Raw genomic sequence first — 287,386 nt, forward strand, 5'->3', positions numbered from 1 at the left:
GACTGGCTGGAGCCCACGGGCAACAGCTGAAGGGTCCTGGCCTAAATCCAGCCACAGGGACAGCGGGAGGAAAACTCGTTGAGTCTGGGCTCCATGAGTCATCCAAGGTCGGACATCCATGTCTTCACATCAAACAAGGACAGACTGGAGAAAAACTGATTGTCAGATCAGCATCACTCTCCCTTGCCGCGGTTCCTTCATGTATAAACTGGGGACTACAAGACATGGTCCCGTGTGAGACCTTGTTCTGTGGAGTGGAAGTTCACAAATGGCGGTAAATGTGTTTCTAGAGACACTGTAATTCTTTTAGTTGAGTAACAGGAAGAAAAGAGAAAGAAACAAGAGTAGGGTTTTAAAAAAAAAAATAATAATAGTTTATTTTTAACTGCAATGCTATTTAAGGCAGAAAGGGGATTTCCTCAGCTCCCGTGGCCATCCTCAGCTGCAGCTCTGACCCCCCTCCCTGCCTTGCTCTGCTTGGTCTAATAAATGTTTTTTCCTTGGTCTAGCTTCCTTCCTTGCACTCTTACATCACCTCTGAACTCATCTCAGATTCTAGCATTTCCCATTGCTAAGCACCTCTGAGAACAGTGCGGCAGCACCTTGGCATAATATGTCAGCTGCGAGCAGCAGTGCTAAGTGACAGAAAACCAGTCTAGAAATCTATGATTCCTTCTTTAGAGGAGACCCACTTTCTTGCCACTTGGCACCCATTCGGTAAGAAAATCAGTATTTACAGTCCCTGATTCTACAGGAAAATCCAGGCCAAAAAAGCGAAGATTAGTTAAGTAGGAACCTGCTCTTCTGTGCCCTCTGCTGCTCCCAAATGGCATTGAAATTAGCGGGGTCATTCCTTCTTTCCCTCTTGTTTCAGAATGATTTATGGCTAAATGCTATTCATTATAAAGCAGAGTCAGACTACTTCTGTGCAAGATAACACTCATTATGCAGACTTTCTGACTAGATTTTTTTTTTCACTGTATCATTGATTATTTTTACATTGTAATGTGCAAAAACCTATTCATGTCTTCATTAGCCTGACTTGTTTCCTGTGTTTATGAAAAAGATCTCTCCTTGATAACAGTTGTTATTGCTGGAATGAATGTCAGACTGTGATCTACTGTAATACATCTTTCTGAATTGCCTTCTCTAATTTTATTAGTTGAAAAAAACACCACCTAATTTAAAGAGATAAAACCTTCTGGAGGTGGAACATTGCCACTAATTAGGATAACAAGAACATAGGTATGAGCTGCCGGGGATGCTGGAGTCTTAGCTTCTTTTTCTAACACAAGAACAGGCATCTTCTTCTGGAACAGTCTTCTTTCTCTTTCTGAAATTCTGCTGCTTTTGGGGAAACTATTGACATTAATCTCCTTATCCATGATTCCCTTGGGAAAAATGCTGACCAGGACCCAGCAGCTCCAGATTCAGGTCCTGGGTTTGCTATAAATACCCTGAGCGACCTTGAGCAAAACACTGTTGTTCTGTGCCTTGTTTTTTCCATCTGTAAAACGGCAGTAATGATGAATCCTGTGTTTTATGGCCAGCTCTTACATTATGCATACCTGCAGGGGAACTGCTCACTGATTCTCCTCGTGGCGTGGTTCTTCATCTCTAAAAGAGGAATAATAAATACCTCCCTTGTCTACTTATTTTGATTACAATCTCTTCATGTATGCATATACCTGAAGTACTGTGGGACTCTGCCGCACTGTGCCAACACCACATTTCCCTCCTGTCCACACACGGGACTGTTCCACCCTCAAATGTGGGTTTGCAGAGTGGCTTCGCGCTAAGTCCCCTCAGCACTCAGCTGCGGTGGCTTGACCTCTCAAGGAAACTATAGTTAGTTACTATATTAGTAACTAAACTGATCAGCTTGCATTAAAGCACACGAGAAGCACTCACAGAGTGTACTGTGCGAGCTAAATTGCAGGGTAGCATCACTGCTGCAGTCAACAGCAAACAGCTAGGGGATAGAAATGTCTTGAATTCACACGGCTGTTTCTGTGGATGAACATCGAACCGCTGCTGTACATCCAGCTCCAAAACTTCTGCTCAGCTAAACCAAACATCCATGCCAGGTAGGCGTGCCATCTTGATCTAAAATCGTTGTGTATATCTTACATGAAACCAGTGACAAATTTTTACATTTGATACATCAATTTAAATACCGAATATCTTCACATGACTAATGGAGAGGCAATTAGGATAAGCAGAGATATAAACGCCTACATTGAGCAATATTTTATCTTTGCTGCAGAGGTGACCCGACACCATGGTGACACAGAAGATTTAATATAGTGCCCAGCTGAGGAAAGGAATTTTGCACAATATTAGCTGGCAAACCTGTTCCATTGTTTAAGTACCATAGGCATTATTAGTCTGTCACAAGACTGGGGTACGAGCTCATAGACTGTAACTCTTCCATCTACCTTTGAACAAGGTTGCCTGTCTAATTATGTATATGAAGCATGCCTGCCTGTAAACACCAAATTTTCGCAGCTAAATTTAGATTAAAAAATTCCTCCCACCCCTCCAAGCAGACACAGCAGTGTTCACTGCCTACCCAGCTTGAAGTAAAACTTGACTCCACTTGGACTGATTGCATTTCAGTGGTGGGAAGGGGCACAGACACCTTTGCACGATCTGTTCTATAATTTTTAAGCGTACAGAAGAGCAGCTAAGCCAAGGCAAAGTTTGAGTGTACAGCAAAAGAGGACAGAGCCCACTTAGAGATGTGAATTTCTTTCTCTTCATAATTTAAGCATCCATTATTTAGGGTGTCTGCATCACCAATTTATCATTCATTTTCTAATTCATCTGCTGCTAAAATTCTGGTTAAGTTAGTTCGATCAATATGAAAAGAGTTTGTTCAACTGCAGTTTTCCAGAAAGAGTACATAAGGCAAACAGGTTGAACCCACAGAAAATAACAGTTCTCCTCTGTTTATATCTCCAACAGGTGTAGTTAGATTATAGCTCATCAAAATGAAGACATTATGGCTAACTATGTCTGATTTTCTTTTAACAAAGTTGGAATACTAACAGCTGGTTAAGAAACCAAGGGATTGAATTTTAAGAATAGCGTAGGCGAGTCTCTCTCGCATCTCCCTGCCTTGCAGCACCACCTACAGAGACGCTCTCCGAAAAACACCCACTGCCAAAACTCGGGAGATTCCCAGTGCATTGGCCAAACAAATCCTGGTTCAGTGGTTGACACACTCTGGAAACCGCGAGTCTGACAGCCCTGAAGCCTGAAAATCTTCTGCTACAGGATATAGGCAGGAATATGGTCTATTTTTCCAAGAGCCTTTCAATTCCCACACAGGAAATGCACGTCTAGCGATGATAGAGTTAACCCAGCCAATTGCTGATTTCTTCTTCAGAAACTTTCCTGCAGACGAACTTTTCTGGCAGCCCAGTGTCCCAGCTGCAAAAGGATGGTGGGATTTTCCAGGGCAAAATGCACTTAATGGTCCATTAATCCTACGTTTGGCGCAAGTCGATTGTTCAGGCTTCAAAAGACTGCAATATTTCACCTCCTCCATGTATCTACTCAATTACACAAGATAAAATGTCATGGGGATTGACCTTCATCTGATCACCGAAGCATAAGATCTGTTTGCGCTTGATTTGGCCTGATTAGCTGAACAGTGGTGATACAGGGACTGGACTGCAAGAAAGGAGTTTGTAAGCACAGTTTCAAAGCTGGCTTTTGAAATAAGGCTCTGAACATCTTCCCATTAAAAAACAAAACAAAATAGCTTAGCTATTCACCTCGAAATAGAATGTTCTTCTGAAATATGGAGGTTTTTTGTCTTCCTCCAGAAGCTCGATCCAAATGTCACAGTAGTAACTGGAAAGTTCCCACCATTTCGGATCGGGCCGTGTCTGTGGGAGGCGGTGGGTGCAGGAATGTGCGAGCGCAGGCGGCACTGCGATCACATTGCTCATTAAGAACAGAAAAGAACAGGCGTTTAAAAGCAGATAAGAGGGGAAAGGAAGACACAGGCTCCAAACCTATGGCCATGAGCTTTAGTACCAAGAAGCAACAGCCAAAAATATTAGCAGTATATGTTTAGAAATATATATTTAGGGATATGTTCTGTCTTCAGAGGGGAAAATATAATCCTTTTTAGGAACTGATTGACTGTTACCTTATAACGCATTTGTTTGCCCTTCCCATGCCTGTAGGAAAGATATATCAGGACCTCATTCCTCTGATGGTTAAACATTTTCTTCTAATTTCCTGCCTACATTTATTCATTACCAGACAGAACAGATCTCCTATCTTTTCTCTGTTTAGAAAACTAATTATCTTACAAAGTCATCAGGTTAGTCTAGCGCTATCCACCTTCAAGAAATGCATGTTGTATTTTAGCCCATTTCTATCTGCCATCACGTCTGGTACTATTCTTTTCTTCTAAACTTATCCAAAAGTCTTGTATGTTATTTGGATCAGACTTCAATTGTTTTTCCTGCTTTTAAATACCGAAACAATTTTTCCTGCTCTCAGATTGCGCTGTATTGCTCCTGCAGTGATGCTGTTACACAGCCAAATATAATACGATAGGCCAGTGCTGTTAGATGTCTGGGCCAGAAATCAGAACATTTCAGTTGAAAGGGACCTACTATGATCATACAATCCAAAATGTTTTTGCATTACGATCTTTATGTTTTGTTCCACTTGTATGAGATAATTTCTGTCTCCATGCATTCATTTCCTCTATGTACATTTCCACTATATATTATGCATGTGTCCTGCCTTTCCCCCTTTCATCACCTCTACCTCTTCTTCCTTTATCTCCTGGTATGTGTGCCTGAAGAATATGTTGCTATTTGTTTTAGTTTCCCTGGCAAGGTCTAACTCAGCTTTGCTTCTGGCACTTTTCCCTTTATGCCTACACTTCCCAACTTCTAAGACGTAGTTTTCTTTGATTAATCCTTTTCCCCATTCCTTCTACTCCCTTTGCTTATTCCTAATACCTGCTTTGAAGTGGTTATTCACCACGCTAGGTCTGGACCCCTTCCTCACAGAGTTTTATCCCTCTGTGTACAAGGCCCAAATACTTTTTAAACTCTCTGCTTAAATTCCAATCCTGCCCACCATTCAAACCTTCTTAAGCTGTCAAAAATCAGGAAGTAAAAAACATTAATTGCTGGTGTGTACCAACTTGCAGCACATTAAGCTTCCCGTTGGGTTCACGTTTGCCATCCCACCCTGTCAGATACTCCAACGGCTTTTCTCTGTTCACATGTCCAGATTGTGGGGAGACCGTGGATGGTGGAGAAATTCCTCTCGACCTACAGCCACAGCAGCAGTGCCAAGAGAAAGCTGGAACACCATGAGCTGAAACTCCTCTCAGAGAATAAAAAAATGGTTATGGTAGATTAAAAATTAGCATGAAGAAATGAAGTATATACATATATTTTTAAAGCCTCTGTCAGGCAGCCAAAATGAAAACAGGTTTCACCAGACCACAAAAAAATGAAACGTGTGTGTTGGTCCTTGTAGGACTGGAGCTGATTTCTTTGCTAAATTCCAAGTTTCGTGGCTCTCCCGCTGAGGGAGAAGGGCTGCTCGAGAAAACGATAGCAAAGGAATACTTTTTCCTATTTCTCACTGTACAAGTTTGCTGAGGTGGTTAGATAAAACAGATTTCCAGAAAAAAAATGTGGTTGTGATTATAGTCGCTGTTCCTACCATATGTGTAAATACCAGTTGTTTTGGGGGGTAGTTTTTGAGAATCTAAGGCAGGGAGTCTCCTGACGACCAGCGTGCAGCAGGTGCCCGGCCATGCTGGGCCACGGCCGCTGCTGTTTTCACAAGGGACATTTTGGACGTCCCTTGGGGTGTGGGTACGAGGCGCAGACCTGGCGGGGTGGACCCCAAACCCCACCACGTGCAGGGGGAGCCAGGCCAGCCCAACAGAGCAGCAGGGCAATAAATCATTGCAGTCCGACTTATTCTAAAGCTTCTTTCAGAAAGTCAAACCCAATGGTGTCGTTTTAAACAGTTTGTTCATTTTCAGGGAATATCCTGATTTTTGACTGGTTGAAGCCAGCAAAAAGACCTGTGGGAGGTTTGTTTGTTTGTTTTTGAAAATAGAAAATTCATTGAATTTAGGGGGACAGTGCAGGATTCAAAAGAAAACAAAAGGAAAAGAGAATCCACCATACCAATGCCATACTACAGTATTTTGCTTTGAACGAAAGTTATGCTTTTGAGGATGCTTCACAACAGTGAGAAGGAGTGGGTTAGCTGAAAACGGTGTGAAAATGTCAGGGCTTCGCTGTACAAAGCCGTTTTGTCAATTTTCCTCAGCAAAGAATGGCCGGGCTCTGGCCAGGGGGCTGGGGCAGGTGTGGGACAGGGGCGCTGCCGTGTTCCCAGGGCCCACACCTGCCCCTCCTTATGGGGAACCACCACAACGGCCTCCACAGCGCTGTGTTATGGTCGGGAGAGGGTTGGGGTCTGTCAGTCCTAAGGGGGTTTCGCAGCCGCTTGAGTGAAACATGGGGTTTTGCTGCCCCCCGGCCCCATGAGGGGCCGGAACGTTGGTGCAGCGGCCGGCGGGCCCGGGCGGAGCGGGGCGGGGGAAGGCGCCGAGCGATGCACAACGCGGAAGTGAGCGGGGCCGCGGCCGGCGCTGCGCTGGGATCCGGGAGGGATGGACGGGGCCGGCGGGCGGGGGGACCCGGCGCTGGCGGCCTCCGCCCGGGCCCTCTGAGCGCCCACCGGAGCGGCCGCCGCCTCTGCCCGCGGGCGCCGGGCTGAGCTTGGGCCGAGGGCCCGGCAGCGAGGCGCGGAGCGGCCCCGGGGCGGGGGGCCCCGGGGCGATAGGCCATGGCCACCCGGCGTCTAACGGACGCGTTCTTGTTGTTGCGGAACAACGCGGTGCAGAGCCGGCAGCTGCTGGCCGAGCAAGTGAGTAGTTACGGCTCCTCCAGCCCTCTGAGTTCACGTAGCATGGCTGCTGCGGTGAGTCTCCTCCCTTCATCCTACCGTACCCGCCGGGCAGCCGCGCCGTGCCCGCCTCCCGGGCCTCCCGCCTTCCCCGAGTCCCCCCCGACCCTCCCGCCTTCCCCGAGTCCCCCCCGGGCCCTCCCGCCTTCTCCGAGTGCCCCCCCGGGCCCTCCCGCCTTCCCCGAGACCCCCCCCGGGCCCTCCCGCCTTCCCCGAGTCCCCCCCGGTGTCCCCAGCTCCCCTTCTCCGGCCCCTCTCCTCAGCCCCCCCGGCCTCTGTTCTTATCCCTCTCGCCTTCCCCCCCGCATTGATCCTTTTTCCTCCTACCTCATGTAAAGTGAGTAGAAGAGATCTGTCACTGTGCTGATCATGTCTCTGTTCACTTCATGAGTAATAAATACAGTTATTCTAATAACCTCATGTTAGCATTGATATGAGGGGGTTTTGTCCATTGTACTTTTTGATGCCTCCTTTCCCCAAAGAGAAGTACCTGAGTTATTTCATAGGGCAGAACTCTTCTATTCACTTAAGTGTGGGCACTGTTAAATACTCTGGTGTAGATTATTCTCATTGCTTGAATTTTTCCATAGTTTGATGTCCATTGCCCTTTTTATTTTCTTTCTCCTAAATACAAATAATACCAAAAGTCATCTGTGAGAGAGGGAAGCCAGTAGATTCTAGTGTAAGTCACCATTGCAGAAACTTCAAAAAGTCATTTGTTCAGAGACAGTTTATGCAGCTTTCTCTAAGTTTGGAGCTAGTCAGGCTGTGCTGGGCAGCTCAGCTCTACTGAGGTTTTTCCTGTTCAAACTTATCATTTATTTATAACAGGCGCCAGTGAATATCTGCTGGCAGTCTGATCATTCTAAATTGCTTTGCGTTAATGCATTTTTGCTAGGGAAAGCAGTGCTTAGTGCTGCAAATTTTATTTCATCTGATGAGTTGCTGTTGAATTGTCTTTGTCTCTTGTTAACTTTATTACACCTGTGTCTGACAAGCTATGTGTTAAATTGCATTTGTAGAACAGGAAATGTCAATAGTAATGTGTATGGTACAGGTTTAATTTTGTGCTGCCTTTAGTTCTTGTTAACATTTTTTTTTTCCCAATATCAATATAACTTTATTTTAGATCCTTGGGTTTTTTTTAAATATCACATAGGAAAGATAGTGGCAGCTTAAACTCACAGTGTACTGAGCAGTGAAACTACACTTTTACTCAACAGCGAGTGCAATAACACTTAGCACTTGCAAAAATGTTTATTTACAGTGTTACCATTAATTGAAGCTATTGGTTAGGGTGCTCATTCAAGTGCAATCAAAGCCAACAGTGACTGTGCACTTGTAGTAACTACAGAACTCTCGAGTGCCTACCAGGACCAAAGTTGAGCCATTGACTCACTTCATCCACTGAACTGTTAGCAAGCAGTGTGAAGACAGTAGTATGAGCTATTTTCATTTCGTATGTCGAAGGTGCCCGTCCCTGGCAGAGCTGCAGTGAATTCCCTTTCCTGTGGGTGCTGTCCCCAGAGCAGCGCTGCTGTGTGCCAGCAGGGCAGCGCTGCAAACTCTAGCGCATCCTACTTTGGTTTAACCTTACTTGACTCTCCAGGCTTCTCCTGAAGAAATCCTCTACTATGAGAGCTCTCCGTCAAAAATTGTGTTCCGCCCTGGAAGATGCGTTCTCATGTGGACATTCGGCCACTCCTTAAACACAGATAATCAAAGCAGCATTCTTAACAGCGTAGTCCTATTTCAGAAGCTTGGTATAGGATAAGAGATCGTTAGTTGAAGTGTGCTGCTTTGTTAAACCACAAGTATTTAATCCTTGGTTTAGCTCTGACATGCCTGATTTATTGATCTTCCAGTGATACATCCTGTTGCTCACACATACCCTTTACAGTACAAAGACTGGCAAATAGAGAAGGTGCAGATATGTTGCCTTTTGTATTTTTTCAGATGCATGTAGGATTGATGTTAGCTGAAACTGGAGCGTAACTAAACTGTGTACATAAGTGAGAGTATGCTACATCTGCTTTTGCTTTTTGTCTTTATTGTCTGTCTTATCCTGTGATAACTGGAGTGCTTGTCAATCAATGTCTTTTAAAAGCTTGGATGTGCATCTCCCAATTGTAATCCAACCTTTGAACTCACCAGTGGGTGCTGAATACTGCAGTCACATTGCCCTTGCTGTCACACTTCAATATATTCTATTGCAGTTTTTCTACCTGAGATTTTAGTAACTAGAAACTTCACTGTGCAGTTACTTTGGAAAACGAGCCAGGCTCTTAACTTGATCTCTTATGTTCTTTCTGTTTACCAAGCAACTGAAATATTCTTTTAAAGTTTGTGCATCAAGCAATATGCTGACTTCAAAAGTACAATATCATGCTGTATTTATTGAAGAGCCGTGTTTTAAAAGCCAGTTTGTTTTGTTCTTGGTAAACCATCACGCTTAAAAATAAATTAGTATTTTCTCAACTGACCATACCCTATATCTGCCCTATGTCTCTTTTGTTTTTTCTCCATTTTATCTTTTGCTGTCTCTAACTGGATGGGGCCGATGGGATCCACAAATCACTTCAGGAGCTGGATGAGGTATTGTTTTTCGCATGTTCTGCCATGGTGCATCAGGTGTTCATCATTGAGCTAAAATGTTCCTTTCTTTTTTCAGCTAGTTTATTACATTTCATTATATAGAATGAGGTGTCTCTGTGTACAGTAGGACAAGGCTGCATAGAGAAGCCAAGGATTTAGTGATGTAAAGTTACATTGTTAATAGACACATATATAAACTAGTCTGACTTATTGCATACATATGGGATATAGAGACTCTGTACAATGAAGCTATTCACTATTTTGTATGCTCTGCATAAGTTGTACAACCAAATAGCTGAAGCAGCAAGCATGTGTCATGGCGATATAAGGAGGAGTGGATTGGTCACTGCCTTGGCTGCTTTTGTTTAGCACCTTTTAATTTCCATTAAATTAATTTAACAATTTTAGTTGCATGTCAGTTTGCAAGTGTTCCTCAGCTGCCTAGTAGCTGAGTGTCTGGCTAAATACAATGTTGTTTGAGAACAATCATGGGTTACTATTTGTATTTCTTCAAGATAAAATAAACACTTCTATTTGGGAGATTTTTCCAAATGAGATTTTCAGATTTACCTGGCCAAATATAAACCCTGCTTTGTTATTGATTTGGGATCCCTTGGCTGTGAATCATTGTCCAATATGACATGTACCAATAGGATAATTCCTTGTTCTCCTTGGAACTCTGCTAAGAATTGATTCTGAGAGCATATTTCATCTCTCAGATCCTTTAGGAGGTAGGAGAATGTCGCTCATGAGCGTATAGGGGCAAAGCAGGAGATGTGAAGCTTGATCACACCTTCATTGTGTGCAAACACTTCTTTTTTTGAGGTTAATTTTTATGGCAAGGCATGCATGTGCTCTTCCCTTGTATTCAATGTTTTGGATCCAATTTGAGTAAAATGAATTTGCTGTCTTTTTTTGTCTTCTGTAGCTTGCAGATGATCGTATGGCACTGGTGTCGGGAATAAGTTTAGATCCCGAAGCAGCAATTGGAGTAACAAAACGCTTACCTCCCAAATGGGTTGATGGAGCAGACGAAGTAAGTTGTGTGGCAAATCCAACACGGAGTTGGATTTCTCATGCAGGAATTTATTAGTGTTGTCAGGTACATTGTCAGGGCTCTACATTTTTATCATAGAAGTAGTATTAGAAGAAGAAAAGAATAAATGTTTTCTAAATTGACAACCTTGTTTAGAGGAGAGTATCAGGCAAGCTGTGACTCATCTTGAAGGCTATATTGCAATTCAAATAAAGGGAGATTATCTAGGGCCAGAAATTCCAGAAGACTGGGTTTGCATTGTCAATGGGAGCCCAGTATTAACGGTATGCTGGGACCATTAGGACAGACATGCTATTGCCGAGCGCTTAGACTTGAGGCTGCAGAAAGGTCTTGAAGCTCTTAACAAAGTTGTTTTCAGTTTGAAACAGAGAAGGAAGGGTACAAAAAAATAGCACTTCTCTTTGAATCCTTTGAGGGTTCTGGTTGAATAGACCCTAAAATGGTGAAAACACAAAGTGTTGGTATGTTCTAGCAGGAGAATTTTTTGTGCCTATGCAGTATTGATGCCTTTCACGTTATGGAAGTATTTGGACAATACAAGGGAATAATTCAGGAGGAATCCCATTAAAAACCTTTTCCAGTATTTGGAGCATGAAGCTATTCCTGACTTTCAGAAAAGCCTTCTAAAATGTACTCTCAGAGCACATGGCGGCCCATCAGTTTGTGCTTATAGAACCTGTTGTGCAGAAAGGTGATTGGTCTCCTTTTTACTATTATAATAATCATCCTTACAGATTTACTTTTAATGACTTGTTTGAGCGTATGTCATTTAACTTTTACAGTTAAGTTCAGGCTATCCAATGTTTGACAGAGTTGAAGGTGTGACCTGAATTTTCATTTATATTTTTGGAAGTTGGCTAAACCTTCTTACTATGATATTAATTATATAATGATAATATTATACCAATTTAATGAAGTGTATTTGAAAACAGCAGATTTGCCTAAGACTAACAAGAGTAGATTTAAAAAATAGCAAATTCAAAGTATATGAGAGTACTCAGTTACTACTTAGCTCTTTGTATTGTTTTCACATGATCTTTAGTGTGCTCTGTGTTATACAGTTTTCTTTCAATTATTTTCATCTAGCATTTTTCAGAACCTTTTCCTCTGAAACATTAGTCACTTCCCTTTCTTTGTTGGGCTTTCTGTTTTAGATTCAGTATGATATTGCCAGGGTTAAACAGAAGATGAAAGAATTGGCCAGTCTTCATGATAAACATCTAAACAGACCAACGCTGGATGACAGCAGTGAAGAAGAACGGGCAATAGAAATAACAACCCAAGAGATCACACAGGTACAGACTGCTTTCAGTTCTCAGCCTGCAATTTGACGTATGTATAACGCATGGTGGTAAGGCAGGGCTTTCCTTTGAGCACAGCTTTTCTCTTGCCTTCAGTCTTGAAATGAGCCAGGAGTCCTGGGCTCTGTGCTCGGTACTGCGCTCACTGTCTGCCTGCTTTAGCAGGTGAGTTGGACAAGATGATCTCCAGAGGTCACTTCCAACCCCAACCAGTCTGTGATTCTGTCTCGGTGAACATCTCAAGAAGTTACTTAACCTCCCTGTTCTTTTACTTAACTTTTGCTTTCCTACTTGGAATAGGATTGGGAGAGTTAATAAAAATAATTTACAAGTGTCACAGAGAAATACAGATATATTTTCTAAGGCTTCCAGTCCAAGCAGTTATAATGAAACAAGTGTCTTTGGCCAGCAGTAGTTGTGTTACTCTGCTATGCTGTTAGCTTTTTGTTCGTTCATCTGTATTTCCAGACCTTTTTCAACGCTGCTTTGGGCAATAAGGAATTCATTTATAAAATCTAGAAATCAAAATATTAGTTCCATTTGGAGCTTCTGCAATGTGATATTTCAAGTGTGTGTTGCTGTATTTTTTTTTACTAATGAAATTGTTTTCTCAGTTATTTCACAGATGTCAGAGAGCAGTCCAGGTCTTGCAGAGCAGGTCACGTAGTTGTACAGAACAAGAAGCTCGTGTTCTCAGGAATGTAGTGTCTTCCTTAGCACAGTCCCTTCAGGATCTATCCACCAACTTTAGGCACGCACAGTCTGACTATCTCAAACGTAAGCATAAGAGATACAGTAATACACGGGCTCCTGTGGAAAGCACTAATTAAGTGCGCTTATTTTCTTGGTTGGGAAAACTGAAGCACAGAAAGGTCAAGTGATGCACACAGGAACACCAGGAGTGTAGCAGAGTGGAGGTTAGAATTTGGGAGTTTCTGGTTCACAACCCATGTTCGAACTGGTTTACTCTGCCTCTCTATTTCATGTTGCTAAAGAGAAGTGTCATGGTTAAATGTATCAATTAAACCAGTGCATTATATCTGTCCACATTTTGAATGCATAATTGCTTCTCAAGCTGTGGTCTTCAAAGCTGCTTCTGTTACACTGGTCGAAGCAGCTGTTGGTCCTCAGACATGATACCTGCTGTTGATTGATACTCTGTGATAGATTAAAAGGTAATCTGTGATAAAATTCTGCATCTGTAAATAGATCAGAAATGGAATATCTTCTGTTTAAAAATCTAAAATTGTTTGCAGTGCTGTTTTCAGCTAAGTAAGATTAAAATAGTCTTGTAAAAAACCCCACAAAAACTTGGTCTTCAAATTTAATACTAATATTTCTTTTTCTTGTGGTATAAATGACACAAGTGGAACTTGATATATCATAGTTCAGACAAGGGATGTTCCTAAGGGAATTTGTTAGAAAATAGCCTAGAGTCATTGCACTTTAGTGCTTTTAACTTAGCTGTTTTTTAACTTTGTGGAACGTAATCACTTAAAATCGCTGATTTAATCAGAGTTGAACTTGTTATGTTTTGCTAAATAGCATTTGTGGCAATTAAAACTTAGATACGGCTATTCGTCATTTATTAGCCAGATTTTTTTCTTGTGCTTTTCTCTTTGGTGCTTCAGACTTTACTTTGACTCTGATTTTAGTCTGCATAAATACACTCAAACATAGTTTGTCTTTTACAGGCATGAAAAACAGAGAAGAACGATCCAAACACTTCTTTGACACCTCAGTCCCACTGATGGATGATGGGGAGGATGATACGCTTTACGACAGAGTAAGTTAAGATGTTATTACACAAATTCAATACAAAGAAACTTTTTAATGTACCTTTAATTTCAGTATGAAAATATCAGAATGGTATGCCATGAGCACCAAGCTACGTGGAAGTTCTGTTTCTGCAGATTTGTGATACATTTTCCTAACTGGTATTGCCATTGTGATGTTAAGATAATTGTGCCACGACTGACCAGGACTAGGTCTGTAAATACAGTTCTGTTCTTTGTCACACCAGCTTTCTGGGTAGATGCAAGAGTAATTGTTAGAAAATTCTAAAAGGACCATTGTGTTATGAAATCTTGTAATACTTATAATTATTTCTAGTGTTTTCACACTGTTCAACATCTAAATACTTTATTTCAACAGGGTTTTACAGATGACCAGCTGGCATTGGTGGAGCAAAACACATTAATGGTGGAAGAGCGGGAACGGGAAATCCGTCAGATTGTACAGTCAATCTCCGACCTCAATGAAATATTTAGAGACTTAGGAGCGATGATAGTAGAACAGGTAACGTTGGCATCACAGTGTTAGTAAGAAATAGCAGATTCCACGTAGTGTTAAGGCTTCAAGACGCCTGGAAGTGAGGTGATTATTAAGGGATGTGGTGTGAGATGGTGACAGAGCTGCCACTTAGTCATTGAGCAAGGAGGTCTTTTAACGAAGTCCCAACGAGGTCTCCTGTAGAAGTTCATCATTTACATATCTCATTCATTGTTTGTTGTGAACATCATTAATTACTCTGTTCCTCATAATAGTAATTGTTTTGTGAAGTTCATTTAGATTCAATTTGGTGCTCATTCTCTCCATTTTATTTAGGGAACAGTTCTAGATAGAATTGACTACAATGTCGAACAGTCGTGTATGAAAACTGAAGAGGGTCTAAAACAGCTACATAAGGTAAGCCCATGGAATGCTTAGATATGCAAAGCAGCCTAATAATCTTTTATAATTTAATAGCTGTGAGGTCATTCAGTCATCTTTCAGTTCACACTGTCCCTTTTAGAAATGATTGCTGTACAGTGTAAAATGTCCAACTGTACTGTAGTAGGTACTTTCCATGTATCTTCTGTTAATATCCTGCTTGATGCCTAATGGTAATTTCTTAAATAACTTTCTGGGTATCCAAGTAATGGGCTTTGACCTTTATATTGCTGATCTGGTGGGACCTCTGTGATTTCTTCTCTGTTTCGAGAGCCCAGCGCTTATGAAATAGGAGTGGCTATTGGCTACTTCATATATATTTCAGTCAGTGGAAATACGCTAGTTTGAAAACATTATCTCAATAGTGCAAACAGGAAGAACAATTTTTAATGTTTTCTCTGACCATCTGACACTTGTTAGAAGTTCGGCCCAACCTTATGCTTTTCATGTGAAGCTTTTCCTATAGGCATCTGAAAAGCTTGAATTGGCAGCAGAACAGAGTTTTGTGGTTGTTTTGTTTTGATTTTAAGCTGAGTCCTGACTTGTCAGCTCAGTTCAGTCTTTCTGTTGCTGGAAATAAAGTAGAGTGAGAGACTTATGCAAAAGCCTTTAGGTAAAACATTCTGGTTTGGAAGCATGGACATCTTATTACTACACACTCAACTTTGTATTATAGTAGACTTCTAATACAGCAATAAAGTGCTGTTTGAGGAAAAGCAAAATAAGTTGGTTACAGGTTTATTCTTGTTATACATAAAAGTAAATTGGGGATCACTAAAGTAAGGCCTTGAGTGTTGATGAACAAGGCTTAAAGTAATTACAAGCAATTTGCACAAACTGAACTGGAAATAAATGAATTGGTTGGAATGGACACTATTTCTAGTCTGGTGGTAGTTAAATTGTCAGCAAACCCCTGTTTGGCTTGCTGACTAAATTATGAATTTTTGATGCAATATATACCTGTTTTCAGTGCAGCATAGGAGTTTTTTCACCTGTCATGGATGGTATACGCACAGGTCTGCATAGTTATATCAAAGACACATACCCTGCTGTTTCTAATACTGTTGGTAACTTTATTCTGATTTAATATCTATAATTTCAGTTTTCTGTTTTACTTGGCATAATTATTAGTACCCACTGAGACAGCGCTTCCACAGGAATTGCGTTAATTCACTGCAGCAGCCTGGTGGTATGAATCACTGGTTACCCATTCCTGCTTCACATGAAAACTGGCAGCAGTTGTGATACTTTGTCAGGCTTTGATACCTAAAGCCTAATTAAGTAAATAATCACAGTGGTTGCATGTTACATAGTTTCAGGTCAAAAACGCCTCTTTAGCAGATCTGATAATGAATAATTACTTTCCCAGGACCATAAAGGAGAAAAATTAATATCTTTTGCCCTTTAAATTTTGAAGGTTTATTAATTTAAAAAGAATTAAATGCAAGTTTTGTTTTGTTTAGCTTCTATTAGCAGACTTTCCTTTGGCTTTTGGAGAGTTTTTTCTCCACATCGCCTCCTTTTAATTCCTTTGGGAGAAAGAGGGAAGGAATGAGAAAATGTGGTTAGAAGAGAGAAGGAATAAAGCAGAAAACTGAGAACAAAACAAGAAAGCGACTTTTTTGTTCTACTTGAAATAAAATGAAAAGGCACAACTGAATCAGGTACAACAAAAGTGCCTATTAAAAATGAATTAGTGAATTTTAGTGTCCTTCAAATATAATACAGGAATATTATATCAGCTCCTTGAGACAGATGAACATCACTTAAGTGTACACTGCCCTTTACTGAAGCCTGCGGTGCAGACCAGAGTTATTTTGTGGGAGTTCCTTGCAATATACGTTGTATGAAGTGTCAGCTTAGCTAAGAACAGTTGTGAGATACATGTACTTCACTTGCACCAAACAACAGTCTGCACTTTAACTTCACAGAAATCTAAGTATTAACTCTTTCTTTTATGTTCCTATAGGCAGAGCAATATCAAAAGAAGAATCGGAAGATGCTTGTTATTTTAATTTTGTTTGTTGTAGTAATTGTCCTTATTGTTGTTCTTATCGGTGTAAAGTCACACTAGGTTTCACTTCATTTTCTGATTTTTGGAGTTGATGTGAACTTTTTCCCCCGTGTGAATGGATGGACCTGCACTCCAGAAAACTGCATTGAATGTATCAGCCCTTGTGGTGCCAAGTCTGTGCAATGTTTCTGTAGAATTCTTCAAAGTACAAGTTTGGTGATCTGTGAGGTGTTTGTAAAGATTACATGGGAAATGTCAGGAAATTTGCCCCCGCACAGATAATTTGGCGCTCTGTGCAGAGGTATTTGGAAGCGCAATACTTAAAAATAATCACAAAATTGAAGTTTACCACTGAGCACAGTACTTAGTGTTACTGTGAACAAAAATGTGTTGTCTTCTGTATTCTTATGTTACAGTTGTTACAGGCTTCAAATTTAAATCATGTTACTGAGTCATGGGACTAGATAACAGAAATTCATCATGATGCAAAATACGAGGCACAAAAATGTTTGACTTCATCTCCTTTCTTCCAGACTCAGAAATTCCAAAGAACAGGATAGAGAGCTAAAAACGAAAGCTTTTTGCAGCCAGAACGTAATCCAACCCCTGTGATCTTAATTTAGATACTGCACCATTACTAAGAATCAGAGTAGTACTTGATCTTGTAAATAACAAGATTTAATCACTGGCCTATTGTAACACATTTAGTTAATTAAAGAATGTTCTGAGCGTGAGTAATCATGTTTCTCCTCACCAGAATGATCGCATTTTTTTTCATGCACCGTTTTTTTAGTTAAAGTCCAAACATTACAGTAAAGCAGTAGTGAAGTTAAACTTAAACCAGAGATTCTCCTTTTGGCTTTCTGCTCTGGCTGACCTACTATAGTAGGTCTCGGGTGTTTCATACTTCAGTTGTTGTATAAGCTGTTTACTTTTGTATAAGAAGTGACTTCACTAGAGTATATATTACATCCATTTTCCTTGACAGAAGATTTCATTTTTCCCCCCAAATGAAAGCAGAGGACATGTTTATGCTGTTTAGGATGTGTTTGTGCTCTTTTACTGACTATGAGACATGTCATGCAAATGACATGTTACCAGGCCCGCAGTAGAGAATCTGGGGCTGTTTTCACTGTTTTCCTCAGTGGAAAACTTTGCTGTAGGCTATAGAAGAGACATCTAACACAACACAGTTTAACTCAGGCCTGAAGTGGTGTGCAATTGTAGAGGCCTTGCTTTAATATTTTAATATGGCTTTTCTGTATGGATTTTTTTTTTCCCCCCCAAAGACTGTAATTTATTTCCTTCATTTTCTGACGGATACAGCGCTCCCCAGGAACTTGCAGAGATGCTCTGCTCAAAGCCCCTAAAGTGCAGCTTCATAATATTATGATATTAATGTTGCATATGTTGCCTGCCCTGAGTTTCTCTTTACGATGTACTAAGGATGAGTTAAGATGTGGCTTTAGACTGACTTGGCGCAGGAACAGACCTGAAAGCTCAGACTGCGAAGGTGTGAAAGCCTTGGCTCTTTGTGGCTTGTTGTGAAAAGCTTTGTACCACTCCTGTGGCCTCCAGACAGAGGGGATGGTGAACTTCCAAACCTGACGGTTCAAACCCTTGATTAAACTCATAATGGAAATTGGAATAAAGAATGATGTTTGTAGGTGGGTGTGCAGCTCCCCTGTTCTGGTAATAGATCTTTTCAATGATCGTGAGTATAACTACTGTCTCCCTAGTGTGCTGTCTGCATCGGTCGGTGTGAAGCAGCATATTGCTATAATTTAATATACTGTATTTGCGACTTTCTCTCTAACATGAGATGGTGTTATTTATTTCTGTCTTGGTGCTTTTGACATTTTATCATGGCTAATGAATTCAAAGAAGTAATAAAACACTTCCAACCTAATTGGTCAATTGCTCTTTTTTAAGTATAAACTGAACCATTATGTGTCTCTATATAGTCTTTGTAATTAAATTAAAGCAGCAGTGACATGAAATATCTTGAGAGGGGAAAAAAAGTGTAACTTTCTGTAGCACAATGTAAGTTAAGTTGCTCTATCAAGAGTAACTCCCCCCCCAGCTGTCACTGAAATGCCTGTGGTGTCTTCGCTGCACTGAGGTAAATGGCGCTGTATTTTCTCTTCAAATTCTGTACAAGGAAATGCATTTTTAATATGCATGGGGCAAGAGGTTCAATTCAGATGTCAACTGTCCTGTGTAACTTGAGCTATGATTTATTGAATCTGATCATATCCAGGAGAAGAGAAAAAAAACAAACCCCACAGCCTTCCAGGCTTCTAAATCATTTTGGATGTCTCTCCACATGGAGTATTACAGAACAGGTACCATCTGTGCCATGGGGCAGTGCAAGCCCAAAAAAGACACTGCAACTGAGGAGTAACTTGGCTTGAACAGTGGCTGATAGAGCAGCAGGAGCTGCATGCACCTCATCCCTGTGTTTGTCCAGCTGCGATCATCTCTGTACTGCGGGACAAGCTGACACTGTGCACCGGGGCTGCTCCACGGGGGCTGGATTCTTCTTCTCAGCTTGAATCAAACCTCCGATTCCTTACAAAGTGCTGTGGGAAGCTGCAGAGCAGCGGCGCTGGAGCAGCTCCCAAGAACCTGTGGCTCCGCACCTTGCACAACGTCCTGTAAAGCTCTTGGTTTGTACAGAATTTCTCCATTAAAATGTACGTGAGTGTGCAAAAATGAGCTGCTGGCTCCCTGTTAACAGAAGTTGATAGTGATATGTGAAAAAAAAAGACTGTATTAAAAGCACTGTAATAGCAAATTGATTTCTACTGCAAGTCTCCCATAGAAACTGAAAAGTAAAATGGAAGAGTTAGTATTTTGCTTGGTGATGTTTGGAATGTGCTGAAAGTTTGAATTAATATAATTCATGCGGTGTTCACTGAGCCTGTGTCGATTCAATTGATTTAGGGTTTGCTTCTATGAAATTGCAACACAAAGGAGTCTTATCTCCTTTGATTAAACCCTTGGAAACCTTGGTTTGGGTACAGCCTTGTGAATTGTATCTTGGACAGGTGACAGTGAAACCGATTTTGTTGGGGAAAAAAAAATATGTATATTTACTATATCTCAAAACAAACAAAAATCCCCCAAAACAAACAAAAAAACCACCCACCACCAAATCCAGGAGCCTTCCTTGATGAAATTAATTGAAACAAGGAATCCATTATTATTTGATGAGGATAAATATATTATTTAAAACAAACATACAAATCTACTGTTAAAGCTGGTATTGGGAAAACATTTTTTCCTTTTAGTGAATTCCCAGGCTCGAGGAAATAAGTTTAGAGCCTGGAACACAAGAGGTTCCACTGAAATATGAGAAGAAACTTGTTCCCGGTGAGGGTGTCAGAGCCTGGCCCAGGCTGCCCAGGGGGTTGTGGAGTCTCCTTCTGTGCAGACATTCCAACCCGCCTGGACACCTTCCTGTGTAACCTCATCTGGGTGTTCCTGCTCCATGGGGGGATTGCACTGGATGAGCTTTCCAGGGCCCTTCAACCCCTGACACTCCGGGATTCTGTGATGCGATCCGCACACCGGGCCTGGCTGCAGCACCGACGGCGCCGGGCCCGTGTCGGCGCTGTGAGCGGCCGCAGCCCCGGGGAGGGTTTCGGAAGGGGACAGGAGCGACCCCGACCCCCGGCCGGCCCTGCGCCCTCCGCCTCATCCGGGTCCCGCGCCCCGCCCGGGCCGCTGCCCGCCTGCCGTGCCCGGCGCTGCCGCCGGGGGCCGCCCGCCCCGCCGTGCTGCCCGCCCCGCGGAGCCGGCGCCGGGGCGGAGCCGTGCGGCCGGGCCGGGCTGAGCCGAGCCGGGCCGGGGGCAGGAAGATGGCGAACGTGCAGCTGGAGTTCCAGGCCAGCGCCGGCGAGGCGGACCCGCAGAGCCGCCCGCTGCTCGTCCTGGGCCAGCTCCACAACCTGCACCGCCTGCCCTGGGCGCAGCTGCGGGGCAAGCTGCAGCCGCGGGTCACCGAGGAGGTGAGGCCGGGAGCGCCGTGCCCCCGTTCCCCCGACACACACACACACACACAGAGCCGCTGAGCGGCGGCCCCGGCCCGGGCAGCCCCGGCCCCGACCCCCGGGTCCCCGCCTGGCCCTAGGCGGCCTCGTGGTGCGGGGCAGGCGGGGGCTGGCCCGGCCTGAGCTGCCTGCGCCGTGCCGGGCCTGCGGCGGCCAGGGACACCCGGCCTGGGGACACCCGGCCAGGGGACACCCGGCCCCCAGCCCCGGGCCGGAGGGCTTTACCCCGGGAAACCCCCTCGGAGTGGCCCTTAGCGGAGCGATCAAGGGGAAACGAGCGGGTCCCGGGGCCGGGGGCGGCCGCGGGTCCGGGCCGAGCCTGTTGCTGCGGCGGGGAGACCCGTCCCGAGCGCCCTGCGCGCTTTGCCCCTCCGAGGGGACGCGGCGTGTCCGCGGTGAGTTCCCGAGGCCCGGGTGGCCGTGAGCGGGGCCCGGGGCGAGCAGCGCCCCCCCTGCGCTCGCTGCCGCGGGGGGACGTGCCGACCTATTTTTATTTAGGCGGTGTTGATGGCGGGTGGTGAGATGATGAATGTTTTGCATTGCGGCGTTTTAGGTCGCTGGATGTTTGGCAGGTTTTTCGCTGGACTCCTGAGTCTCTTATGACAGTATTTAGCCTTCTTTGTTTGTTTGTTTGTAATTAAATTGCTGTGTGAAACAGGACTAGTTAATCAATCCATCTATTTATCACTTGCAAAGCTGCCTCAACTTAAAAAGGCTCTTAAGCAGCCTTTGCACTGTATGATGTGTTTTTAAATTCTCATTCATATAGTTTAAAAGAGATGCTTGTAATGGAAAGTACATTTGTATTTTCTGGCTAATAACGGGTTTGTTGTATTTCCTGTTTCTTTTCACTCTAGAGGTTATTGCATTTAAAATCACTTGCATAATGTCTTTATTTCCCACACCTAAAATCCTGCAACTAAAAAGTGCCTAAATATACTGGGAGCGAGGTGGAAAGAAAAGTCTTATACAGTTCTTTGTCTTTAAATTCTTCTTTTCTCCCCAGATATGGCAGTCGGCGCTGAGCACGCTGAACCCGAACCCCACCGACAGCTGCCCGCTCTACCTGAATTACGCCACGGTGGCCGCGCTGCCTTCCAGGGTCAGCCGGCACAACAGCCCGTCTGCGGCTCAGTTCGTCACCCGCCTGGTCAGGAACTGCCTTCCAGGAGGTGTCAACAGATGTATTGTCGTAAGTGGCTGTTCGAAAACGCTTCTGGTGAAATGTCTAGTCGAGTATTTTCTCGACTCTTCAGGATTTTAGCTGTATCCAAGGAGACTGGGGGTGGGCAAGTTTAACCGATATAATTTTACTGACATTTATAAGTAGTTTTGCACTGACGTGTAAACAAGACTTGACTATAAAAGCTTATGCATGCTCAGGCAGTTGGAGGGAACTAAGGTTGGATACGTATGAAATGTCTTCCAATTAGGAATTGCCGTGCAAAGGGAACAGGTAGTGGCTTTTTTCAAACTAGGATTTATGATACTAGCACACGCTTTACAAGGTTGATGTAGCCTGCACGCAGGGTGCTATTCTCCATTCCTCGTCCCAGTCAAGGTGCCTTGGTTTGAAGTCTCAATGCAAACTCGTGCTTCAGTGGGAGTCCTTTGCAGGACAAGCTCTTGGACTGTGTGGATCATCTTCTGTGTGAGCCTGATTAATTTGTTGCTTGTTTCTGTAGCTCCTGCAGGTTAATTCAGATTTGTAGGTTGTTTAGAGACGGCTCACATAGCCAGTGTCACTAACAAAATCTAATTATACTCTTTTCTGGGAAAACTTATTTGCAAGAGTAATAACTCATTTTTTTTCCCTTATAGTTAATTTTGAAAGTGTTTAGCTAAAACTGCTTTCAATTGGTAATTTCTGTAATGAACTTCAGAAAAATATTCTATATGTTAAAAAGCTTTGGGTTAATGTTAGCTGCATTCGCATATCATTTCTCTATTTGCTTTGCACACGTGTTGATAGTTCCCATGCTTTTTTGTCTTGATCTGTAGGCTAACCTGTGTTAATTGCACTAGTATAATTAAAGTAGTCCAGCTCTCTTATAAGGATGTACTAATTCCCACACAGTCCAGTCCAGCAGTGTAATTCATTTCCATGTGGGAAATGAGCTGAGCTGGGTCAGTGTGGTACCGTTGGTACTGCCACCCATTCATGCCAAACATGATGAGCATGACTTGATTCAGACATCAATTATTTCCCACCCAGCCGCTTTTCTTCCCCAATAATACCACAGGTGACATATCCTCTGAAGTGTAGTTTTCCACGTCCCTAATGTTGTCCGTCTTGTCTTCTGGCGGGTGTTCCAGATGGTCTGTGAGCGATCTGAGGTCTTTGCTTCTGCGTGTGCGCTGGCCAGAGCCTTCCCCTTGTTCACACACCGCTCCAGCGCCTCGAGACGCACCGAGAAGAAAACCGTCACGGTGGAGTTTTACCTGGTTGGGCAAAACAATGGACCAATAGAAGTGGCAACACTTAAAGTAAGATTTTGGTTTTTTCCATCTTCATTTGTATACATTATTCCCTGAAATGTCTTTTTTTTTTCCCCTTCAATTTGTTGCATGCACAAATACGTCTGTCTTGGGCTAAACATGGAATAGGTGTTCTCTCTATAGTGATGTATTATTGTAGATCAAAATTCCTTGAAATTGATCAGTTCACAGCACCTATGAGCAGAAATATTGAACATGTTACTGCAGCAAAGGCTGAAGGTGTTGTTCAGAATTTGGATTTCAAGGGTGGAAAGCACCAACGAAGTAGCATAAAGAAAACGTCTCCTTTCTTGTGTTTTTCATAGGTGCACATAATGTATTTTTAGCTTCTAATATTACATTGCCTTCAGTGTGTGGGCTTCACTCTTTCTTTTATGTGAGCAAAATCTGTATGTGGCTCTGCAGGTGAATATCACAGTGAAGGCACTAAAAGTTGCTTATTCTGGGATCACATATGGTCTCTGCTATTTCTGTGTGATGTGCCTTTTTGACTGAGTTTTTCTAGCAGAACCGTAGCCAGAAACAAGAGCCGAAGGAACGATACAGCTTAGAGATGAGCTTTACATAATATAAATATGTCCAAGTTGTCTTTCAGTAGCAGATAATCAAAGAGTATTTCCCTTTCACCTGACTATTACAGAGAGGAAACTCCACATCAGGTAACTTAGTATGTTAGGTCATTCCTCTTCAAGATCCTAACTTAGAGCTATTCCAAGGTGTGCACTTAAGCTATTAGGTGACTTCCCACCCTGCTCCAGGTTCTGTGCTTCAGTGCAGATGGACGCTCGCTTGGCCGATCAGCCACTGAGGTCATTCAAATCCCCTAAAAATTGCATCAGTGGATTTGTTGCTGCACCTGCAGTTCACAGAATTGCGACTTCAGGGTATTTCTTTTTCTTTCAGTATCTTTTCCTCCTTACTTTGCCCTTACTCTATGAACTGAATTGGCCGCAGCAAATGATGCCAGACCAGTTTTCAGGAAAGTGACAGATGTACTGCTGATGACTCAATTTTTCCATGCCCCAAATCAGCAAAAACGTAACTGGTGTCAAAAATGTTTCCTTCGGATAGGTAGATTCCAAACCACTTGGGTTATTTATAACTACAAAACAAAGCTGAAATTGTTTCTACTTACTGTTCTTCTCCTTGATGTCAATGCCAAAACTATTACTGACTTCCTCCAAGGTCAGTTTTCACCCCTTAAATCCAACCAGCACCAGACAGCTAATGTAGAGCACGGAGGAGGCATGTGGTAGGATTCTTTTAGCTAGACCTCTCCCTTGGCATGTTGCTGTATTTTGCACCTACTGCATTGTCCAGGATATTTTATGGTGAGGACTAGCAGAGATGGTCACAGTTTTACAAGGCACTTGTTAAAGGCTGCCGTTAATGTGGGTTCTCTTGGGTACCCTGGAAGCTAAGCCAGGCACAGCTTATTTCTGTAAGTTATATTGTTTGACCTTTGGGTTAGAGCACCTCCATTTACCTGCATGGCCCTAATGGTGAATCACTCCAAACCTAACTCAGCTCCTGAAAGGTCCTTATCCCTTTACGAGAAGTAAAGCAATCAAAACTAATTGTAGGGAGTCAGGCACGATTCCAAAACAAGCCAAGGTTTATGAGTCTGCTGGGATATGGAATGTATAGAGTCCTTAGGCCAGTCTGGCCAAGCCAAACTTCAGATGCCTCAGCACATCAGATTCCGTTGTAGCCCATCTCAACTCGCCCTTCTGCTGTGTGTGGTCTTCACTGCCCTGTGGCTACTGGGGAGCTTGAACAAAGTTTCCTGCCACCCGGTGTTTGTTTCAAGTTGTTAATGCCCAGGAGTTAAAAGTTAGTGTCCAGTGTTCCTGGTGTCCTTTTTGCCAGGAGGATCCTTCTTTAAGGAAACAGCCTTGACCTGCTCACTCTGGACTATTTTGATTCTGTCCACAAGTTCTTACTCAGTCCAGGGTGAGGATCAGTCCATTTTGCCACAGGAATGAGGGAACAGATGCAGACATGTTTTGCACAAATATGAAATATTCCACGTTCCCCATGGGCCGGCCATGTAGAATGTCTGGTGGTAATCATCTTTATTTCGCTCACTGCCTTCCGCATATAAACTCTGTGGTTTGCCATATTGTAGATTGTGTAATCTCTGCAGTTTTCCAGCCCAAGCAGCCTGCAGGCTCAGTGTGACTTCCTGAATTTGCTTTCTCTTATCTTTCTTGACCTCACGTTGCCTTCTTGGTCTCCCTTTGATAGTGCAGAAGGCTGGTAATTTTGCAGTATCAGTTCACTGTGGGAAAGAATACTATTGCTTAGAAATGAGAAAAAATGGCACATAGAAAAAACTAATGGTTAGCTTGATTGACAGTTAATACTCTACAACGGCCTGCAATTAGTTGCGCTAAAACATTAATGTTCTCCAGAGGAACCACACGTGTGGTGTAGGCTGCACAGGACTAAATGCAAAGCTGTGCAGAAAACCAGCCAAACCAAGGCCAGTTCTCAGGCATCCTTGCTTCTTTTCATAGTGTCTGGCAAGTGCTACAGAAGGAGTCAGGCTGGCTGCTCGAATTGTGGACACCCCATGTAATGAGATGAACACAGATAACTTCCTGGAGGTGGGTAATACACCTGATGAGTAAGAGTTACTAATTGTAAGTCTAGACTACAGTAATCAAGAGCTGGTCTTGCTATCTCTTAGCAAAACCTGGATGTCAGCAGTGGGCAGCACATCAAAGAACCTGTCCAAGGATGCTGAAGCTATTTCTTTGGCCTTTAATATTTCGCAGAACTTTGATAAGTTGGAAGGAGGTGGAGTGTAAAGCTTGAGGTGAGGCACGGGGAGTCAGAATACCTGAGTTCTTGATTCGGTCATGACATTGGCTTCTTTACCAGTGCCAGTGTTGTCTTAAAGCACAATGGTGATAAGAGTTTATGAAATTATGGGACAGATGTTGACATGTTTCCAAATGAGTTTTATCATAAAGATCTGTAAAGCTCTTGAGAATGAAAATATTCCTGTCATATGGTATCATGGTCCAGCAGAGTGAACAGCTGGCTTTACCTCTGAAGGCTTCTTTTGTTGGGGGAGCTTAAAGCTCAAATCTGTATTTCGTGCCATAGTAAATCAAGGATGTCTCAGTGGAATTAGACCATTGGAAAACCAGCACCGCTCCCCAGATTGTGAATGTTTGTGTGTATACGCATGCAAAAATCACACAAAGCCCTTGTGTGGGTACCCATATGTGTGGAAAGACACAAACGTGTCCTCCTGATGACTGACTGACGGTGTCCTTTTTCTTTTAATGATTAAGGAAATAAAAAAAGTTGGCAAGGATCTCGGGATTACTCCTACCATTATTCGAGATGAGGAGCTGAAAGAGAGAGGCTTTGGAGGTATATCTTGTTGAAATCTCGGCTTTTTTCCTAGCAGTTAATTGGAATGTTTTATTTGCACATTTTTGGAACAGTTTCATTGCCCATAGTATTCCAAGATGTTTTACAGAAAATAGCCGCAGATTGCTCCCACAGTCTTTCTTCCTCACAAGTGGTTTAATCGTCTGTTTTGCAGGTATCTATGGGGTTGGCAAGGCAGCTCTGCACCCTCCAGCCCTGGCAGTTCTCAGTCACACTCCAGACGGTGCCACACAGACCATCGCATGGGTGGGCAAAGGGATCGTGTACGACACTGGAGGACTCAGCATTAAGGGAAAGGTACGGTACCACCTGTCCTGCTGCTGCCTTTGCTTACACTGTTATTTTCTGATGGAAATAATTCAGTTCATGTCCATAGGAAAACAAAGTATATTTATTTTGATCTACTGTTATCCTTGTGGACACAAACTACCAGGAGAGAAGACCAAACAGGATTCAAGGAGCATTTTATGGAGCAGTTAAATAGCTACCTGATATTATTGCCCTTTAAGTATTACCCACTTCTAGGAGAAAGCTAGAAACAAAGATGTTGAATTTCTGATTTTGGACATAGATCCAAAACCGATTTGAGTCGTCCTCAGTGCGACTCTTGTAAAAAAACCCCGTTTTGAAATTTACTATCAATTTAGCAGCAGAGTTTTAGTATTTTGCAGTTCTAAGGCAAGATCCACCAATAAGCAGATGCACGTGGTCCGTGTTTCTGTTATGGCTGAGGACGGTCAAGACCAGAGTTACAGGAGCATCAGAAACACTAGTTTTAGCAGGCATTACTGTGAAATTTTAAAGAAAAAAACCTATCTCTGTGGTTCTGTTTAAACAGACTACTATGCCTGGAATGAAACGAGACTGTGGTGGAGCAGCTGCTATTTTGGGTGCCTTCAAAGCCACTGTAAAGCAAGTAAGTAAAATGTGTTAATTGATATCATGTATCCCAGCATTGCCAAGAGCAGACTGGCTTCTGGATACATTCCTAGATATGGGGCCAGTCTGATCCTGAAGTTCTGACCTGCCACTGCTGTTACTGATCTTGGCCACTCTGCTCTTTCTGCTATTTCAGGAAAATATTTCAAACCTTTACCAGGATCTTGAAAATTGTGAGAAATTCCTTGATTGCTAATTTTTTTTTTAAGAGTCTTTCTTGAATTTCGAGGTTTGTTCTGCAGACCGAGTGGTTTCTAGTTCCTTGAATCAGATTTATACCTGAGTTATCGTGTGCTGACTTTGTTGAAGCTGTGGGGTTTGGGGCGGCTGTCGTCCCCTTAGCAAAGAAGGGACTGAGTGACTCTGGGATGCAAAGTCTGTCCGTATTGCGAATCCTGTGCCAGTTCTAATATTAACCTACTGGGGAAGTGGCAGCTCTGGTCTCATCAGCAGCTGCTTATTAGTTTGCTTCTGTGGTCAGAAAGTAGTAAGGGAGCTGAGAGGAGGCCACGTATTGAAATATGAAGAATTTAAAAAAATGCATATTACAGTTTAACAATATGAGCTGGGGAAAAGAAGTGGCCGCTGCCAATAAAACTGCCCTCTCCACAAATCCAGTGACTGAGTCTTGCTGACAGAGCAGCTATTGCCTCCAAGGAGTATCCAAAGTTCAAAGGACATTTGCTGCTGCAGATTAATGCATAGATCTGACGGACGCTTTGTCCAGGGGATGATCAGCGCCAAATTCCCGTTTCTCAACAGTTTAGCTCCGTGCCTTGGCCCTAGCAGCATGTTTGATGTGGAACGATTGTAAACTTTCCAGTTATCTGCAGAGACTTAAAATTGAAAGCAGATTTGTGAGCTGCATGTGAGGCAAAATGGCCAGTGTTCCATAACTTCCAAAAGTTCGATCGCACGTTTGCAAGGGGCAAGAGCTGGAACTTAGACAGAGCTTTGGGAGAGTCTGGGAAAGCCATGGATGCTGGACATTCCTTCAGTGGTTCAGTCCTTGTTTCAGAAGTAGTTTTGTGTGTAATTATCTGCACAGAGAGAAGTTACGTTCACAGTCACATTCGGTGTGATTGTAAATGATCTGTCATTTCATGTGCAATCACTGTAACAACAAATAAACTGGCAGTAATGTGTTTGGACAAACCGAGCCTGGCGAGGCTGTTGTACCTTACGAGTAATCCCTGCCTTTATGTGTAAAAACAAAAGAATGATCTTGCCGCTTGACTTAACAAACTCGTGTAAGAAGACTCGTTAATGAAATCCCTACAGAAAACATATTCAGATAGGCAGTGGAAAGAAGTTGTTGTTACTGTTTCAAGACTTTTTTTTTTTTAAATGCTCTAAGAGTAATGTAGAGCTGGAAGGGGTTTAAATTAGCTGTGCTTTGTCTCAGAGACCAAAGTTGGAAACGTGTTGGGTAGAAGTTCTATGGGAAGAGGGGCAGAGGTTGTTATCCATCTTCACAATCTGCCTACATGCTGTTCAGCGGTTTTACAATGTGATTTTAAAGGACTTTGGATAGCAAAATGAAGCAAGTGTTTTTTTCCTGGAGATGCGTTTTGTCCATTGTGAGCTTTCCAACACAATGGGGAAGAGAAAAAAATTCACTTGAATTATTGAGATCCTTCTTGATCGTACATGTTGGCCTAGCGAATCCTGCCTTTGAAGAGCTACAGGTGGATTGAGACTGAGGAAAAGGCAACTGATACTGGAAGTGGGTTTTCACTTTTTGACAGTAAATTAACCGCATCTCCCACTTGAAGGAGGAAAACTTGGTTCAACCCAGTGAGAGACTGAGTAGAGCGGGGTTTTCACTGCACGGACCATTTTGGAAGAGCAGAGGGTCACAGATGAAAGGTTATCTCATCGACAGTGCTGTTTGCGTGCTGGCTGGACTGGAAACTGCACAGTTACTATATGGCTTCTAGGTGCTGCCCAGGATTTTGAAATGTTTTGATTGATGCATTTGCCCTTTAGACTTCAGAACATGAGCCCATTCAGCAAGTCCAGATTTCTTCAGCTATGGACTTTCATCAAGAGGTTAACAGTAAAAGTGACCCTGGTTTTCCTAGGAGTTTGAAGTTTTTAATGCTAGCTATCCTAGTTGAGGAGGAACTGTGTTTTTACTTGGTAAATGCTGCCGTCTCTAGGATGCTTTCTCTTTCTAGGATCCCTCCACACAATCCAGCCGTTGTACAGATAGCAAAATGATCATAGATGTTAAAACGGCATCTGTAATCTTATAAACGCTTGATTTTAAACCAAAGCAAACCAGAAATGGATGTGCCGTAAGAGAGGAGGCTAAGGGGGGGAAAAAAAAGAGCAAAAATGCTGTTTGCCTCCCGGCAGGAATGATACATTAATAACACCACCAAAAAAGAACCCAACAGACACGCACCTGCCCACTCATTGTAAAACAAAACAAAAACCCTATGAAATCCATCTTAGCCATGGGTATTTTTGTTTTCACATGGGAAGAGAGAGGACACGTGGTAGTGTGTGTCTCAGCTGTGGTGCAGGCTGGGTGCTGAGGGGCAGCGCGCTCTGCTGGCAGCTGGGACACCCACCGGGACACGGGGTGCCGTCAGTTCCAGGACCGCCACAAGCAAAGTTGCTTTCCAACAAAGTTCTTAGGGATAGAATCTGTTCATCTGGGCTTGGTTTTTTAGGAAAAGTACACAGTTCACAAATGGCTGCATATTAGCTTTTAATATTTCCATCATTTTCCACTATTACTGTAGGCTCTTCTCCAATATTGCAGAAATGATAGGGAGGAGCCCAGTTTCCCAAGTAGCCCCAGTTGAGTCTTTGTTGTTATTGGAGGCTAAATAAAAGCGGTGGAAAATACAGGGTTTGGAAAATAATCCCAAGCATCCTGACTGGCCGTGTAACGTCCTCTCACAAGCCTTTGTAATTGTCACGTTGAAACCTTCTGTTACCTTGGATCTTTGTAGCTGCGGAAGGTGAAGAAGTTACACAGTCCAACATGATGTTTGTGATCTCTGTTGTGGGTCAGAGTTGTACTGAAATTAGAGGAGTTAAGTGTCTTTGGAGATGTACCTTGCTGATTTTCATAGGGGGTAACTAGATTAGTGACTTAAGGTTTGTTTTTGGTGAGCCTGGCAGTTTCCTGGTGGGTTCGTGCTTGTGAAGATCCTGCTGTGAGGCACCTGACATGCTCTTCCCAGGGAGTCGGCTTTGTCTGAACATCAGCTGCTCCGGTCGCATCTGCACGCTGAGTACAAAAGGTGTTTTGATTCGGAGACCTTCCCACTCAGATTGTCCTGATTGCTGCTACATCCCCTCCCCATTTCATTCACTCCAGTCACAGCTCTAAAACCAGTGTTAGAGGTTACCTCATTCTTACCTGTTTTCTATATCTCTTGGCCTCACTTTCAGGATACAAGACATTCATCACAGTTTTTCCATGCAATTAGTGGCATTGCTGTCCAGCGGTTGTAATCCCTTTTTGCTTTCAGTCCCAATAAATTAGTTTGGTGTCAATCAAACCCCGTTTATCTCCTGTTGTCATTACAGGGTTTCAAAGACAATCTTCATGCTGTTTTTTGTTTGGCTGAGAATGCAGTCGGACCCCGTGCAACAAGACCTGACGACATTCATGTTCTTTACTCTGGAAAGTAAGATTGTGTCTCTCCTTTTCACAGAAAAATGGGGAGGAAATATTACCTTTGGTTCTATTTATCTGAGTACCATGCAGATAGTGAGTGAACCTCTCCCTCATCAGGATTTCAGCCAGCCACAGTAGTCAATTTAAGTGTTCTTAGTTTCCTGTTGAGTGTATAAATGCACAACAAAATGCATATCATATATCATGTGCTCAAGTTTCCATAAAGCGCTCAGGTTTATGCATTTGTTGCGGTACAGCCAGTTTTCTGTGTCCGTCTGTAGTCAATGTTGTCTCAGTTGCAGAAGCAGCCTAGCTGAGAATCTCCTGTTGTTTTAAGCAGAATATGATATTTCTTTGTATGGCAGTAGTTTGTAAAATCCCAGCTCGACTTACTAAGCATCATTCAAGCCCAGCAAGTAGACGTGACCATGAGGGCAGTACTGTTATAACCCTCTCCCATGTTTGCTGTCTGGATGCTTGCAGCTGGGGAATAAGCAGCCAAACACGCTTGCAGAGTCAAGTAAGAGCATGTTAGGTGTGAGTCTGCTTTCTCATCCAGTGTTCCAGTCCAGATAGATGAGTCTCAACTGCAGCCTGGAGCGCTGTTGTGTTCAGTGCCCTCTCTTCTTCCTAGAACTGTGGAAATCAATAACACGGATGCGGAAGGAAGGCTGATACTGGCTGATGGAGTAGCTTACGCATGCAAAGATCTGGGAGCTGATATCATTCTCGATATGGCCACTCTTACCGGAGCTCAGGTACCAATACGGAGCTGCTGGCGGGCAGGGGGTGTGTGTCCCTTTGCTGTCTGTGCATCGTTTGTGCCTTTCCCTCTGTCCTGCCTGTCTTTGGTGGAAGGGAGATACTGTGAACTACTGACTGATGGTGGCTTCCAGAACGTGTGCAAGAGAGAGCTGCCAACAGCAGCCCCAAGTAAACTGTAATTCTGTGCACATGGCATGTGCTGTGAATGTGTTATGCTTATAACTACATTACTCAAGCAGGTTTTTTTTGTTCTTTATGCAACTTTTATGCTTTTGCATTCTCTAAGTAAAAATGAAATTCTTCTAATGGCATTAGCAGCTGATGTAACTGAGACAGTGTTCCGTGTTTGCAATTCAGCAGCTTTATAATGAGCAGAACTGATTTGATGATAGTGATTCGAAATCTTCTTGTCCATAAAATGGCTCACATTGTAAGTCAAACACAGAATGACACCAGGGTACACATTAAATGCTGTTCTTTTTTGAAATCTATTCCTGATTTGTAGGAGGTTCTGTTGATGATTCTTGTGATTTAATATTCTAGCAAATGAACTGGTTTTCGTATCAGGACGAGAAATGGTAGCAAATTTTAGAAGCGTGAATGTTGCATGTGTTGGTGTAAACATTAGTCTTTTGAAGGTCTCCCATCATTGTCCTACTGGAAAAGCGATGTGGTGGTGGCTTCTGGGTTTTGTCTGTTTGGAAGGAAGCAGCCTTCCCGATGAATGAGGGGGTTGCATTCAGACACACATTGCTGGGATGTCTTCTATGTGTCTGTGTGTTAGATGTTTTATTTATAATTCATTCCTGATGTAATTTTATTTCTAAGGATAAATAATTGTAAAGTGATACAGTTTGCTTGTTAGGTAACTGTAAAGAAATATTTTTGTAAGACAATGGCTTGAATAGGCCAGACAAATGCAGACTGTTTTCCTGCAGAATGGGTTTTCAGCAATTTTTGAAGATTGAGCAGTAGCTACGATGTCTTTGTCTGTATTTGTAACACAACCTTCTTGTAGTTTTTAGCCATGTTTTTCTTGGTGGTTTCATTAGACAGAAAGCAGCTGTTAGGGCTGGGAGGGTACAGTACAGAATTACTCTGCCCAGCACAGATAAGGTGAATCCTGCCCGATTTTGTCTCACTAGGGAATCGCCACAGGAAAGTACCATGCTGCTGTCCTTACCAATAACGAAGAGTGGGAAAAGGCTTGTGTTAAAGCTGGCAGGAACTGTGGAGACTTGGTCCATCCTCTTGTGTATTGCCCGGAGCTCCACTTCAGTGAATTCACCTCTGCTGTAGCTGATATGAAGAACTCTGTGGCAGTAAGATTTTTTTTTTTTTCCTTTTAAATTGCATTTATTACATAAAAATGTGTGTTTTCTAGATAACGTGCTTGTCTGTCCATACCTGGCTGAAAGCTCTTTGTGTGGGCTGTAATCTTTTAGAAATAAGCCGTATAATTACGGCCTTCAGAGTATTTTACCTGGGGATTTATGTCACTGGTCTGCTGTTTAGTGTCAGTTTTAAACAGGGTAACCTGCTGCAATAGGATCTTTGAGCTGCTTGTCTTTTAAGCATGGGCCTAAGATAAATGCTGAATTCCTGGATGGGCACTGTTTGAGAAGTTAAGGCGGGTATTCCTCCAATCATATAGAACCAGCAGAGACAGTAACTGGGATTGCAGAGACCAGAGAATTGAGGACAGAGGCCTCAGGGATTGTTGCAGCCCCTTGTGCTGTGTTTGAGAGTTACAATGTGCAGTAAGTTCCAAAAACATCACAGAGAGGAGCAGAAGAGGAATTGAGCAGGGCCAGACCGCTAACAGGGCGTAAGCCAAAGGATTTACAGTAGAGCTGGTGAGCACAGATTTGTAGGGCCATTCGTTAATCTCTGAATTGCATTTGCGCAGCTGTCTTTCCTGTAGGCAAGAGCAAAACATTAATATCTTCTTTTCTTGCAAGACCAACTGTATTTTTTTATTCCTACAGGACCGAGACAATACTCCAAGCTCCTGTGCTGGGCTCTTCATTGCTTCTCACATCGGCTTTGACTGGCCAGGAGTCTGGGTCCACATAGACATTGCTGCACCTGTTCATGCAGTGAGTATGTCCACATGACTGCTGACATTTTCCTGGGTGAGCAGACAGGGTAAAGAAAACTGCCGGTGCCCGCAGATACTCTGAATTCTGTGCCATCAAATCAATGTGAGAGAATTAGGTGGAGAAGAGTTCTTTAGAAAAGCACTTGGCTCTTCATCTGTGAGAATTTATTTGTTTCGGTAGCTTCATCTGTTCATATTTTTCATTTGGGTTTTAAAATATTCTAACAGTCAGTTTAATCAGCAACATCTTCATTGTTGTAAACTTTGACAACTTGCCTACTTTCTGTTCATGGCAATAATCCTAGCTTTCCATTTTCACCCATATTGTTTTCAGATGATTGACCGGAGTTGATTATCCTGCCTGCTGACCTGCAGCAGAGAAAACACTTGTTCGCTTGTGCAGTTTTCTCCTCCTCCCTTTGGTGGAACTTGTGTATATGCTTTTTTTCCTAAAAACAGGCCGATTTACTTCCCCTGCCTCTTTATATTTTTGAAACCCAGCTTAACTCAGTTCATACTCCAAATCCATGCTCATGCTGGATGGAACATTCCCTGCCCTGAACAATGCTACTATAAATCCAGCTTCGAGTCAGTGTGAGCTCTGTTGTCATGTGAATCAACCAACGTGTTGGTTTAATCGAACCGGGACACATTCCAATAGCAGGGAGGGTACAGAAGCACAAGATGAGCTTGTTAGGTAACTGTAAAGAAATATTCACTGTGGCCAGGTGCCATCAGTGCCCTTGCTAAGTAAGTAAATTAAAACTACTTACTTGCTAAGTAAGTAAATTAAAACTAGATTGAAATGACACAGTCTGAAGTGTATATTGTTCTTGTTTTTTTCCCTAGGGTGAACGAGCTACTGGCTATGGCGTGGCTTTGTTGCTGTCCCTGTTTGGAGGAGCCTCTGAAGACCCGTTGCTAAACATGGTGTCCCCTCTGGGGTGCAATGGAGACTCTCCCGCTGAGGACATGGAGAGGGATTCGAAGAGGCGGCGCCTGGTTTAATGCGCCCCCAGCCCGAAGTGACGGGGTGCGTGGGTTACCTCACTTTGCACTGATTCATTCTCAAGCAATGAAAATGTCACACGTCAGAAATTGCCATTTTATTTTTTTTTACTATCATCATAAGATTTATTACTTGTTTCTGATAAAAACGGCTTGATTTCTTGTTTTGTTTTGTTTTTTAAATTATTGGTGCACACAGTTGCTGAACAATACCAGTGGTGCAGAGTCTAGGTTCAACTAACTGTATCAGGAAGAGGGCACATCCTCCTCTGAGCTCCTCACAAAACCTAACTAAGTGCATTAATGCATGAGAAGCTCTCTCTAGACTAAAGAAGCAACTGCAGCTATTGCTTACAAAGCCTTCTGAATTACTTATTATATGTGAGGTTTTATCAGACATTTCTGCAGGCCCCACTACATCTCAGAACACAGGACAAGGGAAAGAAAACCTCTCTAGACTTGGCTTAACTCAGTGACAATTTAGTATAGCAGCAAAGGAGATGTAATGAGAAAAGGCCTATAGTTTTAATAAGGTGCTGTTTCCACATGTTTAATGTTTTTCTGACCAGTAAAATCAGCAGGAGTGGTCCAGAACATATCTGTATGTAAATCTTTCACATACAAATTACAGAATGTATTCATGTTAAATGAGGAAAAAAATAGAGGGACTGTGATTGAGTAAAATCGGTTTACAAAGCATAGTGGCTTCTTGCCACTTAATAAATTTATTATTATTAAAGCAGCTTACGTATCCCATGTGGCGTTTCGTTGTGTTATTTACATTGCTGAGAACACTGAGTGCTCCAAAAGTTTGTGCGCAACATCATTACTCCGTTCAAATTCCTTTTCCCAGCACTCATACATCTGAAAACACGACTAATAGCGTAACAGCTTATACCGAATGGTTTGGGGCTGTTCTGAAGAACTAACGCTGACTGATTCACTTCGTTTGATTCAACAGGAGTCAGGGATGCATAGTGTTAGTTTCTGTATAAGCCGGTCACAGAGTTCACGAGCAGTAGTTTGGATTTGACGCCCACGGGAAATGACTCGTCCCAGCTGAGGGAACGTCAGTGGCAGGTCTGGGAACACAGGGACCGGGTTCTGATCAGTGCTGGTCCCTGCCCGGTGCCTCAAGCATCAGCTGTTGGAAAAGTCTCTTGGCTCAACCAAAGCGCTGATGGTGAAAAATCCCACCCAGCGCACGCTTTTGGCTGCTTTGCAGATAAAAGTCAAGCTGAGTTGTGACAAGCTGCGCCTTTCTCTGTGCCGGAGATGATCCCTGGAGAGAACTGGTGCTGGGTTTTAGATGGAGTTCCAACGATGAGGTACACATCTGGTTTAGTTGTGAGTCCTTTTGATTAAAGACCTCATGGAAAGCTTAATACAGAAGTGAGCAGAAGAAACATTTTTTATTTTGGTTTTGTGGCTGTATTTGATTCTTAGGCAGAATGTAACTTAAAAAAAACTTCATTATTTGCTATATTTGCTTCTCCCTTGCTCTTTCGGTTCTCTGGTCCACTTGATCATATTTTCAGGAGATTTGGTCTCTGCATCTGCCACCTGCTTCTGCTGATTGCTGTGCAGCCTGAAGTGAGCGTGTCACAGAAACTGATGGTCTTACAGCCTCTGCGGCCGTCCCGACCGAGTGCACCACAGTTACTAACGCAGTTCACTGTCCCTTCTGTGTGACAAAGCAGAAGTTTTTCCCAGGAAACGGTTCCAGACACCAGTGGTTGATCTCAGTGAATTTAGGTGACTGCACTTGACGTGTCCTCTAGTGCCCCTTAAACAACTTTAAATAGAAACACTCCTATACTGGGCAGCGTGCACCTGCGTAGTTTTGTACAACTGCTGGGACCTGGATCTTTTGTGCTGTGGGGGTACCCTGGTTATTCAAATATAACAAAGCAGCACAGGGCTCAGTGAGTTGCTGAAGATCATCTTGGTATCTAAGCAGGGAACTGAAACTTGAGCGTGTCCCAGGCTCCAGTCCCAGGTGTCCTCCAGCTCCTCAGCTGCCTTCTGAGCAACCACAGGAGACGGAACAGGGACACAGGACCCCACACCAGGCTCCAGAAGCAGCATACAGCCAGGGAAGTGCCTATCTGCATTGTTTTGTAGGAATTAGAGCTTAAATTACTATAGCTGTGGGACCAGCACTTTTAAGAGGAGGGGGTGACAATTAGCACAAAGCAATGCACTCCCCCAGGAGATTTCCTTCCCCTCGTTTCTTTCCTGTAGCAGTGCTGCCCTTACCTGAGGGTGGTCCAGGGAAGCTGACAGGCAGCAGTGAGGTAGGAAGCTCCTCCGCATCCGCTCCAGGGGCTGATGCTCCATCAGAGCAGCGGTGCTCTTCATCTTGGTGACAGCGGTGTCCTCTGTGCAGTGCTTTGCTGTGAGCTGTGTGGCAGACTTGGGAGGGGAGGACAGGGCTATCTGCTGGTTTGCTTGTTAAAGTGAAGTCAGTGTTTCTTGGGTTGTCCAAGGCCACCATGCTTGGCCAGGGAAGAAAACTGCCTGTGATGTTTTCAACTTGTAAACCTACCTAATTTGCCTGGAGCAAATTAAACCGATGGCATATTTTATCACATTTTGGCACTGCCAAATGCTGTCTGAATTGGGGACAGGCCATAGACACATCACCAGAGTTTATCTAGAGAGAAAACCTATTCTGGAGGATGCTGTGTTCTGATTGCCAATGAGAGCAAACTGTTTCCCACTGACCACAGGGAGCTGGCGTTGGGTGTTTCCAAATACCTCTTCCTGTGTCTGGGACACCATTTATCATAGACAATAATATGTTTGATATGGTTCGATGTGCTGTGATGTTGGAAGGCAGAAAGAAACTAAACTGGGATTCACTGTGTCGTCATTTCTCATCTTACCTTTCCTTTCTTCTGCCATTTTCCTCCCTGCTGCTCTGCATGTGGGACTGGACAGTTCGCAGTTAACAGGTGATGGTGTTAAAGTCTCTTAGCGATTGAGGGTATGTCTGCAAAGGAAGAAAATTTTAGTTAATTTGCCACAGCTGTTTCAGAATTTCTTGTGAAAAAGGGTCGCACAACAGGAGTCACTTACCTTCTTGGAGTCTCTCCAGCTTTTCATAATGAAAATGTTATATAAATCATGAATGTTATATATAAATCATATAAGCACAGATCCAGCTAGAGAAGGTGAGGGTTGTGTCAGTTCAGACATGTCTTGGTTCCCTTTGGGTGTGTTGGACTCTACCTGCAGCTTCTGGTCTGGATTCTGCGCTAGCTGAGCGGTGCTGGGCGCCTGGGGCTGGATGCACCGCGGACACCTGCCGCTTTCCTTGCATACCGTATGAGCGCAGGAGGCACGGAAATCCCGTCCTGTTTGCAATTCGGACAAAAATTTGGATAAATCAGCTTTTTGAAAAATAGTCTTTGGGACATAAAGTCAAGAGCTTGTTCCAAGACTGTTCTAGGTGAGTCAGGGCACCTTTTCATCTTCTGGTACCTGTGCATAAAACTACTGTTAACCATGTTTGCTACAGCAGTGGCCAGGGAGCTGCTGAAAAAGCACCCACGCAAGAAAAGGGCCCTTTTAACTTACACGACGCTGAATCCGAAGCTGCACAAAGCCACATTAGACAATCAAATTGATTTTTCTCCATTTGCCCATGTATGGGATGGAATTGCTACATCACATCCCTTGGTCCTCATTCTTGTTCATGTCCTGGAAATTCTGTTGCCTTGATGTGTGATGACCTTAGGCTCCAAATGAGCAAGAAACAGTTTTCAAAACCTGCAGTGTGGGGATTTTACTTCTCCTTTCATGTTTTCTTTCAAACACTTCTCTTGCACAAAACCCACAGAGAAAGTTCCAGGCAGTGTCCACCCATATGAAACCAGACTTTTTTTTCCATAGTCTTTTTATAGATTTGATAATATTTAACTCAGCATGTATTAAAAATGTATGCAGTACATAAAATTCATTATAAATGTCACCAAACAGGCCAATGGCTTTTTAATATCACTGCCACAAGACTGCATTTTAACCTATTTCCTCTCTGGATCTATTCCAGTGGCAATTCCAGGAGGGGAATATATTTAGTCTATATTTACTTAGTCTGTTTAACTTTCAGTTAGTGTCTTTGGCTCATCCTGTGGCCGTGCTATTTTGGGATGATTTATACAATATTTACGTTAAATTCTGCTAATATTTCCTTGCCTCTTGAAGTCGGATTACACTATTTACATCTCAGAGGCCCAAGCTGGAGGAATAAGCAGCTGTTCCAGGCACCAGAGAGAATTTAGCGTAGGGGAGGCTGCCAGAAATGAGACCATGTGTCTGAAATGCTCATGGAAGAATTATTTAGAATTGGATCAGTCCTCCACGAAGGAAGAGGGAAGGTTTACCATAGCAGTAAGAAATGTGGTTGGTGTATATGGGTCAGACAACAGCATTCAGATGTTGTTGTTGTTTTCTGCAAAGAATTTCTGGTTCACTTTCCATAAATAGCAAATGTCCTGAGTTAAACCCCAGTAGGACCGTCCTATGGGCTGCTCTGTGAGTAGGATTGGCCTTGCAGTTTTCATACTGTGCTGTTAAAGCTCAGTGTCACTGCTGTGCTTATCCCTGAAATAAGGGTGGATGTGATTGTATCCCCATCAGAGCAGTGCCTGGGACTGGACTGGGCCACGCTGGGGCTGATCGTCTGACAAACCAAAATAGATGCATTTGACCAAGTATTGAAGCCCCGAGCCATGTGGTTTCTGTTAAACCTCCTGGAAATGAGCAGAGCGTAGCATTTGCTGGAGTACTTTAAAGAATTTCATTTTGGAGAATAAAAATGGGACTACTTGAAAGCAACAGATTTGACGACTTTGTTAAGGCTGAATCAAAAAGCAAGCGGGCAAAGAACAGCTGTACATCAGAGGAAATTCCCATCGTGTCCCTAGTGGTAGAGACAAGCAGCCAGCTAAAGGGAATAAAGTGGACAACAGGCTTCTGTGTGTTGTAACCTAAGTAGGGACACTGGTCCCTAGGTGTGTGATTTAGCCTTTTACAAAGCCGAGAGACACCTTCAAATCAAAGTTTGGACACTGAGGCCGTGTTAGTTAAAGCAAAAAAGTTGGCTTTGGATTTATAATGAAAATTAAGACAAAGTAGATTCAGCGGCACTTAATTTAACTGCAAACGTGCATCAGAGTTAGGGAAAAAAAACCCTCTTTGTGTGTATGAAAATTTACCTTCAGCATGGATGTGTGAAGCAGCACAGCCAGCGGCTGGATGGGATCGAAGGCACGTAGCCGGCCGCCCGCTCAGTCCCAACAACTTTTGGCAGAACGAATGGTTCATCTGCATTGATGGCACGATACAATATAATGGTCCAGAGAAAAGATCCAAACTGGAAATATTTGACAACTACTGTTATCTAGAGGGGGTGCGGAATCAAATGAGCTAGAATTTTGGACTATAATTATTCTCAGAGGACTCTGCAGATCTTTAAAGTATAGGGGATGGTTCCAACCGACATTCTTAATGGTTTGAAACTCTGGAGAACAAGTATTGCTCTGAAAGCCAGTGAAACTTTAGGGTGGATAAATATTTTCTCTTTTTACTCAATTTAGTTCTCATTTCCAAGTCAATGAATTGTCTACAGTTCATGAACAAAATATTTGAAGTCTTATATCCTTGCTAATCCACTCTAACATTAGTTGTAAAGGACATTCATTGTACTTCAAAATGTCTTGTTTGCAAAGTTACTTCAGTATTAAGAAAAACTTTGGCAGTAGTAAGAAATATGTATCTGTATATAAATAATAGCTGTCATCCAGAAGGATTTTGTTGGCCTTGGAACAGATAAAATGACCCAGAAAAGAAAAGCACAGAACCAAAGCGAGAACTGAAGCAGAAATCCTGTGATTCAGAATGATCCTGAAATAGCAAAGTCTTTCTGACTTGGACACCATAGCACTGTACAGAGTAAAGCACAAGGCAAACTGATAAATCTTCCCTGACTCCTCCAGGTCATTGTCATGAAATATCCTGAACTCCATGGGAGAAGTGGGGTGAGAGGAGTTAAAATGAATCATTTTTATTTTCTAAGAAAAAACATGTGAGACTGCTAAACAGCATCTTGAACCCAGATGATGAAATAAATCAGACCTGGAGGTGGCATAATGGAACCTCTTAACTGCAGGTGTGAGGTGGTAACAACATGTTAACCAAGTCTTTCATAAAAGCCTTTGCTGGCTCTGTCAGTGATAACCACATCTCAGACACAAGGGCTGATTTATAGCTACTGAAAGGATACGGGTTAAATCACCTAAACTGCACCTGCTCTGTAACCCCGCTGAATTACAAGGGTGTGTTTACACTTATATTTCAAACAGAGCACTAAACATTTGCCAGATTACTTTGTCAAAAGTTTAATTTTCTTTAAAAGGCCACAGAAACAATGTACCGTGTGACAATGAGCATCAGTCCCTGCACACGCGCTGCTGCTGCAACCCTGGGCAGCAGATACTCTCACACTCGGTACCGGCAAGCAAACCGTATCACTTGACAATTATTTTGCACCGATCGTATGTGTATCGTAACAAGTAGGTTTGCTTTTAGGTTTTTCTTGCCTGTTCAGAAACAGTTCACCGGCAACTGACTATTCATTTAATGGCCTGCCTGCTTCTCTGCTCCTCTGAATGGATGGGGAAGGGATGTGATCTGCTCTCCAGCCCAGGAAGGTGATGGATTCATCCCTGGCCCCTGGCATTTTGCCTTTGATGCCATCTTCACCTTCCATCCTTTCTGCTGCTTCATTTCTGCTTGCTTCTTCGGTGTTGTGGCTCAAATGTGTTGTTTTGAGCATTTCTGAGTCTATCAGGAAAAAAAAAAATAGACGATAACTATTTTAGATAGAGATAAGGGAAGGCTCGTGCAAAGTGGCAAATAACCCACCTGTGGTTTCTCATGTACCCTGGGTCCTCCTCCTATTCATACTCAGCCTCAAAGAGGTGGTAACAAGGGTTCAGATCACTAAAACAGACTAAGAAACAGTGGAGTTCAGAGTTGTATGGATGATTTAGAAAGACAACTTTCCTCAAAACCCCAAGGAACTGTGCCTGTAAATCATGTGTGTGCTGTTGCAAGTCTTAGTGCATATGGGTAACTTTTTAGTACTAGTTAACTACAGCATAATGGAACATGCAGTTAATGTTTTTATTCTCTTTATTAGTATTTTTAGTATAATTTTAATGTAGTTTAAGGCAATTATTGAGCTCTAAACAGAAACATCTGGGACAAAAAATAATTTTCCATGTACATTGGAGTATGTTGGGCAGCGGTAGCGTTTGGGAGGGACGGAGTGGAAAATTGTACACATCTTGCTAAAATGCACACCCTGCCCTTAAATGAGTGCAAGTCCTGATGCGGCTCTTGGGGAGCTAGGGGTTTCGCTCCCGCAGGCCGTGGCTGTGTGCAGAGACACCTCTGCACCAGGGTGTGTTGTTTCCACTTCTACACATCATCTTTCCTACTAGTAATGGCTCATTGGCTTTTAACTTCCCCGAGGTGTAGCTCAGCTGAGGTTCCACCATTTCTTTCAGCCATCACTTTTCTGCAGAGCTCAGGGAGAGAACAGGAGCAGAGACACAAGATGCTGCTGCTCCTGGAGATGCTACTGTTTGTCTAGTGGGATCACAGGGTTTGCTTCAAACTCTCACATTTCTACTCTCTTATTTTGATTAGTTTCATCCTACTGGTTGAAACCAAAATTAAGGCAAGAACTGCTCTAAATGAGGTGTGCACTTTATCTGAATTCAATGCGTTACAAACACCGTCCTCATGACAACTCTGGCCACAGAGTGTGCAACTTCAGTGTTATAGAAATGACCAGGAAACTCAGATTTGATTTTAAAATTACTTTAATATAAAATGGTTGGTTTGGTTTTTAGCTGGTCAGTTACTTTTATTCTATTGTATTTTACATATTTTTTTACTTCCTGTTAAACCAGCCCTAACAAAACTAGATTGTAAATCTGGAAGTATTTTTCCCAAAGACATAAGGTTAAGACTAAAGCCGAGGAGACAATGGCTGTAGATCTGGTGTTTAAAATTCCAGCCGTTTCTTTGTTATGGGCATTCACACACATGACTTTCTTCCCCCTCCGACTGTCACACTCTCGTAAGATTGGGCATTCCACCAACATGTTTGGGGTTTTTTTCTGAATAGTACTTCACAAGCAAGCAATTTCATAACACTTCGCCACTTTTCATATCTGTTTGAAATACAGCCGGCCATACCAAAACAGCATTCCCTTTGTCTTCAGCAGACTTAACAGTGGACAAGCTCACAAACCTAAACCAAAGCCCATTGTATGAATATCGAAAGGGGTGGGGGTGGGTCTTAAATGCATAATTTGTTGGATATCCCTTCAACATGTAAGATATAAAGGCTGTGAGAGTAACAGAGGCTTTCTTATCTTTGGCCATCAGGAATATAGCATAGGTCTTTTAAAGCTGCCCCCCTCCTATGAACACATGTAAGCTGGCAAGCCAGGAAATAATAAAGGGACAATTATTCATCTGAGTATTTATACTTCTTCTGATATTATTGTTTTCATTTTTGCGCAGCACAGCTTACTTTGGACCTGGCTAGTATTTGGAAATTCTCCATCCCGAGATCTAATATCCAAAACAGGAAGCGGATTTGACAGGCACATGCAATACTATAGACAAACACAAAACACCACCATAAAGGTTTGGCTCTGGACCAGCTTTGTATGTGATGTTGAAACGTTTGGTATTCTGCTTAAGGTTTCTGCAAGGAAACATCTGTGAGATTCTGCTGCAGATAACATGAAATGTTTGATCAATCTTTGGTCACATTGAGAAGGCTTCACTCAGTCCTAAGTGTAAAATCAACATGCACCTCACTATTCCAATATGGAAAGCCCACGTGCTGTCTCCAGTGGTGTTCCACCAAGAAGTGGTGCTGTAGTGCCCAGGCAGGTAAACGTGGGCCCTGTTACATTCCCGCTGGGACACAGATCAGGGTCGTTACGAAGATCTAGATTTAACACGCTTCCCCTTGCTCTTCAAGGAAAATTTTACTGCTTTGTCTTCTCTTCATCTGCAGAGAGGTTTCTCCAGTGGAGGACTCCAATGAGCTCTGTTTATCATAAGGCTTTCATGCTGGTGTGTCGCAGAACATATTGTTTTAGTGCCAGGGCTTTTTGGAGAGCCTGTGACAAAGCACAGGGGTCAATCCCAGTTTATGCTGATGCGGTGTGTTTATCAAAAGATCCTGCCTTTCCACCTGTAACAGCTCCCTGGCTCTTAACTGCTGTGCACCATGTTTGGTGCAGTGTTGTAGTGGCTGAGGGCAGACAGGTCTAAATCACAACTGATCTCCACATGTTCTCCTGCCCATGTTCTCACACAAGCTTTACCCTCATATTCGAGTACTTGCCACTGGAGGGAGGCAGAAAGCAGAAGTCGAAAATCATCTGGAAAGACAGAAGAGCCAGAAAAGCATGCTGCTGATTAGCTTTAGCTGTAGGATTGCACTAGGCAGCTTCAGGTCTCTCTGCAAAATCAGGCAAAGCCATTCAACCAGGTTGGAATGGATGGGCTGGGGAGAGGCTCTTCATGGGTAAGCTCTTAGCAGAGGGGTTATATTCATCACATGCAACATCCCAAGCCACTTTCTATACTTGTGATGTAGGAACACTGACATTTCTCTAAAGGAAAAAGATGTGTCTGGTAAGATGTGCAGAGCTAACGTGTCTGTCCATAAACATGGACCTACCTTCACAGTGCTCTAATGCTGGTGGCAGTGATGGGAGATGCTGTGTGAGTTGACTTCAGCCCTGGGAAAAGTCAACAGGAGCCTTTGTAATGGAAGATGGATGTTTACAGCTGCATGCTCTACATGCGGTTCAGTGCTTAGCAACTGGTGATTTGAGGATATAACAGAAGGAGCTCATTGGGATCTGTTCCAAGATGCTTTCTGGTCTCTTCTTGTCATTAGTTAGCACTAGCTGAACTCTGCCAATTGCTAACTGAGCTCTGGGATATCCCTTCTCCCTGCTTTTTCTTCCTTGTTTTAAATATTTCATTGCAGTGGCTGCCACCTCCTGCCGCTCTCTGGGCTCTGTGGTGGGGGAATCTCGGTGGCTGTGCTGCTCGTGGGCAGGGACGGGACTCGAGGCCCCAGCTGTTCTGTGTGTTTACCACTCTTTGGGGTTGTTTTTAGGAACAGGAGCCCAGTGAGAACTGGATTACCAGTAGATGATTCCCAGCCCAGAACACGTGTAATACAGAGATGTGGGAAGTGTCTTCTCATAGTACTGCAGTTAACAATAACTAAAGTATCTGGGCCAGTGGTGATTTCGAGGAATAATATTTCTGGAGTTATGTAATAAGGATTTTAGGGGGAGAGGGCTTAAAGCAAAGCGAACTAAGAACTAAGCACAAAGATAGCTGATCATTTGTTTCATAAATCTCTCTTCCATTCACTGTCACAAAGATCTAAACAGGATTTTTTTTTTTTAAAGAATCTTTTACACCCTGTTTATCCCATGCGAATAATGGATTATTTAGCCTACTGACTGAACCAGAAGTCATTTAAATAATTTCTAGCCAACTGGAAAGTATGTTCCAGCTCTCTTTAAAATAGAAAACCAAACAAAATAGAAGAATGAAAGTTAGTGCAACTGTGTTTAGAAAAAAAAAAGGAAAAAAAATTAAAATAAATCAGTGCAGATCCTGCTAATACTGCAAGGACTTCCTTCTCTTGGTAAACACCACAGCCTGATATGCAGCAGAGCTTGGTACTGCTTGGACCTCCGGCGACATTGCTCCAGCAATCCTTCAGTTATTAAGATAAGGCTCCTACCTCGAGGCAGAGTGAAACATCATTGCACTCCTGGAGCCCTCTGCACCTCCTGCAGGATCAATAGGAGCACGGCACAGCACGAATTTGTACAGCAGCTCGTTCAGGCTGGCCCGAAGGTGTACATTAAACTGAAATTGAAGAATTCTCTTTTTTTCTCCTCCCAACAAAATTCGATAGAGATGTGACAATTTACTCCATCTACAAGTCTGCTCTCAAGGACACTATTAGCTTAATTTTTCGGCTTGCTTGATACTGAGCCACACAGAACCAAAAGAGAACAGAGTATTTCATATGCCACTATGCTGCTGTTGAATTAAAAATATGGGAATTGAAAACATGGCAGCATAGAAATAAATCCAGTATTTAACTAGCCTTCCCATAAGCAGAGAGCCAAGGATTTCCAAAATAAGATTGTGTGGTTTGTCCCCTTTTGTAATAAGAAGAAAACAAATCTGTTTGGCATGATGCTATCACTGTATCATCTTGACACCTTTTTTATAATTATCCATGCCTATGGCTGCAAATGCCTCTCTTAGTAGGTGACTTATCTTGCCTTAAACATTGTCACCTAGCAACGGAGGCCAAAAATGCAGAGGAGACCAACAGTCCCATAAAGTGGTTGCTGCTCCTGAATACATGTAACCTGTTTTCTTCTAATATATGTGGTAGGGCTCCACTTGTCTGTCCAAAATCCACATACTCAAAATGGTGACCAGAGAGAGCTGAAAAGTTGGTAGAAATGAAGTTATGTTCTTGACAGCAGAAACTTCTGCTTCAGGAGCATCGTGGTCCTTACGATATTCTATGTTGTCCTCAGGATGGCTGGAAGGTCTCCACTGTGAGCATGAATGCATCACCCATCTCTGTCCCATAGGTTGTGCTTAAGCCTGTGATATCTTACAAGTCTGGTGTCATTCCAACGCTGAAGCAAATGCACAGCTGAGCTGTTTGCAAAAGCACACGTGCAGCTGCATGGACAAGCTGGATAGCTGTCTCTGCAATTCCAGTGCTCATGTTTGCACAACTGATATTTAGTAAAAATAGTCTTAGACTACTTTGGTAACAGGTTCCAGCTTTAGTTTAGCAAGACTGAATGCTTAACTGTGTTGTTATAAGAGGAAGTCAGAGAACCACACTAGCATGAACTTGTGTTGTTTCCTTACTGTTCTCATTCATTATCACTTCTTGGAGAGATCCGTGTTTATCCTTCGTGTGTCTCTCAATTGTGTGTTGCCTTAGCAACAGCCAGACTGTGAATACATAGAGAATCTGCAATTAAACCACATTTGCACCTTGTTTTATCCACGGAAGTTGTGGAGGTACACAAGCAACAGCTTTCCTTGTTTGGTAATTGATAGAGATCCAGATCCTTACAAACAATCTGAGCAATTCTAAAGAGATCATACTTCAGAGGGATGTCTGTTCAGTAGCTGTATCTTATATATGTGTAAATTGGGGAGTTCAGGTTGCAAAGGCTTTGGAGGCAAGAGTTGCTCTGTCTCGGTATTGCACTGAACACTGTGCGGTCTGAGCATTATCAGAAAATAGGGGGTGAAGTCTAATTGCTGTGCTTTTCTGTAGTAACAAGTGACTGTTTTCCCTGACAGTTAATTAAGTTAGCAAAGGAAGACAAAAGTTTAACTTGGCTAGAGAGCACGATCCCCTTTGAACTCCACGTCCTGCCTTGAAGTGTCTTCAACAAATCAAATGGCAAGTGTTTCCAACATCACAGCGTTCTCCTGTGCATACTCCAGGACCGGTCATTCACCGCTCTGGGTTCTCTTACAACGCCAGATTCTTGTGCTACGATAAACTGGCAGGCCTGGCACAAGCTCCCAGGCTTAAACAAGGAGAGCTGGGCTTTGCGGGTGGCCTGCCCTCAGAGGGTGAAAACATACACGCCAAACTGTGCGTGTATTTCAGGAATGCCTTTGCCAAGTTTGTCCCTCACATCATTCCCAACACGGTGCTGGGTGTTACAGGTTGAGGGAGAGTACAGTGCAGTATGGGAATAAAAATACAGTCTTATTTTTCTCACCTAACTAGGGAGTGAGAAAAATATGGATGCTTGGCAGTCAGTGTGGTTTTAAGCCAAAGCTGATGAGAACTGATTGTCGGATTGTAGGGAAGGATTCCTCTGGGGGGATATTTAGCCCAGCAAAGAAGCTCAGGAGAAGCAGGATGTTCCCACGAGCAGGAAGGAATGGGGAACTACGCAAGGCATAACGCCTCTGGTCACGAGCCGTCCAAATGTTGCAGGGCCAAATCAGCAGAACAGAAGTCAAGCAGGGGTAATGCGCAATGCTCCAAACCTGCAAGACAACAGAAACACGCAATGGAAGAAATGCTGCCATTTAAATTTCAACAGACCTCAATATTAGATATATCACAAAAGCTATGTGCTATGTTACTGCTTTGGTTCCCTTGTGCAAAGTAAAATTAAAGATTAAACAGCTCCAAAGTAAAAATGTTGTACGTCTGCACCAAACAAATGGGCATCCAAAAGCCTTATTTGTCGTGTCTGCAAGGAATGAGGTAGGACAGATAGTCCTTTAGGGAACCAGGACCCAGTATCCTTTTAAACACGTTTCTTGACCCTTCTGGTCCTGGTCACCGTTGCACTTACAGAGTTTGTGTACGCAGCCCCTGTGCCTTTCATTTTCTGTTCCAAATGCCATTATTGTGCTATTTCAGCAGGAAGCAGACGTGGCACTAGAAGGTACATGTGCCAAAAAAAACCCAACACTCATAAATTAGGTCATATATTCATGTTGTCCAATTGTTTCATGTACAAAGTTGTACTATTATATGTAGCTTCTAAAAATCTCATTTTAAATCTTAAGGTTTTTGTATTTTTTTTTCTTCTCATCTGTAGTAACATTGGCTACATTTAAATATATGGTTCAATTTCAGCATTGCTTCATCTTCATTAAACTTTCTGTAATTACTGTAGGAGTAAGTTTTGCCCACTCTTCCCATCACCTCACCACATTACTCCAGCCATGAATAAATTGTCTTACTTGCTGTCAGGGCAAATGGCAAAACTATTCTGAAAATCAACCCAGAAGCTACATTATCCTCCGTGATGGTCACGTCACTTCTGTGGTTGGTGCAGCAAACTGAGATGTTTCCACAAGCTCTGGGCTGGCAGCAATTGCTTACACTGCTTAAAAATGGAAGCAAACTCACCGGGAGCTGTTTCTGTTTTCTTCCCCATTCTTTAGCTCTCTCAAATGGAAAGCACAATGTTAATTGATCGCTTTTAATGTACACATTTCTAATCAGCAAACCAAATGCTGGGATTTGTTTTCTGTCCAATAATCTTCATTTTGTCTGAAATGGGAACTATTGATCCCTTATGTTTTGCTTTAATCAAGACTTTTTATTGCTGAGCAAGTATTCTGAAATGTGGTTCTTGGGTCATTCTTTCTAAATTAGAGTTTATTTCCAGATACAAATAACTAGGCAGAACAGGAATGTTCTCCAAATTGCAAATAAAGTTCTGATGTTTCTCTTTTTCATTAATGCTCAGAAGTCTAATTCTTGAGTTTAAGATGAATGCGGGCAATCTATATACAACACAACTTTAAATGCTTAACAGGCGTGAAGAGACTTTGAAGAAAATTCTAAGCAGCAACCCAAGCATCATAGAGGCCACATTCAGCTGCCTGGATTATCCACCAGAGAGTTTATTCCCAAGAAAGGCATTGATGTGTAGGCACAAGTGTTTGGAGTGAGACAGAAAACAGCTGTCTGTGGACATGATTATGTCCCAAAATTAACTCAAATGTTTTTGACAAATAACTGCAGTATTAAATATTCCAAATTTCCACCTATTCATCCCATAACGCTGTGTCTACTTTGGCAGAGCAGAAGCTGTTTGTATGAGCTGTAGTTCCAAGTGCAAACTCCGAGCTCGCGCAGATGGGTGTTGTATGAAGACACCAATCCAGCTCCAACAACACCCGACTGGAGACGGGGAATAGTAGAGGTACATTGACATGGTACTTGGCCTGAGTTTTGTCTTTAGTAATACTCAGAGCAGGATTAACTAGCAAAGCAGAACACGATTAAGTTGATACTGCAACACTGGTACTGTTGCCTCAGCAAATCCTCTTTCTGTCATATTAATTATTCACTGAAGCCATTTACTACTTAAACTGTGAAAGCTGAAATATATCTGTTAATTTTCCTGTTAATCTTTGGCTAAGAATTTTGTAGTAGATAATCCAACAGAGACTGTATAGTGGGTCTGTAACTTGTTACCAAATTTATCTGTGAACTTAGCAACTCTGAAAACACGGACGTCCTTACAATAATCTGCCAAAAAAGCAATCACAAGCTCTTTTGAGGCTGATTTTTGTGTGTCCTTTTACAATATTGTTAGCTTTAAAGGAAATTAATCGTAGGGTGAACCAGAGCTCCCATCCCAGAGACGAGCCAGAACGCTGTAGCGTTTGTACTAGTCAGCAAATGGACGCGTGTGCTCGGTTGAAATAATGCAGGTGGCCGGACTGAGCCCTGAGTCGCATTGATTCCCAGGGCTCTCTCCAGCCCTGGGCAGCTGCATCCTGCTCCTGCACTGCAATGGGGATTAGTTGTCTTAATTATACACGCTGTCCAAAGGGAGTCTGTCTCTGTGGAGCACCAGTCCTGACGAGGAACAAGTCTCTCTGAAGTCCTTAGCGTGAGCGAGTCAATCAAAGAACGACACCGTGCAGGCTCCATGCACTCCTCTCTTCATGTGTTTCATCTCCAAGTTATTTCCACTCTTAGCAGAATTTAATTCAGTCCCATAAACCTCTCTGTGACATGTGAAGGCATTCCACACCTAAAATCTTGTTGGAAACACCACAGATACCTACTCTGATGCTGGCTGTAGAAATAATTATTTCATAATGGAAGTAAATGTCATCAGCAAAAATTAATAAAGCTCATCAAAACTTCCTTTGCTGTCCAACGACAAATACCACTTACGACATCATTGCATGGAAAAGCACATTTTAAAATGGAATAGAAAACAATGTCTCTTGTATCACATAAACTAAGAGATTATCAAAGCGTTAAGAAGATGTCATAAAATACAAATGTTTGCCCTTTCCTATAGAGCAGTTTCTAGAAACCAGTAGAAACTAATGCACTGTTGTGCCTTGCTTTTCTCTGCACTGCCTGACTCGTCTTCACCCTCACTCTGCTGATGTAGCCATGGATGACCTTGGGTACAAAACTCGGCTGTTCTGTCCCGGGATAGGGTTTTGGACTTGGTCTTTAGCCAAGGTGTCGTAATGTGCACTTTTAAATATCATCATAGATTTCATTCTATCCAAAAGTCAAAGCAAGCTAACACGTGAGGGATATTTACACTATGGAAGGTAAAGATATTTTTAAAACAACTCAGCATTAGTATGAAACAGTCTCAGATACGTGAGTGGGATGTGAGTGCTATTTGGTAAGACCAGCTCAGCACCTCCAGCTGCACTGAGAGCATTGCTGTGCTCAGAAAACCCCTGGATGCTAGAGAGCAGCTCTTGATTTTACAGCAGATAGATCTTAATTCATCACCCCTTATTTGCCAAGTCTCAAACCTACGGCTGCACAAAAGCCCAGCCTGCTTTTGCATGGACAGCGTGCGACAGGGACCTCCGGCACCTCACCCCAGTAGCCTCCAGCCAGATGTGCTGTGATCTAACAGCACCAAGGGATTTGTTCAGTCAGAGGAAACAGATTAAATGTTCTCGAGTGGTTTAGAGGAAAATGCTGCAGCGATTTATTGGTTGATTTTTATTTCATTTGTTTTTGGTTTTTTTACAGCTATGGAGAAGTGGGAAATGGGGAAATATAAGGAAGGCACAAGGCCTGTGAACTTGGAGGTTGTGTAAGTTCTCAGCAAGGTGTTACCTGTGCACCCTGGCTACGTTCTAGTTGTCATTGAGATGCTGCAATAAATTTTTTTAAAATTGCTTAAGAAATAGACGAAAATCCACTCTTAAAAAAGCCTTGGGATTTTTTTCTTTTTTTTTTTTTTTCCCCCTGAGAAAGGCTAAATCTGGAGAAAATGGCATCTTTAAAAAATAATCTTATTTTCATGTTTTCTAACTAGCTGTACAAGAGGTGGCTGAATTCATAATGTAGATACAGGTTTGTCAAAAATCTCCCTGGTGTAGAATACTAAAATTCTGGCTTGCAGCTCTGAAAGCAAGAATCCTTTGGCAGCACTTGCTTTCACATCCAGAAAATGATAGATCTTTGTCTTTTTCCTCTTGTAGTCTGTGTACCCATTGCTGATAGCGTAAAGCACTACAGCCTTTGGTGTCTTTTTTGTCAGATGAAACAGTTTCTTAACATGAAAAGACTTCACTGTCTTCATTGTTCTGTTCTCTTGTATTTTTTTCAGTAGCAATAACAGCAAAGGGAATCACGAATGCTTTGCACTTCCAGGAGACCTTTAGAAATGTGAGGCTTTAAGTTTTTTCCCCAACGCAGTTGTTCTTTCGTTCACCTGGGGCCCTTCCATTTGGTTCAGTGAATAACACAGGTCTTCAGCTCAGCACAGAAGGACCCTCCTGGGTGAAGGGTCTGTCTGTCCCGACAAAGGGCAGCTGTCTGTCCCAACAAGCACAAGTCTTTTGCTTGGATGTTCCAACCAGATGCGATTTGGCTCTATCCAGGCAAAGAATTAACCAGTTCTTACTGTATGGGAACCATTGGGAAGTTGAAAAATACAGCAGTTAGTGGGATAACGGCAAAATACATCTAGTGAGGAGGATGAGATAGAACACTGGATTTTTCCAAGATTGTTTATTGTGTGTGTGTGTGGGGGTGCTGTTGTTTTTATTTTGGTTTGGGTTTTGTTGCACCAGAGGAGGAAAGGTTGTAAATTACTGATCACTCCCTTTCCTTTAGTGACTGCAACATGAGCCCCAAAGCATTAACCAGCACAGGAGATGCAGACACCTGGATTGATTAGAAAGCAGATGTGAGAATGGAAGTTGTGAAGTGACAGCCCTAAACAGTGAAAAAGAAATAAAGTGGGTTTGTTCTTTTGTTTTTAGCTTTTAATGAGGCTGGTATTAATACACTGGGGCCTCATTAGCAACCAACAAATGGCTTTAGAGCCGGCCATCTCAACAGCGGTCACTCTGCCGTTGTTCTCGGTGGGGGCTGGCAGGGCTGTGTTGCTGCAGAACCAGCCACCTGCAAGCCCGTGGCACTGGGGACATCTAGAGGACTCGAGCTCTTGCATCGGCCACAGCTCCGCGCTGCTGGAACCACGGCCCTTCCCATCATGTGCCGTTTTCTGCTGCCAGATAAACTCATTGCACGGTGATGCAGCAGAGGAAAACATTAAAAAAAGCCCAACAAAACATTCCGTGTGCACATGAAACTGCCCCCTGAGAAAACACTGTGCTTTCCTCATCCTGCAGCTCTCACTGTAGTTTCAGATTTCATTAACTAATAGTGTGAGCTGTACTACTGCAAGCAAAGAATAGAAGGGCAAAATCTGTTCCTTCGTTGCTGTGACTGATGGACTTATCAAAGGCCTGTGCCTGGGGAAACTCCCTGACACGGTTCCCAGAGCTGGGTCAGTGACGGTGTGTGATGCAGAGCAGACACTGCTGTGCTCTGGGGAGTATTTACACTCTTCCCAATCACCGATGGTCTCTTGCCCTGGAAGAAGTGCACAAATAATCAGAATTATGACTACAGCTGCAGCTGCAGTGAATTGCTGCCTCTGTTTTCTGCAGTCCTAACAAAAGGCAAGAGGCAGGTGTTTGGGCAACGTGTGTATATGAAGAGAAGGTGTAAGTGGGAGCTTTAACTCTGCAGGGCTGCTGCTTCCCATTTCTTCGACGCATGCCACTGCAGCACCGTCCTGAGAGCCCCGGGTTCGCTCAGCCCCCTTGGTCCTGGCAGCTCCAACTCTTTACCTTGGATCTTGAGTGTCTTGGCACTGAGCTGCTGAGCGGCAGAACTGCCAGGCTGCTCTGGCGCTTGCTGGCGGTGGAGATACCTCCCTGGCCTGTGCAGCCAGCAATACTTTCCTGTTCAGTGTTTAGGGTTGTTTGGGTTTTTTTTACCAAGAAAGTACATCCCTTGTTTCTGTGCCATTTTCTCCTTTAAAGCTGCATGAGAACATCAAAGTTTTGCAGGCAAAGTCAGCCTGGCTCAATGCTTCCATGGGAAATATTAAGCTGTGGTGCTCAGAGAAATGATGAAATCTTTACTGGTAGAATTTAACAACCTGCTTACACTGGTGCAAACCAGGAGAGATTTATAAAGCTGAAAAATAAGCTAATTCTGTTTTAAGTTACTTCAAAACCTGAACAGCACAAACTGTCTTTAAAATTAAAGGGCAGATTTGACTTTTTAAAATGTCAAATACTATACTTCATAAGGCCAAAATTAAATGCTCTTGACCCTGGTATTTAACAAATATTTGTGAGGAATAGCAGGGAGAAGGATTTCTGGAATTGTTTCCACTCCAAAAGGAAGCTGATGGTAGTCTCCACCTCTCTCAATCTGCCCTGCTGTCCATGCCATCCTAAAACTCCTCTTTGTGTCACTTCCTCCCATGCTCATGGTACCGCGTGCTGCTTCTCTGCTCTTCCTCTCACAAAGTGCTGCGGACACATCAGTGCCCCGATCAGCTGGGCACCGTGTTTGCAGAGCGTTTCGCAGAAAACCCCTTGGGCTGCACCGTCAGATTTGGGACTTGCCACACGTAGGGCATTAGTCACTTAAAAAAAAAGGAGACCTGTAATTGCTTCATCGCTGAGCCTGGTGGAGAAATGGGTAGCGCTGGTACCCACTTCAGTTAAGTCTTGTGTTAATTCTGTGAATAAGAGCTCTGACACATGAATACAGTATTTGCAGGATGGAGCTGGCTAAACTCCAGGACATCCAGTTGTTCTTTGCTTGTAACACTGAACATACAGTTGTATTCTCAAAGTTGTACATCTGAGTAAGACTTCACTAGTTCAAGTAAAATGCTTTGCTCAGTTCTTACTCGTTTTTTCCAAAAGGTTGTGTGATCTTTTCAGACACTGATTCAGAAATGAGTGTTCATGTCCTCCTGGTTTAATTAGTCACACGGTCGGAACAACATGCTTAAAGAGAAGCCCACAGCTTCTTCAAGCTGGCTTGAGCCTTATCCTTCAGGAATGCAACTCCTGGTGTTTCAGGGTACGAGGAGAGCCACAGGATTGGAAAGAAGATCGCTGGGAATTGCAAGTTTCACAGGGAACATGGGACATCACCAACTGTATAGGAGCTTTTAAATTTCTTTGACCCTGCCCACCGGACAGTCCCATTTATGAATTACTTATCACCCCTGGATGCAAGCCAGTGTTATTGCAGGATTGCTCACCCGGTTATTTTTTTCTGCCCACAAGCGCTATCTCAGTGTATAAAACCAACCGCGTTTGTTTTTTCCTACCTTGGTTGATAAGAGCCAACAGATGTCAGTGCAGCCTGAATAACAGGAGGCTGTGGTGCTGCTCAGGGCTCTGCCCCTGCAGAAACATCCCTGGGGGGAGTTTCAGCATCAGACGGCTGCAGCATGCCTGGGACAGGGGGACAACGGCACCCAGAGCAGTATCAGTGTGTTACGGGAGGCTGGAGAAGCTCTCACAGCTAAAAATACCCGCCCAAGTATTTTTAAAAACACATTTGAGGGTCCTTATAAACACACAGACTTCTGTTGACAGAACAAGACTGCTCATTTGTGCTGTGTATTATCCTTGAAATCCTGCTCTGTTTGTGCAGGTAGTCCCATGACAACCCCGGCTTGCTAAAGGTGCCACAATGATCTCAACAACAAACATGTCACTTTATCTGCTGGAGAGGGACGGGGGGGAAGCAGGAAGTATCTGCAGGCTGGAGGAAAAGCAGTTAAGAAATGGAAAAAAGCTGCTTTATCAAAATATTGCTTTGCTTTTTTTTGCAAGCAAAATCCCAGTGGCTTTCCAGCCCAACTTGGGGCACCTTTTACACAGCAGGTTAATGCTCAGTAAAATTAGTGGAACTGGGTAGGTCATCTGAGTAAGTGATTTCTTAATGGAAGGAATTTGACAATGTGCTTTATTTCCCACCTGAAGCCATAAATATTTTTTCAGGTGACAGCTGTAGGACCCAGAAAGCCACTGTAGGGAACCTCATATATGATCTGCAGTGGGTAAAAAGAAAAAAGGGGAAAATATTTTCATATTCCTGAAGGAAAACTGGGGCATGATGCTGAAAACCAAGTGTCCATAGAGATAGTCAAGGGGAAAGTTAGCAAGTGTTATTGTATGCAACAGAGTGAAAAGTTCGTACTTTGGAGTTTGGATGGTGACACTGGCTGGTTCTGTGCCCAGTGAAGTCAAGCTGTCAGGGAGCAGTTGGTCTCCCTAGACACTAATGCAGCTCATTCTGACTTTTTGGTGTATCATGGTGTTTATTTTAGAGGTGAGCTGGCTTTTAAGTTAAGAGGTGTCACAAGGCAACTGGCAGTGGTTTTGTGGTTACAGGTATCAGGAATTCTTGGCTCTCACACTATCTGAAAGAAGACAAAAGGTTAACAGTTTAGATTGATATTTAAATGAGGATTTAGGAATCAGACTAGATTTAAGGAAGAGATTTTTTAACAATGAGGGTGGTGAGAGCCTGTCCCAGGTTGGCCGGACAGGTGGTGGATGCCCCATCCCTGGAGACATTCCAGGCCAGGCTGGACGGGCTCTGAGCAACCTGAGCTGGTGAAGATGTCCCTGCTCATGGCAGGGTGATTGGACTAGATGAGCTTTGAAGGTCCCTTCCAACCCAAACTGTTCTGTGATTCTATTAATCCATAATTGAATTTAGTTGCTTAGTCACCCTTTTAAATCTAGACTTCAGTGTAGGAACCAGAGAAATGACAGAAAAATAAGTATTGACCTGAAGCAAAGAACCGAACATAAAGACCAGACAGAACCTGCTTCCACTAAAATTAATGGAAAACACTCACAGCCTGTAGTGGGTGGTCAGTCACACAGATGCTGAGCAAACTTCACAAATGTAGACTCCTCTCCTTATGCCCTAAAAGCCTTGTTGTGCGATTCAGTGGTATCATGTATTTTTCAGGGGTGCTCAGCACCTTTTGTTGCTCCAGCCACATTGCGAACAGCAGTTCCAGGGCCTGTTTGAAAAGCCGACTCCTTTACTTGAGGTGCCTTTACCAGAGGTGCCAGGCTGCAGCCACCGACACTGGAAAAGCTGAGTGCAGGTCGCTGCCCGGAGGGAGGACGGTCTGTGGGAGGGCAGCGCCACAAGGTCATGAGCAGGTCTGACACACGAGTGTTTGCAACAAGTGAACATTGCATGTATAGATCACTTACAGTAATAGCGGTGGGAGTTTGAGTTCAATCAATGACTTTCCATCCCAAGGTACAAATAAATGCAAATTTTACTCCTTTGCATTTCCTTGCTGACATATTTCCTGGTGTTGATCCAAGGTTTGTTTGCTGGGGTTTTTTTCCTTGTGTGTCCATGGCTCTTCCTTTAAACGCCGCAGACTCACAGTTATTGCCTCTCTCGGTATTTTTTGCATTCCCAGATGCTCCAAGTACTATGCGGATGAACAATATTCCTATATGGCAGAAGAGGGTTTGATGTGCGAGGTAATTTTCTCAATCTTTGAAACCTGTGTCAGTTTCAGAAAGTTGTCAGCCTGTGTCATGCACTCTTTACCCAGATTAAATATATGACCTTATATTTGCTGTCATTTTTTGCCACCAACTAAAACCGGTGTAAGCTGGGAAGCCGATGAACAGTGTCTCTGACATCGTTAACAGCTGGAATTTGAGTAACTACTGTAACTATAGGCAGGGCTGTAGGCAGGAGTATATCAGGATATGAAATCTCTGATTTCCTAAAATGAGTAATTCATAAGTTTTATGAGTTATTCTAGGAGTTTAGAATAATAGGATAAGGGAAAGCCTGCCTTCCACTCTTAAATCCTACTTCATTCTTGGATTTCTAGTTCAGGCCACACCTGGGAGAGGGTGGACATTGCAGCACAGGTAGGCTTGGTGTGCAATGCAGAACTTGTCACCTGCACTAGAAGGGTTTTCCAGGTAACAAAACCAAGATGGACTGATCTTAAACTTGTCTTGCTATGAGCTGCACAAGCAGCAAAACTCTGTTTGTCTACCTGCATAGCCAGAGGAAGGAATTCATAGACAGAACGCTGCTTGCTAGTTTCACATTTTACCTTTTTTTTTCTCTCTTTTTTTTTTTGGTAGTTCACAGCCTTTTTTATTTCTTTTGCAGGTGGTACTTCGATAGATCCCCACAACATAGCATGCTTTACAGAACTGTCCTGTCTGTGAGTGTGACCTTCCTTAGGTTCCAGTGCCTCTCCAAAAAGCACAGGAAGAAAAAGAAAACCGCTATTCATAATCCTCTAGGCTGACCTTTACATTTTCTTGGTACATTACATTCTCAGGGGTGTATTCATCAGAAGGACGAGTTCTCAGTCCAAGAGGAAAAGGCATTGCAGCAGGGGAGACACAGAGTGAGTCGTCGGCATCTCGAGCCTAATGTGAGATGGATTATTTCCTGCAACATGCAGCAACTGTTGCTGAAGCTTGGGCTCATAGTGATGTGTAAAATGAACTTGTCTGCTATATAATGGTTTAATTTGTACACTTACTAATTGCTGTAACAGCCAGGCAGCAGGGTATTGATTAGGTGCCTTAAGTGGTGCATAGGCAGCACGATAAATGGGAAGAAGGAGATGTTTTCTCCCTTTGCTCAGGTGGTGCCTTTCTCCTGAAAGAGACTCACTGACTTTCCATAGTGTAACTTCCAGGAGTGATGAGGTAGAAATCGGGCCACCGGTTACCAGAAAGTGAGTGAGACAGAAATAAACTTGTTGAAATAACTAATGTCCTTCCTATGAGGGACACACACACGCGCACAGTCGCCTTACAGAGTAGGTGCAAGTCTTTCCAGGCATGTTCCCACTGTGAAGTGTTTGTTCATGTCTCTGCCTGAGCCCAAGCTCACAGACCATTCAAACATGTTTCCTGAACTTTGTTCTGGCATTGCCATTTGCCGTCACTGATTGTTCCTGGAACCGCTCTGGGAACAGGATGCCAGGGAACCAGTTTGCAGAGAAGCCTGAGCTCCCTCCTGCAGGACAGGGCTCAGGGCGAGCCATGGCAAATGGGTTGATGTAAGGCTGGGTTCCAAGACTAGGAGTAACAAAAAGTACAAAAAAGAGAGCTGGTCAGCTCACCTGGTTAACGGTGAGCGCCATGGGCAGCTCTATCATTCCTGCTGAGACAGCAAGAGAAACACCTGAAGGTTTCATATCGGATTTGTCCTGCTCAGCCTTTTAGATGGTGCTATTGAAGAGGGAAGAGAAGGTCCCTGCAGCCTGCTTAACAAATCTATCCTTCTACTGACACAGTCACAGAAGAGTTTGAAAGACAAATTTTATCAAGAAGACATCTAACTTGTGAGAAAACACTGAAAGGAGAAACCGAGATTCTATGAGATTTCAGTGGGAACGACACAGGCTGTTTGCAGATAGGCTATGGCACAGAGAGCTGGTTGGAAAGAGCTCGCTTCAGAGTGCAGGATGTGTGGCCAGGCCCCAGAGAGTATTAGTCATGTTGTAAGTGAATGTTCAGAGCTGGCCGGAGATGAGTATAAAATACAGTATGACAAAGTTGGCAGTGCTGTGCAGGGAGCGTGCTGCCAGTGGGGGGGATGTTACCACAACTGACATCGCTCCCAGCCAGGTAAATTGATAGCAATGGAGGTGAATTTGAGTTTGTTGTTCGAAAGCAGTTGTGGTACGTCCAGAAGAGAGGTGGTGAGTTAGGGAGCAAGCTCCATCATTAACTTCTCCACTGGATGATGGCGTAAACATAAAATAACAAGAAGCCACTGACAAATATGAGTGTGTGTGGCAGGAAGTGAAGATAAACTGGGGCAGGAAAATGGCGCATGTCTTGGTGTCACATCCTTATTTGCAGTGGGCTGAGATGCTGTGGTGGAGAATCTCAGCAGCAGTGCTCGAACTGGGCGTGAGCTCTCTCATGGTTCTCCTGCCCGCTGCAGCATCCCCACATCCTGGAGACTGAGATGTTGCCTCATCTCCCAACCTGGATCCATGGCTGGGGCAAGAGCCTCACCGAGGCCAGGTGAAATATCCAACCAGCGATAGCTACGGTGGTTTGGGGTGCTGGAAACGGGAAGAGCTGCCAGAGGCTCTCCTGGCTCCCCAGCCCGTTCCCTGTCCACAGGGACATGCTGGCCGGTGGCTTCCCCCCGGGGCAGAAGCGAGGGGGGGACCCCGCAGAGCCCCCGTCGGCCCCGGGACACCTTCACCGGGGACAGGCGGCGCTGGGCGGGGGGTGCGGCGGCCATTCCCCCCTCTCCCCAGCACAGGCGAGAGGCTGCGGCGGGGGCCGCTTTCCAGAGAATACGGTAAACATGTCCGCATCACGTGTGGCCGCCGGCCGCGGCGCGGGGACCGGCCGAGGGAGGGGCGGGACGGGACTCCGCGCTGCGAGCCCCGCCGGACTGGGGACGCTTTAAGAGGCCGCCGGGCGCCGCCGCCTCGCTCCGCCCGGCCCGGCGGAGAGCATGTCCGCGGCGCGGTAGGGCGGGCAGCTCCGGCACCATGGGGCTGTGCTACAGCCTGCGCTCCCGCCTGGCCGCCGCGCACCCCTCCGCGCCCTACGGCGGCCGCGGGGAGGTGGACATCCCGTCCTCCGCGGCGGCGGGGGAGCACGGGGACCCGCAGGTGCGGCACCGGCTGCGGCAGGACCTGGTGGCCAAGGAGCGGGCGGACAAGAAGCGGAGCAAGAGCATCGACAAGACGCTGAAGGCGGAGAAGCGGGAGTACAAGCAGACGCACCGGCTGCTGCTGCTCGGTGAGTGCGGGCGGGAGCGGGGCGGCTCGGCTCGGCAGGTGCGGGGCGGCCCGGAAGCCGCTGTCAGCGCCGGTGCGCGGCGGCCCCGCGTTCGTGCGGTGGGCGGCGGCCGCGGGTGGGCCGGGCTGGGGCCGCGCTCGCGGGTGCCCGTGGGGCTCCTGGCGGGGCGCTCCTTTGGGGTCCCGCCGCTGCGGGGGGGCCGTGCCCGGCGGTGGGTGCAGCTGTCGCTGCGGTAGGAGCTCGTGGCAGCCCGAGGGAAGTGACATCCCTCCGCACCTCTCCTAAAGGTACCTGCTCGCCCACCCGAAAGGTGCCGGGTCCGCGCCCCCACAACCAGTCGTTGATATAAAGCCACTCAGACTGCAGGAGGAGGCGAGTTCATTGAGCTGATGGAATTTTTCTCTGCGCGGAAAGCCTAAGCTTTTATACGTGTGTTAATTTTTTGCTGTCGCCTTCTCTGCCTCCTAAAATACACACCGGGGGAGTTTCAGGCTCTAAGGCTGAGGCTTGTTTGGTTCATCACACTAGCACCTGCCTGCGGCACCGCCGCTCATCGCGATCCCTAGGCTGTGGGGGCTCCCAGCTCCGGCACTGGGCTCCCTTCCTCGGGGAAACCCTATGGAAACGCACCTTCTCTTTACCTACTTTTGTCCTGTGGTATCTGAGCTTGTCTGTTATGTGACCCCAACACAAATGGTCATAGAAGTCATGTATTGGCCTTCAGGTAAGTCAAAGGGGTTTGGAAATGTTTCCACTCCCCCTCCTGCCAGCACACTGCAGGTGGAGCACAGGTTATCCTGCACGAGTGGGTTGCTAAACTCTGAACATCTTGGAATAGTAGAAGATATTTTCAAATGTCTTCAAATAAATTAAGAGCCTTCTACCTGCTCGAGGCATGCATGGCACCACGTGTCATAAATGGCAAGATTTGGCCCTGGTCTTTTCAGTATCTGTTTGTAGCCTGTAATAGAAGAGATGAATTTTGAGGATGTTTAGAAAACATCGTTTTCTGACTCCTAGTGCTCGAAGTTTTTATTCTGGAAGTACAGCGTCTTCTGATGTGGTTGTAGTTGTACTGGTGTATGTGTTCATGAAGATGTACTTTCTTCTTAGAAGAAGGGGGTTGAGCACCTCTTGTGTAAAGACTAAAGCTTGTGTGCTCTGAGTGTATTGGTAAGAAATCACACCTCCAACCAACGTGGCTTTCCTTCTAAGTACCGGCTATGCTGTAGGTATTTTATGGGTTTTTTGTTTGGTCAGTTGCATTTGTGTTTGGTTTGGGTTTTGTTTGTTTGGTTTAGGGGGGTGAGTGTGTTTGTTTTTTAAAATGTATTTTGAGTTCGTTCTGTAGTGAACAAATGCTTGAAGAAGGAGCTTTGAGAGGTGATTTTTTTTTTCTTTGTAGATTAAATAATTTGAAAAAAAAAACCAGTCGGGCTAATTTTGATGTTAATCTGCAAGTCTTCAAGTCATGAAGGCTGTCTGGTAGCCTTCTGTATTTGCAGTAGGCAATATTTCAGTTGCCTGTTTTATAATACTGCTTCTAACATGTGCCACAGAGCTGTTTTTTTCAGAAACAGCAGTAAACATCGAGTGGGTTAAACAACACGTCTTAGCAGTTCGGAATTATCTACAGTGAAGCCAACAGAGAGAGCATTCATTGTCAAAGTACTGATTTATAAATCTGATGCATATGAGTCAGTGTTGTGCTGGCAGTGGTTTATGACATTGCAGCCTGTACTTGAATAGCAGGAAGTCACTTTTTGGCCCTCTTGTAAATCTTGGGATGCCTGAGTGACCCATTTCCCTGCTCCTTGTGCAGGGACTGTCACTTTTCCAGGCAGCTTCCTTCCCTTGCTGCTTCTCCCTTGCATCCCACTCTCACTTTTGCGTTGTCAGTTTTCTATTTCTAAACTGAAATCAGAAATTTGGGGTATATTTAGTTATGCTTTATGTACATCTGCAGGTATTGCTGCCATAGCTGAGTGTCTCTGTGCTGGGATTTCACCTAGATGCTTATGGATTGCCTAAACAAATAGTCCAGGACAGTAAAATTGAATGAGGTGGGCAGGAGCATCTAGCTGGGATTTAAAGCTGCAACTGAGTCTTCATCCAAGGAATGAGGGTGTGGAAAAAAGAGACTGAAGAAGTGCAGAGCCAGGGATGTCTCCTCACCTGGGGCCGTAGGCTCAATGGCAAAAGCTGCAGTAAGTACTCTTAGTTTATTCCTTGTGCTCCCAGCTTTTTAGGCGGCTGTGTTCATTCAGGAGCACATTGCTGATGCGCACAGCAGAGGACAGAACAAGGGGCTGCTGTTTCTTTGAGAGTAAGATAATTTAAATGAAGACTGCTCTGGTGCTTCAAGTCTAGTCTGTCCCCAAGACCAGATTATTCTTAACGTATGTCTGCATTAGCTCATATACTTTTGAGGGCTGCAAAGTTACACTAGAAATCTAGAGTGCCCTTCATGTGCTGGGCTGTACAGAATACAGGGAGTGGATGAAGTCACATGTGTCTGTGCCTGCGTGTGGTTTGATGTTGTGGTGTGTATATAACATACTTTACAGCTGTGAACTCTGGTTTCTTACTAAAGTGTCGCTCAGATTAGTGCTCTTTAGCACAACTGATGCCTATGTTCCCATGTTGCAATTCCTCTTTTTGGAAGGGAAGTTCCTCACTTTATCAGAGCACTCAGGGCTGTGCAGTGCATGGTTGTAGTTGCTCAGTGAATATCTGTATGTCCAGTTACTTGATTTTAGGTCTTTTTCATAATTGTTTTCAATCCTTTCTAATCACCACAGATAAGCTAGGTAAATTATTGATCACTGAATCTTCTCCTAATTTCAGTAGAACAAAGATCTTACATCTGCTCTATTTTTTTTTTAAGCAATAATTTGCAGGAGTGTTTTTTGCTTTGTTTTCATGAAAGGACAATGCACAATCAGGTGTAGTCTCGTTGGATTTTGTTTAGTGTACCGTACAAGTCACAACTTCAAGATTACAATCATTGTTATGTTGGCAAGGTAGTGTGAATTCAGGGCTACTGCTGGGTGTTGGAGAGTGATTTGCAGTGCGTGGGGTAGGTTTTTGTTTGAGAACAATCCTGGCTCTAAAATGGAAGGTGTGTGCTTATGGGGGAAAAGATTTTAAACTTTGCTGTAAAACAATTCCATTCTGCATGTGCTTTCTCATTGGTGACGGTAATATGGGTCGCCTTCTATCTCTTTAAAAAGACTTTAAAGTGTGATTTAGCTTAAATTGTGGTTTTTATCTTACAACAAATATATGAAAACAATGAACTGTAGTCTTGTCTGAGGGGTTTTAGTGCTTTTGATCAGGTAGTGTTTTCCAACAAAACCCCACTCTGTCCAAAACTGTTGTTGAGCTCTCCTGGTGTATGTTGTGCTTCACCGTGGCCTTCCTCCCCTTCTGTGACCGGCTTTGCTGTCAGACAGTGACCTTGGGCTGGTCTCCTCTCTGTGCTTTGCTGATCTTTGTCTGCTTGGTTTTTGCACTCTTTCAGGTTGAACTCTTACCTGTGTAAAAAGTACTTGTAGCTTATTCTCATATTGAAAAGGAAATGTGCATATCAATATATTAATATAGATATATACACTCGTCATCTTAGGTATTTGTATTAAGCTACAATATATTAAATATTGTCCATTCTGAATATTACCTGCATTATTGCTTAAGTAAAAATGTTTCTAACATAAATGTTTATATTGATACAAATATGAATATAGGGCATGCAAATTTGAATGGGGGAATATATTAATACAGGAAGAAAAGCATACTTGAAAAAGCTAGAGATATCAGTGTGAAAACTAACCACAGTCACTCTCTGTATGCTGCATGGTAAGCCCCTCCATACCATATAATTAAAACTGTCTTGTATGTTTTACATTGTATTTTTTTCCACAAGGCTTGTACTTCATTCAGGGCACAAGATGGATGTTGTGCAGTGAATGAGCAGCTATTCAATATTCTTATCCTCCTCATACAATATGTCACCCTGTGCCCTGTTTACAACACACCATCTATACCCTGTACTGAATAAGGAACTGTTGAACTCCTCATGGGCTTTTTTGTAGTACTGATCACCGCGGGGACTGAATGCTTCATAAATGTCAGTGCACGGCACTGCTGTGAAATGAGGTGGTATCGTTCTCCTTTTGTGGCTGCTGGAGCGGGAAATACCAATGTAGAAAGACTAAGGCTAGAATTGTCTGAAGCTCTCACTGATTTTTAGATGCCCGGTCTTTGCCTAAGGCTATTTTTTATTGGCAGTACTCAGCTTTTTTTTTTTTTTAAAATAACACTTAATGTGTTCAGAGCATAGATCTCATGATTGTGAACACTCGGCACTTCTGCAAAGTGAGCTTTAGATGAGCGCAACCCAGTGCTCTGTTGGCCATGGCAGCTCTGCAACAGCATCAAGCTGGTCTGGTTCTCCAGGGCAGTATTTAATCCCACAAGATGTCCTTTCTCCTGGTGTAATTCCCTGTCTCGTTTGCTTACAGCTTCTCTTGGGGATCGGGCAGGTGGGGAGGGGAAGACGCCCAGTTACAAAGACAGGCGTGTGGTCAAGCACTTGATGAAATTGCATCACATCCGAGTTCCTTGACAATAGTTTAGTTCACTTACAACTGATTTGTTTTTTGTGCCCCATGTGTTGTGAGCTAGAAGAGGGGGCACACACCCTGCAAAAAAACTGTATGGTCCTTATTGTAAGATTGTGTAAAAGACACAGAGAACAGAATAGACTAAAAATGTAGAGAGAACCTGCATCCTGGAACTTCCTAGTACTTGAGAACAAGATTTTTGACACTAAATATCTTATACCAAGTTGATATTTAATTTCCCTTTTAAGAAAAGCAGCAATAGCAAAACTAAAAAATCCTGGGTTCAATCCTGGGGGATGCTCATGATGTATCTTGTAAGGGGGCTGCTCTGCCTCCCCGCACACTGCAATAGCGGCTTGCAGGACAGCAGAACGTGGTTGTTCTCCAAATGGGCTGTCATTAGTGGTGAAGGAATTACAATATTTTCCAATAGTGTTCCCCGTAATTACCAGATACTACAAGAACACTTGGACAATGGGAATCTCTGTGGTCTCCATCTGCCTAGTACATTCCAGTGCAGCTGGGACAATCCTGTGGACACCAGGAGGTGGAATGCTAATTATAAGTCTTCCCTTATGATGATGAGCCTCTGTAAGCTGAGTCCTACTCTGTTCCCACTGCTCTATACAAAATGTGCTCTGTGGCTTAAAGTGCTGCCTGTTCAGTTGGTAAATAGAAATCTTCTGGGTCTGGAGCATGTTCACCTGAACAAAAATACCTGGAAAGCTTTGCAAACTTTAATAAGGCTTTACCCAGCATGCAGGCAATGCTGGCTCCAGAACCTGCCCTGGGATTTGGCAAACGGCTGCTGAACCTCAGACCAATGCAGCATCTTCAGAACTGGCACTTCTGTGCTTTAGGTCACTTAGTAGTTTCCCTCCTGCTCTCATTTTAAAATTCCACAGAAAGGAGACAGGAAATCTACTTGTCATTCTCTGCCTTTTTCTTGTTTCTTGGTTTTTTTTGTTTGTTTTTGGGGGGAGTTTGGGGCTTTTTCTTTCCACATATAAAAGGATGGCTGTGGCACCTACTGCCATCTCAAGTAGTGAGTGAACTCACCACATTCCTTGCCCGAAAGAAGTTAAGGCTCACCTAGAACACAGTGTGAAGTTTGTTATTAGGGAAGCTGAGTCCTGTGAAGTTCTTCTTTGGCAATGGGAAGAGGGCTTTGGGGTGTGAATGTGTGGTCTGACTTGAAAGGAAACTACAAACTTGTGGAAATCTATATATAGCCTCTGGTTACAAAGAGGTTACCGGTTGAGCACAAGACCAATTAAAAGGTGGTGCTTAGGTCTCACCTGTGTTATATTTGTAACTAGTGGCTGGCGTGGTGGGCTCTAAATGCTGCTGGTTCAGGTGCAACAGGGCTGGGAGAAGCTTGTCATCCTGTTGCTCAGTCAGCACCGTCTGTTTCCAGAGCAGGCAAAATGCCTTGAGTGCTTCTGTGCTACTGCCAGCTCCTTGCTGCGCTGGGACATCTTAATGGACGGTCTCCTGTGCAAGGGTTTAACCAGACCTGGCCATGTCATGGTTGGGAACAGTTGATGGAATGAACCAGCAGTGAAGAAATGAGACAGGATTGAACCTGACCTGGTGCTTCTTAGGAGAAAAAGTACTTTGGAAATAAGTAAAAGAAAATAAAGAGATGGGAAAAAAAGAGAGGGAAGACCAAGTGCCTTAATGTTATTTATAGCTCAAACTTTACTTTGCAAACTCCTCCTGTCTGATTCATGAGGCACTTGTGAAGTTTTTGGAGCTCCCTACAAAAATATGGTTCAAATTCTCTCTGGTTTCTCAGCATTTATCTCCAGTGTTGGTGCTGGAGCTGTGTTTGTGTTACCATGTGCTGCCTTAGCGACGTGTCTAGGGCAGCTCAGGCAGGAATGGCAGGTGCATAAGGGTAGAATAGCTGGTCTAGACAAATTTTGTTTTCTTCCCTGGAGTTGGGTGAAGCCCCCGCTGTCAGGGTTAGGGAAATTACTTCCAGCTATGACCACTCTGGTCTTCATTAGAATAGTCTAATAATTCCCTATTAACCCTTGCTCTTGATGTGGCTTCCTTGGGAAGGGTGGATTAGAAATTTCTCTCTTGAGTTTGTAGAATGCCATCCCACCTTGAATCCAAATATACATTACACCATCGTAGTCAGGCATGTCATTATTGAAAAAAATTCCACGTGAAACTAGAAGGTGTTTTGTGTGCTTATTAGCCAGTTAGTCTGCCAGTAGCACTGCTGAAACTACGTGACTTTCAATGTTTTCAAATGTTATTGCTACAAGCATTTGTACTACCTGGTGGTTCGTTCATGTTCTTCTTTGGCATCTCCTGTCACCTCAAGAGACTTTTCCAGAAATCACTGAATATTTTTGCCTTTTCTAGGGGAAGGGCCTTTGAGTGTTCCTCATAACTAACTACACACTTCTTCGATGTATTGTTCAGGAGGGCTGGACCTTATGGTAGGTGAGAAAGATATCCTGGCTACAGCATTTGAACCTAAAGGGTGAGCTTCATGGTACTTGCATGAGCTAATCACCATTGCTCTATGTCTAGGTGAGCTCCTTACATGGGAACGTGGGCCACCTTGGCACAACGTTTTGGTGCCTTTCTGGTGCTGTCTGTGTTTGAACAGCCTTGTGCAGGCAATAGCTCAGCTCTAGAGCTCCACTTACACACAGGCATCAAGCAAGATGCTGAGAAGTGTGTTAGCCAGCAATCCTGGCTTGATCCAAACCTGTCGTGTCAGGAAAAAGAAGGATTAATGGACATCCTAACAGAAAAGTGGATAGTTTCTTTATGACCCTTTTGCTTGCTATGGATAACCACACATCTCCATATGCTGTGTTCATGCTCACTGAGGAAAAACCTTGGAGAGTGCAGTTAGTTCTAATTACAAGCAGTTTTTCTCTGGCTTCCTTAAATTTGGGAGTGTACTTATTCACAAATATGCATGATTTCATTGAATTTCCTTCTAATTGCTATAGTTTAAAAACAGCAAGAAAAAAGCTTGGCAGTTCCCTGAAGTGAGGACAACTCAGATACTTGTCATAAGAAAACCCAGTTACCAGGCATATAAATCCATGGTGGTTTAGATATTTTGACCTGAAGCATGTATCTCAAAAAGAGAAGTTGAACTCCATGGGTTCTTCTCATAGTTCCTCTGGTCAATGAACCATTTGAGAAACAAGCTGTGTATGCTTTATAAATAGCTCAGCTGAAGTTTACTTCCCCTAACCTGTTCCCTCCGCAAAGAAAATCCACAGTATCTGTGTCTGAGCAGCATTTTATAAGATCTGTATGTCCCTAAAAGGGATGTGAGGAGGCAGAGGGTGCTAAACAGATGTTAGAAAGTTGCTGTTTGCTTTGTCAAGCGAAGGGAGTGGATGCTGAGGACAGCGGGTCGGCTCCTAACAAGGAATAAGATGCAGTTTTACAGTTTATGGTTTTCCTCTGTTTAGTCATTTCTGTCTCTGCTGCGGTGTGTTGGAAGAGGGAGGGAGTGCTGGAATTCCTGGGAAAACTCAGTTAAATTCTGATTCCAAATTGGAGGAAGAGTTGAGGGAGTTCCTCCTACTGAAAGACTGTTCCTTCTCCTTTTCCCCATTCTGTGCACAATTAAATCTTCTTGCAAGGAGGGATTTGCATATAGGAATCATAGACAACACACCAAACAAACCAACTCGGTGCTTCCCATCCCCTGGCACATGTCCCACAAAGCCGAGCGTAGCGCTAGGCTGTCTGTGTGTTCAGCACTATTTTCAGAAACCAAATCCACACGTTCCTGCCCCAGCGCAGGTTCACACAGGTCTGTTTGTGCACAGCAATGCTACCGCAGCTTCATACCTTCGACCTCAAGGAAGTGCATCGGGTTCGGTGGCAAAACAAATGAAGGGAGGGCCCAACCCCTCGCCCATCCCGTGCGTGTCCTGCGCAGCGATGGCATTTGTCACAGCACCCATGGGTGCTCCTGGAAATGTCCCCTGCAGCTTCCCCCGTCAGCCTAAGGTGATTTGTGTGCGAGGTGGACTTGTGCCAGCGCGACTGGAAAAGTGGGTTTATGTGGATTTTTGTGGCGGAGGCTTTCGTTGTAAAGCACAATTTTAGATGTGAGTGGAGAGCTTTCTGAGCTCTGGCTGGATCCTCCTGCCCTGGGCTGCCCTGCGTGTTGCTGTGATCCCAGCACTGCATCCCACGCACTGCTCACATCTGTGCCCACCATGTTCTTCCTCTGCAGTAAGTTATAGGAGCACTAATCCAAAATAAGTTGTGTTTAAAATGTAACGCTTGCATTTTGGGAGCATTCATTTGATTTTTTGCAATTCGGTGATGTCTCAGCCAAGGGCTGTCATTGGCCGCTGAAGAGCAGGTTGCCGTGCAGAGGAGCTGGTCAAGTGTGTGCTGCTCCCCTGGGCCGTTCAGCACACGTTATGGGGCAATCGGGGCAGACAGAAACATGAGCCTGAGCTATAAATTGTTGTGCTGCAGAGATTTCCCTGATATACCGAAACAATTTGGATCATGGTCTTGCTGCTGGTGAATGTGTACCAGCAAGTGCAGGAACCAAAGGCTGGTGGAACGGATTCTCCAGGCTTCAACTCTACAGTTTGTAAGAAAGTTGTAAATCTCTTCATTACGGACTAGTTGACACATGTTTGTGAAGAGCCCAGCTCTGTTTTCTTATCATTGCAAATCAAAATAGCCTCAGAAATACATTTTTATTGTTACTCTAAGTGTCCTTTCTCTTTTTGTCAAGGGAAGAGTATCCCAGGGATTAGGTTGTCTTCATCCCTCTAGAGACTGAAGGGACTCCTTCACCTCCATTTTCCTCTGCATGATGAAAGGAGTTGTGAGGCAGTGTAACTAGAGTCGTACCTGTTGGCTGAGTAAGTGAGGAGTAGCTGCAGGTTCAATTTTAGTGTAGGGGTGAGTGCCCTTACTGATGCATCTGCTTGCTTGGGCACCAGAGAGCACGGTTGTCATGTCCAAGGAAGACAGTGTTACCCTGAGCTCCTCATGTTGCCTTGCGCTGTTGGAGCTCCAGTGGAGAGATGCTGCTGTGGAAATGAGGGAGGGATGAAGGGAAAGGTGCTTGATAGGGTTTGCCCTTCTCTTTTTCAGTGACACCCTCATCACGTGTTACACCACAACCTCTTCCTCTTCCCCTCCCCACCACCTACCAAGTGAAATTTTTAGTTTGTGGGCTGTATTTGTTTGGTTTAGCATTTTTCCTGGTTGTTTTTTATGCTGAAATCTCAAGATTGCTGGTTAGCCAGGAGGTTTTCTGGAGCGCTGGGGGATTTGTGGGACTGAGACTTGACAAGGGGAGGAAATGGAAACACTGAGGAGAAGGCTTTGCTATTGTGAGCTGAAAATCTGCATTCAGATTTTGTTTTTTATAAACACCAGTTAAAACTGTCTGGTTGGAAGAAAAATACTGCATAAAATACCTCTTGATGTTTTCCCTGCCCCATCTCCATGAAGAAGTTCATAATTTGATAGACCAGTTTTTTCCTCTGTTGATTAAAAACATATAACAAATACCCTTTAGACTGTAAAAGCTGAAAGATATTTTCTCCTCTCAGCCTGATTCCTTAGCAGTACTGTGCTCTCATTTCTCTCAGCTTCTGTGAAGCTTTATCTCTTGTCTGTAGCATTTTGTGGTTTTCGTTGGTGAGTGATGCAAGACTTGATTTACAGATAATTCAGAAGGCTATGTATATTTTTTGCTAACACTTAGGAACAGGGAGTCATGTCTGTGCTGCTGTCCCTCGGCAAGGGGACACTTGGGGACAACCCTCCGTCCCCCGGGCAAAGTAATGGTGATGCACCATGACATCATGCTTAATCCACTCCAGTGCAGAACCAGCCAGTTTAGCCTGAGTTTCACCATCAGGCCCAAAACGGAGTTTAAGAAAATGTTATTTGAAACTTTCTCTGACATCAAATTATTCTGTATTAGACCGTTAGGGAATCTGTTGCTTCTAGTGGAGGTCTAAGCAAAAAACTAAAAATTATACTGCAAAGATGTTGACCATTCAGGCTTATTTTGGGAGGGGGATGAGGAAAGGCCTGATGAGTTATGTACTTGACCGCATGTAGTTAAAAATATTATTTGAAATATAAACTTTCTTGTCTGAAGACCAGCTTTATGCACAAAGTCAAAAAGCACAGAAAGCAGTTTTCCTCCTGGCCTCCGTAAGTATACCTTAATGCTGCTGAATCCTGGAAATTATGCAGGGCATGCTTTTTAAATGTTGATTTTGACTTCTTGCCTGGGACCAAGTGTAAAGTCTTTCCAAGGAAATACTTAGAAGACTTGCAATGAAACCCAAAAGCTACTGCCAAACCTTAGTTTTTAGAAAGGGAGTAGGGGGCAATCCAGACTGTTAAAAACTTCCAGTTGTTTGTAATTAAATCCACTTCTTCTGTGCACAATAAACATATACTTAGAAAAAGATCATTTTACATAATACTTATGTGGTTTACTGCTGCTCTTCAGCTGCTAAAAATCAAGCAGTCGGTCTGCTATTTTAGTCTGGAAAGGTTAGCGGGAGCTGGGAAGCGGGACTGGTGCAGCTGTGCCACCGCAGTGGCACGGATCCACGGATCCAGCGGTGACACGCAAATCAAGCCAGGGAATCCTTTTCTCATCGTGAACCATCTTTTCCCACCCTCTAACTGGCTGAAGTTTGTTTTGGATTGACGAGGATGGGAATGAAGAGGAGATAAAAATATCCCGTCCGCATGTTCCTCCTTGCCAGCAGCAACACCGCTCGTGGCTTTGGTGGATGCTTTGGGGTTGCAGGAACTTCTCATCACACTACTGGCTTCTTGGAGGGCTGGCAGGAGACAGGACCACTAAATCCTCACTGTTCTCTCCACCCTGAGCTTGGTCTGCTGTGGTTTATTCAAGATTGTTCAAGTCCACTGCTGTCCTTCATCTGGAGGACGGGATGTGTGGCGTGGAAACATCAGCAGCTCTTGCTGACAGCTGCTTTCCCAGCCAACGTTTAGGAGGCGCTTCTGGGGCTGAAGCAACTGGTAGGTCTGTCAGAAAACCCCGCAGATAGCACCTTGCTAGGGAGCACAGAGACCAAAGCTCAAGTGGGGTTCTGAACGCCCTTTTGCAGACAAGGGATGCCACCAGGTTGAGGCAATTGCACGGATTCATGATGCCTCTGCTTATATCTTGGAGAATGGAGTCAGTTTGGGTTCCAGCACAATCTGTCTCTTGTCAGTACTGCAGTCACCTCCATTTTTGTGTTTATTGTTGGTTAATGCCAAAGTTCAAATACTGTTGGTGTGTATACACATTTGTTACGACACAGAAGTGCCATCACGTCTTAGACAGGCAGTGGCTTCTTGTGTGCCCAAGAGCCATCTCTGTGGTATGGTGGTGTTGTTTAGTTTTGTGTTTGCTCTTTTTTTGTGTGTATGTTTTTGGTTTTTTCTCTTTGAAAAAAAGGTGACATAGCACTTCATTTTAAGTGTTATGACTCTGCCAGTACCACTAAGACACCCGGTCTCATGGCAAGGGGGTAAGACTCCTGCTTTGCTGCAGAACTCACTCCAGCCTCAGTGTAGGGTTATGCAGGATGTGAATTTTGCACTTACCCTTGGCAAGGGAGAGAATTTTTTCTAGAATGGCATAAAGAAATTCTCCGCTGTTACTAGGCAGGTTGTAGGAGCCTTCGGGCGCTGTGGAAGAATAGATGTAAGGCATGGAAAGAGCAGAGAGGAGCAGCTGAGGGGTATTAGCTAATAAGTGACATAAGAAAAACCATGAAGCCCTGCAGAGCAGATTTGTTAGGATTTGAAATGAAAATCCCTGTTGCTTGCTGAGATTATCCCCCAGCATATGGCAGGGAATGTAACGGAGATGTAGAATTAGCTGCTAATGATCTGGACACCTCTTGAAAACAGATGTTTGTAGTCCTGTATAACTGCATGTCATTTAATTCGGCTGAAATCTGGATTACTCAACAACAGGCTTGGTGTGGTATTTAAATGCTTAGTATTTTAATTTCCCACTGATGTCACCCAGTACGGATCACCTCTTTCTTAGGAATATCGCTGGAGTAGTTTGATGTAAAACTGGAACTGAGAATTTGGGAAGTGGCAATGAACACAGTTTCTTTTTTCCCCTCTCTTTCCTACATGTTAAGCTTCCTTTTTGACTTAATCTTTTACAGTAAAAGCAAGATCTTAAACTCAACCTTTCTTTGTAAATTAGATTCTTTTGACCTGACGTCATCTTTGTTACAAAGCTTCACACACTGCACTACAATAATATTTTTCTTGTGGTGCAATGAGCAGCACTGCAGACGTTGTTCCAGATGGGATCATTTTTTCTCTAAATTAGCAGCTGTCTTAATAGATATTTTCTGTGGCTTCCAAACTGTGTAGTGTTGCTTGAACGAAAATGTAATTCCACTGAGAGATTTCAAGCCCAACTAGGCTTCCAGAAACAAGTTTTAAAAGATTTGTTTGCACAGTCAAAACAAGTTTGCTAGCATACTGTGATTGCATTGTGAAGCTGCATCATTAGAATCGGATTGAAAATATTCATATTCTCTGGTGTATTTTTCTCACAGAACAGAATTGCCAGCTTATGTATTAATGTAAGGGTTAAACTATGGCAAATGTGTCTTGAAACAATTGAAATCTTTCTTTGCATTAAGAGTGGAAAGCCCAGTTCTCTTTGACTGGAGATAATACACTCAAAAGGCTTCACCTCAGACTGGTTAATTTTCTGTCATTTTAAAATAATAACTTGAGAATGCAGCTTTAATTTGGACAACTTTCTTCCAATACCAATATTTTTTGCAATTGAAACTTCCTTGAAAGGGTCAAGAAGACGCTTATACAAACCAGTGATGCTGCAGACTCGCATGCGAACTCCTTTATGGTGGCTGCTTTAACAAGATACGAGCGGGCTCTCAGGAGCATTTTCTTGAGGAGTTCTTTGTCACAGACAAACAGGGAAAATGCAGTAAATCGTGAAAAATCATGTATTGCAAGCCATAGCATCACAGGCATCTTCTTATAAATTTAAAGCCCTATGGACAAAAAATAAATCAAGAAGCCTCAAAACCAGAGTTTCTGAGAATGGCTGGGGAAGTGATCAAGGGACTGGACTTCAACCCCCCTCAATAGCAGGGAAGTCGGTAGATTAAATATGAGAGAGGACGAGGAGTTCAGAGGTTTGTTCAGAGTAGAAAGTGTACCGCTTTATTTTTTTAACCATACTTAACACCAAGGAAAGCTGCCCCTTAAAGAACATGGGAGCCCCACACAGGATACAGTTCTCAGTACACATGGTTTTGCCTTACTGAATGGCAAGAAGAATAGTATCAGACTGGCATACTGAAAAACCAGAAATGTTGGGGATCGCAAGAGAAGTGAGAGTTGGTTTTGTGCCACTGTTAGTCAGTACAGTGCCTAAATGTATGTTTGGTTTGTGTTTTTGTAATCCCCAGGCTTCAAATAATCTTTATTAATAATAATAAAAATATAAGCTTTATTACTTACAACAACTTATTTGTATTAAGTTGTTTTTGTTATATTGAATTACTGTTTGGTAATCTACATGATGGTGAAACTTTGCTAGAAAGCTCTTAGTTTTCTGATTATCTCTCAATAGTTGTATTTAATTAATCAGAGGAAGTTCTAACTTTTTTTTTAATTCACCTGATATCGCTGGCATGATCAATAGCTTATTTACTATTAAACTCAGACGTGTGCTGTTTCGAAGTCTTTTAAGATTGCAGGATTTGTGTACTCCCTTTGAGCCGCACAGTTTGCGATTCGGTCCCATATTCTTCTCACAGCTCTGTGGCACATCTGTCCCGAGCCATAAAAACGCTCAGGCATTCCTTCTGCTAGGCAGGATTGGTTTTTAATGCCAAAACCAGAAGGACTGTTCTGATTTTTCACAATTTTGTCAAGCGGAAGGCCCTGAAGCAGCTTCAGGCCTTGCCCTGCAGCATGGCGGTGTTTGTTCTTTGGAGGCAGGGCCACTGTCACCAGGTTGTGATTCACACGCTGCGTTTGGCTGAACAGCCTGGTACAGGGTAGCGTGCTCCAGCTCCAACATGATGACAGCAAAAGGCACTGGGCAAGACCTGATTCCCAGCAAGAATAGCTCTTTTGTGTTTGTGCGCTCGCAGCCAAGCACGTTTTGTGGTGGAGTGCAGAAATGGCTCATCCCTTCGTGCTGGAGGCCCGTGAGATTGTGTCGGAGACATTGTGTTTTGGGAGAGAAAGTGGTATTTTTGTGTGGCTCAAGTGCTGAAGCTGTGCCTGGGGGTGGGACGGATCCCTGCCAGCTCCTCATGGGAACAGGGCTGGGAGCGCTGAGTTTCTCACGTCTGTGCGGGTGGTTTGGTTCAGCTGAGCTCTCCTGTGAAGATGTTACAAGAAGGGTGAGCATCTTTCTCATTAGGAATTAGCCCATGTTGCATCACTAAATGAGATTTCTGTTTACTTTTTAGCTTTTCTCCTCGGTTGGCATCCCCACCGTGCATAAAGACGGTCCTGCTTTTGCCATTTGGGAAGCAGCGGTTTTCCGAGCTTCCCAAAATTCACTTGAGAAAACAATTATGTCACATCTGACCCGGATGCTTATGGAAAACAAAGTGTCTCAGCACAGTGAGTTCTGGGAGAGACCCTCACACACAGGAGCCCATGGTGGAAAAAGGCTTTTCCTTGGGTTAACTCAACTGACAGCCAGACACTTCGGTTTTAATTAGTAAGGGAGGGCTAAATGCTGCCTGGCCCTCCAACCTGGACCTTTAGATTTCTCAAGTGGGAGTGGTGTTCTTGAACCTCTAAAGCCTCTAATATATTATTCTCCTCCTGTCCTGTGATTAAGAATTTGTTTGCTGACACTTCAGGGGGTTGTAGCTCTAATGATAGCAGTCCTGGTGTCAACCAAGAGAGGGCTTCTCACTGCTGGTAGTTCTGGCTTTGTCTCTGTTTCCTCTGGCAGAGGTTCTAATGATCTTGTAAGTTATGAGTAGAAATAAGTCTCAGTACAAAAGATAATTAGGTGGATTTTTGTATTTCCCAACTGTCCCAAGTGTGTTTCTGTGGGCCAAACACATGGACAACAACAGTACCATGCAGATCTCTTTGTCAGGTATTTCTTTCAGTAGCTTATCTGCAAAAAGCAAATGTGTAGGATGAAACAGAAGGCTCTTACTTGCTCAACAAACATTTTAGAAGTTAGTTCTAGACATACTTTATGAAAATTTTGCAATGGAAAATAACTGCTCAAACCTACCACGATAGTATTTCCAGTGAACTAAATGTGGTATAAAGTTCACATTTACATTTCTTTTTATAGCTCAGAGGGTCTCATCTTAAAGGGGTTTTAATATGTGCCAAATGTTCTCAATATCTGTCAAGGTCAATTAGATTTATTTTTTTTTAATGGAGCAGGAATCATGAAGCATCTCATTGGAATTGTTCCTAGAAGGTTTGAACTTAGCAGATGTATGAGGTTTTTTGTATGTCTTGATAAAATGGTAAGTCTCAAGCTCAGCAAATTACTTAGCTGGCAGTTAATGGAAGATTCCAGCTGTGCTGGTGGAAAAGATACGAGATTGAAGGATTTCCAGCCCTGCGAAGGGAGATCTCTTGGTAGGTAACTGATCCCAGGGAGCAGCTCTGCTGTCCGTCTGAGCGCCCGCTCGAGGCCCCTTGAGCTTTTTTGAGGGCTTCAGCAAGCCAAAACCCAAGGGTAAAATGTGCTCCTCTGGTTTCCAGCTATAAACACAGAGATCAATATCATGCCACAACGAGAACTGTTAAAATTAGACATACAGTGTTTGTTATTACTTATTTTTAAAGCTTAACTCTTAACTAATCACAGTACAATATAGAAGAAAGATTTCATTCATTATCTTTGCAGATAAAGTACTCAGTTACTTTGTGCTCTGTCCCTTGCTTTATTATTTCTTGGCACACGGGGATTTTAGGGCATCTTTCTTTGATTGCTTTCCATTTATTAACTTTGCCTTTGCCTTATGTGAATGTATTTTTACAGGACTGGTGTTGTAGTTGTCTCTAAGCTTTGGCAAAACCATCTATATACTTTAGAATGTGTTGTTAAGCACACCTGCTTTACAATATTTCTGATTTATCAAAATTAAGATCAGGCATTTTCTAAAATGCTGGCAAGGATGTTTTCACACATTAAATTCTTAAGAAGACAGGCAAGTGTTGAATAAAATGATGGGGAAATACAGGGCTGCAGCAATATTAGAGAAAGTTAAGAAGCTCTTCTCAGTCTTTGTTTCCCTTCTCTATTTCCCTGTTAAGCAATTAGTATTATCAGAAGTTCAAATGCAAAATTGTCACTGTTCTTCCCCCCCAATATATTTTTGAGACAACCATGTAATTAATAAACTACTACAATGAAAAATATTGAGAAGAGAACACAACCCTGTGATTAAAAAAAGGGATGTTATCAAACGCAGTGTTGCATTGGCAGAACTTCCGAACAGAGAAGTTTTCAGGCTGGCAAGTTGTAACTTCCGTGAAAAGACTATTTTTCCTCCAGTCTGTTTCACATCAAAGCAGGAAAAAAATTGGAGGACTAGTTACATGAATTCAGAAAAAGCTAAAACGTTACTGTAACCCATGGAGAACATAGGTGTCCATGACCCAAGGCTGGGGGTACATGTGCACTTGGGGCAGAATGTGAAGGAAAGGATTCCTGATATGGGTGGATCTTGGGTCTGGCAGGGAGCATCCCAGACTGCACATCTGTGTCCCGCAGGAATGGCTGGTGGAATGTGCAGGTGGGTTTATTTGTGAGGGTGTTTATTTTATTAGGGAGGATGCTATGAAAGGCCAGGGAGAATGGAGCCAAACAGTCTACCTGTAAAGGTCTACAGCAACTCATGTGTCTCCCTTCAGACAAAGGGATGTTGGCATCTTCACTCCCAATTTTTTTTCAGTTCCATTAACAGATATGCCTTCTCACACTTTCTAGTTTCACCCAGAGCAAATAAATTATATATTAAAAAGAAAAAAATCTGAATTAAACTGTTTTCTTGTCCTCCTCCCGCTTTATCACTTTGTGCAAATATTTGAAAGGATAACTAGGTGCTAACCTTGAATGTTTAATGTTAGAACTAACTTCTGCTCATTGTTTACCAAAATAGTAGGGCCACTGTGTAACAGCAATAGTATAAGGAAGTGTCAACACGGAGCACTGGTATTTTAACAGAAGACTTTAATTCATAATAAAACTAAGTAGATTTTTTTTAGAGTGAGTTAAATTTATTGCAGCAGCGCCCTCAAGTGCTACGACACTTTAAAGTGTCCCTCCCGTGCGACACTGAGTTTATTTGCTGGGCTTGATTCTTTCGCATGTTCAGCCCAGTAAGAGCGTATAAATTATTTTGGTGTAATTTTGCGAGCTCACACAGATCTGTGAGCCTATTTAAATTAATAATGGCATGAAGGGAAGTGTGCTGGTTTGGGAGTTTCTTTTTTAATCGCTCTGTAGTGAGGATGGTGTTGTTAGGACCAGTGCGGCTGGCAGTGGTGGCAGGAGACCGGACCACAGGAGCTATCTTCACCCAGGGCAGCAATGTGCCAGCTCCTGCAGGATGCTGAGCTGCAATTTGGGATGCTCAGTGCCAGCACAGCCCAGTCCATGGCTTTATAAACTGTTCTTCAACTAGCCTTTTGCTAATTTAGGCAGTGGAGATAATGGATGTGGTGTGACTCATTACCGTAATGAAGAACTTGTTTAGATTTAGTTGTGGTATTCACTCTCATTTGGAATGAGATAACTATGTCTGGTCAGCTGTGGACTTTTAACCAGCGCACTATTTGTAAGGATATAAACTATGTGGACGTAACTATGGCAGTATAAAGCAACTGTGGTCTGCTAGAGGTGTTACATCATCCTAAACATACCAGCATCCTTACATTTGTGCAAGGAACCCGTAGCTCCTGCGCTCGCTGGATGGTGGTTTTACCAGCAGAATTCCAGCTCTCCTGAGGCAGCTGTTGGAGGGACCCCACGTTTCAAGCCTGCTTGTCGACTTCTGAGCGAGAAAATCACAGTCACTGCCAAACCTGCAGCATCAGTTTCAGCTCTCTGCCATTTCCTCCATTCTCTAGAGCTCCCATCTGTTAAGCTCCCCACCTCTTGTCCCCAGCATGTATGATTAAAGCAGGCCAAGTCCTCTTTGTTCGAAAGCAGAATTGCTGAGTGATACTGGTGTGTCCAGAGAAGGAAATTTAGCCCAAGAGAATGATTCCACGGGGGTAATGCAATCATAGCACCTAATAATTACCTGTATCCACAAAATGAACATTTGAGGCATTGCTGAGAGCAGAAGGCATCGCTTACATCACTCCCTGTGTAAAAATAATGCCCTTTCTTCCTGACTCTTAGGGAATGTTTTTTGTAACGGTACTTTAAAGTCTCTATTTTATATTCCTGGCATATACTATTCAATTGTGTATTTTATAGTGTCCTTTTGTGTGGGTTTCTCCAGATACAGAGGGAATAGCAGTTGAAATAGTGATAGCAATCTGTGGAATGCATTGCAACATTTGGGCCATACCCACTCTTAATACTTGAGTCTTGAATGAGTATTTCTAGGATAAAACAGGAAGAAAATCAGAGGTCAGAGGGAAGAGAATATAGAAATCATCCAATTGTTTGACTTACTAGAAAAAGAAAATGACACATCTTTAAAATAAACAAATATAAAGGTCAATGGCCATCTGGAGACCCAGTAGCCCAGGTTTACTTGGGCTTTTTTTGCCACTTGAACAAGGAAATCTTAAAGCCTTTGGCCCAAGTGCTGCTCTCTGCTAAACGTGGAGTTTCACACAGCTCCTTTATTAAGTGCCCTCAGGCTGGTTTGGACTTGCACAAAGAAGAAATGACTGCTTTTCTTTCGCTGGAAGTTTTACCGCTCCGGAGCAGTGCTATGAAGAGTTGAGTTACTTGATTCAGCCCCTGGTCTGGCCAACTTGGTGCTCCCTGGTACCGGCTGGAGGAAGATGCTCCTAATTATTACAGTTGAACCCCTTTCCAGGTGAGACACCCAGCAGACTCCCTAGTTATTTTGGACTGAAACACAAGGGCAGTGTGTAAAATACTGCATGTTACATGTCTGTAGGCAGGCATAAAAGATGGTGAGCTTTGTATTCATGGGAAAGCTGTAGTCTCTAGTTGTCTCTTCTCCCAGCATAATTTAGTTTTTCAACATTAAGGACTTTTATCTACATACACAGCTTTATTTCTGTTTTATTACATTCTAATCCATTTAAGGAGCGAAGGAATTATCCTAGAATAAACATGGCCATATACAAAGGTGAGCTTTTGCTGCCGTCGCACACAGTTCGGTTTATGGGGACCTGCCTGCCTGTCTCTGCCCTGCACAGCTCTGGGACTGTTCTCCTGGATGTCCCTGCCACTTTAATTCTGGCAGGCAGTTATATGCACCAGTGTGGTTATGCTTACAGATAACCTTGAATCCATAATCCATAATCCATGTAATCCTACGTTACTACAGCTAGAGATGGACTTCTAGTCTTTTCTGAAGGTGAAATGTCCGGTCCCACCTTAGCAGGGGAACAGCAGATGTGAAAGGGCACTCCTTGGTCCGGAGCGAAAGATGTGGAAGTTGTTCAGGGCAGAAATGGTCTCCAAGAACATTTTCCAGAGCGGATGCGTGTTAAGAACTGGAGTTAATCTTAATATAGTGAACACCAAGCCTTGATCCCAGAAATGGCCATGAGGCTGAGCCCAAGCAGTTCTGCTGGGGAGAACACCAACAAACACCATGCCCTGTAGTCCAGCATTGCAGGGACAATGTGTGTTGTCTCTTTGTTCTCTTTGCACTCTAATATTGTCCTCCAAAAAGGAGGGGGGAAAAGAAAAATAGTGGGGGAAAAGAAGTGGCACTCTTACTTAATGAATATGTGGCAGACCTCCAGGAGGAACATGAGCAGGGAGTGTGTTTTTGCTAACAGAAGAGGGGGCCAAAGCTGCGAGGACTGAGGGTGGGTTTCAGGTTAAGAAAGCAAGAGGGTGAGAACGGGAAGGAGCCAGGGAGGCAGAAGAGAAAGGGGTGGATGGGGTTTGCAGGCTCGTGTGGCCAGGAAGAAGCTGGAAGTGGAGACAGCTGGGAGGAGAGCAGGAGGCTGACCCAGGGCTCAGTCCGAGCGGAGGGACACGAGCTCCTGGCTTTTCTGGAAAAGCTTTCTGCATTTTGTAGCCACCCAACCCAGCTGGTTTGGTTAAAAAACTGGGGTTTCACTCTAGTTTTTACATCTGCAATAGGTTATTACTTGCGACTCGGGGAAAAAAACGTTCCTCAAGCTATACTTTAATAATAACATCAGTTTATGTAATGTTACTGCACGAGCGTTTATTTGTAGCTGCGGTGAAGTTGTACTTTTTTGTCTCTGTCTTGCTTTTGCTTTTGAAACCTGGGGGCATAGCACTTCCATGGCAAATTCAGGCCTTCTGCAGAGATTTCTGCTCTCTGCCTGTTCAAAAGCGCTCCCAGCCCTTGGGCTAAATGCTGTGCCTTCCTCAGACAAGTATTTCACTCTGCAGTCAATACAGGACAGGATTCTCATGGTTTGTGAGGTTTGTCCAGGGATACTTACATCTTCTTGTGTCTTCTGAAAGTGGGCTTGGCTGTCATTCTGCAGCAACTCAGTGAAGACACAAAGAAAGGATAATCTGGATTTCTTGCAAACACAGTTACAATAGTGATAGCGATGTGGCAGCAAAGTTTCCACTTCGCTGCTTAAAGCATCTCCTCCCAGGAAAGCATTTGCAGAGCCACTGCTGTATTCTCCTCGTATTAATGACTTTCAGGATCATGGTATTCTGTGATTTTTGCTTCTAGCCTTTCTGAAAGCAGCTTGAAAATGGCACTTGATCGCTAATGTCAGATCATGGGAGATGGTTAGTGTGAATCCCTGCCTGTACCAGGCAGCTAAAAGCTAGTGGAAATTGGTAGAAATCTGTACATCAGAATAAAAATTCCGTAATGCATACAATGATCACAGCTCCAGGAAAAGCCTGACCAGCTTGCTGCACGTCTGTTTTGGTGATACATGAAATTTTGGAAAGGCACCGATACACATAGACAGTTTTTGTTCCCATATAAACAAAGCCATGTGAGTGTATACGTGGTAGAGCTATGGAGGGAAAATTCAGCCTGAAAACTCTTGTGCAGACAAGACATGAAGTGATGTGATTTCCCACTGAGAAGCCAAAAATCAAGAATATCAGAAAAGCAACTGAAATAGGGCTATTAGGAGGAATAAATGTAGGTAATGATCTTGCCAACTGTTCCAATCATTTCTTCTCTGTGTCCCACCATGGTTATTACTTTTTTCCTCAGCTGCAATCCATGGGGCACTGAACTTCTGCTGTAAGTCCAAGTAAACCACATTTTCTAGCTCTTAAGAGTACTGAGAAATATTTCAAGTGTACCCAAAAGGCTTGTAACTGGAAGGTGTATTTTCCTTTAAAGTCTCATAACTTTGGGAGAGTTTGACCCCTTGTTTTTAAGTGGCTGGGATTTGCACATTTGTGATAAACTGTACTAAAATGTTGTTAGCTGGTGGTGGTGTTTTTGTTGCTGCTGCTTGGTGATACAGAAATTGTCATCGTCCCTCTGAACTGGGATTCTTTGTTTTGGTAACAAGAGATGAAAACAAGGAAACCTGTGCTTTCAAGAGAGGAAATTTTAAAATACCAAAGCGTGTCAGTATTAGATGGGAGGTGGCATTATTGCGGCACCTGGTTCCTCCAAGTGGGAAGACGTGGCTTCCACTGAGTTCAGTTTAGTCCTGCAGCTTTTTCTGCTGCACACGTGGTTTGTGAGTCCTGCACAGGTGCTAATGGAAAATTTTAACATCAAATTCAGAAGGCATTAGTAACAGTGAAGGAATAAACCCCACATTGTTAAATTCTCCTGTGTGAATAGTTATTGCAGATAACACTGTGCACTTACATCTTTGCCAGTTGGGGTGCCACTTCTAGACCAACGTTTCCACCAGACTCTAGTGTCACCCTTGAGCCATCTTCAGCCCTTCTCTACGCCTAAAACCAAGAGTTTGTCTGGAGTTGAACCGGGAGCCATTTCCAGTAGTGCTTCTAGAGCCACCTCTAAAGCCATGTCTAGAGTAATTTCCAGCATCCACCTCTGAGTGCAGCAGCTCTAAAGTCATTTCCAGCACAACCTTCAGACCTGCCCCTGAGTCCAGGTCTGCAGTTGCTGCCACTGCTCCTCCAGAGTGAATTACCGTGTTGAACACATATGGAACCAAACCAGAGCTGCCTCTGGAGCCCTTTGCAGCGTGCCAGGCGAGGTCCTGCCCTGCGCAGGCTGCCTGCCAGTCCCGGACCACCTCTGCTTTCCCCCCTGCCTCCCTAATGGGACATTTTTCAAGCATGCCAAGAAGGGCATGGGGCAGCCTGCATGGGGTACTGTCTTTTTTTATTTTTATTTTTTTTTTCTTTTTCTTTCCCTGTCCCTTATCCTGATCTCCCCTGGAAGCAGCGATCACTTCAATGTGTGCTTTGTGGAAGCAGAGCTGTCTGAGCCCTTTAAGCGGGAGATGAGCTCAGGTAGAAGGAACGCAAAGAGCTCCTTTCATCAACCAGGGCCCCGCCAGCGGCTTCGGGGCATGTCCGGCCAGTTATAAATGGATCATGTGTTGCTATTTTTAGCCAAGAGAGGATTGTAAATATAAAAGGGTATAAAGTGCAAAACTTAGCAACAGTGGCGTTTGTTTGCTTTTTCTTTTTTATTTTTTTTTCTTCTTCTTTTTTTTTTTTTTCTTTCCCCTCCCTGTTGGCAGGAATGTGTTTGGAGAGGAATGAAGTTAAAGCAGTAGATTTGCTGGGTGATTGCCTTTGGACTTTGCACTGCGTGCAACTTTATATATACACATATACATATATATCTATATCTATCTCCACAAAAAGGAAGGGCAGGAGGAGGGGAGTACAGGCTTTTCTGATGCTGTTTAAAGAGAGCCAACAGTGCAGCCTGAGCTGCAGTGCAAGCGCTGGAGGGAGCGGCGGGGGCCGCGGCGGGGGGAGCGGGGCCGCGGCGGGCTGGGGAAGCGGGGGGCGCTGGGGAGGAGCGGGGGCCCTGCCTGCTTGGGGACAGAGTTCAGCAAATGGAAAACACTGACACGGGTAAAAATAGTAACCGCGGGGTTAAAAATAGCATCTGGTGAAACAAATGTGCAGTAACTTCTGAAACCCTCCTGGGAACTTTTCCCTTCTGATCCGCTTCTGCCCTGCTCCCCGTTGCTTCTCCAGCAAGAAATCCCAAAGCAAACCCCTCTGCACGTTGGCAACATTAAAGCAGCACTCTGCACACTGCAGAGGGTGAGCTTTGGTTACTTTTTGATGCTTTTATGGATTTTGTTTGTTTGTTTGTTTGTCCTTTTGCTGAAACTTTGTGCCAGAGAAGGGGGACAAACTCCCCTTTTGCTGAGCCTCTTGCACAGCCCTGGGACAGACCAGTTTGGAAGGTCCTTGGGGTTATTTCTGACCACCTCTTTTTTTTTCCTCTCCTTCTTTTTCATCTTGTTGGTGGTGGTTTTTTTTTGTTGTTTTTGTTTTGTCTTTGCTTTTTTTTGAGGGAGGTGGGTTGTGTTTTTTAATTAATTTTTTAAAATTTTTTGATTGGTCGTTTTGCCTTTTTCTTGTTGTCGTTGCTTTGGTAAATTTTTCTTGCGCTTTTGTTTGGTTTGTTTTTTCCTCTGGTGTATTTGCTTTGGTTTTTAAGACCCTCCTGTTGCTTTTAGGAGTGCAGACTTCACTCCGTCGTCCCTCAGCCCCGGCAGCAGCAAACCCACCAGCAGCTGGATGACAAACTCGTGCAGATGTGCAGAGCTCAGGGGCCATGGCCAGCCCGGGGGTGTCGGGGGGCACCGGGGCTCCCTGCAGATGAGAAGGTGCAGGCGCTTCTCCAGGGGACCGCGGGGTGGCAAGGGGAGGGAGCCACGAAATGGGCGACAGGAAAGGACAGAGGGACCTTGAGTGGCGTGTTCTGTGGAGCACAGGGTTGGCTGGTCCCTTCTCTCGGTGGGGCTGGAGGTGTTGAGGGCGCTGGGAGTGAGTGAGGGGGTCAGGGAGGAGGAGAGGCGCCGGTGGGATGTGCAGGGGAGATGTTTAGAAGGGCTTGCAGGAATCTCCTGAGAGATCTTTCTGCAGCTCTGGCTATAAACTTGGCTTGTTTTGACTGGTCTAGATAACTGAGGCAGAAACAATTATTGTGACAAGCAGGCAGACCTGGTTCCTGAAGCTGCCTCACCACAGGACAGGGACAAACAGAAGGTCCTGTAGTTCAGGCACAATTACAATTTTAATCAGATTTTTTTTTTTTTTAAATTAAGCAGCTGAAACTTTCCACCTGGCTCTTATCACCCAGGTTAAAGGCACTGGGTGTTTCAGGGGTGCATTTTGTTAATGTCTCCTCTCTGGTGTGGATGGAGGGAATGTCCTGCACCATCCCCATGCTCCCTCAGCAGGATAACCTGACCTGCCCGGGGAAGCCCTGTCTGTGTGCTCCTCCGCCGAGAAACACAAAACCAACCGTGATCAATCAGATTACGTGAGTTTCTGAGTTGAGACGTTTCTGATGCACCTGGAAATCATCGGTTTTAAAAGGCAGGTCGGTGCCTCCCCTTTTCCCAGGTGTGTCAGCCGCCAGGGTGGCTGCAAGTGCTCCTGCCGTGGTGGGGGTGACAGGTGGGGGCGTTTCACCCGGCAAACTGAGAAAGGAGGCGAGCGTTCTTAATTGTATTTAGCAAGCTAAGCCCTGAGCATTTAATTACTTTTTTTTTTAAGGATTGGGCATTCCACAGCTTGTTTCTCTAGATCATTTTAAATTAGTTTTGATGTTTAAATATACTTCATATGAAGCCTGTCTAAACCCTTTAACCAGTGTGGTTTTGAAAGCACAAATATGCTTTCATTTGATAGAGTAGCTAAAAAAGAAAAAACAACCCAAACTTTTTGTATTTGAGCAAAGCTGTTTTGGTTTTAAATTATGTTGTTCAAATCAGTCTAATTTGATCATCTCATATTTGATTCAGCACATAAAAATGATGCAGAAACTCCTGTTATGAATCTAAACTGAACCTTCATTTTCTTATCAAAATATCATTATAGAAAAATATTAGTCATTCTTCTTGGCGTAGTAAGCAAAGAAACATGTGGATGTGCTAATTTATTCCAGACCCAGCAAAGACGATAGTTTATATAAGTAAAATAAATAATTCTTGACTATTTAATAATTGGATCACTTTAACAATAGTTGACTAATAGTCAGATGTCTGAAACACATCTTGCCCATTTCTCTTCTTTAGGGAATTTAATTTTTCCAGGAATTGTCATTTTAAAATTGTTACCTTTTTACATACTTAATATTTGTTGCCCTCCATAATTTATTAAGTCAGACTTAGGAGAAAACAGCTGAAATGTAGTTGGAATTAATCCCTTGGGAGTCTGCAAATAAACTGAGATGATAAATCTTGTGAAGGAGTTTAAGATGGGTATGCACAAGATAGAGTTATTTTAAAAGTGTATTATTTTACTGTCTAGCGCACATAAAAAAATTTTGATGCTCAGATATAGTAATGCCTTGGTTAGTAATGCATTGGTTTTGATAGTGTTAATGGGTTGTTGAAGGATATATGTGTCTAATTCCAAATTGCGTTGGTGGTACAGGAGGGAAAGTTAAAAGTGAAAAAAATTTCTCAGCACTGTAATATAGATGTGTCTACATATAGCATATGAAATTCCTGCTATTTCTACATATGGCTCTGCTAACTTATTAGTTGTTAGATTGTTAGCGTTGCCTTCTGATTTATTTTGCTCCTGTTCATAACTGCTTTAACACTTTGTGTTCCCAACTTTGAGAAAGCAGGTGGCATGTCTCTTCATGTTGGTAGTTGGTAGCAGCCAGCTGTTGGTGATAGGTAACAGCCTAGGATTATGTTGGTTTATATAACAGAATTCCACAATTGTTTTTTCTCATTTGCCTGAGCTTTAAAGAAATCAGTCCTGCGATTGTTACTTGTAAGCAATAAAATTTAACCCCCCTCCTGCCAATGGTGTGATGGTCAGATGTTGTTCATAGAGTGCAAACATACGTCATATTGAAACACTCATGGGTAGTTTTGCTACTCTCTGAAATAATAAAAATTGTATAAGTATTAGAATGCAGTAATAACTTGCCATTTTATTTGGAAGCAATGATTTGTATTATTAAAATGTCAGATAAACTGAATTGGTTTTATATAGAGAATATATTAGTGAATTTTGAGAACATGTAAAATATGAGTAATTTTTTGCCAATGTGAGCTATTCTGTCTCCGGAATGTCTTGCGTTCCTTGTTTGTTCAGAATGATTTTTACAGAAGGAGAATTTTTGGATGTGTGGTAGGGAATTCTATACTGTTCTCTATAAACTTAACAGAAGAATTATATTTTGTTAGAAAAAAAATAAGACAGTAATTGCAAAGCCAAAAATTTCTAAAAATAAGATAATTACAGTTTTTCCTGGTAAAATTTTCCTGTTGAATGTTATCACAATAAAGATGTAAGCGGGGAGGGAGTTTTGATTTAACCTTTTTGATACCTGCATTTTTCCTTGGAACCTGCCCGTCTCTCCTTAGATTTAATGCATTGAGTTCAAGATGGCATAAATAAAATTGATTAATTTAAATTTTGTGATGTTTCTTTCCCATATTATAGTTACAAATTAATACATGCTTGAATAAAAAGGCTATAATTAAATTTTAAAATAATTCTGATATAGTCCTTAAAATTAGAGTTGGTCCAATTTTTCCTGTAAATAGTATTACATTATTATCATATTACTATACTTAATTTTGTCAGCATTACTATAAACTCAGTGCTAAAAGGCACGGAGATGCATGAAACCGCTTTATGTGTTTTTGAAGATTATTCTGTACATTTATACTGGCTCAGTGCTAAAGAGTCAGCTGTGTCCTAAATGTGAACTGTAACTGTAGCATTAAACATGCAATTGCCACATCTATATTTAAAGGAAAAGTAGGGAATTTGATAAGCAGCAACCATGATTAGATATTTAGAAATCTTAGATGATGGGAGAAAGGAATAGTGAATAATTTAGTTTTTTAATTCTAACAATAAAATGATAATTCCTACATTTTGGTGAAAATAGATTTTTTTTTTTTTAACATTTTTCTAGATGCTAAAAAATGAGCACAAGGAAAACTAATATTCTGAGAAGCTGTAGCACAGCATTTCTGAATAAAAGAAGGAATGCAATCAGTGAGATACTAATGATGACATTTGTAACTGATCCTTAGTATTATTTGTTTTCCCCAGGGAAAGCTAGTTCATTAAAACAAGGAAAACGCTGAGGGTCTTTGAGGGGACAGGAACCCAACTTATTCTTGAGATGATTCAATTAGTAGAAGCCAGCAAACCGTGTCCCAAAGCAGAGTCGCTCCCCTCCCCAGCCCCTGTGCTCCCCTGGCTGCACTGAACTTACTTGTTACAAGGCAGCTCATTCACATCAGGAGGCCACACCAGATGAGTAAATGGATGACTAGTCCAGCTATGATTTTGATTAGCTCTTTGGCAATACTAGACCTGCTAAACTCTAGTCCCCTTTTAAATATTTGAATGTATTTTAATAATTTTCTTGAGTGAGAGATGTAGGGAAAAGGAAACTTGGCAAAAAAGCTCAGAGCATTGACTTGCTGTTTGCATATTTGGGAAGGATTCCCTTTGAAATCTTCCTTAGGCTTTAGAAAACTGGAAAGGAAAAAGAAACTTATTACAGTAAAACCACCGGTGTAATTAACATTTTGTAAAGTGCTGCAAGGCTTTCAGTTTCCTAAATAGTTTGTTTCTGTGTTAATAACAGAACTGGGAGAAGTTATCAATGTACAATTTTAATTTCCTCTGTCAGATTGTGCTGATTCTGTTACTGTCCCGAGATACCGGTTTAATTGTTGAAGATTTCGTACTCTGCAGCCCCAGCCCTGCCCCACAGCTGCTGTGGTCAGTGGGAGCTGCATGTGGGTCTCAGTCCCCATCTGAAACCTGCAGAATATCAAAGATGTGTCGGGAAGCTCAGAAGTCACATGTGATCGATTTGCTTGATTTTAACAACTGTGGAAAAAAATTAAGATGTAGTTATGATGATGTGTTAATGGTGCTTACCCTGATTATTTTTTTCCCTCCTCACTGCAAATCTCTCGCAGTCAGAAACACATAGCCAGGTATCCAGCGCGTACCACTGGTACCTTAAATAATCACCTCTCAAAGATCTCTCCCTTAGGCAGCATGTAGCTGCCAAAACAGCCTCCTGCCGAGTATCAAAGGGCATCCCCTGCGAAGGAACCAGGTTTTTCCCAGCAGTTGTGACAGAGCAGCTGTCTGGCATAACCAGAGCTGCAGCTGGGTCGCCCCAGCCCTGCTCGTCCTGCTCTTTTTGTGAGGAGTTTATAAATACACACTGCTGCTCATGCAGATACTCAGAGTTATGATTTTGTGAGCAGATCAGCTGTTTGATTAAGTCAAAAGTACTAAATGCAATGTGCGTTACCAAACCCACGGAAGAAACTGTTCCCGGTGCAGACTCTCCAGCTGCCGGCAGTGGCCCTGGCAGCTCCGCTGCGGTCGCTGGCACCGCTTTCTCTGCGCTTTCTATACATTCAAAACAATGGAATCTTCCCAAAAAGCACTGGCAGCTGCTGCCAGCGGTTCTGAGGGAGCCTCTGCACAGTCCTTTGCCTCTGTCGGGGGCTCCGCAGCCGTGAAGTCTGCAGCAACGTGCCTGCTCAAATGCTTTCCCGCAGCCCGAGGGAGACGTCTGTCAGCGCTGATCTTAGAAACAAACGTATTCAGGGTTTTGTGCATCACACGTGAGCGTTAAAACTTGGTCCAACAGGATCCCTCAACCTGCCACGGGCGTCCTGAGTGGAGGTCAGGCCCCAGGGAGCCTCTGAAGGGAGTAAAACCCGAGCCCTGAGGAAGGTGCAGATGCTTAGGTCTAAGTGTTAGCCCCACCGTAGGCACAGAAGTAATGGACGCACAAATGCAACTTGAGATGGAAAGACCAGCAAAATATTCTAGCTTTATTGTTACTGCTTCAGTCAAGCTGGCAAGTGAACCCAGTACAGAAATAAGTCTTCTTGCAGAACAGCATCACCCCAGACCACTCAAGGGACACCCAAACCTCCTGCTGGGTGCAGCCGGGGCGGCAGGCAGGGCTTGTAGGGGCTGTGGCTCCCGTTCTGCTCCCTGCCCCGGGAGGAGGCCGACGCTGGTACGACAGCAGCAGGTCAACTTTCCCATATATGGGAAAACCCTGCTCTAACTTTTGAAGTTGTGTGTTGTGGCAGTGCAGAATATGGGAATTTTTATAAGCAAAGCCGAATGCTTGTTATACTCATTTGTGTGCCAGTATCTGGAATGCTGTCAGTGCGGTTGCCACTGGAAGGTGTGCTTGCAGTCTTTACACAGGCAGGGTCCCAGCGTTTTCCCATCTATTTTGGATTTTCTAATAGAAGTGTGAACCAGGGATATGGCACAGGGGAAGGCATGATGCTGAGATGCTCTAGAACAGCAAGTGGCCAGAGGGCTGCATGCACAGGACATTTTGCATGGGTAGCTTGGTGAGATAGCCATTAGAGGATAAGGATGAGCATTGCAGCAGTAAATGTGCTGGTTCACATTTATTAATACATATTATTTTGGTATTATTTGGATTTACACTGAGCTCATCCCTCTACTAATCTGAATGCTTTACTCTTATGCAAGCCGTTGCAGGCTGCCCATACAGTGAGTAGACAACCAGCCTGTCATTTCTGTAATTCTCGTAATCTAATTACTGCCTACCAGAGCAGCAAGCAACTTCTGCTAAAAATCCGTGCTGTGCTGGCTCAACACAGAAGTCTGATCTGGAGTAAGGATCAGCCAAAAATGTCCTGCGGGTTCCTGGGTGCATCAGGAGGCTGAGGTGCCTCTGGGACCGGGACCATGGTTGCATTTTCTCTTGGTTGGTGTTCACCTGTGCGTGTTTTGGAGCGTATGATGCTTAACTACAGCAATTAAAAGGCTGAGGAAAATGGGAAGGAGACAACCACATCTACCTTTAGGACAAGGTAGCTGCTTTGTCCTGTGTGCAAATAGTCATAGGAAAAGGTCTCCCACCCTGGCAGCCTGGGACGAACAGACCACCCCTCCAGGCACTGCTTGGAATTTGGGTGCTCTAAATCTACTCATTTGGGATTTTTGTTTGTTTACTTTTAAGGAAAAAATAGAACATAAATTATTATTTGTAAAGGGCTAAATTCTCACTACAGAACTGCCCAAGTAAAGTTAAATCATACTGTAGTTATTTTGCCTAAAATATGAAGCAAAGTTTGCTGCCGTTGCCGTGTTGACCAGTGGTTTTGAGCCAGCAAGTGCCTGGCGGTGCTGTTTGTGGCTCACCTGATATTTATCCATTGATCTAGGGTGGCAAAGAAAACTTTCCTTTGATGCAAGCCTGACTAGTCTAGCAACAGGAGTGCCAGCATGTGCAGGATGTGAATCTACAATCATTTTTTTTTTTTTATGAACTTGCTTAAAACCAGCCATTTTGCAGCCCTTCCTACAAGAAACCAGAATTCAAACCCGCTCTGGCAATTTCTTGCATGGTCCAGGTCACTGCTGGTTATTCTGTTTTGGGGGCAGCACCTATGAGAATGTGCCCTCTTTTCGGTAGCTGCAGAGGAAAATATGACAGGTAGTTGCTGGCTGCAGCAAGCAGCAGCTCGTTGCAAAATAGTCACTTTAAAGCAGAAGCTGCCTGGCTCTGCCAAAGCTGGAGGGCCAGCCCCAGAATGGAATGCTTGTAAAAATAAGATGGTAACCATGCGGCAGACGAGGAGTAGAGACCAGGAAGTTTCAGTGTTACATACAACATGATACTCTGCTTGGAAAAATATTGTCACGATTATAGAGATATGGGCATGGGTCCATAGTTGAAAGGCATAACCCAGTACCTATCATTAGAGTGATTTTAATCTCTCATTTCCAATGTCATCTGTAGAAGAAACTCTTTTTTAGTTTCAAATTTCTCGTGTGAAATGTTGAGCCAAAGGAGATGTGTCTCATCTGGCAAAAGTTTGAAGTAATTGTTTAAGGCTGGTTTTGAATTATATAGAAGGGGGGAAATTTGTCTTATATCATTTGAAAACATAGCAGTATATTGATTTATTTTAAAATTTACAGGATGATGGATTTATTCTAGTTTAACCATGATGATATTTATTCGATGGTTTGGATTTTCAACAAAATGAAAGAAAGTGTTCTTTCAAGCAACCTGATGGTGAAATAAAAACGAGACGGCGACCTTTGAAAGCATGAATGCTGCAGCTACTCAGTCATCCTGAATAACAGTGGGATATCTTGATTTTCTATACATGAGAAATCTTGCAGTCCATACAAAGAAATTTTTCTCCTTTTCATGTATTTATTTTTTAAATAGCTGAACCAAATCTCTGTCAGCTTGCTTTAAAAGACAGGCTGTTATGCCTTGAGCTCTAAGAGAGACAAGCTTCCACTGGGACGGGGGCTGTGGATATGCAAGAACTAGTGTGAACTCTCTTGACTTCATTCTCCTTCAGGAGTCACAGAGATGCTTCAATAATCCCACGTGGGGCACTGGAGAAGGGACAAATCTGACCACAGAGTGCTGGGCTGATACTCCTCTTTGTGCCATTGACTGGGAAGATGCTAATTTTGAGCACTTCTGGGTTTAAAAAATATTTAAGACCATATAGTCAAAGTGCTGGAGAGACTTAGAAATTTAGAAAAAAAAATGTTAAAGGGCTATTAAAGTACATTCCGGCTTGCTGTATGGCAACACAGGCACTGAATTTGCATCTTTACGTATCAAAGGCTACTTCAACAACAACAAAAAAATCACTTTCTGGCTTTATAATGAAGATGTCACTGCTGAAAAGTGAGTTGTGCGCCTTCATTTGAGCTGTCGCTTTACAGGCAAGCCGTACCTTCTTCTGGTGTCCTGGCGAGAAATTAATAAATTACAGACACTCAGCCACTCTTTTCATGACAAATGTGCAACAGCCTTTGCGATCAGAGAGATGTATTCACATAATAACTTAACTTACACGGTTAATTTACTTTCCTTGCTTTTACCTTACCACAGTAAGGACAGAGTTGTCCATCTCTTGGGTAATTAGTTGCGGGGCAGACAGTTTGTGTAGGTGGCGGGTATTCCATGTGTGTTTGCCCGTGTTTTGTGCATTGGCTTGAACTTTCAACCCCCTTAGTCTGGTCTTCAGTGAAGCACGTGTACCTGAAGTGAAATCACCCTATAGTATATATATATATGTATGTCAGGTGTGTCAATAGAAAAATGCAAATCCTACCAGGGGAGTGGACCTGGCTCTTGACTGCACTATTTGGGTTCAACCCTCCTCTTTTGCAGCTGCGATATTTGACACACGTACTGGTTCATATTGCAGTCCCAGTCCCTGCTCTGGTTCTGTCGCAAAGATTTTTCCACTCTATCTTTAATAGATAATGATTTAAAAGTGTTTTTCTTGTTAGAAGGACCTTGGCTGACATGATTCACCTCAGCAGTCAATGAGCATATATATATATATAAAAATATATATATAAATGTCACCTTTACAAGGCCTACCAAAATACTCTGTGGACACTCAGAGGTGGTGCTTCTGTCAGAGATGTTGGTATTTACTTTACAAGCAAGGCAAAACTCTTTATAACCAGCAAAAACCAGGTCTAACAAAAATAGTTTAAGTAAACAAAGATGTTTCTCTTCTGAGAAGAGGTAGATGTGCCTGTGTAAGGACATGATCCCTATGGAGTCCGACCCGCCACAGCGTATAAATAATAAAAAAATCCACAGTGGAAAATAAAAAATAAATAATAATAAAACAACAAAAAGCAACAGAACCAATGAGCTTTGCTCTTCCTTTTCAAGCGTCTCATCATTAGGACGCAGTCAGTTGGTGTTTGCTGGCTGCTGCCTGACAGTGTTCCCAATAGGATTTTCCTTACTACATGTCTTAAAGAACAACATCAGATTTGCTTCTCTGCATGTGTGGCCAAAGAGTTTCTGCTTTCTACCAAAATTAAATGTGGTCGTGTATAGCAACGCTGTGAGCGTCCCCCTCCCCATCACCTTAGTCTTGGTAAATCTCTGCCTGGATTGAACCAGCAGGATATCCCAACCTTTTTTATAGATGTAGCTGAAGGCAGGTGACCTTTGTTATTTAGCAGCTTTATTGTCGTCTGCTCCACCTTGTGTACCACTTGTATTGCCAGCAAAAATGTAAGAACATTTTGAAGTATGCAGGATGGAAGTCATCTTTGAGGGGCATCCTACAAACTCTCCTTGGGAAATGATTTGTTTCTTCTTAGGAAACTTGTAACTCTGTTTAAACTTTTTTTTCACTCCATAAAAACAGAAGGGAGATGCTGTAGCCGAACTACACAGCCTGTTTTGTATTGCTTGGAAATAAATTGTTTCCCTTGACCTGGGTGTGAGTTCGGATGAAGTTGCAGCAAAAGAATATAGCTTAAAATATAGGGTAGAGAATGATGTCTACCCCCTTTTAAATCTATGATAACCAATAAGCTTAAGTAACGTAATAAGTATTTCAGAAGGAACCTGAACAGTGGAGAGAACTGGTATTTTAATTTTAAGAGATTAGGATCATTTGTTTAGGCAGAAAATGTAACTCATTTCTGCATCAAGCTGTATTTTTGGCTTATAGACTTAATGCCTTTAAAAACGACCAGTGGTGATGTAAAGACTTTAAGATGTAATATAAACGCTTTGAAATGCAGACAGCAACATCATGTTACTCAAAAAAGTAACAGGAAAAAAAGTGGTATCCGTGATGCTATCAGCGTGCCAGATAGCGCAGCACCTGAGACTTCTTGGGAGGTTTCCTTGCAGCTTTGTGAGCTCAGACCCTGTGTGGATCAACTTCTGCGTGTTTTTCAAGTCAGCGAGACCGCAAACAAGGATTTAGAGACTGTAAAGCAGTAAAATTGCAAAGGAGAGACACTGGAGTTGGAGAAAAGGGACTGTGATATTTAGTTTCTTTTTCTTGGCATTATTTAGACTCCCAAATGACAGCGTTTCTAGTTTTCTAGCACAAAGGAGGCCTCATGCTGTTCAGGATCTGCTGTCAAGTTCTAGTACAGATCATTCTGTATCCCAAACAATTTATCTAGTTCAATGATATTTTTATTTCACAGCAACAGTTTATAGACTCTCGTCTAATAGATGGTATTTTTGGAAACCTCCTGTTTATCTAACAATAAAAGACAGGATGGAATATCAGCTTCCATTTAGATTTCTCTAAATTCTCTCCCATTAAATCAATAACATTATTTTTTTTTTTAATTAGACTTACTTTTAAGGAGAAAGACTAAAAAGGAGAAATTAAAATACTATTTAAAACAAATACTGAGGCATTAAAAATATATGCAGCATTAATTTCGAATAAGTCAAATAATCTGGGTGGGTTTTGTTACAACATCGTAATAAAATGTAATTTTAATCACAGGAATGTAACAGATTTACAGCATATATTGTGAATGCTGGTAGTAAATGCGAGCAGGCTGCTGTAACTTTTAGTCTGTGCACATCGGTCTCCTGTCCTGAATCGGAGCCGCTGGGAGAGAGACCGGAGACTGCGGAGAAAATCACATCCAATAACTGTGACAAATTGACTTCCAGAAAATAACAACATGCTTGCTCCGTTTTTGACTAGATCCAACTACCTGAGAGGAACTTCATGTACCTCATCGGTCGCGGTAGCACTTTCATTTCTGTCACAGAGGTCTAAATAAATGAATTGACCATCTGCAATTAATTCGCATTGTACAAATAGTTTGAAGACTGAGTCGTCTGTCTTCCAAACAGAACAATCTATTTTTAGCTTTTCAAGCAAGCCTGTTTTGTGTTCTTTGTAGAGTCAGCGACATTCTTTCAATTTTTCAGCTTAATTAACACAAAAGAAATTGTAATCTGAGAAGGCAGCAGAAACAAGAACCCCCTGAAAAGCATGGAGATGGCAGCTGGGCAAAAGAGAGCTGGCAAAAAGAAGGAAAAAATGGAGTTCAGAGCAGTTTGGGGGATTTTGGCTGGATATTATGTAGGCTAAATTTATAAATACAGTTTGTTCATTTACAGTGAATGCTCACAGGTCCTGCAACGAATTTTGGATTCTTTATTCTGAAAATGATGAGGGCCACAGCAAGGACGTTTTTGCAGCTTTCTGAAGGGATAACAACTACACCAGAAGACTAGTGAAAAAAGGATATTTCTGTAGAATTACATACGTCTGGCCTGGGTGTGAACGTTGGTTTGTGCTCCCTGGGTGGTTGAGGGGACACCGAATCCCCTCCAGATGGACTGTGTGTGCTTGCAGTTGGGAGTAAATCTGTATTTCAAACTCAGGTATATTCAGATGTATGTAATTTTTATTAGAATCATGCCCTGACAAATGCAAAAAAATATCCATCACAAGATGTATTCCACGTGACGTTAGGATATTTGTAGTGATGTTTGAGGAAGGCGGGCGCAGCTTAGTGCTCAGGGAATTAGAGAGAAAACGCTGGTTCTAGGTACACAAAAAAGGAAGTGGAAAGCTGAACAACAGAAACATCAGGGAATGTTCAGAAATCATACTTTGAAATAATAAGATTTCTGTGCTGCTGGCAGGTGCTTTTCTATTTAGATCTATTAAATACATGGCATTAGCATTTGCTGTGCATTAGTATTATGCATGCATAGCATGTAACCTTCCCAATTAAATGTCTTCCCAAGTATCTATTTCTTAGGTGCTTGTGTGAAATATGCAAACGGAGGAGCAGCGTCTTGCAAAAGAAAATGTAAATACTGAGTTGTAGAACTTGGAGTATTTAGAGATATTTAGTCACCTAAAAATACAGCAAAGCTCCTAATGGGATTCTTTTGCAAATACTATGGTAGGTGTGACAAATAGATCCACCTCATAGATCCATCTGGATCTCCTTTTGGAGATCTACCTGTATCTTTAGATATTAATACAAAGGTACCTTTTGAAATCTGGTCTCCAGGTGCTTTTGCAAACTATTTTCCAACTGATTTCCAGCCATCTTGACTAGCAATTTCATCTGATTCCTTCCCAATACTTGCATATGAACAAGTCGTACCACACATTGCAGAAAAAGGTTTGTTTAACAAGCTGAGTTTAGTTCTCAGAACTGTCAGTGCTTTCAAGTGTATGGAGTTAAAGAAGAAGTCATGACTGACTTCTGATTAAAGTAAGATTAAAATAAGCTTGTTGCAGAAATGGGCTCCCGCAGGATGCCACCGACTTCCCCAGCTCTCACCAGTTTTGCAAGACAAGAGCCTCACGTCTTAAAATAAGTGCTGGGAGAGATTCCTTTCACTGCCAAGGGCTTGTAAGACTCTGTCCTCTTTTACCTTCACTGTAGAAACAGGCTCTGGTTTCCATCTGTAAATGAAAAGTGCAACTGAGGAGTTGGGGAAGAGGAACATTAATGTTCTTACTAAGAAATAATAATGAAATTATAGTGGTGTTGCAAATCCCTTGTGAAGGACTGAGAAGATGTGTGTGCAATCTACGGGCAGTGAGCTGAAAATAAAAGGGAATCACGGAAACATTGGGACAGTTGGTTTATTCTTCTAAAAGGTAACCTGTGAGTTTCTTTAAAAGTTATTAAACTCCTTTTAACTTCAAGGTCTTCACAGTGCCAGATTTTATATGCAGTTCTAACTACAGGTAGTAGGAAAGCTGCTGATCAATGCTGAAGGTGGTGGTGAATATTAAATACTACCAGAAAATCAGTTTGCATACTTTTGCATGAATTTGCATTGTGAATTTGCCCCACACAATGCTAAAGGAGGAAAAGTAATGATACTGTCACCTTTCTCAGTATCTAAAATCAGGCAGAAGAAAATAACAGGCACAACTAAGAGATGAAACGGACTTTAATTGTTGTTTGAGTTTTGCTTGTGGAAGTTTTCCATTCGGGGCCATATGCATGTGTGTCTTTTGTGTCTAAGGGCTAAATATACTCATGATACTAATATGTTAATAAGTCTGTACTACTTTGATTAAAAAAAAAAAAAGTTGGTATTAATTAAATCATTTCAGTGCATTAAAAGCAACAAGATAGAGTTTTGTGATCTCCATACTCTTAAAGTTTTGGATCTTTGTTTAAGGAAAAGTAAATTTAATTCTTAAAGTATAGCTAAATATAGTAACAAAACAGGAAATATGTCCTAAAGTATGTTTGGTTTAAGCCCCATAAGAAAGTCTATTTAAGGATTCTTCTGTAAGGATGTAAATTCTGAAATATCTATTCAGTGTAACAGCTGTAAAATATGTGAGGTAGTCAATCATACCTTTGGCTTTTATACTGAGCCAGGTTACTTGCCAACATAAACAAAGACTTAAAGGCTTACTTTTTAGACATTTCAGACAGAATCCAGAGTGAAACTTTCACTTCATCCATAATATACTAACTGTTAATTAAGTATTTCTGAAAGCAATCAACCAAAACTGTCACTTCTAAAGACATCATGAAGGTCTCTTCCGCTTCATCCATTTCATTCTTGCATAATCATCTCTTAATGGATTTTTTTTTTCCCCCCATGCAGGACATAATATGTTGGTTGTTCCTTTAGAAGGTCTGCACCAAATATATTCTCTGAGTCATAAGTCACGTCTGTAGACCCACTACATTGTTAAATAATGGGAAATATTCACCCCTGGAAAGGATAGAAGTAGCACCCAGGCTGTGGGCACTGAGTGCTCCACCATGTAGAGGGACAAACTTCTCCAGGCCCTCAAGTATTCAAGAAAATTGTTCAGGTAAATGACTATCCACAGCCCTTCTCCATACTCTTAGCCCTGAAAATGTCCTCCTCAGCAGCAGTAAAGAGACATATCCTTAAACCTCTGTTAGCTGCTGGAAATCACCCTGCTTTCACAAGGAGTTCTGCAACAGGCTTCTTCCCAGAGACAGCAGGTTCAGCAGCAGTGTCAAGGACCATGTAACAGACAAATTTCAACTAATCTTTAGAAACTAGCTGTCTCGCTTTCCACGAGGAATGGCCAGAAGCCAAAGCTGGATGGTGTTGCTCAGCTGCCCCATCCATTTGCATTCTTTACTCACTGTCAGTCATCTTCCCTACACCTCTGTAGAGACTCTGGTATGAGTTCCTTACCTCTTGGCTTTATGTGAAAGCCACACAAAGAGGTCCCTCAAGAATACTGAGAAGAGTTTCACTGCTTGGCGGTTTTGGATTTTGTTTTATTTTCTTCATAGATATTACCTTGCGATAGCATTGCATGTAAAGGCAGTCTTCATGTACCATATGCGTGGTGAATCAGGTACTTTCAGAATGCATTCAACATAATGCATCCATTTGGCATTGATAGCCTTCTCATCTGGAAGGCTGGACAAGCAGACCAGTGGTATTTGTGCATGTAGTTTGTTCTGCACGTCCATAGTGGCCTTTTGGTCAGATCACATTTGAAAAAATCACAAATGTGTGGTATTGTTTGCTCCGTTGATGCTCCTCACTGTACTGAGAGGGTACTACTTGCTGGTCTCTGTGTTTTGGTGTGGCTCATGCTGATGAAGCAGTCCAGCAGTAAGAAGCTGTGGTCCTTCAGTGTGTAATCTATAGACGGTGCTGACTACCAAGGCTCATTCTCTGGTCCAGGCTTCGTAGTCCTCAATAGGAGCTTCTAACTGTAGTTTAAAATTGGCTTCACTGCTTTCATCAATCTTGCAGAAAGCAGGGGAAACATCCGTGTTCGTGAAAAGCAATCACAGAAGGGTCACCAGGTCTATTCCTGTTCTTCCTCTCCCCACTTTACAGATGGTTACTGCCAGTGTAAAACAAAGATGCTTTTTGCACAACCCATAAGGAGTGAGGGGCCATGTCAAGCAAAACTATGGGTCTAACTAAGGTCTCTGGCTCAGAACTTGTAACTCAGCCTCTAGATATCTACTCGAGGACTTATCTGGTCTAGTGATCAAAACTGAAACCTTTTAGGGAGGGAGGAACCAAAGCATTTGAGCCTTGCATTGATTTTGATGGGAGTTGTGGCTGCTTAACTGTTCTAAAGTATTTTATTCTGGCTGCCGTAGTTGCTTCACGAGGCTCCCTCATTCCACACTGGGCAGTCCCAGGAGAGCAAGACAAAATGTCCGTAGTTTATGGAGTTCTGGGTAAGTGATATGGTAGTTGAAGATCTGTATGTTTAGGACCTTAATATTCCAAGTATGCGTTTTCATCAGCGTAACAGGGTAGCTTTTCACATTATAGTAAATAATAGACCTTTCCGCCAAGATGAAATCGCAGTTTCTTCTCAAAATTGCGATGTTGCTGAAAGCCCATCAGACAGTAGAGGGAGCACAAGTTAACAGTCACTTTTCCCAGTGCCATGGGATAGCAACACAAATTGTATGTAAAACAGCTAACAGAACTGGAAGGAAGAAATAAAAGGGTGAAAGCTGTGTTGGTAAGTAATATACTGGAAGTGGATGAAAGGGCTGGAGGGAACAGGTTAAATGCCTGAGTATTAGAGAATGAGAAGCTAAATATGGCATCTTGATATAGCACGTGGCAAGGGGCCAGATCTGTTAGTTCATAGATCTTAACCCGCTTCCAATATTTGGGTTTGAGGAGGATTAAAAACAAGGAGAGGCGTTTTTTCAGGTTCTGGTTTCGACAGCGATGGAATCTCTGAAGAGCGATTTCAGTGCAGTGGAATCCAAATGCAGATTCTCATCCTGTGGGACCTTGGGATCCAAGCCACAACCCAGCGTCGTTTCTTCGGTCTGTCTGTACCGAACGCTTGATAACTACGCTCTACAAAATAATTTGCCTGCAGCTACAAAATGTAGTTAGATGGTCGTGGCGCTCTGGAGGTAATACGTAACATTCTTGACAACTGATACTCACATTAAGAATAGTGTGCATATTTAGCTTCTACCTCTGATTTAAAAAAATGTAGCATCTCCAAGGTATAATTTTCTTATGCTACGTGTTAGACATGTTTATGTTACGCGGTACTAGAACAAGACAAGTTGCTAAAATATAAGGTTTCTTAGGAATCAGCTGCATTAATGCCTCTGTTATAACTGACGATATAAATGAGAATGACATTTATATAACAGACTTTCCAGTATAAAAGCCAACGTCTATTGGCTATAAACACTCAGAAAGCTTTACCATGAAAAATTGTAACAATCAGGGGTTAGATGTTACATTTAGAGAAAATGTAGGGCAAGATGCATGGATCTACTGCATATTTGGTTGCCTTTTTCCAAGTGGAATGGCTTGAGCTGAAGTTCACTTTTTGCTACTTAAGAAGATTATATGGTTCATAGAAAAATAATTCAAACTGCTTAATTTTTAAAGCTTTTTTAATAAGAAAACTTCAAAGAGGTTCATTTTAGAGAAGGATTCAAGTAATGTAGGTAAGGTGGTTCTGTATTCCCTCACTGAAATGTAGTCTGAAAAATAGACTCTCATGGCACCTATACAAGTATTTCTATAGATCCTTATCTGTAAGAACAGAAACTTTTTTTTTAATTAAAGATCATTATAATTGCTAATGGATGATTGTTTGGGGGCATACGTGAGTCAAACTGTGGTTTTGAGAACATCTTAACCTTCACCGCGTCCTTCGCCCCGTGCTGTAGTGTCTGTGCTGAATGAAAGGATAGGGCCCATTGTGGATGCCCTTGCAGGGAGAGGAGCACCTCCAAGGGGATGGATGAGAAAGCTGAGAATCATTCAGAACCGAGGAACAGAATTTCCTAAGACCGTGACCATTTTGCAGAGAAGCCAATTAGCGGTTTGGGAAAGAAACAAAACAACCTCTGAAACCAAAGCAAAGGGGCAGGAGGGGTGTTCAAATTATTTCGGGAAGACATGCTATCTCACAAAGAAGCAAAACTTTCTAGAGAGATCAGAAGCAGACTCATTGCTGCTAGAAATGGTGTAATAGGGACAAGAGGTGAACTCAAGCCTGTTTGGGTTCTTTTTCATGCGTTATTCCTTGCTTGCGTGTTTTTGTTAGCTTTTATATTTTTGTTGGGTGTTTTTGTTTGTTTGTGGTTATTTATTTGGTTGGTTTTGTTTCTTGGAGTTTTTTGAGAGATGTTGGGGTTTTTTTAAGACTTGAGTGTCTGTGACTAAGAGGTTCCTTTGCCAAGCCTATATTGCTTTCTTTTAGGAGCCCTTTAAGGATATACTACTGGAAACCCAGAGTTTCTCACAGCCGGTATACCCTAGGGTAACGTGCTGAAAGTACTGTCTCCAAAAAATTGTTCAATGAGTGTTGATGTGTCCAGATAGTGGCTTACACCATGGAGTGCTCTTCAGCTTGGGTCTTCAAAGCTACTCAGTAGTGATTCATTCATGATGTATATCTGTCTAGACATGACAACTTGATGCAATAAAAAGGTTTCTGCTCAGGTATGAAGAGACTGTAACAATTACCTAATTGTTACTAGGGCAGGAGGTCTCCAGTCACGGTAGATTATTGCTGTCATGTCTTGCCCCGTCATCTTCTCTGCCTGCAGACCAGTTTGGAGTGTTTGGATCCAGCCGGTGAATCTACATGCTTTTACCACTTCTCTCCTGAGTCGTTTGCTCCTGCTTAGAGTTTTCACATGGATGCTTCTATTATATAAAGAGACCTGCTGTAGGACACTCTTTGGGGCAGTTAGATACTGCAGTCCATTTTCCTGGCCCAGTGAAATCTCTGCTTCAGCACTTCACATTCTTAATTTCACAATATAATCTCGGTTTCAGCTCTCTGGTAATAGGAATTCCTTTTTTCATCCTTAGGCAAGGAATTTCTTAGCCTTTTTAACTTTACTCTTAAACCATTACAGATCACCAAAAATCGGCATTCTTACAGGCTTTGGCTGCACAGTTTGATTTTGTAGTTCGTGCATCTTAGATCGGGTCACCATCCCTCTGCCCATCAGCTCTTCCCTCTGATTAGCCTGGCCAGAGTGCGCTGATGCATTCCCTTTCGGAGAGTCTGAAGTCCAGTCTTTCTACCCCTGTCTTTTCCCTTCGAGCCAGCTTTTAGGTGGAGAAGAATTAATTCTTATTTCTAGGCTGAAAGTTGGGAGGTGGTCTGTGCCGGTAGATCCTGGTGGCTCTGTTTCTGCTTTGTGCCCATTGTCATTTAGTCTCTTCAGCAACAAGGATAATTTCACCCACCATGGAGGGTATGATACCAAATAAATGTAAAGAAACCTTATAGCCAAGGTGATGTTCACAAACTAAAGCAGGGTTATAATATTGATGGAGAACTATTTTTGGTGCCGTGGTCCCTTTGGCCTGCCACAACTGTGAATTTATTAACTCCCTCACTAATTTCCTCACTCAAAGAAAGCAAAACCAGGAAGCTTAAACTGCATTTTTCTTTCAAATGAATATTAATGGCAAACATTATGAGGTACTTGCTCAGCTCTATAGCAATATACGTGTCCATTAATGAGATGGTCCAAACAGAAGAGAGGATTAGGAATACAGAATTTAAGACTGAATTCAAAAAAGCAGTGCAGGAACCTCAGGCCCCAAAATATGCCCTGAAAGTCTGACTTTATTTCACACTGTCAGCCAGGATTCTTCTTACAGCACCATGATATTCATAATAAAGAAATAAATTAAATCCACCCCTTCCTGTATGCTTTACAACACACAGCACTGTGCATGCTCAGCACATGTGTAGTTTTGATAAAGAGACATTATCGAGCCTGAAATAATTTTAAACAAAACAAATAATGTGGCTGCCCAGCACTTCCTCTGAAAGTTGTTCCTTGGACAAATCTTCCTTAACTCTCACGTGTATGGAGTTAATATATATATCCATCACTAACACCAATTCATAGAAAGAATGTTTCAGAATAAATGTGCGGCTGTGTATTTTATATATAGGGTGTGAAATGCAGCCGTGCAGGAGGGCCCTGCCTTCAGCCTGGGGTTGCTGGGGCCAGGAGGGACTCGGCATCTTCTGCTGCCCCACAGCGCAGGGCAGGCGGGGGACAGCTGTCCCCGTGCTGTCCCTGTGCTGTCCCGCGGGGCTGCTGGCTTAGTGGTCACTCTATGGGCTGGCAGAGGAGCTGCGGCGGGGTAAGAGCCATTGGATCCCCTGCCCCTTGCAGCATCCTTGGCTGTTCAGAGGGCAGGATGGCTTTCCATCAGAGCCCTGCTGCAGACAGAGCTGCGATCCCACCCGGGGCAGGGTTGGGGGCTCTCCACGGGCAGCACTGCAGTCTTTGTCCGTGCTAGGTTTGTGGGGAGCCCCGTCGCTCGGTGTTGACCCCCAGAAGGGGGTCACAGCCTCCACGGCTGGTTTGGGTCTCGGGGTGCATGGCTCCTCGCCTCTGAGGAGCGGGGGCTCGGCCACGCCGCCCGCTCTCTGTTTACACAGCGTAGACTAAGCTGTAAAAAGCCGATTGCTTCAGAAGCGAATAGGTCACTCTTAGACAAGAGAGCATGCACAGAGCAATGGAAAAACAAATTCGTTATTGTAACACCAGAGAGCATAAAGCAAACCTGGAGGTGACCTGCAAAAGAACACAGCACTGGGTTTCTGCCCTGTTTGGTGCTTTATGGTGTACAAAGAAAGATTGAGAAGTGTGCAGGCTCTTTTGCCTTTTTTTTTTTTTTCCCCCTATTTTCAAAATAAAAAGTATCTTTGTTACTTTGAATGTAGCAAGGATGAGGATTCTGGCTTTCCCTGGTTTTGCTGCAGGGCCTGTGGCAGGAGGACTGGGCAGAATACTAACAGCTTTCTCAGCATTTTCATTTCGAAAAGAGAGCGTTAAGGTTTTGAACAGAGCCTATTTTTTTTTTCATCTAATCTTGCTGAGAATGTCTGAGTTAAAGAGGTGTTAAGAAAAGGAAGGCAGACTATTAAAAAAAAAAAATCACTTCCTTTTTGAATAATTATTTTATGATGAAACGTGTAGCAGAAGGGCTTAAAGGTCACCAGTGAGATCAGGGCCCCTTGGTTCTGTGTGCTGTGCAGACATGTCAGCAGTAAACAGCTTACAGCCTATATGAGAGAGGCAGATAAAAGGCAGTTGGAAAAAGAGGCAGGGAAAGGGGAAGAGGCTCGTCCAAGGTCACGCACAGATGGGAGGCTGTGCTGGATCCAACACTCTGCCGTAGATCAGGTCTCCTGGATCCTGTTCCACTCTTTGATCCCCACGCTCATCCCTTCGCCACTGGCGTTTTGTGAGTGTTCAAACTGGCCCAGACCTCCCCCTGGGCTGGGTCCAGAGGAGGGGATAATCCTTCCCTGCTGCTGGTTTTAATGTGGTAGAGGCAAAATCCCAGTCTTGGACCACAGGTTCTGACCCAGCCTGACCCCGGCTCCTGCCTGGCTCCCACAGCCCCGAAATGGGTGTCTTTCCTGGCTTCGTCTGAGGCAGAGCAACCAGGGAAACCTTTCCCTGCACACCTGAAGACTTGGACATAATAAATTGTTTTACATGCATTCCTAAAATCTAAGACACACACACAAAAACACCCACCAGAAGGACCTATTTGGAACACTGGGAAAGGGTCTAAATTCTGCAACTGCCCTAGGGTCTGTGGGGCACTCTAACATCAAGGCACTTGAGAATTAATGATGCTGTTAGTTTGCCAGACAGCCAGAGTCTCCCAGGAAAAATAGGGTACAAAAGACCCCTATTCTATAATTGTGTCTGTATGTAATTTTAGGATCTAGGCTTAACATATTTCCATCTAAAGAAAAAGATGGGAGAAAATACCCTTTCTGAAAGGGAGCACTTTGAGGCTTTAGCAGTGCAGAAACAGAAAAGCAAAGTCACAGTTCTGTTTTCCTTGCAGATCGTCTCTAATAATGGCTCCTGGTATTGCGAGTATTGTGGTTTGCTAGCACTAAAATGTAAAGTTATTTTGAGCGTGAACATTGTTCTATTTAAAAAAAAACCAAAAAAAAGTGAAAGAAGGAGAGGAATGTTTACAGCACATTAAAACCTGTGTGACAACTTAGCAAGACCTATTTTAACAATCCTCTTATTCCCCTTCCTGTTATGCGCCATAAAATGAGAACGCGGTGTCAGTGATAAATAATATTAGCACGGAGAGACAGCTCAGTGCGCTGCGGGGTCAGGCCGAGCCTAAGCCAGGCTCAGCCCATCGCACCCCGCGCCGCTGGGGCGGCGGAGCCGGGAGCGTCCCCCCCTGCGCTGAGCTCCCCGGCAGGAGGAAGGTTCCGGAGTTCCGTGCTGCTTTGCAGGAGCTAACTATAACCTGGAATTCAGAACACAGCCTCTGCTACTGCTGCCTCCGTGGGGTTCGTGACCCAAACGTAACGAGGATTAAAAGCAGAATAATTCTTTATAAAAAAAAAAAAAGAAGTTTGTAGTCGGGGGTAGGTCTGCAGTGATTGTTGATAAATATTGAAACTAAATCTGACAAAGGATTGTTCCCTTTTTTTTTTCCCGCGATCGGCATTCCATATGTGCTATGCGGAGAGCGGGGATGTGCTGCTACTTCTGTTACATAAGAGGGTTGGTTTTTTTTTAATAAAGTGCAGTGCAGAATGCGTGAGTGAGACGGAATATCAGGAAAAAAACTGCAAGAAAATAAGCAAAGCTCCTAGGTGCAAAGCTCTTACTCGGTGTTTTATTTCCATAATCCCGTGAGTTCCTTAAAGTTTCTTTTAATGTTTCTGAGGAAAAGCCTCGAAATGAAAGGAGAGCAGCAAGGTTGGTTTTTTTTTTCCTTTGGTTTAAAGGAAGGTCTTGGTTAATTCTATTAGTAGACTTTGGGCTTGCTTTTATTTAAAAACAAAACAAAACTCCCTCTCAAGTTTAGAATTTCTGTATGAAAAAATTCTTTATCTTTGCCAGAGAGGGAAGCATCTCCTTTTCATTCTGTTTGTTTTGGAGTATCTGTGCTTAAGTGTTTTGTGTTTGTTCTTTATTGAATACATTAGTGGTGCATTAATTTATTCCTGGCAATGCTCGTTTCATTGCGATGGACAGGCTCACTCCCAGATGACAGACAAACTTGTCATTTTACTTGGTGGCCCTGCTTTGCCCTCTCTAGTTTGATTGATAATGGTTTCATTTCCTACCTTGTTTACCTTTTAGTGCTTTTAAAAGTGATTTTTGTTCTGCCCACTGCAAAGGAAACAGCTGGAAAAAAGCACCCACGTTGGATTCTTGCTCCAATTCCAATCCGTTTGCTTTGTTTTTCCTTTTTAGATTATTGTTTGGCTTTAGTTTGTTTGTTTCTCCTCTAAACGGGATTGAGATTACTCAAGGGTTCCTTGTTCAGCAGGTCAAAGGGTAATTTGGAGACTTTGAAACCATCTCCCCTTTTATCACCAAGTTTCATTCTTCCGAGAGTCCAAAGGATTTTGCAGGACGATAGCTGGTGGAGGATGTCTCCATCTAAGGAAAGCGTGAGCAGCAGACCTGAGTCACTGCGAGAGGCCACGGGAGCTGTTTTAGTGTTTAAAGCAGATGAAAAAAACACTGATCTAAGTCTAAATTGCAGCCTTAATTAATCCTTATATATATATATATATAAAAAAAATGAGTTTATTGCGGATTAAATATGTTGAGACTGATAGGTTTGATACTCACCTGCTAGTCACTTCTGTGACGCAGGATGAAGGTCCACAGTTCTGTATTTCTAAAGCTAAAAATTGTAACAGACTTCAAACCAGAGAGGTATCAATACATGAAATTATACATTGTGTGCTATTAAAAAATGTCCTTTAACTGAAAGAGTCAACCTGTCTCAGAGGTAAATCCCTGCTTTTAAAAGGGGGTTCGAACCACTCAGCCACGGCACTGTGAATTTGGAGGACAGCAAAGCAAAGCGTTGGGTAATGTAGGCTCCTTCACAGAAATCCACAGCTACTTGTTTCTGCATAAGATTTTAATCCTCAAAGGTGCTGTGCACATGGGGAACTTCTTTTGCACCTTTCTAATATAAATTCACTCACTGTTTATTTTTTCCCAATACTTTAAATCCCCTGAAAACCTTAGCAGGAAAAAAAAAAAAATCAAAACAAAATAACCAAAACCAATCCATCTTAATTTCTTACAAAGATATGCAGAAGTAATAAATTTCAAGTGAATCACAGATAGGAGAACAATGCATAGACTTTTTTTTTTTATGAAAGCAGAGTATAGACATTGTCCTACAACAGCATATATTCAGCTGTGGGGGAATTAGAGGGTTGTAGGTTCTCAGTGAGAGAAGATTAAACTGTCTTCCCCTTGAGAGTCCATCTTGACATGATGAGCATCTGTGACCCACACTCGGGAGTGCAACAGCCTCACAGAGCTGAGGACCAGGGAGAGGAGGGCACTGAGCTGCACGGCTGGACCCGCATCGTTGCATTTGTTGTTCACTGATCCACTCCCTGACAGCTTTAAATAGGAGAGTATTTTACTTTTTGTTTTGGGTTCGAGTTCTTGGTTGGTTGGTTTGATGGCGGTTTGTTTGTTTGTTTGTTTTTTCACACACACAAGCTTAACTCTCTTTTGATTCCTCCTGCGGTGAGAGGATCATAGAGGGGAATGTTACCAACTTTACAGTCCAGGTTTTCAAGTGGAAAGAGTCTAAAGTAAATCAGAGATAAAGGTGTTGCATTTGTGTTCCCCAAATTAATTGAGCTCTGTATCCTTCCATGAGAAAGCCTTGCTGAAAATAGGCTATTTCCTATAAACAGAAGCAGATGAAATTGTACAGTTAGGTCACCACTCCAGCTTTTACTTGTTGAACTACAAATTTTGCATTCTCTGCTGTGTCTCCTCAGCCATGGTAGGAACCGAAATCCAGGCTATTCCAGTGGTGAGGAAGGCTGACAGCCTCCTCAAAAGCTGCGGTGCCATTTCAGTCCGGTTGCTAAGGGATGCTCAAGCGTGATGTCGCCTGTGTCTTCCCTTCCAAATAAGCACATTGGTTTGGTCACAACTCCACCCCCGCAGTTCACAGCCAAAAGTTTATGAGGTCATGTTCGCTGCAGACAGTGCGAGCCCATAAGGAACTGTGCAACTCTCCCATCTGAAAACTAATTAACCGTTTCTTTTTTTTCCTGGAGGCTGGGGCATCCAAAGTTCTCAGTACCTTCAACTTACTGACAAATGTGAATTGTTTGCAGTAGGAAATAAGGGTGTTTATGAGCCAGAGGGTTTGTAAGGCAGCTGTGGTGTACATCTTGATCTGGGTCTCATAATCACCTGTGGAAACTGTGAAGAGTAGCTGGAGTGAATCCAGGGCTTAACTGATCGATTGAGAGTGAAACTGATGTGACATCAGAACTGTAAGCAGAAAGTTTTATCCATTCAGTTAGAAAGAGGAAAGAATGGAACAACATGAAGTGTGTGTCTCAGAAGCGTTTTTTCACTAGGCTCAAAATCTACTTTTAACAGTGACTCGAAAACCAACTCTTGTATCTACATTGTCCAGCCCGTGTTTGCGAATTTTACAACAGCATTTTAGTGTCTCTTACCTGTACAAGTGTGAATATCCTCATGTACAATAGTGACACTACCACAAGGAAAATGCATTAAAATACATGCAATAGTCTGTCAAATATAAAGTAAATATATTAAAATAGGAAAAGATAGTATTTTTCTTGAGGTCCTTTTGAGTGATTATACTGATAAGTATTATATGGAAATCTTAAAAGGACAGAAGTTGGTGTGTGTAGAAGTCTGTAGGGTGGGGAAGACTTATGGGACGTGTACTTTTTCAACAAGTTCTCTCTCACTTGTACTGCTATGGATAGTCTGCTTCTCCTTTATATGTGAATCTTTTTAACCATCTGTAAATCAGGCTAATACAGTTGTCCTGGCTGGGAAGAGTAAAGTCTGCATAGATTATGCACTTCAATAGGACTACTCAGCCAGGTAGAGTACATGTTTATTTGCGGGATTGGGCTATTGTTACCACAGCCCCAGACACCAAACAGTAGATTTTGGGGCAAAAGCTGTGGAAGGAAAATGGAGAAAAGAATTGCAATGGAATTCCTCTTTCCAAAAACAATTAGGACTATTAAGAAATCTGATGGTTGTCACTAGAATGTAACAGAGGTTAGACCAATGGGACTAAAATCCATGAGCTAAAGTTATCAAGTGGACTGAAGTGGATTATGGGTATATGAAACTTTCCTATACACGTCCCCCACAAATATTCCATTGGAACATTATTCACTTTGAATTATCTTGCTCCTCTGCTTTCAAGATCTTTTGTGGTTTGAGAAGTGAAACAGCAGAATATTGTTTTACACTGCCAAACCCCCTCTTCTTTTTGTGAAATTTTTAAGGAGATATGCATATTGGTGTCTCAGAGTCTTTACATTTGCCTTAGACTGAAAAGGCAACAGAATCTGAGGCTGTTGGCTGTTATGTTCAGGCACACAAGGAACATCGAGTTTGAATTTCATGTGTTAGTGCGCTCACAATCTTCTGTGTAAAAATTCTTATCTCCCATTACTTTAAATAGTGCGGGTTTGAGGCAATAGACATAAGTCTTCTAATGTCTCTTTCAGGCACTTCCACATTCATGTTACCTCACATTTGGGGAAAATATTTCTGCTTAACATGCAACAGTGTCTTTTACCATCCCCCTTTGGGTATTTTCAAGTCTCAAATAGTTAGACTTTTATCACAGAGGCACTAAGCCCATATGTGTAGTTATTTCATCTTTGCATTTGTTTGTTTCTAAGACTACAGGTTCTTCAGAAGTGAGCTTTAATTTTACAGTGAGCCGGGGGTCAGATGTTGCCTGCACTTACCCTTCTGATGGCAGGAGTCTTGTGAAACTCAAGTTAATGGATTTTTGCAAGGTGGAAGTTAATGCAACTAGTTCCAATGAGAAACACAGTTTACTCTAAACTCACATCAGCAGCATTATGTTATTTAAACAAATAAAAAAGAACGAGAACAGCTCGTGTGTTGGTATGCTTGCTCTTCAAATGATGGTTTCCTAGTCAGAACAACACTAGGAAAAAATCATGGCAGCTCGGTGGGTTTGTGAAGTACAGTTGGTGCCTTATGCTTGTTTCCCATTTTATTTCAGAAAGATAAAAAAAAAGTAATTGCTGATAGGTTTAACAATTTAGGAGGGTGTTTGTGGAGTTTTTTTGTAGCTTTTGACTCTTTCACACTTAATAATGCTTGTAATACAAGGAACTAAATCGTAATTCTGTTGCAAATAACTGGGAGTTTTGTGAATTAGTTGAGTGTTTTCCTTTTTCAACGACCTCGTGCTTTGTTCAGGCTAAAGAGACAGAGATGTAGGGTCTGTCTACCAGGAGGGCGGCAACTGTGCCCCAGCGTGGTGGCTGGTGGCTGTTGGAGCTGCACCTCGCAGAGCCCACCCCGGTCTGCGTTCCGACAGGAGCGGGCATGCGCTGCTGGACAGTGGCGTTTACCAGCACTCACTCCTTTGTCAGTGGATGCTTTGGCTTATTTACCACTCACCTGTCCCTTCGCTAACACCATTCACCAAGATTTTAGGCTTTTGTGTATGTCCAGCAGTAATTTTTACCTTGTTTTTGTATTCCTTTATGTTTGGAGCCCGAGATAGGCTCATTTTCCCCACTCCCCCAGCTGGGACCTGGAGGAATGCGAAGCCGGGAGGCTGGGGCAGATTCTCCCTGCCGTGCGAGGTGGCAGATACTGGCATTTCTGCATTCTCTTCATGCTACCTGTGACCATCAAAATGCTATGAGGTTTTCTAATTTTCAGTCTGATTTCTGCTCTGTTGAGTCCTTTATACCTTGTAAACGCCACAGCTGAAATATATTTGAATAACGTATATTAGGTGGAAGCAAAAGAAATAAATAAAAGACCTATAAAGTATAGAAGGAATTATTATAATCTTTGCTTCAGGTGGATCTGAGCATCACTGAGCCCAGTCACTCTAAGAACTTTTAAAACTGCCTTGGCCTGAAACAAGACGTGGGGAAGTCACTAGGAGCCTGTCCACTGACTCCAAAACTCTTCCACTCTGTGTACCCCAAAGTTGGGGCATTTAAAGACAGACTGAGCACCAGCAAATCCTCAAGGGTTTGATGGTGGTGTTACCTGTTTCCCTTGGGGTCCACCCCTCTTTCAGCAAGAGTGACTAAACAGATGTATCTGATGACACTGTGACCTTCTAGCTGTTTGCTCTATTCACGTAATTATTTTACTGTAGGTAGTTCTAAATATAGTAACTGGATAACGTAAGAAGGTGTGTTCATGGGAACAGCGTTATAGATAATTGAATTTTGCAAACAACAATAAACAATTTATGGTAAAGGACATTTCACTAATCTCAGGGAGACAAACTACCTGTGCATTTTAGGGAACTGAGTTTTACGAAAAGTAAAGCACCAATCTTTGTTTTCCAGACATAAGCTTGTGCATGAAAACTACAGTGTCATTTATATAATGAGCTTTCAAAAAATATTTTAGAAAACAAAAGGGAGCCAGATAGCTGACCAAACTATATGTAGAAGCAAGTGCATGTGTCAAGTTGTACTCCCCTGGTGCACCCAACATAACTTGGTAGCTTGTGTCCCCACCAAACCCAGCGCCCCGTGGGCTGCAGTGTGTGCAGCAGAGCAGCCCAGCGCCCTGGAAACGTGTTTGCCCAGAAATAGCCGCATTGGTAAAAATTAATTCGTGCACATCAGCGTCTGCAGGATCGTTCTGTAAGTCACTGGGCAAAGTTCAGCAATTGAGAAAATGTATCAATATTACAGAGATATTTAGTACGGTAACTTCTGCAATAATTATTTTCCTAGTGTAGTAAGAAGTGTTCCAGGCCACGACTCCGTTAAAATTAGTTCAGAATTGTTCAGAGCCCCAGCTCCTGCAGGTATTTCTCTCGGCCGCTTTCCTTCCGAAAGGCCGCTCGCCGTCACAGCGCCCGCCCGCCCGCCCGAGGGGCTGGGAGGGCGCTGAGCTCCAGGCTGTCCCCGGCTCCGTGCGGGCGGCACCGGCCGGGCCGAGGGCCGAGCCCCGCGGCGGGAGCGGCGGGCCCGGTTCGAAGAGGGCGCCGGCGGCGGGGCGGGCTGACGCGGGCTGTCATGTGAGCGGCCCCGCTCCCAGGGTTCAGTGTGGGCCTGCTTGCCCCACCCCGCCGCTCCGCCGCCTCGGTGCAGCTCAATAGGGGGAAGGAAAGAAGGAAAAAAAAGGGGGGGGTGAAGAAAAAAAAAATGCGGGAGAGAACGGGGAAAATAAGACGGGGAAAAATCCTCCCGTGAGAGGCAGGTTTCGCGGTTTTGCTCGGGGGAGAGACCAAACGGGCTTTTTTTTGTTGTTGTTTTTTTTTTCTCCCCTCCCGCTCCCCGGAGAAGCCGAGAGGATTGAGCCGCCCGGACACCTCATGTGAAAAAGCAGCAGCAAGGAGAGGGGGGGGGAAATAAATTAAAAAAGGGGGCCTTGGATTGGACCCCCCGCCCCGGTGAGGGAGGAAGGACCCGCGGCGGCCGGAGGGCGAGGAGCTGCGGCGCCCGGCGAGGGAAGCGGACCGAGCCCCGCCGAGCGCCGGCGCTGCCGTGACCCCCTCGGCGCTTCTGCCCGTCGGCGCGAGGGGAGAGGCGAGGAAGAGACGTTTCCCGACCCTCCCCGCCGAGGCTCTGGGGAGGTTTCCGCGCCCGGAGCCCGTGCCTTTGGATCTAAAGAGGATTTTTTTTTTGGGGGGGGGTGGCACTGAAGCTGGATTTTTTCCTGTGCGTGTGGCGCGGCGGGGGACATTTCTATTCCCTCTAGAGGAGCCGGCGGCCCGGCCGGGGGCGCGGAGATCCCCGCGGATCGCTCCGCATCGGGCCCTGCCGCCACCCCCCCGGGGAAAGGTGCGCTGAGGGGATCGGCGCGGGGCTGAGCGGGGGGGCGGGGGAGGAGAAACAGCTGCAGCTGCCGGGGAGGAGGCCCGGCGGAGCAGCAGCAAAGTCATCGCCATCGGCCCCCCCTTGGCTGGCTCCGGACTCGGCTTTCTCCATGTCTCTGGCTCTGGGCAGCGGCCGCCACAGCAGCGAGTAGGGGGGGAGGAGGAGGAAGAAGAAGGGAGCCCGGGAGAGTGCCTCCCTCCCTCCCCCCGGCAGCCCCGGCCGCCTCCCGTCCCCTCGCCCCGCGTCCCCTGCCTCCCCCTTCCCAAGATGGGCTGTTTAGGGAACAGCAAGACGGAGGATCAGCGCAACGAGGAGAAGGCGCAGCGGGAGGCCAACAAGAAGATCGAGAAGCAGCTGCAGAAGGACAAGCAGGTCTATAGGGCCACGCACCGGCTCCTCCTGCTGGGTAAGGGGGCTGCGGGCAGCGCGGCGCTGGGGCAGCGGGCCGGGGGCCGTTCCCTCCCCGCCGAGGGCAGGGCGGCGGGGCCGTCCACCGTCCCCCTGCCCGGGCACGGGGGAGGCCCGAGGGAGAGGTGGGGCTCGGGGGGGAGCGGAGCCACAGGGCCCACCCGTTCCGCGGGGCCTGGGGGCGGCGGGGGTGGCCGACGAGCCCGCTGCCGGCGGGGCCGCGGGAATCCGTTATCGCCCGGGGAGGTGGGCCCGGGGGTGCTGAGGAGACCGCTGCGCCCCAGACGAGCCTGCCGGGCTCCTCGGCCCGGCGGCGGCGGCGGGGAGGTCTCGGGCACCACCCGACGTGCCGCGGGAGGGGGGCCCGGGGGCAGGCCCCGCAGGTACGGGGCTGCCGCTCGGGGCCGTTCTCCGCCCGCCAGCCGGGGCAGTGCGGGAAGGCCGGCCGGGGCGCGGGGAGCGGGCCTCGGGGCCGAGTGCGAGGAGGTGGCCGGGGATGCCGGCTCGGCCGTCGGCGAGGGGCACGGGAGCGTCGGGCCCGAGGGGGAACCTGGGAGATAAACAGGGCAGGGCGCTGACAGCGGCCGCGGGCCTGCCCCGGGCGTGCGGAGCGGCGAGCGGCTGCCGCCGGGAAGGCCGGTCAGCGCGGCCTGGCAGGAGCCGGGGGCCGGCTGGGGGGAGGCGGCCGGGGCTCGGCCGGCCCGAAACGCTCCCCTCGCCGGGGGCTGAGGCAGGAGTGCTGGGGAACGTGCGGCCAGGCCGGGGAGAGGAGGAAGAGGAAGGGAGGAAGTCAGGGAATCGTTTGGGGGAAACGCAGGGAGGATGTCGGTCCCGGAGGGAAGCGCGGCGGCCGGCGGCGGGGCTGCGGAGCGCGCCCGTGCCCGCGGCGGGGCCGGGCTGCAGCGGGCGGGTGGCGGGCGCGTCCCTCGGCAGGCTCGGTAGCCCGGCTCCTGTCGCAACGTTAAGGTATCGAGCGTCTGGAGGAAGGGGGACGTTCGGAGCTTTGTTTCAGGTGTTACTTCAGCGGGTAATTTAGGATCACTGCGTGTGCCATGTTTTTCAGGAGATACATTTAGAAATGCGGGTTGTGGCTTTGAGGAAGGGGGAAAGTCCGAAAATCGCTATCGGAGAGAACAAGAAAACGTTTGTCAGACTCATTACTTCAAAGTATTTTAAAGTGGTGTTTTAAAATAAGATGCAGTTAGGAGATCTCGGTTGTTTTGGTCACGCCGAGGGACCGTTTGTGCACGTTCGTTCTGCAGGGCTTGGTGTGGAGCAGAGCCTAGGCCTCGGTGAGCTGACTCAGGTCTGCTGGGGAACAGCTCTAACGGAGGGAAAGAAAACAATAAAGGTTGTGAATATGGAAGTGTACTCTTGGCGGTGAAACCTTTCAAATACTAATTCGAAGGAAGAGGGTTGACATAAATGGAGAGTGACTGGGGTGACAGCACCTGCAGTGCTGAGGAGTCTGACAAGACTCCAGCAGAAGTCCTTAAACAGGATGATTTGGAGTTCGGCTTTTGGGCAATGTGTTGAACTTCCAGATTTCAGGCTGAACATTACATGGCTACATAGGAACCATTTGTTATCAGATGGTTTACTCATAAGAGGCAGGAATTTCAGAAAACGGAAACATGGTGGGCTCACCTGGGTTTTCTTTGTTTTCTTTAGTTTTGGTGGCTGAAAAGTAGTTCAGATACTTGTAAATAAAAATTTGCCAGTGCTTAGCAATGACTAAGGTCGTCTGTGTGTGTGTTTAAAGTGATAGTTCAGCTGTTGCAGTTTCTAACAGTAGTTGTTATGAATTGTGCACTGTCTATTACACAAACTCACTGGTAAAAAAATAAAGCAGCTCGTATCCCTAACATAATGTTACATTTACTTAAGACATGAAATTAAAAAAAAACCCAAACAAACAAGTACTTTGGAAGTATTCTTGATATTTTCACATCATATTAAAATAACAACAAGGAAGAACTGCTAAATATTATAACGGGTTCGTGCTGCTCTTTGCAGGCCCCACTGCTGTACACATGCTTGCCCCTTCTGCCACCGTCTCACTGAAATTAATGGAACTCTCCTTGGTGGAGTTAAATGTATGCATAATTGTTGGTAAGAATAGGGCCTTAATGAGTAGCCAAATATGTATCAATTTCTGAATAAATGTGTTTCTGTAATACTTTATTTTGCTTCACTGGTGCTGTATCTGATCCAGAGAACCCAGGTATGTCAGCACCAAACTGTACACATTTATAGCAAATGCAGCAACTATCTACCCCTGTTCTTGGCATAAGTGAAGCAAAGATTTTGGCTTCCAGTGCTTAGAAATGTAAGATGTGATTTAGAGTTACAGCTGAAATGTTGTTAATGATTGTTCTGAATGGAAATATGACAATAGCATACACTGCTATTACTGAATAATTCTTAGTCATGAAGACGACCCAGTCTCTATCCTAACCTGAGATACTCCTTCTTGATTAGTTTTGCCACGTGTCTTTAACGCATGCTGCAGTATACCTGAAGGGACAGAGTGTGTGTGTTATAAAATAGTAGTTTAGGGGAGAAACGGTGCTTGCATAAAGAGTTGTCGGTAAAAACTGTTCTCTAAATGCTTACAAAACATCAGTGAGCAGGGAGAGGAAAAAGGAGTAAGGCTCTGGTGGCAAAACATGCAAGCAGCATGGAGTGAAGAGCAGCACTATTAGGAATTCAAGAGGGAGAAAGAAGGGAAGGGAGAAAGCGGAGGGGAATGCGTTTGTCAGAAAAAGAACTTTGAAATATAACTGCTCAAATACAGTTTTGAACGTGAGGCTCAAAATGGAGGCTTGTGCTGTCAGTGTGTGCTAGCAGAGGCCTGGCATCCTATAAATGCAAACTGTACCTCTGTGCCCATTCTGCCACAGATACACATTTTCTTTTGTTGTGATACGGGCTAATGAAAGGAATAAATGAGTAGCCAGCAGAGGAGAAAGAGGGGGTCTTTCTACATTTTGCCAGGTTATGATACTACTCGTGCAAAAATATGTTTGCTTTATATAGGAAGCTACTGATCTGGCACCACGAAGCAGCTCAATTAAATGCTGCTGTATGAGTCCTTTTAGCGTGCACGGAAAAACGGGTACTACAGGCACATGGGTTGCCCTGTGCACTGGTATCCGTGAAGCAGAAATAGCAGACATCTACTTATGGAAACTGGAGTAAAGTGGAGTGGTTTTTTTGTACTGCAGGTATATAAGGGATTCGGAGGAGAGCTGCGGGGGGGCTGTTTGCAGCGTGCGGCAGCAAAAGGTGGTCTCTGCATCTCATTGCGTATAAGATTGATTTGGAACATGTAGAGGGGGTGGGAGGTTGCTTACAAGACACAAATTAGAGAAGGAGGTTTCAGTAGCTTTGTGGGTGGAGGCTTAAAGGGATGCTTTCCTTTTTCAGATGCGAGTATCCACATATTTTATTTTTTGTGATTTAAGTTACAGTCTTTTGACTGGGTGATGATAACTGCAACCAAACTTAAAATATTTAAGGATCTAACAAAAATGCTTAGGTTTAATGTGGACTTTAGTCAGTCTTTCTCTCCATCAGATATTAGTGACAAGGCAAGCAGATTTTGGTGTTCCCTGTCTTCTCTGTAAAACGTTGAAGTTGTCCTTCTTCCTTGCAAACCCTGCAATCTGCTTTTAACGTTGACACTGGAAAAATTGATAGTGAAATGATGCGAGATTCAGATCTGACACATGACTTAAGCTGGACATTTATTTTTAGCTACAACTGAAGTTTCCAGTGGCAATTATTTCTTTTTCTTTCACTTTTCACTCTTGCACTGAGAAAACCGACTTTCTCGATTTCACCCTGAAGAAAAAAATCTCGTGTGTCCCTTCATCACTCGTGCTTCCTTCTGATATTGATTTACTTTCATTTTCTAGGTGCTGGTGAATCCGGTAAAAGCACAATAGTCAAACAGATGAGGATCTTGCATGTGAATGGATTTAATGCTGAGTAAGTGCATTTGCTTTTTCTCTTTACAACCTGCCTTACATCTCTGCTCTGCACAGTAATTATTGCTGGTTTTTTATATCTTGGTATATTTTTTTCTCGCTACTGTTTCACAGTCTCTAGAATTTGGATGTGAATTTTAGATGAGATAAATAGACTTTAACTTGAAGAAGTCACACATCAATAATAAATAAGAGCTAACGGTATAAAACTATTTATATCAAGGTTTAATATAGCCAATTTGATTAAGGCTTAAGTTTTGTGGTGTATTGTGTTTTTTTTTTTAGCTGTCGTTTCTTTCACAACATGGCTGACACCGATTTACCTCTGCTGTAGCACATCGATTCACACTACTGGAAACGTACCTCCTGTTAGTGTACAAAATGAATGCTTTTTTATTTTTAAGTTTAGATCAAGTAAGGCTTTTGTTTCAGTCTCCTCGCAAAATGAGACTGTGCTATGAATTTTGGGTGTAATAGGTCAGGTTTTCATCTCTTTTGTGTTTGCTTGTCCAGATACTTGTGTTGAATTATGTTTCTAAAAGCTTTTCTTGTTTACGCTTAAAATCTGTTCAATTATTTGATAGTTGTGAGGAGGGGAATAGCATTAGGATAGGGAAAATGTGAATGTGGTTTTTTGTCTGAGGAAGATCAGTGTTTGCTAACTTTTCATCTAACCTTGCTAGGGAAGGATTCTTCTGCATGTTAGTTTAGGTTTGCAAGTATGTGTGTGTGTATACCAAAACCTGCTAAATTAGTTCTGATTGAATTAAGGTGTTGGAATTTCAGAGCTTATTCTCTGTGCTTAATTTTTTTAGATCATAGTACTGGTTTTGTCTTTCTCGTTTTCAAACACAATATTTTTGTATTGGCATTCTCTAGCTTCTGGTAGTATAATCTATTTTGTGAATCCTGCCTTTTTGGGAAGATGAAGCTTTCACTGATCTTTCAGCAGTTAATTCTTTAGTAAGAATGTCTAGGCTAAAAGTTTAGCCAAGGAACCTCGACAATGCTTCTTCCTAATCCCCAAATGCTAGTTCAGGGTAAGGTACACAGTCTTTTGGAAGAAAGTTCAGACTGATTCATAATAAATTACATTCTGTCCTACATGTTTTCAGCTCCTCTTTATAGGGGATACTTTCTTTATCCAAGACAACTCTTTTTCCTAAGTGCCCAGTCCTGCATCCTGTTACTGCTGAGTTGTCTCCGGTATTTTGGCTACTCTTGTTACTAAAGACCTCTTAAAAGACTTGTGTGACTTAGAAGATTTGCATGAGCTGACTTTGATGTAGCAGCTCTGAACATTAGGTGCTAAGTAAAAAGTTCTTCAATTAAAGTGGAACTGAAGGACCTTTAAAAGTATCAATCCATTTAACTAACACAGTTAAGTTTTATGAGCGTACAGATGCTCTTAAAGAGATGCTGCTTCTGTGTAATGAACGGTGTGTTACATGGGTAGGTAACCTTCAGGAGCCACTGGTTGTCCGCCTCACGCCACATTGTCCTGCAGCCAGTTTTTTGTGCTTGTCCTTTTGTGGGTACTATATATTGGGACACTCAGGGGCATAAAAATCAAATTAAAAAGTGGTGTATGTAAAATGTGCAAGGAGGAAGTTATAATGCATCTAGGTTTAGTTTTTTGTTGCCGAAAATAATCAGTAGATCATAATATACACTTTACGGGAGGAGAAGGTGGTTTTGCAGTGTTCCGCAGTTCTTGCAAGTTACACATTAGTCCTCAAGTAACTTGTATTTTCTTCAAAGTAGCTAACTGCTCCCTACGTTGTCCTGCTTTCCCTGCCATCCTTTTTGCATGATTCATTCCCCTTCTGTCCTACTTACCTTGTGGAAAAATTACATGGGATCCAACTAATGATAGATAGAATGGAGGTTTTTTTTTGGAAGGGTAGGAAAAGTAAAGCGGTACTTGTTTTAATGTTCATATCAGATTTTCTAGGACATAAACATGTTTGCATGCAACACCACAGTTGATGTGATGTATAACAGCAAAGAGGCTGTGAAAACTCTAATATGCTGCAGATGAAGAGATGTTTTTTAATGTTATTTGTGTCCATGGGCAAAACTGTAGTTTTGAATTATTTCTGTTGGTGCAGCTTATTCTTGTGACTTGAGAGAAGTCGAGCTTAAAGTTCCATCTAAAACTTGTTTGCCTTTGATTCAGTTGCCCTGTGATAATGGATATTTGAAGCAGAAAGAGGATACCTGTTAGGAGATATGTCGAATGTGCTACAAACAAGGGAATAAAAAGTTTTTATTTAGTGTTAGTCAGGTAGTCTCTGTGATTTCTGATGACTGAACAGGATATCCAGTGCTAAATGCTCCAGCTTCTTTCAGTGAGTGTGAGCATTTTTTATTGGTATTGGTTTTAGGGTTCTGCCCCTAAGTAGATCAAGGAACAGTTATCATGTGCATCTAGGTGAATTGTGGTAGCTTTTAACAAGGTGAAAACTATGTAGTTCTACAGAATTAGAAGAATTTCCTCTGGGACTCCAATCCTTGATCGCTTTAGCTAATTAATTATGTGAGGAACTGTATGGAGTCAAGTGTTCCAGGTAATTAATGTGCCTAATAGTTAATGGTAAGGTGAATTTGAAGGTGGTTAAAGTTCTAGCCAAATTAACTACAGTAAAGACTGTTTAAAATTTTTCTATGTTCCTTTTATAATCTGTAGTTGAGTTAGAGATGGAAATATATATAGATTTTTTTTTGTTGTTGTTCCTGTTGTGAAGGTGGCGCATGGGAAGTAGCAGCGCTGTGGCATTGGTAAGCGGAGTAGAATATTGGAGAAGCACAGCATGGTCTACAGCACGGGTTTTTCTGGGCTCAGTTTTGGAAGGGCTCAGTTTTGGGCTCAGTTTTGGAAGGGTTAAGCCTGCTCCCAACTCTTGCAGGATGGCTCCAGGTGGCTGTCCTGTCAACTGAAGTCTTCCTGCAGTGATTCGGAGAGTGGCTTCCCCATAGGATTCTTCCAGTGTTCCTCATCTGTAACATCTTCTGAGCATAATAAAGACTCGATATCAACCAAATCTTCTACTCCTTGCGTTACTCCAAACAACAGAGCCCTTTGTGCTGTAGAAAGGGTTTATTTTGCAGCCTGCTACTTCCCTTCCCTCCCTCAACACTTCAACTGGCTTTTCACGTGGCTGTTCCAGAGGAGTAGGTCTCTGCTGTTGCATACTGCATTTTGTGAGCATCCACTAACAAAGTGGAACTAAAACCTTCTGGTTTTGACTGCAGAAGTTCAGATGCTGATTTTTCTGGACCAGAAAGGATTTAAAAAATGAGAAAAGGAAGACGGGAGGAATAAGGAATATAGCTGGAAGGGTTAATGTAAGTGTATGGTTCAGGTTAAAGAGGAAAAAAAAATAACTCTTCTGTATTATCTTGAGGCTGGGGTTCTTTCCTTCTAAGATGATGGCCTTTCACTGGCTTTTTTAAAGCCATTTTTCCCCTCTGTGATCACTGGGTTTGCTGACAGACTCTAAGGAGAGGGTCATTGTCATGTACCATTTTAGAAGGGGGAATATGGGCAAGGGCGATGGACAATTTTGAAGTGTCATGGGAAAAACTGGGAGAAGAAGAAATATTTATATAGAAGAGTTAAAATGTGATTTATGAAATCTACAACAAAGATTGACAAATACAGGGAATGCCTCTTTGTGATTAGTAGGTTTGGATTGTATTTATGGTTTAGGAAATCTTGAAGTTGTTGGGAATTCCAGATAATGTTGCTCAGCCTCAGTTTCCCAAATGATGTTCATTAATCGTGACGGTATTTCTTAAACTAGTGTGTTGAAGTGTTGAACATAACAATGTCTTCATTTTTTGAATGGCCTGGGACACAAGGTGTTGCTCATAGCAGAGTGTGCATCTTAGCTGGAGTTACTGGTTGGTGGGAGGTGTTGAATTCTCCGAGCAAAGCAGGATTTAAACTGCCAGTTCTGTGTTGTTGCACATTGAGAGCTCTCTGTCCCCTGGATTACTGTGCCTGGCCTTGCAACGTGACATTTGTGCTTTCATTTAAATACTTCAATTTTTGATGTAAAAAAAAAAACCAAAACCAACAAAAAACCCAGTAGTAAACTTGTCCCCTAAGCTATATTTGCATATGTTGCAGACATGATTTGGCGTGTAAAGGGGCTGGCCAAAAATATGGCAGTATTTTTATTTGTTTTGAGGTTTAAATTTCACAAAAACTTTTTAAGTATGCACAGGCAGCTATCAACATAGTAGAAAGCTTTATAGATAGAGTTGTAGAGAGCTTGGAGGGCCCTGACTACGAATAGCGGAATAAGCATACGTGATGTAATCTGAGAAGCAAAAGAGAGAGACAGAAGAGAACCAAAGACTTTACTATGTGGAAAACATTGTGAATGGGTCTTGCAGGATTTTGGCTTTTGATCATAGATGTGGGATTTTACCCATTTTGGTATTAAGAATATACCTTCACATTATTGCAATCCCAGAAGATTCTCCTTCATTACTTAGCCAGGTTTTACCTGTTGATAGTCACTCCAGCTGCGGAAATTTTTTCAATTTCATTATGTTAAAATGTAGTGTGTTGATCCCATAGGATACAATTTATTATTAATAAATGCTGTGGCTTTCTCAGGTCCTTCTAGCAATCTAGATCTGAGTGTTATTTCTTGTTGCTGGGCTTCCTATGTTGTTACGATCTCTTTGGGATGGGTTCAGGAAGAGCGAAGATGTGCCCCATCATTTCTCTTTCCCTCGGCCAGGGGAGCAGGTTTGGGGCATTCTGAGGGATTTTGAAGGTTTTTTTTAATGAAAAACATTACTCTTGTTCCAGTTTTGTAACCATCCTTCCCAAGTGTCTCCTAGATCAAGGCAGGCATAGCTAATGCTTTGAAGTATAATCCAGCAGGCAAATTTATCTCTATTTTTAGATATATCATGCGTTTGTATATTAGGGTGGCCCAAGTCCCATCTCTGATGAAGAGATGAGATACAGAAATTGTTCAGCTTAATCTTGGTCATTCAAAGCTCTCAAGTTGAAATGAAGGAAATTCCACTGATGAGGGTTTTCTTTTTTTAAAATGTGACTTGGATCCCAGGGTTGAAAATAATGTGCCCTCTATTTTACTTTGGCAATTGAATCTGGAGTTCCTAGTAAGCATGAGAAGACGTAGAATACAGTGCAAGTATAGCTGCACCAGCTTTTAATAATTATTTCTACAACTGTTCTCTAATGTAAACATGCAGTTAATTAGAATTACGTGTCTACAGCTGAGCTTGCTTACTTAGAAACAGCAATACATTGAGGTATGGTTTTGACTGCTAAGGGGCAAAATGAGTAGTAGCGAAATGTCTTGGTGAGATGTTCTAAGGTGTTTGCTATTACAAAAACACAAGACAGCTTGTGACCACCTCTGTTGCTGACTGTATTCTCCAAAGGACTATTTAATGTCATTGTGTTCACTTGTCTTTTCACTTAAGGGACCAGAAAATAATCATCTGTCCCAGCTGCACCCTTGTAGCCTCCCAGGAGCTGGGGGGAGCGAGCGCAGCAGGCAGAGCCGTGCGGGGTTTCCTCCCGAGCTTCAGTGCCGTCCCCATAGACGGGACATTGAGCCTTGAAAGGCAGCTGGGGGATTTAGATTGCCTCCTGCCTTCTTAATCATTGTGAATTAAATACTCTTCTTTTCTGTAGTTCTATGTGCATAAATACATTTTTGTTTCCTTCAAGTTAAGACATTTTTATTCTGTTTTGCCAGTAATCTATATAAATACAAATGTTCATATTAATTAGAACATGTTGCAAGGAAATGGGTGTCAGTGAGGTAGGCTGTTTCTTTAGGTTTGTAATAAGAAAGGATGCCTTGCTCATTACTTGCTTGATTTTTTTTCCTAATAAATAAAAATGTGTAATGGGACACTTAGCACAGTAAGTTCAGAAAACTACGTGCAGTACCTGTTTTAACCTTGATAATTTAAATAATTTAAAAATAAATATGCTAGCTAAATTGGATTTAACGGTTGCCATGCCTGACGGACGGGATGCCATCCAGAGGAGCTGGGCAAGCTCAACAGGTGAGCCCATGGAACCTCGTGAGGTTCAGCAAGGCCAAGGGCAAAGTCCTGACAACCTGAGCTGGTGAAGATGTCCCTGCTCACTCGGCGAGCTTTGAAGGGTCCTTCCAACCAACTATCTTATGATTACTGACGAAAATTTAAACCGATTGATTTAATAAATTTTAATTTCATTGCGTAACAGTGATTGGCATGGCTTCACATATTTTGTGTTGATTCTAACAGTTTAAGAGCATTTACGATAAAGATGAAAACTCGCAGTTGTAATAATTTTTTTTTTAAAATAAGCAAAAGATAAAAGGACGCAGCCATTAGCTGAAAAGATTTAATAAAATAGATTTTTTATTTATTCTGAAATAAGAATATAATCATAGCACTGCATTAATAATGAAAAAAACCCTATAAGCACACTGCAAAGCTGAAGTTTTGGGGTCTTTTTTCCTTAAAACGAGTGAGAAACTGAAAGGAGGAAGGCTCTGTGAAGTACTCGGGGTTCTCAGGAGAGCTAATAGTGCTCTGACCCAACCACCATCTAAGCTCCAAGTCCATATGCAGGTCAGGAAGAGCAGCTCCAGTTCTCCTGCCCTGTCCTACGCTTTCTAAACTTCTAAATGTTCACCAGTACAGTTGCAGAGGTCAGTGTCAGGAGGAAGTTTAAGTTAAATGTTTCTGGTAGTTTGTCTCAGTGTATCTTACAGCAAGCCTATTATACAGCTCTCTGGAAGATTTGCCTTATGGGTGGGGTTGTTTAGAGTTTTTTGTTGTTAAATTTCTATAGAGTAGGGAGTTAGGGAATTGTCAGTACTGGGTTTTGAAGCGTACTAAAATAGGTGCCTGGAAATTAGATGGAACCTTTTACTTTTGGTATGTAAAAATGATTAATGTTGTTTCAAAATAGTTACTCATAGGAACACATTCTGCTTGTGCTGAACATTGTAGATAAAAATACATTCTGTAACTTACACATAACACACTTAAAAATTGCGAATGTGACTATTTTGCCTTTTAGTTTTTGAATTGAAAACGGGAGGGAAGTGTCTCACTGGACTCTGATTTCAGCAAACCACTGGGAATTCAGGATGCTCCGAACTGCCTCTGTGTTTTGCCTTCACTTAATTGGGCAGTCGTCATTTTATGTAATTGCATCTTATGCAATCATATGTTTACTTTCCTTATGTTTATCACCAAAGAACTTCATAGCATTTTGCTACTTCAGTATCTTTTTCACACCACTGGAAAATAAGGGGCTAGAAAAAAGTAAAAAAGGTGGAGTTTAGTAAATAATTTCTGCTTGTTTTGCACAATCTCAGGGAGTCGGAAAAAACCACTTTGAAATAGTGTAGGCAACATACTGTCCGGCTTTTTTCCTCACAATTTGGAAAGTTTTAAGAAGAGTTGTCTGAAAGAGGGAGGGAGGGAGAAGGAAAGGAAAAGTAGACAGAATTTATAGTCTTAGTTAATATGTACACATTATTAAAAAACAAAACCAAAATGCCTACTAGATATATCTCTGTTACACAGAAATGGAAAGTTAACCCAGTTCGTTCCAAGAATAAAACTTGTCAGATTTTTAAAATGTACTCTCTCTGGGTTTGACTGAAATCAGCTGAGAACTCTGGTTAATTAAAATGAGTAGATTCCATTCTGATAATTTTGGAAAATGTAAATACCATAGAACAATATGAAAACTTTATAGTATTGTTTGGGAATAGATCTGTTACTGAATTCAGAGAGTAAAATGACACATAATCATGTGGACAAAACAAACATATTCTACAGATATTTATTCCTTAAAAAAATAAAATCCAACCTGTGCAATGCTTCAAATACAAAGGAAGTTTAGCATCTATGAGAAGGGCACATACCAAGATCATCTGTTAGAATATGGATATTTTCAAAACGAGGATAAATAGTGGACAAGAATCCCAAAGGAACTATGTGAGAAACTGTGGCAGCACACAAGTATTTATTTATTTATAATTCTTAGAAAAATGGGAACAATTCCATTCCTTAAAGTAAGAGATTGGCCAAATGTCAGGCATTTTTTATTATTATTACTTCTTTTAGGGTGATCTGAATAACATGTTGAAAAGTTTTACTTCATAAATTTGTATTCATATAGCTGAACGTGAGACAGTCTCATGGGAGTCAGAGTGTAGATTGTAGCTGTAAAATTGGAAAAGGACTTGGAAGTCAATTAGTTAATTACCTTAGTATGCTATTTTGGTGGCAAAAAGACAAATGAAGGCTTGTATGTCTAAAAAAAAAGGGGGGAAAGCAGAACACCAATCATAAAGTGGACTTCCAACACTGGTAAGAGTGTTATTAAAACAGTATATCCTGTGTTGGTGTCTTCATGAGGGATGTGGAATTACTGAGAAGAATTTAAAAGAGACGCCACAGGAGTTGCACAAGATTCAGAAGCAGTGTCCAAATGTGATTTCATTGCCGTGTAAGGGGACCCAAAAATGAAGGCAGGCGTGAGACTCGCTTCCTTAGCGTTAGAGATCCTTTAATTAAATAATGTGTTGCGGATGAGGACACCTCGTTTGAGCTCTCTCAGGGAAGGCCAGGTTTATTTTTAAAGTGTATTTCAGCGCAGCTTTCCTGATGGCAGTGTGCGTACTCGTCGTGACTGCCCTGGCCTTGGGGAGCACGACACCTGCTCCGTGTGCTCTGAATTACCCAATTCCTTTGCAACTATGGGTTTTTATTTTTGCCTTTATTACCCTGGCCGTCATTATGTTATATGCAATTCTGTGTTGGTATTTGGAGCCTTGAAACCTTAGAGTCCTGTGTTTGCCTGCAGGCACCAGAGAGGTGGGGAGTGTGGGGGTTGACTTTTGGTTCTGTTTTTTTTCCCATCAGATACTTTGCTACTTGGGTTTTGTCATTGTTTTCACTTCCTTCTGAAGCATCAAAGATTGGGCAGAGTCTGAGTTGATGTTAGAAGATCCTCTTTTATGCCAGACTGGTTGATTCTTATTCACATGATCTAGATAAAGTTAGTTGAAGATGCTGAGATAAGAGACTCTTTCACTACGAACTGTTAGGCGTGTTTCCCTGTTCTGCTGCATAAGGGTTTTCTGACCTGCTTGAATTATTAGGGCAGACTTGTAATCAGGTTTCTGCTGCTGGAGGAGTTGTGGGTGCTTGGTCTCATTTCAAATTGTGGCCTTCAGGAAAAAGGGTCTCATTTGAAATTTCAACTTGATATTAAAGTGTGTGGAGAAGCACAGTGGCTGTTGGTGCACTGAAAGGCAGAGCGAAGTGTTCAGCTACCCTCTCTGGCCTAAAATTCTTCAAAATACTAAGTGTCTGTGTTACCTTATTGTTCCTTGCTACATCGAAGCACGAACCCAGGTAAAAGCCCTAATTCTGAAGTCTCTTCCATACACACAGACACTTATGTGCCTGAGGAGGTGGCTTAATGGATTTAGTGGGACTCTGTGATTATGGATGTCTGTATTTTGAAAGAAATAGGAAAATTTCACCTTAGTATGGAGAATTTGAATTGGTATGGTTTGAGTGCATTAGTATCTCTTAATGAAACCAAATATAGTTCTCTTCAATTCCATTCATTCTGGACCTTATCTGTCTTTCTGATACGTCTCTCTAGTTGCCAAGCAACCTCAACAGTAGTTCTGCACATCCAGCAGCATTTAAAAAAAAATGATGTGTGTAGTTGTTGCTGAAAATAATGTGCCTTCTGATGACATGAATGAAAAGAGTTATGAGAGAAGAAAATGGGGAGTGGTGAGTTTGGAGCTGATGTTCTGAAAAAGCTAATAATATTTAGCACATGGGTATTGCTTTTTATTTTCTAAACACTAGTCAAGCAATTGTGAGATTATTAAATAAAGACTATTTTTTTTCTTTTCAGTGTGTGAAGCACAATTATGCTTCATAGAGCAGAGGGCAGGATTTAGTCCCAGGAGGGCAGGAGTTAGTTTGGAATATGTATTTCTTTCTCTGACCCCTACTGACTTCCAGTGTTTCTAGGTGGACTGCAGACTAACTGGAAGGTTTTGGAAGGTTTCTGTTTGTGTGTTTGCTGACACATAGCCCTCACTATCTATTCATTTCATGCTTCTGCATCTGCAGTGTGTTGAGTTTCATTAAAATATTTATCACCTGGAAGGCCTTCCAAACTAGAAGTATGAATGTGTGTAGGTCATTTATTGCTTGATAATGCTGTAATGCTTCTAAAACAATAAATAGAGCTTATTTTTTATGCTTTCTCCTATGTGAAATATGATCTGAGCAGCAAACAAACTACCATAGCAAAGGATATCGTAAATAAAATGAAGTCTCATTTGGGAGAATTATTCTGGTTTTAGACTTTTAAAGTTTCTGTGATAGCTTCATTTCACTTCAAAAAGAAAACTGTGTATTACACGTAGATTGACTAAAGCAACATTATTGAGGACACAAGTAAATTAGAAAGTATCTGAATTAAGATTGCCTTAATTGGAGTTAATTTTAATTTAGGGCACTGTTGCCAGTGACTGCCTGTATGAAAAGCTGATTTTAAATTCTGTCACTAACTGCTAAAATGCAGTAAGTAATTCTAATGCATTTTTTTAAAGCAGGTTCTGACACAGTGAACACTCACAGTCACAATCTGTCTGGAATTACCGAGTTGTGTGCCTTGAAACTATCAGTGAATTAATCTGTCCCACTAGTTTGGGGTTGCAGTACTGTTGGTCCCACTCACAAGTAATGTTTTCTTAGCCACTCATTTTTTTTGGAAGATGGTGGCCTTAGAAACATGCTTATTTGACATCTGGGTGAGGGTAGTAAAAAAGGAATGTACTGCGACAGTGTCAGAAATTGAGACATGTCAAGTCCCTGGTTCTGTTTATGCACAAGCTAAGATGTGTTCTGAATTACACTTTGGGTGTTGGTGGAAGACACACACGTGTGTCAAACGTGCTTCAGATGTGAGGTTTTTATACACAGGGTGTTCTGTGTTTACACACCAGATGTGCACATAGGTGTTTTGTCAAGGGACTTCCATTTTGCCATTTTTCAGGATGAAATGAATGAGAAGAAACAGTATGATATTGAAGGCGTTTTCTGTGTGATGCAGGTAAACACAAAAAATGAACAGTTGGTGCGCACGTTCACAGCTTATCGTTGCAAGGCGACTTCTGCTGTCCTGCTTCTGCAGGAGTGTGAGGGGTTTTCAAGGTAGTGTGATGCTTGAAACTGTTATTAAGAGAACGTACACATTTTGAATTACAGTCTATGTGTTCATTGTCCGCATCGCAGGCCCAAAGGAGTGCGTACCTGAGAAGAGTTGGTTTTAGCTGTATGTGTGAGCACGGTAGTACGTTATTCACCAAATCAGTTGCAGTGAGTTTGAGTCAGCTGGTGGTGTTGCTTTTAATGTGAGGACTGAAAACAACACTAGATAATTCTAGGTTTAAGGATAAATTGAACTAATGAAGGCATACAAAAGAACTGCGCTTGGAAATGGTTAAAACGTGATGAAAAAACAGCCTAGTGTTATATAGTATTTTTACCACGTTAAACATCTGAGGTTTATTTGTGTTGGACTAAAATTTCTTTTGACATACTGCAACTAATAGAGATAATTTAGAGAGAGAAAAGTAGTCTGTGTGTGTGATGTGTATACAAAAGCTGTTTGTGGTGGTGGTATTTTTATCCTCACCTTCTAAGAGAAAAAGACCAGTCCTAGTTCATGCGTTTTTGTAATGCATAAAATACATGGATTTTGGCAGCTCTCTTTTGCCTCTGGGCTTCTAAGTAGGTTTGTCCATGCAAGATGTGTGTAATTACTGTACACATGTGATGTGTTAGCTGGTGCACCAGCATTGCCATGTAAACTTAGTTGCCCTTTTGTATATGTATTTATCCTCTGTATACGAAGTTTTAAAAAGGTAAATATTATAAACTGGTTGCTCAAGAGCAGCGTGCTATAAAAAAAGTAATAAGCACATCAGTAAAAGTGTTGGATGTAATAATAAAACGGCACTATAATCCTTCTACTGATTTATTTAACTATTGTTATCTATGACAATTAACGGGTACATGTTGTACATTAACCCTTTGTATAGTAGTTGTGTGTGGAACGGTGCTCAATGTGACTGCATTGCCTTAAGCGTTCGGTTTGCAAGCGAATGTGTCATCTAATTTTATAGTATTCACAGTTTGCTTGTTGCTTTTCTCTTTTTGTCTAGCTTTTTTTTCAACAAAAAAGGACACCCCGTTACTTAGTGGAGAACATCTCTGTCACAAAAATAAACGTCCTTTTTGCAAAATGAAAGTAAATAGATGATATGTTGCAGATTTTTCTTCAGTGCTTTTAAAAATAGTAATACCACGAAAGGTGGTAAGCACATTGAAATCTCTACTTCTTGGATCAGATTTTTTAAGCAGCTTCATTTGGAAGTGTTATAAAAGTGGTTACGATGGGATTATATGCCGCTGGACTTGTGAATTCTCTATTAACTCTATAGAGGAAATCTAACGCATTAAGATTTGGTAGGAGGCGACTCGCTGTGTACGCGGGCGCTGCCGGAGCAGTTGTCGTAGAATTGTGGCGTGGGACTCCTGCGCAGTGCGGGGTGTTGGGGGTGGGTTTGATTCCTAGAGCAATTTGCATGTGCTCAGTGTTCACTGGAATCCAAGTTGTGTAAGCTCGAGATTGCGGCTGTAAATGTTTTGGAAAGTTGTGCAGCACCTGTATGATGTTGAGTGAGTGAAATGATTAAGGTTACTTCTCATTAAATACAAGGAGTCCCTCTTAGTGTAAGGTTAAAATTTTCTAAATTCATTTGCCCAGAAGATGTTTGTTTGTATTTAAAAATGTCCTACTACGTGTTCAAACTGTTGAGGAGTTGGAATTTGAGACTACAGCATTTTTAATTCAGTTGTCTGCCGTCTTGGCACGGGGGTGGAGCGCATACATGCTATTGCAGCCAGCGTCTTAATTCCGAGAAGGTCTTTAAAATGGCAAGCGATTACGTTTGAAGTTTGGATCTCATGATGTCAATACAGATATGTAGTAAAATATTCCAGGGTGTGGTGATACTTAATCATTAATGATTGAGACTTGGGGCATTTCCTGAATATTAATGCTGAATATGGATGTTGATTGCCCAAGGTGAAATTAGTACCCAGTTACTTATTCTCCCCCCTCTCCTTTGTTTATCGATTCCTAATGGAGAAATGATAAATACGTAGCTAGGTCAGACAAATATTTGAAGTGTTCTCCGAGGCACGGTGCTCGAGACAGGATGTTTTCACTACCTTCATACCTTGCAGATTTGCATAATTATCATGTAGCGTGAAAATGGTTATTTTAATTTTTTTTCTGTGTAGTGACTTGATTTGTAGTTACAGAAATCAGACTGTAAATAGTCCACTGGGATTTTTCCACCAGAGTCACTTGGTAAAATTCAGCACTGTCATAGGCTTCTGGTTTCGAATGATGAAGCTGGTAGAGAATTTGCTCTAATTGTGTAACTGCCATTAAGGGTCAACTGATATGATGCCACACCTTGGATGTACTTTAATACTTAATCTCCTCCTTAGGAAAGGCTGAGGATTGGCTAACTAATGTCAGTACAGTGCTTTATAAAAACCCCTACTCATAAAAATGTTTATGACTAGGTTTATGTGATTTGCGTTTTTAAAGAAATGTAGCTTTTCTCTGCCAACACCAACTGTTAGTAACCTACCAAAATAACATGACTTACACATTTCATAAGTGTATTTGGAACATGCAGTGTATGCAGTTGGGTGTGTTTTATAGGAGGCCTAAACTCCTCAAAAGTCTTGCTTAATTTGTGCACGAAAGTACGTGAGGAGATGCCAGTGAATATCATTATGCTTTAGGCAGATCTATGTTGTTATCTGATTTCCAGGTAGTGGAAGGCATTTCTGCATATTGTTTGCATGTGTTGAAAATATGTTCTTGTAGCTTGTGGGAATAAACGTCGTTTTTCTTTCTGTTAAACTTTTTGTGGAGATTTTTGTAATTCTGCATGTTAAACATTTTGGAGGAAAGTCTTGTCTTGCTCTATGTTAGAGGTTACTAAAGTGGGTCCATTTTGCCTGTTCTCCAGTAGCTGGGGACAGATCTGGAAAGAGCATGGGGTGCTGGGTACCGGAGCTCTACTGGTGAGCTGGGCTGGATACCGGAGCTCTGCTGGTGAGCTGGGCTCGGTACAAGCAGCATCTGTTAGAAATGGTGCTTATACAGGATTAGGAAAAAAGTGTAAGATTTGTAGAGGTTCCTCTTCAGGTCTCTTCCCAGGCTCTGCCCACTGGCACTTTCAGAACTCCAAGAAACAAAATTCACAAGTTTTGAAGTTAAGTCACGTTCAGTATGTTTTTTCTCTTTCTTTAAAAAGACTAATACTTGAATAATCTAAGAAGTCCTATATTTCCTTTGAAGTTTCTTGTTTTCCTGTTTCCATTTTATTGTCCATGAATAGAATGCAAGTCTTGCAGGTTATTTATGCAGCCTGGTTGATACCTCCGCGTGAGCTGGGACACCCCCGAGGTCAGGCAGGTGCAGAGTGCCGAGGTATCTCCAGCTTCCCAGGGCTCTTGCAATGTTTTTGTTGCAGCCAAGGTAGCAGCTGTTTGGATCAATAATTGTGCCCAAGAAATACTGTTAAAGTAATTTGCAGGGTTATAACTTATAGCAGTATACACATGCTCTTGAGATTATTTTCTTCAGCTGTGTATGTTTCTCATTTAAATGAGATTATTAGTATTTAAAGGACCATATGTTGTGAAAGTAATTGAACAAATATAGCAGAGTGCTATAGATTCTAACTGGTGTGCTAGGTATCAGAAAATTATTTCTCATGTAACTCTTTTGGCCTAATATTCTAATTTATTATATACTATCTGTATGAACTGTATCTTTTACTTTTCTGTTACCGTTTAGAAATGTCAGGTCAGGGCCAGGACATGATAATTGTGCCTTTGTCATAGTTTGACTTAAATTACAGCAGTATAACTTCCCTTTTATCAGGGGAAATGATAAAAATGTGCTTATTCAGGTATAATTAATATCCAATTTTAAGCTCAGTAAAAGGTCATTCTTCTTGCTGGTTGAGTCCAAATACACGTGGATGTTGAGTACAGTAAAGTGAAGGTTTCTGCGCTGCATCTGTGTGACTTCCAGACTTCCCAAGAAAAGTTGTTTGGAATTTTTCCAGTTAATTTGTGTTGCATTGGAGAAGGCGCTAATTTGGATCCACAATGTTTGTCCAAAATATCATTGAACGTTTCCTGGTTCTAAATGATATCTTCCTGGTTAAATGAACCCTCCTGGTACCAAAGGTACGATTCCCTGGAAATCCAGGATCGTGGCATGTTGCTGTGTGTGGGGAAGGTTCTTTGCTTTAAGAAACAGCATTTCCTAAGCAGATTTTAAAAAAACCCACCACTTTTTTTTGGTTTGTTTGTTCCACCTGTAATATTTGGGAGTTTAATATTGGTATTTTAAATGGGGAAAACTTTAATTTTGGTCGAGTTTGTTTTCGACAACCCATTTGTTAATCTGAGTAGCTGTTCAGATCTTGTATTTTATACTTCACATGCTCAGGCTTAGGTTTGCACAAACAGGACCTAACCAGGCAATAAATCAGGTTCTAGATGCTCTGTATCTCCTTTGTGCTCAGTTTGAATATAAATAACTCCGCAAGGAGCAGAGCCTCGGCCTCTGGGTGTTTGTTGGGAAGTAATCTGCATGAGAGGAAGCTCCTGTGGAAAAACTACGCTGCCAACTTAAAAAAAAAGAAACTGCTTAGAAAGTACTATCTTGTAAGATTGAGCTGCTTGGCACAGAAGCAGATTTTGTAACGCACATGAGGCAAGAAGCTGAGAAGGAAGTTTTTTCGGTATCTACCCATCTGCTCCGGGCTAACTGAGGAGAAGTTTAGGAGCCGGTCCTGTGTGCCTAAAAACCATGGTTGTATGCTGCATACACTTAAACTTTTGTAACTAAAAATAGCTTGCTGTGACATAGTTGCGGAATGGTAAATTTGAATTGTGAAAGTACTCTTTTACTGTACAATTTAAATGAATGGGCATAATGGGAAAGGTCATCTTGGGAAAGGGAAACGTATCTTGTGTTTGAAGGTTCATTTCTACAGCTCCTCGTTACTCAAGGAAGATATTTTTCTTGTTAAATGTGTGAGATTTTTTATTGGAATGTTTCACCACTTAACTTGTAATACAGTTTTAAGTAGATTGATTTAGTCCAGAGCAAAATTATTTCAGAAGCAGTGGTACAGAAACTTGCGCTTCTTTCAGTAAGTTGACTCTGACTTTTCTGCAAATAGCCCTAGATGGCTGGAAAAAAAAAAATCGGTATTTTTGATGTGCTTTACTTGACAGTATCTTCTCTAGTCAGACCAGCAAGAAGAAAGGTAGGTGGAACCTGTTGCCTGAAACAATACTCCCTGACGCTGCCTGCAGAATTTCATAATGAGTTTAATGTGATGGTGACTATATTTGTGCTTGGAAGGAAGTGAGGATATTTTTGTTGTTGTTGCCTGGTAATATTTTATGTTTATTTACAAATATTTTTCTTACATCTTCTTCACTTCTCGTAGTGCAAAACGTTTAATGACTGGAAAAGAAACGAAAGTATTTCATATCATGGTAATTATAGAAATCTGTGTAATACTTTGAAGGCAGCTATTGCCTGATACATGTTGAACGCTGGGCTGTACTTCTTGCTAATCTCTTCAGAAAAACCTTTGTGTTGCTGTCAGGAACTATTTATATATCTGATTTTTATTCAGCTTTCAGTGTTGCCTTCCAGTCTAAGTAGAAAATAGAATATAATCTTAAAACCTCCAGGTAGACGACCAGTTTTTGTTTGGCTTTTTTAATTGATTTTATGTTGGGGCCAGTTTCTCATGGGATGAATCGTGTTCCTATCAGCTGAGCAGTTCTCGGCCGGAGCCGCTCAGGTGCTGTCCTCTTCTGATTGCAATTACATACGCAAAGAAGCATTGCAAAAGCATGGATATGAGAAATGGTTTATAAAGGCACGTGCATAAACTCTGCAGAAATAAAACATCCAGACTATCAGAGGTAGATAGTACTAAAAGATCAGAGTTCGGGCTTGTTACCAGCCTTTGAGACCAGTTGGTTTTGGTGTTAAGTTGCTTTTGGAGAATTTTTTTAATGCACAAATTTGATTCTTTGTGCCTTTGTGTCATGCTTACTCTTCCCAGTGCTGGCTTTGAAATTCAACGTGGTTGATCTCTTTTGTGTGGAAACTTCATTGTAATTCAATAATTTCCATGTTCTTGGGCTTTTAAGAGACTAACTTCACTTGCATAAGTGTGTCAAGGTATCTGTGTGTAAATACATTGGAGCTTTACTGAGCGTATGAGGAATGTGTGCTAGTAGCTACAATTTTAATTAAGGTTTGAATGAGTTTAAAGGTTAATTTGGCTGTATGTAGAGACTGCCTTTCTTAAGATCATCGTTTTTTAAAGTGATTTTTCACTCCTGTTACTTTGAGAGGGACTAAACCAAGGAAAACTTTTTCTGAACATGAAACTGATTGTCTAAAACCACTGGCAATTGCACAAGTGAGGTGAAATGGGAACTTTTCCTCCTGTAATTTTACGGTTTCAGGAGACATAGGTGTTGGTTGTAACAATAGAAGATTTTAAGACATCAGAAATCAGATTTGAAAACTTGTACTCTTTTGTATCAGGAGAGTCTGGACTCCTTTGACTTCTTTCTTTGAGACCAGTAATCACAAAAGTTTCCCTTGAGCTGTGTAAGAGACATGAATACTTCAGTTGTCTATTTAATGATATAAACTGTACCTTCTATGTTGAGGGCAGCCCTAACTTGATATGAGTGACCCTTTGCTATAACTGAGCCAGCGTCATTGCACCTCAGAGCTTTATGGTTGGAACACACTGATCTAGAGGGCAAAGTTTTGTTTCCCTGGAGGAAAGGGTCACCCAGGTGAGATTGCGGGAGGTCTTAGAACAGCTCCGGGGTTGCAGTTACTGTCTTCAGAGGCCTGGATGTCACCCAGCAATGTGGGGGGGCCTTGTGTGAGAAGCAGCAAGTGTTGCTTTAGGCTAATGCACTTCTTGCTGCTGAATTTTCTCTTGCAACGATGCTAAGACATGCACCAGATTTTCTCTGCTGGATTCCCTGTTGTGAGACTTTTTTGGTCCCCACAGCAGCGTTGCATTGTCCTTGTCCCCACAGCTGTATTGCACGTCGTAGCTGGTGTGAGCACTTCCCAGCTCTGGAAAGCAACGCAGTCCATGTCTCATGCAATGTTGACTCTTGGCACAGTCTCGTCTCAGTAAAAACGCAGTAGTAACATTAGTGATGTGGGAGATACTATATAAAGAGCAATGCAGTCAGGTTGCTTGGAACTGTATATGCAGGAGTTTGGATTTTGTTATACTAATGCTCTTTTGATGGAAATAAGTCAAACTGAATTTTGCTTGGTTTAATTCTCATTGTCTTGTGATATAGTTGTGTAGAAATGAACAAGAAATGAACAATGACTGTGGCATTAACAAGCCTGCCCTTTAACACCCAATCTCATGTTTGTAATGTGTGAAGCTTTGTGTGAGCTGTAAGAATAAACCTCGGTGTTGAGGGGTAACGGAGTTGGGTGGTTTGTTTCTGGTGAATGTTGGTGGAGTTGCTCTGCTCAGGGTTACCTGCTAACTGACACTTGTGCTAGATATAAGGGGAAATAATTTAACAATGATTGAGGCTTTGAGAAAAATACTTAAACCCACCCTGAATAAAGAAAGAACTGCTTTGAATTCCAGTTTGGAACAGTATCAAACTGTGTTTCTCTTTAAGTCTAGAATAACAGAGCCCTGGTTAATCAATATGTTACTGGAAGCTTTGAGGACACAGTGAGGTTCTTATTTTAAAGACTAGAAAAATGTATTGGCATTGGACATATTAAGCTGAAATAAGATGACCTTAGTTGAGAGTTGTGTGATGCTGAGGAGTTCGCTGAGAGTAAATACCATGTCATTTCTTTGGAGGTGTGGGTGGTGTTTTTTTGTGTTGGTTTGCTTTTTGGTTTCTGGCATATAGGAGTCTAATAGGATGCTTTGACCTTCTGAATGTTTTTTGGAGAAAAGCTTACTTGTGTTATGGTTATTCTGAATTGCCTTTTGGAGCCATAGTCGCTTTGTCTCCATTCCCTTATCTGTAAGGATAAGACACTTGCGCTCTCAGTCAGTGCTGCTGTGGTACGTGTACATAGGTGAAGTAGAAGTGCTAGATACACGGATAATTTCATTTGTTATACAAAAATAATGACAACTCTGTTGTCATAACTGAAAAAGCTTTTATAGTTAGAAATCGTCAGAATTATTATTAAAACTGTTAACAGTAGTAGCCCTACAGAACACATTGATGTACCACACTGTACACACTGCTTTAATAAGCTGAGGATTCTAGCAAAAAATGAGAGATTCTACAGTGACATAGATTCAAAGCATTCTCTTTTTGAATTGCATTCAAGGGAAATTTAAAGTAGTGTACTTCATTTTCTATAAATTCCGTCTAATAGGCAGCAGTATGTAATTCCCTTGCTGAAGATATCTCAAAAAACATAATCCACAAAAAAGGTATTTATTTTCATATTCTCTTTGCTGTGTGATCACCAACAAGTAAAAGAAGAAAGAAAAATAGCAGCAAACCCGAAACCTAAACACATAATTGTTCTCGGTCATACTTGCTGACAAATGAAGGAGTGATCAAGTCAGTTAGGAGCAGTCGTGGCAAAAGCTGGACTGTACCCAATTCATACTGGTAGCAATCAAGGAATACGCTTTAAAATATAGGTCTGAGACAGCATTAGAACGGGGCAGACCTACAAGGAGTGGTCTTGCATGGCCTTTGGTTTCCCTACTCTTGAAAATAAGTTTTTAGTCCCCCTAACTTACACCATGAGGAAAGTAGAACAGCTCACCTAGATACTCTGTTTTTATACCGTATGCTACGCTTATGGTAGGGAAGACAAATAATAATCAGCTTTAATTTTATTCCACTCTAAAGCCAGGCAAAAGTTTGGAATCCTTGCAATGTTTGGCAGAAAAGATTTGTTTCCCCGTTAACCATATGCTTCCATTACGCATTTGCTGTTGACTGGGGACTTGTAGTAAGCAGACAGAAATTGTAACGGTACCTTTGGTATGGGGAGGGAGTTGGTCCTTGGGTACAGGGGTCACTTAATTTACTTTGATTTTTTCTCCATTGCTTGTTTCAAAGCAGATATTGCTTGATAGCACATTAGAAGCTGTTAAAATTCACGGTACCTTTGGGACAATATGGCTATGTACCAAAATTTTTCTAGAGCTTTTCCAGCTTATGAGTACAGGGATAAAACTAGATGTCTCTTGTGTGTTACTATTTAGTGAGGCTGTTTCAACCTCCTGGAAAATGTCTGTAAAGGATTTTTTCGAATTGTTCCATTCTCTTCCTTTTTTAGAAAATTGTTTTCTAAAACTTGGTAACAATTTTTGGAGCCATATTCAGATAAAACAAGATCCAGAATTTTCTGGTGAGTGGTTTAGAGATCAAGTCAGTCCCCTCTGGTCTGCAGAGACTGTCCCAGCTAGAAGTGTGCAGAGCAGGTGTTTTTCTTTTATTAACATCCTTAACATTGACTGCATAAAATATTTTAAATAAATCATATTTTTACTTAAAAACATCTGAATTTGCCACGCATTATATGTGTATGGAAGAGGCAACCGTACAGCTTTGAATATCCAAAATAATTGATGTTACGGAACAGTTAATGAACTTTGACGCCAGTTTAAGTTGAAATGATATTGCATTGGTTTCTATACTGGCAAGCTTACATTTGAAAGGCTGTAGAAGTAATGTTTTCAAATTCCATTTATTACAGTAGCATCTTATTTAAGAAGTGTAAATAGTAGCTAAGTTTTGGGTCTTTTCTGCATAAGACTGCTTAACTGTGATCCTCCCTTTCAAAGCAAGGTGTTATGGGCATAGGTGACATATAGCCGTAGCACAGATGTCAGAGGAAGAAGAAGGGCAAACTAAAGATACAACAGCATCTTGCACATGAGAACTTGCATGGTGTTGTATCTTCACATCTCTGTGTTTACATAAGGAGAGCTGTGTTCAACTCATGGTAAATTTTGCTTCCAAAGCTTTTGTAACTTAATTGTTCAGTGGAAGAATGCCATTTTTTCTTCATATAACATAGGCCATGCAGCATTCTTAAAGGTTCTGCACACTCTGGCCCCCATCCATCACAGTACTTAAACCATGAGTAGCCCTATTAAAGTTGATAGAATTACTCATGTGCTTAAAATTAAACATGTGCTTAAGTGCTTTGATGGATTAGAGCCAAAGTTGTCAGCACCTTGCTTTGTTACGGGCTGTGTTACACCTGCCTCCCGGTGCACCAGCCTGCATTTTAAGGGACGGATTTTCAGATTTGCTCCTTCCAACATCTAATTACTCTGTGTCCTAAAAATGCACTTTGCATGCACAGTCATAGTAAATTCATATGCTGCCTGGAAGTATAAATACACAACTACAACTCCTGAAATCTCACAGTGTTTGACAGATTTCACAAGTTTTTTTTTTTGTTTTCCTGGAGATTTCAGGGGGAATGTTGTGCTAGTTGTTTACATGGAAACATGGCATCTGTAAGGTTTTTCACAAAACTAACTTTCTATTGAAATCTGGATTTTAATGAAGTGTATAATGGAAATCACCATTTCCGTGCGACAGCACGCTGCTAAGAATGACTCTGAACTTGAACTTTCCAAAAGCTAAAATCAGCAGGGATTGTTGTAGTTTCTGCTGACAGTACTGAGTTTGTCAGCGTTTGGGCAATTCTTTAAGGTTTATAACTGAAGTTGTGTGTACCTGACAGCTCTTCATCCTTGGAAACAACGGAGGAAATCTTCCTGATCAGGCGATCCAGTGACACTTCTGTGTGCCCTGATTCCATGTATCTGTAAGAATTTCTGTGATCAAATTGCACTTAAATTAGAATCTTCATGAGCATGAATACTGCAGTAATTTTTCACATGTTATGTTAGCCAACCTTGATTGCACAAAATCTTTTTCCAACAACAGAAGAAAGTAGCTGTTTCAGTTGTCCTCGTGGTGAAATTGGAAAGCTCTGCTATCACATTCAAAGCTCTTTGCATTTTTAATGGCCTTCAGTCATACTAAATGAAGAGATTGGGAAGACAGAGCGGGAATGAAAGTAGGTAGTTCAGACAAAAGTTAGAGTGAATGCTTGTAGAATCATGTTTTGCAGAATTTACCTTGTTTCTGGTAAGACACCACACTGTATACATTCGATCCTTCCCCTTTTTTCTTTTGTGCTATTGTCTCCTTCTGAAATCTGTGTCTTACCTGCTAACCCGCAGAGTTTGGAATTATAAACTTTGGGGTTTGTCATGTTAAAGGCACCTTCCAGATCACCCATCTACAGTGTCACACAGCAGAAGTGTTTCAGGTGATAATGTAGATAATCATTAAAAAAAAAGCAAGAGATCTTTCAGACTGACCATCTTCTCCCTGTCTCATTGCTGCCCCCGCTACCACGTTGTATCCCGCTCGGGCTGATCTGTGTGCGCACGCACTTGGCATCCCGTGTTCCAGCCATTTTTATTTTAGGGCTTCTTTCCATTTAACACTGGCACTTAGCCAGCTGTCTACTTTTTTAGTTTTCAGTAGCAGTGAGGTCATTGTTCATTATAGGAGCTATTCCTCTCATTCTTGCACATGAACCCCTGAAGAGCACTGGGACATGATTGCCCTCTTTGGAAAGCTTCATGGCCAGTCCTGGCCAAAGAACTTTCTAGAATATAGACATTCACAAAATAGCGTCAGAGCAAATGAAACTCAGAGGGTGCTCATCAAATTGGTGCTTCAAAGTTTAGGCAGAAGCGCTTTGAAAGTGCCTGAAAACTAAGGTGAGAACAAGACCCCAATAACGCTGCCATCACCTGCCTGGATGTTAAAGCAAAGTCTCCGTGGTACCAAGGATGAGGCGAGGGGCAGCACAGCAAATACCCAGGTTCTAACAGCGGGTGCTGTTGATCCGTGTGTGCTGCAGTGTCTGGTCAGTGTGTACTCACACATCAGTATTTTTTCCGGACATGGAGAGATCAATACACCTGAACAGGTAACTCCGGAGACTGTAGGAGCTTGGATCTGCTGTGAGGATGGCTGTACAAGCCGACAGTTTCAGTGAGTGGGTAGAATGTCCTGAGAGGTGTTGTGTGCTGCATTTCAGTGCTATTGCTCGCATGGACGTAAATGTTTTAAAAAACATGATGATCAGTGTGCATTACTCCTTTTTTCTGTCTTAGTAATGACCACATTCACAGTGCTAAAATAAATAAAAAATGAAAATGTCTTTGTGCTTCCTGACAGCAGTTTGGAATGGTTATCTCAAAATAGTGAATTGTCCAAGGCAAGATGATTCAGCAAGTCTGACTCGAATCCTCCTGATGCTGAGAGGTGTCCTTCCGTACCAGAAAAGAACCGCTAAGTGTGCTCAGAAGACTCTAGCCTTGTTAATTATTGTATTGAGTATCTAGAGAGAATACTACACTTTTGAAGGCTCCTTTTATTGTAATATGCTTAATTACCTGTATTGAGAGCAAGAAAATGAAACTAGTGTGTTATCCCCCATCTGTGTGCCTGAAGAACCAGAGACCAAGCCTGCAGTTCACAAAGGTGTTTAATTGCACAGTATGAGTTACAGGTTCTTTGTCAACCTCCTACATCACAGAGCTCTTTGTGAGCCCTTATTTTCATTCTTTACCTAAACTATTGCTAGTTAATTAGTTGAGGTAAATGGAATAGCATAAGCAGAATTATGCTGCTTCATATTGGGTCTGTGATGGTCTCTTTGTGCCACTTACAGATATAAAGGGACTGTAAACCAGTTAAACTGGTTTTACACAGGAATTTGCAAAACTGAAGGGGTGGCTTAGAGCCAGAACAGCATCTCTGTGCCGCATCCCCTGTGCCCCAGCTGGTCCTGCCCCGCAGCTCTCCAGGCTTCACATCGCATAGCCAGATTAACAAACCCTTTAACCTTTGCACCTGGGACGTCACCAAATAAACCTAAATGTTGGGTTAAATGAGTTTGTATTTAGGGATGCCTTTTTTTTAGATTTTTGTAGTAATTTTATCGTTCCCTAAGAAAAAAACAAGTCACATCCCTGGCCCCTAACACTCCAGTGAAAATAATGATCAAAAACATCATCTCTACTTTCACATTTCTACATCTTAAATTTATTTTTTGACAGTAAATTTTATTGTGACAATTGTGATATGCTTTTTATCAGCACTTCAGTAATTCGTATTTCTTGCCTTTTAACTTAGAGAATGATTCTGTCGTTCCGTAAATAGAAAGTATCTCTATATGCTTATATTTCTTATCATATATTCATCTATTTATGGCCACATATTAAGACATGCATGTAACTCAAATGGGTAAATATCATAAAGTATTAAAGAAAATGCCAATGGTAAAGCAGTTTTAAAATGTTTTTCTCCAATATTATTATTATTTCTTCTAACAGTAAATCATCTTTGGTAGCTGCATGGTTACAGTTTGTTGTTACCCAGAATCACAAAGAAATAAACCCAAGAATCTTCAAAGTGAGGTAGACATTGTGGGGACAAGGTGGTGTAAGAGGAAGAGCACAGTACCAGGGAGAGGAAACTGCGTTTCTGCATCCAGCAGCAGTGAGATGCTCCGTATGGCCATGGCCAGCATCACCAGCATGGACTGTGTAGGGTGCCATGGATGACATTTTGTGAGCTAGCTGTGCCTTTGGGTAGCTTCATTTCATCTTACAAGGTGACAGAGTTATCAGGAACAGAGTATTAATGTGGTTAGAAAATTTCTTTCAATTCTGCTGCAGTTGAGCACCCAACTAAATGAGATTTCCTGGCCAAAGCCGGACAGTTACTGCGCCGCAGCTGGGACCACGTGGGCTCAGCCTTTCTGGTCTCGAACGGTACAGAATAGAAAATGCTTTTGAAGTTGACAGAATTACTGAGGTATCTCTGTGGTGTGATATCAATGAAGAGTTTGATTTGCAAAAGATAATCAGTGGTTTTTGCTATTGTGTTTTAGCAGTTTTGTCTATGAAACTGGTGCTTTGTCATAGGTCTGAGATGAATTGTTTCAGCTTCACTCTGAATACGCTACACACCTATTTTCCCCCGTTTTCAAGTGCCTCTAACTTGGCCTCTGCCCTGTTTGCCATTCTAGCTGTTATATACTTAGATAATTGCAGTGTTATTCTGTTAGAATAACACTATAGAAAGTTGTGAAATAACGCAGGTTGCTGTTGTTGAATAGTAATTACCGCAGAATTTTTGTAATGTGGATTGGTAGCAAAATCATAGAGTTTTCTGGCTTGTAGTCTTGTGTCTGCTCTGTTTTGATGAGGCAGATTGGCAGATAGAGCTATTTTCCTTTTTGTTAACTTCCCATAAGGTGCAGTAAACATTTTAATGCACATTTTATGGAATGTTTGTGAAATCCGTGAGCATGTTTCACTACATCAAAGACAGCATATTTAGATGAACAGCTGTTTAAAGCACACGTGCCTGTAGAGTGCACTGGAAGAGGACTGAAATTGTGTTTTCAAAATGAAACTGGTACTTTTAACTTGTCGTTTGCTTTCAGTGTGTAATTGTGCTGGGCTTTGAAGGCGAGCAGAAAGCAAGAAAGCAAACCGAGGTGTGTGTGCGTTGAGACACCACAATGTTGTTTTCTGCTTTAAAAAGCCAGAGGGAAATTAGTTGTTTTGTAAGATTTTTTTATTCTCTCTGTTATATTTGCGAAGTGATTCACTGAAGCGGCAGCGCTTTGCAAATAAAGTTGTTATGTCAGCATGTTCAAGACTGAGCGAAGTTTGACAGTGCTTCAGAATTAAAGGTGTTTTATGCTCTCTACCAGTCACTGAGGGTGATAGAAGCCACGTTGTCTATAGCCTTGTAAAGAAGACAAAGATTAATGCTCTTTATTAACGTTATGTGGTTACGTTTTAATATACCCTATTGAGATGGTCTCTATGTACTCTCCAGGCATGTACATTTTGAAATACAAGTTTAAAGAGAAAATTTCTGCTTTTTTTTTTTTATTATTTTCAACAACGTCCTGATGATAACTACAAAAAACTGGGAACATAATAAATAAAGAACGTTTTAGCATGGCTGGGGGGATGATTATAGAACACAAACCCAGTGATTTTCAGCAGGAGTCCCATGTCCATGGGCACCCTGGCCGTGCCGCTCACACCTCTGGGATTCTAGGCAGGCTCACTTGCAGTGAAATAATGTATATATACTATTGAGTTGTAAGCCATTGTTTATTATACTAAAGCTGCACATATGAATTCATGTGTTGAAAGACAAATTGAGAAAGAAAATGACATTTTTTTCCTAAAGGAGAACTAGCATTTATATCAGCAATACGCAAAGAACGTTCCAATATTTTGTAGTCACATTGTCAGTATTTGTGTTCCAGGGTATGTTCCTTTTTTAGGCCGTGTTCATAGTGGAATTAATTGGCAATCGTCATTTGCCCTCATTGAAAGACTTTTTCTGTTGCATATTATCTGATCAAAGTCTTTTTACTTGCGTTCAAATGATGCATCCCACAGCATTTCATTCACCTCTTCCCAGCGTTCTTTCTGACATGTCTAATGTTTGGTTCCTAAAATACTCTTACATTTAAATTGTGGAGTTTCCTGCATAATCAGGACATTTAGGGGAGATGTGTTTAGGGTTTCCCCACTAAGTTAAATAATCGATATGTCTTAAGTACAATATTATTATGACTGTCTCTCCTTCTAAAGGAAAAAAGTAATTGTTGCTTTGCACTCCATGTTTCAGATTTTTTTCCAACTATCTCGTCATAGATTTGTAGGGTTCGAAGAAATGTATAATCTCATTCCTGTTCATAAAATCTGTCTTTTTTTCTGGAAAAAGGAAGTAATAGACTACATTCTGATTTAAAATCAGGTAGTTCTTTGTATTATTCTCTTCAATCTTGTCTGAACTCTATTAAGCAGAACTTTGAACGAGGCACGTGGCTTCATAACCTGTCAGGAGGGACCAAGGAATTAAAACTCCTTTGCTTTCAGTAGTTTAGGTTAATGGCATAAGGAGGTCACAGGATTTATCACTTCATTTTTTTAATTGTGTTTTGGTTGGTCCGTTGGTTGGTTGGGTTTGTGTTTTTGAATTCTTTACCGTGTTTTCTTTTTACTATTCATTTCAACATGGCAATTTTTTTTACTTTTCTACCTGTGAGATGTTTATACTGGATGAGCTGAATACTCGAATGAATACTTGAATACTGGAATGTTCTTTTGAAGCATTAAATATTTTTTTTCCAAGTTCAAAGTAGGGGTTATTAATATTACCTGGAAGGTAAACCAGAAATTAACATTAAATTTAACTTAGTTTGCTTTCTGGTTATCTGCTTGGTAGTGTGTACATTGCATAAGATTTTATAAAGTCTGAGTAAAAATGTTGCTGTTTTTATAGTAAAGCTCAGCCACAGGTGGAGAAGTACTTACTCAATTTGTTTTCAAGGAATAGTTTATTTTCCTGACCTTTTATGTTATTCAAATTTCATGTTATTTGAATTAAAATCTCATACTTTTTTATACTACTTAAAATAGACTTTATTAGTTTTCCTGAAAGCTACATGCGGCTTTGCTTTGGCCCATTTAAATATTGAAAACAGCGGGATTGGAGATTTTTCTTATAATCCTCAACTAATAGAGTTTAATGCTTTGTTTGGCCTACCCTACACAGCCTAAGAAAAGTTTTAAACAAGATTAAACATGCGACCTTATTAACCCCCGGCGTCTAACGATCCAGAACAGCCCTGCAGAGGCATCCGTGGGTCGCGGACCCGGCTAACCTGGTGCCCTAGGTGCTGTTCCCCATCCACATTTTGGGAGCCCAGCTTTTGCTTTGGTAGTTTTGGCCATTGTGCCAGCACCCAGGAACAAGAAAGGGGAAAAAAAAGAAGAAAGAAAAGGCAAGAATGTGTTTTTAAGGTGACTATTCAGTCTTCATGGTTGGGGGAAACAAAGTTCAAATACTTCTGGAAATTTGAGGTGCAGCGTAGCGAGGATTTCTCAAAGCCGGTTCTGGCAGAGCAAAGGGACAGCAGAGCTGAGGCTCAGCTTTTATTTACTGCACTTCATTAGGTCCTGAATAAACTGAATTTCACCTTTTTCTTAGAAGGGAAGTGACAGTTGTGTGTAAGGTGTTGGATTAGTGATTGTGATGGATGAACGTTTGGACTTCCAGAAGAGTAAAGTATCTCATTGGCATGGAAAATTCATGCTTAGTAAACATTACAAAACACAAAATGACACGATACATTCATTGCTGTGTAATAAGATTCCTTGTTTACTGGGCATGCTATAGGGCCATGGCAACAAAACCAGAAATAGGAACTATGAGTATTCTTGTTGTAAAGATGATGATGGTTATCAGGCAGTTTGTTAGTTGCTGGAGTTTTACATTGCTCCATGGTCGTTATCACTTCGCGGTGCTGCAGGTTGTGTGAGCATTGGTGACAAGGTACAAATCTGAAAGTTTGACCAAAACCTATAATAAAAATAATGCGGTTTATTGTATGATACAGGAGAGTCAGGTCAATGTGCACTTAGCTGATATTTGTTATCTGCAAGTGTCCTAGGGGAGAGAATGTAACTACAGTTTGCTAAAAAATATAAATAAAATTGGAAGACTTTCTAAACTTGTGTCTTTCTAATGGTGTTCCAAAACAAAGCAAAATGAGTAAATATTATTTCTTTACTTAATCCTTTGCAAATATTGGTGTCTTAATTAAATTAAAGTATATCGGTTGCCCTTTGATCTCAATGGGGCAGAATCTGGATACGTGTTCATTAAATTCAAGACTCAGCTGAAAATTGGAGGAAAAACGAAGGCAGACAATTTGCTTGCAGTGTCAATGGTAAACATTTCCTGCTTTCATACCATTATTTACATACTTTAGGAAAGGAACTCCATTTTTTTAAAAAAGGAAAGTGGCCGATGTTTTTGCAACCGAAAAATACGGTATTTGTGCACCTACTGTGGGCTGGAGAGTTTCTTAAGACCTGGGGCAATGGAAACCATTGAAGATGGGAAGGAAGAGGGTGAAAAGGCCTCCGTTTTTCCTCTCTTTTCCTGTCTTATTTATTTTCCTTATTTCAGTGCTTTTGGCCTTTCTTGGCTCACTGCCTTGTTCCCATCAACAGTGCCAGATCCCCAGAGCAAAAGCCTGGTGGCCTTTAGGAATAAGGTGGTCTGTAGGTCATCAAGAAGTCCGGGGAAACCACGAATTTCCATCTGATTCTTGATCATTTTGTTTCTGTATCAAGCTTCCCTGACCTTCCTCGCCCTGCCCCAGAGTTTGGAGAATATAAGCAGTGGCATTTCCCTTCACTCCATCTTTTCCAGAAGTTGCATTAATGTTTCATGTGAGAACCACCATTCCCGCTGCTCTAGGATGTCTGTGTCTGCCTGTTAGTTAAGCAGTACTTGTTTCTTCCCCCCCCCCCCCCGCGCTGTTCTTCTGCATTCTTGATTGGTGAATGTGCTTTCAGTTTCACTTTGGTTGTGAACGATTATACAAAGGAAAAAGTGATAAAAAAAGCATTTGCAATGCGAGTACTTAATTAACTCAGTAAACGGGGTTTTCAAGCTGTGGTCTGTACACTGAAAGTGTGAGTGCTACCTTTTGAAAGGTAAATAAAAAGGAAACATAATGTTGGTAGTTTCATGTCTCTGGGATACTGTGCTGAAAAATGTTAGTTTTCAAAATAAATAAACCAGTTGGTATAAATAATAATAATTCTAATAATGGAAATATTCTATAAAAATAGTTTAACAAACATCAAAAGGCAACTTAGACAGGTAGGATTTTTAGTAGTTTCATGGCTGACTTGGTTTACCTAAAAGCAGTAATTCTATGCTGTGTATAGCAAAAAAGTAATCATGTAAAAGATTTGTCATAGTGCATTACAATTAAGGTACAGTTCACAAACTCAATACCAGTAATACCTTTAGGGTGCCGATTCCTGGCTGTACCAAAGGTTTGATTGTACACGTCTTATGATTGCACTGTTTAGCATCTCCAATAACAGTTGTCAGGTTATGACATAAAATACAAGAGCAATCCAGCAGAGGCAATGGTTTGCACTCCAGCTTGCGTCAGCCTGCTACGCTTTTTAGTTTGCCTGCAGTTAATCCCAAATAATAGTGCTCGTATAGAGGATTCCAGGTGGTTTTCTAGCCTACTCTTCTGCTTGTCGTTAAAAGGTAATTTAACGTATTTGGATTAGCACTTTATTTTATTTATTTATTTTACGTTTTATGTCCAAGGTGTCAGTTTGAATGGCTCTGTCTGAGTTCTCTGCTGTAGCTTTTTAGTTAAGCATGATTAGATACTGCTTTTTATATGCAAATAGCTGTTTACTGTTTAAGTAGAAGAGTTATGAGCTATTTAATCAAGTCTATCTACAAAAGTGTTCAGTGACTGAGAGCACTTGAGTCAACAGTGACAATACAGTTTTGACAGGATACTTTTCAAGTTCATGTTCTGTTACAAAAAGATACTCTGCTTTTATGGCTTATATATTTATTCTTTTTTTTGTCACAGGGAGAAGAAAATGAAAATTCAGGATATTAAAAACAATATTAAAGAAGCTATAGAGGTAAACTTACGAGCTATTGTTTTTACCTATTCACGACTAGTTATTTAGACACACTCTGCAATATCTTCTTTTTCTTTGCAGACAATAGTGACAGCAATGGGCAATTTGGCACCTCCAGTTGAACTAGCCAATCCAGAGAACCAGTTTCGAATCGACTACATCTTAAATTTAGCTAACCAGATAGACTTTGATTTCCCGCCGGTAAGTAAATAATTCAGATTGGCTGCAGTCGTGCTTTTTTTGCAAATGATGGTATTTCACTGCACTGTATTAAATATTTACAAAAACAGTGAGCCGCCCTTTGGGGATTACTACGGTAGGTGTGTTTGGTCAGCACTAATCGAATAAAGTATGTAGCAACACAGAATATTCAAGCGGATCTTTTCTGAACGCAGAGCCCCTTGTCTGCTGCCCTGTGCTCTGCTGAGCTCAGCAGTGCGGAGCTGAGAGGGACAGTGCTGGCGGGAGCTTCAGATATTGGTGAGAATTGCCCTGCCCTGAAGGAGCAGAGATGTACACAGGGGTCTGCTGGTATCAGCCGGCACTTAGTGGTGCTGTAGTCCTCTCTTTTGGAGGAATACTGGAGTTTTCTTGCCGATTCAGACGTGTTCCCTGCTGGCCGTGTCAGCCAGGCTTTCTGTGAAGGCTCCACACGCCTCGTCCTTGCCCCGTCCCTCCCAGTTCTAGTTAATCATTTCAAATGCCACCAGTCCCAGCAGAAACGCAGACAGTGTCATGATTCGGTTGATGGTATAACGTCGTGTCCACTCACTGGGGTTAATTTCTACTGTGTCTCAACCAGGCTTAGTAGCAGAAGCCCATGAAAATACAGTTTGCAAACACTGAGCTCGTAAACACTGCAAAGGTATTTTTATTAATTACCATGAAGTACCTTATACTTTGAGTAATACAGGAGTGTTTGGAAGCTTTTGTTCTTCCTCTCTGCAGTGTTCCAGCAGGCTGAGGGTAGGAATTTTGGTGATGGATCAAAATTATGATCCATTTACACCAGAATTTTGTATGCAACGGTAGTCAGTCCTGGATACTTAAAAGGAAAGAGCAAGTGCAAATAGTAGTAAGATGTGGGATAGTTTGCCACCACAGCAAGGTTTTCGTAACTCTGGTTTGTAAACATTATTGAACTGGCTAGTCTGTGAAACCAGTGACAGATACCTTCTGTAACTGTTGCCGCTTCTGGGAATTTCTCTGCTTTGGTCAGCCTTTATCAAAAGAAAAACAACAAACAGCCAAGAGCACAGACTTTGTGTGCAAGGCAGAAGTTGTGCTGTTAGTAATTAGTTTGAAATACTGGCATTGCAATCTTCAAATGCACTGATTTTCAGAGTTCAGCAGGCACAGACAGGTTGGTGTAGAGGGGTACATATGATTCTTCTCTAGCACATAAAATGTAATGTTAGTCTTTTTACCTTAATCTTAAATTAAAGATTTTGAGATATTTAACTTGTCACCTCTCATTTTGACACTAGTCAAATTAAAAATAGTATTTTCTCCCTTTTTGGATAATCTCTCGTGCTAGGGGGACCAGAAAATAGTGCTTTGCAGACAGTTTTAGGAGAATATTCGAGAGAAAAGACAGCGGCTCCTTACTCCGCCCTGTGCGCTCTTGAACTGGCTGCCTGCCCGCAGCTCTCCTACTGTCCATTGTTTTCTGATAGTTCAGGTTGTGATCTGAAACAATGCTGTAGCAAGTTCCTGTGACCTGCCTCATACTGAAATACTTGATTTTCCTTGTCTCTTCTATCTCAGAGGGTTTTTTTCTTCCATTCAATTGGAATGCAGTGATTTTTACTTTTTTTTAATATAGTTTCTCCTGAAAGCAAGGAGTAACTGTGTAGTGGAAAGTGAAAAGCCAAATGTATATGTGTTACATTAACTGGTTTTTTTAATATAAAAATTAATATTCAGTATGTGTTACCTCTGGTAGGATACGTGGTGGCAAGCCCTTGGTGTCTAAAGCAATAGAAATAAACGTACCAAGTCCATAAATAATTTCAAGTTCAGTGAAGAGTCTTTGATGTGTTTAATGACCCACAACTGCAGGAATAACATTGCTCCAATAAAACTAGTTTTTCTTCTCTGAGCAAAGGTATTGTGTTAAATTTTTAAGCCCTGAGTCCACAGAGGTTTAGGTGTGTGCATAGCTTGGACTAGTGGGTAGCTGCGTTGGCATGATTGACTATTTCATATGTAAATGTTTGTAGGGTTGAGGTTTTAAACTGGATATACATTAGCCAGTAATTTTGAAGGATTATTGTTGGCTCCCTCTGCCCTCAGTGATTATATAAGCTAATATGTATCTGATTTCTGAGCTGGTCTGAATCTAGTTTCTAGTCTTTTGGTAGCCGACAAAACAGAACCTACATTTTAATTAAGTATTTTAAACTACGTTAAGAGTTAGAATGTGCCTAGATGCCAACTCTCAGTGCGTAGTATCAAAAATACACAGTCCTTGGGTACCTCTATAAAAATAATTTTGATTTTGTTATAGCTTAATTAAAAGTACTTTGAAGAAAAAATGCTTTTCTCTAAGTAGAAAGGCTGGCCTTATGCTAGTTATGCTCTATACCTAAGGAAGTCTTGATTACCTACTTTCTCCTCCAGTACGCTACTCAGAGAATTCTATAAACTACCAGCTAAACCTTTTCCGGGAGGGAGGGGAATTTTTGTCTGTTTGGAGTGGTAGAACTTGCTTTCTGTCTCTGCCATTTTCTTGGTGGGGAATGGTATTTCAGCTGGTACAAAGGCATACGTTGCTCGGTATAGTATTTGCTGCTGTTCGTCTTCAGGAAGAACAGAAAGGTAGGGAGGAAGAGCACTGAGGTGCCACGGAGATGTTCTTTGAGGGCTGTGAGTACTTAGGGCCACACTCTTTTAAAGTACAAGGCTGTTTTGCTTCCCTTTAAATGCCCATTATTTAGCAAGCTCTCCAGAAGGCAACACACAGACGTGCAGAGTTTAGCACTAGGACTGTGTAATTTCTTCTCCAACGGCAGGAGATCTTTAGAACTCACCTTCTTCTGTACATGAAGGAGTAGTTTAAATGAAGGTTAAAGTACACACCAAAATCTGTGCTTATCAGTATCTGTTGTACAGGTGGGACTAGAGTGTCCTGACAACAATGTTCAGTGTAATGTGAAAGGCAGAAGAAAGTACAGAAGAACGTAAGAGCTTTACAGTATGATGGTACTATGGGGGTCTGGCTCTACATACCTATGATTCCAAGAGCAGCTTTTGTATTCTGATATTCTCATTCTTTTCTTAGTCTGTGTCTCCATCTGTTTGCAGTTTTTGACTTAGAGCAAATGCATGTCATTTGTTTTGAGCATATTGTCTTGAGTTAAAAATAATGTTGGTACAGTGCGATGCTAGGTTAAACATTCCCTTTAAAACTGAAAAATTAGTATGTTGGAGATGTATTAATTCAGCACACTTGATATTAAGCAATTAGATTTCCTGAATACAAATTGTAACATGGGGAAGGAGAGGGGTTGTCCTTACTGAAAGGAATTCTGTTGACATAACCGTGCTGATGATTTAAAGTACTGCAATATTTGGTAGATCAAACCTGTAGTTCCTTTTGTAGTATTCCATGTTTTAAACCCCAAACTGGGATTCACTGAAGTGAATCGATAAAGGCTGGGAACACAACCACGTTGAAAACCTGTGGAGATTGCTAATTAGTAATATTCTAGGCAAAACCAGCCAGCTCTAAGTTAATGTGTTTTATGTCAAGTATTTTCTGCCTCAGCTCATTGTGGACTTGTAAAATAGCTTGAGGACACAATATCTTCATGGGTAATGGAGAGCTGTTCTGATTTAGTTTTGCAAAGTACTTTGCTTATTTTGGGGGCAAAATCTATCTGTATTATTAGGCTTATTGCACACTTTTTTTTTCTAAAGCAGAGCAGAATGGCAATAATGGAAGTGTAATCAGGTCCATGTAATGTATTATTAATATGAACAGCACTGATAATAGTGTGTGTAGTGTTCTGTTTGCATCCTTGGGAAATGTACTTCTGCCAAAATGACAGGACGTTAAATAGCTAAGTCCTGCAAAAAGAACTCTAGCCCTGCTAGTTTGAATGAACACAGAGAATAACAGCAAGGTGATGCTTTCCATGGAGAGGCACTGAAAGCAGAGCTCTTTTTTCTCAAATGCTACAGTACCAATTTTTATGAAATATTATCATTTAAGGAGAATCATTATCATCGCCTTTATTCAAGTTGAGTTTTTTATCATGCAATTAAATTGTCACTGGCCAGCATGATGACTTTAAGCAAAGAGAAAGAAAGTTGAAGTGAGAAAACCTCCAGACCTGAAACTGTACTCAAATGAGATAGCTGAAGCATTTGATTGTAATAATTGAGCTGATTGTGAATGGGCATTGGTCAAACCCTTAGAAAGGGTCAGTGTTTCTGTGTCCCTGTATTGGTACAGATCTGAAGGGGCACGTGTAATTACTGGTGCTGCACTTGTGTTTTAAGATTATATCATGGCAATATTTTTTAAAAATAAGACATTTGTAAGTGGTTTAGAAACTAAAATTAACAATCCTCATCACTGAGGCTCTCTAATGAAACAAGTAGGAAAGTTTCTTTGCTGGAACAGTATATTTGAGATCTTGCTGAATTTGCACTAGAACTGTTCTTTTAGTTCTCTCACTTTAGCTAAATTTTGTGGGAGTAAATGTAACTATTTAATTACCTATATAGCCAGATTAATACATGCTTTACAGGGACAGTGTGATGTATCAGAACAAAGACCTCACAAATCAGAATTTCAGGCTCTTTTTACAACTATTCCATCAGTTAAAATGGAAAATAAAACCAAATGATGCTTTCAGTTGAGACTTCCAAATGGCTCTTTTATCACTATTGTCCTTTGATGCATTTGTCTCATTTCAGGTAAAACATAATCACATGTGTGTGTTTTCAATGTCAAAAAATAGCCTTATAGGTTTTTTTCAGTAATTCTAACTAGCTGTATATCTGTTTCAAATATAGGGTGATGTTGGGTTAGCTGGGTTACAGAGGTGGTATTTTTATTCCTGTTCTGCATACCAGACAGTGGTTAGGACATTTTCTCCATCCCTAATACCAACTATAACAGTGGCTTTTTTCTCATCTCTTTCTTTTCGCTCTTACTTTTAAAAAAGTAAAGGAGATGTTCAATGACCATTTATTTTTCCATGATAAACCAATCTGAACCAGGCTGTCGAATAAAGCCTATTTATTTAAGGTCACAGTCCCATTATAATTCTCTGGTTTTAATGAAATAGTCAAAATAGCAGGAGAGTATTTACAACTGCCTATTTTTAAATGATGTAGACTCAGCTGAGGAAGATTTCTCTTGAAAATACCATAACAACTTCAATAAGATTGTATTTTAAAGGTGACAGAATCAGAATATTAGCTATTGAAATGCAAAATGACTGAGGAATCACTCCAGCCTGTGGTTCTCCAGATGCAGGAAAATCCATGTTTAGAAGAGATGTCATCATTTTTAGGCTGTTGGTGAAATTGTCTGCAGGTTTTTTTGGTCCTGGTTAGTTATTTTTTACACTGCTCCACTGTAGTTATTTTGAATGTCCCACTACCGGTGCTGCTGAATAGTTTTATTATGGTTTCTGAGTGGTGTCTTTGAGGCCGAGCTTTACCCGCGCGGGCCCGGCCCGCGCAGCCCACGGCCATCCCTGTGCCACCCAGCGCCAGAGAAACCTCCCGCCTAAATCAGACCATTGAACCCACCCCGGGTAAAAATAACCCTGGTAACCCTTACTCCTCTCTTCTATTTTGGAGAGGTTATTTTTAACAGGGATCAGTTTTGAGGGCCGTTTATGACACGGCCCGTAGGCAGAGTGCGGTACGAATTGTGTAACGCGTTAACACGCAGCGGGGTCAGAGTCCTTAAAATGGCTTTGACACCAAAATCTTCAAGAAAATAACAGGAGAGTATAGTCTCAGTAAGCAAAGATGTGAACTGGGATCTCTTAGCTGCCAAAAGTGTTCCTTAATTATGGAGGCAACAGAACAAAATCATCTGTCCCCGCAGATAATCACCCAGGTGTGTATAATGATAGGTGGATTGTTATTCCTGTCTGAACACACTGTGGAAGAAGAAGAGATCTGTTCTCGTGGGACAGCGTCGCTGGCTGTATAATGTAATGACAAACATACCCGCTCTGTTGGGGGACGTTTCCCATGTTGACATCTTAAATGTCACGGACTGGGGGGGGAGCAAGCAAAATATTTTCTCTGATGGGTTTACACATGGGAACCTGGAGCCCCAGCGTGATTTCTTGGGTGTCTCTTACTATTGTGTGGAAGTTGGGCAGCGACAACAGTGAGATTTGAGGCTCTTGCTCTTTCTTGTCTAGGCTTGCTTTATTACTGTGAGCGACTCACCTCACTGTGCTCACTGTCGCTTTCTCTTTGTTTTTTTAATGCTCTATATATCTTGTAATCTCTAAAATAGCCATAATGAATATAGCTTGGAGATTTATTTAAGCATTTTGAGGTGCAAAACTAGTAGAAAATGTGGATAGGTGAAGTATTTTTAACTCAAGAATGTTAATGTTAACAAAAAGGAATGGGGAGTATTATAGACAGTGTCAGCAGAGTTATGGGATACTAGATCCTCTGAAATAATCTTTGCTTACTCCATTTTAAATCTCCATTAGCTTATCTACACAGAGCAGCGCCTTCTAAATGGGCTTCTAGATAATCCAATTGAGTTTACCTGATCAGAGTTTAACAGGACTTAAAGCAAGCTGGTTTTCCTGTCCTTTAATAGTAGAAATAAGTTCTTGAATACAGATTAATTAGAGTTCTTTTGAAGCCAACTTTTAGGATAGGGGCTCCGAGGTAGACGGCCACTTGACTTCATTTCTGTTTTTCATAAGCAGTGGCTGGTGTGGCGACTGGAAACAATTATTTAATTCACCAGCCGCATTAAAAATGTGTTTTGAGAAGCCTTTTATTTTGCTATACTTCATGCATCCAGCTAGAATTACTTATTAAATAGAGTTAATATGCTGTTTTTCTTCATTTATGTGGAACTTTTATCTCCATCTAAAACAAAACTCATGGACAAAAGGAGAACGTAGCAAATAAGAAAGTGGCACTGCCTGGCTGGTGATGATATAAGGAAAGTAAAAATCATTTAGAAACATATTAAATTATAAAATTGCTTACATCCATTTGTAGCATATTGATCAAGCAACACACACACAGACTGTATGTATCAGGAAATCCACGTATTTAATGGATGCAAACTAATGAGCATAAAGCTTTGAGAATATTGTGCATAGTAGGTTTGATCTTGATAATTTAAGCCAACAGTTCATGTTTTTACTGTAATATAAAATTTGAGTTACCTTGCTGTACAGTAATGAAAGTTGCATATTTTTGTTATTTGTCTCTATTTGTCCCTCTTTTTCTCAAATACAGATTAACTCCTCTAGTTTTCAACTTGGTTTAGAGTTTCTTTTCTTCCCAAGTTTTAATTTGTAGGAAATAGCTTAAAGATCTGTTTTCCTGAAGAAAGCAGAAAAAGCCATCAATGAGCAGCATCTCTGTAGGTGGAATTTCATAAATCGATAAGCTTGTATTCAGTAAAATTACATATGTATTTAGGCCAGTCTTTCAGAAGAACAGTAATATTACAGTACCTTGACTTTAAATGTAGCCTAAATAATGAGTGCATGTGTATTTTAAAAAGAAAAAAAAAGTCAGTCTCTCTTCTGACTTCTGTGAACAGAAATGAGACAAAATAGAAGAGCTAAGCAGCTAATTAGCCTTGCTTTTCTATATAGTGATTAGTCTCTTGATTTGCTTGCTATAGTACTTCTTGCTGCACCTGATTCGATTCTTTAATGTGGCAGCATCTGTAGATACAACTCACATCCCACCTTCTGGTAATCCAGGTTTTACTGGCGGTAATTTGTAACTGCAGTGAAAACGGGGATGCTGTTACTTCTTATGCTTCAGTTTGTTACGTGCAATAAAATAAAATAAATAAAATAAAATAAAACTTATTCTGTGCATGAAGGGAAGATATTTTTGGCTAGAAAATTAAAGGAATGTGCCCTTTGAATTCTGCAGTGCTTCCACGCAGGTGTTCACATAGCTCTATTAAAGCCCATAAAGTATTTCCTTAAATTGAAGAATAAACAATCCAGGACTTCACACAATGACATTATCTGCACATCTATCTTTTCTCTGGTGCGGTTGTTTTTATAGTACAAAGAACCACCCTATATTTTGCTTTGTTATTAATTTATTTGATTAACATTTTGCAGTAAATGCTAATGCTTTATTCTGCACTTGCGTTTTTATCCAGTACATTCCCACCATAGCATATTTATAGGTTCATTTGAAGAAATCGTGCCTTAATTTCTCTTGATACATCTTCGTTTTCCTCAGAGCAGTCTTAAAGAACAAGAACAGATTAATTCAATTTTTGCTGAAATAGAAGAGCTGTCAACTGAATTAAACAGGAAATAGGCATAAATTTAATATAGACATTCTTAAGCGTTTTCTGGTTTTAATCACAGTAAGAGACTCACAAAATATTGGTGTACGCATAGATGAAATAAAGTGTTCTCTGTGAGCCTGCCTGGTGTTGCAGTGGCTTGAGAAGAGACTGAGCATCATGTCAGTGTGCTCGTTGCCCTCTGGATGTGCTTTTTGGGTGTACAACAAAGAAGTGCCTTTGGGCTTAAAAATTCTGTAACATAATAAGACTTGGAAATGAGATGGTAAACATGCTTCTAAAAAAAATCACGACTTGGGTATTTTAATTTACATCTAATGAGTAAAGGATGGGCTTTTATAAGCATGGAAATAGCTAAAAAGAAAAAAGTGAAAAATATTGTGATCTATTTTGCATTTTGGTTCTGTGGAATGCTCTTTTCTCTTTTTACGTGTGGATTATGGATATGGAATTGTGTGTTGGAACGTTTCTCAAATACTGTGGCGTTTTGGAACTCTTAACAAAGGGGAAAAATGAAAGTTCAGACTTCACAGGAATTTCTTAAATAAAATTCCTTTCCCATTGCCCATTTCTTGGGGTCACATCCAGTTTAATTGGTGCTGCTGGAAACGTGAAGACACCATAGGTGGAAAGCCCAGATCTTTCAGCATCGTTCTTCTTTTCTAAGCATGCAAAACTATTGATAATGAGACTGAACCTTGCTGAAAATACGTCTGACTCGTTATGGGAAGTGCTGAGTACTCTGGGCTCTCCCAAAGAGTTTTGTATTCAGCTCTGGACACATGCCAGTAGAATATCTTCAACTATTTGTAGGTATGTGTTTCCTTTGTGATATCATCGGCATGTTTTCCCTAAAATAGCAGGCAATAATTAACACTTGTTCACACCATTAGGAATGCAGATGTTTCCCTATTCAAGTAAGTGGCTTATTAAACTGTCCGATTTGACAAATTTAACACATTCTGGTATCCCTGCCCAAACACAGGGAGAGTGACAAGATGCCATTGGTTTCCTTCACTGAGTGGCCTTACAGTCAGTGTTAATAACTTGATTTCAGATATGAGCAATGAAAAATAGATAAATTTGTCATGGATTTACCCCTCCTGGAAGGAGAAAATCAACTTGTGTTGTTTCTCTTGGAATGCCCGGTGCTGCCCTGGGACTGTGTCCTGTTCACATACAGTTCGTTAGTGGAATCCAGGACTGCCTGTAATGAAGGGAAAGTCCATGTACCCCCACCTTGCAGAGTAGGTTTGTAAAGGGGTTTGAAACCCATGGTTAATGTTATTTATAAAAGCTGAGCACCTCAGGAAGCAAATGTTCTCCAAGATGCAGTTGTACAGTTAGAAGCTGGTTTGGTTTGACCTTTAATCGCTGGGTTTGTAAGTGGATGACCTATTTAAAACTCTTAGTATGAAACGGGACAGTGAACTTTGCCCAGGAATTGAATCCCAGTTTTAACCACAGCGTTGTGTAATGATCGTGCACACCTTTGTGTAGGTAAGTTGTTGTTTTTCAACAGCATTGACTTTTGCTGGAATTAGTAAATATGCTGTTCTAATGATAGATGCACCTATATTATATTTTACAAAGAAAAGGTAATGTTGCGTGTTCATGCTGAGGTTCCTGTGAACATGGTGTCGCAGTGGCAAGGACTGTGCCAGTGTTTTCCCCTGCCAGCATCCTAATGCCCGTGAAACATTTCTTCATAAACATATTTTTTTAAAGTCTCCTGAGTATTTCTGTATCTGGAGGGAACAAAACCTTGTAGGTAGCATGGCCAGTTTTCCTCTTTCATTTTCTGCTAATACTTTATCCTTTCAGAATGCCTTTCAAAAGCTGATCTTGGTTCCTTATTTTTTCCCAGGCCTGGAGTTTGTCCCTTGAGGATTATATTTTTTAACAACCAAACCACTCAACCTCCAAGTTCTTTAACACTTTGTCTGGTTTGCCTTTTAATAAAACTAGTTTGCCATCCACCATTTATTCAATTTGTTGGAATTTTCTAATACAAGTAGATTTTTTAACCTGATTTCACTGTGCATCACGCCTGTTCTAATCCAGAATTGGGTCAGTAAGTTCTTTCTGGATCAAAGTGCTGTTTTTCAAGCATCCCTTTAACTTGATGATTTTTGCTGATGGGTTTTTTCTCTAGGGGTCTGCACAGATTTCTGGAACTGATTACAAGCGATTTACAAATGTTGCCTGTTGACGCATTGTATTGAGAAACTTTCTGCAGGTGGAGAAAGTGTCATCTAATAAATAAAATGTTAATACTGAAGTACATTTCTTTTCACATAAATAGGAGTTTTTAAGTCTAGTGGCGTTATGGTGTGATGACACATGAGGCTTCCTCACCATCAGCAAGTCACGGTCCTTGGAACTTCAGTTATCTGAGGTTTTTCCATTTTTAAGTATGCATTAGGCAAGAATGGATAATGTGATCATACTTCACAAATACGATGGATTGTTTGGAACCTAGCATTTAAATCCTATTTATTGTGGAATGTCATCTCAAAGCAAATTGTTAGGTCATGTTATTTGCTTATTTTAGCTGTTTTATTAGGAGTTCCATTTTATAGTGCAAGAGAAACCTGTGTTGATGCCGCTGTAGAGTCTATTATATTAAATGTGCCAGCAAATGATTCAGTGTTACGGAAACAAGAGCCAGACATGTAAGGACTAGTTTTCTGGTTATTTATTTTCAGGAAATTTGCCTGCTACTTTTGGTTAATTTGTTTCCTAACTCATTATTTTTAGAGATCTCATACAAATTAGACCTATTTAACTGGAAAAAAAAAAAAGAGAAACAAACCTGTTGCCGACTTGATTTTTCTAGTGGCCTCTGAAGACCCTGTTTTGCCTCAATACGTAACAAATCTTGTGGTTTTACTTGCCTTCCCTGAGAGCAGCCCCAGGCTACATTCCATGACTCAAATGGGATGCTGAGGATTTCTTATGTTATTCTTTCTCTTAAATATTATTTCAGAATTGTGGTTAGTGTAGGTGTATTGGAAGGGAAAATCTGTTTTTTTCCAAGTAGCTACTATGTCTTAATTTCAAAATCAGTTACTAGTGTGAGTAAGCTTCCAATAAAGCAAGAGTAGAACTCTGGAAGCCTGGCTCCAGTTTTTCTTTGGTGAACACCTTCCTAGTTTACAGATGTGTAAACTGGGGCAGCATTAGTCCCAAAATACGTGAAGATGTATTTGAGGTAGCCTGAGGACAAAAGGTTTTTTATTAATTAAAGACCTCATGTGTGGCTATCACAAGTAGTGTAGTTCAGTTAAAAAAAAATCCTAAACAACAAAAAAGACCAAAGAAACACAATAAAAACCCGCCCCCAAACCCCCACTGTGTGTTAGTATAATAATCTATTACTGGTGACTTGTTGTAGGTCCTGATTTTGACATGTCAATAGAAAGTTCAAAGAATGTGAACTGAAATTCCTTTTCCATTCCACACGGACAGTTAATAACCATATTGAAAGGATTGCATGGGTATTACTGGTTATAGTTCAGATTAGCAGGGCAGACATAAAGAGAGTATTATAAGCATTTTATTGCTAATTCACAGAGTCACAGAATCCCAGAATGTCAGAGATTGAAGGGACCTGGAAAGCTCATCCAGTGCAATCCCCCCATGGAGCAGGAACACCCAGATGAGGTTACACAGGAAGGTGTCCAGGCGGGTTGGAATGTCTGCACAGAAGGAGACTCCACAACCTCCCTGGGCAGCCTGGGCCAGGCTCTGCCACCCTCACCGGGAACAAGTTTCTTCTCAAATTTAAGTGGAACCTTTTGTGTTCCAGTTTGAACCCATTACCCCTTCTCCTGTCATTGGTTGTCACCAATGGAGCCTGGCTCCATCCTCCTGACACTCACCCTTTATATATCTGTAAACACTAGTGAGGTCACCCCTCAGTCTCCTCCAAGCTAAAGAGCCCCAGCTCCCTCAGCCTTTCCTCACACGGGAGATGCTCCACTCCCTTCAACATCTTAGTTGCCCTGCGCTGGACTCTCTGCAGCAGTTCCCTGTCCTGCTGGAACTGAGGGGCCACAACTGGACACAATATTCCAGATGTGGTGTCACCAGGGCAGAGCAGAGGGGCAGGAGAACCTCTCTCGACCTACTAATACACCCCAGGTACCATTTGCCTTCCTGGCCACAAGGGCCCAGTGCTGGCTCATGGTCATCCTGTTGTCCACCAGGACCCACAGGTCCCTTTCCTCTACGCTGCTCTCTAATAGGTCGTTCCCCAACTTATACTGGAACCTGGGGTTGTTCCTACCCAGATACAACACTCTGCACTTTCCCTTGTTATATTTCATTACATTTTCCTGCCCAGCTCTCCAGCCTGCCCAGGTCTCTGATGGCAGCACAGCCTCTGGTGTGTCAGCCACTCCTCCCAGCTTCGTGTCATCAGCAAACCTGCTGATAGTGCACTCTATTCCCTCGTCCAAATCATTGATGAATATATTGAATAATAAGGTACAAACATTGATCATTATCTCTTTATTATAATCCACATATTTTCTTGGAAGTCAAGAACTGCCCTTAAAACACAGGGAGGACTCTTCTGAACAATGTGGCATGGTTCTGTTAAACTAAATCCTGGGCTTTTTATTATCAAAGTGTTTGTGTTAGCGCCAGGAACTGGATTTACTTTCATCCCATTTAAGAGTCTGATTGCAAAAACTGCTCCAAATGGCTTGCCACTAGGTATGAAGGAGTTCATAAACTGTGTGAAATAATTGGCTGATATCGCTTGTCTAACAGAATATCATGGTCATAGTGAGAAAGAGTAGTGAGGAAGGACTTTGGTGTCTCATTTTTTGTGGTGATTTTACTAGGCAGTGACTTTGTCATTAAGACACCAACTCTTTTGACTTCAGTTGTACATTTGTAGGTGATGAAGAACCTTTCTGTTCTATTGCATTTTCTGTAAACTTATGTTTGCATAGTTATTTGTTGACTTTAATGCAGGATGAAGCAAGTATTTTGAGTTATCTAGCTTTGTATCACTGTATTTCTTCTGTAGTTCGTTATCCTTTTATATGACAAAAGAATAAATTCTGCAAGTACTTTAAGTGATACAGAGTTAAGAAAGATACTGATGTTGATATAGTCCCCAAAGGTCCTGACTAACATGGAAGGTCAAGTAAAAGCTACTCAGCATTTGGTACCTTTATGTAAAAATTCCCGAGGAGTAGTGTTTCATTGAAGAATAAAAAAAAAACCCTTGACAGCCAAAAAATCTTGGCAGCCAATATACAGTGAAATGTGAGTTAAAGACCAGATGCTACCAAATGGTATGGGTTATGCCAACAGAATTATCATTAGTGAAAAGTTAACCCTTCTTTCCAGTTTTCAGTATATAGTTGGACTTGATCAAAATGATCGAGAAGCATTTCTTCAAGCGTTACAAAATCCTAAATTGAAGATAACAACAAAAAAAGCCAACGGAGCTTGTAGTTGGGTTCTAAAACACGCTTGAAGTTTTTTGTTAATAATGCTACCATTTACCCTTCGTTGTGGTGGTAACGATATGTGACCATTGACCAGTTCTCTTCATAAATAACCCATTTTGCTAATACTATTTTTGCTCTTTCAGGAGTTTTATGAACATACAAAAACACTTTGGCAAGACGAAGGTGTGAAAGCCTGCTACGAGAGATCTAACGAGTACCAGCTGATCGACTGCGCGCAGTAGTGAGTATTGGTTGTGTTCTGCTCCATACGGATGGTGATACGCAAATGTTGGCATCGAGCGTTAAGGACAGTGATTTGAATGGTACTGCTGCTTGCTTTTCCTTACCTTGGAAAAGGAGTGGATGCTCCATAGTGGATTCCTGTTAATCAGCTATTCAGAGAGGCAGGAAAAGTTGGCATTCAGTTAGACGATATTATCCAGGGTGAAAACCTTGCAGATGTCTTCAAATACTCTTACTACAGCCTGACACCTTAATGCAGCTTCAGATACTACAGCAAGTTTTAGTAAGTTGGAAAGTACATTGGTGTGAAACAAGTTTTGTGATTGTAGCTTTTGTTTTTAGTGCGGTTTATTAATGTGAAGGCAGAGATGGGCAGCAGCCCGGGAGCACTCACCAGGGTTCTTATGTGCCTTGCTGCACATACCACTGAATGATTCATTCTCTTCCGCTCTTTATACCACTGTGATAATTGGTATTGTCAGGAGAGACTGCTGCATGTTTGCAGTTATTTATCACATATATACTATGTACAGCTCAGAATGTTTTTTACAGCAAGATGTTTGTGATAACTGAGAGCATTCCTGGTATTCTTGTTGTGTATACTCAAGGATCGCAGGACTTCAATTTGAAATGTTAATGGTTAAAACTGTTCTTTATTAGTTTATACTCTCTCCACTTCTTTTGGGGAAGCTGAAATTACGTTTAATGGTCAAGAAAATGCAGGTTTCTCATTTCACGTAATGATGGGCAACTGCAGTTCGTTGTCTGCTACTTTGTCTCTTAAAAGAACATTTGATGAAATAAAAATTGTAAGGTTCTTTATTTTTTGTTTGCTTAGTTAGACTTAAGGGTAAATCAACAATTATTAATAGCTCTGTTTGAAAAGAGAGCAGGGAGATAATTTTACTGTGACCTGCCCAGCTCCAGGTCTTTCGGAGCCCCTTTGAAGTTTTGCCATTGTTTCTAGTGTGAATTTGTTTGATGTGGAGCAATGTCTCTTGCATTAGGTGACTAATGTTTGATCATTTGGCATGGATTTTTTTGCCAGTCCCGTTGCTGCAAAATAGAAACAAGATTTTCGTTTTCTGTCAACTCTCCAGTAAATTTTGTCTTTCTAGTGTAAAGCTGATAGAAATAGAAAAAAACTAGTTTTGTTTCTGGTAGTGTTTGGTTCTCTGTTTCTGGTTACCGTTTGTTAATAGTCAACTTCTCTGACGGGAAGAAGTAAATATTAAGCACCAAGTGGGTTTTGCGTTGCCCTTTTTTGGAAGAGGAACAAATTTTGTTCAGCCCTGAATGCACAGAAGAAAACTGAAGTTCTTATCAGCCCTGATGGCTGGGATTGACTTTTCATTGGGTGAGCAAGGGGGTGGTTTTACTGTCCTGCTCCACCTAGTGGAACACTGAATTCTACATCATGGGCTGGGGAGCCAAAAATAAACCTTGTGCATTGCTGACAAATTACAGATCTTTTTTCTAAGATACCATTACAGTCTCCTTCTAAAATTATTTCATAATTCTAATATTTATTCAAATTGATAGTAAAGAATATGGCGTTGTTTTCTTGCAGAAGGAGTTTTCCAGTTGATAGTGTGGGTAGTTCTTGTCCTTTCTGGCATTTTTACTTGCGCATTGGCGTTGTTTTGAGTAACAGAATATGCAAAGTGAGAGTTTTTCATGGTAAAATGTTTCCTTGGTGGTAACATCACTTTGAAATTCTGAGCTTTTTTTTATCATAGCAAATTTTCAAGAGACCTGACAAAAATTACTGCCCGTAAGATCTGACAGCTGGGAGCTTGAAATTAACCTGGCGAGCACACTCTAAAAACATGTGGCAAAGGCAAAATATAAATGGTAGCTGAGATTTATCAGGTGAAGACTATTTGAATTTGAATGTGCAAGCTGCTGTCATTAGGGCTAATAGAAGTTAGAAGAGAAAGCAGAACAAACTGTGTTAGAGTTGTCCGTTCTTTCAGAGAGGAGTCCTGGCTTCTAAACACTTTCCCCTTTTGGAGTCCCAGTTTAAAACAAGAAAGACGTGCTTAAAATGGAAGGCAGGAAAGTGTCTTTTTCAGAATCAGTCCAGCTTCCAAAAATCCCTTCTTGCTGTTGAAAGTTGAATCAGTTCTTAAATATTAATGGATTCTTTGTTTGGTGAATTACTTTAGAATTCTAAACAATGTTTCTTTTTCACACAAAAAAACCTTCTTATAGTTGTTTGTAACAGCTTTAATTTTTTTAAACTGTCATTTGTTGAAGTGTGAATTGCTTGGTGTAAAGTTTGTCTTGGTATGGGCTCATTTAACATTCTGCATTCTCTAAGAAAAGTTATTTTCACTCTTGGAAAGTGACAGGGTTATTTATATATAGGAAGCTTTGCAAGGAGATTCTGCCAAATGTTTAAAATCATTTTTGTCTATCTTTTAGCAGGGAACAGTGAGAACGTATATCGTACAGGCGTTTGTTTGGCTTTCAGAGATGTTAATACCAAAATGAAATTCGCTTCTGTTTCTGCCAAACCTGCAGGAAACGTGTGCGGAGCTTCTTGAGGAGCTGTGGGCTGGTCCTTGGGCAGTGGGGCATTGCAGCACCAGTCCTTCCCTCCTCTTATTTCTACCTTTCCACCTTTTGTCAGTGGTGGGATGGTGGAGTACTGGGGACTCACCTACTGCCCTTCTATTCGACATTGCTGCTTTTACAGTTGTGCTTTTCTTGGTTAAAACTGTTCTCGGTGTAGGCAGCTTAGCTCCAGTCCAGCAGAAGGTGCTGCCAGAGTTCAGGACTGTATGGCGTAGCTGCAGGATGCTGGAGCGTCTTGAAAAGAAAGGAGATGGGGAGATGGAGCGTCAGCTCTGACAGTTTGTGCTGAGCAAAGAGGGGAACGCGCGGATGCGTCGGGAGCTCTCAGAGAGGGACAGAGTGGGGCAGAGGATGCTGCTGCTTTGCTTCCTGTCCTTTCCCAGAAAAGTGGGAACTAATATATTTCTCAGCCTCATGTGTCACATCTACCTACCTTAAAAGTAGATATTTCAGGAGTCTGGCAATTGTGTTTTTCACCTGCTCCTGAGCAGTAACTTTAGCTGCAATACTTCCTGCTGACTTGCTGCCATTTTTCTGCCCATAAGAATTTACCATTAATACATGCTTTTATCCTTGCTCCACCAAGTTCCTGGTTGCATTGGCTCAGAAAGATGACCTGAGTCTCCGTGTAACTGAAGTTGTGATCTTTGGAGGTGTGAAGCCGGGAGGCCCAGGCAGTAACCTCAGCTGCTGGAGAGCCCTTCTGGTTCCCCGTCCTTTATCCTCAACCTCTCTGCCTAAATGAAAATGTCACGTCAGAGGAACCCTGTTCATTTTGAAAGAGTAGCTGCCTCTGCTCATCGTGAGCTTTACTGAACTTCCTGCACGGGCATATCTGACAGTCTTGAGAGGCAGAGAAAGGAAAGGAGCTTGTTTCCCTTTTCTTAACTGGACTTACTAAGTAATTAGTTTCAATTCTGTTTTTAGAACAACATGGGCTGTGAGGTTTTGTCACCAGTTTCTCTCTGAGAGGAATGTGTTTTAGCCGTGAGGAGGGAGTGCTGTCTAAGAGGAGACCACGTTTCGTGGCTCTGCATCACGTGGGGATGTGTACAGCAAAGGATGAACATTGGTCCTGAAGCTCCATGCTCTGGCTAATAATAAATGGAAGAACGCAGATGTGTCTAGAATATAGAAAACCCCAAACGGTGATAAATAAATTATTTACCATCCTTCATGTTTCTTCCCTGAAGGCACAGGATTGCATTTATTCAGAATGTATTACTTAATATTGAGAATATAGGAGCCATTTCCACTATAATGTGCCAAGACCTGTTTGTCAAATATACGCCTTCTGTCAAATATAAACAAGATCTCTTGAAGTACTGTTGTTGCTAATACTTCTACCTCAGTTTTCATTTGAAAAGATCTGTTCTTAAAGCCTCACAAATACGTATCAGATAAACCAGAGTAAGTAGAATCTTTCCCATACGAATGTGCTGTTTGTGGCACAAGGGCATGAAGGATGCCAGCCCTGTCCTGTAAGGTCTGAGCTGAAGTCTGGGGATGTCCTGACGAAAATTGCTTTGATGTCCATAACCATTGGATTAGAATCATAGAATCACAGAACAGTTTGAGTTGAAGGGACCTTCCCAGCTCCCCCAGTGCCACCCCTGCCATAGCAGGGACATCTTCACCAGCTCAGGTTGCTCAGAGCCCCGTCCAGCCTGGCCTGGGATGTCTCCAGGGATGGTTCATCCACCACCTCTCTGGCCAACCTGGGCCAGGCTCTCACCACCCTCAGTGTAAAACATTTCTTCCTCTTGTCTGGCCTGAATCTCCCCTATTTTAGTTTAAAACCATCACCCCTTGTCCTCTCACAACAGGCCCTGCTAAAAAGTTTGTCACATCTTTCTTATCAGCCCTTTTAAAATACTTAAAGGCTGCAGTAAGGTCTCGCTGGAGCCTTGTCTTGTCCAGGCTGAAGATCCTCAAGTCTCTCAGCCTTCCCTTGTAGCAGAGTTTTTCCATCCCACCGATTATGTGTTTGTGGCTCCCCTGACCATCTCCGGCAGGTCCATGTGTGTCCTGTGCTGAGGACTCCAGGGCTGGCCCAGCACTGCAGGGGGGTCTCACCAGAGCAAGGCAGAGGGGCAAAAGCAAAGCCTCCTAGTGTGTTTTCTAGACTTGCTTATATTAGGCTGTGCTCAACAAATACTTGAATTTTTGCTTTAGCTGGTCTCGGCTTAGTTAGGCTCCTTGGCCACAGGTTTGACTTTGCGCTTCATTTCACGCCATGCTTTCTCTGCGTATCTCCTCGCTGGCGCTTCCTGGTTTCAGCTGGGGTGGAAAAGGAAATAATGTCAGAGCTGGTCCTTGCAGGCCGTTTCCCAGCCCCTGCGCTCAGGAAGGGCTGGAAGCGGCGCGGGGAGCCCGTTCTCACGCTATTTCCTGCCACCCGCTCTTCTGCCATTTCGGGAGGGAGGGAGCTCTGCAGGGGCTGCTTGGGCGCTGGGTCACGTTTCTCAGCTTCCAGCACCAGCAGAGCCACCCTGAGAGCTTAAAGCTGTGCCAGGCTGCTCCGGCAGGGCTTTATGAGGAGTGTCTTTAAAGATGTTTGTTTTTAAAACACTTATCAAAGAAAGGAGGGGAGTGCAGCTATTAGCCGACCGCTGCGCAGGGCTGCTGAAGGATCAGCACATGTGGATATGCTGTTTTTTTTAATTTCTAATTTGTTATGGGTTGTAAATGCTTTATATTTTTATTAAGATTTATGGTGTGTTTTATTTCTGGATTTGCTGACTTGTAGAGAGCAATTAAGAGCTCCACTCTGAGCACTTACTGATTTTTCTTCCATGTTGATTTCACTTCAGGACGAAGTTCTCTTCATGGAACATGCAGTAAAGTGCATTTGCTCAAAGTCTCACCTTTTTAAATAGTGGCTGACTTATCCGTGGTACTACTGTTAGTCTTTTCTTTTTACTTTCTTTCCACGCGAGGTGATTTTGGCAGAGTAGTTGCCCTGGTCTCCTCCAGCTCTGTGAGCTACGTCTGTGTACTGACATTCAACAGGACAGGAATTTCCCTGGCCTATATTCCCGGCATACACGAGCTTCTTACGGACACTAACAATTATATTGTTAACCATTCCCATGAGGAAGAAAAATCTTCATGTCCCCTTTTGCTGATCTAAAACTGATGCACTTGCCTACTGCTGCGTGAATTCTTTGACAAACCAAGGAATAGACCCAGATCATCTGACTTCTAATCCTTAGTCTTGATTATAAAACCCACTGTACTTTATTCCCAAACACTCAGAGATAACTGAATTAGGGTCTTCTCCCTGGTCGTCTTCAGCCTGAGGGAATAGAAGTTCATGTTTTAAACAAGATTAAATTTCAGTTTAAAAAAGTATAGCCCAGGTTATATTTTCTCTGCAGTCCAATGGGGTGTTAGGTGCAGAAGTAGGTTGCTGTGGATGATGGGAAGCGCAGTGACTCCTGTCTTTGCATGACTTTAGTGAAGTCACTACCAAGAAAATGAGTCCAAATCTATAGGCAGCTGAATTACACCTGAATACGCAGTGTGTCTGCCCTTCCTGCTGACCGTCAAGAGCAGGGATGTGCCTGCTGGCAAGTGCTGTGAAAACCAGATTACCTAAATTTAGCCAATAAATGGATTATGAATCCAACACATGTTCCCACTGTTGTCACAGCTAATCATAAATTCGTAATTTCAAGCTACACTTAACCTCAGATAAACTCCTCTGTCTTTGAAATGAATTACATCCCAGTATGAAGCAAGATAAAACAAAAGTTGTAGTGGAAAAGCTTGCTTGAGTCTTATGAATTAGGAGCACTGATAAGTGAAAAAGGTGATGAGCCATAATGGCAGAAAGACCTTTAACAAGTCCAAAAAGTGACTAATTTAAGAAGCCACACCACAGGCTTTTGAGGTCTGTGCAGTGCCCACCACATCACTCTGAATTACTGTAAAACGGTTTGACTGTTTGCTCTGGGAATCCCAATTCTGTCTCCGCTTTCCCTCGCTCTGGCACTTGTACCCCCTGCACCCGCTGCCCTCGATCGCTTCCCGCTTGTGGTTCTCCTTTGTTCCACACATCTGTTCATGTGTCAGCTCCTTTCTGGCCTTCGGCTGCAGTTGCAACTTCCTTTCCATGTCCAGTTGTAAATAGGAGGGATTTACCTTCAGCTGACGGCGGAGCTGACCTGATCTGAAGAGCGTCAAAAAGCTGGGTTGGAACGTTTTCCCCTGTATCTTGAGCCAGTCCTGCACTCAAATAATCACACGTGTCCTTTTAGATTGTGTCACTTGCTAATAGCTGCGAGAGTTCAGGACAAACCCAAGTGCAAATGTCAGGGATCCCTGATTTAGGGGAAATGGATGTTCATTACTGAATGTGTTGCATTTGCTTTCATGTGCAAATGGAGCATTTGCTTTCTACCACAGCTATTTCTTTCAGTAACAAATCCACATGCAGAAAATTTGCTAAGGTTAGGTACATGCTTGCTCAGGAGTATTTTTGAAACTTTGGCATGAGTGTTAACGTTTTATTTAAATAAAATTTGTCCATAAAATAGTGAATGTGCTCTGATCATGAGTCGACTCCGCATGATCTGTTCAGCAGATTGCTGTTTTCCTCTGACAGCTGTTTCATTTGGCATGGCAAAAGGAGATGAAGACAGTGCCATGAAGGCAGGACTAAATAAAAAGCATATTGATGTTTTAGTGAGCCAGTGAAGAGTACTGTGGTGAGTCTAGTGGGTAGTTTGCTTGGGATGTATCTCTGAGCTAATATTTTACTTTAATAGTCTGCTTTAAAACCAAAGTTGATGTTATCAAAGAATGTGAATGTATGAGTAACTACTGCTGTATAAATCTAAGAATGATGCAGCTTCGTAAGTTTGTTCTGTACTAAAAGTACTTGGCTACAGTTCAGAATTCTGCAGACAAAGTTGTTCCATAGCCCGATTTCTTGTTGGTTTGGCTATACCCATACAGCTCGTTAACACAGACTTAAAAATAATTCACTACAGAGAATAACAGATTCCTTGTTACTAGTGGTAAAAATGGCAAACTGTTTTGTTTGATAAAGAACATGCTGCATCACCAAATGATTTTAACCATTTTAAGAAACAATAAAGATAAATGACAAAGAGTGCATAAGCCCTGAGATTTCTGTTTCAAAAAGAGAAAATAAAATGAGGGTTTTAAAAGCCAAAGTCAGATGCATATTTTTGTAGTTGCTTTCAAGTCTTTTTGGTTCTGTAGTATCTGGACTTGTTAGTCACCACATTCTGATACCTGCCCAGGCTTCTGCTCTGGTTTTTGTGGCAAACATACACATTCAAATGCAGTGGTATTTTTTTGTGGGTGAAGGTGAAGAATTGAAATGCAATACAACAGGAGATGGAATATAAGCCAAAACTTGCCATTACTTAAACTTTTACTAATTTCTGCATTTTAATGGCAGCAGGTTCACCAGTTCCTTCCTACTTTTTCCTTTTCCCGTCCTCAGAGCTTTTGTTGCGGAATTAATTGTGTGAGAGAATATGCTAGAAATATATGAAGAAGCATCTTTTGTTTGCTGAGGCTTTTGGAAGAATTGCTGTGAAGATCATATTGGTAAGAGTTTGTAAGTGAAGGAGAATGAGGGACCTACCAGCAAAGTGCTGGTTCTGCAGGGAACTCTGGGATTTATACACATGTGTACCTGAGGTTAAACATATCTGGGGTTAGTTATGCAAATCGGTTAATGAGCTGCCACCTTGAAAAGTTGTGTTTCCAACTTTCCATCAAGATGGATTTTGAAATCCTTTCCATATGGTCATTGATTCAAAGACATGTTTTGAGGATGGGCTCAGGTCAGTTGCTTCAAAGAGATGTGTAGCGTTGCTTTTTGTGGACAATTGTGGTTACTTGTTAAGTTTTGAGACTTCATAAAATTTTTCAAACAAATAATATATTAGTAAACAAGATTTTGTGCGTGCATGCAAGGCCCTGACTAGGTGTGCAGTCCCTTTGGAGCGATTAATCATTGTTGTTATAGACTTGACACAGAATAATTTATTGAAGAGATTAGCGTGTTGCATTGTTACACAAGATCATTAAACGCAGCCAGTAACGTAGCATTGCTACACAATCCTGGTTTTCTTTCATAATTGTGAAGATTAAGAAAAATTCAATAGCCCAGATTCATCCTTATAGGAACTCTCCTAGAGCAGATGGAGTTCTACTGTGAGTAAATTTGTTAGCAACAGGTGTCCCAAATATCGCTGTTTGCATGAAACTCCTGGGTGTTCTGTGAGCAGCCTTTCGTCCTTTAAATGGTGCCACGCGTTCCTGGGGTGAGGGAGTCTCACAACTCCAGTAACCGCTGTATCGGGCTACTAGTGCAAAGCTGCTAAACACACAAGTGGTGCATTTACTGCAAGACAGGCCCAACATTTGACAAGGACAGGAAGACAATTGGTGGAGCTACGTGACTGCTTAAAGCTCGAGATTCATTGCCTTGCCTTCCCTGTACTGTGGTATTGCCCTTTTTTTCTGTATTTATTTTTACTAAGCACAGAATATATAGGGTGTTTCAAGAAGATGGACCCAATTTGATTTGCTTTGAAGTTGGGTCCATCTTTTTGAACACCCTGTACTTTTTCATGGTAGGGATAGTGCAACAAACCTTCCCCTGTAATCTCAGTTCTGAAAAAATACACATACTTTAAGAAAATTTGAACCAGGAAAATAAACTATTTTGTACACAGCAATCCTTAAATCGTCTGGCTTTTGTGAGTGTCAGGAGGATGGAGCCAGGCTCTTCTCGGTGACAACCAGTGATCCGGCAAGGGGCAGTGGGTACAAACTGGAACACAAAAGGTTCCACTTCAATATGAGAAGAAACTTGTTCCCGGTGAGGGTGGCAGAGCCTGGCCCAGGCTGCCCAGGGGGGTTGTGGAGTCTCCTTCTGTGCAGACATTCCAACCCGCCTGGACACCTTCCTGTGTAACCTCCTCTGGGTGTTCCTGCTCCATGGGGGGATTGCACTGGATGAGCTTTCCAGGGCCCTTCAACCCCTGACATTCTGTGATCTGTGAACGTTTCAAGATTAGTGTATGACAATTAGGAGAATACTTTTATCAAGCTAAAACCTAAAATGATATTGTAAAACCTCGTTAAAGACTTGCTTTAGAAAAGGAATTAAGAGCAACAGTATTCCAAAAGATGGGAGGCAACAGAAAATTTCTGATACATGGATGAAATGAGGCTGGTGCTTTGGTGGTACAATGGAAAAGCGCCAGGTTTGATTCCTGGTCGTTCCTTGGGCTGAGCCAGTGCAGATACATCCCTGCCGGTCCCAGGGAGAGGGAGCACTCCATGCCATTGACTGGCATGTTCTCTCCTTTTCCTCTGCTGTGAACTCCACTGGTTGATAAAACACTGAAGCTTTTCCTTCACTGGGGGCTTAAGTTTAAATTTCTTTCGTCTGGGTGCTTGCCTGCGTTCACAGGTGTTGCTGAATGGATTATTTTTGAGAGACCCCTGACAAAGATGTCAGCAATACATTTGCTATAAATTTAGCAGCAGGCTCAAAAGTTTATTGAGACCACGTGCTTGCATGCAGAGAACATGGTCATAAAATCCTTGCTTCAGGAGACGCAGGCCAAAAATGAAAAAATAGATTAAGCTCATACTAGGTTAACAGGTTCATCAAGCTGAAGCTGAATTTAAGTCTTCTTTCAGTATTATTTTTTTATAGTAGGTGACTAATCCCTAAATAAACTGAAATAAATTGCTAGCTAATTTTATGTGTGATTAAGAATAGTTTTGTAGGCAGGATGTCATTGATACAGATTGTGATTTGAAATACCATTTTTGAGCCGATTGATTGCTCTGTGATACCTTACACATTGATTTTTGTACCTGAAGCACATTAAAATCAGTTGTTAGAGTTAAATTTAATTCTGTGTTTACTATATTTGTATTGTGGTACACTAGTTAAATCTCAGAAGGGTATCCACCAATAAGGCTAAATTGTAGCATATTCATTATTGAGTTAAGGGCTTTCAGTGCCTGGATGGTGATTTACACTTGAAATGTGTCGGCTGCCCAGTAAATTGAAGGCTGTGAAGTACCTTGGGTACTCAGCAAGGTTCCCCTTCCCCCAAAGGGCTCAAGTGAACTGCAGCCCTACGGAAGAGCCAGCAAGGGCTGGCTTAGCAAGGGCTGGCTTAGCAAGGGCTGGCTTAGCAAGGCCGGGGAGGGAAGGAGCTGCGGGTGCTCTGCCCAGGGAGCATCCAGCCCGGTTCAGGTGGCTGGGTAGTGCTGTATGATCTTTGGCGAGAGGTGTGTTTTTTACAATTAAACAAACAAAACCCAAACCAAAATAGCAAACAAAGCACAACTGAAGCCTAGTTATTTTTTAGAAATAAATGCAAATAGCAATAGACATGCAAAATCCCCACCAATTGTGTTAAGTTTTTGTTCAAGTATTGCCAATGTTGGTAATACTCGCAAAGCTGCTGAAGGCTGTGTCTGGAATAAACTGTCCGCTACTTTTGCTATTGAGGCGTCTCAGATTTTAATTATTTTTGATGTTATAAAGTCAGGGACAGCGTTGCGAAGTTATGCATCTTGAAGCTTCGTACCTGGCAAGGCAATCTTCTTATGTTAGTGTCTGCCCGCTCTATGGATATTCTTCAATCAAATTCAGTCTTGAGTGAACTGGTCTTGTGTGAGTCCACCGATTGTGGTTTTATTGTGGTCTTTTCCTTAGCTCTGCCTGTCAGTACGTGTGCTCCGAAGGACACGTTGTGCAGTTAAGATGTGTGCAGTCTCAGTTCTTGTCTTGGTTGGGCCTGAAAGGTTTCGCTTCACTGTTTCTGCGGGAGGACTCGCTGCTCCCCCCTGCTCCACCGCGCTGAGCTGCTCTAGGATGCATACATATACATTGTGTTCTCAAAGGCCAGGCTGCAGCAAAACTTCCCTTCCCCGTTTGTAAATTGGAGGTGTGATACGTCTCTTCTTCAAGAAGAAAGTAAAAGTTCACACCTGTAAAAACTCCTGGATGGTTTTGGACAGTGTGAGGTTTTAAATGAAATCAGATGAGTTAAGTGCATTATTGTTCAATCTTTTGTGGCATTAATGCCAAGAAGTATTACAATGTCATCAAGAATCTTGACATGATTAAGTGGTTTTGTAGAAGGGGTGAGAGGATGGATTTAGAGCTCTTCTCTTGTCTTACCAGCATAGATGATATATTCCCCAAAAGAGCATTCCAGACTGTGCTGTGTCACATTAAAATGTAGATATAAGTTATGTTATCTGTGTATTTTCAATCCTAACTCTAATTCTGTACCCCAGTTGTTAAAAGTTTACTTCAAAAATAAGGCATGTAGTATGTATGCAGTGTGGAGCAATCATATGTGACTTGTGTTACACGTATAATGTATACTCATTATTGTCACAGTGTGTTATCGAGTGAACCAGTAACTAAAATGTCTATTTGGAGAATAACGTGTCAGATTCTAAGTCACTCTATTGTGATTATGTGGCCCATTCAGTAAATGTGCACATACTGAAACGCTCCGTGTCGTGGATTCCGGGTGCTTTCAGAGCTGCGCGACTCACAGACCGAGCCGGGTGTTCTTTCTCGTGTTCTCCAGCTCTGCAGACGTGACGAGCTCTGTTTCTGTTTCCCCCTCCACCTTCTCCTCGGTGTGCATTTTGCAGCTGCGCGCAGGCAGGTCCCTCGTAAGGAGGGAAAACAGGGCAAGGCAGGACTGGACAGGTCAAAGCAGAACTGCTTCACTGAACGAGAGAAAAATAAAAAGGAGCCTGGCCCTCAACCAATTTTGAGGATCAGAAAGGTGTTGAGCCATTTCCCAGTTTCAATCAGATTGGAGCCAAGCCTTACCAGACACTTGGGAAAGCTGCAGCTCCACTGCTGCTTAATTGCTTCTTGTTTTGAAAGATAATTAGGAACTTTATTTAAAAATAGTAACTTCAGTGTTCAGTCCATTAAATTTGTCACCAAGATATTTTCGCTAGGCTCTCAACTGTTTTCTTATTGGAATTGTGAACTAAAAATAGGTGGGATTGCTGCTGTTGTGTGCAGGGGCTGGTACCTCCATTCCAGCTCTGACTTTCCCTAGTGATGTGCAGTGTGTGTGTTTCAGAGCTTTCTTCTGGGCTGGATGGAAGAAGGTCCTGCTAATTACGCCAGAATTGTGCACTGTGGTTTTCTGATAAAGTCCCATGGCCGTGAAGGATCTGGAACTGATTTCCCTCCAGACAGGTCTTACAAAAGAGCGATTAGTGCCGCACCCAGTGCATTTTTCTTTTTTCACCAGTCCGTAAGAGATGTTTGGAATAATTCAACAAATACCTTTTAAAAACAAACAGCCACTAATGAACACAGGTTTGTTACTATTATTATGAGGGGTGCAATTTACCCTCTCAGTTCAGTTCTCATGAGCAGTCCCTTTGTGCATAATTGAAATCACAGTGTAGATTGTAAGATAAAGTGACAATTACTGTGTTTATATTGTATGAAACATTGTGTTTTTTTGAAACAAAACTCTGTAATTACCAGAATCTGTACAAGCCTATGCTGCTTTTATACATGTATGGATTACAGGGCAAACTGGGTTATAATATCCACATTTAAATAGTCTATGTTTTAAATTCTGAACTTTTTCACATTTATTCCTGACATCCATACCACAAATCATCATCATGGGTTAATGCTGGACAAGCAGGAGGCTGGAACAGATTTTTATTCTGCAGAGTTAGAGACATACATGTCTATGTAAATGTATGGCAGTTTCCCTGAGTACTTACTACTTAGAAATCCGTACTATATTAGAAAAGTTGCATTTTTCAATTGTGATATTAGCTGAAGATATTTTTTCTTCCCTGGGACACCTTTTCACTGTAACTCCACGAAATCTCTGCAGCTTACACTGGTAGAAACGAATGTAGGTAACAGGAGGAAGCTCTGCAGAACAGTGTGGGCTTGGGTGGTTTGTGTTTTGTTTTTTCCTTTTTAAAGGCTTGGTGTTTGGAGCCACAATCAAGACAGTCAGTGACCCGAATGTACATTTTATCAGCCTTTTGTCTTTTTTTTAATCTTTCCCCATTATATTGTCTTTAAGCAAAGAAACAGAAAATCCTAGGAGTGTTAATAAAACATAGTCTCTCAAATGGAAGTGGGTTCATTTGAAGGAGGGTATCTTTTTTTAATTCAAATGAAGGATATGCTTATCTGCACAAGTGCTCCGATGATGTTCCTTTAAAACCTGTACTTAGATGCAGTGTACGGCTCTGATGCAGTGTACGGCTCTGATGCAGTGTACGGCTCTGATGCAGTGTACAGCTTTGGGTGATTAGCACCTCAGACCTTTTTAAAGTTTCTCATCTGTTTGCTGGCAGCCTGTTCCTCGGACTTCCCGTGCATGTGCATTTATAAAAGGCAGGAGCTGTAGTTTTACAAGCTGGAGCTGCAGGACCTGAATGTGAGTGGGATGGGGCGAGGGAGAAGTGCCACATGGAGAGCCCTGCACCTGTCACTGGTTTTGAACATCACAATCAATACAGGACAAGTAATGTGTTAAAGATGCTGCAAAAAGGTCCTGGGCTGGAAAATGTAGAAAAAAACTAACCCAGAGAATGGCTATATTTAGTACTCACATATTATTAACTTCTGTGTTATCAGTTGCTGCAGTTAGGCACCCTTTTTTGGGGTGAGTCTAATAATTTGCTGCTGAGTAGAGGAAGTGGGGTTAAGAACACTGTAGTGTGATAAAAGCTGTATTTCACATATGGTCTCATAATGCTTATAGACTGGGTATGTATAAGCACCTGATGCAGGGTAAGCGGTGTCAGAACACACCACTTTGTCACTCTCCAGCCTTTCTTCCCGTCTGACCCATCTGCTCTGAGTCTCTCCCACTTCACGGTCCTTGCTGCTGCTCTTAGTGTAAACCCTGAGCCGGAAGCTCTAATTATAGTAATGCAGAACAAATGGAAATCCTGCAATTGTCTCCAGCACTCTTAAATCACATAGTTTCTAGCTACAGGTATCAGAGCAATAGGTGAGCCCGTCCAGACTACAGCTGGGTCACGGTGGTTCCATCCCGGCTGCTCTGTGCCTCCTGCACAGCTTTGGATTGCAGTTACTCCCAGAGCTGTGGGCTGTGAATGTCAGATGCCCACTAAGTTTTAGGCACAGATTTCAACCAGGACTGCAGCATGGAAGGGTGCTGGACATCCTTCAGTGCTTTGCAGTAAGACACTATAAGAGAAGTGCTGGGTTTATGTCATTTTACAAAATAATAGACTTGGGTATCGAGCACAGCTTTGGAAGGGCGGCCAGAGCCCCAGCTGGGTTCATAACCCCTTAATGTATGTTGGTGTGGGAACATCCACTGCATGTGGGGATGAGAAAAACCTCGTTACACCTCTTCTCATCTTTCCTACTGCTGTTTTATTCTTGTTCTTCTCCTGACACTGTTCAAATGTTCCTTTCACGTCGAAGAAATTTTTAATCTGTTAATAAATAATTTAGGTTTAAGATTTCAGCCATTTAAAATGCAAACATGAGACACTGCCCTCTGCAGACAGAGAGATGGTCCGGATGTGTGTGTCCTCTACAGAGATCTTATGGCTTTGGGTCATCCGGTGGTATCTGGAGGTTTTCTGGAACTTGAATGCACACCTTGGGCTCTTCTCTTGGGTTTTTCTTTCCCTCCTGTTCTCTGCTGCCCGTTGTGATTGAGTCCATGTGTGTGGGAGTCAACCCACTTGTACAAAAATGAGTTGTTATTCATAGCTTTGGGATACTTTCTTTTCAGTGTAAGAAAGTTAAAAAAGCATGAACCGACATCACTGGTGTTTCAGAATTAATGCCCGCTGAGAGGAAATTCTTCTCCATCTCTGTGTTAGTTCCACGCTCCCTGCACAGGTAGAGTTCACTGCACTGTTTTGTACTTGCTTCACAACCGTAACGGCCAGGATCTTTCTCCTTCTCCCCATCCGCTGAGAAAGGGGGACTAAAGGCTTCCAGAGAGCATGTCAGTAATGTGAATTCAGCAGTTAGGTACGGCGCACCTCAGCGCAGGGGTTCTCTGCACAAGGCTGGTGTGGCTGAGGCTCTGGTGCTGCCTGGCGCCGCAGGGACCCGCGGCAGAGGGTGGGATGGGGCTGGATGTGACCCCTGCCCAGGTCTCCAGGTCCTTCTGCCGCCACGGAGGCGGGTGAGGATGCTGAGACTGCAGGGTGAGTGTGTGTTGTCTCTGGTACCGTCTGGATCTCAGTATTCTCCTCAGTGTAAGGTTCAACTTCAGGATAGAGCTATTTTACAGTTATAATGCTGAAATAGTTATATTCTATGAATAACACGTTTAGTAATTGTTTAGCTAATTATAACAGTTTTATATGACTGTGAGAAAGAGTCGATAGTTTGAAAGAGCTGCATTATCACTTTCTCATTGTAGCATTGTCTTAAGCTAGTTAGAGAAGGAGGGATTTTAGAAGTCTTTCCAAAATCTCCCCTCTTTTTCCTGCGCGCTCCCCCAGCGATTCTTTCGCGCCCACTTGGTCCGTCCCCCCCGTTTCCGCTCTCACTCCAGTCCTGTCTTGTTCCTGTTCTGCAGCACCTGACGGCTCCTCTGAGTCAGAGAATGCGATAGGAAACCTCTGTGTGCCGAAACCAGAGAGCAAACAGGCTGAGGTTGTGCCTTGTCAGGGATTTTGCTTTCCCTGTGCACACATAAGTTCTTAATTCTCTGTTACTTCAGTCATAGAAGCATGCAGCTTAGAAGAGTCCACAGTAAAAATAAATTTTGCAAACAAAATATGTTTTTCAAATATACGATATATCCTACCATCTGTTTTACAATCATTTGCATGATTTGACCTTTTACTAATATTTCAAGGTCTTCTATAGTGATTCTCCTGTTTGAGCGATGAGATTTAAAGGATTCACATTTTTATAATGATAAAAATTCTGCTTTGAGATGCAGTCAGTCAAGTTATAGCAGGTCAGTGGGGAAGGCAGGGAGAAGGGCCAAAGTGTTTTGTTTAAGAGATTCTAAAATGGCATATCATGTCACTTGCTGAACTAGTGCTGTTTGTGAGCTTTTGTAAAGCCACAGTATTCTGTGAAGCGTAGGCTTAAAAGCACTAAGTATTCAAATACAGTTTGGGAAAATATTCCGTAGTTGATGACCATGTATTGATGTTATCACGAACAACATGTGAGTAAGAGAAGGTGGAGGTTCTATATTAGATTTTCCTTTTAAGAGCAAAAGAGCAAAACCATGACACAGGCTGACTGACAGTTCTTTTTGTTTGATGCATTAAACTTCTGTGAGAACAGAAGAGCGCTGTGCTTTGTCAGAGAAGCGGCCGCTCCCTGGGGATGGCTTTCTGCAGGAGCAGCGTGTTCACCTTTCCTGCTTGCCCTTGAATTGGGTGTCAAGCTTGACTTCTTGCTCCTGTCTGCCTGAATGTGAGGTGCACTAGGGAGAGAAAAGCACTGAAACTTGACTTCTTCATTTTATCATATGGCCAAAGAACACAGAAAGACATACTTGCGGGTGACGCTTTTCGCATTAACCAAAGATGAATGTCACTGTAGTCCTCAAAATTAAAATTATAAAATTGCTGTTGTAGCTCCATATCACTTGTTTGTTTCAAAATGAATTTTAAGTATGCCTGGTATTAAATTTTATGATCCAGCAACTTTACATTATAACTCGCTTCAGAACAAGAGATGTGCTCTTTGCAGATGCATTTAATACTAGATGCCAGGTTCTGTTTCTCGTTTAACAGAGGCCTGGAGTTGTTGGTTTGGTTTTTCCTCCAAGTTGGAAAAAGAAAATTAAAAAAAATAAAGGCAAAGGAAAGAAAGGGCAGGGGGAAGCACGGCTGTGAGAAAAGCACAACTGAAATGGGAGCTGCTTGAGCTGTCGGCTCCCAAACAGGTATTGACGGCTCGTCTGAGAAGACACTGACTGTGCTTCCCTCACATGTGACACTGGCATAAAAGCAATGGAAGATTTGAGTGTCCTGTGAGCGGGACAACAGGCAACGTTACTGCTTGTTTGTGAAAGAACCCAACTTGATAAAACACCCAACAAAAATCTCAGTGAGGATGGCACCTAAGTACGCAAAATTGCAGTGTTGGGTTTATATTCTTGCGTGTTAAATATGTGAACTATTTCTCTGAAGGCCTTTGAAGCATATTTAAATAAGGTGGTGAAGTGCTGCCCGCCACCGTGCTCAAACCCAGCTGCGGTTCATCCTTCCCGTGTTCTGGGCCCATCGGGGACCGATTCCTCCCCAAAGCCATCGCCGGTTCCTGCAGCCGCTCCGTGGGATCACAGGTCCTGGTCTGTCCCATGGGCTCGTGTAATCTCCACCCGCTCCATCTCTAACAGTTCTGTTTAAAATGCCGTTGCATGTTTTTCAGGGTGCAGTTGTATTCACGGTGCTGAGGGTTTAGGTTGTACAAGCCACACACAAGCTGAAGAATGTAGGAACTGTCTGAACCTTGGCTTGCGCTGCTTTTGCACATCGCTCTGTTTCTTCAAGTTATAGAAACCAGCATGAAGTATTAATGTATTAATTCTTTTATCATCTGAAAGGCTTGGTGCAAATACCAATAAATAATGCTTATAAAGCATTTTGTGGCCTTCAGATAGTATCATTTTATTATTACTTCAGGTCTAGTTCTTTGGCTGTCTCTTCTTTTTACTGACTGGATTGTTCGATCCCAGTTGTTAAGGGAATATGTTTTTATTAACATTTCAAATTATTAACATAATTTGAATTTTCTTTATTAGTGATGTCACTAATTTTGTCAGAATAATGCAATTTTACAGTTCTGCTGATTCGATGGCACTGGAGGGAGCTAAAGACTGTGAGGACAAGGTTGATAGAAATACTTTGTTGAAACACAATGAAAGGATATCTCATTAGGTTCACCTGTTTTAATTGCTAAGAGCTGCCTATGGTAGGGACGCGTACTTGAAGAACTCGTGTTGTTGCCATATTAAAAATAACATCTGAAATTAAAGCAACATTAATTTGCTGATTTGAACTCAAAGATGTCGGAGGCCTTTCCAGCAAATTTATATTCTGTAGGGGCACTGTTTAATTCTATTAAAAATTATTTGCATTGATTTTTTCCCTAAATGACTTTGCTGAAACAGTCTCCTAAGTTAGCAGAATCTATTTTTAAACCAATGTAAAAAGAACTGTTCCCTACTGCACCAGATTTCGTTTAAATAGATTTTGAAAAATTATTAAATGTAAAGTTTTCCTCCATGTTCAGCCCCACAGAGCACAGGAGCGATGCAGATATGTTGGCTTCTTCTTCACTATATAAGGTCTGTGACTTAGGCTACGGTTAAAAACAGCTTACCGCAGAAAATGCCCGACCTTCCTTGTAGATATAGACCTTTCTCCACCTCCCAGAAAACAAGCACAACAAAAAAAAATATATATATATATTAAGAATACGGATACTTAAGTGGGGGTGCGAGAGGAATTCACAGTCAGCCGTACTTGAGTTCTTACTAGTCCAGCTTGACAGCTTTATAGATAGTAAAGATCATGGAAACAGTGCTTAATATTTTCTTATACTGATTAGCCTTCACTTTCTGCTTCCTCATGTAAAATTCAAAATTGTAGTCTTAGTGTGTCAAGTTCTTGCTGAAATAACTGCAAAAGGAGCCAAACTTGATGGAGTAGGTAGGAGTTTGGTTTTTCGAGACGGTGATCTTGGGGAGTCGCTGAGGTTAAAGCCATTTTGAAGGGCAGGAAAGGCTGATCCTTTGATGTCTGATTAATTCGGTTCTTGTTTTATTTTAAACACTGATAAAAAAAATGAAGACAGGCAAACGAAAATGGGTTAAGCTGTAGAGATGGTATAAACATTCCTGTATGTAAAGCAGTAGATTTGATAGTGTTTTGCAGGGAACAGGATCGTTAGTTAGATCCGAGTGACTGGTGTGTTCAGCTCACCAAAATTCAGGAAGGAGAGTTACAGAACCGGCGCACAAAGGAAAGTGAAGTGAGCAATTTTGTTACGTGAACGTTTAATTGCTTCTCCTTTTCCCATGTTTTTTTGTCTTCTTTTGCAGCCTACTTAAAAAGTTAATAGGGATTGCGCCATGTTCCTTCCCACTCACTCACACCATGTTCCCGCCCCGGGCTGGCCCTGGAACCAGATCACAACACAGTGATCTCATCTATACCGTTACCTTTCATTTCTGTACCCAACCTTGGCCTTGGATCAGCTTACGTTTCTTCTTGGCATGGTGAAGTAATTTTCTGGGGCGGGGTGAGGGGCTGTTCTGGAGTTATTTGACATATACAGGCTTGTATTGCGGAGCGAGCCTCGGAGGCACGCGGCAGTGAGTTGTTTTTAATCGCTCTGTTTTGGTAGTTGTGAGAGTGTGAAAATACCTTTGTACAAGTTCACAAAGTAGGAGTGAAGGCAGCCGGAGCAGCCCAAGCGTTTGGGGTTTGTGTTAGTTGGTGGTGGGGGAAGCTGTGTGGGCCGGGTTTAATTTGAAAACTGATAATTGAGCACAGTCGTGGGCAGGTGGCTGTGATGTTCGGGATAAAACGTGCCCCTGGCAGTGGGATCTGCTGGGAGGAATCCGCCAGAGCATCGCTGGAGCAGGAGGGATGCGGAAGCAGATCAGGGCAAGGTGGAGAGTTAATGGCAGAGGGGATCGGAGGGCCTGGCCAGGTTTGGGTTACCTGCTGGGCCTGCCAGCCCTGCAGCCCGCTCATCCTTCTCCCACACAAAACCAGAAAGTTTGTTCATTATATGAGCCAAAAGGGACTATCTCGCAGTAATAGATGAATTGCTTTCTTAAGGAAGAAAAAAATACATGCCTGGTTCTTTTATATATAATTTAAATCAAAACTTGCAGTTGGTTACAGGCTCTTAAACTAACTTGGAGTATCTTTGTAAAAACCAATAAATCCTGAATTTCACTGCATTGCATGTTGCAAAGCGCATATTCCAAAATACTTCTGAGAAAACTGTTCTCTGAAGCAGACGTTGTTCAGATGGCAAACGAGTGAACTGGATGTGGTGAGAGGAAGGGGGAAGGGGAGGGGAGTTTACATACATCTTTAAGCCTGGATGGAAGTTACTCTACAATTTTTAGAAATGAAAATATCCATGTAGGGACCTAAAGGAATCCTGTGGGCCGATGGTGCAGTTTCTGTGGAGCGCGTGTACGGTGCCTTTATGGCATACGGAAGATATTTTACTGTGGCTTAAATGCTTATTATAGTTGCAGGTTTTTTATTACCATCTGTAGTCCTGTTGGGTTTTGATAGAGCGATGAAGATTTTATATTTTTTGGGAGTGGTATTCGCTGTGTTCTATCACGCTGGCGACTATTTCCAGTGTCTATGAAATAGCAAAGCCTTAAAACTTCAGTCTGATTCCTGAACTGTTGCTTTCATGTGCTGTAGAAAATATTGAATCTCCTGATTATACAAATGTCTTCTGTTGGGTAATATTGACAAATATACTGAATAACATTTTTGACATAACATTCTGTTCCCACACAGATAATTTGCATGTAATTGAATGGCTTGATCAAGAGCCTGTGCTAAAAATACGACATTTTCTCACCCACTGAGTGAAATAAAACGCTTGCTCAAAAGGCAGTTTTGTCAAGCGGAGCCGTTGGAAAGCGGGCTGGGTTGTGCAGCGACTACTGATGCTGTTGTCACCTCGGAAGGCACAGCTTGGGGCTGGTTTGTCACCTCAGCCTGGCCCACGGCTGCAGCTTTGTCACCGGTGGGGGCCCCAAGTGACAGGGCTGAGGGTGATGGGGAGAGCAGCCACCACAGGGCCTGGGGAACCCGGTCAGTACCAGGCGGTGCGGGGGAACCCGGTCAGTACCAGGCGGTGCTGGGGAACCTCATCTGTACCAGGTGGTGCTGGGGAACCCGGTCAGTACCAGGCGGTGCTGGGGAACCTCATCTGTACGCAGCTGAGGAGGCTCCGAGCAGCCCCTGGATGATTTTAGCTGGAGCAAAGCGCTCCAGCCCATGTCGGATCCCGTCCAGGACGCCCCTCAGACTCACAGGAGCACTGAAATACACTGGAGCCAAAACTTACAGAAATAGTTACAGGGGGAAGTTTTGAAGATCTCTTTTCTTCTGTTTTTCTTTATTTTAATGGTCTCCTGGGCAAAAGGCTGCATTGTTACAGTTTCAAAAGCGGAATGGTTTTGCCGCAGACTAGGGGAAAAGAAAGAAAAATAGGCCTTAGAGAAAGACTGACTGTTTAGTACGCCATAAAGTAACTTTTTTACTTCTCCCAATCTCGTATCAAATAAATCTTGTGCTAACAAGCAATCAAACTGTTTCTCTGCCGCCGCTCCGAGCCACATTGTACCTTTCCAGCCTTTGAAACTGCCTGTGCCTATTTTTATTTGTCAGGCCGGGGCTGGGCTGGCCCCTTTCCAGATGTGTCTCACAAGATTTGGTGCTGATGAGCTATTTATAGCACTGTGGTTCCATTGTCATGGCAACCGTGCTAGAGGCCAAGGCGGCTGGGAGCTATTTCTGGACTTGTGCTGTAATGTAAAACTGATTGGGAAAGTTAGTGCATCCTCTAAGCCAGACTAACTTTAGACAGGCAGAGGGAAAAAAAAAGACCTACAACCTCTTTAAATAGATTTTTTTTTTTTTTCATTTTCTCCTACCTTTTCCCCATTTTGCCTTTCGAAGGGTTGTTTTGCCTTCTGCTGGATTTCTCTAAAATTCATTCATGCCTCATGGTGGATTGCGCTTTTTAATTATGTGGTTTAGGAAGCAGGGCGCGTAACCAGCCCTGGTTTTAGGGCAAGGTTTGTATTTCATGGCAACACAAAACTAAGGGGGCTTTGCTGCCGTGCTGGCGGGGTATCTACAGGGGGGTTTGCAATACTTAACAGGTCTTTATACCCCGTAGATTTAATATTCTATTTTTTGTGTGTGCTTCATGTTCTCCACGCCATATAAGGAACTGTAACCTTGATTACCACAAGATGATTCCAAATATATGGAGTCATGCTTTTCAGCTTTCTCATTATTTGCTTCAAAACCGGAGCCCTGTGCCCTCGGCCTCCAAGCGGCTGGAATGCTCGTGGGGCCGCTCGCAGAGTTGCTTTGCTGGGGGGTGGACGCGCTCGTACCATCTCGAATTAAATCCCGAGCTTTACGCCGCCTTAAAACCTTTTTGTGCAACTTGCCCCTTGGATAAGGAAATCGTCATAACCGGTTGACTTGAAATTGGAAATAAAATATTTGCAGTTTCTTGGAAAAGCTTTCTAAAGAGTTGACTTTTGGTTTACTTCCGTTTAAATCTTCTGCTGCATTTTGAAGCTGGTTACCAAATAAATCTGGTTTTGAATGAGGTCCTAATGTTTGAGAACTGACACATGGAATTTTGTTACAAGAACATTAGATGTGAGATGTTTTTACATGCAATATAGTGCTCTCGTAATTATACCAATAATATTTGTTACAGGACTGTCTCTCTGTGTCTGTCTCTAAAGGCTTTTTTATTAATTAATTTTCTTTGTGCAGTAGCTAAAGTAATTGCAAGGGCTTTGATTAAGTGGGGTTTTTTTCTCTCATTTAGTTTTGTTGAGGGGGAAAATGAGCTATGCCTTTCTGAATATTTTTAAAACATTCAGTAACATGTTTGTGGAGTATGTTCTGTGACCACCTTAACAGTAAAAACTCTACCTTTGCAAATGAGATAATTTATCAGTATTTAAAAAAAAAACAAACCAAAAAACAAAAAACCAGAAAACTCTACTAATATCCCTGTTGCCATTTTTATCTTCATTTTGAGGAAAAGCATGACAAGTTTGGTTTCATGTACTGTCCTTGTTTGCAGGATACCATAAATACTAGCGCTGTGAACGTTTGCTTATTTTGTTTGCATCGTTCCTGTCACTTTGCCTGTTTTTCTGCTTCTCTTGCAAAATAACGTAGCTTGAAATGTCAAAGAAATCTTCAGCACCAGTTTAAGGAATAGAATTTCCCCCCCCTCAATATCCTGTTGTTCCCAAGAACAGCAGAAAGGGAGAGACTTGGGGACACTGGATGTGCCCACAGTCTCAGTGACGGAAAATGCAGGATCCCGGGTCTGACACCGACAGTTACAGTAGATACATCATATATTTCTCGGCTCAAATACCCTTTTAAAGAGAGTATTGTATCTTTGTACTAATCCTATGGCTCTGGCTTCAGCATGGACAAAATAGCTGAAGGAAGAATTTATCAAATAGTTAAGTGTTAGAAAGCTGTTGCTGAATAACATAAAGGATTACGGCAAGGACTAGAAAGGGAGTAAAGTAGAAGTAAAGCGTGGTCTGCTCTGGGAAGTAAAAAGTAGCCTCTTGTTCATAAATACTATTAATGTTGAGTTAAATTTCAGCTTAAAACTACTACAGGGAGCTTTGAGTTGCTTTTGTAGTCCTGATAGGATATGGATAAGTGAATGAAAATCTGCTCGGCATTTGCACAGTTTGGTCTTTAGGAAGATGGGTAAACAAACACTGATTTCTTTCTGGACACAGAAACATGAATTGTAGAGGCTGTTTCAGAGGTGATCAGGGTAAATACAGCTCTGATTCTTATTCAAATCTTGATAATTCTTAGTAATATTCTAGTTAATTCTTAATAATACCTTGATAAAAACACATTACTCAGAGGAAATGAAAATTCCATTTCCACTGACTCAGGGGACTCTGGGCAATTAACTTACTCCATGCGTGCCTTGATTTTCCCTGCCTTTAAAGCAGAGTGAATGTAAGGTGTGCATTTCGGGATGCGATGGTGGAGGCAGGAAATGCAGCACGAGTGGAGGAGGCGGGAGCTGTGACTGTGATTTACTGCCCATAAAATACCTTGAGGCTTTTGGAGGCAAGAAACTTCCCAAGTACCGAGTTCCAGTACCACTGTGGAGGGTTATAAGTTATAAACAAATTATGTATCTAGTTGGGATTCAAATTCTGAATTCTCGATGCGCAGTGTCATACAGACACTAGACATGAGATCTCGATGTGTCTTTTAAGAGAGTCATTTTGTATAAAAGTTCAAGTTATGACTTGACAAAACAAATCTGAAGGAAATAAAGCTCTACAAATATAGGTGTGCTGTCAGTTTGAACGGACCTTTCCATTGTTTTTCTAGACTGACAACAAAAGTTCTTCATAAAGCAAAAATATTCTTCTCTGCCAACCATTTCATCAGATCACCAAGCGTAAAATTTCAAGTTACTGTTGATTGAAAAGACTGTCAGGAAATGCTCAAAGACAGTCTGATCTCCCCCTCCCTGTTCTTCCCAGCACAGTGAAGTTGTGTTGTTTCTTGAGGTAGAAGATTAATGTGTTCTATAGGTTTTCCATGGGGTTCCTGGCCTGGCAGCAGCATCGTTTGGCCAGGAAACTCCCCCACATGGGTATAAACCAGCTCTCTCTGAATGAACTCCAGAATAAATCAGTAACAGGCACATATCTGGATCTGAACTTGGGACATGGTTTTGACATAACTTATTCAAAATTTGGAAAGAGTTGGGGATGCGTGTATGACTTAATTATATTGTTCTGCAGGAGCTGGGGACAGTGTCTGTGGATGTGTCTGGAGTCTGCCTCCTAACTGCACCCCTTAACATTCATACAATTCTTCTCAAAGATCTGTTTCAAAATTTTCACGTGTTTTTCCTTCCCCAAGCTAAAGGGACCCAAAAATAAAGCACAATTTTTATTACTACCTTTCATTTTAATATCTATGGGGCACATCTGATGATGTCCTAGACATCCTTCTTCTGCAGTGCTGCTGACTACAAATGACCTAAAGTCATGTGTCTGGTTTGGTTTTGGTTTGGTTTTTGGTTATATACTGCTATGACACATGTTAAAAACAAAAGAATGTGTTTTATAACACAGGCAAAAGTGCCCGATACTAAATGACAGTATTTTGCAGAGCAATAACTGCTCCTGTTGTTCAGTCACGTCCAGAGTCTGTCCCTGAGTGAGATTTGGCAGCAACACCAAACACCGATTTGCTTTCTGGAAAATAGCTTTCCCATCTAATCTCTGGGAAAATTCTACAGAAGAGAAAAAACCTGATTTTGTAACTTGGTGCAAGACTTGCTCGCAGTGTGAAATTTGGGGTCGTGGTTGGACAGTTTGATTTGAATTATTTCACTTTTCTTTCTCCCTGTGAAGTTCTTTGCTGACCTTACTGGGTGGGCATATCTGCAGTAGACTTAGGAAAATCTGTAAGAGCAGTGAGTTCAGCACGGCGAGGAGCACTGAAGTGGCCTCACTCGTGTTTTAGGTAGAGCATAACAAAAATTAAAAATAGAAATTAACGGCGAATTTGGTTTTATTTTGAATTTGGCTTTGTTCTCATATGATTTGATTATTAGTTTAATTTACTGGGTAAATTATTTGCTCTCAACTAAGATTGACTTAGAAGTCTCTGCACATAGTGTATTGATCTTCTCTGAACTCACATGCTCCCACCGTTGCTCCTTATTTTAGATGTATCAGACTAGATTGAATTTCTGCTACTCTTTCCTCCTTACAGACATGTTTATTTTTCAGTTGAACAACTGAAAGACCGATCCCCTTTCTTTATGTCTGAGCAAGAAATCAAACTGTTTCTTAGTGTCTTTAGCCCTTCCTAAAGTTGCTGGAGCAGATTTGACGAAAAGGGGCATGCCCAGCAGGAAATCTTCATTGAACGTATCGCGTTGCTCTGTTTTCCCTGAAATGCCCCTGAAAGTGGGGTGGGTTTTCTGGCAACTATCATGCAGTGCAAGACTTTCCTCTTAAGGAGTATTGTTAGAGTATCAGATGTTACTAAATGTTGGAACTTGTTGGGGGGGGGGGGGGGGGAGAAGAAAGGTTTATTCCATTGGAACTTGTTTTACCTGGCATGAGCGCTGCTGTTGGAATCCATCTCGAGTACAGTACTGCTGCTCCGATATCGCTCGTGTTTTTCAAGGAAATCATAGGCCTAAAAATAGTCTGCATAAACAACAGCGAGAGGTTTGTACTTTCAGTTCCAGGTTTTAGCAATATCTTGTTGTTATTTTCTAATTGTCAGTTTCCAAAATCCATTAAGCTGATTAGCGAAATGTTTAAAAACACAACAAAAAATACCCCCCTTGCAGAACCTTGCATGAAATGTTCTGCTTGGATAAATTCAGTGCAGAAAGGCTGGGTCGTGGTACTAATCACCTTTAAATCTTGATGAACATGTTATATTCCCACCATTTTTCTAGCATCATCCAACCTGTAAAATTGCTACATGATTCTGATACTGTGGTCGTAGGAGATAATATAATGTGGAAACACTTGTACTAGTTGGAATTCATGATTGTTGTATGTATTTAACATCCTCTGTGTACCGAACAAAGAGCTTTACTTCTTTTCCTTCGGATTAAAAAACCCCTTACTCAACAACCTGGGCAAGATGAGGAAAAAATACAGCTTGTTAATTGCAGAACACAATTTGTCATCAATTTTATCCTTGTATATCTTGTCTGTATCTCATCTATCATGAGGGGAATTGATCTTTACGCTTCATCTTGTGTTTTTAGTAGCATGTTTACTAAGCTACATTTTCATGCGTTTAAAATTCTGTAATTCAGCCTAAACAAAAATCACTTTTCATTTGTCCCTGAAACAAGCTGGTCACCTCGTTCCTGCTGAAAAGGGCTTTACACTGGAGCCTCTGTTAAAACATACAGATTTTTCCTTCCCCTGCTCTCCTGAGGTGTTTTGAGGACTCAGTAGAGCAGCTGGGGCTGAAACGGAGGGTTAAGACCTTTATGGTTTTAATGGGGATTTGGTTTCTGATGTGTGACCCTGGGCCGTGGCTGCGTTTTCCCCCTTTTGAATTCTTGTCCGTGGCCACATCTACTGCAGTTCCAGCACCCCCACCTGTGTGTGGTGTTCGCCCCTTCGTGGCGATTTCTGCTTCCTAAAGAAACAAATTCACGTGAAGGAATTTAAAAGGAAACTTCAAGGAGGTTGTTTTTAAGGCTGGGGTTAATCATTAATGTTACGGGCAGAGTTAACTATGGAAGTATTACAGGATCTGTAGTAATAGTGCGGGGGGAGGCGTCGGAGCGGCCGCTCGGCTGCTGGACGAGGGGCCGGGGGCGAACGGCACAATATCTGTTTCCTGGAGCTTTGCTGCAGCTTCGAGTCGCTCAGGAACAACACAGCAAAACACTGCACAAAGCAGTTCCCTCAGATTGCTGCTCTTGAAGTGGAAGTGAAAGATAATTAGGAGCTTACAATTAATTGGTAAAAATATTTTAAGGGCTCCAGGATGTCCTCTTTAGGTAATGCCTAATGAATTGGAAAATAATAAATGTTTTTATACCCATTTGGTCTACCACGGCGACTTCTGCAGAAGGTAAACTGCAAAACTGGTACCAACAATTGACAGAAAAATCAGTGTTCCCTCTCACTTAACTGAACTTGCAATGAACGTGATTTAGGGATTTCATTTCTTCACAGAGTTCTAGTGATGATACATTTTTAAAAAATATTCATGCTGCTTTCAGGAAAACGAAATGTAGGCAATTTATTGGAGCCGTTGTTTCACTGTTAGCAGTAGCGGATTGTGTTGTACAGTTTCAGTGAATAAACGACCTAAAGAAGCTGCTGGTGTGTTTGTGAGCGCAGGGAGCGCAGCGGCAGGGGCGGGATCAGCCCGTGCTGCGCCCTCTGCTGGGCCGCGCTGGGCAGTGCACGTTGGAAATCCCGCTCTAAGTCTGTTCAGCTTTTTGTGCGTCTGCGTGCGTTCAAATATAATGAATCTCATCTGTTACTAAAGCATTACATAGGTTGTCTAATTGGAGAACGAAAAGTTAATAGTTTTCTTTCCTCTCCCCAGTTTTCTAGACAAGATTGACATAGTCAAACAAAACGAATACACACCGTCTGACCAGGTGAGGAACGTTTCATCATTTATCTGCCTTCTCTGTCCTTGCGGATAACTATCGGATTAATTTTCTAATTGCCATTTGTGGCACTAACACTATTACCATGTACTGTACACATTCAGTATTCCAGTAAAAATCACTTTGTCATGTGGGTTGAGATGATGTTTATACCTGTAAATGTGCTGTGAAATGAAAGTCTGCCTGGATTCCAGACCTACATCACGCTTCTGGGGCGCTAAAACTCAGATACCCGTTTGAATGAGTATTTGATGATGTTTTGCCCCCCCGTGCTGAATAACCATGAGGCACTTTGTTTGCCACACAGCTGGCTGGTATCTTCTCAGCTCCACTGGCTCCCACTGTAAACCAGGTTTTTATAAAATTACCTCATTATACAAGATTTTATATCAGAATAGGAATTGTGGTTTTTTGTTTTGTTACAGATGATCTGAGGATCTTCCTAGGACTAAATCCCTAATGCAAAACCACATGTATACTCCTGACTTTCTGCCCATAAATAATGCAGTTAAGCATCTAGTGTACTTCTGTAGGCTAAATAACCAAAATACACATTAGTATCCCAAAACTTTTGCAGACAGTATTGATGAGGAGCAGTTTGTATCCTTTAAAGTTGTTAAAGAATAAATCATTCATTCTTTTGAAAATATGAGAGTTTTTTATAAATGAGACTTTTTTTTTAATGGGTGAAATTGTTGTATTTTCCATTTTAAAAAATAGTAAAAATATAAGTTATTATATTTGACATTTGGAGCAACTAATCTCCAGATAAGAAAGTTTAAAACAAGTGTCAGTGTTATATTGGAGGCTAAGGGTGTCAGGAGTTCAACTTGTATTTTCTTATACCTAGTGTATAGTACTAAGCATAGTATTATAGAACACAAGTTAGAACAGTGTTTAAATATATGTATATTTCAATAGAAGTACTAAAATAGCCAGACAACAATATTTTACTATCAGAAAATTGATGTTAAGCTGTAGCCATTTTGTTTAATGATTTAACAGTGTTGTCTAACCTTTGGATTTTGTCTGGTTTTGACTTTGACTAACCAGTTTGGTACCTGTGTAGTGAGAACAAGATCTTTTATTGTGCCTGCAGTTTTTACAGTCCGTTCTGCTTACATGATCTTGCCAGCTGCCAGCGTTAGAATTTATCTGCTATTTAGACCCATTGCGAAGAACAACAAAACTTTAAAGTGCTGAAATATAAAACCTGTAGTTGGAATCCAAGCAGTATTTTGTGGGTGGTTTTATTTGGGCTGTGTGCAAATTAGGTTCTTCTAAATTACTTACCCACTAGACGCTGTATATGGCTGTCACTGTTTGCTATACGTAGTAAATAAAAGCCAATACAGTTGGTTTTTTAATAGGATTTTGTAGCACTTATAACAATTTCAGTTGTTTGTAGCTCACAACTTCCGATCATCGTTTTAATTTCTACAGGAAATTGTAAATTTTATCTTTGAAAAGCCCAGTTCTTACAAGATTTAAGTGGTTGAGCTCCCAGTTCTTTGAAAGAAAATGCTGAGACCTGAACACTTGTTTTAAGAACCAAGCACTGAACAGTGCGGGGAGAGCCCTGTCTGCTGGGCTGGGCTATTTGGGAGTAGTTTGAAGATCCTATTGTGTGCCACAGCCCCACAGAAATGTCCGAATTCATCACCTCATCTCTAGGGATGGGCCTGGAGATGGTTCTTCCTATTCCAGACTTGGCGCTTACAACCTGCTTGTGAAAGTCAACGTACATTCCAGTTTGAGCGCACCCATGTGTGTCCACCTTCAACGCAGCTTCATAATGTGCCCTCTTTTGCAGGATATATGAAGAATTACAAACTATCTGTGTTTAATCAATGCTTTTCCTTTATGCCGTAGGATCTTCTCAGATGCAGAGTTTTGACATCAGGAATTTTTGAAACCAAGTTTCAGGTGGATAAAGTAAATTTTCAGTGAGTATCCTTTTTGTTCTTTCTTTTTCCTTTTTAATACAATGCAGACAAATACCAGGGTAAATTGGAGGATAGTCTGCCATATAGTCAGGGAGACTACTGTATTTCTCAAGTTGCCGTTAAGAGAAAGCAAATATTTTATTATTTTTAATTTGGTAGTCTGGCTTTAAAAAGAACTGAAAATTGGCGTGCAATTTTCTGCTTTTATTTTAAATCGCAAAGAACAACATATTTAAAATCTATTTTAAACTAATGCCTTTTCTGAGTATTTGATTCGTTGCTAGGTGATATAGTGAAATCTTTGACCCAAAACTTTGTATCTGTCTAATTAACAGAAAATGTATGTTCTCTTTACTGTCCCAGGTTAGAAAGGTTGCTTGACCTGAGCAAAACTGCTGAGTTTTAATCTGGTCTGGTTGACTTCAGTGATACTTGTTTCAGCAAATTACTTGTTATAGGACATTTTTTAGTGCCTTAGCTTGTAAGGGCAAAAATGAATCTGTGACGTACATATATATACCAGAATTTCCTTCCTTCAAGTGTAGGTGTCAGTGGAAGTAAACTTAATTCTGTTGTGTGATGCAAGCTCTGCGCGTATATGTTATTGGGCTGTTACCTGTTCAGGTGCTCATTATCCTCAGCTCCTTTCAGTTTCTATGACATGAAATCCTAAAATTTCTTACGTTTTCTGTTGGCATTTGGAGCGGGGAAAACAGATATTCTGACTCGCTTTATGTTTTTTACTTTAGTATGTTTGATGTCGGAGGGCAACGAGATGAACGCCGAAAGTGGATCCAGTGTTTTAATGGTATGACTAGATTTTACATTTGTTTTATAAAATGGTTCACTGCAAGATTTTAATGCTCAGTCTTAATTTTGTGGCTGTGTAAAAGCCATCTTCTTTTCCATGTAATTTGATGCGGAATTATCTGAACAGTCATACTGGACGGAATTTTTCTTGACATGTAAACTCTAACTGCACAGAGTATCTCTAGGGCAAATGTAGGTGGAAAGGACTTCAGGTTTGATAACTTAACATAGCTTGTCCATTTTCTTCAGCTTTCCTCTCACTCAATTAGGTTTTTTTGGTGATGGGTTTGTCCATTCTTTGCCAGAGTTAAATTCCAAGCTTCATTCTGTCTTTCAAATGAAGGTTGATTTGTGTTTGTGCCTATACAAAATATACCATTACAGGATAATTAATATATGCATAAAATCAGACTATAATAAAAAGTTTATGATGGAGTTTATAAATCTGGAGTTTATAAATAGAGAGCCGTGCACATCAATATAAATTCTTGAAAAACAGCCTTAAGGGGAGGTCCCTCACTAAAAACCTGTAAACAAATACCCTCATTTAAGTCACCTGCATACAAGCAAGACTCCTTGCAATGCTGACAGAGCACCAGCCTCCATATGGGTAAGACCTGAGACCTGTGCTGGCATCTTCTAAGCTCTGGAGCCTCAACACTGATGTCCCCATCAGGTTAGTTCAGGTGACTATATTCTTAAGTCCCATACAATTTAAATTAGGTGGGTTTGTGTCTATCCTGCAGGTACCTTCACTACAGCTGCTCATTTTACTCTGTATCTCTGTTTAGATGTGAAACCTTTCTCCACACAAGTTTTCTTAAAGCTAGAATTGGTGAAAATATTTTTCTTGTTGTTTGGAGAAAATGTTTATGAAGCAATGCAAAAGTCTGCCTTTTTGTAGGGAAGTTATAATGAGATCCTACAGAATATAGAACAGGTAGAATGCAACTCAGAATTCATTGTGTTTTGCTACGGTTACTGTCGCAGAGTATCACCTGAACACTTTCTAGACGTGTGGAACTGCTGTGCAGTGTTTCCTTCTGTGCTATTAATACCAGATTTGTTTGGGTTTTACCTCTGCTCCTTCCTTTTCCTGTTAGCTCATGGTCTGACTCATCTCTCGGGCTCCGCACGTCTGGGTGGGTGAGCGTGGAGGCTGGTGTGAGGGGCTGGAGCAGCCAGCTGGGTTCTGTGATCCCGGGAATATCTCCCAGGAAAGGGCCAGGGCCGCCGAGCAGCGTCCTTCACTGCAGCACTGGAGCAATTCACCAGGAATCCGCAGCAGTCTCCTGTTCTTACTGTTACTGTTCACACAGATTAACAGCGCCATTTGTCCTGAGCTCTTCCCCCAAGGGCATTTCATATTTCTCCTGAGGTTTGGTATTAACTGATGGCTATTTCTCCATTTAGATGTGACTGCTATCATATTTGTGGTGGCGAGCAGTAGCTACAACATGGTTATACGAGAGGACAATCAGACCAATCGGCTTCAAGAAGCACTAAACCTCTTCAAGAGTATCTGGAACAACAGGTCTGTGAATTGAAGTTTTGTTGTTTGTATCGCATAAATTAGAAATCCTGTCTTATACCATAGTCAAGAATTGTGTAGGGGCCTGGCCGGGATAGACTGAATTTTCTTCATAGCAGCTCATACGATGCCATTTTATGTTTTGACCGAAACGATTGTGATAACACGGGGACGTTGTAGCTTGTGCTGAATGGTATTTGCAGAGCACTGGGGCCTCTGCTCCTCACGCTGCCCCTGCAGCGGGTGGACTGAGGTGCGCAATAGGCTGGAGGGGACTCACGCTAACCAGAGAGGTTCCGTGCCATGTAGTGTCACGCTTGGCAACAGAATGGAAAAGAAAATGGTTAAGAAGGGTCAGCCGTCCTGCTGGGCACTGGTCTGCCCACAGGAGGTGGTGAGTGATGCCTCTGCATCACTTGGTTTGTTTTCTTCTGTCTTCCACTTATCCTTCACTTATTAAACAATTGTGTTTGGGTTTTTTAGGTTTTTTTTAATCTTGACTCCCAAATTTTCTTGCTTTCGTTCTTCCTCCATCCCAGGGAGGGGAATGGTGAGCGAGTGGCTGTGCAGTGCCCATTGGGTTAACCCACAGCAGCAGCTCAGCCCGTGTCAGCCGCATCTCGCAGCGCTGGCTGGTGTTTGATCACAGTCCGTCACACTGGTGTCTCCTACACACATTGAATAGAAGAAAACTCTGCAGAGTTGGGAATTGGTAGCTGCCATATTGGGGCAGCAGTAATTAAAGCAGCGATAGGGTAGCACGCTGAAGAGCGGCTGTGCTCGCCCCCTCAGTGCGTTTGGATTAACAGTACGTAGCAGGCAGCTTCCACACAAACCGAACTCGAGGTGTTTACACCTGAGCATACACCAAATAAAGGAACCTTTCCAAACTATTCTGGTACAACATACGACTGTTGTCTCTACAACGGGATTCTTTTTCTTTTTGCTGTATGATCATAGCTATGTCTTCTCAGAGTGCTTGGCTTCCATTTTCCACAGGTGGCTACGGACCATTTCAGTTATTCTTTTCCTGAATAAACAAGATTTGCTAGCAGAGAAAGTTTTGGCAGGGAAATCTAAAATTGAAGACTACTTTCCAGAATTTGCTCGCTACACTACACCAGATGATGGTAAGAATCTTGAGTTTTATTAGCAATTTATCATTTCCTTGTTAATCACATTTGTAATGTTTTTGCTAATTTCAGCTAAGGCTTGAAAACTCTGAAGTAGATATAATCTTGTCTTTCAGCCTACCGGTAATGTTAAACTTTAGGTATTAATAATGAGGTGATAATCTCATAGTCAGTTTTGCAAAGTATGTTTCTGTCATATGTAAGCAGAAAATGGAACATTTTATGATATTTAGGCACTATCACCAAAAACCATCTGTTTTAATGATATACTTATTTTATTATTAATTAGCAACACCAGAGCCTGGTGAGGATCCCAGAGTTACAAGGGCCAAGTATTTTATTAGAGATGAGTTTCTTGTAAGTATTTCCTCTCTTTCAGTATTTCTTATGTGATTCTTAAATATAAGCTCTCATGCACCTTCTGCTATTGTGTTGTTTGTATTTAACATCCACACTGCATAAACCACGCTATGTTTAAGAGCTTTACTGCTGTCTGTTAGCTGCTCTTCACATATTTGTTTGTTGACACAGTACATAATTAAATAGCAAAAGAATGGGTGAAGATTAAGAAACCTCAAACAGAATGAGCAAAACCCTGCTGTTATTGATAGGGCCAGGTTTTTATTCCATGCATCATTTCTGAAGATAAAGGCTAATCAAAAGACACACCATCTGTAAAATATTAATGTTCTTTTCCTATTCTCTTTGCCATTACTGGTCAGCTTAAGCTATAATAGACACAGAGGTTTTTAAAACATTATTACTATTACTTGTAACGGTGAGCATATCAATCAAATTGTGGACTCATTTTAAAAATGGAGCAAGCCACAATTTTGAGGGAGGCTTTCTCTAAGTGTAAAGCAGGGAGAAAGGCCTGGTACAAGGCAGCAAAATCCCGCTCTCTACACGGACTAATTTATTAGGGGCTGTGCGGCTAAATTCACCAAAGCTGCCTGTAAATAACAGCACGTTCTTGAGCTGCTGCTCAACTCTTCAGTTCCCTGGTATGCAGTGACCTTCTCACTATATAATTCTGATCATTTTAAATTCCATGTTTTAGGAGAGAGAGAGTGAAAAACTGTGGGCGTTTTGCCACTTGGTTACACCCTTTGAAAACAAAACGTGCACATACATATCTTAACATGCGTTCATCTGAGTTGTGAGAACACGGGGCTTTTTCCCCCGGTTGGTTTTATTTTAACCCAGTATCTCTCTCTTACTTTGAACAGAGAATCAGCACAGCGAGTGGAGATGGAAGGCACTATTGCTATCCTCACTTCACGTGTGCGGTGGATACAGAGAACATCCGGAGGGTTTTCAATGACTGTCGGGACATTATTCAGCGCATGCACCTTCGCCAATACGAGTTGTTGTGATGGAGAGCACTTTTTTCTGTGTTTTGGACTCCTTATTCCTTATTAAAAAAAGAAAAAAAAAACAAACCCACCCTTGCCCACATAGGGTGGAAGAGAACTGTTTGAATCTCCCATTGATTTGCACCCCTCAACTTTTTCTCCTTGCTGGACAATAGCAGCACTTCTAAGCTTGTTTCTGTACCCCTCGGACAGTTTGAGATGGCCCCTAACATTTAAAAGGCCGTTTCCATGAGGATTCCCTAACACTGTTATTAACCAAAAAGGAAGGAAAAAAAAAAAAAAAGATAAATAAAAACTAATTAATTAAAAGCCCTGAATGTGGAGCACCTGAAAGAATTGGGAATAAAAATTAAAAGATGAAACAAAAATTGGGGAGAGAAAACTTGAGGTAATTTAGCACTGTTGTGGGCATAATCATATAAGCCGTGATCTCCACTTTGTATCATTCACTGCATCAGACTAAAGAAGGTGCCAAGTCACAGACCGAGTTTGAAGACACTTGAGTTCTCTGATTGTCATGTGGCTTTGAACGGAAATACTGACAATTCTACAACAGACCTAGACAGTGCAAAAACCACCCGCTACCTTTCAGAAGGGTATTTTTAAAACCAGTCTTGGTGGTCTAAAGACAACCATGGACGTTGCTGAATTGAACTGCATATGGCCTGTGATTGCAGAAAGAGTTAACTACACACTGTTTTCAGTTTGTCCACTGATGATCCCGTCTGCTATCAAAATCATTATCTGGACTGTAGTCCTCACAGTCTTTCCCTTCTTTTTCTTCTTCCCTCCCCTCATTTTTTATTTTACTGCTGGATTATTATTCTTGTACAGACTGTAAAATGTATTATTTTGTACAACTTTATTGAAAAAAAAATAACTTGTAGAAGATCTTTGTGCCTTGATTATGGCTGTACCTGTACAATGAGCTAAGATGTAAGTATGTTTGATTGCGCTGTACAGCTTTGTCAACCCTATCTGCAGCATTAGCTCAAGGTAGGGGAAATTTATCTGTAGTTTAGTTTTTCTGGTTTATAAAAGAAGGAAAAATACTGTTTAGTAAAAAAAAAAAAAAAAAAGAAAAAAAGAAAAAAAAAGAGAAAAAAAAGAAGAAAAAAAAGAAAAAAGTACAAATTGTGCAAACTTAACCACTTTAAAAGTGAGGTCTTCAACAAGTGACCAGATGTTGCAGCATCATGCTTTTTAATTTTTAGCTTTAATTCATTTAAATCTCTATCCAAATGCAAAACATGGCTTGTTTCTACATAAACCAAATTTTGCTACAAATTCTAAATGTTAGTCTTTGGTCATTCATAGTCCTTTTTGCTAAAGACAAAAGCAGAACAAGAACAGACCCGTAGGGCATCGCGCAGGTCCGGTGACCATCTCTAGGCTGGGCCCAACAGCCACCGACCTCCACTCACCCCGATGGGCGAACGGCTCCCGAGCGACAAGGTGCGCGCTGCCCTTGGATTTGGCCACTGAATTCCAGTTTCAAATGACATTTTTATTTCTCTTTTAATAAAGAGATACTTTAGAACCTTTTTTTTTTTTTTTGTTTTATATTAACTATATAAGTAGCTTAAAGTGAAGATGTGTGGATTTTTCTTAAACTTGAATAATTTATGCAAATTATATGCTTAGAACAACATGTGGTACAGTAAAAAGAAAAAAGAGCAAAAATCACTGTAGCAATAAGAGAGCATGTAATTTTAGTAACTACTACACTGCTTTATATTTTATACCTAGGTGTTTTATGTCTCTGTGAGTGTGTTACTTTTTCATGTGTCTAAAACTACGTGTACAATTTGTACAGAGTCAGAAATTACAGCTGTAATAACACATCTAGAACAGTGTTAGCCTATATTACTCAAACACCCCTGTTCCCCCTTCATTTACACCCCTAAACTGATCTGGATCTTACTGCAGTGACTTTAAAACAAAAGAAACAAAACCCAAGCACCAAACCCCTTGCCTCTCTGCCTTCCCCACTCGTTTCTCTCACCCATCAGACTGTGTTCACTTTCTTTTCTGGGAAGAGGTTCAGTTGAAATTAAAATTAGGCTGTGGTCAGTGATGTCTGTGCAGCTGCGTTTGCTTCAGGTATCAGATGCCTTTGTAACACAACTGTTGAGAATTGTGAGTTTTCATTGCTTTTAAATGACAATCACCGAGGCCATTTTTATGTGAAGAGCTGGGACTTGATGGAGTTCCTGTCGCACTTCTCTTAATTCAAAATTATTAGTGATCTTTTGGAAGACACTAAACCACCTAAAAATTTTAGCTGCAGTTGCCACTCATTTTTGAAAAATGATCTTTCCTGTTGACAGGTTTAGAAAGTTGCCACCTGAACTTTGTAGAACTGCAGGAAAACATGACCAAAAATAGCCCGCTGTGATTTAAGAATGTATCCAGTGCCTGTAGGTTAAGGGCTGGTGTTTCCACTAGGTAAAAATGGGGCACACGTAGTGGAAAGGATATTAATTGCGAGCCTTAATTTTAGTTACTGGAGCCAAAATCTTTAATTTAGTGCCAACCCTTATCTTTTTAAGCCTAGGAGGAGTTGGTGTAAACACCAAATTTATACATGGAGTAAACCTGTAGTGGCGTGAGGAATGTAATCTCTCAGCTGAGAGTAACAAAGCAGCTCCATTTAAAAGAATAAAAATAAAAATAAGCTTCTTCCTCTGCTAATGAGAAGGATACATAATGAGCTATGTAAGACAGCAACAGTTTGAGAAACCTAAAGCTTTATATGAACCGAAATGTTTAGGGGATGCTTTTTCTTTTTTAAGTGAGGAAAAAGGCAATTGTTTTGAATATGGTTGAGTTGCACAAGTATGGAGCGTGTGTGTGTCTTAATGTCTCAGTATTGCCTTTGTTAGTCTCTATTAGTCCATGCAGTTTGGTGGCCTGGTAAATGCAAGTCTTATTTTTAACAGCTTCTTTTTTTTTTTTAATACAAAAACATAAAGCTTTAATGCTTGCTATTTAATAATTAACTGTGTTTTCTTCTGTCTCTAATTTAGTGGCCATAATTTGCAGTTAATTGAACCATTCCAACCTAATGCTTACCCATATTTCCTAGTTTTGTTTTATTTATTTATTTGAACTTGTTGTTTTCACGATCGAGGACTTTCACTTCTGTCTCCTTCATCTGTTTGGAAACTTCTGACCTTGCAGCCCAAACGTAACTCATTCTACTCAGTATTCATCGTGATGCTGAAGTGTAAGATACCTGCAAATGTAAACACTACCACTTTGATTAATAAAAGCAAGTACAGTGTTTTAGGGCACATTCGCATCACTAGAGTTGAGGTTGTGTCAGTATTTCCATTATAAACCCATAGAGGGTCTATATCTTGGCACTAAATTGCCCTGAGCTAAATCTTTGCCATACAAGGCGTCTGGTCAAGCATGATTTGGTGGGTTTTTTAAACAGTTTCCAACACTTGTTTCTGTTTTTAAGTTTTGTTGGATGGGGGTTGGTTAAAAGAAAAAAAAATACACCACCAACAACAAAAACAAACCTGGTTCAAGATTGATTTTGGCACTTTGTAACTCAGAAATTGTTTTGATTTTAAAACATAACCTTTGGCAAGCCAGAAACCTACAATATGGTCTGAACACTTTGGGTATTTTGTAAAAATAATAATAAATTGTAGAGATGTTGTGGTTTCAAAATCAGCTACTGTGCATTTGCAGTAACTTATTTCAACCCAAGAACTTCCAGTAGTTTGTCCATCAGAACACATACCCAGCAGCCGGTGTGATGCAGCAAAATAGTAACAACTGCTGGAGGGTTGTGGGTTTTTTAATAACGTGGAGGAGATGAAAATCCACTATGGACTGAAAAAAGATGCAGCTGGTTCCAAAAGCATCAAAACCTGCCCTCTCACAGGATGCAACTGAAGCTCTGTAAGTTGTTAGGAGCGGATTTTGATGGAAAAGCATCTGAAGGCACCCTGAATCAGTTGTCATGGACAGGAGCCCTTCAGGCTTATCTTCATTTATCTAAAAACTATTTTGAATCTTGACATCGAGGACAGGATTTAATTTAGAGGATGTCATTGACTCCAGAGGAACTGAAGCGAATTCTCTTCCAGTGTGTTGCACATAATTGATACCTGCAGGATCATTTTCTTTTACCAGTAAATCTATGCACAGAAATATTAATGTTCATCACTTTAGAATCTGAGCACCTTGTAATTAGTTGTGGCGCAATATTCCTGTAAATGGTGTAGGATGTTTTTGTATTGTATCCTGTTTTCCAATGTCAAAAAATATGTACCAGGAAAAACAAAAGAGAGAAACACGATTACAGAGGAAATCGACCACCGATCTGGAGATAGACCCCACACAGCTGAGAACCGGTCCAGTGCCTTAGTGATAATGCTGTTGGTGATTGGTGCTATACAAATGTCTAAGAGTGATAAAGTTGTTATAAAATTATGTAAGTTATTCTGGAAGAGAGTAAGTTCTCTTCTTTCCCCAACTGTATCTAATATGCTATGTGTGTTTCTGACAACGCCGGCACTCAGTAGACCTCTTCCATGGAAGTAAATGATAAAATTCCTTACTATAAAAGCAGGATCAAGGCCATAGATTGTTACCAGGGGGAACGTCGCACAGGAACAGGTCCTTGTCCCTAAAATACATGTTGAGTTTACGTAACAGTGCAGTCCAAAACTGTACCCTTCTTCCTCAGCTTCATAGTGCTGAAAATTCATCCATTGGGAAAAAGTCTTTGCTGTGCTATGACAAACTTTGAAGTGTCTTTGTAAATAAAATAAGCTACCAAGGGGATTTCTGAAGCTCTGCTGGTGGAAAACGTCACGCTGAAAGATCTGTCTGGTGACTGACAAGATAGAAATTCCAGGAGTGAACCTGTTTCGGTGCTGGTCATAACCAGTTAGTTAAATACTGTGAGTGGATGTGTTTCAGTGCCTAGGTAGGTAAGCTGCTCTGGAGTATTTTGCTGTATTGCAGAGATTGCTAAAATTTCAGCCATGAGTCGTGGCTTCAGAATTGTTTTGAACCCTGAGTCTCATCCTATTAAAAGTTATAACTGTTTTTTACCATGTCTACTTTTAATGTACTGAGCTGAGCAAAATGGGTGCAGTTTAAAGCACAAGTCTACTTGGACAAGTAAGTTGGGGAGGAGGTGGGAAGGGAAACTGATCTTTCACTGCATTACATTTTAAAATCATAAGGTGGATTTTTTTATCTAACTCCTGGGTCCTATGTGCTTAGCCGGGTTCTGTGGAAAAACAGAGCGTTCTTCTGTAGGTTACAACAGCAAGTGCTCGCTCATACCTCTGCAACAACGGGTAACTGACCAAATATGTAACAGAGAGTTTTCTTTTTAATAAAAATGAAACAAACAAACAAAAACAGCAAACCAGAATTTACAGGTTTTCCTAATCTTTTTTTTTCGCTTAGGAAGTCTGCCTCAAAAATCTGTGCTTTAATGACAGGACAAAATAAAGCTTTTACATGTTGATTCAAATAGAGAATTCTATGTTTTCGAAGGAGAACACCAGGAGAACATGCTGACATTAGGGGGTTTTATGTAACATAACATGCTTTCCTAAGGCTGGGGTACCAGTAGACAAATGTAAGCAAATTCAAAATTAAAATGTGAATGTATATCTACACTTTCATTTACCCAGTTGTTTTATTAAATGAGTTGGCTAATACTGTTATTTTTTAATACACTACTAAAGTTTGCAGAAAGAACAAGATTAGGACAGATGTAGTGATGTTGGGAATTCTCTCAGTTCTGTCGTTCTGTTATGAAAACTTGATGGTTTTTGACTGTGAATTATTAATAGTGAAGTATAGTGGTTCTATTTGTAGTTTTCCAGTATTTTATAGGACTTTGGAGTTGTATCATTCTTGAAGGCAAACATCCAAAGTGAAGTAACATTTCATGAAATTTTTGGTGCTAACCTTGAGTTTTGTTTCCCACAGGGCAAAACTCTGCTGGGCTACAAATGTTCATCTATGTAAGAGAGTCTGGAAGCCCAGTGCTGCCACAAGCAACGGACTCTTGTTAACCTATTTGTGATTTAGAACTGGGGAGCTTACAACCAATCGTTCTGCCCACCATTGTGGCCCAAAGACTGCTGCCCTTGGATTCAGCTACTTTCTCCCGTCCTTATCCCCGGCCTGCGCTCACAGCATATGTTGTTGATAAGAGAATAGAACAGCTATGAAAGAAAGTTATGAGACGACCTCACTGAAAGTTCAGAGGAACTAGGGAAAGGTAGATAAACAAGACTCCTAAATTCATCACCTTGGATGTGGAAAAACATATTTATGGGGAAAATTCTTCATTCCCCAGGTAAGTGACCCAGTTTGGGATCCTCATACAAATTTGCAAGATCAGAGAATGTAGCTAAAAGGCCAGAATATCTCTAGCTAAGAAACCACAAAAAATGCACTTAGATTATAGAACTGGGAGGTACTTCAGTGACGTGTAAGTTTAATTATCAGTTTGCAAATCAACCAGAACTTACTTTGAAGGAAAAAAAACGTTTCCACTATAGGCACATCTTGCAAAGTACTTGGGGCACTGTGAGGCTGTGCTTTTAAGTAATCCACAGTTTATAAACATAGGTCAAACTTTTAAAGCTGATGCTTGAAGGAGACTACAATGACATTATGTTGGCAACCTAAAACCCACCTTGTTTTGTCTCAGAATACTTCTCAGTTTCCTAGCAAAGTGTCATGGTGTTCAATGTCTGGAATAACGCTGTTACCAGTACTTGAGGATCTCAAGGTACAAACAAGAATGCTCGATCTTGAGGTTCTGCTTGAGAAGGAAGAAGCCAAAACTCATTTGCCTAGAAGGAAGAAGCCACAACACATTTGCCTAACTTGATGCTGCTGTAATTTCCTACTCAATTTGAAAGTTATTATCTTATCTGTAGTTGAATGTATTGGGTGATTTGTAAAGGGCTAACAATTCTGGAATACAAATTGATGCTAAAAGAATTCATAGAGAGCAAGGAGCAGAGGCAGTTAGCATACAGACAATGCCAGGGCAGATATTTCTTTAAACGTGAATAAAAGGCAAACAGTTTTGTTGGAAGAGTGCTCTTCTGTTTGAGATTTTCTTTTATTCCAGGAAGGAATCAAATGAAGTTGGATGATTTCATCAGCTGTATTCAGCCCTTCTTTAGGTAGGAAATCTTGAAGCATAGTTGTTAAGTAATTTGCCCAAAATCTTACATCTTATAACACTCGACATCATTGCAAGCCAAAACAAAAGCTGCTGAAGCACAGGAACTGTAGAGATGTTTCTTACTTAACTCTCAGAAAACACTTTTTTTTCATGGTTTGGGATAGATTAAATTGAGGTCAGATATTTTCTTAGGAGTTCTGAGTGGTTAATCACTCTGTCTGTTGTGAGCACGCTATTATTTTCTCACGTCTACGAGATGGAAATTGCCCACTAACTGAATGGAGATAAGCCAAAAACTTTTTCTCAAGGTTATTTCCATTGGCCTCCAGCCTCAGTCTCTCACTTCTCTCCCAGTTCTTTTCCTCATAAGAAATGGGCAGTGCTTCGATAAGCACCGCAATGTTACCTTCTTGTCTTCCTGACTGCAGACAATCGAGCAACCGCCTAGAGAATGTGTCTGTTGTGCCTCCACTTCAATCCATGCCTTGTATTCTGAAAAAGTCTCTTTTCCTTCCTGTTGACAGAGCAAAAAGGACATTATCCTGGGCTCACCAAAATGTTGAAGAAATGTTTCAGAAAGAGTTGCTTCACTGCTGTAGGGCAGCATATGACAGCACAACTTATACTATGCTGCAGTGCAGGTGGTGCTGTGTATTTTTTATACTGAAATTTTAAGTGCAATAAGCCCTTTAACTGGTACAGTGACCACGCTTGAGCAAGGGCTCAAGTCTTGAAGACCCTCCATCAACTTATTTCTGAACAGGGTTTTTTGGCCTTTCCTACCAAGCAATTTCACAGGCTGCATTGAAGACTAATTTCTTTTTACTGTTTTTCAATTAGAAACTGACTGAGAATAAAGGATCTTTTAAATAATTAATCAGCAACGCTCTTGGCTGCGCTCCAAACCCCAGAACACACCCTCACCCTCCCCTTTCTCACAGTTAAGCTCTTATACAACCGAAGAACGGGAGCTGATCTGAGGACAAAGGGACTCTGTTCCTCTCACATGCTCTCCATTTCACTCCTGCCCGTCTCCTTGCCTGAGGTCAGATTGTATGGTCAGTTTTCATTTCAAATGTATTCCCTCTTCCTCTGTGACCTGGTCCCTCCCTTTGCAGCACTGTGAGCAGCACCCAGCTCAGCCCGGCTCCTTGGGGACCCTCTCCCAGCACCCCAGGAAGGGCCGTGACGAGGCCCCGAGGTGAGCACAACCACTGTGATGTTCTGTGGTGAGTTTTGGGGACTAAAACTTAACCATTAAAATCTGATCCTAAAAATCTCACCACTTCCATTCCACCCAAGTTATCATCCTTATTCTTTGACTTTTTTCTTTGGCTTCTTGGGTTTTTTTAATTCTACCATAACATTTGATCATTACTATCAACTTGTTGCTGGTTTTCCGTATCCTCTTCATGTTTCAGAAAGCGTGAGGAAACTGCTGTTACTCAACTGCAGACAGAAAAGATCAACGCATCCCATTTTTCCCTCTTCCCTTGAAATCCCTGTCTAATTGCTGCTGCACTGGGACGTTTTGCAGGGTAGGGAAGTTGCTTTTAAATTTCCATTGGCTTCCTTTTTCCCCTCTGACTGGATGCTGTCTTCTGCCTTGGCTCTCCGGCGGTGACTGACTGGGGATGAACTGCCTGACCTGGGACAGAGGGACCCTCCACCCCCTTGGGAACCGCCGCCACGGCGCCAGTTTTTACGTTTCCATATTTAATTTTTATCTGCTGGCGTTCACGGGCAGTTTCAACCATAATTCCCCAGGTCTCGCGACCATAAGCACCAGCTTCAGGCAGCAGCAGCGCCGAGCCCTGAGGTACCGACCGAGCTCTGAGGTACCGACCGAGCCCTGAGGTACCGACCGAGCCCTGAGGTATCGGCCGAGCCCCGAGGGACCAGCCAAGCCCTGAGGTACCGGCCGAGCCCTGAAGTACCGGCCGAGCCCTGAGGAACCGGCCGAGCCCTGAGGAGCCGGCTGAGCCCTGAGGTACCGGCCAAGCTCTGAGGTACCGACCGAGCCCTGAGGTACCGACCGAGCCCTGAGGTACCGACCGAGTCCCGAGGTACCAGCCAAGCCCTGAGGTACCAGCCAAGCCCTGAGGTACCGGCCGAGCCCTGAGGAGCCGGCCGAGCCCTGAGGTACCGGCCGAGTCCCGAGGTACCAGCCAAGCCCTGAGGTACCGGCCGAGCCCTGAGGTACCGGCCGAGCCCTGAGGAGCCGGCCGAGCCCTGAGGTACCGACCGAGTCCCGAGGTACCAGCCAAGCCCTGAGGTACCAGCCAAGCCCTGAGGTACCGGCCGAGCCCTGAGGCACCGGCTGCCCCAGCATGGCCCGCGCTGCCGCCGGCTCCTGTCAGCTCGTCCTGGGGCAGGGGGACGGTATTGGGCAAGACATTAGAATCACAGAATCATTTCAGTTGGAAGAGACCCTCAGGATCATCGAGTCCAACCATAAACTCACTCTAGCATTAAACCATGTCCCTAAGAATCTTGTCTAAATGCCTTTTAAACCCCTCCAGGGATGGTGACTCCACCACTGCCCTGGGCAGCCTGTTCCAATGCCCTTTCCATGAAGAATTTTTTCCTAATATCCAATCTAAACCTCTTTGGCACAACTTGAGGCCATTTCCTCTTGTCCTATCACTTGCTACTTGGGAGAAGAGACCAACACCCTCCATGCTCCGACCTCCTTCAGGCAGTTGCAGAGAGCGATAAGTTCTCCCCTCAGCTCCTGTTCTCCAGGCTGAACCCGCAGGTCCCTCAGCCGCTCCCATCACACTTGTGCTCCAGCCCCTCCCCAGCTCCAGCGCCTCCTCTGCACTCTCTCCAGTACATCCCGCACGGCCCCGGAGCGGCAGGAGGTGCCGGGTGTCACCCACCGCGCTCCCGCTTCCCCCGGCGGCGGGGCCGGCCGCTCCGCCCTCCCCGCGCCCGCCATTCCGCTCCGCCCCGCCCCGCAGGGCGGTTGGGGCCTGGTTCCGGCGGCCGCCGCTGCTCGTTCGGCCCGGGGCGGGACGGTACGGGGCGGGAGGAGCCATGGAGGACGCCGATTACTTCGAAGGCAGCGCGGCGGAGTGGGGGAACGAGGCGGACGGGGGAGCGGTGAGCGCGGGCGGGGCCGTGCGGCGGCAGCTCGGCCCGGGCCTGGGGCGGCCTGTGAGGGGAGCGCGGCCAGGGCCCTGCCGGGGGACCCGCTGCTCCGGGGTCGGGCAGGGGCTCCCGGGCCCTCTCGCTCTGCGAGTCGGGGAATCCGCGTCTGGGGCGAAAAGCGACTGGGGGAGTCTGTCCTGTGGAGGGGCCTGGGGCTCCGAGGCGGGAATAAGGGGGGAAACGACTTCAAGACGGTGCTTGGTTTTGCACCTTCACTTTTGGGAAGTCGTGTTTGTCTGGGGAGGAGAGGGGGAAAACGGGTAATAAAGGTGGCTGATTGTGCGCGCAACAGCAGGACGATGAGGATGGGGAGGGAGAAGACGATGCCGAAGTCCAGCAAGAATGCCTGAAGAAATTTTCGACCCCTGACTATATAATGGAGCCATCTATATTTAACACGTTAAAGAGGTGAGTGTAACCTTATGTGTGTTCTAGGTGCAGCGTTGTCACTTTGTATGGAAGTGTGTGTGTGAATGTATAAATGATGCTGTTGTTTTGCCTTTAGAGTTCAATTGGTCTTGGGTTTTAGTATCACTTTCAAATAGTTAATTTGTAATCTTTTTCTCAGGTATTTCCAAGCAGGGGGTTCTCCAGAGAACGTTATCCAGCTCCTCTCTGAAAACTACACTGCAGTGGCACAGACTGTAAATTTGCTGGCAGAGTGGCTCATTCAAACAGGTATGATAAGTGATATAGTATCATTTGGGTCCATAGACTTCCTTCTGTCAGAAATATTTGAATTGGTGGCAAATCTGATTATACTCAGAAAAAGGCTCATTGTAAAGTCATCATCCTGTATGTGTGATTAATTTTTTAATAATAATATGTTTATTCTGCTCAGAAAATAAGTGATCTGTTGATGAACATTTTGAAATGCCCACAAAATGTATTATAAATGGTAATACAGTTCAAGCAACTACATAAACTATAGCTTCTTTTTGTTTTCATGTACAAGGGCAAGAGTACTGTTACGTAGATGGTGTTAGCAGTCTGTGATACTTTGTAATAGTATTACATAATTAATATTGAAAAAATTACCTTATTACTAGTTACTATTCCCTTTCAGTGGATCACTGGTTAGTTGGAAGGTCCTTGTACAGAGGCCTGTGTTCCGTTAGACAAGAGTTCTGCCTTACTGTCTGCTTATGAATTCTTCAGCAGCCACTTGCAAGACATGTTCAGCATGATCTTGTGGTACCTTTGTCCCTTAGCTAGTGTAAACTTTTGTTTACGAATGATAAAAAGTGTTATACTCTCATCTGAGAAATGTAGAACTACTTTTTACTATTTTGTGTGTTGTTTGCTGTCAAAACTACCGATAGCCACTATATTAAAAAGGTGGACTCTAGTTTGTATTGCGCCCTGTGACAGTCTTGTGCGATGCCCGGCATTGCTGTTTGCATGACTAAGACATCAAGAGAAAAGGACTAGTGTGACCTGCCTGTGATCGTAAACAGTCTGCATTTAGGAAAAAGGTTGAGAATCTCTAGATCTGTCTATATCAGCGTGGCTTGCTGGTAGAACCGGTGTCTCTCCTCTCTTCTGTGTTGATTAATTTCTGAGTGTTTTCTGTTCTTGCTGAAAAATTTAAGATGTTGCTGCTATGTTTGATTGGATTGCATTGCCAAGTTTTTTGTTCCTTCTGTACAGGTGTTGAGCCAGTGCAAGTTCAGGAGACTGTAGAAAACCATTTAAAGAGCTTACTTATCAAGCATTTTGACCCTCGGAAAGCAGATTCCATCTTTACAGAGGAAGGAGAGGTGTGCATGGATTCCGTGTCGCTATGTCTACATGAGTGGAATCTACATAGATGCCAATGGAGGAGTAGATGGTGGGGAAAGGAAATTGTGTATTCAAAGCTCTTTCTTTAAGTAACAACTGGTTTCAGAAAACCAACTGTATCTCACTGGAGTCCTCAGAGGCTTAGACAACTTAGAAACTTGGAATGCATCCTCCTTTGTTATAAAGTCCTGTATAACAACTCGCAGGACTACTGAGAGGTGAAAGGTTTACTTTGAACGGTCTTGGCAACTAGGTGTTCTTACATTTCTCCCTATTGCTCTAATCTTTTCAGACTCCAGCCTGGCTTGAGCAGATGATAGCACATACTACGTGGAGAGATCTCTTTTACAAGTTGGCAGAAGCCCATCCTGACTGTTTAATGCTGAATTTTACTGTGAAGGTAGTATAGTCAAGTCTAATAAATGAGAATATCCATAAAGGGCCGATTGTTCTGGCATCAGATATTGGCTGCGGTCTTGCCTGTACCTTTTATGTATTCCTGCTAACGTTGCTTATTCAAATGTCAGAACAGCACAAGTACACATCGGTGGGAGGAATTGTGTTACAGGTTGCAGGTAGTAAGTAGTTTCCCAGTTTGAAGTACTGCTTTTGTTGTTGTTGTTTTGGGTTTTTTGTGTTTTGTGGGGGTTATTTGGGTTTTTACCTTGTGATCTGTATTTGAAAATTCAGGATTTCTGGTGCAGTAGAACATTTCAGTCAGTTTTGTATGTTCTATGACAAGAAGAGAATGTTGTATCTTGCTGTGCTCTGAAACATTTTTATTTCATTGTGGTTTACTTTTTTTTGCTACATCTTTATTGGTTTCCTTTTCTGAAGTCTAAAAGATAAGCATGAATTCCAGTAAGTGTATGCAGAGGGAAATCTTACATTCTGTGTCATCATTTAGACTTGTTGGGGTATCTGAAATATAAATGTGAATACTACAAATTTTTGTTTTGTTTTTATAGCTTATATCTGATGCTGGATATCAAGGGGAAATAACCAGTGTTTCAACAGCATGTCAGCAGCTGGAAGTATTTTCCAGAGTCCTGCGTACATCTCTGGCAACAATTTTAGATGGAGGAGAAGAAAACCTTGAAAAAAACCTCCCTGAGTTTGCTGTAAGTTTTTTTCCCTTTTATGTGGAAAGAAAGTAGTGTTTTCCTTTCTGCTTAAGATACACAAGTCATTGTGGGATTGTAGAGAATCTTGACATCAAGTCTTACAAAAGCTTATGAAGAGAAACTATATGAGTTAAATAATAGAAATGTATGCTTTTTGATTATTCTGTGACTAAGAATTCCTTGGGTTGCTTATGTGGCACATATTAAATGGATTGTAAAAAGGTGAAGGGAGAACTGTGTTTCACATTTAATGCAAGATCTAAAGATCAGTCTGGTCAGTCCCCTGGCAAATTAAAATAATTCTTTTATCATCCATGTCAGTGTGGAAGTTGCTGTCTGAATCAATCCAGCTTATGTTCTGTGTTGTGAAATAGCATAATGACTTTCAGATGGCTTTGTACTTCTCTTACTTTTTAAATATTGCAAAGAAAGTACTGAGTGCTATTAGGATAGAATTTCCTCTCAATTCTGGCATTTAAGAAATGAAGTTCTCAATTTAGCCATTTTTTCTTGCATAGTACGAATGCAGAGTGATGTTGTATTTTCTGTATTTTATTAGCAGTTGGGTTTTTGGTTTTCTTGTTTAGTTGTTTGTGGTGTGGTGTTTTCCTTTTAATGAATAGATTTCAGTAAAATCTTTGCGGCAATGTAATCACAGAAGCGTACCTGCATGTTTCTTGTTGACTGGTAAGAGTTTTGCTGTGTGCTTTCACAGAAGATGGTGTGCCATGGAGAACACACGTATCTTTTTGCCCAGTCTATGATGTCCATATTAGCTCAGGAAGAGCAAGGAGGGTCGGCTGTCAGACGGATTGCCCAGGAGGTTCAGCGATACGCGCATGAGAAGTAAGTGAGAGTTATATTATTAATGAAATGTAAGTCACCAAAATTGGTAAACTGTTGTCTTTTGCCCATCCTTGATTACCTTTTGCTAGCAAATGGAAAATTCTTAGTGGCGACAGAGCAGTCCTTTTAGCAGACCTTAATTTGTAGATCAACAGAAAAGTTCAGTGTCTTGTACTAGGAGACCTGAAATCTGAACAGGAAGAGTTGAAGTTTTTGTCTTTAAAAAAATAATACAGGCCTGTTTCTATAATTACCCAGGATAAGGGGTTCTGCCCTAAGGCGTTACATTCCATAGGATGTGCCCTGTTGATTCAGTGTGGCTAAAATGAAAATGTCTGAATTAAGAAAATAAGTTGCTGTGTGTGTTTGTTCTTCATCTAGAGGGCATGATGCCAGTCAGATCACCTTAGCGCTGGGCACTGCAGCCTCCTATCCTCGAGCATGTCAGGCTCTTGGTGCAATGTTGTCCAAAGGAGCTCTGAATCCAGCAGATATCACTGTCCTCTTCAAAATGTTCACAAGCATGGACCCACCTCCAGTAGAACTGGTGAGTATCTCTCTTTTTATAGCGTCTGAAACTTACTTCTATTACAGTAGCACTCAGAAATATGAGGTCGTCTTGTATCGACACAGAAGTTAGGCTCATTCCTTTATAATTTTAAGTAATGTCTAAATGTGAAATGACTACTTGTATTTTGCATTAGCTTCTTGATGGATTTTTTTCTGTAATCATTCCAAGTTGTGTTTAATTAATTTAAATTAGATGTAAAAAGATCTTCTCAATAGGAGATAAAGATGGCAAGGAATTAACTAACTTCTTTTGGAGAAAAAAAAGGAAAAAACACCTGCAAAACTGGGTGGTTTTTTGTTGTTGTTGTAAGGAGGCCTAAAGAGCGTTTCACATTTCTCACTGCCTTGTTTTAACATGGGTTCTGGTAACAAATGGTGGCATTTAGGTACTTCAGCAATATAGTCTGTAACTCTCTTTTTGTTTGGTGTGTCTTGGGTTTTTTGTGGGAGAGTGGGGGTTGTTTTGTGTGTATCTAAAGTTTGTGTCCCTTCAGAAGACTATCTAACCTACTCCCAAGGGGGAATGTGTTATATATCATTCTATGCAAAGTATATCAGATGGAAAAACTATTTTTAGTCACCTGTTACAATTATCAGCTCTAACAAACCATTTGTTTTCTTCACAGATTCGAGTACCTGCCTTTCTGGACCTGTTCATGCAGTCATTGTTTAAGCCAGGTGCTAAGATCAACCAGGACCACAAACATAAATATATTCACATACTGGCATATGCAGCTAGTGTAGTAGAGATGTGGAAAAAGGTAATGTTCGGGTCTGTGAATACCATTATTTTTACCTGCAGTGGCTTGACTGCGCTGAAAAAGAATGTGTGGTCGTGAAGTTGCTCACTTTAAAATAAGGTATTCAGCTTAATTTACTTGTTTTTATATGAAAGTTTCTTGCTTCAACTGAAATGACTAAAAAGCCTAGATTTTCATAATCAAATAGTACTATAATGGTTTGAGTGCACTGAGTAGTTTTACTCTCTTCTTCCACCTCCCCTCAAAGGTTATCAGTAGCAGTTCTGTGCTGCAAGAATTGCGTGTGCTTTTTCAGAGGAAGAGGAATTTAATTCTATGAAGTGGATAAAGTAATTCTTAGGGAATTAAACAAAGCAAACATCCTTGTACTTCAGCTCATTGATAATTAGTTCTTCTGAAACTTGCACTTGATTGTAAGTTTTGAGAAAAATTATGTGATCTTAGGCTTATCACAGGTTACAATTCCTTTCCTTAAATAACCAGAGACATCTGTTATATTCACAACTCTTGCATTCAAACCTTGCAATTTTTCAGAACAAGAGAGTCAGCATAAACAAGGATGAACTCAAGTCAACCTCAAAAGCCATTGAGACTGTTCACAATCTGTGTTGCAATGAGAACAAAGGGGCATCAGAGCTGGTTGCAGAACTGAGCACTCTCTATCAGTGCATCAGGTGAGCAGAGACTGGTCCCAAGCCTCAGCTGTTGGAAAGAACGCGGTTTTTAGGAGAGGCAGTACTGCTAAAGGGAAATGCCTTCGTGGGCTACGCTTCGAGAATGTCCTTGCTGTAGAACACGTGAAGCTGTGGGCTGAAAGCAGCTTTCAGAATTGTACATCTGACTCTTTGGAATCTCTCCCATGAGCGCATAAATTTTGACTTTCACTGATAACTTGTCCATCATGTGTCATCAAACATGCTTTTCTCTGTCACTGGAAAAAGATGACAAATTACTTGGTCTTCATAATAAAGCCTCCCTAGCAATAGATGCACCCATCCTTCTCTTAAAACTATGAAATAGCAGATATTGGATAAACTGGAACAAACTGGGAGTGTACATGAATTTTCTTGCCTATTTTTCACATTTTGTGCTGAGCAGGGAGTTTCTTTGTAGAAAGAATTTTCCTCCAGCCTTTCTTGATGTGCTGGCAACTTTTCAAGTAAAACTTTTGAGCTTTATGAATTCTGCTGTAAGTTAAACTGAAACTTTAGTAACCATTAGAATATACTGAAAGATTTTTTTATTTCTAAATTTACTAGGAGGTTTCTTGGTTGGTTGATTTGTTTGTTTTGTGCTAAAGTAATCTTTTTTTTCTGTAGGTTCCCAGTGGTGGCCATGGGTGTATTGAAGTGGGTGGACTGGACAGTGTCAGAACCACGATACTTCCAACTGCAGACTGATCACACTCCGGTTCATCTGGCATTATTGGATGAGGTAAAAGCGGATAGAAAATCTTGCTGAAGAGTAAAAACACTTTCGACACCTGTAAGTGGAATTACATCCAGTTTACTGAATGCCTATCACTTGCAGTAAGTCAGTAAATATACAGAGATTAATCTGCTTCTATTCGGCATTAGTTATTTGGTTTTGTCATCTCAGCATTATTTGCACCAGGAAAGCTTGGGTGTCAGAAAAAGTAACGGTGGAATACATTTCTAAAAGTATTTGCATCTGGCACTGAACATGAATGTAAACTTGTCTAATAAAGACTACTCTAGTTTTTAAATTGGAGTTCTGAGGATCTGACTTTCCCATCTTGTTTGCAGATCAGTACCTGCCATCAGCTGCTTCATCCCCAGGTTCTGCAGCTTCTCGTCAAGCTCTTTGAAACAGAACATTCACAGCTTGACGTAATGGAGCAGGTGATTCTCAAAGGATTTGGTATTTGTGTTCCTTCGTATTAGTTACACTTACTCAAGATAACAGCTTTTGCTGTCACAGCAGTTTTAAGAGTTTAATTTAGGAATACGGTCATGGTTAAAAAGTAACATAGCAGATATTGAATCAGTAAGAATTAGCAATAAAAACTGCACAATTCTGAGAGGAGGTTCTAATGTGTGATTCTTCCCTCCCCACACCATCAGCTGGAGTTGAAGAAGACTCTTTTGGATAGGATGGTGCACTTACTCAGTCGAGGATACGTCCTGCCTGTTGTCAGCTATATCCGCAAGTGCTTGGAGAAGCTAGATACCGATATCTCTCTCATCAGATACTTTGTTACTGAGGTCAGCAGTGAAAATTGTGTGTGTGTTTGGATATTAAATCAGCTTACCTCAGATTCAAAAATATTGCAAGATCAGATCCTGAGCAATGTGTGTGATGTCAGTAATATCAATGTATGTCATGTCGGTACTCACAAGGATGTGATGAGTGTTACTGACTCTTCACTCCTGAAAATGTTAAGGTACTGGGTAGAGTACCACAAGAATATATAATTAACTACTTGAATGGAGAACAAAAGGTCTTAAGTGCAACTACTTGTATGCTTTCAAGACTAGTATTATGAATTAAGTAGTGTCCCTACTACCTCTCTAAGGGGAAGAATAATCCATTTTTGTCTGCTGTTTCAGGTGCTGGATGTGATTGCCCCTCCATATACCTCAGACTTCGTACAGCTTTTTCTTCCCATCTTGGAGAATGAAAGTATTGCAGGTACTATTAAAACAGAAGGCGAACACGATCCTGTCACTGAGTTTATAGGTAAGTCACGTTTATTCCTTGCATACCTGCTTCCTTTTTGTATTCGTTCCAATTTGCAAGTAGTGTTGCTAAAACTAGGAATGTCTGCCAGCTCTTTGCACAGATAACTTCCCTTTTAGGGGCCTGTGTTAAGCCAATTTCCTTTAATCAAGAATTTCTGGGTAGTAATGAGGAACTTAGAGATAAATGCTGCTTTTGGCAACTAGCACTGTAGTAAGTAAACAATAGGAAGGGAAGTAGTCTGTCATAATACACTCCTATCTTAAAAACATCGTCTATACCCTGAAATCCAAATTATTTATATAATGCAGAAATCCACATGCCAACAGATAAATTGGAGTGATGTACTGAACACTTTTTCTTTGTTTTGTTGGTTTGTTTGTTTCTTCTTTTAAGCTCATTGCAAATCTAACTTTATTATGATGAACTAAGCCATGGAAAACATGAAGAACGCAGAGCACGTGATGACTACTTCTCCATACTCTCCAGCAGTAACGTTCTATGACTGGGTAACACAGGCAAAAAAAAAGCCCCAACAAACAAAACCCATCAAAACCAAACAAAAACAGAACAAAAAAACCCAAACAAAAAATTCAACAAACCCAAAACAGGGAAGAAAGGACTGAAGGGCATTTGATTGACTTGCATGGTGACCTTGAGCTTCATATCAAAGGACCGTTAATGTACTTTAGAAAATGGAGTAAGGATTTTCTGTTCTTAAACAAATCATTATAAATCTGAATATTCTGAAGGGAATAGGAGGAGAGAAACTGACTTAATTCAAACAATGTTAGTTTGGTTGCTTGCAGAACTTGTCACTGATTCTTTGTGTAATATCCAAAACCTGAAGAACAGGGAAGGTAGTTCTACTAAAACCACTTCACAGATAGTTCTCTGAAGACTGAATTTTGAAGGCTCTAGGTTTTGATGTTGTGTGCTGTAAAAAATTGAATTTGTGTGATTAACCCTGTGCTGCAGAGAAGCCACAATGCTGCCTTTCTCACCTTTGAGCTGTGTTAGAATTCTAAATATTGGACATCTTTACTGCTATGAAAAAAACCCACACGTTTCATGTAACCCAAGTAGTGGTGTAAGAATCTAAGTTAGTTTTGTATTAACAGATGAATCCAGCGTGTGTTTTCTTTCAGAATCTATATTTTTGTTAAATAGCTGCATCAGCTGTTACTGGTAAGTTTCATTACCATGTCAGAATTCCACTGCTGTCCAAAAATATGAATGTGTGCAGCAATTTTGTTACTGCTTGTTGTGGCTTGATTTTTATACTTATCTCTACTCTGTCCTGGTTGATGCCAAACAGTGGGGGATATACCCAAGATTATAATTAACCTTTAAATAAAGGACTTTTTTCTTTTCCAGAGATTTCTTTTGAAGTTTCATTAAGCCTGCTCTTTGTTCCTCTCTGTTGTCAGTGATTCATGAATGGGAACTCTTAAGCTACTGTGATAGTTCTTGAGGCAACATCCAATTGTATAGATTCTTAACCCCTTATAGAAAGGAGAGCACCTTGCCTTTGCTTAGCCAGTCCCTCACAGACATACTCCACAGCAGCTGAGCTTACCCTAGTAACACTTATAGCCACCTAATAAACTTAAAGCACAGCCTGAAAAGGGCAAAACTCACTTCTGGAGAAGTTGTTCTGAACTTGTTTGCGTATCTTTGAATAGAAGATGATATACTATCATTCCAGCTAACTCACCATTTAAACTTGCATGAGACCTGCTTTTCATTATAAGTAGAATTAACATGCATGTGTGGCTTTTTGGAGCCCCTGAATTTCCAAGGTTTAATTAACTACAGAAACAATTCAGTCTGTAGAGCTTCATTTTAGGATGTAGCCTTATGGTTCATCTTAGAGATTATCAAGAGCAGCTTGTTCCTTTCTGTCACAAATTTGCCAGCTGTTCAAACAAAGTATACTTTTTATTTCCTTGGTGATCAAAATTAGTATTGCTTCCTCTGAACACTTGAGTTCCTCGGCACTTACCCATGTAGATTAGATTACCCTTTTTCCTTCTCTGTAGCCCTAAAAAGCTTTAGTTTACAAGTGGAGTTCTACAGCACCTGAATGTCTTCTCTCCCTTGCTTGAAGTTGGATGCTTCCTTGTAGCATGTATCAATCTCCAGCATGGGTAGAGATGGTGTAATTTACCTTGAATTGTTGTCTGAACCATCATAGCTGCTGTATACGCTGTGGTGTCAACCATAGAATGGGTCCAGTAGAAGCTGTACTGTCTGGGGTGAGCTTTGGGTAGCAGGGCTGCTGCATGAGACTGCTTGTGAGGTACAGCAATGACTAAAAACATGTATTCATAAGTCATTAAAGATAAAAAGTCCCTTTATTACATGCAATTAACAATGCCAATTAATAACATTTTATATGGCACTGACTTGCCACTTAGTAACTGGCTCAGTTTTAAGGAAGACAATTTGCTACCTTTCTTGAAATTCGTTAAGAATTCTGGGTTGTCACAACTTTTACTTTGCCTCTTTGGGAGAAAAACAGCACAGCAAATCACATGTTAAAGTAAGGAATTTGAACAGAGACAAGACTAATTAAATAACTAAGAACATTTAGACTTATGTTGATCATTTTGCTTGGATAAAACCAACTGCATTATATGAGACTTCCAACAACATTGTTTCATCTGGAGGTCAAGGAAACAACAGGGGATTTAGTTTTTTGTTACATCATGTCCAGACTGAGCTTTGGTTTTTCATCTGCATCATTGTGAGATATTTGCTTAATATTGTTAGAAAATTTAATATAAGCTCTAGACCCAAATATTGAGTATAATTGTTCCTTCTTTGTGTGTCTACATAATTTATATTTAAAAAATATAGAGAGATTTACATATGTAGTTTCAGTGATAAAGTCAATATGATTTAGGTACTGTGCATCAAGGCAGACAACTTTTTAATGGGTAAATTATTTTTCCAAGTTAAATTATCTAAAGGCAGCTCTATTTAATTTGCTTAGAAGACATCATCTCTTTCTATCTGGGCTAGTTTTGCAGAACTGCCTGATGGTTTTGAACTGTGAAACAGTTTTAGCCTACTATTCTTTAAACAGAAAAAGGTGGTGTTGGGAAGCTTCCCAACATAGTTCCTGAACAGACAGATGTACCATACAGGATCAGGGAAGAACAACATCTCCATATGCACAGTCCTCTTCAATAGCAAGGTTGTACTCTGCTCCTTTTCCACCTTTATATGCACTTGTCACAATCCTCAGCCACCCTCTTTCACCCTGTAAAGAATTCATTTGCATTGTAAATTAGAAAACAACTATTAAAAAAAAAAGTATGCTCAGTCTGTTCTGTCTTCCAAATATGAATAAGTGAATTTAGTAATTCATTCAAGATGAAGTATAACATGGGTTCACAGGGCAACCTTGTTTAAAGGGGCAATCTGCTTGGTGAATTTACATCCCCCTCATCTATGCCAGGAATGCGACTTGATTTTTGATTACAACTATCAGTCATTTACAGTTGCCCATAACGGGAGCTGCATGTGCACAGAAGGGTGGTGTTTGGGATTGAGTTGACATTACTCAAGTAACTTCGGCTGAATATCCTTGTCTTCAGATTAGTTCTGTTTAATTTTTTAATTGCTAGTCTAGTTCAAAGGAAGTTTTTCTATCCCCAGGCTAGCTTTGCAGCTTCCTGTTTGCAAGGGGAAAACCCCACCTCACCTCTAAAGTCATTCTGCAAACATGTTTGCTCCCACGTTTCCTTACCCAGGGTTCACCCCATGAGTTGCGAACAATCCAGTATTCTGTTCCATTTTCTACACCCCAGCCAGCCACAGATACAATGTGATTCACCACAGGCGAGGGGTTGTACTCTGTGTAAAGTCCTCCAGTGTAAGCATCCAGCTTTTCTGTAGCCATTATGCCACAGCTGTAAGGAAACAGAGAAAGCATTTTTATACAGGGGGATCGGGGCAGGGGCCTGGCTAAAACACTTTTTTTTGCATTTTGGCTTCAGAGCTCAATTTATGTACAAACATGCTAAAGCCTGCATGATAGTACAGAGCTACTAACACGCAAGAGTGGAGAAATGCACCTTTAGTCATTAGACTGGCTCTCACATATTTCAGTCCCAATATTATTACATGAGAAACATTTTCTTTTTTACCATTCAAGATATTTACCTAATTGGTCCATTAGTATAAATTTCTGCCATCATTTTTTCTCTTCCACTGACAGACCCATAGTCACCAACTTTCCAGAGGGTGTAGTTCTTTATCACGTGGCATTCTCCAAAAGTGACACAAGTTCCACACTGGTTAAACTTCTTACACTCTATAAAAAAAAAAGTGAGATTATCATTGCAGAAAAACGCTTTAAGTTGATTAATGATATCTCACTAAGCTTTTTTTTTTCCCTTTTAATCAAAGCAGATAAGAACTTAATCACCAATACTGGTGAACTAAACTCCTTTCTGGAAACCACATTTGAAGACTCTACAGTCACTAGTTACTATTCTTTACTTCATAGATCTAAGTGCTTTAATGACGAAGTGTCTCAGATGTGCTTCTCTATACATAAACTATTATGGTCATACATGACCAGACAAAGGTTACATTTCTCCTTTGTTTAGCTTGAGGTGATACATGTAAATATTTCAGTACATTACAGATTGTATCTCACAGATTTAAGAGATTAAGTTTAAACAATTCAGCTGTGCAAACTTGTCTGGGCATGATTTAATGCTATGCTGTCTGGCTAGAGTAAAGAGAGACACCACAGGCCTGTAAATAAAACCTGTTCTGTCAGTCAAACAGCAAGTACTACACAAAGGCAGGAACCAGTACACTGAAAACCCAAGAAACTACATATTTTTTTAATGTTAAGATCTGCTCAACCTGGGCTGAAGTCTTAGAGCAAAGCAAACAGGCATCATACTTTGATCCTTAGCTTGGTAGTTGTTGCAGGTCTCATCTGGGATGCCGTGGTCATGGGCATACATCCAAACACCCGAGTGGTCTCCACCTTCACAGGACCCTGCCTCAGCACAATCAATCACATTCTGAACAGACAGGTAGGCAGAAGGCCATGCCCCTTTTCTCTTTATGTTGATTCGATCTGTAAGGATAAGAAATCAGGTTTTGTTAGTGGAGTAAGTGGGTGGTTACACACTGCAACTAGTGTTAAAACTGCCTCTCCTTTGAACCTGTAACTGTTTGCAGGCAACAGTACTTGTGGTTGGAAAAGGCTTTATTGCCAACAGTGAGGCACACAGCATGACCAACTCAAAACAGCAGGCTGACTTACTATTGTGGGTTTCCATTAAGTTTTTTTTCCATTAAAAACTCCACAAAAATATGCAGATGAGCAAGATCTGTTTAAAGCCCTGAAGTGCCCTAGACCTCTTTTAATTCAAGTCACAGCTTCTGAAAGCTTCCAGATCTGTTTCCTGGCTACGACAGCAAAGAGTTTTCAAATACACATAAAACCAGCTCTCACCAGCCTCTTCTACAGGAGTAAAGATTTATGCATAAACCCACATAGACAGTCATGCAGCCCAGGTCTCAAGAGACAGTCTTCACAAACTTAAAGAAAGGAAGAGCTCTCAGAAGTATATCCTCGCTGTTATGCCAACATCTCCATGTTATCATGCCATCTCAGACAGGCATCATCACCTTGCTGTCTTATTTTGTAGGAAACAACTGGCTTACTTGGCAGAGAAGCTTCCTCATGAGTATTTATAAACTGCTTCTCACAGTGCATTAAGAGTCTTAACTGATGCCACTGTGGTACTTTTAATCCTATTAGTGCTAACAACATTCAACTACACTTGACAGGACTGGGAGGCATTATCCCAGCCTAGTCTGCCAGCAACAGGAGAAGGAACGAACTTTAACTAGTCACAGCAGTTCAGAAAACACATCCTGATTTTAAAAATCAGCCTTTCATACTTATGAAGACACATATACTGGTTAAGTTGGTCAAGTTTTAACCCAAGTTATATAATTAAGAAGTTGCTATATTTTACCTGTCCTCATACTTCACTGCATCATGGCAGGTTTCATGCATATCTATATTCTTGTACTGCTTAAGAACAGATCCTTTGCAATTCCTGCTCTCCACTTGCACCTCAGTTATCTTCCCATTCCTGCAGTTTCCTTTATTTGTCCTTCCGAGCTAATCCTTTTACAACCTCCCTACACAAACAGTACTGCTGCAGCATGCTACTGTTGCATGCAAATCATGACATTCTCTCTAGACAAAATACTCCTCCAGTTGAAGCAAACCCTTCTTCCCTTTTCCCACAAAACTGATGGATATCTGCTGAAACCAGATTTGTCTGTGTGCTCTGGTAGTCAGTTCCTTTGAATGATGGGGCTTTTGATGCTAATACGCTGCAGGCCTTTCCCACAGGAGGCAGCTTCTTTCACTTCCTCATCTCCAGGCTGCGCTGGGCAGCCCCTTGCTGCTGTAGACAGAGCACAGCGGGCTGAGGTACCACAAAAGGAAGCAGAGATGATCACTGCTTTGGCATCTGCTGCTACCAGAGAGGGGCTGAAAACCCAGTTCTTGCTCCAGGCCCTAAACAGCAGGAGCTATTAACACACTGCACCTGCAATCAGCTTTTTAACCATGCCAGTGTTCCCCTCTCACAGTATTTCTGAGCAGGTGGGGACAGCCCCACTGCGATTGCTTTATTGAAACCAGGCTTCCTTGCCTTCAGCTGCCGGCTTTGGAATTCCCCCATTCCTGTGTATTCAGAAACATCTCAGCCTTGGCTTTTGCTGCATTAATCACCACAGTAATTTGGCACCTCTTCTTTCTACCAGCTACTTTGTAAGCTGAAGATAAACCTCCTTTGCTTTCCAAAAACTGTAAATCACTGGGGGCAACCAGCTTGGCAGGCAGTAAGTCAGCACGCAGCCCCATGCACAGCGTACCTGCCAAGGCGCTGGTGCTGCCGTGGGCCCAGCAGGACCCGCAGTACTGCGGGATGTGCTGGTTCCGAGTGGTGCTGGCGAAGTTGACGCCGTTCACGTTCCTCCAGTCCCAGCTCTCGGGCAGCGCGGAGACGTCCAGGTACTCGTGCGGGCGGGGGTAGGTCCTGCGCGGCGGCAGAAAGAACAGCTAGTTCCCTCGCTGCTCCTGCCCGTATTTTCAGGCTAATTGCAGGATTGGGTTTTTTTAAAGGCAATTTTCAAAGAGTTTCGTAACTGCGAGTGGCCAGAGAGCATGGCGGGTCACGTGACTGCGGGCAGCGTGACCGCTCCCGGCGCGGTCTCGTGACCAACACTGCAGAGCGACCCCCACCCCGGGACCCCGGACCCCGACCGGCTGCTGGGGGCCAGGGCTGCCCGCCCCGGGGAGCCCCCGAACCCCGACCGGGCGCTGGGGGCCAGGGCTGCCCGCCCCCGGGGAGTCCCCGAACCCCCACCGGCTGCTGGGGGCCAGGGCTGCCCGCCCCCGGGGAGTCTCCGAACCCCCACCGGCTGCTGGGGGCCAGGGCTGCCCGCCCTGGGGAGCCCCCGAACCCGGACCGGGCGCTGGGAGTCAGGGCTGCCCGCCCTGGGGAGCCCCCGAACCCCGACCGGGCGTTGGCGTCCAGGGCTGCCCGCCCCCAGGGAGCCCCCGAACCCCGACCGGGCGCCACGGCTGCCCGCTCCTGGGATCCCCCACCCCGAGCCGGGCGATGCCGGATTCGCAAACCGTGCCCGCCCAGCCCCATCCAAGGGGCACCCCCGGGTTCCTCTCCGTGAGGCCGCTCGGAGGGGGTCCGGGCGGCAGTCCCCGGAGGGGCGGGAGCGAGCCTCACCTCAGGCTGGGAGCCCTGCGCGGGGCCGGCTTGTAGCAGCTCTGCCCTTCTCTGAAGTAGAGCCCGGCGCGGGCGGGCGGGCAGAGGCAGCCCCAGAGCAGCAGCAGCAGGGACGCGAGCAGCCGGGACGCAGCAGCCATGCTGGGGCAGCAGCACCTTCCTCCCCGCGGCTCCCGGCCCGGCGTTTAAGCGCGGGGAGGGCCCGGCGGGGCGGGCCGGGGCGGGCGCTGGGGCGCGGCCGGGACTCACCTGCGGGGCGGGCGCTGCGGAGCCTCCATCGTCTCCTCATTTCGTGTTAATCAACGTCTGCATAGCGGAAGCGGGATTGACGATAATTACAGTGCGTACATCGTTAAATTCTTCCTAATGGTAACTTAATTTCTTAGGGGTTAAGGAGCCTTGCCCAGAGAGGTCGTGGAGTGTCCTTCTCTGGAGATGTTCAAAACCCGCCTGGACACGATCCTGTGCGATCCGCTCTGGTCACCCTGCTTTAGCAGGTGGGTTTAGCAGGGGTCCCTTCCAAACCCAACCATTCTGTAATTATGTGGACAAACCGGTGAGAGGCTTTAAATCGCTGTTCTGGGGCTGCGGGAGCTGCAGCCCCTTGTGCACTTGGCACTGCGGGGAGTGCAGGGGCAAAAAAAGGAAAAGCTGTTAAAATACTGTGGTGATTCAAATGTGCAGTCGCTGTCAACACAGGGTTTATGAGCAGAGGACTTCACGACTGATGCAGACTGGGACTGGGTTACAGGATTCTTGACCTTTGGCCTAACACATCCGTGTTGTATAGGACTGTGCAGCAACCCTGTGATTACACAGAGCAGACCGGCTGGGTTTTTGTTTGGTTGGGGTTTTTTTTAAAACTAGTCCCAAATTCTGAATTTCTCAAGCCTTTTATACCATATTTTGCAAAGGAATACAGGCCTTTGTCCCTTTTTTTTTAGGCTTAAGGGTTCAGCACATTTAAAGATTCTGCTACAAGTATCAGTCAATACTAAAAATAGTTCCCTAATTTTCCCACAGAAGGTTTACGTATCTGTGTGGGTCAACTATTAGTCTCTCTTTTCCATATGCTGGCTGGAGTTTTCATCTTTGGTAAACAGGTTTACTAAACCACAGCCAGTTCTTCCCTCACAGCTTTTTTTCCTTAGATCTCAGTGCTTTTTATAAAAGGTATGAGATTTGTTAGCTCCACATTATGCGTAAACGGAGGCACTGAGAACCAAAGCAACAAAACCAAGAGCAGAGTAAGAACTGAGCCTGGCTGCTGTGCCGGTGACTTTTGTTTGACAATTCATCGAATGATCCAAACTCAGCAGTAGCTGTGGTTGTATAGGACTTCAAAGGCTTCAAGCCCTGTTTTTGCTGGGTCATAGATCTGCAGCACAGGCAAGGTAACAAACTGCTTGGTTGTCTGCTCTGATTGTAACAAAAGCTATTTGTTTAAACACATGGGGTTAATTACACTGATGATAATTTAAGAGTGGCCAGTACCTTCTTTCATTTGGACCACCTGCTAGAGGAAGGCAGTCTTTACATAGGTTTTCCTACTAAATGAAAATGTGAAGTAGGTTGTCTTTACTGCCTGTTGAATGCAACATTTATTTTTGGTGTAGTATTCCTGATGTAGCTGAGATTAGTTGACACTAGTGTCTGCTCACCTGGTAACCATTCACAGATCCCTCTACAATTATCTAGTGCCCTGTAGCCAAGCTCATCTCAAACTGAACAGGCTTTTGTCTCAATAATCTTCTCTGCTACTGTGAAAATCTAGTTCCTCCTAAGGAAACCATATTTTTTTAAAAAAAGAAAGGATGTCAGAATGCCTCCCTGCACATCTGTTTTTGTTGCTAGTGGGTACCATGGTACCATCAAAACAAAACACCAAGAAAAAGAGAAACGAGAAAACCCCAGTCACCAAACCCCCTGGCTTGTCTGTGGTTTTAGCCTACACGCATCACCAGGGCCTTGGTGTCCAAGGCCTGTGCCGGGGCAGTGGAAGAGCCGGCAGCCCCATAATGGGCATCTACAGAGAAAAACAGGCTTTTCGTGTACCAAGTGTGGTACAAAGACTCGGGGGTTCACAGAGAAGCGATCTGGGGAGGAGAGGGAAAAGAGGCACAAACTCCGCTTCACAAAGCACCTCAGGTGTTCTGTGCCATGTGCCATCATTTTTAAGGCTCTGTTAGGAAGTTCTTCAGACGAAGCACGTGATTCCAGGGAGCTATTTTTAGCAAGACAAACCCCAATGTTAAGTAATCGTATATTTATTTCACTTCCCCCTTTTTTTCCTTCGCTTGTGAGATACTTGTATATTTATTTCTGAAGCTATTTTGCCATTTATTTTGCACATCAAGTCAGCATCTTCAGCCTCTTCATAAGTTGTGTCTATTATAGATTAATACATTGAATATTTTAAGTAGTGTTTATTTGCTGTCAGTAGCTCTCTGACACATTGTGTAAATGCAGCTCCCATTCACAGTGCAGCCATTGACTGTACAACTCAGAATTGTCCTATTACTTTCAGCTAAGCCTAACCGCAGAAAGCATATATGAAATTTGCGTGAATAAAATGAAATCTGCTTTCAAAGTAGGTGTCCAAATAGCCTTTCTAGAATTCTAGCTTAGCGAATTCTAGAAGATACCCACTGCACTTGTAGAAATATCTACACTGTGGCAGTGGAACATAACTGTGATGTTGTCTTGCTTAGTAAACCAAGTTGTTTAGAGAACACTTATGTTTTGGAAAATGATAAAACTGTGGTGTTTTAAGGAAACACGATTAATCTACCTGAATTTAAAGTCTTACTTTTGTTTTTCCCTAATGAGGACGGCACATAGCTCGGCAGAGGATGGCAGAATGTTTGCTCTAATAGTTGCCTTTTTGCAATGCCTTTCTGCTGCTAAACTTTGTGTTAGGAGCAGTTTTCTGTTCCTGCATTGGCTGGGGGAAGGAGTGGAAGTCAGCTGGGCTGGGGAAGTCTGGAATAAGCTGATTTTTCTTTTGGAGCAATATGGAAGCTCAGAGATTCCTTATCACTAACAACCCATAAAGTAGTTACTTTCAATGAGCCAAGTCCTTCCACTGTCATCTTTCTATACAAAATAATTTAAGGTGCTTTCCTAATTATAGTTTATTTTCCTAGCCTTAAAAGGAACACTTGCAAAGCACTGACAGTCATCTGATATGTAATAAAACTACTACAAGCTTCCAGAAGACAGTCCGTTCTGGGTTTCTGTTGCTCAGTGATATTAGCCCCGTTTATCAGCAGCCAACACGACTGTGTCATGTTTTGCTCAGCGCTTGCATCGTTTCCTTCACTGTGGTGTAGCATTTCACACAGTGGACATTAGAGTTAACTTCAGTGGAACTGGCTTTTCAGCTCTAGCATTTTCCTGGATGTTCTGAAATACTACACCTCAGAGATAAGAAAATAAGAAATATAAGAAATATTGTCTTTTTTAATGGCAGGAAAGGAAGAGAAAGAGAGAAAGAGAGAGCAAGCCTCTGTGCAAAGTACTCAGAAGTTGATTCAGATTTTAGCGTGGCTGAAATTCATGGATTCTTACTAAATGCTTAAGGAACATGTATCACGGAGAGTGCAGCGCTATATTTGTGTTTTACAAAGTGTTGGCTTTTTCTTTTGTCACTGATCCTGTCTCCTTCATGCAATTAGATACTGAGAATGATGCTTATTAGTGAACTGCAAGTTTGCCCGCCAGCGCGCTGGATGTTGTGATTATAGGTGGCTACTGCTGAAAAATCAATATTGTTTTTATTATGAATGTTGTCCTGCATGACTCATATGATGTTAAAATTTAAACGATGTGACAGAAGCACATGTACTTAATAAATTAAGATTGCTCATTTTTTGGCTCCTGGGAAGCTGGCTACTCCCCTTGCTGGCTGAGTGACAGTCCCGCGGGTATAAAAAGGCCCCTTGGGACGGACTGCGCTGGGTGTAGCTGATAGAGCAGCAGAAAGAGGCTTGTTCTGGTGACTCCGACTAGAAAACCTGTGTTGGGTTATAGCCACCAACAGGTCTGAGCTACACAAAATGCGTGAAATTGTGCATCTTCAGATTGGCCAGTGCGGAAACCAAATCGGAGCTAAGGTAAGGTCTCTTTTCAATGTTGGTCACTGGCAGTAAGCGCTGTCAGTGGCAACAGGTCAAATGTCAGTAATAGTTGGAGACTTTTTGGGGGAACAATTGCTTTGTTAACTCAGTGGTAGGATACGTGGCACGTTAGCAGTGAATATGAGTATTTTTATATGAAAGTCGTAAGATGAGCTTGAGTTAAGACTGTCGAAGAATGAAACATCTGTAAGAGCTATGGCACAGTGATGATAAGCGCTCCAGGGCATTCCTGCTGGGACTCGTATTCCCAGGGACACTAATCCAGTCTGCAAAATACTGGGACAAGTGAAGGAGCCAGTAATTCCAGGGCTGCAAAGCTGTGATCCCAGTGCTTTAGTCCAGTAACTCTGCCACATTATAATCATTAATATGGGATCATATTAGTCAACAGAATGACCTGTGCTATCAGAGATCAGTTATTTTTTCCAAGAGTGGCACAAAGTGCAATGAAGGATTCCTGACTACCTGCCCTCCTGCAAGAGGTAGTCACGTCATGTGCAGTATTGTTGTGTAGTTTAAACACTGCTGTGCTGTTACTTAGAAAAGTCGCTTGTTGCTGACTTTGTGTTCTAGGAGAAAAAAAAAATAATTGTTTTTTGCTGTGTGAAGTCCATTTTTAAAAATTATTGATTAGTAGGAAGTTGTCAAAAAAGTATCTGTGTTAACTTGGGACTAGGAGGTCTTTGAAGACACGTGATAGCTGAAGGATTGTTCTGTTGTGTTCTTCCTGTTTCTTGTGCCCACAAATCTCACCTTGCTTCCTTTTATTTCCACATGAAGCTGCGGATGTCCAGGGAATGTCATGTTAGACCCAGACAGCTTGAATGCAGCAAGTGTGGTAGTTGAAAGGTTTTTATCTTTTTCTGTTGGCGTTGATCTGGAAACAGCTTATGTCTAATAAGACCTGTAGAAAAGCACACACGCTCTAAAATACCATGCAGATGTTGGCGATGGTGTATTTGTACACTCAAAATGAGACAGGATGCTAAACCAGGAGACCTTTAAAATTAAAATAGGCTGGTCATTATAGTGGGTGGGTGTGTCTACATTAGTACTGCTGTGGCTGCTGCTTAGATAAGAGCCCCAGTACAAGACATCCATGTGAATGTCAAGATAGCACATTTAGGACTGACATCTTTGTGGAAAGCATTGCTCGCACACAAATTTGCCTGAGCCACAGTCCTATTTGTGCATGACAGGCCTCAAAGCCACCCTCCCCAATCCACAGATCATAAACTCATACCAACTAGTACCTGTGTTATTTAAACTAATACCAATTTTCCTTTACTATAAAGGGAACAAATTGAAGGCCTCCACCTATTAGTGCATGGGTGATAGTTAAGCAGCATAAATGCTCTACTAAATGTTTTCCTTGAGTTTATTTGGGGAGTGGGGAGAGGAGGATCCCTGCTCTGATCTAATACACACATGCAAAACATCCCCCACTTCAGGCACAGTTCCCACTGTACATGCAGTCAGGCAGGAGCACAGCAGAGCTGGTGCTGAACACATTGTGCTAAAAAAAAAATATATATATATATAATTTAAAAAATATATATCTTTTTGAGTGTATTGAACCTCTTTCCATTTTCAGTTCTGGGAGGTCATCAGTGATGAGCATGGAATTGACATCGCTGGAAACTACCATGGGGACGCGTCACTGCAGCTCGAGCGAATTAACGTGTACTTCAACGAGGCTTACTGTGAGTGCTCAGCGCTTTTCGGGTGTTGGCAGAGCAGTAATTGAAAATAAAGATATATACTCAGTGTAGGTTGGGGGGGTGGATTTTTCCGAGTAGATTATAAGCCTGTCTCTTTGACTTCTAACAATAATTGTTTGCATTCATTTTCTTTTATTCTAGCCCATAAATATGTGCCCCGTTCTATCTTGGTGGACCTGGAACCTGGCACGATGGACAGTGTACGGTCAAGCAAAATAGGCCCACTCTTTCGACCTGACAATTTTATCCACGGTACGTACAGCGTGCTGTCAGCAAACTAACTGGAGTCAACTGTCCCAAAACAGCCTTTTCACTCCCATTTTGTAGCCTTTAGCAGATCTCTTGTTAACTTTGTGGTTGTTCTTTCTGTAATTCTACTTACAGGTAATTCAGGTGCTGGAAACAACTGGGCTAAGGGCCACTACACAGAAGGTGCGGAACTGATTGAAAATGTCATGGATGTGGTGAGGAATGAGTGTGAGAGCTGTGACTGCCTGCAGGGATTCCAGCTCATCCATTCGCTTGGCGGTGGTACAGGCTCAGGTATGGGCACACTGCTCATCAACAAAATCAGAGAAGAATATCCCGACAGGATCATGAACACTTTCAGTGTTGTGCCTTCACCCAAAGTATCTGACACAGTCGTAGAGCCGTATAACGCCATCCTCTCCATCCATCAACTCATAGAGAACACAGATGAAACCTTTTGCATTGACAACGAAGCTCTATATGATATATGTTTTAGAACTTTAAAGCTCACCAATCCCACCTATGGTGACCTCAACCACTTAGTGTCCCTAACAATGAGTGGTGTCACAACCTCCCTCCGTTTTCCTGGCCAGCTGAACGCAGATCTGCGGAAGCTGGCTGTTAACATGGTGCCCTTTCCTCGCCTGCATTTCTTCATGCCAGGCTTCGCTCCGCTGACAGCTCGAGGCAGCCAGCAGTACAGAGCCCTCTCGGTGCCAGAGCTCACTCAACAAATGTTTGATGCCCGCAACATGATGGCAGCCTGCGACCCTCGCCGCGGACGTTACTTGACCGTGGCGTGCATCTTCAGAGGCCGAATGTCCACCAGAGAAGTGGACGAGCAGTTGCTGTCTGTCCAGACCAAGAATAGCTCCTACTTCGTGGAGTGGATCCCTAATAATGTCAAAGTGGCCGTGTGTGACATACCACCGCGAGGACTGAAGATGGCAGCTACCTTTATTGGCAATAACACGGCCATCCAGGAGCTCTTCATCAGGGTTTCTGAACAGTTCTCAGCGATGTTCAGAAGAAAAGCGTTTCTTCATTGGTACACCGGGGAAGGAATGGATGAGATGGAGTTTTCTGAAGCAGAAGGTAACACCAATGACCTTGTGTCCGAGTACCAGCAGTACCAGGATGCCACTGCAGATGTTGAGGAATATGAAGAGGTAGAGGTGGAAGCCAGCCCAGAAAAGGAAGCACAGTAAACCCAATGGTAATATCAAAACATTATCTGAATAAGCCTGTTGACACTCACTAAAGAAAAGCAGTAGCAATCATCTGCATACTGAAAACAACACATTTCTTAAGATCGTTTTTTCTGCATCTGGCCAAAATACATTAAATATTACAATATAATGCTTTTGAAATTAATGGCAGCTAGGCTTTACTCTCCCAAACAACTGTTGGCACTGGATCTCTCCCCAAAAGAGCTACTGTGAAGACAAGTTGTCTCATAACAGCCTTTCTTGTAAATGTATTCACTTCTACAATATTATCACCAGACACTGAATGTAATATACAGCCTGTGGGTGTACATATATATCTCAAGATCAGATGCAACAGCAAATTATGCTATCAACTTACCCATTTTATTTATTCTCTGGTAAACAGTCTGTTTTGTTCATGAGCTGTACCTATTTTATTGCACACTCCACAAACCCATCTAGATCTGCAGACAAGTTCAGTTCCTGAAGTTGCACCGGGAGGGGAAACAACATGGGGCAGAAGACTGAATATGCGTACCTGTTTTTTTTTTCAAGTAATATTTTAATAGTGCTATCACATTGCTGGCTTATATTTTTGCAGAGCTTGTATTCACTATAGTTGTTTCATTTGTTTGTATTTGAGTTATATTAGCACACAAAGTTGTGAACACTGTGTAAAAGTTTTGGTGTGGTGCTTTTTTTTCCCCTCATGTACCAACTATTGTAAATTTTCTTCCTGTCATTCAGTACAGCAAATTGGCTGGAATGGTTTGCAGGTAGTTAGATCTACCTGTGTTCAGCAGCAATCACTAAAGCAAAAACATATCTTAAGGAAAATAGTTTCTTGCCATTCACAGCCATCTACGTGAGATTGTATTTGTAATATTATTTAAAATTAAAATTATATACCATTCTATAAAATACTTCAATACTCGAAATATTTGATAGACAAAAATCGTAGTTATGAGGACTAACTTTAAATTACGTGAAAAAAAATGAGCTAGTTTTATTATGCTTTGAGAACAGAGCGTTTATTATACTGTTCCCCAGTTAGCACATGTCACTCACCCTCCCAGTGAAGTGACAAAGTGATAACAAGGACACCGAACAGCTGTGTGACCAGAGTCCAGGCACTTCTGTGCCTCCTTCTCCACCTCGTACAGGACACCAGGGTCCAACTCTCACTTCTCTGCTCAGAGAGATTAGATCCCATGCAGCCCATCCCTGGAGAAATATCCTGCAGCCAGCTGTCATAACCCTAAGCCTCATCAAACCGATTTTCACCAAGTTAGTTTTGTTCTAAGCACAAATGGAAGATGAACACCATGATCACAAAGAATTACAAAGCCAACAGCATACCACTTCCAACAGAGAAAACTGAGAGAGGTATTTTTAATTATCACAATTATATGCCTATATTTTCTGATGGCATAGGTTTCAGTGGAAAAACCACCTTCTCTCCAACATAATAATTAATCATCAAAATTAAGTATGCAGAAAAGTTTTGAACAACAATTAATTATCTTGCTCATTGATGCACCTGAATTATCAGCATGAAACCCAACAAGAGATTCGCCTTAAAAATAAACATGCTAGACTGATAAAAGTCTTCTATTTTAACACAAGTCAAATATATCTGCAAAACAGAGTACTTTGTTTCAAGAGGAACACCACTTTCCACACATTCATTTCACATAGATTATATTTATTTGGATGCTGGTTTACATAGAGGGGCAAGTTTTACAGTTAATGTGATAACATTACTTTGCAGAGTCTTCAGCTTGCCTACAGCTTTGCCGTTTGCTGTTAGGAGTATTCACCGCAGATCAGTTCCTGTGAGAGATTTAAAATACAAGTTACTTGATTCAAGAATACTACACGGCAGCTTCAAACAAAAGGTCATAACATTTAATCTCAGATCAGGAATAGAAACTATTCTACTTCAAAGAGATTTCAACTACTTGTGGTATATGGAATGTCACAAATAAACGTACAAGTAGCAATTTTCTTTCACAGACAGGAGATAATCCTCATACAAATAAGTCTGCTGATTTGGGGAACAGTAATTCAGAGGGGCTAAAAGCAGAGTTAGGAAAACTGTGAACATCGGTACAGAAACTCAGCTGTTTTGCAGAAGTCCATAACAACTTTAACCAAAGCCCCAGTTGTTCAAAGCAGGGCTAGATGGAGATGACTAATGAAATTAAGCCTTTTCCTGTCCCACACGTAATCAGAGACACATTTGCACTAAACCAGAGATCGGTTCCAGTGTTGCACATGAAGATCAGAGCTGAGTTTTCTACAAAGAGCAGAAATGAGCCCAGCACTCACAGCCTCAGCACTGGGAAAACAACGCTCGCATAAAAAGCTACAATACGGCATCCCAGCCCGTTCGGTTTACTTACGTTTTATTCCTTCTTGGGTTTCACAGTCTTCACGGTGGCCATCGCCGCCCTCTCTGCCTCTGCTTTGTACTGAGGCTTCATTGCTGCCCTCACCACCTGGGCGCAGATCTGGGAGTAGCGGATGTAGCTACGGACAGGGCAGGAAAGCGGGGAACAGAACGAAGGTGAGAACCGAACCCACCCCGGAAGCTTCTCCGCAACCCCCCAGAGCCACCGCTGAACCCCGCCAGCCGAGCCCGTCAGCCCCGCCCTGGGCCGCCCCCGCCTCCGGCCGCCACAGCGATCGCAAGGAAGCGGCGAGAGGGGCCGGGTCGGCGGTACCTGAGCCCGGCCTGCCGCCAGTACGCCACCATGGCTGCGGCTGCTCCGCTCCCGGCAAGGTCAGCCCAGCGGAAGGGGAAAGACCGCAGGGCTGCGCCCTAGCCAATCAACGAGCAGGAATGATCCCCTCCACCAATCAGAATCTGAATTACCTCAGGGAAGCTCGTCAATGGCAACTACCCGGGTTCTCCTCCAGTCACAAGCGCTCTCCTCGGACAGTGACCAATCAGAGGGCTGGATGTGGCACGCGACTCCCTGAGGGAAGCTGCGTCCCGCGCTTCCTCCTCCGCTCCGGCCATGGCCGGCGGGGGCGAGGTTCGCCACCTCACACCGCCGTGTTTCTTCCCGTTCCCCCCGGTACAGACTGCCTCGGAAAGATCTAGGGCCCTCCGTGTTCGGGAAAGATTCAGGTGCGAGCAGCTGGGACCTGCCCCGGGAGTGGGTCTGATCAGAGATTTGACTGGTAGCAGGTCTGAGCCTCCTGTCCCGCTGCCCTCTTGCGACACCTGCGCTGTGCGGTCTAAGTCACAGCACAAACTGTTGCCATACACAATAGGTCACCCTCCAACCCTGATGGAACAGCAGTATTAAACACCAGCCAGGCAGGCTGGCACCAGAGTCTTGGGACTTTTTTAATTGGTTGGAAATAAGTGCTGGGTACTAACAGGCTGACTTCTGTTCCTACCTCTGCCGTCAGAGTGGTTCCAAAGAATGTTTATCGATATGGTGATAGGCGCTATATAAATATAGATATAAATAACACACACACACACACTGTGTGTGGTCTTCCGTGAGTCAGAGCCGGTAATTTGCTGCAAACACACTACACGGCAATTAACTGAAGAACAGAAATTAAAGCCTGAGTCTTCTCTGAGGCTAATGGCTAGCAATATAGCTCTTACATTTGTTACATAACTCATTCCTAAGTGGTACTATTGTAATCTAAGAATCCAAGTAAATGGTTAAAAGTATGTTTTTTTCCAGAGAAATCAGTTGTTATTACCCCTCTCTGCCATTAGTTCTTACTTTTTCTACTTATGACTGTAAAGAAGAAAATGGTTTACAAGAATGTGGAGCCAAGGATTTTGATAACACAGACTCTTCAATTTGGAGTTTTAATTGCTTATTTATTGTGTGAGCTATTTTTATCCTAATTTTGGGACAGACATGGCATATTGGAACAAAGCTTTCCAACTTATAAAAAATAATTTAAAAATAATTGTTACGACAGTCAACATTTTTACCACAGAAAGGGTGCCAGTGATACGATACTGAAACAAGACACACTTGTTTTCTAAACCCAACTATAACAACGATAACAAAAAGATACAAGAAAGCACCAAAGACATAAGGAAACCCTCTCTGCTACCTACGCAATGTATTTGATGCAACACACGTAACTGCACTACTTACATGTATTGATAAAGGGGATTTTATAAACATGCTGTTTTAATGGTAACATCTGAGAGTTTGATAGATAGAATAATTATCAATAAGATTATTTTAAGCCTCATGGGAAGCCCAGGCCACTAATATGGCTTGGCAGCAATAATTATGTTAGCGCAGTTGGATGTCTTTCTTCCAGCTTCATGTCCCTCTGTCCCTGCCCCACACCATCTCCGGTTCCTCTCCCTGCCCTCTGCCTCTCACCTGCTCTTTTTCTCCTGAGTTTTCTTTCCCCACCATGTCTCTCTGCACCTCCATGTGAAATGCCTCTGCCTGCAGCTCAGTGCAATGCACTCAGATTTAAATCGTTATTGGAGATACACAACTTGGATGCAATTATTTGCACATTTTGCTCTGTTTACTATTTGCTGATCGTGAAAGATAAAAAATTCAGCCTGAATTAAAAAAGGTAAACCTTTGGGAGAGCTACCATGCATTAGATTAGTGACAGAAATTGAGCTCTACAAGAGTTGCAGAATATATATATTGATGTTTATGCAGCTGTAAACAAGGCACCATTATAGATTTGTATGACCCATTTTCATGCCCAGTTCTATTTAGATGCCAGAATGTATTTGTAAAGCCCTAAACTTTCCTCGGGTAAGAACCTTCAGAGATAGAGCACATAAAAGAGGAAAGTTTAGAGACAGGTTGCAGAGAGAAGGGATATGTTAAGACAGTTAGATGCAGAGGTCAAGAGAAGCTGAAGTGGTGTGATTAGCAACATCCAGAAATGTGAGAGTCGACAGGTCAGGGCGAGCTAAAGACGTGAGATTAGAAATGTCCAAAGAAACTGAGGAAGTGAGGGAAGAAGCATCTTGAAAGGTGAGATGGGAGACATCCAGAAAGGGCGTAGAGATGAGATTAGAAGCATCCTTGGAGGTCGGCGATAATTCAGAGGAGCCCTGAAACACGAAATAGTTAAAATCTGTGAGATCTAGTGATTCTGAAGAGGTTGAGGAGGTGTGGTCTGAGGCACCTAGTGAGGATGGAGGGATTGTACAGGAAATGTCCAAGGAAGCTGAGGAGCTGTGACTGGAAACATCGAGGGAGGGTGAAGAAGAGAGACTGGAGAGGTCGAGGGAGGGTGAAGAATTAGGACTGGAGAAATCCAGGGAGGGTATAGAGGTGAGACTTGAGAGGTCTAAGGAGATTGAAGAACTGTCCCCAGAGAGATCCAGAGATCCTGATGAAGTGAGACTTGATAAGTCCAGTGAAATCGAAGAGGAGAAACTGGAGCGCTCCCAGGAGTCTGAAGATGTGAGACTGGAGAGCTCTAAGGAGATTGAAGAGCTACTGGAGAAGTCTGAAGAGGCTGAAGACGAGAGACTTGAAAGGTCCAGAGAAGATGAAGAAGTGAGACTGAAGAAGTCCACAGAGGATGAAGAGCTCAGACTGGATAAATCCAAAGAATCTGAAAAGGGGATTTTAAAGAGTTCCAAGGAGGCTGAAGTCTTGACACTGGAGGGGTCCAGGGAGGCCAAAAAAGTGAGACCAAGTAGGTCCAGGCAGACTGAAGAGATGACACTGAAAAGCCAAGTAAATCCACAACATGACTGTTGTTAAATCAGAAGTATTTTAAACTAAAGATCTCTAATAACATGCCAAAAGAAAACAAAAAACCATAATGAACCCAAATAATATTACTTTTGAAAATAACTAGGCATGCAGTTTTGATCTTTATGTCTCTTAGTTGTTTCTCTTTTGGTGCAGAAAAACTCTAGTAGTAAGAGCTCACCAACTTACTTGGAATATTTTCCTTCACAGAGGACCAGTACAGAAGCCCAAGCACAGAATAATATGTACAGGATCAGACATTCTTCTGTCCTGACATGTCTCTCCTTGTTCAACCAGATTTTAGCATCTGTGATAGCCTGACAAAGAATACCCTCCTGTCAAATGCCATCTCCCTGTCCTAAAGGTCTGGGATAAAATAATAGTTATGAAACAGAATAGATATTAAAATGGTTTTACTCTTCTTTTCCAGATACCACAGGATATTCAGATACTGGGCTGCTTACTGGTTATGGAGACATAACAAAATGCAGTTGTAAATGGCAACAAGTCAAACTGGGCCTCTGACTATAAAGGTGAGAAGGATTAGTTCCTTTTGATTCATAACATCTAACTAAAAATTCGCATCTTATGATGCTAACAAAAATGGCAAAGAAAACAGTATTTTTCTCTGCAGCATGTGCAGGTTTTATTTTTGAGAGCTAACAGTATGCAAAACTGATTCTGTGACTAAGAAATACACATTTCAGCAACATCAGTTTTACTTGTTTTTCAGATAAATGAGGTCTTCTTTTATTACTTTTATTTTGTACCTCTGGACATAAAACCTGCACTTTAATAACAGTAATTTTTATTTGTGGTTAGTTTGAATTGTTGAATAAAAATAACCAAAGGCAGACATTTAATTAAAAAGGGAACAGAACAGCTTATATTTCAGTACATAAAGGTGCATCTAATTATAGTATGAGTAGATCAAGAGGCTGACCTACAGCTGCCTTCGCTCATCTCAAGACTGCTGCAAAACAGAGAGTACTTGAAACCTGCTCTTGCCTTTCCAGACACAGGAATGCACAGAAGTTTTTCAGAGAGTCATCACAAAAATATTTTATGGACCAAGAGAGGGAAAGATATACACATACATGAGGCCGCAGCTTTTCAGGTGAATACACCCAAGCTTTGCCCGTGTTATTACACAACTGATGTCCAGATGCATATATAATGGATTTAACATAATCACCATGGGCGGAACTCCCACTGAGGTCACCTCTTAGCCAAAGCAGGTGTCTGCTGAACACGGACTGAAGGTGATAGGAATGATATCTTACTATGCAAACATTAAAATTGTGGGGATTTAGCACAACACAAAAATTACCAAACTAAAAGAGATGCTTATATGCCAATGATGAGACCCCAAATAGTTCTTGAATACACTTAATATTTTTTAATAATGCATCTGTAATTTTGCAGCTCATGCAACATGGTTGTAATTCTATCAAGAGTACAAGGCAAAACAAAATAATTTTTCTTAACATGCATAATTTGTGATGAAATTACAAGTTTCCTTGCTGCCCTATATTCTTAATAGAGAAAATAAATAATCCCTTAAAAAAACCCCACTTGCTACCTAACACCACTATCATTTTGTGACTGATTTTAATTTTAAAAGTTTCTCAAGTGCATTGTACAGGCGAGAATAATACAAAAGGCAAATTACAATATAGTAAAAAGCCAGGATCAATGTGGTTTCCAACAGAAGTACCATAGTCTCTTCACTGTGTTCCTTCTGCCTTAATTTAAAATGGCAAAGTTATTGTACTTTTTCCTATGAAATAACACTGTCAAGAAACACAGAATTATGGTCACTATTGTATAAAAAGTACAGGTCAGTAAGAATGCTTCCTACCTTTCATAGCTGTGGATTTATCTCCTTTCTCTGCCTGTGTAAGCCATGCTGGGCTGTGCTGGTAAAGCTCTGCTGTTCTCTCTGCTGATGACCCTAATCTGTTCCACAGCTACTGGAAATCATGCCATGCTGATGACAATACGGGTCATCTCCTAGTAAATCTCCTCTTGGCTACGTACAGCACTCCACACAGAGCACCAGCAAAAAACCTGCTCCGAAATCAGCTCTAATCTTGAATTTGCAGTTCTGTGCTGTTTCCTGTTACAGGACAACATTTGGAAGGTTAGTTGATGAAGCAGATGAAGATGTTAGTTTTTCACTTTTGGACACCTGGATTCAAAGTAAAAAAAAATGTGCAATGTCATCCAAGTTCTCAGCGGTCCACTCTACAAAACCAGGCATAAAGATTCTCCAGAGGGACCCAAGATCTGCAGAGCAGAACTCAGGTACACACAAGTTTTAAGAATCTTATAGGTTACTTCCTATGTTAATGTATTTAATAACTTTTGTTGGCTATGTTACTTTTAAAATGTTATGATTAAATAGTTTGATAATGCAAAACATTCTGTCCAAAGTTGATAATATTGAATAAAAATTTTAAAAACACCTAGGTGACTTAAATGTCTGGAGACCATTCTCAGACATTTTAAAGTCTCATAGATGCTTACGCTTCTTTGAAAGACAGAGGAAACTTGGCATCCTAGGTGAATAAGGGCCATTGCATCTCACTTTGCAGGTGGGGAAATAATATCATCTGTGCAGTAGCACCTTGCTTCCATTTGTTCTACCCGTTCTTTCAGAGGAAAAGCAGGGAAATTGCGTAGCTTGCTGAATATCCCTCAAAACTGGCAATTATAAACAGAGAAAATAAAACCATACAGGGCATCAGGCTAAGAAGGTTAAGTGCTTCTAGTACTTCAGCTAGATCATTCAGAATATGACATGGCTATAAATTATAAATAAATTCCAAATATGGGCTCTGATACATACTTCCTTACTCCAAATTTCACAAAATACCTACTAGATTTTGCAGCAACTGCTATATGTAAATGAGTTTAAATCTAGATAAACCAAAGCAGTTATCTCACAGGTAAATAGTATCAACATAGTCCCCCAAAAACCTGTTAACAAGAACTCACTCAAATGATGCTACCTGCCATATTATAAAACAGATTTCTTACCAGAGTCTCTACAAGCTGAACAGGCTCTAGGAATATCAAAGTTTACAGCAGGGGCAATTGTTTAATTTAATGTGGTGTAAAAAGACTATAACACAGATTATCCATAATATCCATTATCTATAATATAGAATATATACATCACTTATAATAATATTTATAATAATACATATTATATAATATATATGTTATCTAGCTGATATTTCTTTTAGTCCATTGTTTTTAAACTTTTTGATTAAAGGACTGTCACAAACCTTTCTGGAGAACAATGTAAAAAAGCCATCATGTGCTGGACTTCTTGTGATATGTGTGTCTGAGCAGAAAGATAATGAAGTTTTTAACTTAACAATGTTACTGTTTTACGCAACTCCCATTTTTTTTTTTTTTTTCTGTTATAACATACATTGTTTACAGCATCAAATACTCTTTCTAGTAGATGCAATATGAAATTACTGGAGAAACAATACAATGTCAGCCCACCCAATAGTTTCCTATAGATCAGGAGATCCTCCATTTCTCCTCTTTCAGCGTGTCTCACCTTGCTGCTGGCTGCATTAAGATTACATCGCTTCTCATGTTCATGTATTTTCGGCTCAACAAAAGGTGTGAAGACCACTTTCTCCAGGGCAAGGGAAGAAGTGGGACAGCACAGCCAGGAACAAGAAGGCAGGCAGACAGACACAGGACTGTCTTCCTTTCACTGAAGGTAAGCAATTAGCTCAGCTTTGTTGTATTAATAACATGTAACCTCACCTTTAGAATAATTCAGTTTTGTGGCAACATATAAAGCACAGCTATCGAATTATTCGAGAAATAAATGATCAGGTCCTGTGCAAGTGAAAGAACGACCTTCGCCTTGAGAAACAGAAGAATTCTAAAATGACTCAGTGTTTTCATACAAGCTCTTTATCAGCACTCCTCAGTTCGTGAACCTCAACAGGATGCTGATCTTTCCTTTGAACTGACTATCTGTCAATGCCAGAGGGCTTAGAACAGTTGCAGTTACTAGACACCGGGTGCTTAGTTTTACTGTACATGACATTTATTGGAAATAGGCTAGACTGTACAGTTTAACTGCAAAAATAAACCACAATAGACAGATCAGCAATGTTGTAGGAAATGGTGGTTAAAGTTTTTTTCATTTTTTTTCCAAAACGAACAACTGGTTTACATTTATAGTTAACCACTATATGACTGAACAGGTGCTGACACCCATTGTCAGCAAAAATAAATACTTCTCAGGTAAATCAAGCTTTTAAAAAAGTACCTAATTTCTACTGCTGACTAAAGAAAGTGGTAGTATTTTACTATTCATATAGACACAAGTCATTTCAGTGTCCCAGTAAATTTAAGATTTTGCTTTCTTCCATGGGCACATCTTTCATCATTTCAGATAGTCAAAAGCAGTACTTTGCAGAACACGAGAGTAATAGCCACCCATTTGTTCACATCATTCCCCCACCTCTGCCCCTTCTCCACATTTTTGGTTTTGTGTGGTGTGGTTTTTCCTCTCCCTGCCCCCTCACCCCTTTAGTTTAGTCCCTTTCTCTTACCCACCTCCTCCGTTCCTTCTACCCACCAGAAGCCACAGCTTCTCTGTACTACCTCAGGTCACACTCACTGCACTATCAGTGCATTCATCCATAGCATCCTATATTCATCCATAGCATCCTATGTTCATGGGAGCATTGCAGCCATGACACAGCCCTGCAGCACACTAAGCTGATCTACTGGCAACTCAAGACTTGCTGAAGTGGCTAGTGAAGAAGCCATCTGAACACATACTGAGCACAGGGCAGGTGTCTGCTTCCTTCTCATGTGCTGTTACACATATGTTGCAGTTGCTGCACACACAGTCCCCTACTTCCCATCAAGAAAAGCTGCTTTAGGTGCAGTCTCCTATTGTGAGAAGGGGGGCTAAACAAACTGTTATGTGATTGTACGGACCCAAACATTTTTGTCCTCTTCTGCTCTTAACAATAGTTAGCACTAGAATCCACGAGCGTAGACCCGTGTAGAGCCCTTCCTTAAACTGTAGCACACAAATCTCAATCCAAGTAGGTTGAAAGTCTTCCCTCAGGATCTAGTGAACTGTGAAATCTGGTTGCTAGTTAACGTATTGGATTTGCAGAAAAGCGGAGTTACTAATGAAGCAAAAGAAGACCACAGCAGCTGTAAATGTGCATTTTAGGATATAGAAGAAGAGAGTTTCTTCACCTTCACCCTCCTAATTTTAGATTACTCACCTAGTAGCTATAAAAACTAAATAGATCAGAAAGTTTCAAGAATTAGCCAGAACGCCAATAAAATTTTATTTAAAAAGCAACACATACAGAAAGCCGTACTCTCTGTCAGCGTGAGAATGCAGGCGTATAAATAAAATAGAAAAAAATAATGATCTTTTAGGAAGTTGTTGAATGCTTGCAAAAATTAAATAGTTTTTTTTGCAGTGCAAGGGCAAACGGTGAGTTCATACTTTGCAGTCCTTAGTGCAGACAAATTAGGAAAAGAAAAAATTGACTTTAAAATACCAAGTGATGCTAATGGCTAAACAATCATTTAAATAATTTAAAATGAGTTTCAACCATTGCGTTTTTATCAGAAATGATGGTAGTTTTGCGGAAGTTTCACACTTTTAAAACTGAAATGTTATTTCAATTGTAATAATCTATAAAAGCATGGCAAACCTCAATGGTTTCAATTTAGTAAGGTAGTCTCAATTTTAGAAAAATATTTAGAATAATTACCTTTTGGATTTTATATATGTATATATAAATGCCTGTTTTTTTGCCCCCTACACAAATCTTACTGAAGAATGTGTTCCCATGTGTTTACCACTTAAAATAACCTCTGGTTCTCCATACAGCAGACACTTTTCAATAGGAAATTCTGAAATAACAAATGGCATGCAACATAACATATGCTGGGACAGGTGACATTACAGATATTACAGGCTGAAGGAGAGCCTTGAAATTACTAGTAAGCTTAGGATCAAAATTCCAGGAAAAGCCTCTGGCACCAAAATACGAGCATCAGCTAATTCAGGGCTGTGTCTTTCCATTTTTCCTTTGCCCTGAAGGAGCCTCATGGGACCAACAGCCCCTGCTGAAGTCACCAGGACTGCCGTAGACTGGCACAGTGCGTAAGGATGTTGAGCACTGACCTTTAAGTTCCCACAGCTAATGACCAGTGACAGTACCAAGAATCTACAGCGAGTACCAAGAAAGAAACACAAACCGTAGAAAACTTTTTGTTCTCAATGTCTTCATTTAAAGTGCCTTGTATTGTGAGCAAATTAGTTCAAAAGGTAAAGGAACTTCTGGAACTTAAAACAACATTTAAATTAAAGGACAACACAATATTCAGTTGACGTAACAGGTTATTTCTGGAGCAAGATCAAGTTAATGAGTATATCAGTAACATTCCTTAATATTACTTCCTCTTATACTTAGGTATTTCTTTGGCCAACTTCACAAAGATTTTCTTAGTCCCTTAAGTGGTTCTTTGAAATTTTGGCATTAACACCTGCTATTCTTAGATGCCCTAGCAGCTTGCAAGATTTTAAGGCTCTGTGCTTATTGTACCCTTTATTTAACAGGCTTTTAGAAATTGAGACACTTCTTACAGAAGCTTAAGATAAAAATTTATTTTAAGTTACTGTACGCCCAGTTCATTAAAGTTGCATTTAGGAACAGAATTTAGGTCTTAGTAGATAAGAGACACTTTGTATGTTTTACCTATATTGACTGAAAAACAATTTAAGTACCATGTTAGCTCAACCAGTTAAAACAATTTAAAAAGCTTATAAAAAAATACTTTGTACATTCTTCTGTATTTCAAGCATCAAGTAAGAAACTTTCTATTAAACCAAGTTGTATCACATAACTATCAAGAATTAACAAACAAAACCAATGCTGGAACAAACCATTTTGTTTAATTTTGGGCTTGGTCCCAAAAGAGGTAGTCCAGAAGTCACACAAGAATAAAAATTCCATACCAGTTAACCTAACATGACAGTCTCCTCCACCATAAGCAGCCTCTTTGCCAAATGAGGCTATTTCATATCCGAAAACATAAGTTAGTGTTCATGTAAATACAGAAACTATATATGAAAATTATTTCTTCATCTGTAACCAAAATTCTGTCCAGCTGAACCAATAGATTAACTAGGCTGTGTGCATCAGCCTCATTAGTAAGAATTCACCTTTTCTCCAAATTAAATTTCAAACATGCCAAATATACAGGTATGCCTTTATATAATAAAGGACACACGTATTTAGGTTTGGAGTGAAGCTTCAGGTTGTTAAACTTCATTAGTAGCACAGGTTTATTTACTATCACTTCTCTACAAATGCTGCTGCTGCCATTGAATTCCTCATGGTTCCTCTTGCTGAAGCTGTGAACTCTTCAATTTCAGCGTTCAGTCTATTAATTACCCATTCCAATGCTTCACGGCCCTACAGTTAAAGAAAAGTTTATCAGCATATAAATCTTAGTAAATAATAGTTTAAACCCTGTCTTACTGAAAATGACTAAAGACACAATAGTTGAAAAAAGAAAAGGTACAGAAATACATGCCTCTGTGATACTTTTTACTTCAATAACCAGAGTACTGCAAGAACATAACCATCTTGCATTTAATGAAAAAATTCCTTATGTCAACAGTGCTCAAATTATGAACCACGAAAGACTTTTATCCAGATTGTCTTACCATTCTTGAAGCTGAAGACATCTTTGGATTTCCAGAGGACAGACCCTCAACTAAAACACCACTTCATTACTCCCACATAACTACTTCTGATCTGTCTGAATGTGTACCATTTTTCAACAGCAAAAACTAACAGACAGCATCAAGAAGGCAGCAAAAGAATGACAGTGCCAGACTGCTAAGTGAGTGGAGATGTTTTTTCCAGTGAAGATTCAGAGACTTTGCCAACAATAATTTATTATCTCCATTCACAAAAGGAAAAATAAAAAAAGAGGATGTCCAGCAAACTGACCAATCAGTCTGTCCAGTAAAAGGAGAACTATGTGAACCCTTCCTAACATTGCTCACAAAGGCAAAAATTAGAGAGATTTTTATTCTCTTTGTCATTTAGCCAGTGGTGACACATTTTACACAAGGATCGTACTTACTTTATTAGCATTGGAAGAAATTGTGTTTGCCATTAGCCCTTCTAGGTAACTGCTGAGACTGACACCTTTTACAGATATTATTGCTTCTTGTGTCAAAATGGTTCTGAAACAGAGAGCAGGAAACTGAATTATTCTGAGTAGTTTAAAAAGGAATGTATTGCTGAAAGAAACTTGTTCCTCTCCAAAAAGTACATTCCCTCATCAGCTTTGTTGTGTAACACTGAACTTCTTGCCCCACACAATCCACTTGCACACTGCTGAACTGCTTTACACCTCTACTCATAAAATAAAACCCAAGAATCCCCATTAAGTCCAGGTGTCCCTTTGTGGCATTCAACTATTTCCATCTTTAGCAGCAGGAAGTTAAAAGCAGAAACAGCAGGTGTGGAATGAAGGTATACTGAGAAAACAGTATTAAGGCATCACCTTCAACAATAGGGATTTAACATTTCTGACTTCCATGAGAGAACCTCTTCTGTTGGAATCCCTAGAAAGATCCTTCAGAATTAGTTCCAGTAGTATAGACTCAGCAAACTCTAAACTTGCCTAAAAATAACAACCAAACAAAACCCAAACAAACAGCAAAAGCCAAACCTCCAAAATGATAGACTAAAGGCAAATTAATGTGCCTTTTGGTGCAGGTTCTGTGCTCAGGCTGATAAAGAGATCAGAGACAAGGAGCTGATAACTGAAGACATACACAGACTCATTTACAAGTGGGGCACAGGGCAGTTCCCCGAAAGGTGATCTGAACTGGACTCCAGCATAGCATGACACTGTTTCCCAATAGTGCTCTGCAGAACCAATGTCACTAGAGAAAATGACAGTCCATTTAAATATTTTTTAGACAAGTCACCACAACAGCAGTGATGTAAACCTCATCTTCTGTTCAAAGGAAACCACAGAAATTTTCAAAGCCTGTCCTACTTCAGGGCAATCTCAGAACAAACAGGTACTTACTTGTCTGGTTCGTGAGGGTGTGGTTTATAGACAAGCCTCTCATCTACTGACACTAGGTTTGTAAATGAAATCTGTAGAATACAAGGTAAGATTATCCCTTGGTAAAGATATGAAAATAATGTAGTAAATAAAAACATTAGTTTTGAATCTGCGGTTTTATCTGATTCAAACATTATACTTTTCTTACAAGTATTAGGGTTGTAGAACAAGATAATCTCCAAGTTCAGCATGTGCTTTTGTAAGAACATTTCAACAGTGGGATCAGACAGATGGAGTAGGACAAAGAGCAAAATATTACATGATTAGGAAACAGTGACAGTGTACACCAAATGGCTTGTAAAAATTTCTTCTTAACAGGCTGCCCCCTGCCCCCAGAACTACTCCTGTCCTGCTCATCAGTTTGTTCAGTGCTGACAAGTTCAAAAAAATCTAGGAGTTCCTTTCTGAAAAACAAAACTGGTCAACTATATACACATTACTTAAACCTTTAACTTCTTTGTTCTAATGCAATTTTCAAGTAATTTTCAAGATAATTTTCCTTTTCAAATTTACAAGGCATTATTATAACGTGTAATCTATTTCAATCACACAAACACAGCTACTTACATTACTGGATCTAAGCTCCATCGTTTTTTCCACTGGGTCAACAACAGAGTGCTCCTGAACATACGTCTTTGTTCTGCACGTGCCGATGATCTAGAAGAATGTCAAACATATATGGGATTAATTGTGCTAGCCAACTGCAACTTTTTTACTACGTAAGTAGTGGTTATTGTATTGAACAGACACCAAGACAACAGAATTAGGGCTTAGCTTAAAATAAAACTATTCAGTTGAGGTCAATCTCATTTTCAAGATGGAAGCAGCCTAAGAGCTGGGCAGGTTCTGGCTATCAGGAAGTCACTGTGTGTGCTGCTGTTGAGCTTTCCTCAGACATAAATGCTTCTATTTGTAAGCTATCAGAGTTATGAAATTATACACTTCTATTACAACACCTGGTTCATGAGCTCCCCCTCCCTCCCGCATCCCTTTGAGCGCTATGACACAATACGCACGGATTTGACGATGGAGGGTATTCCCCACTCAGTGCTGAGCAGCCTGTGGCTGTGCAGCTTCCCACCGGGGTCCACGTGTCTGTCCAGGACATCGACTCCCACCACGCTGGGGTTCATGGGGTTTGGGTATTTCTGCATAGCAGCTGTCGTCACCGTTTCCCAGGGGTGGCTGCCAAAACAGAATCCAGACACAGAGTTGTACACCTTTGGTTATTAATAGTATCTCTGTTAAAACATTTATTTCATGGATTGGACAGTGGTACATGCAAGCTGGGCATGTCCTGACTAACCATGACTCCAGAGTTTGGCTTATAATTAGATAAGAACATTTTCCCTGTGACATAATGCTGAAAGATTGCAATTTCTTTCCAGTTTCAGTAATAACAATTAGGTTGTTACCCTCCTCTAACAGAGTTTCCTTGGATCATTTTTCAACAGAGGAGTTTTGGAGCACTTGAGCCCCAACACCATGAAGCGACTCAGGCTGCCTTGGTCAGTGCTACACCCAGAAGGGGAGGACAGCATAAAGCCGACCCTCAGCGGGGCGGACACCGCGGCTGGATCCCGCTCACTGGTGCGCGTCCCGCTTGGGCTTTAAGCGGCTTCCACGGGCCAGCGGCCGCGTCCCCTCGGCTGGTGGAATCCCCCGCCCCGCTGGCAGCGGCGGCGCCCGCGTCCCAGCAGCGTGACCCCGAGGCGGCAAGGACGCGCAGGGGGAAGGTCAACGGAAACGAGCGAGCGGCGGCCGCCGGGGCAGCGCTGCGGCACCGAGCCGGCGCGGGGCACACCGCCCAGGGGCGGAGAAGCCCCCTCAACCCTCGGCCCACCAGAGGCGCGGCCGCCCTCCCCACGCCAGCCCTGCTTCGTCCCTCTCCCCGCCCCCGGGATGCACTTACTCGAAAACGTGCTCCGAGGTCCAGATCTTCATGGCGGCGGCGGGCAGGGGCAGGGGAGCCGCCGCCCCGCTCTACTCTCGTCTCCCCCGCCGCTGCGGCACCCGCGGACCCGGCACCGCCGGCAGCCGCTGCGCCTGCGCAGCGCGGAGCGAACCGGCGCCGTGCCGTGCGCAACACTGGCCGCCAATCGCCGCGCGGCCTCGCGGTGACGTCAGGTGTCACGTACCACGTGAAAGTCACGCAGAGGACTCTGGACCGCTGCGCTCGAGCGGCGGGGCGTGTCAGGCGCCTGCCTGGTGCCCGGTAAAGCCTACTGCGTATGCGCGCGGCTGTAGGGCGCGCGTGGAGCGGCCGTTGGTGCCGCGGGGGCGGATTGTGCTGGGCTGCTCTGGTGCGTTCCGCTGGGGCTGTGCCGGTCTCTGGCGTTCAAAGTGACGTTAAGGCCACAGCTCTTAAGTTTCTTCAGTTCTCCCCCCGCCCCCGTGAGCTGAGGCAACTGGGTAGCTTCCGTCAACTAAGAACTGAGTTTGAGTTACATTCGAAAACGTTTCAAGTTAAGTGAGTGTGTTACAAGGCGCTCATGTCATGAATAGAACCGGTCAGCTTTTGCAAGGCTTCCTCAGTTGGAATTAATCTGCGTTTTGTACTATCCCAGTCCCTCAGGAGCCCTCCTGTTGCTGCCGCGGGTGCCGTGGGGCGGCGCTGCAGCTGGCAGAGGGTGCCAGGGTCCCGCTCCCCCGTGGACCGTTTTCGGGGTGAGCCGGGACGCGGTTGCCGGTCACCAGAGGGCGCAGAGATTCTCCGAGTGTCCCTGGTGTAACGGGGCCGTGTGTTGGGCTCGAAGAGACGACACGTAGAGATGTTATTTAACCGATGTGCGAGCAGTCATACCAATGCCCCACCCAGGCCAGCTTACTGGTGTCCTTAGCCAACTTGTTTTGTAAGTACACTGCGTGGAAGTTATTTTATAACCAGCCGTTACAAAACAGCGTCATTACTATTTCCATGGTAAGAAGCACCTTCTGAAACAGATTGTTCCAGCATGGAAGGGTTTTGGCTAACTGTCCTGAAGTATTCTCTTACTCATCCTTGGAATAAAACAGAAGTGATTTACATGATTTATAAAGCAGTAAGAAATCAGCTATGGCAACAAACAAAACCACATGCATTTTATGGCATATCATCAAGCATATTCTTGTACAGTGCTCAAGATACCAATGTTGAAATTGCCTTGAGTTGTGTAGAAACTGGATTTTTTTTAAACACAGAGACAGCGGGACAGCATTTTATGGACACAACTCTCAGCCAGTGAGTGACTGTTATGTTCTCACAACTGCACTGTAATGGCCTCACTGGAAAAGGTTGAGAGGGAAATTTCCCATAAACAGGTTACTTCACAAGGAGAAATCTGTAGAGTCTTTCTGCAGTTCCAGAAATCCCAGCCAGTCTGTGGAAAGACGACTTAGATTCAGTGAGTATTTCCATGTGTTCTTGTTGTTTGCACTGAACATCAAATACAGAAGCTATTATACAGAGAACCTACTATTTAATGATAAATTACCAGGTTCTGTCAGTAGCAAATACTTAAGGGAGATCTGTTAAGAGAATAATTTTTTTGCTGGAGAGACCTGTCTTGATTTTATTTTTCCTGACTCTTCCACCTCATGAGACTATTCCTAAACACCGTTAGTATGCTAGTAATCTATCATAGTGATTATAAGCTTCATATAGATTTTGGCAGAGCAATCTCCTTGGTATGACTAAGAAAGACTAGAAATTGCTTTCAGAATTGGGTATAAAAGCACTCTGAGATTCCAATGAATTCATTTGCAGAACAAGGCATTATGACTTTATATTTTCAGACCCACGTTTGCCAGCAGAGAGGTGTGAATTGTCCCCTGGAAGCAGCCTCAAAAAAATATCCATCGTTTTGACTGAAAAGCATAAATGTCAGGAAATAGGTCACAAACCAAAACTCACATTACCTCCAGCGTTAGGCCCTGATCATTCATGCACTCCGTAATGGTTACCAAAGCCCTAGACCACAAACCCACTCAGGTGTAGACAATTGTGGTTTTATCCTTCTGTAAGAAAGTGTCTTGTGTCACACTTAGAAAAACCAGCACCATCCAGGTTCAAAGCCCTAATCCCAGAGATCAATTAGGCCATTCTACAGGACAAAATGTCACTAAATTCTAAACCGAAAAGGGTTTGGTGCCAATGGCAGTGATTCAAGCTGTACTTCTGAATGGAATGAATGCAGGTCAGAAGTAGCAATCAGAATGGATCACCACAACCAAATGTTCCTGTGGTACGATTGCAGATGACTGAGACAGTGAAGAACAGGCAGGGAAAGTTCCATATTTAACCGCTGCACTTCCTTGCAGCAGGCAGGAGATGAGCTCTGGTTGCTCACCCTGCCTCATGGGTCACACCACTTCACAGCTTTCAGATTTCAACTGAGGCAGGTCTTCTATTTCATAGACCTAAGAAAAATGTATTTGGTAGTGTATTTTTCCCCTGTTGTATTCTGAAATATAGTTAACACTACAACAATACTGCAGCAGTTCCTTGATCTGAAATTAAAAGTTTTAATGTGTGTGAAATATTGGTGTTCACATGCAGTACTCAAAGGCCTTGCTCTTCTCTTGAGCTGGAAAAACAAGTTCCCACTCCCTTTGTCAGTCTGGCAGTTGTACTGTCAGAAAACTGACATTATCGATGTTTTCCAGACATGCCTCTTTGATGACTTGCATTATACAATTCTTAATGAATACCCCATCTAGAAAAACTTTCATCAGCAGCAGTCAATTCAGTATATCAGGCTGTTAGTGCTTGGCTGTATTTTCCTGTATGTACTTCTTAAAAAAGCTTTGTTGGATAGCAAAGCCCTTTTTTTCCCAGCGCTTCCAGAATCAGCTCATGAATGCCTTGTAAGTCATTATACATCTCTGTATGAAAAGGTCACCTCAAATTGTACTTTTAATAAGCAAATGCCCTTCTTGTCAGAAAGCAAGCACAGCAATATCTCATTGTGGGATAGTACCAACTCCTCTAGTTCTTGCTCATACTTCAATAAGAGTTGTGTTCAAGTAATTTTGATCGTTCCAGATTTCTGATTAGTATCAAAAGGAGACACTAGTGGGGAAATGCCACCACTGTGCATCGCATCCTGAAAACGTGGTGTTAGTTGCAAATGAGTTTACATTATGATACATTTATTAGGTCTGGACAGAGCTCAAACTGCATCATGGATTAGCAGTCTGATGCTTTAGTGCATCTCTTTATCTCTTCAGAGAAATATAGATGGAATAAAAATATTTCCTCTTCAATACTGAAAATGTGGTTTTATCAAAATAACCACCATTCTTTACCATTTTTTTCTCCTCTGAATGGCATCAGTATTTCCACTGCTGACATTAAGTCCTAACAGCTGCTTCCCACTGCTTTAGTAAGTTGGTTTCCTGCTCCAAAACCTTTCACCTTCCTTCTTCATAACTGATGTAGTCTCAAATTCCTTGTCACAGCTGAGGTCAGGGCTCATCATCAGACCCAGGGCAGAGGGAAGTGACAGGAATGCAACAAACAGCATTTAAGACCACTGAGCTTTGTACTATCGTGAAGCCACCTGCCCCAATCAAGGTGGCTGCGCTGTCAGACCACACTGTACAACAGAGTGCTCAGCTTTGGCCAGGCTGGTCAAGCTGCTTGGAGCACACGCCACCATCTGCAACTCACGTGGCGCCAGAGCAGCTGTTCCTATGGCCAGGGTGGATCCTGTAAGGGAACAGTGCAGCTGAATTTCTGTTTTCTGCACAGCAAACAGCAAATGGAACTGAAAAATCACAGAAAGGCCATGCTGGTATTGCAGAGGAGGTAGTGGGGTTGCAAGAGTAAGCGGTCAGGGCTGATGAAGCCAATGCTGGACAGAATGACAGAATGGAATCACAGCTTGGTTTTAGCTAGACACTCAACTGTCTAAGTTCAGTGCATTTGTTCTACATCCACTAACAGATACTGACTTGGTCATTGTTAGTATCGTGCTATTTGGTTCAAACCAAAATAAAACACAGACAAGCGTGAGACAACCAAATGCCTGTATTTGTTTCTATACTTTATCAATCAACTAGGAGAGGTTTGGTTTCTTTGTGTGTGTTGTTTTTTTAATAATTTTAAATTTTAATCCTTTAGTATTTAGGGCTCTTTCTCCCTCAATTCGAAGGAAAATTGAATTGTAGAAATAGCCAAGAAATCCCTTTCCTCTAACCCTCCATGTTCTGATGAAAATGGCTGTCAAATTACATATGAAATGCAAATAAAAATTTTTACAGAATGTAATTTTCTATCCTGAGAATAATACCGATCATCCTCTAAGAAGAGATGAAATAGCAGTAACCATAACAACTTCCAGATAAAAGTTTCAGCTGTATCTATTTTTATTCAGAAATAAGGTTGAATGGATTCATGCCTTCTGTGTGGAAGAACCACAAGAGGGGGCTCGATTTCCATGAGGTTCTCCACGGGAAGACCTTGCTAGTCCATTAGAGGAAAAGCACTCGCACTCACCGTCTCACAAGCAAACTCACCTCGAAGTACCCACATCTCTGAGCGTTGCCATATGGAAGAGGACAAGATCCCCACTCTGGGCCTGCGTCTCAGCAGCAACCACTCTCAAAGGGCTCCCCATCCATAAATCCAGAGCATATTTTTCTGCAGAAATCACTTGTTCCTCTGCTTCCATGTCAAAATTTGATCTAGACAGAAATTCCTTGCTGGAACTGAATTGGAAAGATACATTCAGGTCCCTCTTTTTTTCAGTACTTCAAAAACATTAATGAAAACTCAACATAAAAGCAATGAAACATGCACAAATACAAAAAATAAAGGTCCATTTAATGTCCTCTAATTAAGCCTGGCTAATTTGGCAGAAACTTAAATCGACATAGAAGACCTGACATACTGGGAGATCAGTGTACTGAGATTACTGGCCACTCAGCTGCATGACTTCAGCAGCAGAAAAATGGAGGAGACAGGAAAATATGGCCACAAACAGTTCTTTTGACAACAGTGTGATCTTAGACCAGCTTAAATAATTTCTGAAAGTATAGCCTAAGTGTCCTTGCACATGTGCACCATAGTATTTTACAGCACAGGAAAGTGCTAGTGATCTGTACTCATCTCCTGCTAGTGCAAGAATAAAAGGGACTGTAACTGGCAATCTGATCTCTGACATAAGTAACCTACAATGAATAATAAACATATACATCCCCAAATCCATTGCTTCTGCCAGTGCCTTCCCAAAAGGAATGAAAAAACCCTGAAGTTTTCAAGTAACTTATATATAAATAACAATCTTTTAGCATCTTTGTATGCTCAGATTCCACATTTGCCTTCATCACAAGGACAGGTGGTGGTAATCCTGTGCAACTCTAAAGATTCAGAACATCTCATTGCCTGGCCAGGAACTTTCCAAACTACTTTTTTTATGCCAGGAATTTAAATCACATGTAAACCTATGGAATAGAAATAAAGGACAGAGAAGTCAGTTGCTCGTGGGGCAATATCAAACTCAGACTGGTACAAATTGATTCTATGTTCTATTGCTCATGGATGTGTCTTAGTGCAGAAGTGAAATGCAGTGAGTGCAAGCCGCAACATACGAGTTTGTCTCAGACAGCTTTTCTTTTGTGGGGAAAAAAGATGACATAAAAGGCAGAGTATATAGTGAGAATTATTTGTTCTTGGCTGCCCTCTTCTATTTCCTATACCACGAAAAAGGGGAGATAAGTTTTCTTCCATCTCATGACTAAAACCAATAAGGCAGCAACTCTTTTCCACAGATATATTTGCAGATTCAGAATTTGTTTTCCAATATTGATTGCACTAAAAGGATTATTCCCGGAGTTTCTTAATATACATTATTTCTCTACCACTTAAATCTTTCATGGATATATATGCATGCACAACTGTTGTACAAAGGCCGTAGTCAAAAAGTGCTGCTGTTCTCTAGAACGGTGATACGGGGAGCTAAAAAAATACAACGGATGTAATTTCTTAACAATGCTATTGCAAACCTATTTCCTGTTTCAAAATGATGCTCATTTCCTTCTCAGACACATTTAAAGCAGTCTGGCTCCCCAAATAATTTCTAAGCTCTAAAATAACATACCATCTTTTGAAAGCCATCTGAGATTTGTCTGTGGGGCGAGGTCCCTGTACTGGTGTTTCCACTTACTCAATAGAGCTGTCAAATTGCTAACTCATCAGCATTATCTACCAGGTTGCATAAATTCCTTCAACGCTGGATGATTATAGCGAATGTGGTTTGGTCATGTTTTGCTGAGAGTCAGTGAATCCCTGTATAAAGGGTAATAAACAGAACAACAGCACATTGTCGCTTACGAGGCTGCAGATCTCTCTGACAACTTTTTAGCATCTACAACAATGGGCTGCATCTTGGATAGGTACCTGCCCTATGGAAAAATAGTTTAGAAGTAAGTCGCACACACTTCCTTTGCTTGGTTTTTACACACTAACATATTTGCTCTTCTCACTATTTATACAAAGACTTGCGGATACAAATTGCAGGACTTCGCTCTCTATGCCTGTAAGTTCACATCAAAAAAGGGGTAAGAATTACATCTAATGAACTCACAAATATTTATTAATGCAAATTTAGATGTCAAGAACCTGTTATGACAAATACATAATAAATTTCTAAAAATCAACAGATGGGTAGTTTTTCATAAATAGTTAAAATGTAGCTTTGAAAGCTTATATGGTAAGTATGTAGCTACTAGGAGGGAATTTTTGAATAACTGGTAACATAGCAGTACTTCATAAAGCCTTTTGCAAGTGTAATGAGACAGAAAGTTGAAATTATTTCAGTGAATGAGTAGTGTCACTAAAAAGCATTCAGAGCCTCTTATTGATTAGGTTTGTAATCATAGCTGAAAAATGCAGCTATTGCCTCTCTGTTGTACAATCTTTTTTTCTTTCTAATCATAAAGCTAAAACCATATTCAACTTTGTTTCAAAGGAGGCTGACCTCAGCCCTTGCTAAAAAGCAGGCAAAACCATTTTGCCTTTTCATTTGAACAGATATCTGAATCTTCTCTGTCCAGTCAAAAACCAACGGGTGCTACCGAGGTGACACTTTGAAAACAATATAGACCTATTCCCATTGTGAAGCATACTGTCCAACACTGCCTACGCTAACTAGGCTCTAATACTATTTACATAATTTGAATGCAAATAATTATTTTTCTTATCAGCTTTCTCCCCCACCTGACAACATACAAAATGTAAAAAATAAACACAAATCCATAATCTTGGAAGTCCCACTAAAGAGCTCCGCTGCATTATCTAGAACTGTCCTGATCCAAAGCCAAACACATTTAGCAGGCTAGTACAAGCCTAGTACATATAGAGTAAGTTACACACAGCTCGCCATCTCATTGCCTCATCATTACTGTACCGGCTGCTCTTAAGAGTTGGTCTTCCACCCACTATCTGATGGTTTGTATTAACACACTCAAATTGCTGTGGTGAAACACCATGCCATGTTATACTGGTGCACTTGTATTTATGTTTTGCAGCACAGGACTTTAAATGGCCACTAAGTGGCTTTTGGCTAGTGAATGATCTGTTTTTAATTTAAAAACTGACTCAATATCTCTAACAAGTTATGTGCTGTATGATTCATTAGAACCATTGGTTTTGATTTTTTTTTTTTAAATTGTGCAATTTCATTGACTTCTGTAGTTCAGGGAGTTTGCTTATGGTTCTACAAACAGTTCCATCTTGTCTGTGTCATTAGTGGCGGTAGCAGCTGCCACCGGGTGTTTGGCTGCAGTGCGGACACACGCTGGTGTTCGGTTCACGGGTGCAATATGACTGTTCTGTTGTCTGGGAGACGGTCTCTGAAACGCTGCATAATATGACAGTTACCAGCCAGATAATGTTTTCTCTTGCAAGCATCACAAATGTGCATGTGATCAAGTAGGCAGATGATAATCACATGTTATCACCCACAACTCATGAGCAAGCACAGTTACAGCGCAATAAAAGACAAAAATACATGTTTTAAAAGGACTTCCAAATTGCTGATAATTTTGTGTTGTTTGGAAATAATCATGCTTCTCCCCTACCTCTGATCCTTGTTTAATTCTAAAGATGACAATATTTCTTATAAAAACACGCCATGCTATCAAACATTTGTTGAATGCAACTTTCTAATGTAAAACCTTGAAGAGCCAGCAATGGCAGGTAGCGCTCATAACATATTACATGTTAGATCACAAACATAGAGTTATATATTCACTCACGGTCTTCAAACCTTGCTCCTGTATCTGAATTTGTATAAAGGTCTTTGTTTCAGAAATGTTGTCTTCAGTCAGTCATCTTTTGACGTCGTTTAAAGAAACTGCAACCTGGAAATAAAAGTTGACAATTCTTCATACACATACGTGGAAGTGGCTACTTAGTCATCAGTTTTGATACAGAGGCAATTATCAGATCAATTATATATATCATATAGATATAATATGTATATATACTTAACTGTGAGATACTATAACACTTAAGGAAAATGAAAGGAATATGTGGAAATCTTATAATCTTGGAAGTCCTGCTAAAGAGCTCCACTGAATTCTCTAGAGCTGTCCTGATCCAAAGCCAAACACATTTAGCAGGCTAGTACAAGCCTAGTACATACAGAGTAAGAAAATGGGAGTAAAATTTATGCAACAACTTTAAAACGATGTAACAGTTTAATATGTATTAAAAGTACATATGAGCTGTTAAAATACATTTACAGAGAAGTACCTGAAGTGTTGCTTTTTGTGGAGAAGAGCAAGTTAATGTCATCACAGCCTTAACTCTACCTGTGCGTGTCGTATACCTGCAAAATCATACCCTTGTTTTTCTCCATACTGTTACTTCTTGCTCTGTACCAAGGATGGAAATTGTTCAGATGTGGAATTTTGGCATGGAAACTCAGACTGTTCTAGGCCTTCCTCCACTCCCATTACTGTTATTCATTTGCGCAGCTTCATTAGTGATGATTAGTTAGCACATTGGGAGACAAAAGCTTTTTCATCATCTTACTACCTCTGCTTAAAGCCATGCTGAAACCAAACTGTATACTAAGCTGTCTGCAACTTAGTGCTTCAGCAAAAGCAATAATTCAAGGAATAAACAACATGTATAAATGAAAAAGACATGTTAAATTCAAAGCACTGAGAAAGCATCAAACTTACCATAACGTGATTAAGCCAACTTAGATTAGTGCCATCCATCTCTTCAGTGTATATATATACATTCTCTGTTACATGCATGTAGAGTCCAGAATGTTAACAGCCACAAACTGAAGTTAAAAATATTTTTTAAAGAGATAAATATTTGCAAAAAGTAGTTTAACAATGACTAGCCTTCACACAAAACAACCCTTTAAAATGCAATTTCTCATATCTAGTTCTTGTACAGTGTATATTAAAGCGCTTTCTTACTAACTGCCTCAATTTATTTTTTCTCTAAACTTAAGAACTACTTCAAGTTGCTGTAATTTATATCAGTTTTGCTGCATTAAGTGAATAGGATAGGCATTGTTTTTCCAGCAGGTCCTTGACTAATAAGATCGGAAGCGACCTTGGTTAGTGTCAATGTATGGATTTTGTGCTCAGAAAGAAGCATAGTTTTTATATACAGTTCCTACTGGAGACAAATTCTGAGCATACAGCAGCTCTCTGAAATACAGAAAATACTGCAAATCAGTGACTATTAGAAATTGAGGTCTATAAAAAGGTAGGATGAAGACTATAGGAGCTACGGCAGCCTTTCTTTTTAATCAAGATATGCATACTATGTGTGTCCTAAGTGAGGGGCTCCCAAATGTACAGTGGTATGAGTATCATAGGAACAGAAAAAACAAATATTGTCTGAACAGCTGAACACTCCCTTGAGCATATGGACTCCAACAGGTCTGATGCTGCCAGATCCATTAGCAATGAAAGCAGCAGGCAAAGCGAGTTCTAAGTAAAACTGCGATATTAATAAAAAACCTCGACAAAGCTTCATTAAACACAGAACTTGGAGACAATCCAGTATCAGATGCAACTAAAACTTATTTACTTTTGTTACTTCAAAATCAGTGTTTGTTCCGTTTATGAATGTGTATTTCAGTGTGTCATATATATCTGAATCCTTGCTGATAAAATGAGAGGAGTACTTCCAAAACCATCTGGGCGCTCGCACAAGGGATCTGCACAGATTTAAACAACAGTTAACTACAACTACCTGTAAGACCCTTCTTTAGAAAATTGAGGGTGAATATTCTTTTTAGCTCAATAATTATTCACCTGATTATTTAAATTATTTTGAGGATCAAAAGCATGAAAAAAATGTCTTCAGAATTAGGACTTAGGCAACCTCAGATGTTGAATCTCTTCTATGCTCTCTTGGAAGAAACTCCTCCAAAAGGAGTTCCTACCTCATCTACTGGTAGGCTTTTTTAAGGCCTATATTGAGAGTATCATGTGTTGTCTGTTTTTCAGTTACTATTTTCTATTGTTGCCTCTTAGAGAATCTAATCATCACGGGCATGCATTTCAAACAACTGCAATACTAAAAAATAAATATCAGAGAATCTGTTTTCTGAAAAAGGTGGCTATAAACAGAGAGAAAAAGAACAACTGTTAGCCTTGCTGAAACACAACTTTTGGAAGATGAACAAAATGGGATTGTACCTGTCAGCTTTGTTAGTTAACTTGAGCACAGTGATGTATTCTGTCTTTGCAGAAGTGATAGCAGAAAGCCCTGGGAGCGCTGACAGTTCCTAGAGACTCCTCACCCAGCCAGCAGGGAATAGCGGCGCTGCGAAGATGGAGCGTTCCACAGGTAACAGGCTGCATAACAAACGCTTCTCTTTGGCAGCTGTGACTATAAGAAAAAGTAAATTATGACACATATCCCAAACACCAAAGCTTGAAGAATCTAAACAGTCAGGAAAAGTGTTAAGAAAAGGATATATATTTTTTTTTCAATACTTTATTTTTTCCGTATTGATTTTCCAAGGGAAAAATGTGGAAGTCCCCAGCAATTGCTTGTTCTGGAAATAACCGATACTCCTTTTCACTTGACTTAAATCTACTTAATAATTTTTCAGGTTTTGGCACTTTTATTTGCTAATATTAGAGAGGCTGTAAATATTTTGAAGGAAAAAAAATAATTTCTGTGCTGACCTCTTCATTGACCTGTTCCATATCCCCACACTGGAGTGCCAGCGGGTTTCCCACCCAGAGTCTTCCTGCGAGTTTACTGTTGAACGCGCCTGCAGCCTGTGACCCATCCTGTCTGCACAGAGCAGGGCTGGGCTGGTTGGAAAACCTTCTCTGGGGGTGGAGACTCAATGGGCTAATTCTTGATGTTCTTTAAGCCGAATTCAAGAACATGCTCTTTAGTAGTTTGGTTCAGGAAAGAAAAGGTGGCTATGAAGTAAAATTCAAGGCTAATTTCATAACGAAAACATTAATCCAGTTAAATGATGATAAGAATATTGCTGAGGTATCATTGCATCACTGGCCTTACGAGGGAAAATTAGCTGGGTTTCAAAACTGACATGTTTCTGAGGAGTTCTTGTTTTTCTGCTTCCCTGAAGCTCAGTGGAGTTACTTGAGTTTTACCAGAGAAGTCATTACGTTTGAATGTTTCTTTATGCATGTTAAAATGCTATTTGTACTTGATATCTTTTCACTTTTTCAGTTAGGAAGTGTTCCCATTACAAGCCATAATAACTAGATATAACCTTCTTGATACAGATGACTTTGATTTAAAAAAATATAAGATAAAGAGATAAAAGATAAAGATTAAAAGTGTGCATTTACAGTCTTAAAATGCAGTAACTAAGTAGTATAATGAATAGAGTTAGCTAGGAAACTATTTATATCTGACAAGTTAAGTGATGAAGGACCACTGACTCAAAACCTTGTAACTGTGTCACAGATTCTTCAGTGGCTTTATTCAGGAAAATTAAGAAATACTTATGCCCACAGAACTCTAGTGAAATCAGTAGTAGTATCTCAGATGTTACAAATATGAAAATATTGAAGAGATTTTCTCAAAGCTCCAGGATCAGCTAAGGACTCAATTCCCAGGAAAAAATCAGTGGGAGCTGAGCTTCCAACTCACATTTATCTTTTTCAAGATCTGTCTTAGATGGCTTTTCCAAGACAAAATAATAGTTCAGCTGTGATTAAAATATAAGAATTCCCAGTTCCCAGTTCCATCCACTTAGCCACATTTTCTCACTGAACTTTCTTATGTTTTTTCTTTCATTTCTGTGCATGCACGCACATAGGATGTGTGTGCAAATAGTCCTTGCACAGAACACATGCCTTAAAAATTTGCTTTCCTGAAATAGTTTTACTAATGATTGTTGGGGTGGACAGACCATCACTTTACCCAAACCTTTGCAGATGCTAGAGATTTGGAAAGGCTGGTAATTATTGAAAGGGCACTGTAATTTTAATATATATTTTCTTCTAATGCTGAATTTTTAATTTAGAGCAACCTTTAGGTGTTTATTAAATTGCTAAATACTTCAGAGACTTAGTTTCTATTAAAATGAATGCTAAAAGGATCGTTTAGTAACAGATCTTTACAAACACAACAACTGAAATACAGAACATGAGGACAGCTGTTAAGATGACTGTTTCCATAACAGCACACATCGACAGTACGGTCCGCGATGACACAGGATACCGTTTCTATGGTAATAGAATGTCTCAGCCTCAGGGGTGCACTGAAACCCATTATGAAAATTAGGAACTAATATTTTAGATTAAAGGGACTTCCTTGTTTATACTTATCTGTGTCTACCCACTTGTCACCTTTTTCTTATCCCTAGATTGTAAAATTTTTGGGTGGGTGACTCTCTTTAGCTTGTTTTTCTAAAGAAATAGGTGATATCTAGTCATTCTGTCTGTCCTCCACTCACAACTTTTTAAGCTGTTGGTTCATTTTAACCAAGTTAAACTGTGGGACTGGGATATGACTAATGCCTGGCACTCAGTAGACAGACCTGGATTCTAGGGTCAAATTTACAAAGGATCAATAATACGTTAGATGGTGGGGCTAACACCTAGCAGATTCACGATAGAACCTCCGCATTTCTTCGCAGGTGCCCATCAGAAATCAAAACTAATACAACTAAAAAGCAGGCTGTTTTCAGTAATATCAGCTCATATTTTGTGCCAAGATGAAGGCATTTTGGGACAGGTCTTTGGAATTTCAGCTTGTGCCAAATAGGTGCTCATTTAGTATATACACGGTCAGAGAAAGTTCCAGTTAGAAGTTAACTGTCGCATTTCATTGTGGTTATTTAAGGAACGTTTAGCAACCTGTAGCAGAAGGACATGCTAAATCTCCACAGTTTTGCATATAATTTATTAACATGGACAGAAAACCGCATTTAAATATAACAACAGATTACCCGTTCCTGCTGGGGACTCAATGACTTCAGTTAGAGGACCTTGTGTGGAGTCTGAGTGTGGGTGCAGTGGTGGTTGGATGCTGAAGACTTTTCTCAGCACGTACCCAGTATTTCAGGACAAGAAGATAACAAATGTTAATAGCTGAAAAACTGCTGATACAAGTTTGGTGTCTGCTTCTGAAAATCTGAGCCATTAATGGTGTCAATAAATTACTAAAAGTCATGGTAATCCAATTACTGCTATTTTAAAACACTAAAGTTCCTTTGTAGCTATGGAAACAAAAATGCAGACATTAATGAGCAAGGGAGAAAAAAACCCTGGTGTTTCCTTGACAACAGATAAAAGCATAGCTCCGTGAAACCCAAAGGGGAGAATGACAGAAATACCTTTTTCCATGACATACAACTGAAATACAAGTCCAGTGCAATAATGTATTCACTCTGCCAGGAAGCTACGGGTACTCCTTTCACATGAACCTTCCCATCTTTATCTTGAAGTCACCCAGCAGCCTGAGGCAGCATTCTGTATGTTTCATTGACCATCTTCTCGAGGGTAAGAATTCAGATGGCATGTTAAAGCCTGTGAGAAGAACTGGAACATTGTGTGGCATGTGTGGAGAAGATGAGGGTTGTATAGAGAACTTTTTGGACAGCAGGCATGAGATGTAAACAGCAGATGCCAGCCATGAGACTGACCAAGCGCTCTGCAGTGTGGATGTGACCATGTGCTCTGCAGAGAGCGGGCATGGGGACATGGCTCCTTCACACCTAGTTCTACAGAGCAGCTGTTCCCTGGAGTGCATCATAATTTCTATGGACATAAATACAGAGAACCTCTTTTCTCAGTGAAAAACTGCATACATTTTAGGTAAGCTTACAACGTAGAAAGGGATACAAGGAGTGTGCAACTTAATTATTATCACTTGAAAATTAACTGGCAGCTCTCATGCAATCCAGAAGTATTTTTGTCAGAGGAACTTGGCATTGTTCAAAGACAATAAAATGAGAGAGGAATCATGGTAGAGGTAAATAAGAGGACACCAGTAAGATTACAGGGCTGTTTTCCAGCTTAATATGGATATGTAAAATATCTACTGAAATTAATAAATGGAAGAGTTAATTGGCAAATTTCCCATTGGCATTTTAGAAGAACTGAATCTTCAAAAAAGGTCTTCCTTCATCTCTATCCAACTTAGAGTATTAAGAACATCCTTTCATAGCGGGAAGGAAAGACTATCAATCAGTTGAAAATCCTAAATCATTTTGTGTCTATAGCAATAAAGAGCAGGATACTAAAATACAAGGCTGAAGAGTTTCCTTGACAACATGCTGAGAAAAAACTACATGAAAGCTTATGGGGAAAATAAAAACAATACAGTTGCATTGGCTGAATGGTGTGGAACATGGGTTTGCCTGTTCTGGGGTCCCGGTGGTGGGACTGTTGTGTTTCTACAGTTCTGGTTATTGGTGCTTCCCTTTACTCTTTTTGACATTGATCTGAAAGCTGGTTCAAGTGATCCATGACCCTGTCAAATTCTACTCTCATTTGCTGTAAAGTACATTTAAGTTAGTGTAGCTGGTGGTTTTGTAGAACTTTTCTGAATACTATCAGAAGTTCTGAAGTTATCTGTTTTTCTATGACAAATAAGAAACAGATGGAAAAAACAGTATGACTGTGCTCTAGTTTGTGCATGTGTAAAAACCAGCTAACCTTGCTGACTTTTTTGAGTTGAAGCAACTGTTCTTCTGAAAGCTACATTGTTTTTAAGTGCATCATAATTGTAATTACTCATATTTATGATGTGGTATGCCTGAAAATACTATAGATCGTTACTCCAGCAATGTAAGAGACTTGGAAAGACCCTTCATATTCCTCCTGAAAAACATCTATGTTGTAGAAAAGGCACCATGAGATCCTCCATTTTTTAACCTTTAACTGTCAGCAAAAGAATGACTTGAGTGAGGTGGAGTAATTGGAGCTCTCTTCATTACCACCCTATCACCTGGTACTTTAGAAGCAAAGGGAGACTCATACATGTGCTTTTTCTCTCAGATAGAGAAGTTATTTCTTGGCTTTTAGACTATCCTTGTGAATTAATCCATAGAAGAGTCCTTCACCAGATCTGCTTATGCTGAATTAATGCTAGGAAAACAAACTAAAACCCAAATCAACCCTACATGATGATTCAGCATTTAGAGCCTTCCCTAAAACACATTACCTCCAAATTTGGAAAAAAGGTCTGTGGGATTTTAATGGAAGATTTTTGGTTTTTTTGGGGGGGTAGTGGTGAGTTTCTACATGTCCAGCCCTGCTGTTGGGCTGTGGAAGTAACTCAAGCACTTTAAACAAGATATTCAGTTCTTATGAAACCCTTAAGTTCTATGTACAGCCAGCTGAACTTTTTCAGTTTTGTGATTGCCTTCGCATTTTCTCAGCAGCCTTTGGGGCTTTTCCCTATGGGATCTATTACTTCTGCCTTGTGTTTTAGTTTTTCCCTTGTACTGGCTTTTCCTTGGCAAGTAGACCCATGTTTGCATCTAATGAACCTGTGTCTCTCCCTTCTGCTGTTCAAGCACATTTTTGTCTTTAAGTTCCTTTCTCTTGGACTTTTTTTTCGGCATGGCCTGACTGATATGTGAGGGTTACAATCCTCTTTAGGTTGTTGGTTCTTGCTGTCTCAACTAACAGACACAAGTGCCATACAAATCTCGATAGTTGCTATGTAGTATTGATATGAGGGTAATAGTTTACCAATTTGTAATGGTTTACCAAAGTTTACCAATTAGTCATTCAATTTACTAGAATGCTTTAATTCATCCTGATTTGAATATATTTTTATATTCAAATTTTCCAGATTTTTAATACTTGCTTTAAAAGATTCTGTCAATTTACAAAGCTGTGATCTTTGCGGGGGGAAAAAATCATGTTAAGTGCCATGGTGGAAATGTGCCTTTCATCAAATGCAAGTTGTGTAGGCAACCATGGTTTCTGTACATTCAAACTTAAGAGTTCACATCTATAAAATAAATATTGCTGTGATGAACAACAGCAATATTATATAATGATTGTTCATGGGGATTAGGTGCATTTAGACATTCCAGATGTTACTTTACCTGCAGCAAAGTGGCCAATACCGTGGCAGAGACGATGGATGCTGCAGTGACTTGGAAATATGACTGCTCCAGAGTCACTGTGCATGTCCGTGACATACTGACACAAAAATGAACAACATATACCTTTCAGAGTTACTGCTTCAGGCTATGTGTTTTGATACTATACTTTCCAAAATGGGTCAAGAAAATGGTAATTGATAGTTTTTTAAAATACAGATTATAGTAAAAGATACAAATGATACTATTAATTAATAATGGACAGTGCTTAACTGGGAAAAAAGTATCTTCATTGAGCAGACAGTACACAAAGATTAATTTAGAGTTTAGAGAAAGACAAAAGATAAAAAAGGTAACAATCTGACTTATTTTACTTCTATACACATAAAAAAATTACAATGCTCAGAAAATTACCAGTTTTACTGAACTGATTTAAGCAATTTCAATTTGCTGTCTCCATCATGCTGTACAATTGTGCTCAGTCTGCATGAATGTAACCCTGCTGGGAGCCATATTTCTTTTCCCTCTAAACATGCACTTTTCTGTATCAGCTGAGGCCACAGACATTTCTCTGGCAAAATGTTCCTGGAGCTGACCTCAGCTGTTAGTTTAGACATGAAATACGTATTTCAGCCTCTGCTGCTCCTTGTAGCCAGACCCCACTTAATACCAAGTCAGTTTGTACTTCTGTGTATTAGTGGTAATATCTCTTTGACAGTTTTACCTGAACTGAAGATAGTTTTTCGTTCACTGCAGTGGGATTGATTGTTTAACTCCCTTTATCAGATTCTCTGTTAAAGTTTGGGATTACTAGTCCGAAGTCCTCAAGCCCAGTCTTGCTGGTTCGACTCCCACTCTGAATTCTGCTGATTTGATGCGCAGCTCCAGATCCTCAGGAGCTCAGGGCGGCTCTTTTCATTCACACTGTGACCAGGAGATGCGGTGAGGAACTGCCAGTGTCCCTGTGCACTAAACAGCAGTATGGGCATCATGATGTGTCACCTCTCTTTGCCATGCCCCTTTGCCAGTACATCCAGTTGCCCTGCTTTTTATTGTCAGCAGAATACCAAATGCAATCGAAATCCTGTTTGATTTGGTGCTCATCTGAATATTTGAAAAAATAGACACCTAAACCATTACACTCAAGAATCCATATGCCTTGTGTCCAAGCACATGATATTCGAGCTGGATGTGTTCTCTCATGCAGACACAAAGATATGCATTTAACAAGTACTAGTCCCTTACTATCATGGAGCAGCCAAGTCATAAAGGTTCCTTGAAGTTTTCAAGCTCCTTTCTAAAACTGTTTTGTGTCCCTTTCACTCTTTGTGGTCATAAATATGTTTGAAAAGTGTTCTCACTTGTGTGACAAAAACCTTCCCCCTGTCCCTTCCAACAACAGTGTATTAATTTATATCCACCTGCTCTTGTGCCAGCAATTGTATTTTAGCTTAAATAGCATTTTCCCCTCATTCCCCATGACTTCACAGAGAACAGCTCCTTTGTCTCACACTCCTGTTGGTCTCCTTTACATCCAGCAGTCACATCACACATCCAAACCTGTTTTCTGTCTGGTTTGGATCAGTAAGCCTGATGCATCGCTAGACTACTGAACAAAAATGGGCTGCCAGGATGTCCTGTTTTCCTGGTCTGTGTTTTGTGGAATATTCAAGGGAACAGTCATGGTCTAGGATTTGCTACCTGGCCGGTTGTGGAGTGGCTGCTGGGTCTGTCAAGCCATGCTACGTGGTGCTACCAAGATCTGGGTACCTATTTAGCATGTTCAAAGGCTATAGGTGTCCTCTGAAGACTTCTGCTCTAGAAATCTGGATGCCTTTTGGAATACAAGCTCTTGTAGGTTAATGAAAAAACAGCAGCAAAAAATGATAACCAAACATTCACACTATGTAAAAATAACCCCCCCCTCACTAAATACTGAATTTACCTTTTTTAATATCGAAGCTGAGGAAGAAACTTGACTGGATTACATCTGTTAAGTTAAAAAGAAGCAACAAGCAAAGCTTAGAAAAAGATAAAAGAAAAAAAGTAATAATTTTTCATTTGTGCCTGATGGGATTGCGTGTTTTTTTTTTTTTCTAAACTGTTTGCAAATCTTCAGTGTAATGGTTTGAAACCCAGTCGTGTCATTTCTTTACGCCCACACACAGAGCTGCAGTAGTGCAGACACTGTAGCAGGCAAACCATATTACCAGCATCGGCCATTAAAACTCTTCCTACACCAAGCGTGGGCTGACTTCACCCCCTTCTCTCTTTGCACACACCCCACCACCCACCCTTCAATTTTCAAATGCTTAAAAAAAAAAAGAGAAGAGAAAGAATCTGAAAAAAGAAAACAGGATGCCTCTTTTGTTTCAACGCTATTCAGAGACCTGAACCTCTCCACCTGCCTGTGAATTGGCCACCTAAAGGTTAGCAAGTGTTTTGTTATCGTTTTATATAGACAGAGATCTAACTAAATTCTAGATGGTAAGACAGAAATTTTAAAGTTATGATTCTTTTAATGTGATGGTTCTGTCACTTAGCAATGAGGAGGAAGGTTTTTTTCTAAATCACAAAGCATTTTAGTACTGGCCCCACTTCTGTTTGTAAAAGGGCTTTAATCAGTATTTTTTCATCGTTTAGTCCAACGTTCTAAACTTTAAAAGATGAATTAGGGTTATTATTTTTCTGTTAGAGCAACCTGTTGATTACAGACTGCTGCCTGGAGGTTGTTAACTCTTTCCTAACAAGGGAAATGCACAGGAGCGAATTTGAGGAAAGGACAAAAGAATGGAAACCCTTTGAGGTTTTTAGATTTTTTTAAGCACCAACAATCCTATTTTATTTTCACTGTGAAGGCACCAGCAGTGTTAGAAATGCAACAGCTGAGTTAGATATGTTTCTTTTTAGGAAGAAGTGGTGTAAATTTAAAATAAAGACATCAACTAGAAAGCATTTCTTATGACTGGAGCTGAGAAAAGTAGCAGCATAAGAAGTAGAATAAGAAATATTCTCTGATACAAATTGCATGAAGAGATCAAAAGGGTCAAGACAATGTTTGCTTACACATTAAATATATTTTAGCTAACAATGTTCTTATTGATTTAAGCCTTTTGAATGTCTTCATTTATGGAGATTCAAGAAAAGGAGAATAAAAAAAGATAGAAAACTGTATAATAATGATCAAAGCAGTTGCTGCTATTCTAGAATGAAGGAAAGGTGTTACAGATCACATTATTCTTAAAAGGTTTTAGTATTGTATTCGGGTACAGTGTTTACAAAAATAAAAAAACCTACAACAATTTCCTTGATTTACACAATTGTGGAAGTATGGTGTCCAAAATACTTGTCCTTGGGGTATGGCACAAGAATTTTAAAGTTCAATCAGCATGTTTTCTAGTTGCTTTGTACTTTTATAACATATGAAGCAGGGCAAAACTTCAGGAACAATGACTTCTTAACAAGCAGCATGATTTCCCAAAGTCAGAATTTGAGCAAGAAATGTTATAATTGAAATATGGGGGTTTCAGAAGATTAGATAATTACACATTTTCATCCTAATTCTTCAGGGGACTGAGGCTCTCAACACCGTTAATAAGATTGTAATCAGTCTGCACGCTGCTGGTGGGACGGGCAGACACGTCCCTTAGGAACACGTGAGAAGGTGAAGTCAGAACTTCTGTTATGAGACATTTCAAGGTATGGAGTCAAACTGAGAAAAGAGCAAAGGCAGAAATAGTTTTGAAGTAAAACAAGATCAACAGTCATTTCTGGGCTAATCAGGAAATGTTCCATTTTGCTGGTTTGAATTGAGGATTAGAAAATGCCAGAATAGGGTACAGTCGTAAACTTTTCCAGCAATCAAGTAGTGCTTAAAGTACCTGCATAAAATTTATTTCACTCCCTATGTTCACTGTTACGTTATTATACTAATATTTCAGTAGAAGTTTTGTCTAGTCAATCAAGGGAGTTCATAAACACTGGCACCTTGTGCTGGCCGTCAGTGGTAGAGAGCAGCTGGAAATGATAATCCCAGTATCTGTCTCTTCTGCTGACAGTAAGATACTGTGTGCTGTTCTCAGCATCACTGTCCTCAGAGGAAAAATTAATCGTTAACAATCCTATATGATACTTGCTTTTCATTTACGTTTGTAAAGTACTTTAAAACATGTAGCTGATAGGATCTTTGACGTCTATTTCCTTATTAGTATAGGAAGCATGCTTATTGGTGCTTTCGCTCAATCACATCTTTGATTAAAACTCTGTAGATACTGTTGTAGGAGACAGGGGTTTAGACACCTGGGCAGGAGCCCTTTCTGCAGTTCTTGGAGCCCAGCAATGCATCCCAATGGGATCTGGGTTCATCTCCTCAAATCCTCATTGAGACATGAATTAAAAGTGAAGTGCAATATAGCACCACATGCTCCCTACTGGGTAGTACCTGAGAGAAGGCTTATCTTATACAGAGTTCAAATTGATATTTTGCTGCATATAGAGACAACTGAAGTTAATTGGGTTTCTCTGAGCAGCATAACGTTTTGAACTTAGATGAAGATAAGTAATCTTGCATAGAGAGTCCAGGTTAGGAAGTGACACCCAAAATTAGATTGGTTAAAAAGAGAAAATAAAAATAATTTATTTTCAAGTAGAACTAATGCAGTGCAATACTGGTCACCTGTGTTATGTGTACAAATCACTTCTAGCCATTACAGCAACTACTTCATTTGTATAAATGGGAAGAATCAGAAGATGCTGTTGGGTCAGTCTGATTCCAGAGTCACTTATTCAAGATTTAGAGATTCAAGCTTCAAAAGATTTTGCTAAGCCCTGAAACCTGTGTGGTGCTGGCGAACATCCATGCAGTCACTTGCTTTAGATGTAACTTGCTTTATTTAATTATTGCTTCTTTAAGTCTCTCAGGATGAGTCTGCAGTTTTAGCATTTAGAATTTGATATGCTATTGAATGTTCTAAATAATGCATTTTAAAAGATTATATATGTTTTAGAGTTGTTACTAGTTCCAGAATACTGCTAGAATTATTAGTATTGCTTAAAATAAGTGTCTCTTTTAAGTTCACCTTAACTTAAACTAGTAGTAGCCTCAAAGTGGAGTAGAATATAATGGACTTCAGATGTGTGATAAAACTGAAGAGAAACTAATTTTGACTGCTTATGCAAAATGCTTATAAGCATCTGTTTGTATGATTTGACTCATGCCAGTATTCTATTCTAAGATGAGCATCTTTTTTTCCCCTCTGTTACTTTGTTGACTGTCGCATGCAATAATCCTCCAGAAGATCTCACTTACATGTGAGAATCCATTCGTTCAGGAAAGTGTCTCCCAGTAGAGCTGAAACTAGTTGCTGTTTGTAGTTTTATCCATATGGAAAGAATGAGTCTGTAGATCAGAAGAATGAATCATTGTAAAACAGTTCACAATGTCAAGTAGTTTTCTACATTCAGTAATTTTAAGGGTTTGCTGTGCCATTTCCAATTACTGGGAGCATTTCAGGGTATAATAGAAACTAGAAGGATTTTAAGCAACAGCACTAGGCCCTGCTAAGAGATTTTGCCCCCTGAATAACTTAATGACAGGCAAGAAAGATGGGAAGAATAAGACAGAAATATTTATCCACCTCCAAAATTAGAGGCCAACTAAAATAGGGTCCAGAAACAAAGTGACAGCAATCCAAACAACAGGCAAAACCCTCCAAAACAATAAAGCTGCGTAGAATGAAAATCCATTGAGGCCTGCAGCATTAGCCTGTCATCTGAATTACTAGAAGAGCGAGCTTCCACCGACATGGATATTGGACAATCATGTTATTACAGTTCCACCACGACCCAATTTATAAGATACAGGCCGCAGCAATCTGAATTGGGCAAATGCTCAGCGCAGTAAAAGCTGCCTCTTCCAAAATACAGTGTTCCTAAGCAATTTTTACAGGCCAGACATGCTGATTTTGTAACATTACAGGGGATGCATATTCCAGTTTGGGATTCACTGAGTCTAATGGCAGTAGAGGAAGGAGCCGTTCCAGCCCACGTTTGGAGGAGGAGTTTGCATGGAGAGCAGCTGTCTCCTCACAGGACACCTTGGCCGCTTTATCTGAGGACTCTTCAAGGAAATCAGCCCACAAGTGAAATCTAAACTCTTAAAATCATCTTTTCACTTCTCTTGACTATCCCCTATCCTGTTTTCCCCACAGCTTTTCACAAATTTTAGGGAGGTTTCTTGAGCATGACCTAAACACTGGTAACACTCTTTAGGGATTTTCCCTCCTGGTTGCTGCTCCCTGCCCTCCTGCCGGGCACCACGGGGTGCTGGGTGAGTTTAGCATTTCAAACATAGCAAGTGTCCTCTCTCCACCATTGTTTTGTTTTCCAACATATTTAAAGAGAGATCCTTACTGTAAAGTTATAAGGAAATTACCTTTAGGGGTATGAAGAAAAAAATTCTCCCGTTATGTCAGTGTATTTCACTGAATAATACAATTGAATGCCAAGTACAAAATGTCTACATTTTGAAGACAGCTGATTCTGTTCATAGATTCTTACATGAATAATGATAAAGGCTACAAAGAGATTGAAATGCTACTTCATTTTCTTCTGGTTCATCTCTTCCTGTTTTCTGAAGGTTGTTACTGTGACACCCATGTGAAAAAAAAAAAGAAAAGAAAAAAACAACTTCCTACTTCTGTTTCAAGTCTTTGTCCTCGTTTCTCTCTGCTTGCATCACGTATTGACAGAAATGAGACTTCTTTTGCTGAAATGCCTGGCTTGATAAAAGGTAAGTGAGCTAAAATAATTTGCAGACTAAAGAGGATTCCAATTTTGTATGCTCTCTGCTATTACATTTAAGGTTGGGATCACCAAAAGCTTTTTAAAAAGGCAAAGACTCCTAGTATAATGTAGCATATTATGTATGTTCAGGATGTTGAAAAGCTGCTTCTGTGTGGTTACAAAAATAAACTAACTCTGTCATGTCTACAGATTATAGCTGCAGACCAAGCCAGGGCACTGAGCGCTGCATCTGCTGTAAGACAATGACGCTCCTCTCAATGGGGTGTCAAAGATATCTAAGTGCAGGAAATAAGTAGCTATATGTTTATTTAATGAATGCAGTTGACAGAGCAGTTACTTGTGCCATGCAGAAGACAAAGATACTTTGGTTGTATAATCCAAGATTATTATAACAGTGCTGATAAAATGAAGTAATTTTTATAAAATATATTAAATATATTCAAATACTTTATACTTATATACAGAATAAAACAGTTTCTGCTATGCTGATTTATTGCCTGAAACTACTCCACTTTTTGGCTTTTCAGTGTTCCACAGATCTACCTATGGTGTGTACCTAAAGGTATAATTCAAACTAGGAACAAAATCATTATATTGAAATGAAATTTTATTGACCAGTTTTGATAGCTTAAGAAACTAATTTAGAAAACTTTGGACTGGCCGAATTCTGCTTCTAGTTTTGTTTATCGGAATTTTTTCTTTATCTAACTAGGATCAAGTTTTTATGCCAGTAGTTTGATGCCACAAGTTACAACCTGACCTCAGAACATCAGGTAGATGCTCAGCAGCAGAGCCTGGGTGATAATCAGCAAAGGAAGTTGCTCTGCTTTAGGCAAGGACTACCCAGAATTAGCCTTGGGGCAGCTAGTGGATTTTTAAAATATATTAATGACAGATATGAAAAGTATGATCGTATTTGCTGCAGTAGAATACAAGCCACAGAAGTTTCACTTAGGAAGAACATATCTTTAGTTTGCTGTGAAAAGCAGCAAACTACCACAGCTGGTAGAAATGCATTATTGAACTCTTTAAAGTAATGAGATTGCGTATCACCATTTAGTTTAATTGTTTACTATTAGTTAAAACTAACTTTTCTGCAATCAGTCATTTTCTTTGTAGAACTTTACAGAGCACTGAAAAAATTCTGAGAATTACACTGTATTTTGGGCCCCCGAAACTTAACAGAATAAGTGAAATCACACAGCAAGTCTAGTACTTTGGAACTACAGGCTTCATATTAAAACCATGTGTCCACCAAAAGTCCTCCTGACCTACAGGCTGGCCTTGGAGAGCTCATTGGCCACGCGTGTGCACGAGGGTATTCCAAAAGAGAGCACAGTCTGTGCTGCTGGAGCAGGTTTATCAGGGTGGAAATGTAAATTCTGCATTTCCGCACTTCTCTCCAGGGGAAGGAGGGGAGCGCAGATACTAGCAGTTGTTTTGTCTGATGTGGTGCTTGTTAGATGTTCTAGCTCCGTGGTGTGCAGCCTTCACTTTTCTTCTTTGAGTCTTGTCTCTACAGTGTATTCTTTTCCCTCAACTCTATTTTCACAGCTTTGTAAAAACTACTGCATGCTTGGTTTATGAGTATCATTGGCTCATGTGTTATCACTTGCTGCTGTTTAAATTGCTATAAATAAAGGTGACTGTATAGCTTAAGAACCATCTTGACAGGACTTGAAATGTCTATAACCTCACTTTGCAAATTAGGGAAATCCGCTCTTATCCGGTACTGTTAACCACACTGCCAAACATGGATAGTAACTTAATTCCTTTAACAAGCCATACTCTCTTAGCATTCTTTCATCAATATAGTCAATACCTATATTACAAAGGCACTTAAGTGATTGTTCCACGTAGAAATCTCTGCAGTGGACAAGAAAAGTCCATGCTTGATAACTGAGTTTGATTTCTAAAATTCAGGAGTAAGGAGAAGAGGCAAACTCTAAAACATTGCTGTGTGCAGATCACTTCATTTTACAGGTTGTTTTCTGGGATTTTTATTACACTAGAATTTTTGGGGTGAAGACAAAGAATCCCATGGGGCACTGATACTTTCCCATAAACGGTCTAACCCTGAGCCCGCTGCAGCCGGTACCAAGTTTCTCTGTGACTTCAGTGGCTCATCGACGGTTTTGTTGATGCACAGAGAGAAGCGAACGGCCTTGCTCGTGACCAGAAGGAAAGTCAGAGGACATATCCCAGGGACTGCATTGCTGTTTTTCCTCTGCTTTTCCACTTTCTGCAATAAGCAAAACAGATCAGGGAGAAACTGGAAGTCTTGGCTGTGAAACGTAAGTTGCCAGCCAACAACAGAACTTCAGAAATGCTGCAGACAAGTGCAGAGCAACAGCTACCGGGTTCTTGCCGCATTAGTTTTCTGTTGCTCAAGGAGATGGTTACACTGAGAGCTACACATAGGGATGAAATAATGAGTTGGGTTAAAGGCAATATCCTACTGTGTAAAACCTTTTCCTTTGCAGAAGACCATTAACCAGAAAGGTTGCTTTACCTTTCAGTTTCAATGGTGCATACGTTTAACAGGAAAACTCCCCGAATTCCTAGTCTATTTATTAAGATGCTAATCAAGTTTATTACTGAGCACATGACTCGTTGACCTTAACCTGTTCCATTTGATAATTAATAGAAAGTTATTTTCCCATTTTTTCATCTGTCGTGAGACACTGTCATTTTCAGTTGTGAACTAACAGAACCTGGATCTCCATCCAACTTTATATCAACTTACCAGCTTTGTTAACTGCTCTAATAGTAACCGAGGAACATTCAAGAACAATTAAATTGAGCTGTGTGAATCATTTGCAAAATTCCCAATAACTACATACAACAGAGATTTTGCTGTGTGTGTCATATAGAACCAGTCCAAACTTCAAACATTTTTGAGTAATCTTTTTTACTGTTTCCCAGTAATCATTACCTATTAAAATGATCCAAGGAAGGTACAGAAACACAACTACAGATGATGCAATAGGGCAACAAATTGCAAATTTCACATTTAGCCACTCAGCATGTTATTTCAAATGAGGGTTTTCTGACTGTTTGCATAAGAACAGCCTATTATTCCTAACGGCCAATGGCTGCAGAGCTGTGAGTGTAGCTGAACAGGAATTGGAATAAATAGTCACAGATCACCTTCTAATTTTCACCCAAACTAAAATGACAAGAGGTTATGCTGATGCCCCTTTTCAGCTCTTCCAAAGATCATTTTCAACTCACTTGTTTTGATAGTTTCCTAGTTTGTTTCTAAGAAAGAAAAAAGGCAAGACAAATTTTGGTAAAATAAGTAGTCTGGAACAGCACCAATCCTGAATACATTTGGGTTCACTCTTTCCAAAACCTGTGTCTACAAGATGTTTTCATCTGGCATTGAAAGCATCTAAAAATAAGCAGTATGCCATAATATCACCTTTAATTGGACAAAATTAATTTGGGCTGCACAAAAGACAGTTTTACATATCCCACTATTTTCCTATGATATTGTCTTTTTGACTTTGCGTATAGTTATGTAAATCTCACTTGTAAAACAGGACATTGGTTTCATTTTGTTCCCATATTTTAATTTTGCATCACTTGTTGCAATGTGTTTAGTCTTAGCTCACTTAAACTGGGTAAACACAGATAATATGAAACCACGTTTCATGTGCCATGTTTGGAACAGGTTGCGCATGGAAGGTTTTATTCTCAGAGGTTTCCAAAACCAGACGGGGTAACACCCTGAGCAACCTCGTCTGACCTCACTGCTCACTCTGCTTTGAGCGAGTGTTTGTAACAGAGACTTCCTGAGGTCCCTTCTAACCAGAATTGTTCTGTGTTTCTGTATTAACAGTTATTCATTCTTAAATTCTGGAATATGGTTCCAGAAAATTAAAATTGTATTATTTCTGGGGTGCTGAGCGCCTCAGATTTGCAAATCTGATACTCAGATTTATTTGTAATACTTTGAGTATTTATTGCAGGTTTTAAGTGCAATGTTCAGTGTTCTTTACACTGTACCAAACTTGAATTCCTAGCTAAGAAATGAAAGATGAATCAATTTATTGGGAAACGAAGTAATTATGTCTCTATAATGCCCGTATATAAGATTTATGACATTCTTAATTGCTAACTTTTGCAGTCCAGCAGTTGAAAGTGTTTATTTTACTATCTGAGGATTTCTACTTGTTTTGTTTCTCCTCCCTTACAGATCCATGAGCATATGGGGGATAACCCTTGAAATGGAGGCCCAGCACCAGCCGGGTTCTACAGCCGCACCAGCAGATCGACCAGTTCCAACCTCTTCTCTTCAGCCTGTGCAGGGTTCTCCAGATCTCAGCCAGGGCAGCGTGGTTCCTCAACGGGAACAAGCTCTATCGCAGCCTCTGTATCTCAAAGCCCTCACCATCCCGCTGTATCAGCCCATCCAGGCAGGATGCTTCCAGCCAAACAGTCAGCTGGTGACCGCCAGGAGCTGTGTCAATCTGGACAGCAGCAACATACCCCTGATCCTGAACCCGCTTGTTCCTTCAGAAGGCACTGATCAGTCCCAGTCAGTTTTTCAGAAACAACTTGGGCAAACTCTGACTTTGAACATAGTGAGCACTTTACCAGTTTTATCATCACCAAATTCTTGTGTGAATGCATCTATTGGAAGCCCAGGAAAATCAAAAAAAGCTGGGAAATATATCTGCAAACATTGTGGGCGAGATTGTTTGAAGCCAAGTGTCCTTGAGAAACATATTCGCTCTCACACAGGAGAGAGGCCCTTTCCATGTACCACTTGTGGCATTGCATTCAAAACTCAAAGCAATTTATATAAACACAGAAGAACTCAAACACATGTCAACAATACCAGACTGCCCTCAGACTCTGACAGCGGTGTCACATTAGAACAAAATGAGAAATCAACAGAGAGCATCACCTTGCATCAAGGCAGCAAACTACTTAGTAGCGCCTGTGAAGACAAGCAGATACAGATGAAACAAAGGAGTTCAGAGACCGGTGCTGTAACAGACACTAAGAGACTTCTTAATGACCTTTCACTGCCAGCAACCAGCAATTCATCATTTGCTTCAGAAAATCAAGAAACAACAAATCAGTCGTTTAGTTCCGAGGCTAATCAGGGGGTTCCTGAAAGAGAACCTCAAAGTTTATCATCTCCAGGTGCTTTGCCAAGTGGTCAGTGCCAGAGAAAGAAGATACAGGAGCAAAGAACTCCAACCACCAATAAGCATATTCAGTTGCAAAGGCAGCAAGCAACCTCTTCAGAAAAGCAGTGGGATTACAAGCCATTTGACTGCAAGCTAAAGAAGTGTGAGAGCACTGACTCAGGGTATCTGTCACGCTCTGATAGTACAGAACAACAGATGGCATCATCCAGCCCGCTGCACAGTCTCTATGAGCACAGCACGGAACTGGAAAACGAAACTGCCCTCAGCAGCTCCAGGTGTCCCTCCGGAAGCAGTGCAAAGCTAGATGCAGCTGAGAAAGCTACAGCCTTGATGCTAGAGAAAAAGAGGCTGGAGGAACACATCTCAAATCTTATTTCTCATAACAAAAGTGTGGTGGATGATACCCACTTAGACAATGTTAGGCCCAGAAAAACTGTCCTTTCGAAACAGGGAAGCATTGATCTGCCAATGCCTTACACATACAAAGACTCCTTCCATTTTGACATCAGAACTTGTGATGTAAACAGGAAAAAGAATCTTTCCCTTTATTCAGCAAAATCTACCTTTGCACCCCTAGAAAAAAGTAAGCCGGTGTTTTTTCATTCAGTCCCCACCCAGTTCTCCACAACAATAGACACTGTGCCTGTGACACGAAGCAACTCTTTGCCGTTTGTGGAGGGCACAAGAATGGTCCATGACAAAGCAGGTTTCTCCAAACCGCTTTCTCTTACTAAGCAGTCTGCAAATACAGGCACTGCTGGTTTGCTGCCTGGCAACAATCTTGCTGCAAGTTCAGTGGATTTTCCTAATAGCCATCCCAGAGCTCTAGTCAGACAAACAGCAGTGGATGATTTGCCACTAAGTAATGTGGCTGATCATTCTTCTCTGTCAGAAGAGTTGCAAGGGAGTAAAAAGCTTGGGGCTGGAGAAGTCATCAGTGCTAAAAATAAGAAACACAATCAAAGGAAGTTAAAGATGTTCTCCCAAGAAAAGTGGCAGATGTATGGAGATGAAACATTTAAGAAAATCTACCAGAAAATGAAAAGCAGTCAAAATGCCAAGAAAATTAAACAAAGGGGGAATAAGATTCCAGATATTACAAGCTTCACTCCGGATTCAAAGGAGTCAGTCAGCAGTACTGAAATTACTGAGGAAAGAGATGGCAGGAGCTCTGTAAGTGACAGTCTTTCCTCCCTTGTGGCAACAGGTTTAAACACTGGGAAATCAGAAACCTGTACTAATGGAAATAATTTTCTACAGAATGTGTCCTCCGAGGAAACCACGGACAGTTTAACCTATGTAATGCAGCCATCGTGTTCAGTAAATGCTGATGCACATACTGTAACCAGCAACACTTCCCCAGAGCCCAGTGGCAGTGACACAGATAAATCCACAGCTGGCAGCAGCACATTACGAGCTCTAAGCAGTTGTGAGCTCAGGCTTCAAAATACTTTGTGTCAGCTGAACGCTAACAGAAGGAATGACGCCTGCTTGCCAGGACAGAGTAGAAAATGGGAAAACCTGAGCCCTGGGAAAGAATCCAGTACATTTGAATCAGGCTGTAAAAGCACTTCAAACAATTATGAAAACCAGAGCAGGAACAAGGAATCTGGCCAGCATGCCCTGACACCCTCCTGGGTCCATTGCAACAACAGAGAAGCGCCAGGGAAATCCCAGAATTTACCATCAGAAAGAAAAAAGCTGAAATTTGAAGTGGAGAAGACACAAAACATTCTTTCAAATTCCTGTCCTAGTCCCAGTAGTGAAAGCAATGCTGTAGATGAAGCTGAGAGAGCCTATTGCACTGTCACTCGGGGCCTTTCTACAGCCCTGGTGAAATTCTCCAGTAAAGCAGAGGAGCAAAAATTAAGCACAGGAAATAATGAATCCACTGGAGGTACTGAGAATGTGGACTATATGAAAACAATCAAACTCCCCCCAAAAGCTCTTGATTGTAGTGATATCAACCTTCTTTCCCATTCAGCAGGTATCTCAAAAGCTTCATTTGTGGGATTTTTAGGGCCTGAATTAAGGGGAAGTGATTGCAATTCTTTTGCCTTGCACAACGCAACAGAGAAAGATGTCAAAACATATCTTGTGAAAACAGGAGCAAAAGTACCACTTTCCAATGACAATGCTGCTGACGTGTCTTCTAAAATTCATCATCTGCAATCTGGTCATTTAGCTCCAGTCCCACAACAAAATGCCTTTTCTCCAAAATATATCCTTAAGTTGCCGCAAGACAAGGGAGCCTCAGATTGGTCGCTTTTGCTTAGATCAGAAGAGAAGATTCCACCGTGCACACCTGTGACAGACACCTTGGCCAACCCAACCTGCTCCTCCCACAGCGGATCACCCAGTTCTCATTCTGATGATGTGTTTTTGTCCCCTTTAAAATCGGAAGCAAGACAGAAGGCCAGCAAAGGAGAGCCAGGACAGAATGCACACACAAACTGGAAAACTCCAGTATTTTGTTCACCAGTCAGTTCAGAAAACACAAATACCTTAGCCACAGCAGATAACACCTTTTATAACCAAAACTTCAGGCAGCAGGATGTTGTAAGAGATGCTTGGAAAAACAAACAGAACAAAAATAAATTAAATTATCAGAGGCAAACAGAAGAGAAGTGGATGAGTATCGCTACTTGCTCTGCACAGACCCCAAAGAAGAAAATATGCTTTACTTCTATGTATCCAAGTGTTTTTTTCATATCAGCTGACATCAAGGAAGAGAGGAAGGTTTTGCATCATCTTTCCTCAGGCAGTGACTCTTTGCTAACGACATCGGCTTCCAGCAAGGGTGCAGAGCCACGGACGGGACGGGACAGAGCTGGAGATCTGTGTGTCCTTAAGGACGCGTTGCCCACGCTGCAGGATACACAGCATTCTCGGAGCTCGACAGACAACCCCACTTCATTTTGCTGTTCTTTTGGCGCATTTTATTGCCACGCTCTTACCACTCACTGTAAAGAATTCCCCGTACTACCCCACAGTAATCTGACTTGCTACTCTAGACATTTATCAGTATCAAGCACAAAGAGCACCTTCCCGTCACTGAATGCTGAACCCCGCTTAACGTGGTGTTGTTTAACAAGAAGCCTTCCCCTGCCTGTGGAGCAGAGGGGAAATGCAGACTCCGCTTATTCCTCCATGCACACCTGTGACAAGGAGTCCAGCAGTGAGTGCGCACTGTCAAAATATGATCTCTCTATTTTCAAAATGAAAAATATTAGCAAGACTGTGGCATATGGCTTAACAAACAGGAGCTTAAGAACATGGGTTTCATCCTTTTCTAAAGGACAACAGATGCAGGAGGTAATATATTGATAATCCTATTTCTTTTCTCAAGAACGTGTAACTGGCTGAACCTCCCTCTGAGTAGAAGAATAAAAGAATTATCAAAAGGATATTTATGGACAATTACAGGCATTTGTCAATACAGAATGTACAATTTATGTTTTTATAAAGTAAATTACAGATTCATTTGATGAACCAAAAATACATACTTTTGTATGAATATTTAAGTATCTTTCACTTGAGAATTTCACTAGCAGTTCTGTCTAGTGAGAAGAGTGTATTTCTATTTATTGATTTTTCCGCTTCTATTTTAAATTCTTCTGCAACAGCATATGTATTTCACTGTTTTCATTTTAAGTGAATATTTGAATTACAGTAGGAATTAAGTAGACCATTAATGTCAAGCCTTTATTAGACTTGGAGACACCTGGAGCCAAAGACAGACTGTGCACTAGATCTCCCATCACTTAGATACACTGAAATGTCAACAAAACCAAATTGCACTAATACCCCATGGAGCATTTAAGGCTTGAAAACTTTTCTTTTTTAACTAAGTGAAGACTGACTAGTCTGTCTGTACAGATCCTGAACAGCTCAGTAAGACCAAGCTTACTTTTTATATAGGAAGAAGAATACAAAAGAACATACACTAATTCTATCCAGATTCTCAAAAGCAGCGAGTTGTTTTATTTTATAGAAGTAGATGGACAGACTGATTAGAAAAATGTAACACACGAGTTCTAGGAAAAATTCAGAGTTGTGCTATTTAACTACCGTGCTATTCAGTGCTATTTAAAAAGAGCATAGATTTCCAGTCTCTCAGTCAATGTAATGCACTGTTTTCATGTACTTCATTTTTTTTTCTAATATTCTCAACAGTTAAGCTCAGCAGCTCCTGGTGGTGCTATCAAAAATATTTCAGAGCAAAAGAAGAAAACAGTCGTTTGCAAAAAGGAAAAACTCTTAACAAATAAACTCAAGAGAAGCCACAAACAGAAAAAGATTAAAGTCACCCCCAAATGGTAAGGAATATGGCTTTCAGCTTCCCCAGATGCAGACGTAGTTTTGCTAAAATGAGTGTAAAAAGTCCACAGAAAATAAAAAGTAATCCCCCAAATTCAACGTTGTCAAAATTGAGGGGAAAAGTAAATCAGAAAGAGCTATTCCCACATTGCAGCAGTTCCACAAAGGTGAACTATAAAAAATACCAATATGTTGTTTGCTATCAGGAACAGACTGTTCTAAGGAAAACAGACATAGAGCAAAGAAAGATGATGACTGGTCGATTGTCTCCTGCTATGCTTTAGAAATGATTCTTATCTGTCAAAACTGTCAGTGTTTGCTTTCGTTTGAGGGGAACTAAAACATAATACTTCAGTTTTTAATCCTGTTACAGCCAAAAACCATCGGTGAGACCCTTTTGTCCTCAGAAGATCTGTATCATGAACTTATATTCACAAGATAATGCAGAAGAATAAATATCAAGTTCTAACACAAACTAACAAAACCATCTGTAGTTTAAAGGATTATTCAGTTTAAATAAAAAGCAGGAAGAATTTGGGTATAAAGTTATCAAAGGCACATTGTATTAATCAGCTCAGTTTCTCTGTATTTCATGGAAGATTTAGCCTCCAGTCTTTCAAGAGTGTGGGGCAGCAGAATGTCTGATGAATTGCTTCAATAAGAACCACATATTGTGTGCATATATCCCTCTGATTTTATTTCATGACCAAAATCAGACAGAGTGACTCCCTTGTGGACAAACCAGTGCCAGTAACTTAATCACCGTGTCTGGTTTGGCAAACAGCACTGCAGTGTTGAGGGAGCATACGAACAAAAATAGAAGACTTGGGTCTATGTTATCCAGTCTAGTGACATTCTCCTAGGACTTTTTTATTTTTATTTTTTTCTCCGTGTGTGTGTTTTTATTTTGTTTTATTTTGTTTTCTGCTGGTCTCGGGATGTATTTATTTGGCTATATCAAATAAGTACAGGGACTCAGTTAAGTACAGGGTCCTGAAAGCTCAGGTCATACCTATGAGTGGCTAAACTGTTATCCATGCAATGTAACGTGTTTTTCTAATACCCCAAACACATGAATAAGCAGGTCCTTTTAGGTTGGCTTGTTACTCTGTGTACAGTGACTGATTCTAGCGATGCAGGAATGGGACCTTTAGTCTCGATCATTAGGAGTTTCTGAAAGATCTAGCTAGAGTAGGAAACAAAGCAGAGCTGGGTTATTCAGCATCAGTTTTCTAAATAACTGAAATACTCTTGTTGTTCATTGGTGATGATGAATAGGTAGCGCAAAAGAAGTGAAAATAAAAATAAAACAGCCAATATCTCTGCAGTCTCAGGTGACTGCCCTGCAATTCCAGTCTTTATCAAGGAAAAAGGATATGTTATTCCTGAATCCTATTGTCTTAGCAAGCCAAGGCTTTAGTGAATCCTACTGAAGAACAAATCGATAAAATAATTGTGGGTCTCTTGCCTAAAATCCTGATTTTTTTTGAGTCAACATATACAGACATCTTCACAGTAGTAAATTGCTGTTAGACTTACATTTTCCTGATGATGTGGTACTATTCTACTCTGGCCGCTTTTAAATTGCACATATATTTTGTACCCTTCCGATGCCCCTGGCAATGCAGGTACAGAGGGAGGCACGTACAGGGATACGCTCAGATCAAAATTAACCGACTAAGCAAGCGGCACTGTTTTCCAAATAGGACACTGGATGCTTTGAAAAAGGGCTATTCATCACAACCCTGTGCATTTAATAAGTATAAGAAGTGCCATTCTCCTCAATCAAAGGTACAAGGTAAGTATGCTGAATATTCTTTAATATATTGAATGTTCGTTTTTTCAGAGAATGAACGTTAGCAGTATCTCTGACATGCACCTGTGCCACACGGAACTGCAGAAACACTTTTGTCCTTCAGTACGTTCTGCAAGCAAAAATACAAACATCTCTCATGTTTTCAGAACTGAACACACAATGCTTTTCATGCACATACTTACATATGCAAATTTGACATTAGAAGGGCATTTAAAAATAATTCAGTGTAACATTTTACTAGAAGCCTGAACAGATTTAAGATGGATCTTTTTCAGTTTCTGAGACAAGACTGTTTGCAGTGTGAAATGAATGTGGCGTGTTGACCTACTTTCATGTTTCAGTGACCACCCCTCATTTAATTAGAAGCATTAATGTAAATGATGTTTATACCACAACCATCTTGGAAGCAGGGACAATACTTTGTGTTTGTTCAGAGCAGATATGAGCTGCTATTACTTTGCGTGACAGTAATGGTCAATAAAAAATCCAAACAAACCAAACACATAGACAGTAAATAAGAAATTGCATCATGCTTAGAATAAACATTTACAGAAAACAGTAAAAACGTAGAAGTGAGTTCAGTGGTATGATGATGAGTAATTTAGTAAGTTCTAGCATGTGAGGGAATAAAAATCAAAATAAAAGTTTCTCCAACCTCTTTTCAATAGAAAATTACCTACACCAGCAAAAAGACACATCTTGTTCCACCTCCGACAAGCCACTTTGCAGAAGGAAAAAAGAAGGAAAGAATAACTCAGGAATATTTTCCCATACTGAAAATCTAAACCATGTTAAGCAAAAAGACAAAATGGATAAAAAGGTAAGTATTGTACATTAATTCTCTATTACTTTTTATTAGGAGATATTGGTAATTGAAACTTGAGTTATATTCAGCTGTTTTAAAGTTCAAGTTGTGACTACTTTGTATCACAAATTGAGTTTAAAAATGTGTTAAAGGTATTTTGGGGGTTAAAATATAGTGAAGTAAATGTTTTCTAAATAACAGCTTAGTTATCATTGCACTTTCATGAAAGATGGAATTGCTCTGGATTGAAACTTTTAACTGTATTTTTTTTTCCCCCCAACTAATTTCTACAGGACATTTCTGGGCAAACCAGGGAACACACAAGAACAAACTTCTCATTTCAGAACGTTACAGCTCCTCTGGAAATACCTATGACAGCTCATTCCTTTCCATCCACAGTGAATCCCACCACTCAGCAAGGCAGCAGTGATGTGGAAACCTGCTGCTTAGTGACACAACCGCTTGTGCATCCGCGATCAGCGCCGGGGGAGCCAGAGCCACATGTTCACAGTGACTCAATGGCATCTTCTTGTTGGCCTTGCCCTTCTAATTTTACAAATACAGGCACAGGTGATCAACTTGACAGCACAAACTCAGAGACTACGGATCCCCCTTCCTCACATCTAGAAGCAAGCCAGGAAAACATCCTACACGTAGAGTCAGAGAGTCAAAGATTTGGTGCACTGGACCCGGCGATCCGGGCCTCAGGAACAGAGAAACCTTCAACAGAAGAAAACACATATTCATCTCCAAAAGAAAACTCAACTGCCAATTCCCAGCCTGGGTGTTCACATTTATTAGGATCAAAAGCAGAGTCTCTTCCTGAGTCAGCCACAAGAGCTAAATCACCTAGTGCAGAATACACAGGGCGGGCAAACTTTTCTCAAAAAATCCTCGACCTTCACGCAAGTGCAGACAAGAAGGGAGCCCACCTGCAATCATACGGCTCTGCAAGGCCACACGGGACAGCTGCTGCTACCTTTACAAAGCCCCAAATGACTCTCAGGTCCTCTGAGTTCCAGACTTACTCTGCAACACCTTCCAAGACCTACAAAAAGAGAGGTTTAGAGATGATGAGGAAGCAAACCAGAGTTGAGTATGATGACACTAGCAGTGATGATGAAGATAGGCTTGTTATAGAAATATAGCAGATAGACTGCTAACAAGATGCTTGTATGATGGCCCATTACAGAAGGAAACACCACAGATGTTTCATCTGTGTTTCCAAAGCACCTTAAAAATCAGGAAAGCCATTCCTCTGTGCAGTTCTCTTCTGAAGACGCTCCTTTATTTCAAGGACTCAAACTTTTCTAAGAAAATAGGTTTATTTGAAGCAAAGAGGGACCTGCCATCACACATCTAAGTGCAAGTGGTAAACTTGTATTTATGAGGGGTTTCCAGCATTGTTAACATTCTTCAGTCTTACAGAATTCCCACAAGTGCTGCTGCCACCGGTCGTGTTACAAAAAGCTGCAGTGTATTTATTTACTACTAACAGTACTAGAGCAGCAGCTTCCTCAGTGTATGAGTCAAGATCTCCTGGACAGGTATGGATGCATTCTCTTCTATATACTCCTCTTTTCTGGCAGTCACTTCCATCTGTACGCTGGCATTAAGGGGAAGGTCTGTTCCCTACGTAGCTGTGATATTGGAGGAGTCTGAAAAATGCTGATCTTTTTCCATGTTGCACAAATGTCAATGCTTCTTTGTGACAAATGACACAAGCGTGCTTTGCTTTGTGATTTGTGCCTTTTATGCCAAGATCTACTCAAATATTCTTGATTTCTAGTTGGAGAATATAGGTGTTAGCTATTGATATTTCCTTGTGGTAAAATTTCTGATGAGGATTTTCTCATTATATCCATCACATTGTGCTCCAACCGATATAATCTGGAATGTTTCAGTTTTATTGTAATCTTAAATTTAACTGCAATTATGCTATTTTATTGAGAGTAAAGAAGCTATATGGCATAGCTTGTTTTCTTTTTTTATCAAAAAAGTTTTGTGCTATGAACCCTAAAATTTACTGGTTTCTATGTGAATAAATTATTAGATATTTCAATTTGACCAAATGTATTCAACTTGCGTGATTAAACTGATACACGTTAAAAACATTCCACTTCTACATTATAGTCAGACTCTATACTTAAACTCCTACTGTTCTTATATTGTGAATAGGGTTTATGGATTAACCTCCATGGGATATTCAGAATTGCTTTTAGTTTAATCACACACAGGTAAGCTTATAGAGATCTTATTCACAAAGAGGTCTAGTATACTGTGTGAGAAAATAAATGTATATGTGCCAAAAGATGCCAAAACAGCAGAGATCAAACAAGCGCTAATTCCTGGGGGATTCTTGTGTTCTCAGATGTCTTACAAACATGACAACACTTGAGCTCCATACAGAGCTTCACATTTAGCCTCCAATTCTGTTCTTAAATTTATTAATGGTACAGAAGACAAAAATAATGATCATAATATTGCCACAATTCCTAATTCTAATATGTAAAG

The 287,386-nt window shown here is 41.7% G+C and overlaps 9 protein-coding genes across 16 annotated transcripts; 6 read left to right on the forward strand and 3 right to left on the reverse strand.

The window, feature by feature from the left end:
- Positions 1-6,639: 6,639 nt before the first annotated feature.
- On the forward strand, positions 6,640-19,504 carry STX16 (syntaxin 16). 2 transcript variants are annotated; one of them, XM_080354515.1, is made up of 8 exons: positions 6,640-6,987; positions 10,496-10,603; positions 11,779-11,919; positions 12,540-12,702; positions 13,620-13,711; positions 14,080-14,223; positions 14,533-14,613; positions 16,607-19,504. In XM_080354515.1, the coding sequence occupies exons 1-8, from the start codon at positions 6,853-6,855 to the stop codon at positions 16,709-16,711; spliced, it is 969 nt and encodes a 322-aa protein (XP_080210641.1). In that variant the 5' UTR covers positions 6,640-6,852; the 3' UTR covers positions 16,712-19,504. The 2 variants fall into 2 exon arrangements, with proteins under 2 accessions (XP_080210641.1, XP_080210642.1); XM_080354516.1 differs by lacking the exon at positions 16,607-19,504 and adding an exon at positions 16,101-16,226.
- A 991-nt stretch (positions 19,505-20,495) lies between these two features.
- Positions 20,496-35,726, forward strand: NPEPL1 (aminopeptidase like 1). Of its 2 annotated transcripts, none has more exons than XM_080354442.1 (12): positions 20,496-20,664; positions 21,713-21,898; positions 23,023-23,193; positions 25,725-25,814; positions 26,511-26,592; positions 26,768-26,910; positions 27,452-27,529; positions 31,102-31,202; positions 31,827-31,950; positions 33,103-33,279; positions 33,946-34,056; positions 34,908-35,726. In XM_080354442.1, exons 1-12 carry the CDS (start codon positions 20,515-20,517, stop codon positions 35,064-35,066), a joined length of 1,572 nt encoding a protein of 523 aa, XP_080210568.1. In that variant the 5' UTR covers positions 20,496-20,514; the 3' UTR covers positions 35,067-35,726. The 2 variants fall into 2 exon arrangements, with proteins under 2 accessions (XP_080210568.1, XP_080210569.1); XM_080354443.1 differs by having other exon boundaries at positions 33,946-34,060; positions 34,908-34,925.
- A 78,014-nt stretch (positions 35,727-113,740) lies between these two features.
- On the forward strand, positions 113,741-199,598 carry GNAS (GNAS complex locus). 4 transcript variants are annotated; one of them, XM_080354406.1, is made up of 12 exons: positions 113,741-114,881; positions 118,804-118,876; positions 149,666-149,720; positions 149,802-149,921; positions 163,850-163,947; positions 192,441-192,495; positions 194,380-194,453; positions 195,203-195,261; positions 196,677-196,797; positions 197,794-197,924; positions 198,217-198,284; positions 199,157-199,598. In XM_080354406.1, the coding sequence occupies exons 1-12, from the start codon at positions 114,743-114,745 to the stop codon at positions 199,301-199,303; spliced, it is 1,140 nt and encodes a 379-aa protein (XP_080210532.1). In that variant the 5' UTR covers positions 113,741-114,742; the 3' UTR covers positions 199,304-199,598. The 4 variants fall into 4 exon arrangements, with proteins under 4 accessions (XP_080210532.1, XP_080210533.1, XP_080210534.1 ...); XM_080354408.1 differs by lacking the exon at positions 113,741-114,881 and adding an exon at positions 115,715-115,849; XM_080354409.1 differs by lacking the exon at positions 113,741-114,881 and adding an exon at positions 119,161-119,243 and having other exon boundaries at positions 118,830-118,876.
- A 9,933-nt stretch (positions 199,599-209,531) lies between these two features.
- Positions 209,532-218,808, forward strand: NELFCD (negative elongation factor complex member C/D; the record flags this gene model as incomplete). Of its 2 annotated transcripts, none has more annotated exons than XM_080354517.1 (15): positions 209,532-209,597; positions 209,941-210,053; positions 210,214-210,323; positions 211,296-211,405; positions 211,720-211,827; positions 212,396-212,548; positions 213,267-213,397; positions 213,779-213,944; positions 214,594-214,728; positions 215,263-215,402; positions 216,048-216,162; positions 216,495-216,590; positions 216,813-216,953; positions 217,299-217,428; positions 217,825-218,808. In XM_080354517.1, the coding sequence occupies 15 exons, from the start codon at positions 209,532-209,534 to the stop codon at positions 217,857-217,859; spliced, it is 1,749 nt and encodes a 582-aa protein (XP_080210643.1). In that variant the 3' UTR covers positions 217,860-218,808. The 2 variants fall into 2 exon arrangements, with proteins under 2 accessions (XP_080210643.1, XP_080210644.1); XM_080354518.1 differs by having other exon boundaries at positions 213,270-213,397.
- Positions 218,809-219,763: 955 nt separating this feature from the next.
- Positions 219,764-225,543, reverse strand: CTSZ (cathepsin Z). Its single transcript, XM_080354885.1, has 6 exons — positions 225,231-225,543; positions 224,359-224,522; positions 222,356-222,535; positions 221,602-221,752; positions 221,186-221,348; positions 219,764-220,696 (listed from the first exon to the last, which is right to left on the reverse strand). The coding sequence occupies exons 1-6, from the start codon at positions 225,368-225,370 to the stop codon at positions 220,583-220,585; spliced, it is 912 nt and encodes a 303-aa protein (XP_080211011.1). The 5' UTR covers positions 225,371-225,543; the 3' UTR covers positions 219,764-220,582.
- Positions 225,544-229,181: 3,638 nt separating this feature from the next.
- On the forward strand, positions 229,182-234,121 carry TUBB1 (tubulin beta 1 class VI). The gene is made up of 4 exons (XM_080354687.1): positions 229,182-229,345; positions 230,964-231,072; positions 231,232-231,342; positions 231,475-234,121. The coding sequence occupies exons 1-4, from the start codon at positions 229,289-229,291 to the stop codon at positions 232,545-232,547; spliced, it is 1,350 nt and encodes a 449-aa protein (XP_080210813.1). The 5' UTR covers positions 229,182-229,288; the 3' UTR covers positions 232,548-234,121.
- A 3,278-nt stretch (positions 234,122-237,399) lies between these two features.
- On the reverse strand, positions 237,400-239,474 carry LOC308046676 (uncharacterized protein; the record flags this gene model as incomplete). The annotated part of the gene is made up of 2 exons (XM_080354672.1): positions 237,400-238,246; positions 239,374-239,474. 2 exons carry the CDS (start codon positions 239,472-239,474, stop codon positions 237,400-237,402), a joined length of 948 nt encoding a protein of 315 aa, XP_080210798.1.
- Positions 239,475-244,355: 4,881 nt separating this feature from the next.
- On the reverse strand, positions 244,356-249,465 carry PRELID3B (PRELI domain containing 3B). Of its 2 annotated transcripts, XM_080354826.1 has the most exons (7): positions 249,363-249,465; positions 248,467-248,635; positions 248,018-248,107; positions 247,412-247,482; positions 246,878-246,938; positions 246,452-246,554; positions 245,632-245,772 (listed from the first exon to the last, which is right to left on the reverse strand). In XM_080354826.1, the coding sequence occupies exons 1-6, from the start codon at positions 249,392-249,394 to the stop codon at positions 246,456-246,458; spliced, it is 522 nt and encodes a 173-aa protein (XP_080210952.1). In that variant the 5' UTR covers positions 249,395-249,465; the 3' UTR covers positions 245,632-245,772; positions 246,452-246,455. The 2 variants fall into 2 exon arrangements, with proteins under 2 accessions (XP_080210951.1, XP_080210952.1); XM_080354825.1 differs by lacking the exon at positions 246,878-246,938 and having other exon boundaries at positions 244,356-245,772.
- Positions 249,466-276,971: 27,506 nt separating this feature from the next.
- Positions 276,972-286,020, forward strand: ZNF831 (zinc finger protein 831; the record flags this gene model as incomplete). The annotated part of the gene is made up of 5 exons (XM_080354444.1): positions 276,972-281,246; positions 282,108-282,250; positions 283,880-284,049; positions 284,736-284,887; positions 285,166-286,020. 5 exons carry the CDS (start codon positions 276,972-276,974, stop codon positions 286,018-286,020), a joined length of 5,595 nt encoding a protein of 1,864 aa, XP_080210570.1.
- Positions 286,021-287,386: the final 1,366 nt, after the last annotated feature.

This window comes from Nesoenas mayeri (genome assembly GCF_963082525.1).
Source record: "Nesoenas mayeri genome assembly, chromosome: 16".
In the NCBI taxonomy this organism is placed as follows: domain Eukaryota; kingdom Metazoa; phylum Chordata; class Aves; order Columbiformes; family Columbidae; genus Nesoenas; species Nesoenas mayeri.

Excerpts from the sequence above, each read along its gene's own strand:
- GNAS (XM_080354406.1), top strand. The coding sequence starts at position 114,743 with ATGGGCTGTTTAGGGAACAGCAAGACGGAGGATCAGCGCAACGAGGAG. Across the intron at positions 114,882-118,803 it reads GCACCGGCTCCTCCTGCTGG|GTGCTGGTGAATCCGGTAAA; the intron begins GTAAGGGGGCTG and ends TTCATTTTCTAG. Across the intron at positions 198,285-199,156 it reads TTATTAGAGATGAGTTTCTT|AGAATCAGCACAGCGAGTGG; the intron begins GTAAGTATTTCC and ends TACTTTGAACAG.
- CTSZ (XM_080354885.1), bottom strand. The coding sequence starts at position 225,370 with ATGGCTGCTGCGTCCCGGCTGCTCGCGTCCCTGCTGCTGCTGCTCTGG. Across the intron at positions 221,349-221,601 it reads TATACTAATGGACCAATTAG|CTGTGGCATAATGGCTACAG; the intron begins GTAAATATCTTG and ends GTTTCCTTACAG. Across the intron at positions 220,697-221,185 it reads ACTCATGGGGTGAACCCTGG|GGTGAAAGAGGGTGGCTGAG; the intron begins GTAAGGAAACGT and ends AATTCTTTACAG.
- STX16 (XM_080354515.1), top strand. The coding sequence starts at position 6,853 with ATGGCCACCCGGCGTCTAACGGACGCGTTCTTGTTGTTGCGGAACAAC. Across the intron at positions 14,224-14,532 it reads GAGCGATGATAGTAGAACAG|GGAACAGTTCTAGATAGAAT; the intron begins GTAACGTTGGCA and ends CATTTTATTTAG. Across the intron at positions 14,614-16,606 it reads GTCTAAAACAGCTACATAAG|GCAGAGCAATATCAAAAGAA; the intron begins GTAAGCCCATGG and ends ATGTTCCTATAG.
- PRELID3B (XM_080354825.1), bottom strand. The coding sequence starts at position 249,394 with ATGAAGATCTGGACCTCGGAGCACGTTTTCGA. Across the intron at positions 248,636-249,362 it reads ACCTCGGAGCACGTTTTCGA|CCACCCCTGGGAAACGGTGA; the intron begins GTAAGTGCATCC and ends CTGTTTTGGCAG. Across the intron at positions 248,108-248,466 it reads TACCCTCCATCGTCAAATCC|ATCATCGGCACGTGCAGAAC; the intron begins GTGCGTATTGTG and ends ACATTCTTCTAG.
- TUBB1 (XM_080354687.1), top strand. The coding sequence starts at position 229,289 with ATGCGTGAAATTGTGCATCTTCAGATTGGCCAGTGCGGAAACCAAATC. Across the intron at positions 229,346-230,963 it reads GAAACCAAATCGGAGCTAAG|TTCTGGGAGGTCATCAGTGA; the intron begins GTAAGGTCTCTT and ends TTCCATTTTCAG. Across the intron at positions 231,343-231,474 it reads ACCTGACAATTTTATCCACG|GTAATTCAGGTGCTGGAAAC; the intron begins GTACGTACAGCG and ends TTCTACTTACAG.
- NPEPL1 (XM_080354442.1), top strand. The coding sequence starts at position 20,515 with ATGGCGAACGTGCAGCTGGAGTTCCAGGCCAGCGCCGGCGAGGCGGAC. Across the intron at positions 20,665-21,712 it reads AGCCGCGGGTCACCGAGGAG|ATATGGCAGTCGGCGCTGAG; the intron begins GTGAGGCCGGGA and ends TTTTCTCCCCAG. Across the intron at positions 31,203-31,826 it reads CATGTTCTTTACTCTGGAAA|AACTGTGGAAATCAATAACA; the intron begins GTAAGATTGTGT and ends TCTTCTTCCTAG.